This window comes from Centroberyx gerrardi, chromosome 8 (assembly GCF_048128805.1).
Source record: "Centroberyx gerrardi isolate f3 chromosome 8, fCenGer3.hap1.cur.20231027, whole genome shotgun sequence".
Taxonomy (NCBI): domain Eukaryota; kingdom Metazoa; phylum Chordata; class Actinopteri; order Beryciformes; family Berycidae; genus Centroberyx; species Centroberyx gerrardi.
In genome coordinates, this window is record NC_136004.1 from 11,736,972 (window position 1) to 12,022,503 (window position 285,532).

At 42.4% G+C, this 285,532-nt stretch overlaps 18 protein-coding genes across 29 annotated transcripts; 5 read left to right on the plus strand and 13 right to left on the minus strand.

Moving 5' to 3' along the window:
- The first annotated feature begins 17,882 nt into the window (after positions 1–17,882).
- Positions 17,883–30,304, plus strand: adrb3a (adrenoceptor beta 3a). Its single transcript, XM_071924116.2, has 2 exons — positions 17,883–19,885; positions 29,486–30,304. The coding sequence occupies exons 1-2, from the start codon at positions 18,540–18,542 to the stop codon at positions 29,511–29,513; spliced, it is 1,374 nt and encodes a 457-aa protein (XP_071780217.1). The 5' UTR covers positions 17,883–18,539; the 3' UTR covers positions 29,514–30,304.
- A 3,378-nt stretch (positions 30,305–33,682) lies between these two features.
- Positions 33,683–42,799, plus strand: got1l1 (glutamic-oxaloacetic transaminase 1 like 1). Its single transcript, XM_071924676.2, has 8 exons — positions 33,683–33,857; positions 34,692–34,873; positions 35,126–35,249; positions 36,325–36,542; positions 36,660–36,810; positions 41,373–41,538; positions 41,917–42,059; positions 42,660–42,799. The coding sequence occupies exons 1-8, from the start codon at positions 33,683–33,685 to the stop codon at positions 42,797–42,799; spliced, it is 1,299 nt and encodes a 432-aa protein (XP_071780777.2).
- Positions 42,800–49,172: 6,373 nt separating this feature from the next.
- On the plus strand, positions 49,173–60,430 carry prlhr2a (prolactin releasing hormone receptor 2a). The gene is made up of 3 exons (XM_071924758.2): positions 49,173–49,246; positions 57,164–57,641; positions 59,449–60,430. Exons 2-3 carry the CDS (start codon positions 57,184–57,186, stop codon positions 60,083–60,085), a joined length of 1,095 nt encoding a protein of 364 aa, XP_071780859.1. The 5' UTR covers positions 49,173–49,246; positions 57,164–57,183; the 3' UTR covers positions 60,086–60,430.
- A 966-nt stretch (positions 60,431–61,396) lies between these two features.
- Positions 61,397–76,223, minus strand: rab11fip1a (RAB11 family interacting protein 1 (class I) a). Of its 2 annotated transcripts, XM_071924075.2 has the most exons (6): positions 75,494–76,223; positions 69,372–69,808; positions 68,237–69,221; positions 64,347–66,275; positions 63,796–63,901; positions 61,397–63,248 (listed from the first exon to the last, which is right to left on the minus strand). In XM_071924075.2, the coding sequence occupies exons 1-6, from the start codon at positions 75,841–75,843 to the stop codon at positions 63,045–63,047; spliced, it is 4,011 nt and encodes a 1,336-aa protein (XP_071780176.2). In that variant the 5' UTR covers positions 75,844–76,223; the 3' UTR covers positions 61,397–63,044. The 2 variants fall into 2 exon arrangements, with proteins under 2 accessions (XP_071780176.2, XP_071780185.1); XM_071924084.2 differs by lacking the exon at positions 64,347–66,275.
- A 2,150-nt stretch (positions 76,224–78,373) lies between these two features.
- On the minus strand, positions 78,374–115,298 carry adgra2 (adhesion G protein-coupled receptor A2). Its single transcript, XM_071923844.2, has 19 exons — positions 114,997–115,298; positions 98,485–98,556; positions 88,246–88,317; positions 87,067–87,138; positions 86,893–86,964; positions 86,018–86,181; positions 85,395–85,608; positions 85,010–85,174; positions 84,725–84,923; positions 84,487–84,636; positions 84,241–84,402; positions 83,795–83,995; positions 83,417–83,606; positions 82,323–82,531; positions 82,095–82,222; positions 81,813–81,936; positions 81,569–81,717; positions 80,674–80,763; positions 78,374–80,518 (listed from the first exon to the last, which is right to left on the minus strand). Exons 1-19 carry the CDS (start codon positions 115,296–115,298, stop codon positions 79,096–79,098), a joined length of 4,158 nt encoding a protein of 1,385 aa, XP_071779945.1. The 3' UTR covers positions 78,374–79,095.
- Positions 115,299–121,007: 5,709 nt separating this feature from the next.
- On the minus strand, positions 121,008–157,509 carry pdlim2 (PDZ and LIM domain 2 (mystique)). The gene is made up of 10 exons (XM_071923961.2): positions 157,195–157,509; positions 148,078–148,205; positions 145,824–145,975; positions 142,198–142,267; positions 141,368–141,519; positions 139,905–139,968; positions 128,352–128,470; positions 124,139–124,287; positions 123,063–123,174; positions 121,008–122,305 (listed from the first exon to the last, which is right to left on the minus strand). Exons 2-10 carry the CDS (start codon positions 148,168–148,170, stop codon positions 122,113–122,115), a joined length of 1,104 nt encoding a protein of 367 aa, XP_071780062.1. The 5' UTR covers positions 148,171–148,205; positions 157,195–157,509; the 3' UTR covers positions 121,008–122,112.
- A 1,507-nt stretch (positions 157,510–159,016) lies between these two features.
- Positions 159,017–183,138, minus strand: sorbs3 (sorbin and SH3 domain containing 3). 8 transcript variants are annotated; one of them, XM_071924301.2, is made up of 21 exons: positions 183,090–183,138; positions 173,875–173,945; positions 173,003–173,191; positions 172,711–172,783; positions 172,090–172,229; positions 171,818–171,881; positions 171,019–171,057; positions 170,832–170,919; positions 169,672–169,780; positions 167,580–167,633; positions 167,306–167,413; positions 166,565–166,620; positions 164,759–164,829; positions 163,898–163,959; positions 163,700–163,746; positions 163,296–163,410; positions 163,052–163,177; positions 161,775–162,308; positions 161,518–161,621; positions 161,257–161,363; positions 159,017–161,046 (listed from the first exon to the last, which is right to left on the minus strand). In XM_071924301.2, exons 2-21 carry the CDS (start codon positions 173,884–173,886, stop codon positions 160,985–160,987), a joined length of 2,160 nt encoding a protein of 719 aa, XP_071780402.2. In that variant the 5' UTR covers positions 173,887–173,945; positions 183,090–183,138; the 3' UTR covers positions 159,017–160,984. The 8 variants fall into 8 exon arrangements, with proteins under 8 accessions (XP_071780402.2, XP_071780442.2, XP_071780417.2 ...); XM_071924341.2 differs by lacking the exon at positions 183,090–183,138 and adding an exon at positions 179,686–179,985 and having other exon boundaries at positions 162,207–162,308; XM_071924316.2 differs by lacking the exon at positions 183,090–183,138 and adding an exon at positions 179,686–179,984 and having other exon boundaries at positions 159,017–160,366.
- Positions 183,139–185,939: 2,801 nt separating this feature from the next.
- Positions 185,940–189,079, minus strand: LOC139931181 (E3 ubiquitin-protein ligase NEURL3-like). Its single transcript, XM_071924621.2, has 4 exons — positions 188,969–189,079; positions 186,992–187,501; positions 186,656–186,838; positions 185,940–186,151 (listed from the first exon to the last, which is right to left on the minus strand). The coding sequence occupies exons 1-4, from the start codon at positions 189,048–189,050 to the stop codon at positions 185,973–185,975; spliced, it is 954 nt and encodes a 317-aa protein (XP_071780722.2). The 5' UTR covers positions 189,051–189,079; the 3' UTR covers positions 185,940–185,972.
- A 3,750-nt stretch (positions 189,080–192,829) lies between these two features.
- On the minus strand, positions 192,830–196,621 carry LOC139931065 (E3 ubiquitin-protein ligase NEURL3-like). Its single transcript, XM_071924466.2, has 5 exons — positions 196,475–196,621; positions 194,140–194,649; positions 193,804–193,986; positions 193,059–193,299; positions 192,830–192,988 (listed from the first exon to the last, which is right to left on the minus strand). Exons 1-4 carry the CDS (start codon positions 196,503–196,505, stop codon positions 193,151–193,153), a joined length of 873 nt encoding a protein of 290 aa, XP_071780567.2. The 5' UTR covers positions 196,506–196,621; the 3' UTR covers positions 192,830–192,988; positions 193,059–193,150.
- Positions 196,622–200,742: 4,121 nt separating this feature from the next.
- On the plus strand, positions 200,743–202,717 carry nkx6.3 (NK6 homeobox 3). The gene is made up of 3 exons (XM_071924838.1): positions 200,743–201,161; positions 202,039–202,204; positions 202,487–202,717. Exons 1-3 carry the CDS (start codon positions 200,743–200,745, stop codon positions 202,715–202,717), a joined length of 816 nt encoding a protein of 271 aa, XP_071780939.1.
- A 2,986-nt stretch (positions 202,718–205,703) lies between these two features.
- Positions 205,704–222,453, minus strand: inpp5l (inositol polyphosphate-5-phosphatase L). Its single transcript, XM_071924133.2, has 16 exons — positions 222,008–222,453; positions 217,956–217,997; positions 217,343–217,443; positions 217,110–217,197; positions 213,837–213,900; positions 213,075–213,178; positions 212,760–212,812; positions 211,420–211,539; positions 210,809–210,893; positions 210,592–210,687; positions 210,427–210,501; positions 209,994–210,067; positions 209,786–209,897; positions 209,621–209,689; positions 209,476–209,535; positions 205,704–208,369 (listed from the first exon to the last, which is right to left on the minus strand). Exons 1-15 carry the CDS (start codon positions 222,065–222,067, stop codon positions 209,494–209,496), a joined length of 1,185 nt encoding a protein of 394 aa, XP_071780234.1. The 5' UTR covers positions 222,068–222,453; the 3' UTR covers positions 205,704–208,369; positions 209,476–209,493.
- A 2,366-nt stretch (positions 222,454–224,819) lies between these two features.
- On the minus strand, positions 224,820–240,169 carry LOC139930487 (glycerol-3-phosphate acyltransferase 4). 2 transcript variants are annotated; one of them, XM_071923702.2, is made up of 13 exons: positions 240,035–240,169; positions 238,655–239,273; positions 234,674–234,743; positions 234,260–234,560; positions 232,740–232,814; positions 232,520–232,609; positions 229,377–229,470; positions 229,108–229,223; positions 228,827–228,882; positions 228,607–228,692; positions 228,328–228,456; positions 226,531–226,610; positions 224,820–226,276 (listed from the first exon to the last, which is right to left on the minus strand). In XM_071923702.2, exons 2-13 carry the CDS (start codon positions 238,820–238,822, stop codon positions 226,168–226,170), a joined length of 1,374 nt encoding a protein of 457 aa, XP_071779803.1. In that variant the 5' UTR covers positions 238,823–239,273; positions 240,035–240,169; the 3' UTR covers positions 224,820–226,167. The 2 variants fall into 2 exon arrangements, with proteins under 2 accessions (XP_071779803.1, XP_071779811.1); XM_071923710.2 differs by lacking the exon at positions 240,035–240,169 and adding an exon at positions 239,409–239,493.
- Positions 240,170–240,707: 538 nt separating this feature from the next.
- polr3d (polymerase (RNA) III (DNA directed) polypeptide D) lies at positions 240,708–245,536 on the minus strand. Its single transcript, XM_071924416.2, has 9 exons — positions 245,404–245,536; positions 243,569–243,737; positions 242,909–242,952; positions 242,663–242,820; positions 242,336–242,460; positions 242,086–242,245; positions 241,720–241,967; positions 241,460–241,612; positions 240,708–241,270 (listed from the first exon to the last, which is right to left on the minus strand). Exons 2-9 carry the CDS (start codon positions 243,728–243,730, stop codon positions 241,154–241,156), a joined length of 1,167 nt encoding a protein of 388 aa, XP_071780517.1. The 5' UTR covers positions 243,731–243,737; positions 245,404–245,536; the 3' UTR covers positions 240,708–241,153.
- Positions 245,537–250,552: 5,016 nt separating this feature from the next.
- Positions 250,553–253,448, plus strand: phyhip (phytanoyl-CoA 2-hydroxylase interacting protein). The gene is made up of 4 exons (XM_071924537.2): positions 250,553–250,729; positions 252,141–252,315; positions 252,677–252,794; positions 252,893–253,448. The coding sequence occupies exons 1-4, from the start codon at positions 250,553–250,555 to the stop codon at positions 253,437–253,439; spliced, it is 1,017 nt and encodes a 338-aa protein (XP_071780638.1). The 3' UTR covers positions 253,440–253,448.
- A 1,303-nt stretch (positions 253,449–254,751) lies between these two features.
- ppp1r3c2b (protein phosphatase 1 regulatory subunit 3C2, duplicate b) lies at positions 254,752–256,297 on the minus strand. Of its 2 annotated transcripts, none has more exons than XM_071924700.2 (3): positions 256,249–256,297; positions 256,068–256,147; positions 254,752–255,834 (listed from the first exon to the last, which is right to left on the minus strand). In XM_071924700.2, the coding sequence occupies exons 2-3, from the start codon at positions 256,085–256,087 to the stop codon at positions 254,973–254,975; spliced, it is 882 nt and encodes a 293-aa protein (XP_071780801.2). In that variant the 5' UTR covers positions 256,088–256,147; positions 256,249–256,297; the 3' UTR covers positions 254,752–254,972. The 2 variants fall into 2 exon arrangements, with proteins under 2 accessions (XP_071780801.2, XP_071780812.2); XM_071924711.2 differs by having other exon boundaries at positions 256,245–256,289.
- A 1,376-nt stretch (positions 256,298–257,673) lies between these two features.
- gins4 (GINS complex subunit 4 (Sld5 homolog)) lies at positions 257,674–261,849 on the minus strand. Its single transcript, XM_071924256.2, has 8 exons — positions 261,581–261,849; positions 261,313–261,399; positions 260,241–260,354; positions 260,034–260,131; positions 259,854–259,942; positions 259,638–259,728; positions 259,364–259,468; positions 257,674–259,048 (listed from the first exon to the last, which is right to left on the minus strand). Exons 1-7 carry the CDS (start codon positions 261,677–261,679, stop codon positions 259,372–259,374), a joined length of 675 nt encoding a protein of 224 aa, XP_071780357.1. The 5' UTR covers positions 261,680–261,849; the 3' UTR covers positions 257,674–259,048; positions 259,364–259,371.
- Positions 261,850–263,784: 1,935 nt separating this feature from the next.
- arid5a (AT-rich interactive domain 5A) lies at positions 263,785–271,634 on the minus strand. The gene is made up of 7 exons (XM_071924440.2): positions 271,598–271,634; positions 270,206–270,285; positions 267,213–267,378; positions 267,027–267,079; positions 266,502–266,599; positions 266,256–266,415; positions 263,785–266,139 (listed from the first exon to the last, which is right to left on the minus strand). Exons 1-7 carry the CDS (start codon positions 271,599–271,601, stop codon positions 264,910–264,912), a joined length of 1,791 nt encoding a protein of 596 aa, XP_071780541.1. The 5' UTR covers positions 271,602–271,634; the 3' UTR covers positions 263,785–264,909.
- A 4,153-nt stretch (positions 271,635–275,787) lies between these two features.
- On the minus strand, positions 275,788–285,120 carry dbnlb (drebrin-like b). Of its 2 annotated transcripts, XM_078285140.1 has the most exons (15): positions 284,965–285,120; positions 283,026–283,081; positions 282,691–282,803; positions 282,515–282,589; positions 281,989–282,135; positions 280,871–280,948; positions 280,261–280,412; positions 280,104–280,158; positions 279,721–279,795; positions 279,209–279,332; positions 278,758–278,874; positions 278,291–278,365; positions 277,964–278,034; positions 277,740–277,833; positions 275,788–277,213 (listed from the first exon to the last, which is right to left on the minus strand). In XM_078285140.1, the coding sequence occupies exons 1-15, from the start codon at positions 285,045–285,047 to the stop codon at positions 277,077–277,079; spliced, it is 1,452 nt and encodes a 483-aa protein (XP_078141266.1). In that variant the 5' UTR covers positions 285,048–285,120; the 3' UTR covers positions 275,788–277,076. The 2 variants fall into 2 exon arrangements, with proteins under 2 accessions (XP_078141266.1, XP_071780370.2); XM_071924269.2 differs by lacking the exon at positions 278,758–278,874.
- Between the last annotated feature and the right edge of the window lie 412 nt (positions 285,121–285,532).

Sequence of the window (285,532 nt, forward strand, 5' to 3'; positions counted from 1 at the left end):
ATTAACGAATATTTGATGGAGAGATGTGTTTGTCTCCTTTAGAAGTCAACAGACTTCTTCAAACCAAACCGCATGGAAGCAATTTCCTCATGTTTTTCCTCAGCTGTGGTGGATTATAAATCACAGCACCAGATGGGGGGGTGAAGTGGTGACAATTTGAAATAACCCCGCTTCCAATAGATCACTGGGTCTAGGCAGCATCAGGCTGGGAAAGGATTAATGAAGTATGAGATTGGGCTGAGTGCCCAAACCTCTAAGCCCTATGGTAGAGGCGCCCAAAAGTTATTCACCTCACCTCAGAAGGAACATCTCACTTCAGCCCACTCTATCTGCTGGCCTCCGACCTGAATGATCACAGCACACATCATCAGATCGTAAATGTTAGTCTCCGGCCTGAAAGGAAACAGCTGTTGCGTTCAGCTGCTAAAAGCGTGAAGCACATGGTCAGCATCGCATTTTCCAAGCTACTGTGCACTGACAACGGCACCTATGGATGTACGGCACCACAATGTAGCGTCCTCATGGCAACGGCCCCAACTTGGCTTATCATTAACCAGTTCTAAAATGCTTCAAATATGTGACCGCCATTTCCCAACCTAATCAGTAATGTCTAAATGTGTCCTGTAATCACGCCAATTATCATGAGGGAAGTGATGGCTACTGGGACCGGCTTGCACAGTGGCAGAGTGCCAGTATGCCCTCGCTGATAGCTGCTCTGTGGTGAACTCACATCCATTAATGTGACGTAAGTTCTCAGCTTCTCTGTTGAGATTTGGTCACACTTGAATAGCCTATAATTATAGATCCACCAGGGCAATAAATGCTATGTTTGAATGCATTACTCTGATGCATGTAGACACTCAGAATAAAAAGCGCTAATTGGCACCTTTGGAAGTGAAGCCTTTGAAACCTGATTCTGATTCTGAAGAAGCCTTAAAAATGAACTGGAATGAAAAATGTCTTTTTTGCCTTTTTAGCTCATTCTAACTATCATCATACCATACACCTATTTGACAATTTAAGACGAAAAATGACAAAACAATGATCAAAGTCTCTTGGTGACTTCACTGTGTACCAGGAGGCGTAAATAAAAACTCCAAACCAATAAAACCATCACGCATTCCGCTGGTTGAACCAGAATTTGAATTTGAACCAGCGGAACGCATCTCTCAGAGCCATTGCTCTGGTCCCACTTCCTGTTACCTTGAGTGACAACGAAAACATCCAATCAGTAACAATAAAGAAAGGACCTACCTTTTCCGTTTTCTATGAAATGTTAAATTGTTTTCTCTTTTGCCGTTGTGTTTTGTGAAATGTTGTGTTTTGTGAAATGTTAATTTGTTTTGTGAAATGTTGTTGTGTTTTGTGAAATGTTAATTTGTTTTGTGAAATGTTGTGTTTTGTGAAATGTTAATTTGTTTTGTGAAATGTTGTGTTTTGTGAAATGTTAATTTGTTTTGTGAAATGTTGTTGTGTTTTGTGAAATGTTAATTTGTTTTGTGAAATGTTGTGTTTTGTGAAATGTTAATTTGTTTTGTGAAATGTTGTGTTTTGTGAAATGTTAATTTGTTTTGTGAAATGTGTTTTGTGAAATGTTGTGTTTTGTGAAATGTTGTGTTTTGTGAAATGTTGTGTTTTGTGAAATGTTGTGTTTTGTGAAATGTTGTTGTGTTTTGTGAAATATTGTTGTGTTTTGTGAAATGTTAATTTGTTTTGTGAAATGTTGTTGTGTTTTGTGAAATGTTAATTTGTTTTGTGAAATGTTGTGTTTTGTGAAATGTTAATTTGTTTTGTGAAATGTTGTGTTTTGTGAAATGTTGTGTTTTGTGAAATGTTGTTGTGTTTTGTGAAATGTTGTGTTTTGTGAAATGTTGTTGTGTTTTGTGAAATGTTGTGTTTTGTGAAATGTTAATTTGTTTTGTGAAATGTTAATTTGTTTTGTGAAATGTTGTGTTTTGTGAAATGTCGTTGTGTTTTGTGAAATGTCGTTGTGTTTTGTGAAATGTTGTGTTTTGTGAAATGTCGTTGTGTTTTGTGAAATGTTGTTGTGTTTTGTGAAATGTTGTTGTGTTTTGTGAACTGTCGTTGTGTTTTGTGAAATGTTGTTGTGTTTTGTGAAATGTTGTTGTGTTTTGACCCTCAGGGCCACCGTACCTATTGCATGATATCCATAACAAAATCTATATGTATACGACATTAAGACCTTAATGTAATGTAATTCATAATAAAAAGTAATAAAAAATTCTCATTACCTTTTCCTCTCTCATAATGAATTTTCTACACATCTGTGGTTGACATCATATGAGTGGTACCCAATGAGATTCATATTCTGACTATACTGACCTTTGATTTAATCTCTCAGATAATGAGTAGGCTATTTCAGGACAAAAAGGGAAAACGTTTTTTGCAATCTCTTGAACCCTCTCAAAAAGGGGGATTTTCAAATGTGAAAAAGGACTGTACTGCCCTTTGAAATAAGTTTTTATTGCATTGGGTCAACACAACAATTACTTTGGAGAGAGAGAGATAAATAGCTAGATACTTTGGTAGATAGAATAGATAGATAGATAGATAGATAGATAGAAAGAGAGAGAGAGAGAGAGAGAGAGAGAGAGACAGAGAGAGAGAGAGAGAGAGAGAGAGAGAGAGTTGTGCCATGCCAGCTGAAAACCAGACAGCTGTCAGAGAGCAGTGTGCCTCAGCTGGAGTCCTGAACACAAACACAGTCTGTAAATGGCTGTTGTGGTTTTACAGTCAAGACTGAGATATAAAAGTGGAGAGAAGATTATCCATGACAACACAATTGCTCTCACAGCTACAGCAGTGCAAGGCTGTCATAACTCCTCACATTATGGCACGAGCCGAACCTGCTGCGCTGATGCGTTTCAAATGATATAACACAGTATTTGAGCGTAGTCAATGCATATAGGCTGCTGTACACATGAATAAGTAGTAAAAGTAATAACTTGAAATAAATCACATTTTTGAAATAAATCACACATAGTAGCATAAGAAATGGGAGATAACTAATTTTATATTATTTATTGCAGAATCTTTGAAGAGCTGTACTGCCTGAACATACAGCTGTCATCTAATCTAATGCAGAGAAATGACCCGTTCTGCATTGGCAAGCAGTGCATTAACGCAGAGGCCTATTAATTCATTCAACAACTGTCTCCCATTCCTTAACGCTGATGCAGTAAGTAAGTAAATAAGTAGAGTTGAACTGGACTCAACTGTGGTTGTGCTGTGGCAGGGGGCGACCCAGGGGACGGCCATGTAAAGACCAGCTCCGGGGCCTGAGAACAGGACTGGAATGTCACTGCACCGATTCACAAGCAATGCACATTGCCACAGCTGGGATGAAAATAAACCCCAGAGACATCATAAATAAATATATAGGTTTAAGCAAGGATCTCTTGTTTTCCTGTTTAGAAAATATACCTTGCGTCTCCAGGGAACGGGTCTTTGAAGAACGCAGCAGTGCTGAGGATTCCCATTGGTCCGAGCTGAGTTCCCACAAACTGCTATTGGCCTCAGCTTCGTATGGGTGGGTGGGTCTGTGTGTGTGTGTGTGTGATTAATCATGCTGGTGTAAAGAAACCCAGACCTTTCCAAGTTCACAATGGTCTCATGTACCCCCACCCCTCGCCCCCGCCACCTCCACCCCATCCCCACCCCAAGTCCTCATTTCCCATTGTCTCCTCCAGTAAAAACAGCCTGCGTTATCTCCTGGATTGCTGATAATGCCGGTGGAATAAATGCGGCACTGTTTGTTCAGCCATTATGGACAAAATTCACCAGAAAAGCCTTCGTACATTGCAGGCACTATCTGACTGAAACTCGTTACACAAGTCTAAAAACAGAGCTTGTTCTCCTAGAAGCCATGTAGGCCAGCTGCGGCGACGCTGCCCCCTGGGCTCAAACCACAGTTTGTTGATCACCGACAGCAGCGTTTCATCATATTTTTGAAGTTGCGTAACTCATTGACTGATAAGCATGCAGCCCATGGTAACTAATCAGTGAATAGATTACAAATATTGACTTTGCATTCATTTTTCCCTTCAAACAGACAGACAGACTGCAGGTGGATGCGGGGTTCAGGGCAAGAAGGTGAGAGGTGAGATGCAGGTATATCTGATTTGGAGTGAAAGCCCAGAGGAATCTGATGATCTGACGTCTGGGTTTACAAAGGGCGCCTGACTCGAGCAGCATACCATCCCACAGACCCAGGTCACTCCCTAAAGCCCAGGAGAGACGACACTATACAGCAGTTTACTACTGGGGAGGAGCAAGCGGCTCGTCCTCAGACCACACACAAGCAGCTGCTTGCTACGGCGGATAAGCAGCGTCTGCCGCCTCGATCAAACACACGCTATTTCTGCTCACCACAACAAGGCTTATAAGACACAGGCTCCTATTACAGTAGCTATAGTTAACATCCCTTACACTGGAATTTCATCCATTCATCAATTACGCTGACGTCATCTAAGAAGCTTGCTCAATGTATAGAAAGCCATGGGCCTGCGTTCATATTTTTTTTTGTAGAATCAATCACCGTATTGTATGTGTGTCTTGGTATCCTGTCAGCTGTGTGGAGGCTGCTCATTGTTGGACTCAGGGTGTGGGGTTCCTGTTGCAGAGAGGGGAGCAGAGCTATAGGACTGTGTGTTGAGGGACCGCTGGGAAAGAAGACTGGCCGCTGGACAGCTTAGCAGTTGTCTCACGTCAGCCTCACTGACTCACACCCACTCACCCACTCTCTTACCAGGATGGCTGGCCTAGAAAAGTCAAACAAACATGAGGAACGCGATACACATAAAAGCAGTCCATCACGTCGCCTTAACGCAGCTTTCATGCATGTTGAAATACAGTTTTTGGTGGTGTCGGTGATAGGCTTTGGGGTCAAAGTGTGGTCAGCTGCAATCGCGCCATCTGGGCTCTACCTGCTGCGGGACCCACAGATGGAAGCCGAGTTTACACAGCACACACGGCCACAGCATTCATTCAACAGGCCGACGTGGAGAGCTGGAAATTTCCTTTGTGCCGTGATCGCACTGAGGGATAAAAAAAGCTCAGTGAGGAAACCTGATTCGCTGTGGTCTGGAGATTCTCAATGGCAAGTCTGAGAGTATACACCTGTTATGAATTAACACATAGATTGATACACTGTGCGTTCATGTAGCGGTATAATCTTAACGATTAGGAATGCAGAAATAGTAACTTTGTATGAGCTGGGCATCTAGGAAGTAGAAACATGCAGCCATTCATCACATTTCATTATACAGAGACACTGGATGTGTGAAGTGGAGAATTTTTTACTTTTGTTTGACCATGGAACCTGACAAAGAAACTCTGGGCTGAGAATATTACTTAATCTATTATGTATCCTATTTCTACCCTCTTCATTTTGTCCCTTTTGCCTCAAAAAAAAAAAAGAAAAAGAAAAAGAAAAAAAAAAGACAGCTCTGTTTTGTAACATGGGTGGCATGTGATATGAGATGGAGACAACATGCAATCTACAGTGAGATCAAATGTGTCACACACCTACTGAAGAATGTGAAAAATGCAGCTGTCATCAGACAGTGGGCTGACAGTGAAGTCGGAGGCAGCCTGACTGATCTGACTTGACCTGATGATGCAGACTCATATGGCTGATTGGCCTGGTGCTGATGTAGATGGAAATCATCTCATCTCTCACAGCCAGCTAGTTAACCAGCCAGAACACACAGCATGTGCCAATCCCACTCCTTGTTACCAATAATGATAAAACACCAAACAGGATGCGGCTGGCCCCCGCTGTGCTCAGTAACACTCACCCTGCCTCTCCAGCATCATAATGGCTTTGGCCTAAGCCTAGACCTGTCCTACCTGGCAGCAGGATGGATGTGATCCACCCACCATGCAGGGGGAGGATAGGGGAATGCTGGAGGGAACCAAACAAACAGCTTCCCAGGAGACTCTAAAACGAGTAGGAAGCATGATTTTGTTCTCAGATAAAGGAGGAATCCAATTAGAAGACACTCTGTGGGACATCGGGAAAGAGCGATAAAGCAAAGAGCAGAGCTCAGTACTGAAAGAGCAGAGAGCACCGCAATTTGACAATAACACAAGTTATTGCCAAGTTAAATCTACATTAAAAATAGAAAACTGTCCTCAAACTCATTTGAATTTATAGCTATAAATTACCAGTGAATTTGCAGACTCCACATTGGGAGAAACCAAAATAGAATGAGATAACACTAAGCCTATTCAGAGACTCATGAAAGAAAAGCTCAGTTGGTTTCCCATGGCTTATTGTAGATATGGGCATTAGTTCTCTTTATGGGTGTCCTAAAAAGACATGAGAGATCACTGAAGCGTATCTAATGAACTTTTTATTTGTGGTGTTAACTCTAGCTGTGCTCATCTCTTCACAGCACACTCTCACAAGACCTTGTATAGATTAGTGTGTAGGCTTTATCATCCATCCTATTAAGGCTAAGTGGCTCATGACAATGGACAGGATAATCAGATAACTTAATTTGATTTAAACTACTGACCCTACCTACCTCTGCCCCTTTCTGGGAAGGACTTCTGTGTGGAATCACACAATCGCAGACCAATATCAAGATTAGTCCCTGAACTCCAGCAGCCTCTCAACCCGCCTCTTCGTCCACATGTCTGGATCCTGACTTGGAAAACTGGCTACCGTTTCAACAAAGCATGGAAAAATGGTTTATGGACAAATATTTGTTTTCACTTTGGCCGCTTACATCCTTCATTTCTCTGCCCCCACACAGAAATATCACCTTGCACACTGGGGGGCCATCATTGCAAAATGGATTGTGAAGATGGCTTTTTGCACAACAGGCACTTACACATACAAAGATGGGTGTGAGTATTTGCACGCACGCATGCACACACACACATGCAGAGTGCACATATATACGTGAACAAAAATTCTGTGCATGGGTGCACATCTAACCATGGCCTGTTGCTCAGCTTAATCTTTGACCAGAGGGTACAGCAGGATGACAGATGAGCCTGCATGGCTCAGGACTCAGTGGCAGGAGCTACACTGTGTATGAACAACACCAAACCTACAGTAAAATTCCACATGTTGAACTCTTCATCATTATTCCATGAATGTGCACCGTGAGGCCAAGCTACGGTGAGCGAGACATGGGAAAGCACCAAATTCAATCTCAAGTTTCAGGTAGTAATTCACTTCAACTCCAGTGAGTTGAAGTTTTCACATCCCATGAATAGCACTAATTAGGTTCATGAGCCTTCTCTCCTGTCCCTTGAAGGCCGATTTTGCAACCAAAACAATTTGCTCATGGCATGGAGGAAAAACAATAACAAAAACAGTAAATCGGGAAAAACAGGACAAGGCTCAAATCACAGGAATGGGAAATTGCTGGAGGCATAAACATGGAAATTAAAGAATTTCATTCTTACCACAGTCCTATTTTTGTAGCACAAGAGAAATAGATCATTTTTAATATAATACTGCTGACCAGCCTGATAAATATAAGATACACAGAAAGAGTCCGAGAACCAGAAAAAGCAATTGCTCTCATATCTCAGTAAATAACTTCCCCTTGGCTCTAGACCACTCATTTAGCTTGGCTCTGCTATTTGGCGTCATTAAAATCTGCATATAAGGGGACAATTCTACTCGTGACCCCAGGTCTAATCTGTCATCTCAGGGCTGCAGCAGCAATGGGAAGCAGAGATATATGCAGCAGACGGACTGAGGGACAGGGAAACACACACACAAAAGATTTAGCTGTGAGAGGGTGAGAGGTGATGGATAGGTGGGCACTCAGCATTCAAACTGCTCCAGTGCATGAAACACTCATTTCCTGATGTGTCTTGTATGATCACAGACAGGTAAAATTATACTTGCACTCTGTGTATGAGCACTATCTATCCTATTTAGACACATTATTGTGGCACATGCCTAAAATTCCTTTGGGTTCTCATTTATAAAGATCGCTGCTTGGTGCACATTATGAGCAATCAGATTTCCATCTCGGCTTCACCCAGTATCACACACTAACAGCTGATCCATTTCTGAGCAGCTGAGAAATACACAAGCCAAGCAAACTGAGGTAATCTTGCCCACCTCTTTGTATTGTCTGCTGCTGATAAACTGGTAATTAGAGCGGCAATCAAAGTCTCGATGACACGTAATCCCATTACTACTCTGCTACTGTCGCTGTCCTAGACCGTAATCAACACTGTGTAATCCTGGTTCCATTTCCCACTTCTCTAGCCCGTGGCTGACCTTGCTGACACTGCCTGCATCCAACCAACTGGACTGAATGGACAGTGAGGTGAATAAATGAGCTGTAAATCTGTAAATCTGTGGTGGATTTTGAGTGAGAAAGGATGTGGATATCAACACAGATGTGAAATATGAAATGCAACCACCTGACTCTCCTCCATATCCTATTTTATTGCTTTACTGAGGTATCTGATGGAGAGGAGAGCTGTTCCATGTTGAGATGAGAGCCTCTTTATGCCATGCCACTAAAGCATGGCAGCATTTACTGTGACTACTATTCTGGCTCAGCGGCGAGCCCAGTATACTCTAATGGCTCACGGATAGCAGGACGTGTTTCTCCTGCCCTGTTGTTTTTTTTCCCCACATAATGAGGATTGGTTTCCCCTGTGCAATGAGATGTCCTGTTTGCATTTTTGGGCTGGTACTCTGACTGCTGGCCTCGCTGCAAAGGCAGAACCAAACACAGGGACTGGCTGTTCTATTTTAGAAGTCAGAGGAACAGGTCTAAGCTCGTCGTTGGCCTACATATACCATTAGCAATGTGAGCAATGTTCCAAAGCAAAAGGAAGCCGGCTGCAGAGATGCTATCGCGGGCCGCACGCTCATGTTTTCACGCCACTTCTGGCCCTCTCCCGTCTAAACCTGGAGCCTAAAACCCTCTTGTCTATCTTCTCCTTCAAGCTTATCCCTCATCCACCCTCCTGACAATTTCGCATTCTGACATTCTCCTCCATTCTCCTCCATTCTCTGTCTCCTTTCTGCTCTCTCTGTCTCCCCAGTGCAACTCAAGCATAAACTGGCCAGTCAAGATTCTTGTGAACATGCAGGTAAACAAGCCATGTTGAATCAGAAAGCAGCGCTGAGGTGTGTCTTTCTGTTCTAATCTTAGTCCGACTGGTATTGAGGTGAGCATGTCAAGGGACTTGCGTGCAGCACAAGTATTTAGGAACAAAGGAAGGCAGATGCCTGCTGCCCCCTTCTCCCGTTATCTCTAAAGCCCCCTGGGATCACCAGCAGGGCAACAGAGACTGACACCAGGCTTTCCCAGCGAGCAACACAGACCCTGGTTTTATTTTATGAAGTATAGTCCAAAATATAGTCATAATGCTACAGTATGTCGTTCTTCTGAATGAGGGATCATTCAGTAGTAGATTACACAATCCAGTTCCCCTTCCTCTACATTTCCTATGCTCAGCTTTATCTCCAATCAGCATGTTAAGCCTTCTTACAATATGCATTGCATGGCGCCAGGGGCTGGGACTTCCAACGAACTCTTTAGACATGCAAAGAGCAGAAACTCTTCGAGAGACACCAGGAGACGCTGGAAACAGGGAGAAGTGGTTCTAGTGGTATTAGTCTGTTAGTGTGTTTCCCCTCTTTTTGTCTTAGGATAATGCACTACATGGAAACGTTATACATGAATAAATATGTGGCTCAAAGAATTGTAAGGATCTGACATATAAAGATGATACACTTTCTCATTAAAAGATTTCACTCTAGGAGGTACAAACAACGATATCAGGTGAGCTTTAAAATATATCCAATATCCAAAAACTGCATAAAACCCCCCCGAGACCTGAGGCCATGTTGACATGGTGCCATGTTGTTAGGTTCTCAGCAAAGCCGGTAATAATGGCATCTGCAGTAAGCTAGTGTTATTTGATGGGGCAGTGATAGGCCGTGGGTAAGAGCAATTAGAGTTGAAAAGTACAGGCCATAAAAGGATATGTAAAGGGCCTGCAAATAAAAAAGTAAAGGCAAACAAAATAAACAACAAACAAAAAAAGGAAAAATGCGCATTATGATAGAATGCTGAGCAAATTCCTCGATCTATACTGTAGATTCTGCAGCTGCTGTGGGCTCAGTGCAAGGCATCCCACCAGCATGTTCCTACTCTCAGGAGACATAGTGTTAGTCTATAGGGCCCGCTATGCCACTCCTGTAATATTTCTCCAATTATACTGTGACCTGCCTGTGCATTTCATGGGTGTTGGAGATGGAATACATCACCCCATGATGTCAAGAGAAAGGGATCAACACACAGCGTTCAGTCGGCTCTTTATCGTGACCGAGCCAGAAATGTTGGTGGTGTCTCAGTCCAACAGGCCTGATAGTTAACCAATACGCAGCCAGAGATAAGAGTCCTCACAACCCCCGCCGCTCCTCTGGGGACTGCTAATCTAGCATAAGAATATGCTGAACAACATTGACACCTACACATGTACGTAAATATCCCTTTTTCCATGGACGCTGAAAAATAGAGAGAGAGAGAGGACATATTTGTCCTCCACCCACCCACCTGGTCCTATCTGCCTCTCCATCTCCAAGCCAGTTCCTTCCTGAATGCCCTCTTGCCCTGCATCTTTTGTTTCTCCTGTACATGGTCTCATACCACTCCAGGGAGGGGCAATGCATTTGATCATTTCTTCAACTTGCTTAGTGTCAACGGGTTTGCCCTCTGAGTGGTATTTACATCTGTATGGTGTGTGCTACTGTTGGCATGATATACCTTCAGTGAGTCTGTGTGTGTGTGTGTGTGTGTGTGTGTGTGTGTGTGTGTGTTTGTAAGATATAAATAATGGAATGCAGCACATAGGTTTTCAGGGTTTCAAGGGGAGTAGGAGTTCAGGGTTAAAGGTTAAGGAATGAATGTAAGTCAGAATAACATTGTCACAATTTTAACACAAGGATGTGTCCTTGTGTGTGTATGTGACATCTGGCCCAAGTGTACAATATGCAAAGCAATTTGTTGTATCTGTATTATCAGGTGAGTCACCACATAATCATAATGAAGAATGTCCAGGTCACTTGAGGCGTCTCACATGATCCTTGGCCTCGCCAGATGAACTGCAGCTTTATGAAAAACAGCATTTTGGAAGAATTATTCAGAAAGCTTTCCCTCTGACCCTAAAATACAATTATTATAAATGACTTGGTCTGTAATTAGGCCACTTAACATGGGTGGTGGGGTGCAAGGCGAGCTACAATGCCCCGCCTTAAAACTCTGTGTCCAGTGCACTGTGCACACAAATACACGACAAGCCGGTGGAAACATTTGGTTACTGCAGCATGACGACTGCGGACGCGGGCCAGTCAAAAGGGGTTCTGTGAGCCTGAATAAAGGGTGTTTGTGTTCCTGCTGCAAAAAAACATCTTAAGGCTGATTGACGGGCGTCCCACATCTTAATTATTAGAAGATGGAATTGGGCCAACCAGAGAAAATGGGTGGTACACCTGGTTGATGAAGCTCAGGCCTCGGTCTCAATCCACTGGACTGTGATGTGCAGCGAGGCCCAAACTGTTCTCTCTTGATGACGCTGGGCTTTGACATTAGTCTGGAAAATTAGTGTCTATATCTTTCCTTCTTTCACTACGACTGTGCAACAGATATTTTATGTCGGAGCATGCCAACATGTCACACTAGGTAATGTCTGCGTAGTGTCTAATTCTTCACTAATGTTTAGATGTCAGAGCAGGAGAGTCTGTGGGCTGCTGCGGCTGCAGAAGCAGTTGCTCGCAACATTATAAACAGCCTTGAATATACAAACCTGGTATAATAAACAGAACAAGGCACAATTTAACTGGTGGCAGTGTATCGCAATATGAAAGCTGTCGTATCTGAAGCTTGCAATCGCTGGATGGATAAGAATGGACAGCAATTCCAGAAACTACTCATATCTTGACATCTTGAACATGGTGTTCATAGTGTAGAATCTGTTCAAACCTGTCTTGGATTCACAAACAATTGCTCTGCATGGGTCTTATCATTTTACAGCTAATACCAAGCTATAGCAAGAGCGGTGGCGTTTTAAAGACCATTTCATGAGCAGGCAATCTAGGCGCTTAATTTTACCCTTATCTATCAGAATCAGTATGTTTTTTGTGAGGTTCTTTACAGCCCACTATGTCATCAACATTGATTTTGTCATGTTATAGGTAAGTTAAGATGAAACTTTATTGATCCCCATGGGGGAAATTAGGTGGTTGCAGCAGCAAAAGTAATAGGATTCAGCAGGGAGTTACAATTGTTACTGCATTTACTTACAGTTGTTACGTTACTAGCAGTCACAACTGCTTAAATATGGATTACTAAATTAGAAATATGTGCTATATGTATAAATGTTAGATTAATAAATAACAGATTTTCCAAACAAATAAACAAAAATCCAAGTTCATAAGTTGTCTGTTGTTATTCTGGAGTTTACTCCCCCATATTTGACCAGCATATATGTGTCATTGTTGTGCCTCTATTTGACCTTTCTATGCTCAATTAACAGTGGCTGCTGTTTTGTCTCACATTCCTCTTTCGTACTGACAAGATTGTCATCGCTCCAGTCGTCAAGATTTCCCCCTCCTATGATAAATCTTAGTTTGTCTGGTATGTTTGCCTGACAGAGTTATTACTGGTGAGTCTCACCTGGACGCACACTGCCATCCATAATCCAGTAGGATCATAGGTGGTATTCAGCCATTACGATGATTAATGTCGACTAAACTCCCACTGACTGCAGAGGGCCAACATGGTGCTGACACCGGCTCTTGTCATCTAACCCAGGGGACCAAACGATGAGCTGAACCAGAACCACCGCTGCCACAAAGCGTCTCCCTTCTCTCTCCGTCTGCCTCTCTCTCTGGCGCCAGCACCCTGCCCTACTGCCTTCCTCACTGTGACACTGATCTTGAAGATGAGCAGAGGCAAACTGATTCTCTTAAGAAGATCTAGAGCCAGTGTCAACCTTTAACCCTAACTTGCCTCATGTGAGACTCATGACAAAGCTTGTGACTTTATGGATCTTTTTATTTATGTTGTGTATTCTAACGGCCAAAGCTAACAGGCTTGTAGACTTGTCATCTCCCAGCCACCTGCTTCTATTTAAGAGTGAGAGCTTGATGTGAATATTTGTCTCCGATATATCACAAAAAAACTGAATATGCTTCAAGTTAAGGGTTAAAGTGAAAGGCAGGTCACATTTAATTGTTTCATTGTTTACCAAATAGAAACACCCACATGCTTGTCCTAAATAGTGTGTGACAATGCTTTGCTTTAGAAACTAGCAGAACGAGATACTCTTTTTTTCTATAAAACCAAAATAACGGGCCCCTTGGCTGTAGTATGTGTACTGTTTTGGGCACAAGGTAACTCTTGTTCATTACAAGCTGTGAACTTATCCTGCATGGTTACTCCCAAAGAAAACACCAGCAAGGCTTCCTACGTGTTGAAGAATGGAGATTTAATTAACAGGTTGCCTAAAGGAGAGGTGCTATGGAGGAGGATTTCCCTTAGTTGATTGCAACTTGATTGACAACTTCATAGGTCATCAAGTTGACACAAACAATACATTTCTGACTGAGCAGCCTATGCAACTGGTTTAGAAAAAGGAACCACACATAAGCATGATCACTTGTCTGGGATCTTGAAAATGTGCCAAATAAAAAAAAAATGAACAATAGGATATAAGAACATGAGTGAAAACATCTTTAGGGTGTTTTTCAGAATGAAATACTTAAGATAGCCCCAAAAAAACCCTGATGATGTTGCTTCTCCCCTGTGCAAAGGGGGACCGAGGACATTGGTGTGTCCCTGCAGTGTTGCAGCCTCCAGAAACCCCAGCATGTGGTTCCACTCAGAGCGTAATGAGTGCGATTTCCCCACGACATGATAGTTGTGGAACGGCGAACAGCTCGGTCTCCGAAGCGGCCGCCTCTCACCTCCACACATGATCTCATACCACATCTGCTGGCAGAGGAGCTGCTTGTGGGCTTCAACCCCCCACAGGATGCACACAGAAGGAAAATACTTTCTCTGCTCATCTGTTTTTAGGTCAGGTGGAATCATTCCCAGGATTCATTTTCTTCAAATTCTTCATATATATTACTATGCATATTCCATTCAGAAATAATCTCAAAAACTGTATAATTTAACCAACTGATGCAGAAATTGTGTTGTAGATATACAGCACAAATTGCAAGCTCATGTGTAATTATGTGTTTTTATGACTGTGATATGACATACAGTAGAGCTGTCCTGAGCGCTGCAGGGTCTGAAGTTGTGTTTTGCACTTGCAGCCACTCCCTCCCCCTCCCTCCGCTCTTGATTAGCTTCTCCAGCTAATGGAGAGTTTCCTGTGTAAAAGAAAAAATGCCATCAGACAAACTCACAGAAGGCATTTGTAAACCTCGGATGTACAGAAAAGTCACAACAATCGAAAAAAAAAAAAAAAAAAAAGTAAAGCTGTGGTGTGTGTGTGAAAAGAATGGCTTATATCTTCTATAAAATGATTAGCTCATGTCAGCTGTATTTTGATCAAAAATCCTTAATGTAGTAGAGCTCCAGTGTGTGTGGGAACATGAATATAAAACTGACTGTGCAGGCGCTGTTGGACTGAAGCTGGAGCCCTTAATAAATGGAATAGCTTGACCCCTTTTGTATTGCTTATTCATATTCATACCTCTGGCTCCTGTTCCACTTTTGTTTGACAGGATGAAGACATTAAACTTCCCTCTAGTCTGCTCCTTGAAAAGCAATGGTAGGCACTTCAGCAGATCCAAACAACACCTTGAGAGGTCACTCAATTCAAAAAATCCACATAATGTGTTAAACAAATGGCCTAAGATCAGTATTGGTGAACATCTGATGTCGCCAAGATTTCCACCCTAAGGCTTTCTCCATTGGCAATGAGTGGGAGAGTTATTGTGTGGACTTTTCCAAGCATGGGAGTGTTGGCTCTGGCCAGATGGATTGCGCTGTGAATTGAAATGTAAGCTTGTAAACTCCAGATGGCTAACAGAGTTCAGGCCATTGCTATATGCTGCACTCAGACAGAGGAATACCAGTAGTTTTTCGAATACAAGCTGATTGGATCACATCATCGTTGAGGTTTCCATGGCGAGGAAAGGAAACATTCCCAGGGTACATGCGGGGAGGGAGCGTGTAATAAACAGGCTTTCTAAAGCTTTGCGACCGCTCCGATGACTTACAGCCTGCCATCCTGAACTGAGCAGGTCCTGCAGCGCTCCGCAGTCTGTAAATCGGGTTTTCTTTCTATGAAGAATGGATGTGCGCTCAAATCTCTCTCCAGAGATACGGCTCGCTCCACAAAAGGCTGGGAACAGGTAACAGTGACACAAACATTTCAGTGACGCATTGCGTATTGTTGGTGGGAGCGTAATGAAAGTGTATTGAAAGACCATGTTAGTCTGAAGGATTTGCTCATGATGCTGCTGATGGTTTGGAGGACAGACATAACACATTCGGCCCTTTTGGCTAAATTACATAATATATAATATAAAACCATGGACTATTGTTCATCAACTAAGTGCAATAGTCTTGTCAGTCCAGTATAGTGCATGTAAAAAGTTGTGTAAATATGTAATATAAATCATATCTCGATAGGGGTTTGCCTTGCACAGCGCACTAATGTTCCCAACAGTCCTTACGCTGTAACGGTGAGAAAGCTGCCGAGGCTGATTCCACTATCAACAGCTCAGCTTGTGCCAGTCGCCATGCTTGACTAGACTAGGACCGGCTCCAGATCCACCAATGGCATCTTCTCACGCAAAGACAAATGAGCAGCTGTCAAGCTTGTCAGCTCCACAGTGGCGACCCTCGTCTAACGCCGTCAGATGGGGCCTCTTGGTCATCAAGTCTAAAAAGGGTTCAGTGTTTTGCTTTTGTCCACTTTTCCGTCTCTGAATGCTCTCCCAACTTCACCACTTCCTCTCACATGAGCGACAAAAAGACCTGAGATCCATTAAAACCTAAAAGGGGGGAAAAGGGGAAGAGGGACATCAAAAGGTCCAGTGCGTACAAATATATATATCATGATGACAAAGAAAAGTACATGTTCTAAATACAATTTGATTAAACGTCTCTTAGGTTCTCTCTCACGATCATTTGTTTCAGAGGTGACATTTATTGGTAACAAATAAGTACAGATGCAGACAGCCAGCTTTCCACCTACACACAAGAACACTGTGTGCTGTTCAATGAAAAGAAGAAAGAAAGAAAAATAGAGACAGTGTCTTGCTGTAATGCTCAGAGTCTCCAAAGTAGATCATCTGTCATGATGCATTTAATAACCCAGGTATCATGCTACGCTCTGAATACAATCCCCATTGGAAAATCCATAAAGAACTTCATATTACAGATACCGCATACCTAGTCAGCTTTCTGAGCAACGATGCCACTCAGCTGATCTCATGTTTGATATCCTTTGGTAAAGTTTCCCTAAAAGTTTTTTGTGTGATAAAATAATGATGTGCTGGCAAAATGCGGGGACACATAAGTGTACGGTATGTGAACGTGTCAAATGACAAGTAGTGAAATGAAGAAACCGCCTCACTTTGTAGCTATCAATCAATCAAAAATCACCATTCAGGATGAATCATCTGTAAAAACCGCCTCATTACCAACAAATTAATTCTTATCTCTCTATGTATTCATTTGGATATCCTGTAATTAACTTAATGAAAGAGTAATGACAAGTGAAAGAAACCAAAACACTTGGTAAGAGCGCTCAGAGCTGCTGTTGTAGAGCTGACCAAAGAAGGAACTCCTCGATGACAGTCTTACACGCAGCACGCCTTCAGATGTCTGAAGTGAATAGCATGGAAGGCATTTGCTTGATTGTTCTTCCTCAATGCACTGGCTCGCCGCGAGATAGCAATCTATTATTTTCTTTTAGTGCTTTGAGTACTAAGTCACAGGGAGGGCACTGATTTCCTGTTCTCTGCAGTTGGGGGTGTCTCGTCCCTTGTGGTCTGCAAATTGTGTTACAAATAAACCTTTAGAAACACTTCCAGGACAGGAGACCTCTTGCTAAATGTGACAACTATGTGCTTTCCTGGATTACAGTATTAAATTAGAGATAATGAGCTGTAACCAAACTTGACAACTGGAATAGCAACATGGCAATATGAACCATTTTTAAACCTAAATTAAGTTTTATTTTCATTTTGAAATGTAATATAATGAAAGAGCTTATTTTTGCTTTTATTGCAAAGGCACAATGCATTCAAATCAATGAAAAAATTATGTCAAACCCTTGGAAGCGTCTGTCTGAGACATTCTGGGATGTGGTTGCATCATTTTATGACCAGAGTAGGAGCCAGTAGGGAAAAAGTCATGGGTCATAGTCTCACAGAGACAAGTCATGGGTTAACAAGCTGCATAGTTCATTGTGCAATAAGACATCAGCGAGACTAAAGAGTGAAGGGCTGACGGTCATTACCTTACTGTAAACTTATTAGTAAACAATGTTCAATAGTTCAGTGTTAGTGTGTGTGTTGCAAAGATCATTTAGAAGTTTTGATATTGAGAGATTTTGCACACATGCCTGGGTGGCCTGAGAATAAGCGGAATAGCTCAATTATGTGTATGTATGTGTGTGTGTGTGTGTGTGTGTGTGTGTGTGTGTGTGTGTGTGTGTGTGTGTTCACATGTTTATGGCGGTATTAGGGTACTGATCCCTGTATGGCTTCGGCACACAGGCACACTTCACAGCTCCTCCCCTCTGCCTTCAGCCAGGGTGTGATTAGAGCCAATACAAGCTGGGGCGACCTGCACTCAGGCTAGAGAGAGAGAGAGAAGGAGAGAGAGAGAGAGAGAGAGAGAGAGAGAGAGAGAGAGAGAGGGAGAGGGAGAGGGAGGGAGAGAGAGCAAAAGAAGGAGTGGGCAGCCACTCTGGTGCACTCTGGTGGTTCTTGCAACAGCGTCACTGTTGCTTGATCTCCAACAGCCCAACAGTGGCATCGCTACCACACAAGATTCAGCAAAGAAACTGCTAACTACTCTAATCCCAGTGGACATATTCTAATGGACCAGGCTGGGTTTTCTTTCCAAAAACTTTTTTCACGCAATCATTTGGACGTTTTTCTTGGATTTATGAAACTGACTGCAACTCCATGAGCTAATATTGTATTTCCAAGCATTTTGGACACTTTGGATACACGTCTTTGGAAACCATGTTGCTGTTGTATACATCAGAAGAACCTCTCACATGCCTTTCTTGGTCTTTGGGATCAAGGAAAGGGCACCCAATCAACCACTGATGGTATTTGAACGCTGCCAAGCAAGGTGTAAAATGTAAGCAGTACCTGTAACACACAGTGAATGAGAAAGTATTCTACAGAAACTTTTTGAGCTTTTGAGTTTGAGCGAATTTAAGATGCCTGTAAGAAACGTAGATTCTTTTGTTCTGTCAACTTTGCCATGTAAAAACACATCTTTGACTTGAGTTGAACATAGCTGTGTCCTCTGGTGAACATGGACTACAACTTGAGCGCCGCAGCGTCCTATGTGGTCAACACCACCACCATGACCCCGAACAGAACGGGACCCTACCACCCTGCCGCGGGACCCTGGAGTCTCATCATACTGGTCATCATCATTCTGACCATCGTAGTGGGAAACCTGCTTGTCATCATAGCCATAGCGCGCACCTCTCAGCTACAGACGATGACCAACATCTTCATCATGTCTCTGGCCTGTGCAGACCTGATCATGGGGACGCTGGTGGTGCCTCTGGGTGCCACCATAGTGGTGACGGGCAACTGGCAGCTCAGCGACACGTTCTGCGAGCTCTGGACTTCCGTGGACGTCCTCTGCGTGACGGCAAGCATCGAGACGCTCTGCGTGATAGCAGTGGACCGTTACATAGCCATCACAAGGCCGTTCCGACACAAGGTCCTGCTCAACAAGTGGCGTGCCAGGCTAATAGTCTGTTTGGTGTGGATTGTATCTGCCCTGATTTCTTTTGTACCAATTATGAACCAGTACTGGCGCGCAGAGGACGACCCGGGGGCGATGGAGTGCTACCAGGACCCTGCGTGCTGCGACTTTGTGACCAACAGGACCTTTGCCATTATATCTTCCGTAGTGTCTTTTTACATCCCTTTGCTCATAATGATATTCGTTTACGCCAAAGTCTTTCTAATAGCGACGCGGCAGGTACAGCTCATAGATAAGAATCGCATGCGCTTCCAGGGCGAGTGTCTGACGACGCAGGTGCAGCTCGGCCACCACATCAACAACATCCTGCCGTCGGCATGCGTGGGCTCCAGCAGCTCCAGCAGCTGCAGCAGCGCCGCACGGACAAAGAGTGCCAAGCGAAGGCCGTCGCGGCTGATGGTCGTCAAAGAGCACAAGGCCCTGAAGACGTTAGGCATCATCATGGGCACCTTCACGCTGTGCTGGCTGCCGTTCTTCGTCGCCAACATCATCAACGTGTTTAACAGAGACGTTCCCCCGGTGGAGATCTTCCGTCTGTTAAACTGGCTGGGCTACATCAACTCTGGCCTCAATCCCATCATCTACTGCAGGAGTCCCGAGTTTCGCACCGCTTTCAAGAACCTGCTGGGCTGCCCCTGGCTGTCCACCACGCGACTCAACATTTTCTATAAAGAGCTACGGACTCGCTGCTCCTGCTTCCTGTGGCAGGCTGAGTCTGGCACAGCGGGCTCTTTCCAGAAGTCTCCCACCAGCAGGACGGAGGGCAACGAGAGCCTGGCCAGCAGTCAGGGCAGCAACAAAAGTGAGGAGCGTTCCCCAGGCCCTCCCCAGTCCAACGGCAGCACACAGTTCAGTGACTTCTCAGAACCAGAAAGCGAATTGTAAGTTCCTTTGCCTTACCTCATTTTTCCATGCAGTTTCTTTAATTATTCCTCAACCGACTCACTTATTATAACTGTTTTGATGAATTTCCAGTATGGCATTACATTATGTCATATATATTTATATCTGTAGTAGTATATCACAGTCTTCATCAGCTAAGCCTTCAATAGGAATAAGTAGCATTCGTTCTCTATAAACACCTAAACACCTCTAACTCTATAAAATGTGATTGAAATATTCATTACTTCTATATTCAATATTAAACATTCAGCTATTAGAAAGAAACATTGGTAAAATCACAGTGTCAAAGACATTTAACTGGTAATTATACAACTAGTGGATGTAGCGAACAAAAATAGGTGATGGCTATCTACCTGCTATATGGCAACATCATAATCCATAGTACAGTATTGATATGCATTGCAGCCATATCACATTATTTATTTTATTATTCGTTCTTTATTATGAAATATTACAAATCAAATATTAACCCTAACCCTAACCCTTAAAGAAAAAAAAAATCTGATTCTACAAATGCTACTTATACCTATTGAAAAGGCTTAGCTGATGAAGACTGTGATACACAGTTGGTTTCACTACTGTTGACAAAATGCACTTATTGTAAGTTGCTTTGGACAAAAGCGTCTGCTAAATGACATTATGTAATGTAATTACTTCATGAAATCTCTGCGCATCTTAGTTTAAAGAAACTCGTAGCCTTTTCACCAAATCACTATGAAAGTGAACAGGCAGTGAGTATGTCTGGGAGTCTGTGACCAAGGCCTCTGATTTGATTTTATACATATATACCGTATATATATATATATATATATATATATATATATATATATATATATATATATTATTATTAGTTTTATGTGCATTTCTTTGATAAGTTCACTGGGGCTAAATCTTACATCAGTGGCCTATCATGTGATATGTGAGCAGGATATTTATGTGGTTTTTAGAGGAGTGTGAAGACCTGCAGAGTCAGAGGCATGGAGAATCAAACAATTTGCACTACTACATATTAGTGCATATAGCATTACACTACAATAGAGAATTAATTTGACATGACAAATTTTAATCATTTGACAGGAATACTGTCAAATCAATTATGGGGATGATTTCCTGTGACTGATTATCAAACTAGTGTGCAATGACACAGGAGAACAAGAGTTCATGCATGTGTGTACTTGTATCGCTACTGTGTGTGTGTGTGTGTGTGGGTGTGTGTGTGTGTGTGTGTGTGTGTGTGTGTGTGTGCATGGGTGCGTGCGCGTTTGTGTGTTACAAAGTATACATCGAACTAGAAAGATCTGAAGGAGGGAAATTTGTATGCTTGCATCTGGTTGAAAAATAATGGTTAAAACAAAATGATGAGAAAGAATAACGAAAGAGCTGTTACACATGTACGACTTGATAGAGAGAGATATTGAAATTGTGCAACAATGTCAATATCTCATAGGGAGCCACTCATTGTCTGGGCCATAGAAAGTTTCAAACATGCTTAAAATGCTATCAAGTTGTCTTTAATTATGAGCTCCATAAACTAAACACAAACATAGCAAATCTGTGGGTTAAAGATCGTATCAATTGTCCATTCAATTGATATCAGTTTCCAAAAAGTCAGGTTTTACCCTCAACGCCCAAGTCTATTGTACAAAGCATCATCAATCATCAATCATTATAAAGATTTTATATAAGTGTGCAAGATTAATTGGAAATTACATTGAAAATAAAACCAACAACAGAGGGATTTCTGCATGGCTTGGTTGAACAGTGAAAGGTCTAGTTCAAACAGAATATTTGGAGCAGGTGCAATGAAAAAAATGTATAAATCATGTCAATATAAAATATTTGTAATAGTTATACCAGCATGAGTGTTTTAAAGTTAGAATGAAATTACTAGCTCAAGATTTTTGGGACCCATAGACTCTGACAGACAAAACTTCCAAAACTAAAAAGTACAGATAAATGAATGAATGAATGAAATATATAGATCAATAAAAATAAAATAACTTTGCATGTTATTTGTAAAATATATAGAGACTACATTGTATGCTAATAGGCACCTTTAGAGATGTCAGTGATAGTTTTTGGAGATACTGGATCACAGATAAAATTTTCTAAATTCCTTGGGTTTGATAGAAAGCTGCAGCTTACTCTCATGTACACTGAATAAACGAAAGGGATCCATATTTGGATATGTTCTGAATACATCAGTGTGCTGCTGTCCATGATTAAAATAGATTGAGCAGAACAAAGTAGAAAAACAAATAATTTCTGAAACATTGGCTGCTGTTGGAATATTAGAAAATTACAAAGCTTAAATTTGGAACTTAATCTTTGGATTTCCATGAAATGATTCAATAAACATAAGGTAATTCATTTGAAGACTGTATGTATCTGTTACAAATTACTAACAGATGTGTGTAGATTTCTCATAACCTCAAGAAATGAGGCACAGTCACTGATACTGTGTGTGGAGTGGGCAATATGTTTTTAGCACACTAAAACGAACAATAATAACAACATTCATCATTTTATTTCAGATCTTGTGGTAAACTCCATAAATGTAGCCTTTTTTCTCAGTGTGATTATTGGGAATCTGAAAAAGCAGCATCCCACAATGATAATGCCGACTGTAAACATGGCATTGTCAGACCGTTAGCCCTTAACAGGCTGACTCAGAGAACTGCATGGCACTTTCAACAGACCTTTCCAAGTATTAGTGTGGTTTGAGAGGTTTCTGCCTGTCACAGGGCCTCACTACGCCATATCCAACACCCCCTGCAGCTGATAAATCTTTATCACTTAGGCACAAGACTTCCCCCTGAACTGGAGAGGCTGTTTACAAGACTAACAGCCAATACGAACACCCGTGTTAACACAGTTCAGCTGCGGTCGGACTGCTGAACACTTGATTCGTTATTCTTCTAATAGAGCTGAACCACAACAAATTGACAGCAGTCTTGCCACAGAAACACAAGAAGATGTAGTTATGATTATGAGTTACAGCACAGGAACAAAAGGTTGAATAAAAGAGGGTGTAACATCTACTAACAGGTGGATTTTAGGAAGTCCTTAGGAAACCTATACAGTAAAATTGGCTGACCTTGGCCTTGTCATGTGAATCATCCCCAGGTAACCCAGTTTTATAGTAGGGATGCGTCATTTAAATATTTACTCTGCATCTTTTATATGATTTTTTCCCCCTTTGCATGCTGTCCTCTCTGTGGAATTTTACAGATGTAATCAATGGGGCAGTAATGTGGGAGACGTTTAGGAGCATATAAAAGTCTTCCTTAAAAGGAGGCCGGTGTGTTCTGTAGTCGATCACCCCCGAGGGGCAGGCTCAGCCGACTCACTGCGCTTTGAGCAGGATTACAAAAATGCGAGGGAGATCAGCGGTTCAAGCAGGACTCCGACGGGGCTGCGGCTCGAAGAGAGGGTCACTGAAGATGCACGACAAAGCGCTGCCCATTAGCTTCCAGATGGAGTGCGACTTGGCCGTGCTGGATGTGACTGGCTGGTGATCATCACATGAAAACACCATTATGCCTTTCTAGGTGTCTGCCAGAGACCACGCACTCCTCAGTCATCCCTGTCACCTTTCTATATCTATTCTATTATCTAAAAAGCAATTCAGATCCGTGTCTCTCCTCCCCCAGGGGGAACATGCAGTAGAGGTAACAGAGTTGGGTAAGTCAGGGGGTGACGCCTCCCTGTCCCAGGTTGGTGGTCAGGATCGATTAGAAAGTGAGGTAAGACCATTGAGATGAATGATTACTGGGGGAGAGCGGCTAAATCGGAGGCGCTGCACAGATTGGCCATTATCAACACATGCTTTGTTTTCATGGAAATACATGGAGGCATATCGCTGCTGCCCACATCAACATCCACAGCCGTGCTCGGTTTCTGTCACGTATGCACCATGTTATATGAGTATGATTTTTTGTGGATTCGCCCAGTTTTCCTCATGATCATAGATGGATTCTCTTGATCACAAATTATGACGTTCATAATGAACAAACTGGGAGTAGAGACAAATTAGTTCTGCAGTCCCCAATATGATTTTTTTCACAGAATTTATAAAACCTCAGCTGTGTTCGTCAGTTTTGTCACGTATGTTGCTGTAAACTGAGACAGGCTGCTACCGCATTAGTTGTAATCAGCGTAATGGAAGTATCAAAGATAAGATTTTCATGTGCATGTTTCATAAGCATATGGTGTGTTGCGCGTTAGGTGCGGAGGGAGTTTGTTAAGGAACTTTATATGTGATTGAGAACACTAACACCAAGCTAATCTTATCTCCACAGAGAGCTGAGTGCTTTATGTTCCTGTGCGTTGCACAATCAAAGGGAAGGAAGTTTAGGATATTACTTAGAAATAGATGGTTGAGCTGTACAAGAAAAAGAATATTATACTGCATTAATACGGGAAGGTTTTGGCTTTGCCTTTGTTCCTGGTGCTAACAAGTTGTGGACCAAACTGCAACCTGAATCCTACTAGAATGTAGAATAGAGGTGTGTTTCATGTGAAGAGTCTCTCTCAATACACTTGACAGCAGGAAACAGAGGAGCAGATATTTCTATAGCCAGTACTATATAGGCATTGTGCTGCTGTCTACTATAGCTGGGTTTATGCATTACTAGGGGTGTAAATCACAAGTTTCATCACGATACGATATTATATCGATTCTTTGGACGACACAATATTTGCTGATATCACAAAGTCTGCCACGATACGATTTCGATTCGATTCAATTCAGAGGCCTCCGATCGATATGAGACGATATCATATGCCCATTTAACACAATCAGTTACATTTATATCAACTCACAAAAAGCAACTAAAATATGATTTGACAATTTTATTTCTGAGCTCTTTTTAATAAAAAGAATAAAAATAGACCTCCTGTTGTTCACTATAAAGTGCCACATTTCTCATGTTTAAGCGCAAATGTTTTTTATCAGTTAACTTAAAGAGCCCTTGATGACCTTTCAATTATGAACATAAACCATGCACATCTATGCTTCATCACCTTGGATTTACAAGGTTCTATCTGTGTGCTCAGTGGTTTAGAGATATTGAGCTTTAAAATGTTCACATCCTATAAAAGAAAACTGAAAGAACTTTAAGTTCCCATTTTTATACATTAAAGCAGGATTTTTGTGTAAACCTTCACTCATATTTAGAGTCTCAAACAATATATTTTTAACAGTTAGAACTTAGTAATAACCAAGGTCACCACTTAACCTATACTTTTAAGTGCAAATGCAGTACAGTCTTCCTGCATCATAGCTATCCACTACACCTTGGGATATACATTTTTCTTAACCAAATCAAAATAAGAAATTTCAGTTGTTAGAACAAAGCAAATGTAAACAATTCCACGTTCTTAGTGCATATTGTGCAAGTAGTGTCTCATAAACAATATATTTTTAACAGTTAGAACTTAGTAATAACCAAGGTCACCACTTACTTAACCTTACTTAACCTGTCAATATGATGACAGGTCACAGTTACATAGGCTTCTGTTGTACATGACGTCCATCCATCTGTAGTGATAGCGACTCGTTCTGCGTTCATTAACTCACGTTTAACCTCATCTTTAACTTGATTGTACAGACTCGGTATGCAAGTTTCACTGAAGTACTGTCTCGATGGGATTGCATATTTCGGCTCCAGAGTATGCAGTAGCTCACGAAAACCGTCGTAATAAAAAAAATATCCTCATTGTCATTTTTTTCTTGGCTGCTTGCCATTATCTACCTGGCGCTAGGCCGCTAGCATTGTTTGAATGTTTAGGAAGAAGGTGCGCTTGGACGGAAATGGTGACACAGATGTGCCATGGGAATCTCAAAATAAAGGCGATGATGATATGTATCGATGTTTTCACTTTGCATCGGCGATATTGGATCGTTGATCATTGAATCGATCCATCGATCTAGATCGATGGATCGTTACACCCCTATGCATTACAATGACAGCATAGATATGATGTGCATTAGGAGACACACACCCCGAAAAAGTTTGCTGTGTTGGAAAAAATGTCTCTTGAAAAGTGGAAAAAACAACAAAACCAAAACAAAGAAAGAGTATCTTGCCCTAGCCATCAAAAGCATTCTAATATACAGGATATAATAATAACAATAATTTTCCTATTTCTTTGTTTTCATCTTAGAGAAACTAAAGAAGCACAAACATTCAACAAGGGTTAGCACCTGAAACGCAGTCACTTGTGACACAAGGTTAAGAAATCACAGTGAATATTCAGTCCAGATTTAGCTCTCGAGGAAAAACACTTCTGATGTGTCACAACAAGCAACACAGGCGCTCGCTGTGCTCTAGTGTTGAGGATGGATTAAGAGGTTAATCCCTCTGAACTCGGATAATATCGCACCGATATTTCACAAGAAAATCTGCTCATGGAGAAACATGACATTTTGTTATATTCTCTTGCAGTGTGGTGTGTTATATGAGAAAGAATAGAGATTCCATTCAGCAGAGAGAGAGAGAAATGGTGGAAAATGTCTACTTGAAACCAATCCTAATACTTACTGACTCACTAAAGTCACCATAGCCGGATCATTACTCCAAATGATTGTGTAAATATTTTAGACACATTAGTTGACAACACCACTGTGCTCAACTAGTGATACATGACAACTGAGTAATGCTTCAAAACCAAATACTGTGTAGACCACCAAGGTGAAAGACGTGAAAAAACATAATCCATGGCTCTAGAAAGTCTAACCTGGGCATATGATTAGTCCTTATTCATTGTTAAATGAATCGAAAAGGACATTGTGTTTATAATGCAAGCCAGTCTGTTTATAATCCAAGCAATTCTGTTTTACAGGAACAGTCAGTCAAATTGCATCATTATGCCATTGCAAAAAATATAATCCCATTTCCCACACATGCTGCATTCTCCCTTTTATTAGTCATGGCACACTTTGTTATTAGGTGTCAGAGTGGACAGCATATAGTACGAAATACAATGTAAGAAATGTGAACAGAAGGTTTCCACACGCATTTTGCTTGTAATGTCTGAATCTAGCGGCCATGTAAGGCCATGTGTGAAACAGGAATCTGAATTGGTGACAGATGATTGCTGCACAATTCAGCGGCCTGTGATTGACAAGCTCTTTCTTTCAGTGGTCAGCTAGGGTAAATCACCAAGAGGAAACCACACATACTGAAATGTGTGGCAGTTTATACCTCCATGTGATTCTGAAGCTGCCAAAATGCCGGTCTAATAAGTTAAAGCACTGCAGTGAGCATATCATTAGGCACACATTAGGCATCCTGATGTTTTGATGCTATTTTAGAAGGGGCCTTTGTACTAGTTCTCTCTTCCTGTGCTGTGAACCATGACATCCTCAGCTTTTCTCTGCGGTAGAACGGTGCCAATGACTGAGCTCCGCACAGCAACTTCCAGTGCCTTTACCTAGCTTATAAGGAGATCAGACCTGAGAGGGCATGAAATGAGAACCAGGATAAAAAGCAGGATGGTAATGACATGTGGGAAATCTCCAACACTCCCTTTCAAAGGCTGGCTGATATCAGATCCAACCGTACAGCACCGAGGTCTTTAAATGGAGGGCTCCGGGAGTTGAGCAAACACTTCAGTGTGGGACAAATCCAAATCGTTAAGATTTCCACAGATAAAAAAGCACTAAACCATAACTTTCTTTTCTTTTTTCCGCCTCATTAAAACAGCAGCCAAAATCAATACAGTTTGTGAAAGAAAGAGGACTGAAGTTTTCAGTCACTGTACAACACTGTACAACAACAGCAAATGGAAAATCTGAAATAATATCATCATGCTAATAGCATCCTTTGATTCATTATAATCATTTTAATGAAAAAGTATTTTCATTTTTGCATCTCAGAGGTATTGGTAACATTTAGCTATTGTATAGAAGTTGTTTATATAATGAAGAAATATCTCAAATTTTCAGCTCCAAATATAGCTATCCATTCTATTAATCTCCATGGTATGAAGTTTCTGTAGGTTTTCTGTAGATGTTCTGCAACAAAGTTGTGGGGCGGTAGATACAGTTTGATTAGGGCCTTTTGATGTCTATGATGGTGTGGCACGACAACAGCCCTGAGTAAAGTTAAAGCTATAGTTAAATGTTCAAATGGCCTTATACTTTGAAATCCATTCTCATAAGCAAAGTCTTCTAGAACTAAATTTTGTCACTGATTCTATAAAAAGTCCTCATTTAATTTAAAGTTATAGTTACAGTTCTACTTTGTCAAAACAGACTATGTTATACAGCCTACACTCTTTTGACTTAATCCTTTGCTCTGACCAGACATTCAGTGAACTCTGTGTACATTTTATTTATGTTTACCTCAAAAACTTGAAGAAAAACCAAAAGAGACAAATCATTGAAATTATACTGACTATAACATTTTGTCTTTGCAATCACGGACCTCAGTGCGTAGTACCATCACCCTCTGACAGGTATGGAGACAGAAAACACACATGGCTCAGATGATGGATGGATTTTCCTGCCTTTGCAGAGCTTAACTCCATTCACTTGGATGGAGACTTCAAAAAATGTTTAAGCTATGTCCGAGGTTTATGATTTGATGTAATCCAACTATACTCAAGTGCGCGTGTGAGATTCAAGAGGCAACAAAACGTATAACAGAATACTATTCCGGGGATCATTTTCCCTTTAAATTTGCATGACTGAAATAAATCAAGGGCTCCGCTGGTTCCATCATTCTTCGTTAAAAGGGTTAGATTCGGCTAATTCGTCCAAATAGTGGGAGTTGTGGTGAAGGCACGTTGCAATTTGTTCCCTGCATATTTCTTCCATACGCATCCATATTTCTGTAAAGCTTAACAATGGCTGTGGATAGTTTATGTCTTCCTGTGGCGACACGTACAGTTGAGGTGATAGCATCAGAATTCCTGCCTTTTTGAAAAAAAAAAAAAAAGGAGAACGGATGAGAGAAACTTTGCAGGACAGCATGACTTTCTGTGTTTGGTAAGGAACAAGAGGTGAAGTGAGTCAGCGAAGATATCAGTGTATTCCAGCTGGAAACATACGTACAACTAACCTGTAAATCAACTGACTACGCTTGTCATGAAACACGCTTATCTGATAGAAACTGAAATGCCTCACAGGGTGTGACCAGGACAGACCAACAACTCACGCAGCAACATAAAAAACACATTCTCGTCCGACAACAGTTTGCCAGGGTCACGTCTCACAGGGTCGCATGCCAAGTCTAATGCACCACGAGCTTCCTGATCAGACAGCTAGTTGGCCTCAGTGTGGGATGCTTCACTTATAAAGCAATAAGGCTGGAAAAACACCATATGTTCAGAATTTCATGGAGAAATAGGATAGACAAAAGCAAATGCCAGTGACATGATCGCATATGATTGCGGAATCATTTCACGGCTATTTTTTTTATCCCTTCTAACCTTTAAAATAGAGACAAAATGAACTATTATATTCAACATTCCCTCTCTAGATGCCACCTCACCTACTCTATTTTCTATTATTACGAAGAGCTTTTATTTCAGCAGGAACCCGAAATGCTAACGTGTCCTTTTGTGCTCAGTTTCACATTGCAGGAAAAGGACGGATGACGAGGAAAGTAAAATGTCAACGCTACCGAAGCGAACAACGCACTCCAACAGTCGCTGACATTCCTGCAAAGGCTGCGACCGAACAGCGGGGAGGACAACCGGCAGGAACGACAGAAACCGCGGCCCTGATGAAGGAGGCTGAGCGAGGCCGACTGCAATGAGCGGCATAACTGGACTGACTGTAGGGAGGCAGCTAGTTTGGGGGGGGAACGCTGTGATTGCGTCGACATCCCATACAGCCATAAAATGGTGGCATGGGAGATTGCAACTCAGCGCTTGACTGACATCATGTCGACACGAATGCTGAACTTCAGGACAGAAATACACTCTCTGTTCCCGAACAAGAAAAAATACTTCAGCAAATGTTGAATGCATTCCAGCAAAACCTATGGGCACGATGTGTGTGACCTTTGGTTTAAAAACGAGAACCAGAACTAATCATGTATCTAGTAAATTATCTATTTATGATACACTGAATCTGTAATAAGATACAAAAGTTGTTAATTTAATACATAATTCTACCAAGGCTGTCTACACTGTCTGGTCGAGGAACTGCAGATTTTTCATTCACTTTCATGGCACAAACACTTTCAGTGTGATGTCAATTCAATCAAAGGGCTCTGCATTGAAATGTTCAGGTTCGGCGTCTGTTTTCAGCCTTAATCTCTCTGTTTGGAGCCTGGAATCTGTATCTGTACATTAGCTGTCTCACTTCAACCCCCTAGATTATGTAAAGATAACACCATCTGTTGCACTGACAAATAAAATAATCTAAAACTGTGTAAAAACAATCCATGCGTGTTCTGCGTGCAAAGTCGTCATTCCCATTCGTTGATGCATAATTTCTCATAACACTAAGCGATGTACAGCTATTACTGCTGTTATGACACTAATTGTACCTTAATAGGTCAAGGGAGATTTCTAAAAAAGTAAATTTTTCTAATGTTATTTTAACACACACACACACACACACACACACACACACCGTACTCCCACTCCCACACCCCACCCTCGCTGCTAGCTTTGCTACTGTTTGAGAAGTTATGTGATGTTATAAGAGGGATTTACAAGATTAACATGTATTCAAAGTAAATCTGGAAAAAAATCCTTGAAAAATAAACTACACGGAGAATGTGATCTCTTTGAAAATAAGCTGTGACCAGTGTGTGACCTCTGCCAGGCGCGCTGTGTGGCTTTTGAAATATCATGCTGCAGAAAGCCACAACAACTTGGCATGGAAACAATTATCCTGCCTGAAGTTCAGATAGATTATTATCAGGTGATTCTTGTTACTATTTTCTACAAGCAGTAGAAGAGTAGAGTGGGGGGGGGGGGGTAAAACCTTGTCAATCTTGATCAACTTAAAAAATAAAGAGGGAAGAAAAGTCACCCAAGGTAGCACGATGGGGACAGTTTGATAATGTATAAATGCAGGAAACAGAAAAATGCTCCCAAATGAGAAAATGTTTTAATTAATCAAAGAACTTGGCTGGTCATATTGGCTGATTGCATGTGCAAAACACTAGATTGGAAATTTGCAGTATTCTATTAAAGTTGAGTTTGCAGTCGAGTCATGTGCAAACAGCTGGTCGGGAGCCAGTGTCGCAGCACATTTCTCGTCAGTATAACAGTTTTGATATTCTCAGAACAAACACGGGGCATTTAAGAAAACAAAAGAAAATATGTCCTTTGGCACAAAACTCAGACTTTGCAGCTGGGCAGTCTCGGATCCCTTAAATCAAGTAGAATCAACAGTTACCTAATTAGATAAAGGATCATGAATTTAACCTGGTAACCTGGTGGCTCTCTCTCTCTCTCTTCCTCTCTAAGACAGAAATGCCCAAAAAAATGAATTTTAAGAAAAAAATATATGGATCCAACATTAATAATGCCTTCAGGATATGAGGCTTCTCTCTCGATGACCACTGGCCTTTGAATCACAGCAGCTTGATTATGGGAAAAATCCATCATAAAACAGCTATTGGTGATGTACCTTGCATTCCTGAGTCCTTTTAGTTTGTTTGGTGGTGTATTTTTCACACAGACGATGTGATGTCATATGGGCATATTTTCAGTGCAGCTTCAATGGAGAAAATATTTCAGCGATCTAAAACATCAACAGTAAACGTCAGGTTTTGGTGTCAGTCCCTCAGAATCAAAGAGCGAAGGCTTCTTTCCTGACTCACCATTTTGCACCAACGTCCAACAACCATACAGGGAGAAATCCATCGCACATCAGTCAGAGAGACCAATTTCTCTACAGCATCAATAGACCAGAATGCAATGCAGCCACAAGACATGCTGCGTTTTGAGTAAGGGGCACAATACTTATTCTCAACTGGAAAACCTCTCAATCCGCTTTCGCTATCGTTATCACTATTTTTTACTTACACATAAAACCCACAGCCGAAGGTCAGGCACATTCTCTGGCATTTTATTGTTTGGAAAATGTAGGAAATCACAAACTGATTTACAGTAGAAGTGGACGAGGCAGATTTAGGGAAAGTGGGAACAACAAAAAGGTAAATTACAACACTTCATCACAAAATAACTCTTGGAATGCACTTAACATCAAGATTGATGATACATGACAGAGAATCTGAAGGAGGGGATTTTCCTTTCAGATCAAGTTGGCCTAAACAAAAATAAACAGGGATTCATCAAAGGCTGGCTTGGTGAGCAATAGCTTGTAACTTCCAACATCATGTGTTCAGGTTCAGCTCACAACTGTTGGTGGTCCCAAGCACATGATTCATCGGTAATAATGGCACTGAGATAAAACAGTATACAAGAAGGCAGATAGGCCTCCTTAAATTACCTCAGCTAATTGACAAGACTAACTGCCTGAGTTGGCCAGGTACTGCCATCTAGTGCAGCGATTTGTGATTACTAGCTTCATAAAACCTAATATAGAGCTTGGCTTATATACAGCTGTTCTCTGCCATATAATAGGATGTAGCTGTACAAGGTTTTTCTTTGATTTTGAGGTTCAGTAACAGTCAGCTGCAATGCTACTCATACCCATCCCAACACTGACAACCCTTCAGTCACCTGCTTCAGAATATTGGGTTGACTTAGGGCAACAGATGCACTACGGTGTTTTGTCGGATTTAGCTATAATTTGAAGATCATTACACTGCATACTCTATACACTGTATATAAAAAAGATTTATTTTTAACACATCTGTGTGTCTTCTTTGGGACAACACATAGCCTATGTGTTACTTTTCAACACAACATAGTTAATGAGAATACATTTTTTTTGTTTTGAACATACTGTATGTTGTGTTGAAAAGTAACACAAATGTGTGTTGTCCCAAAGAAGACACACATGTTAAAAATGACAAGTTTAAGAGTGGATTTATCTTCTTCACCAGTATCTGACTGAGTTTGTGTGCTTTGGTGCGAAGACATATGTAGTCTATTTTGATGCACTGAATGCATCATCTGAAGCAAATTACAGATGGCTGAGGAATAAGAGCTAATCAAGGCTCATAGTCATATCACTCATATAATTGCATAATTAAGGAGTAAGCTTAAGTTCCACACTTAAAACGCTGAGGATCTAAGCCTCATGGAAAGGTCTACCATTCTCTGTAGAGATGTAGCAGCAGTAGATATTGCAGAAGCAGGCAATCCTCCACCTCTCACCTCTAGCTCGGCTCATGTTTTGATTTTACAGTCACGAGTTGATGAGTTCCACCCATCACACTAGCCTTTTAGAAATTAAGTGAAAATGAATCAAGCCTTCCTGTAGCCAAACAAGTCTTCCCTGGCTGCTTGTTTCGACCTTAATGACTAATTTAAGGAGGCTAACACAGTAGTAGAACACATTTTCCTCTTTCAGAAAGATCGTATTTTGGTACAGAGTCTCGTCACTGTGGATACTCTGAAGCAATAATACACTAGGGGCTTGGATTGCTATAGGGTGCCTAACACAACTGATAACAACTGATCTTCTTTCATTTCCCAACAGGGTATTTGATTATAGCTCACTGTGATGCCAAAGGTAAACTGATCAGACCCGCAAATTAGGCTGACATTGATAAACTCATCCATCACAAACTGTTGCCAGGTTACAGTATCCAAATACGTGCTGTAGCTTAGCAACCATCCCCAAACAAAAGCCTTGCAGCTTGCTGGACAGATTTGGCATGATAAGGTTCAAGATGAGCCAACCCGGCGACAACAGTGACGCAGAAGGGGTCAACCAAAGTGTAGACCGAGGAAGTCATCTCTCCGTGTTTATCAATACTCACACTGCGGCGGTGACTGCTGAGACAAAGCTGTTTTCTGCCTACGAGAAAGACGCTCACGCCAGTAAAGTTTACCTGGCGGGGAAAGGTGAGTCAGGCAGCTCATCCGCGCGCTGGTCCATGACGTCATTTCTTGGCCCTCCATCCCGGAAGCGAGCGGTCAGGAAGCATGGAGGTGTTGTTACCATTTCCCGCTTTCTGTCAACTCAGTTTGTTTTCACTTATTTTCAGTTTCAATGAAATGTATAATATGATAAAAGTGTTGTGATTGATATAGCATTCTCTGTTGTCAGACAGCTAGCTGCATGACTTGGTCACAACATGCTAACATAGCCTAATGGAATAATGTTGTGACGTTCAAAATTGTGAGTCTCCTTCATGCAGGCAATTTTGAAAATGCCGAGAGTTGCTGCGCACCTTTCTGTACTACAAATACAAAAACTCTTATGAGAAAATATACGGTTAGGCTACCAATTATGCAACAGCTTCCATTAACCGTGGTTAGCCAGTTAGCAGACAAAGTGGATTTTTGTTTTCAAAAACAATGAAATAACAGCAAAATATGTGACAGAGGACAAGACAAAGATATCATATTTATTGTTGGAATACAGAAAATGTTATGACAGCTTCAGTAGCAAGAGACAGAAAATGTCAAATTTGACTTTGATGTTAAGGGGAGGCTCATATACAATGCTAGCCTGCGAAATTGGCAAAATTCTGTCTGGAAACCTTGCCCACGCGGCTTTTAATCGAACGGCTTGGCTATAATGGGGCTATTATAACGCCTGCCTACCTCTTCTTTCCAGTCGTGTCCTTTCTCTTTGTCTCTACTCACCTCAATTTCTCGGTAATGGTCTTTCACAGTTCATGTTTTGCTGGATGAACATACTGTGTAATCTCTTGATTTTTCTTTTTTTCATAGAATATCTCAGTGAGCAAGGTCAGACTTTTGTGCTGCCTCTTGTTGGAAAACTCAAGCAACAGATAAGCGCTGATCCTACACTTTGTCCAGACTATCCGTCTTCCCTCGGCCTGACAGAATTCACCAGGAGAGCCACGGAGTTTGCTTTGGGGAAGAACTCGCCTGCTATAGTGGAGAACAGGGTAATCTTAACTGAACAGAGGGGTATATAACTGATAAGAGCTGACATATACGTATTTACACCATGGTTTGCACACAGACACTTAAAGATGAAACAGTCTAATCTTCCCATCAATTGACACTGTCATTCTCAGAGCAGTGTGCAGGGAAACCTATAATTGGTCAGTCTTGTGTATACAGCCAGCAACAAACTCATATCAGATCAATAGGAGATCAGTGCTTCTGAACTCTTGGAATTGCCTGCCTTGCTGCAGGTGCTGGGTGTCCAAACTGTTGGTTGCACTGGTGCCGTGCGTCTGGGGGCTGAGCTCTTGAGACACTGGTATGATGTCAGTGCTGCTTGGTGTGGGCCGGTCTATCTTTCTTCCCCTTGTGACGGTAAGTCAAACCTCACTGCCTACTGACAGCATTTGAAGATACTGTACAACCAGCTATTTATTTGACTTCAACAATTTGGTGCATAACTTATGTTTTTGTGTTCTTTAGATGCGATGACACTTTAATGATTCATGTGGGGCAACTGGACCATTGCAGCAGCGAATAGTACTAGGACGCATCAAAGAAGAATAGGATATAAAATAAGAGTAGAGCAAATGGTAGTTACATACACATACGCCACCAAGTAGAAATGCATGAATAAAAATGCAAAAAAGTATGGATTCCAGCAACAACAGGATGTGCAAAACAGCCGCAGTAGTAGCAGCAGAACTTATACAAATGATAAAAATATCAACGTGAGTGCAGTATATAACAGTGAGAGGAATATGAGAGTATGAGAAGGACAATATGTGAGATTACAGCATATAGACAGGTTGGACGGGTGTGCAAAAATGTGTTGGTATTCATGTGAACAGATCAACAGGGGCCATACATACGTACAGTACAAGTCGAGGCATGTAGACATGCATTGAGAGAACTTGCAGATATATTCACTTCACTTTACAGATGGAGATAATATGTACAGATTTTCATATGGAGGAACCCTATGTACAGAAAAAGCATGTCCAGGAATGTAGAGAATGTACAGAAAAACTGACAATGTGCAAGAAACATCTAAGCAAAGTACTTTACAGACATAAATAATATGTATAGACCTGCACATTTAGGAACCCTATGTACAGAAAAGATGACAATGTGCAAGGTACATGCAAATTGAACACTCAAATCAGAACATGTTGCAAACGTATTTTTACTGCCGCAGAATACAGTTTTAAAAACACTTCAAAGTGAAACAATAGTCTTGTAATGAATCATGAAATTTCAAAATGAAAAAAACTATGAAAATGAATGAGTGAATGAATGAATGAATGAAAAGACAGTGGTGGTATGACAGTATTTCAACAGAGGATGTCACACTGCAGTCACAGTTTGGGGCTTAAAGTGGTGTTGATGCAGAGGAGTTCATCCTGCTTTAGGTATCTAATGTAATCACTTGGCTTGATCCTTCCTGCAGATTCGCTGGCTCCTATCTTCCAGGCAGCGGGGATCCAAGACATCCGTCTGTATTATTACTGGGATGCCAAGCAGCGAGGCATTTGTTTGGAGAAGCTCCTGGAGGATCTGGAGAGGGCTCCGGAGCAGAGCGTCGTCGTTCTGTCTGCTTCTGCCCACTGCCCAACTGGAGCAGACCTCTCGCAGAAGGACTGGGCGCTGATCACACAGCTCATGATGGTAACTGGCGTATGCATCTGTGCTCTCCAAGAAGAAGAAGAATATCATTTTTATCAGGCTAGTTCTTCACTGCCCTCTGATCGTCATCCTTTCAATTTCTCCCCACTGTTTCAACAGAGGCGCAGGCTGTTCCCTTTCTTCTTGCTGCCTGCACAGGGGCTCTGCTGTGGGGATCTGGAGCGGGACGCCTGGCCCGTGCAGCACTGTGCGTCGCTGGGGATGGAGCTCTTCTGCGCTCAGTCTTTCTCCCACTGCTTTGGATTGTACGGTGAGAATGTGATGTTTAAGGGGGAATACACTCTTAGAAATCAGGGTTCCAAAAGAGTTCTTCGTGGAGGGGCAAGGATCTACCGAGAACCTTTTTCCGCAAGGGTTCTTTGTTTGACAGATAGTTATATTGAGAAGCCTTTTAATTTTAAGAGCCCTTTCTGGAAGAAACAGTTCCTTTGGAGGGTGCAAGAAGACAAGATCGATTAAATTAAATCCCAGTGATTTTCTACTCTATGGTCTGTTGACTTTATTTTGACAGCAACCTTTAAATGTCAACACCAGGCATTTTTCAGTAATCCAAGAACAAGGCAATTACTTAGGGACATATGCACCTTCTGACACGTGAATTTCTACCACTTAATGGAAATATGTGTTTTCATACAAAACAGCTGAAGTTAATTTATTTGGGGCATTTAAAATACTGATCTTCAACAGGTACTGAACTCTGACTCTTAAAGGTGAAAATGCTGCGCTCTTGCCAACTGAGCCACACTGACCAACCGAAGGTGGTGTAGTGGGTGCCGTGTTTTGGGCTTCAGCAAAGGCTAGGGGTAGACAGCACACAAAATAGTTCCCTAATAAATAGAAAATCACTGACTTAAATTCTCACACTTACCAAGCGAGATTAGTGGCATTACATTTTCATGTGAAGTTTTACCCATGAAGAAAGTCACATTTTGGATTTGATTCTAGTTTTACATCACGCTGCACTACCACTATGTGCTGCTGTACATATCAATCTAAACTATCATGTTGGCTGAGTTTTAAAGTAACAAAGACGTGTTTATATAAATTATACATCATACAGGATTCACCTCTAGATAGCTATAAGAGAATCCCCTATAAGATACATCATGCCAGAGGGATCAGAAACACTACAGCTCACAAACACACAGGTTATGATGGTTTGAAAGACATTTGCTTTATCCACTACACTCAGGGACGCTGGAAGTCAGTCAGAGTTGGGGGTGCTGAGAGAAAGTCTGCGCAACATTCATGATTTTTGTATTAATTTGAATGGCCAACATTTTACACCAGTTTTAGAACATTTTACACTACAACAGACAGCAAACTTGAACACCAACATGCTGTATGTCAAAGCAGCATAGTAGCATATTCAGCTATGGACAGTTCACACACGGAATGCAGGTTTATTCCTAATCAGAAGACGATTTATTGTTGAGTGAGCCACAGCCACGCTATACGGGTAGCAATAGAACAAGGCACTTGAACTTTATAACACACACACACACACACACACAGCAACCGAAAACATTAACAAGTAACTCTGAACAGGCCATAAGCAGTGCTTTACAAACAGGCTTTCATTGAAGACCGCACTTCAAAACCTCTCGCTCTCGCTCTCGCTCCCTTTCTTTCTGACACACACACACACACACACACACACACACACACACACAGAGCAACCGAAAACATTAATAATAACTGAATTCATTGAAGGCCGCACTCCAAAACGCAAGTCCACACTACAGAGACGTCCTCTTGCTCTCATTCGAAGCATGTCGCACTACCAGATCTGTGACAGAAACAAGAAATAACGTAACTTACTAAATGATATAATCAATTCATACGCCCTGTAACCAGTGAGACAGGAAATTGAGAGACGGGGAGCGAGCTACATAACTAATCGTCCAGTAGCACCACCACACCAAGTTTAAAACAATGAACACACAAAGCATCTGAAATTTACAGTGTGACGGGGCTGTTAAAATTTGCGAGGGGGCAGTTTTTTTCATAAAATAAAATTAATTGATTTAACCATGCAATAGCCTCAGAAAGGCTAAATAACAACCCTAACCCTAAAAAATAAAAGTTTTTTATTGATTTGTTTAGTAAACTTTTTAGCCTTGCAGTTACAGCCCCCACCAGTAGGGGGTGTTGCAGCCCCCGCAGCACCCCTACTTCCAGCGTCCCTGACTACACTGCCTGCCTGGCTGATGGTTTGAAGCATGTAAGAGCAACACTGTGGTCAACACATTTCCTCTTCCACCAAGTAGGTGTGACCAATTGGAGGAAAATTTTGATCACCTGTTGTATGTTTGAGTAGCATTACAGCCAGAAACTAGATCTCCAAAAGGAGGAAATCACAAGAAGAACAAGGTGAGCTCAATCACACATCCCACTTCAAGCTTGAGTCTAGCAAAATAATTGTGTTGAAAGAACTATTTACGATATTACTGTTTACTTAAAGGACCTATATGTAACAATGACACCCAGCGTTTAAAATGGGTACTGCAGTCCAAATTCAAAATATTGGAGAGAGTCGTCTCCCCCCGTCCCCTACTCCCCAGACTCGAAGCTCACGCGGGTTGCCAGGTGAAAACAGAAAGAAAACAGACGCAGTTTCCATTTTCATAGATTGAAGAGCGTGAAGCTAATCAGTATGGTTGATAGTGGTAACATGGAAGACAGGACTCTGACTGCTGGAACTTCTGCACCAAAACAAAACAAGAAGCCTATAACAGACGAGCCTAAAAGAGCTAAGAGGGAGAGGGAGAAGGAGGGTAGCGCGACACCCGGAGCTCCCGGGAGCCCCGCAGATCGTTTGGCTTGAAGTTCCCGTTGCCAGACCCCCTGCAACACGGCAGACCGGAGACTCCGGTCAGGCTCCTGTACAGCTACTAAGCTACGGTATGTAACCTAGCCTAGCAAATTAGCTTCACTTTGTCGGTACATAGCCGGCTGCCGACAGAGAGTGAGGGTACAGAAGGGAATGAAACTATCATAGTGACTTACATTTGTCAGCAGACCATGGTGTTCCTCATATCCAGTGTGTGTGCAGGTTGTAATCACGTCGTTTAGTCCGCATTTGGCGTCTGGTTCCAACGTCCTGTGTCCGGTAACTTAATAATTTACTTAAATATTTGTTTCTTGTTTTGTTTTTTTGGTAGAAATTAGCTATGTCAGGATCTTTGAGTCTATTCTGCTTTTACTGTGCACATTATTTTACTATTCACATTATGCCACTTTTATTTCTTTATACACATAGTTTACACATAGTTGTAGCTTAGACAACTTCAGCTGGTGTGCTATGGAGGCCTCAATATGCAGCCGCTAATCTTCTTTTTCTCTCCTTCTTTGCCACTACAGCAGACTGTATGAAGTCCCCAGAGGAGAATCTGATGTGACCGTTAGCTTGCTGCTTTAGCTGCTCCTGTGCTTATTTACGACATAGTGAGGAGAGTCATAAGTTTCCAAAAGATCTACAGAGCTGCTCTGATACAGTTGGCTCATCTTCAGAGAATCTCTCTACCTGCTTTGTCGTTGCTCAGAGTTCATAATGAAACAGATGTCTCAATAAAACTGATTTTGACTGTATTATCGGTAATTGCTACATAGATTATGTAAAAACCATAAAATATGAAATGGATCTTGATAGAACTCCATGAAAGAGGAACCTGTAAAAAATAAAAGGATTTAGGTAGAACCCCCTGGAAAGGTTCCAAGAGGAACTTTGAGAATATAAAAGGGATCTTGCTGAACAGAACTTCGGAATAAACGGGTTCTGTGCAGAACTACCTGGACGGGTTCTAGGTATAACCCCAAAACAGGCAAGGGTTCCGTAACGAACATCGAGGGATGGTTCTTGTTAGAACCTCAAGAACATGTGAGGGTTCTTTGCTGAACCCTTCTTAGAGGGTTCCAGATGTAACCACTTGCTGTGCGTTGTAAGTAGAACCATTTAGTAAGTGTTCTAGAATCCCTCTGAGGGGGTTCTAAGTCTAACACTCAAAAAGCGCTCCACCTAGAGTCAAAACGGGTTTTCCTCTGAGCACAAGTCAAAGAACCCTACGTGGTTCTAGCTAGCTCTATTGTCTCTAAGAGTGTGTCATTCAGTTAAAAGATTCCTGTGTTATGTGACCCTGAAGAGTCACATGTGAAAATGAACGTATTTCTTCAATATAGGAGCCAGAGAACAGATTAGAAAGACTCTACTCTGATAACAATGTACTGGCTCTACCGTTGAAAGAAAATACAGCCAGTGAATCTGAACTTAATTTTCTGTTCTGCACACTCTTTTATAGCCGCACATAGAGTACAAGAGCAACCTGAAAGCAGAATCAGTCTTTTTTCTTGTTGATTTGATTTGATCTTGTTTTTTTCATTTTCAGTGGGCATGTAGAATGTTTTTCTGAACTCATTTTTAAACCCAGATGAGGGGTGTTCACAGCTGTGTCATCCGCTGTGAATAGAAAATGCATGCTTATATCTTCAGACATTCATCATTGGTAATGTCATGGTCACCTTTTCCATTACGTTTCAATTTTATTTTCTCAAGAGTTGTATATTGGCATCATATAACAGATGTGGAGGCAGAATCGACTCTTGTGTCTGTGTGACAGTGGTGAATATTGTCTTATCCAGACAGAACTGAGATTGAATTTTAATTTAATTCTGAAATTCAGAAGTGTTCCCCTAACTTACCTTTCACTTTGTCACTTTCGACTCTGGAATCATAAGACAAAGTGTAACATTAGATCACTATTACTGTAACACATTTTCTTATATTGGCCTCATCTTTCCTCCCCCGTCCTGCAGGTGAGGGTGTGGGACTCCTGCTGTGTGTCTTAAAGCAGAACTCCATCCTGTTGGCTGTGCAGTCTCAAGCTGAGAAACTGGTCAGAGCGCTGTGGGCCCAGCCATCTGTAGGAGGAGCACGTGTCGTTGCCACGGTGCTCAGTAACCCTGCCCACCTGGTTGAGTGGTGAGTCACATGCAACTTGAAGGTATTCACAGAATGTGGCCTTGGCTGCCACACCTACTTCACATCTCCTTTCTGTGCCAGTCTGTCTCAATATGTTCAACCACAAGGCAAACTCTGGTGCTATGCTTATGACCCAGCCCCAAAAAATTATAAAGATGAAGAGTTTTCTTGTCAAATTACATATCCACCAGTAGAAAAAAAAATACACCTACTGTCACTAAATGATTAGTAGCACACAATTAAAACATTTATTTGTACTTTTTAAAGGATAATGGGTAGCTAAGTCCTTGGTTGACACAATGACAACTTTGTCAAACGCTTTTGCTGAGTGGATCCTCTGGATTTTGGAGGTATTGAATAATCAGCTGTATCTCCCAGGCAGGAGGGAGTTAAGCGCATTGTGGAGAGGTGCATGCTGATCAGAGAAAGGTTGAGAGAAAGGTTGAGGCTTCTGGGATCTCCGGGATGCTGGGACCACCTGACTCAGCAAGGTGGACTGTACTGTTGCACAGGTTTGAACGGTGAGGAGCAAACAGATTCTACCATGTTCCACTTTCACCATCAAATGACCTCTAGGATGAAGTGAAGTTCACTAATGATCTGGAGCAGGCAAAACAACAAGTGAACAAGCATCTGAAAAGAACAAGACAGAACATGCTTTTATCTTTAATAACAGGATTTTTCAGCCCTTGCTTTCTTTCACTCGATTGCATAATCCTTTGAAATAGATGATTGGCATTTACATGTGTGGGCACATGTAAATTTTTCAATTGAGTCTGCTGCCTTTTAGGCCTTGCATGAATGAGATATGCAATTATTGCAATTCACGCAAAAATTACATAGCACATTATGAGATATGGCTGGCTTTTCATGTCTGTTGTACTGCTCTAAGCTTGTAAACTTGGTTGTTCAATCAGTGTTCACAGAGAGAATATTCATTATTAATGTGTCATCAAAAGGATTTGTAGAGAATAAGTTTTACAGAACCTTTTCAGAAACATAAATTCACATTCAGCACAAACAACTGTGACTATTCTATCTTTTCTTTTCTTTTTAAATCTAGAGACGTATTATTTTACCATCTGACAACAATTGCTTTTGTGTTTTTCCTTCTGCTGCAGGTCAGCAGGTAGAGTTTCTGTCAAAGAGGAGACATGTCTACCTGCTTCCTAATGGCTGTCTAAATGTGAGTGCAATCAACAGCCGTAACCTGGACTACGTAGCTGAGTCCATCCATCTGGCTCTGACCGCTCCACTCTGATCCTTGTTGGCTGTGATCAACATGTGAAAGCAGCTCTACAAGGTTTCTTCAGCTTGACTGAACCACATTAAGCAAGGACCCTTCATATGTCACAGTAATCCGCTTGTTTGCACATTTTCAATTAATTGTAATTACTATCGCAATTGAAGCTACAGCTAGGGAATGTTCTAAAAAAAGCCTTACAGAGCAAAAGGTGAGCATGAGTACTAACTGAACTGCCACAGCCTTTTCTATAATCACAGAAGTTTAATCATAACTTATGTGACAGAGACCAGGGAGCTCTCTCTCCTTTGAAACAACAAAGTTATGATCTTTAAGGTAAAGAATAGGGAGTGAAGAACATTTTAAATAGTGTTAATGTGTCTGGTATACAATATTGAATATACAGTATATTAATCATGATAGATAAAATATGCATATACACATCAGATGAAATATTAGAAAATTGTTAATCGTCTTGCTCTTCATTTTCTTCTCCCGTATCCGCTTGTCTGCAGTGAAACACTGCCCATGACTCAAACACATACAGACAAAAATAATTGTAAACCAGTTTTTGGATTTCGTTTTGGTGCTAGTTTTCTGTAGTCTGCCAGAATCTAGGGCATCTTCTCATTTGAAATTCAGGTGTCATCTATGTGTTTCAGCGAGTTAAAATGGGTTTTGATCAACTGTCAGTTGTGCCGGTGTCGGCCATCCCAGTAGCCTATATTTACAGAGAATTATGGTGAGGCCAGAAATTAATAGGTGAGATGTTGTGTAGGTGCAATTTTAGAGTGAAGGTAAAGTGTAGATGAGCATAAGTCTGATTAATGTTGTGAGTGGGTGTGAGTCATTTGAGATTAAATGGGCTCATAAATATGTTGTTCTCTTTCAAACCACTGTCAGCTGCATAAGATATTAAAAAAAAAAAAAAGGTCTGCATGAGGGAGAATATGAAAGACATTGGTCATTTCATAATGCCAGAACAACAAGGCCATTTCTTTATATTATATTACATTATATTACATTTTGTTAGGTTTGTGTTAATGTAGAACTGGACTATTCTTTGGTCTGATCTCTTTATGTCGCTATCTACATTTTTTCACTATATCACTATACACTCAAGTCTTGCTAATCTTTACCTCTTCAGAATGCAAGTTGCTCAGAATTGCACATTTGCATGTCTGAAATACATTTAAATACAGGGAAGAAGCTTATTCAAACATGCAATATGCCGCATGATTGTAGAAAACCTTGTGCACCCCATTTTGTCATTGAAATGTTTTCAATTGAATTTCTAGATTTCAGTTCTAATTATGACTCCTCAGTGGCACTTATTGATTTTGATTTTTTTCTAGGCATGACTGGCTGCGATAGTTCTGTTATAAGCAGTTTTCCTTACACCAGTGTGTCAGCCACAAGACACTAACGAACAAGGAGTACTCCTCGGGGTCTACCAGCACTGTGTTGTGACAATGGCTGAGATAGGACCAGTTATTTCCTCTAAAACCTGCTGTATTCACCCCTTCATCATGTGCCGGGTCTCTAGAACATTTCTGCTGTGTTGTCTTTCAGTTTCTTCTCTCTCCCCTACATAGATGTGTATGTAACATGTGAATTTAGTAAAAGCCAAGGAGGAACAGTATCTTTGTACGGCCGTATAATTTGTCTGTTGTTACAGACGACACACAGCTGACGTGCAGACACCATCACTCACCACCGCTATCTAGTATGAGGTGAATGAAGAGGTTAAAAACATCTGTCGCTGACCAGAAGCAGAAAGGATGTGCTCCAGCTCCATGAATTCCTCCTAGTTGCCATGAACATCACCCACATGTATAAAGCTCAGATATATGTGCTTGGAGAAGGGTGCTGTGTACACAGCAGATCCCAGCTGCTATTATAAGACAGCTGGGTTTACTAAGTCAATAACCTTGACTACAGTATTGTTACACCTGCCCATTCATCTTGAAAGTGACTCAGATGCACTCAAACATTCATTAAAATGTGCAAGTACACCAAGTTCAGCTTATTTTTACAAGCTTGACGCACTTGTTTGATAGTTATAGTTCATGCCCTTCTCTTGAGTATCATAGTATCAAATTGATCTTTTGCCTAATATTAAATTAAAGGAAGACTGGCGCTCAAGGCCGCTATTGAAATCCGAAGTGGCAAAAACTCAGCACCAGAAGCAAAAATCACTTCACTTTTAATTTAAATCTAATTAATATTTAGCAATTTCAGATCTCATTACCTGGAGGCTGTATGTTTAAGTGTTGCGCACACCTCCGCTTTGGGGGAACAGGTAGAATTTCATTTGTACTGGTTTCATTGGAGAGTTTTAGTGTCACATGGTCTAAATAATGTTTTTAGAGGCATTTCACTTCCACTCCAGCAAGAAACATTTCCGGATGATCTGAATTTACTATACAGCTAAATACTGTTTTCCTACAGACGTCGGTGAGTAATACTCGTCCAGTCTCCTCTGTCTTGTCTATGTGGCAGTAATGGAGCAATAGGAAAATTAGCATTCTTTTCTAAATTGCTGAATAACATGCCTTTCTGAAGACATAAGGTTTTCGTCCAGCTAACAGGATATCCTTCACACCCCCCCTTTCATGTCCGAGACTTGCCACTATTGTCACTGTATAATACACTGTTGTTCAATTCTGAGAAACTGGTTGCAAAAAGATATTTAATGGAAGCACTGGGCTCACTCTTTTCATTTCAGCGACACTGGGTGAACAATGAGGATAATCAACATCTACCACCACACAGAGTCTGAGCCATTAGCAAGCTGTCTAGCCCTTTGCTTTGCATCACTGAGTGTGTTTACATGCACACTGTCACAGATACTAGCTCATGTTGCGGGCTTCACGTTCTTATTTGGGATAAGTTGTTTATATGCATCTTCATATTCAAAGTGCAGTTATCCCTGGATACACGAATAAACTGAATTTTCTAAATACAAATATTACCATGGAAACAGAACTAACACGGACTGCAAAAACCAACAGTAAATGGGGGGAAAGGTGTTTACTTGCCTCCAGGCTAGTATCGGCATATCCCAGCAATCATATTCAGGTTTCAATCAACATTGGCCTTCGGCTGAATGAAATAATTGAGTATCCGAATAATATTTGAATATACTGTAAACCCTTAGGAAAGATCTGTTGGCTACCATCACCTTTTCCTTGTCTCTGCATGGAGAAATATAGTATATATCAATTGTATTAATTTAGGATCAATGATATCTGAACTGTCTTCTCTTAAATCTCCCCAATGAATACATTAGCATTCATTGTAAGAAAGTGCTCAAGACAAATAAGAAAAGCATGATATTTAATTTGCAGATGGCTACACTCACAGATTGCTGATATATTTCTGAGATGTTTCTCCTCACTGACCCATTAGAGACTTAAAAGATAATTAATGCAAGACGTGAGAAACAAAATGAAAGAGCTTGTTTCTCAGGAGCAGAATTACAGAAGTTTGAGAAAATGGTCAAAATCTCACACTGATTTTAAATGATCTATGTAAAGTAAATGAAAAGAAGAGGAGATCTTATTTAAGAAATTGCTTTCCTCTGGGAATGCGCATGTAAACACACTTAGTGTTTCAAAAAAAGTATATTCTGAAACCCTGTAGATTTATGCATCCTGTCAAAATTAAAACTTAAAGTGGTTTTCTGCTCCAACACCCAGGATTAGGACTTGAAGATCCTTTGAAAAGCAGATTGGGTGGTGCATGGGCAGTATGAGCCAGTCAGGTATTTCAGCAGGCTACATCTGTCGTTCTATACAACAACAAAAGAACACTGTTTTCCGTGCCGGCCATCTCATCCAATCCTCACCATACACATCCAAGGAGTGGCACTAATGTTAATTTTGGCTTTGACAGAGTAATCGCTAAACAGAGAGCGGCCTAAATAATTGTTCATTGAACTTTGTCGCGTCTAAGCAGATCTCTTGATTGTCACAGCGAGATGCCTATTGAGGCAGTCGATTTAGGCTATATTGGGTACTACTGAGTGGACACAGAACAGCCTTTCATTACCACAGGAGTAAATTGTCTCACTTGTTTATCAGCTGGCCTGGGTTTCTTGTGCAGTATAGACTCATTATGGATGGGCTGCAGACAACGATCAATAATCAGCCATGACTCATTTTGAGGGGACAAACGCTATTACCTCCAACAAAAGCCTATAATATCACCCAAACAATTACTGCTGTGTCTAAATATTCCCTGGCAACATGATAATTCATTTTAAGTGCAGGAAGGATAACAGGGGATTTATTTGACCCCAACCCTGCTCTGTAATTATGATAATTAAGGAAGAATAGCACTACACTTGCAGACGTCATTCTACTAAACTATGAATAGCCATAATTATCAGTGAGACTATTCACAAAAGAGTCCCTTGAAATTTATCGATATGACATGACATCACGCCTTGCTAATGAAGCCATATTAAGGTTTTACACTGAATTAAGTTATTTTGTCATGTTGCCAAAGCCTTATTAAGTCCATGCAATAAAACATTGCCTTTTGGTAGGTTAGTTATCAGTATCTCGCACATAAGACAGAGAGGCAGAGCTAGATTTGCTTAGATATTTACTCATCTGTCTAGTGGCCTAAACATAAGTCAGTAGGGCCGCTGGTTTGTGCTGATAACTGTGAACTTGGCAACCAAAGATGTTTTAGCAATTTCACTGACATATTTTTACAGTGTTGCTCTGTAGCAGTTCAAAGGCTACACACTAGATTGCAAAGCATCAGGGGGTATTATGTCCTACATTTTATATTCAGTTTTGGTCTTGACCTGCAGAGGGTGACCCCGGCGGTCAGTGGATCTATCAGTGGAAAACAACTGTGCTTGAAAGAGATTTCATAACACTCCAAGCTGCATGTGAGATAACAGGAAAAACACCTTTTCTTGGAAGATATCAAAGCTCGTCTTCCATGGCATACTCACTTATGGTGACACTTCCCGATTCCTATCTGTGTGAGCGTGGAGAAAATAAATTATTTAAGTCAGTGGGGGTACAAGAGTTGCATACAGTACAAGTTTTTGGAATTCATGGTTTTATATCAAGGTAGATAGGATAGTGGAATATCTCCCCTCTTCATTGATCTTCAAATTACAGCTGCAGGCACATGCAAAACTTTGCTTCAAACAAAGTCATACAGCAGAAGTCATTTGAAGATCAGAATAATCCACCAATCCATAACAAATCACATAAGGAGGATGTTCGGGGAGCTTGATAGTACACAGAACAATATTATGTTCTGTATGCACACACAAGGGAACTTTGATCTGGTCCTTGCTGCAGCTTAGCGGGGATGACAAAAACAGAAATACCTAACAATATATGAATATCAAACACCTAATAAGGAGCAGGGTCACGCTTGTCTTCAGAACAGCTTCAGTCTGCATGGCGGTCTGAACTGTGTGTAGTGGATATTGGAGCTCTCTTCACGAAGGAAAGTCTCCATTTCTTTCAGAGACAAAGGAGGTGGAAATCTACTTTGCCCTCTGCGCTCCAATGCGGTTCAATGGGGTTTAGATTTGGTGATTGGAGGGCATGGAAGGCGTTTGACTTCATCCTAGTGTTCATGAAGCCCCTCTTGACTTTGCTTAGCAGTGTGTATGGGGGCAGGTGACTTGGTTCTGTAAAACGGCCTCATATTCCTTGACCGTTATGTGACAGTGGAGAGCAATTATGAGACCTGATGACTCCCACAAGACCATCAAAGATCCACCATCAAAGATCCACCATTTATAACATTTCATAACAGGCATAGTGGGCTGAAGGCATTATTCGTCTCTCTCAAATACTAAATAATGTGTTCTGTTTACACCAGGTTATGCCTCTTTGTGCATCGGCCACGCATACAAGTTTGTTATACAAGTTTCCACATGGCAGTCCTGCCATAAATGGCGTCTCTCAGAAGGTCAGGACATATAGTTTGTGTTGGGTCTGTGTCGCAGATGTGTCCATTCAATTCTGTGGTCATTTTCAAGGCCATCGCTTTGTGGTGTTTCTGTTAAGTGTCTGTCTGTCGCTGTCGGTGAGGTTCGACACAGTTCCTTTTTGTCTGTGCTTGGTATATGTTGCGTCACGATTCTCAGGACTCTTCCCCCTAGAACATTACATCATTTTGCAGTTTTTGTGACCAATGCACTTGTAACCCGCAAACCATGTATTTGGCCAGTTGCTTTTCATATAAAAGTGGTGATTGTCAGACCTCTTTTAAACCTGGCTCATACTGCTAATTGGCATTCAATTTAATATGACTTGCCCGTGTAGCTGCCTTTGGAATTGTGATTTAGTTACTTCAAAGTTAAAATCCCTTTTCGTGTTGTGTTTCTCTCCTTTTCTCCACACGCTGTAGATGAAAGTGTTGAGGACCAAGAGGCAATCAGCATCAACATTCCCAGATTCAGTGAAAAGCGCCCGGCCACTGGTAAAGCCAATCTGCAATATTCTAGTATTGAGCCAATAAGGATAAATAGACCCATGCTAGGTTGTACCTTTTCTGTTTGTTTGATGTACCTTATTTGTCTGTGCTTCTCAGGTGAACTCCAGCCCAAGTAGTTTACTGCATTCCCTTTGAACTACATTATACAACTGGTGGTGATGGTGTACAGAGAACAATGGATGCATTTGGTCTTTGCTCAAATAATTGATCTGTTTGCTTGTAAACCGGGTAAATTGCTAGAGCAAAAACACATTTTTTTCAACAGCCAACTAGTTTAGCAATAGACAAATTAGGCCTATAATGTCAAACATCTAGACTACACACTGCTAGAATTCATGGTCCTATGAATTTGGGAACACACAATACAGAGCTCTTGCATGCCCTGCAATTTGTAAACATTTTATACAGGGAGACCGGGAAGGGAGACAGGGTAACAGACATAATGATGTATATGTTTGTGTCCCTAACTTGATTTTGAAAAAAAAAAAAAAAAAACTTTAGCTGTTTTACTTTTGCAACACATGATCTTTTTCCACTGATCTGATCTAAAACTGATGGTTGAAAGCTTACTCAGTATTCACACTGATGATTACACAGCAAGTCATCCGATAAAGCTATGAAATATCAAAACAAATGACAAAAACAGTAATGATAAAAATAGAGCAAAAGGCATAGTTACATTTTAATTGTTACCCCAGGTTTCAGCTTACCAACATAATTCTCCACTGGACTCCTATTGGCTGAGTCAAGAGAAGAGGATTTTGCTACGCTGTATCTGAGAGACATATCACACAGGCCATCTTTGCTGGGGCCTTCTTATTATTTGTTGCCGTAGGCCTTTTGGTTATTCTCCTCCCACCTGAGCCAACATTCTGTGTCTAAACTGTTCACAACCAACAGCAAATCACCATCCCAGTGAAGACTCTGAGGCGTATATTTCATGCAATTTTGGTTGTGGCACACCAATGTATGTGTGCATGTTTCTTAAGGATCCAGTACAATGATTTCAGCTCAGTCAGGAAAAGTTTGATGTTGATTTCTAGCACAATGAGCATAATTTTTTCAGTTTTTGATGGTTAGATGGCACAAAGCTTGTAGGACTGAGTGAGAGCCAAACCTTCCCTATAACTCTGCGTCCACTCCACTGCATGATAATATTTCTGTCTTTGGGGAACAAAGATCCTGTGTTGGCACTTTGGCACCGAGCAACAATAGAGGCACAGAGATTTTGGCTGGTTTGGCAAGTAGCTGGCTGGCTATTGTCACCTCATTAACTATGCATAGGTGACATCATTTACACTGGAATTCTAAATCTGTTTGATTCTGTTGAAAACCAGAGAGAGAGAGAGTTTTCCATAGGGCGTTAGCGAAATTTCCACAATGTTATAATAATTTGGGTAACTTTACATTAACAGGTCCTTTGTTAAATTATCAGAAAAAAGTTGATCTGCACAACAGCATACCGCTCCAAGACATTTATTGACTAGAAGTAAAATGGGACAGTGGCATCTCTGAAATATGTAGAGAAGGTGCACCTACCCTGTCAAGAGGGAGACATCCATAACCTCTTATTACTGTGAGAGGCTTATTGGATATTCACTCTCCACACTCTACATAACACCCTTCCTGTGAACTGATCTTTTCCTAAAGTGCTGATATGATCACTGACTTTGACAGACTTTATTGCACTTCCGCACCTTGGGGGGAGGATGTGTTGATGTGCTGATCACATTAGTTATCTATCTTAAATTATACCATGTGATCCATTCTCGTCCTCCACGTTATAATCTATCCTGATTGCTATTGCTATGATTGATGATGCCTGATTGCTAGTAGTGAATAAATGTCCTGGAGCAGTATGCTGTTGCGCAGATCAACTTTTTACTGATGTATCTTTCTATCCTGCACCAGCACTACGGTGAATGTGCACATAGCCCTGTGTTATTTAGTGCTTTGTTAAATTATACCATGAAATTGAGAAATACAATTCTCTTTGCACTGGACCTTTAATTATTAAAGATGATTCTCAGATATGCTAACCATTTTGACTGTTTAAAATTGTTATGTTGCCTTACAAGACTGGAAATAACTAACAATGGTATATGGTAATTCATAGAGGTGCATATCTAGTCATTGAGTATGCACATAGCCTCTGGAACATGTTCTTGCCTGTAACTGTCCTAACAGATCCTCCTGACGGGACAGAAACCAGAATCAGCTGCATGTGGGCCTAGAGTTGGGGAGAATTAACCTCTATTGATTACAACCAAACCCTTGCAGCTTTAAATTACTATCCTAAAGCCTCAGACACATAATGAATGCAACTGTCACTGTGAATGCCATACCAGGATCTCCTCACCAGGCCCGGCCTTCTTACATCACAGTAAGCTACTGATTCAGAATCAATAGCAACAATTGATTTGCTTCTGCTGGGTTATTTTCAAGGGAAACCTTGTGAGACAGTTTTGTACAAAGAAGGCATGAACTGCCATGCTAAGAGCTAGATTTCATTGATTGTGCCACTCGACATCTTGATGTAGCCTACCCAACATTCACAAGTACAAGCCTCAGGTGTCACAACTTCATCATGGAGACACACCTGCGCTGCATCAACCCAGACAGCAGTGTGACCTGTTGCCTTTAATTGTCGGGTTTCGCAGGACCCAGAACACAATTTGACACTATGACCTACCACTTATGACTTACAGAAATAACTCCCGCTAATTGATTCTTTATGGGTCCCTCTGGATTATGACAGTCTGGAAAACAACCATCATCAACCAATCAGGTACAGGGGAGAGTGGGGTAAGATGAGCCTGTGGGTAAATTGAGCCACCCCCTGTATCCTAGCAATGATAAACACTATGTGTCATATGGCCAGACATTTAGGAAGAGACTTCCATTGCAATATGGCTGCGAAGGAACCAGCCACATAGGACAAGTAGTAAGTACATTTATGCTCATTGTTGTCTCTCTGTTTTTTGTAACAAAAAGTAAATTAAGCAGTGAACTAGTGTGTACACCAACTTTTTTCAAAAAGGTGGCTATGGGGTAAGTTGAGCCAAAAGCCACGGGGTAAATTGAGCCAGTTGTACAACTTACCACCTTGTTGATTTCTGATAGTAACAATAGTATTTTAATGAATAACTGTGCAATTTATGTATTTATTTACAATATAGAACAATATAGAGTACTGTCTCTGAACGCAGCTGAAGTCCCCCTGTCCTGCAACTTTTAGCTCCAGCTCTACTCCAGCTCCAGCACACCTGATTCAATTAAGGTGTCATGAGAATGTGTGGCCCTTAATTGAATCAGTGCAAGAGTAGAGTTGGATTTTGTATTTCCCTGCAGCCTGGATGAATGGAATATTGAGTAGGTGTGGCTTCAGGAGCTGTGCAAGAAATAAGTAGACAGACCTGTAAACATTCCATCACAGTCCCTGTTATATTTTGTTCATGTTCATGAGTCTAGTTTGTGTTGCCTATGTGTGATTTTAACATGTTTTATTCCAACAAGTAGCCACTATAGCCTTTATTATTATTTATTCATGTTCAATAACAAAATCATGGAAAGTCATGGAATATTGAGTAGTTGGGGAATATTGAAATTAATGTTTAATAATCTAGAGTGTACACAGCCTATTTGTTGCTGTTGGATTGCAGTTTCTTAAGAAACATATTTGCATTTAATTTACAGCAAAGCATTTTTTATTTATTTAGCTTTGAATCTTTTATTTTCAAGACTGTTCAAGTAAAGTTATTTTTAAGGTCATGTAATGTTACATTTAACTCAGGTTGGTTTGCAAAAAGGCATTCAAGTTGTATTTTCATTATTCTTTCGTTTAGCTGCATTCTTCCAAGTTCATTTGAAAGTCAACATCGTGAAATATCGGTGGAAACATTTGTTTTTCCTTGCCAAGATAATGTTTTCAGTAAAAACTGTCTCATCTTACCCCGCTCTCCCCTAAAGTACTAATCCTATAATAAATTGCAAAAGGATAAGCTACTATGCAAGTAGGATCACAGTCAAATTTGAAGTCCTGATATTAAAGGGATATTATAGTGATAGGCTACCACAGGAGATCAAAAATACGGTTAAGTAGCCTATGAATTCACTTTTGAGTGGCAGACACAAGACCAAAGGACTATTATCGCAGTATTGTATGGATTTTCCGTTGGGTTAGGCAGGCTAAACAATCCATCACGAGGCTATAGACGCATTGGAAACCCTTTTCAGTCACAAGAGCTGTCAATGGAGTTTTAAAGGCAGATATAATGCGAGCCATCTCTATCAGGCGGACTGCACCTGTTGATCGCCAAGCAACACGGCACACTTTTGCTTAACAACAGTAATAGTAGTAGTAATAATAATGGGAATGGTAAAATAATAGTGTCACATGAAATACCACGGGTCCTCAAAGCGTCAAACGGACAGCCTACCTATAGAAGCCCATGCATTCATTTGTGTCAGAAGCGCGCATCTCTCCAGAGGCGCACAGACTTTCAGAGGCTGGACTCACTCTTCAGCAAAAGGCTTCTGCTGCTCATCTGACGCTCAAGTTTCAAGTCTCAAGGATACTGTTAACCATCAATTGGTGGGCTATTCTGTAACTGAAGACTGAACAATCGAGATACGGTAGGCACGCTCTTTTTCAACCCATTCCTGATGTAGCTACAGTAGGCGATTGCTTTATTCTCGAAATCCAGTTAAACCTAAATAATAATAAAATTTTTTTAAAAAAAACACTCTGATACTAGTGTGCTACTATAGGGGCTTGCAGTGCGTCTATCTGTGTTACTCAGTAGTGAGTTTAAAGTTATTGTGCTTTATGGGATTGTTTTATGCTATAAAAATTCCTATAATATTCCTATAAGGACTGCTGTGATATTTGTACAGTTCCCCCTGAACAATTTATCATAGGATAACTATAGCTCTTTTTCGTAGGGGAATATCAAGGGGTGAGATACAGCAAATGGATGTCGTTTCTTGCCTTGCACTGATTGCAGGTAGTTTTCAACTAAATTGCTAAAAATGGGTTTAACATCGGTATGTGTATAGTTGCCATTAGTTCCAGCATCTTTTTATTCTATTTGGCAGAAGAAGAGATAGAGTTCTGTATTCATATCAGCGTTTCAGTTATCTGGTCTAGAATATTCTTGGGCAGAGCAGATGAGTTGTAAGCCAAAAATCAAGTTGTTGAGTTATTAGATCAATTTGTTCCTGTGCACAAATTGAAAATTGCTGTTCCAGCAGCCATGATATTCATCCACTGGCGAGGATATGAAAAACAGTAGCTATATCTACTAAACTAGATTTGACTCATATGAGTAAATCTAATTCAGTGGATACATTATATAGCTTTATCAATTGGACCGCAGTAGCCTATATGCAAATTGTATCATGGATTAATTCACTGAATGCTTTGTGCTTTGTATATCTGATATTGTAGCACCAGTTCAATCCATAAGACTGATCAGCCTCTTAAGTATAGTAATTAAGACTTGGAGTGCCTGATTGATTGCTTGCTTCTATTAACAGGTCATTTCATTGAGGAAATATGTCAGATTTTATTTACAAAGATGAATGCTGTCTTCCACATAGAAAATAGTAGAAAAGCAGGAAACACTAATCTTGTATTCCTACCTTATCTCTCCTCCTCTCCCATTATCTTAAAGATCACCATTTCATCATTATGTGACCCTGGGTTGGCAAGAGTGTTATTACCTTGAAGCAGCTGGAGCCTTTTACACAATCCAGCCATGTGTGTTTGAGCCTGTAGGGACAATACAGAGTTGAATTCTCTCTGGATCACATTTCCACCACTCCCACCCTCCCAGTGGGTGCTGCGTTTGTTTGGGTGCACACATCTGATAACATGACCGAGCATCTAAACAACAGCATTACAGTGGTGACTGAATAGAAAAATGCAAATAATTTGAACAGACAGGTCCAAGACTTAAGACTAATTTGTCACTCTTATATCCCTCTCAATTATATTTAACCCTCATCCTACCAACATATTTAACATATAAGGACTACCGTCTGGGGTCCCTGGGGACCCCAAGAATAAACTACTGTAAGAAACAACCATCATAGCAAAATGTTAACTTATTTCTTCTCAAAACATTATTAGTTATGTAATTAATGTCATCTGAAAAAAAAACAGATTACTATTATTTTAGGAAAGTTACAGTTAATTAAATTATGTATTGTATTTCTGACTTTGAACATCATCTTACCTTAGGAAGAGCAGTATTTAGGGTCGTCGACAGAGCACATGAGGAAATCTGTGTCTGCTGCATCTGTGTCTGTCTCCTTCAAAATGACTGACAGAGTGCCCCTACCCCCCTGATAGTGTGTGATACTTTAAATTAGGACCCATGGCAAACATTAACTCAATAAATAGTTCCATCTATTAAAACTGCATAGGCGGAATTGGGTGCTTTTGACTGGGGTCCCCCAGGACCCCAATACATTGGTATTTTTAAAAAGCACTAATTAAAACAGAAACAGAAAACAATGATATGAAGTCATTAGGAACAAATTGATCGACAAAGTCATGAAAAATTGGAATGATAGAATAAAGCACCTGTGAGATATGACAAAAAATATACCTCTGGGGTCTGCGGGTACCCCAGTCGGTGGGATGAGGGTTTTAAGAGCCACTTTGCCGTGTAAATTCTCTAAATCCTAAATGTGTCTGAACGCTTCAATTTGTGCTTTGGCAGTTTTTCCTCTCGGAGGTTCCTTTCTCCTGAACAGAGTGAAAGAGGATTAGGTAGATTCAAATGATTTGCTAGAATTAACATGCTCATTCTCTCTAATGGCCATCAGAAAGATCCTGCTATGCTGAATCATGTTTAGGATACAATGCACTACGCACCCCAACAAGCTGGCACAAATCTGTTTATCTGATCATCTGTCCTGTCTTGTCTCTTTTTGTTTTTGTGATATGTTTATTCTGTCTCTTGTTTTTCATGTTTGTTTGTACATTTTGATTGCACCCTTTAAATTGCCACAATCGGGATAAATAAAGTTGAATTGAATTGAATTGAATTGAAACTAATACCTACACCACAGCATGTGCACATTCACCTGTATTTGATGCTGGTGTTCCTCCTATCCAGTATGGATAGTCTATACCAGATCTGAGTCTATCAGCATTTGCTAATAATTTTAGGTATTTGGTTTAATCTGATTTAAGTACAAAATATAGAGCTTGCCACAGAGGAGATATGCAATGAATGGCAGAATGTTCTGAAATGAGAGGAAGTATTTGAAAGGCATCTAGCTTAGTATACAACTGTGATTGACAAGTTACTGACATGCCTAAATTGTACTGCAGTAAATGTCACCTTCTGGGACTCCGAGCTGAATAAAACAAAGAATTATTGATAAATACTAGCTAGACCAAGGCCTGATTATACTATACTACTATACTGTATTACTCTACTGTATACTGTATTTTACACTATGCTTGTATTCTAATGAAGTTATGTTACTGTCAGTCAAGTGATTTTTCCCTTTGAGGCTACACAGCACACATTAAAAAAAACTGTTTCATTGGAAGGACATGAATTAAAATGTGAAGGCTCATTTGACAGAAGAGCTCACTCATTAACACATCACTGCACAGCTAATCTGCTGTTGCCCAGGAATGCAATTCAAGGCAAAACTTTAATTGATGATAATTGATTGGATCAATGGACTGTATAAATATGTATAGTTTTAATACAGCAGTAGGACTATTCAATTTATATTTATTAGTCATGTTCAGGGATTATACATTTTTTTCTATGTAAATGCCACTGAGAATAGGCAACATTTGACATTTAACTGTACAGTTTGTAGCATCCATACACTACATAGTCTATAATAGTCATGATTTCTGTCACCTTGTAGGTTGACATCAGCCTTGTGGGATGGAGGGCACGGGCAGCGGCTGGGCGCCAGAGCTCGCCCCCTCGTGTACGGGCGATGCGGAAGGGAACGGCACCGGCCAGGTCTTTGAGGTGCCGCTGCAGAACGGCTCCTCCAAGCGCAGCTCCCAGTTTGTGGGGGTGGAGCTGCTGCAGTCCTTCAAGCTGCTCATCATCCCCTGCTACACCCTGGTGGTCCTGGTGGGTGTCTTCGGCAACTACCTGCTCCTCTACGTCATCTGCCGCTCCCGCAAGATGCACAACGTCACCAACTTCTTCATCGGCAACCTGGCCTTCTCCGACATGCTGATGTGTGCTACCTGCGTCCCATTCACGCTGGCCTACGCCTTCAATCCCCGAGGTTGGGTGTTTGGCCGCTTCATGTGCTACCTGGTGTATCTCATCCAGCCAGTGACAGTTTACGTGTCTGTCTTCACTCTCACTGCCATTGGTGTAGACAGGTAAGTCATGGGCTGGCTGGGCAGACTATTCAAAGAAACTGCTTGGAAAGTAATAGAGTGGGTTTTTCAAGGATCTTATTTACATGCATTTGCATCACATGTCTATGCACTGCATTTCACTGAAATATCCCTTAATGTATTGTAGGCTAAGTCATGAAATGAGTAATGGAATAGAGTGCATTCAAGGTCCTCAGCTGAAGGCATTCCATGGAAAAATAAACCTATTTACTCAGCCTTTTGCAACTCTTCTATATAATCTGCATTAATGTAGAACTAATACATAACACCCCCACAGAATGATAATAGAATAGTGAATCTTGCTATCCCTTGAAAGGAAAACTGCACAAAATTGCAGTGGCAAAGGCAAATGTAAACATCTGCATGTAGCAGGTTTTTAGGCCAGTTCTGAAAAGAACTTCTGAAAAGATGTGAGGCTTGATTTACATATTCTGTTTCTAGGATTTAATCTGTTTCCAAATGCTAACAATCTGTCCTGTCATGTAGTTTACAGTTTCAGTGCGTGTTTTTAGTCTTTTTCTGTATATGTTGAATGGCTTGTGATGTTAGAAAAAATATGTCATAGAAATACAGGGGGTGGACAAAATAATGCAAATATCACAAGAAGCCGGGCCTCCCTTTGCCTTCAGAATAGTTACAATCCTCCTTGAATGCTGCCATACAAGTTCTGAACTAAGTGTTGTGGGACATTAGACCATTCTTCTAGAAGTAAAACTTGCAGTTTTTTGAAGCAGGTGGAAGTTCTGTGCTGCAGAACGTCCCATAAAGGTCCAATGATGTTCAGATCTGTTGATTGGTGAGGCCATGGAACATAGAGATAAAACAGAAAACAGAGATAAAACATCTGTTTTATCTCTATGCCATGGAAGGTGTTTGATATCCTGGTGTTCATGAAACCACTTTTGAATTTCTCATCAAGATGATGACTTAAATGGCTTCATATTCCTTATATGACCGTTATACGACCATACAGAGCAGTCATTGGTCCTTATGATTCCTACAAGATTGCTGCTCATATTGCAGATCCACCATCTAACAGATGGCAACAGGCATTGTGGGTTGATGGTATCCTTGGGCTTTCACCAAATGTAAATTTGTCAGGATGTAGGAAAAAGGATGAAAGACTCACCATATTTAATCCATTGCACAGTGGTCCGGGTTTTGTTCTCCTCACACCAGGGTTTGCCTCTTTGTGTGTTGGCCTTGGGTTTCCGAATGGCAGCTCAAGACATACAGTTTTTGTTGAGACTGTGTCAGAGGTATTGATTGAATTCTGTGATGATTTGTGAGGCCATAAGTTTGTGTTTAGCAACTATACTCTCAAGTGTGTGTCTATCCCTGTGGTGAGCTTCGACTTGCGAACACTGTTCCTCTTTGCCAAAGCAGTTTGTTTGGGCTTAGCATGGTGCCATGATTTTTGAGACTGTTCCCTTTGCCAAAAGAACAAAAAAAAAAACAATTTGGGCACCAACTATTTGGCTTTTTTGGAGCTCTGTTGCTTCATATTGCTTTGAAAACTCACATATAAAAGCGGTAATTATCAGACCTGTTTTAATGCTGACACCCTGTTAATTGACCTTCATCTTAATGACTCACCTGTGTAGCTGCCTTTGTAATGATTTCGTTACTTCAAAGTTAAAGGCCTTTTTCATGCGGTGTTTCTGTTGTTTTGTCCACCCTCTGTATTTGTGAGAGAAATCTGACAATAAAATCTAATCTGACCTAAATTTAATACAACCTAACCTAACCTAACCTATAAATTCAGCCTATCCTCTCCTCTTCTCTTTAGATATTATGCCACAGTGCATCCTCTGAAAAAGCGCATCTCGGTCTTGGCGTGCACCTATCTCCTGTCTGGGATTTGGCTGCTGTCCTGCGGTCTGGTGGCGCCAGCTGTGGCCCACACCTACCATGTGGAGTTCAAGAACGAGGGCTTCACCATCTGTGAGGAGTTCTGGATGGGCCAGGAGAAGGAGCGGCTGGCCTACGCGTACAGCACCCTCTTCATCACCTACGTCCTGCCTCTGTCGGCTCTCTGCATCTCGTACCTGTGCATCTCCGTCAAGCTGCGGAACTGCGTCGTGCCCGGCCATCGCACCCAGAGTCAGGCGGAGGCTCAGCGCGCGCGCAAGCGCAAGACCTTCCGCCTGGTGAGCCTGGTGGTGGCAGCCTTCGGTTTCTGCTGGATGCCCATCAGCGTGTTCAACGTTCTGCGCGACATTGACATTGATCTGATTGATAAGAGCTACTTCCTGCTCATTCAGCTGCTCTGTCACCTGTGCGCCATGAGCTCGTCCTGCTGTAACCCCTTCCTCTATGCCTGGCTGCACGACCGCTTCCGCGCAGAGCTCCGCAAAATGTTCACCTGCCGCCGTCGCATTGGCATCCCGGCCAACAACTGCGCTACAGCCAGTGTGGTGCTGTGAAGCTCCGCTCATCCCCAGACCTATTTGAGATCATTTGTGGTCGTTCCTGCTTCATTGGACAGTATAGTGGAGATGATGAAAGATGACGCAATGAGATGTGTAGGATGACATGCTATAGCCTATGATGAGCCAGCTTTCAACTCATGACATTGATATGCACCATAGTCCACTAACCCACTGTCAAGCAGCGCCCCTTTAACCTACCAAAAAACTCTTCAGCCTGTAACCAGTGGGTTGACAGTCCATCGGCATATGTATTCATAATAATTGTAATGAAATGGATTACTTTTTGTCTGAATTGTGAAATTTGACGTTATCTATTCTCGAAATTGTCTCTTTTCTATTCTTGTGAGGTATTAATTTTTTCCCCATTATCTACATAATAGAAATAAAATAAACCTAACCCAGTTGTACAATAATGATTAAACCTATTTTTGATATTTGGATCATGAAAGCCAATTCTTGCGAACATTCTGTCAGATGAAAATTTGGATTTAATTTGCAAAATGATATACCAGAAATACAATGCATTTTTATCTTCATTCTTTAGAAAAATCCCAATTACACCTCCATACTTCCTTTCAAAGTCATTTCCATTTTGATTGGATTTTAGACTACCCATTAGGTTTTCTTTATTGTGTTATCCAATTATAAAGATATGTGACAGACAGGCATAATGACTTACAGTATTTAAAAAAGGTAGTACTTCAAAAAGATTGCTATATGTTTCCATGGCTACAGGCGCTTGTTCCTCATCCATGTTGGTCTAAGAAAATATCCTAAATATAATGTTAGTTTAGCCTACTCATTGGTTTATTTAACACAAAATAAACTGCTGTAAGTGAATAAAAAATGGTTTTGGTTTTTGACCAGCTACACCACCAGGTGAAGAGAATCCACAATTACATTCTATACATTAAACAAAGTTATAGAAACCATCTAAGAGAATCTGCAGTAGACTTGCAAAACGTCAGTGCAATATATAAGCAGTAGCCCATCTATAAATTACATAAATCTTGCTAATCTTGCTGCAGGTTAGGCAAGATCTCTCAAAAGTTACATATAATGATAAATTATATGTATTAGGCTAGATAATTATGCACTTAACATTAAAAAAAAAAAAACTTTTGAAACTAGCTATTAGCTAAATCTGGTACAACACATCATCTCATTATTTTTGAGACTTATGTTTTGTTGTGCACTGTTCCTGTCTAAATAAACTTAAATACATTCATCTACTCAAGCTTTTATTTTAGGTATGTGTTACAAAAATATACCTAGAATAATTGTTAAGTAACAGAAGACAAACAATTTGGTGAAAGAATTAGTGTCTTTTTATTTCAATTAAAACAATATTTTGCACAGCAACACTTCTTTGAGAAGTTGTACATCTACTATTGGTTTCATGTCAGATGAGCACATGATGCATCATCCTGCACATTCAGCACATTGTTTGAGCGCTCACTCCAGTAAAAGAAGAGAGGTAGCCTACAACTGTCCAGCAAATCAGATGTAGTAATCATGACATTACACTGTGGAATTAAAGGTTTTTGAAGGCACAGTTCAGAACATTCTAAAGATTAGTATTGCTGTAATTATTGCTATGACATTACATTATATAATGTAAAGGCATAGTTGCAGGATCCATTCATTAGTGTAGTAAAATTACATTCAAAGACGCAGCTGGATTTTTCACATATCATAAGGCTGTTATTGATGTGAAAACAAGTTCCTCTAACAAAGCATTGATTCTCTTACTGCCTTTTTTTGCAATAGAACAAAACCACATTCATAATGCTCAAAACCTCACATTAATATTAGCAGATAATTTGTTTCATGATTCTGTATTACTACTTTAACTTGCATAAATATTTCAAATAAGTATGTGCACTTAGGAGTGGCATGGATATTTTACAATAGAAAAAAAGATTGTGCTCAAAGGGAATAACAAACAGTAGTGGACTATAAGACAACCTTGAATGTCTCTCCAAACTATATACAGTAAATAACCAACTAGCTGGTTGCCTTTATTTATTGCTGGTTTTCTAAATGATGCATCATTAAAGCAGAAATAGGCACAATGTACTTTAAGGACTGGAAGAATAGATGACTTTCTGTTGAGGTAAGTAAAACAGGGGAGGAATGTTAACTGTTGTCTGGTAAAACTACTTTTGGACACATACTCATGAAAAGGCCCAGCAAAGCAAACAAAAAATAAGACTTCAGTGTTGGATGGAAAATTAATATTGGATTGGACATGAACTTTCATCCCAACTATGAACACTTGTACCATGAACAATCTTAATCTTCACTCACTTGATGAGGTTTTTGATTAAGTCATAATTCATGGTCAGCACTCAGAAAAATAGTCATAAAAAAATATCATGCAGGTGAAATAATTAACTGCAAATATATTCCTACAAACTAACTTAAGAGAGAAATGCTACATTTCAGAACTCAAGATGGTGCAAGACTTTGGAATGGTCGTACAAGGTATATGATCAATAGACAGCAATAAATTTCAACAAAGCCCAGTGTAGAGTAGCCAAAGGGCAGACAATAATTCCTGTTATTCTCTGCATCATCAGTATATTAAATAAAGCTCAAATCATCTTTCATTGAGTATGTAAATCAAGATGTTGAATAATATTATTATGAAGCAAGTGATTTGAAAGCAAATTCCAGTACCTTAGTGTCAAAATAATTTCAGATGCTCATCTAAATAATTATACTTGTTTGTCATAAAGTTACTTACAATTTATTAATGATGTCAGAGACAATTTTCCAGCATTCTCAAACAAACAAATTTGACTCTGACTCCATATGGAAACTGAAAAAGTGCATAATGCTCTAAGGAAATAAGACCTTCATAGAGATTGTGTTTCTCAATACACAGTGACAAAAGCACCCAAGAAACTGGGTGCTTGAGTGTAGCTTTCTTGTCCCAGCCCCCGTTACCTTACACTGGCTTGCCAGAGCTAAGGGACAGCAGGATACCGGGTTGCTCCTCTATGACACGGACCAGCAGGTTATCTATGTACTCCTCCAGCTCAACGATCTTGGCGTCCTTCTTGGACAGCTCAGTTTGCTGCTTCACCACTAGTGTGATCAACTCTTCCTGCGTCAGCTGAGTGTATGGTCCGCTTTCCACCGAGTTTGCCGCCTAAGGAGAATGAAGAATGTGAATGCAAGCACTCCAATTAAAAAGTTTGTTGAATCGCTGAGGGTTCATTGGCTTGTCCCCGGAAAGAACACATGAGAACACCGTAGTCCCCTTTTCTGAGGTTCTTGGTAGAATTTGCACAATACAAAAATAGGAAATATGTTCTGAGTGGGTTGCCATTTACCACATAGATTTCAGAGCTGAAAAATCATCCACTTTAATTAAAAGGTGAAAATCGTAACTAATGACATTAAATATTTTCATGAACCTAGTATTTCAATTCCAGTAAAAGTTTAACTCACTAAAAAGGGCACTATCTATATCTTTGTGTATAATGTAGTTATATTATAGGGTGATGAGGGATATTATATAACCCTCACGACCTGTACTTTCTTGCCACCCATTAATGAACCACACATTCCACATCAATAGGCTCTATCCTGCAGGAAAAAGCAATTAAGATACTCAGAATGGGTCTGATGTCACATTTGAGCAAGAAAGCTTTTTTTATGGCCTAACTGCATCATTCATGTCAACATGGCGGTACCTTCGTCTTCACTGCTGTGCTGTCATGGATCTTTATCTCTCTCACAGCAGGGGTGCTAGTGGGATGTTGGCTCTCAACTGAGCTCAAGGGCTTCACAGGATGAGGCCTGTAAAGAGATTGCATACACAGCTTATTATTATCATGCCCTCAAAGAGATTACATATATTACTGCATGCAAGTACAACACTACAACTGATGGGCACAGAAACTTCACTGAACATAACAAAAAGATTTATTAACTAACATAGTGTAAGAAGGAGAAAAAGAGGATGAGACAAATTAATCTGGTGCTTCCAGCTATTTCAGAAGGGCTGCCTTCCTTTTTCCTTCCACACTATGATCCAGATGCAATATTCAGAATCAAACTCAATTTGAAGAGAGGTGCCGAGAAACCACAAGCCTTCCAAAGTAGAACAACCCAGGTAAATCCCAACACTCTGTTTGCCTCCCCATACAGACATGATGCAACAGCCATATGCCTGTTTAGATAATCAGGGATAACAGTCTCATTCTGCAAATGCATACTTCAAAAGTGGCCTGTTCAATCTCACCTGCGTGGAACTGAGGCCACCCCACCTCCATTGCTATTCTGTGCATTGACAGGCTGTACCTCAGAGGGTGAGACCCAGGCTCGCAAAAGAGGCTTTCCCCCAGACAAACCTCCTGCCTGGGAAGCTGACTCCTCCATAACTACCTCTGGGGTAGTCAAAATAGAGGACATAGGGGAAGAGGATGGTGCGATGAAAGGATCAGCTCCAAATGGATCCTCTTTAAACTGAGTTTCCATCTTTTCTCCTCCATTAAAACGTCTTTGTGTTTTCACCTTGGCTTGAGGTTGGAGTGGAAAGGAAGCACTGGTAATAGACTCAGTCACAGCTTCTTTGGGTGAGATGTCTTGATTAGCTTTGGTGGCGGTTGTTTCTAATTTAGGTACGGGTTCTTGTTGAGGCTTGGTTTCTTTGTTATCCGAGTGAACCAGAGACGGAAGCATCTGCTTTCCTCTCTGTGAATTCCTTCTTTGGAAAGCAGGACTGTGTTGATTTGAGTCAGTATCTTTTTTTCTGTGCTCAGGGTGTTTGTCTGACTCGCTGCCAGAAAAACTAGAGAAGGGATCTGTTGGATTGTCTGGAGTAAAAAGTTTATCAAGATCATCTGCTGTCATTCCTTGATCTTCGAGTTTCTGCTCTTTCTGTACTTTGCCAGTAAAAAGGTCATCTACACCTTGGTTCTGCTCCAGTTGTGCCCATGGATCTTTGGAAATAAGCTCAGCAGTAGGGAATGGGTCAAACTCTGCAAACGTCTCATTTGCAACCCTGATGTTCTTGTCCATGTTGTTCACATCTGAATTGGATACTGTTTGGTTGTTGATATTCATATTTTTGGCAGAAACTACTGATGTTGCATCAGGATCTTCTCGCTTCATTGGTTCTTTGCTACCAACCTTTTGTCTGGGTTTGGCTGTGGGTGTTTCTTTGGCCATGGTGACTTGCACTTCTTTTTGGTCATCTGATGGTGTATCCCAACCTGTCTGTCTAGTTGCTCTGGGCACTTCTGTTGGCAGCATATATTTGTGATCAGTAGCTGCAGGTGGTGGGTGCAGCACCTTCTTTACTCCATCCCTGGACATCACTGATCGAACTTCTCTGCTTGAAGTGTTGGTGTTTATAGACCCTGGGACTGCAGGGGGATTTGGCCTCTCTACAGATGGATGAGCCTGTGCAATGTTCTGGCTTTTATTTTGGTTGGAATCTGCTACTGATCTAGGGTGTGTAGCAGTTACTGGTTTAGGAGGAGGGGGCGCTGCTAGCTTTTTTAATGAGACAGGTTTGGCCTCTTGCTGTGTCTGATGATGGCGTATAGCAGACCTCTCCTGTGTGAGTGAGGATCTAGGACTGGGCACATGTTCCTCTGGGCCATCCACACTCATCTCTTGGCTATGAAAGTCAGGTGGGTATTCCCTCTGTTTCTGATTCACCTCAGCAATGATATGGTCCCATCGAGTATGCCCTTGTACTCCATGTCTCCTCTGTGGGAACAGGGTCTCATAATCAGGAAGAGGTAGAGCTGGTCTTTTGCCATTCTGTGATCCATCTGCCTCAACATATCCAGGGTTCTCAATCTCTCTGATAGGGACAAGATTACCTCCTGGAGCATAGGTGCTCCTTGAGGCTGGTTGCATCTGTGTGGATACACCAGTGTGGGCTCCATGTACACCAGGTGGCACGGGGGCTCTTCGCTTCTTCTCAGACATGGCGGGGGAAGATCCCACGGAGGATAAATTCTCAGTGCTGCCACGGGGGGACTCAGAGGAGCTCTGCCTTATTTTGGGGGGAGCCAGGGATGAGTGAAGGTTGGAGAACATATCAGGGGACTCAGATGGGACACTAGAGAGGGTGGATTCAGAGGTGGCTGGGGAGGGAGGACACTGCTGACTATGGGTTTGACAGTCAGTGAGTTCAGGCTTCAGAGATTCAGCCAATCTGCCAAGGAGTGAAAACAAAGGCCTACAGGTCAGTGTGACCAAATCAACTCCAAATTGTGAACTTGACTTCCACCAATGTACAACCCATCACCAAATTAACCACCATCTCTCAGATCAACAAGTCAGTCAACAATAGTAGTTAATTCAAATAACAACCAAATATCAGATTAATATCTATCTCCTAACTCACCTATGTTAGCCCTGAGACAGTTCAGTATTTAGCCTATTAATACTAACAACTCTTTCCACAGGTTATAGAACAGAGAACTATGGCTGTGATCTGGGACAAAACCTGAAACAATGAAAAGGGAAAAACAATGAACTGGCATCTGACTTTGTGGACTTCAACTTTAAATTCTTAATTTCAGTGTAGTTCTCAGTTATGAATCAGAAAAGGTGGCCATAAAAATCACCACATTATTTGTCCATAAAATTGGTCTAACATTCATTGCCAACCTCCAGAATTTATCTCCTGATATTATCAAGTCTTGCTGTTACTGATTTCTATCTTTAGTTGAGACTTAGGCTACTCATATTCAGAAAGTTAGACTGTCCAAGATCAAAGGAATGTTATTTGCAATTTGGTGGATTTCTCTTTAATATAAAATTAAATTAGCATTGCCTGCATCCTCATTTTAAAACTGCTGATAGGCCTAGTCAAAGAATCCAAGAATTCAGCAGGTATCAATCAACCCACAATAAAAAACATGTGATATGAATTCTTTGTAAACATAATGATTGGGTAATTAAACCTGATAAAACCTTAATGGAACAAATTAATGGAGTAACATGGTATCTGGGAACATAATCGGTTCTACCTAGGCTACCTGCCTATGCCATAGAACTTTGTCTTCTTACTACAAACACAACATAACTGAAAACCACTTCCAATCTAATCTGATATGTCAGTAACAGCAATATATACCACTTACATACTCGTTAGCTCCAACCCAACACCAGAAATTAACAACATATTACACCAAAATGATCCAAACAACTTTAGTCCTAGCCTAGCAAACACTCTCCAACATAAGGACTATCATAACATCAATAAAAAGAACAAACTACATTTAACAGTGGAAAACATGATCCCCTCACCATTATAATCCAGTTATAAAAATTGGTCCAAAATAAACTATAAAAAAACAAAAAAAAACAAACAAAAAAAAAAAAACACCAGCTCCCAAGACATCCAAATACAAAGTCACACTGTGGGTTAGTCACACTTTGTGAGCTCATTCCACAACCTGCTCTACACCATACCATCCTCACAAACATGACACACCCAGATTCTACGACAGAAACCAATCAGCACAACGACTAAACTGGTCGAGCAGGTCCATGATTTTAAGCAGTAATCCAAGATGGTCACAATGTTAAGTCAAGGTGAACAAAGAGACGACAGAAAGTTTCATAATGCCCATTTCCAGTTGGTTTCAACTCAACAGACATGGTGTAGTGGAAAGAAGCTCAGTTAATCCTAAACCTGTGTTTCCCAATCCTGGTAATCCTAACTAAACATATGCATTTCTAAATGACATTTGCTTCTTACTGTACCCTGGATAACAAAGAAGAGGAAAACTGAATCAATCTGAACTTTATATCGGCACTTTGACACACAGCAAGTTGTAACATTGTTATAAGTGGTAGGCCTATGCTTTTTGGCAGAACAAAAATACATATAAGACCAAAAGGACTAGAGTATGCAAGGGACTATCATAGGGCTAAATCAAATTTACATTAGGGTACAAGCCTTGCTGACATTGAGGTCACCAATTCAGCACACTATTCAAAATCCAATTAGGAGTGTCCAAGAATATGGTGACTACAAGCAGCCAATAGCGCCCCCAGTGTCATAATACTGATATGACATTATAGTATTTGTCCTAAATGAACAATTATTAGACTAGAGAAAACTTTTAAGACTATATAATGCTACCAAATGAAAAGGAGACCCACCTTGGTTTCACTGCAGACACTTTTGCAGTACGGTTGAGGAAGACCATGGCAGAGGGGGTTTGCGGGTTGCGGATGGGTTTCTGGTGATCCACTGGGTTCTCATCAGTAGAGTTTTGGGGATCTGAGCTGAGGGGAATCTCCTCAAATGGGTTGGTGGAATGGTGGGAGTTAGGTACCTCCACATCTCTTGAGACATGGCGAGGGGCTGGTTTGGGTAGCTCCTCTGTAGTGCCACTCTGTTGCTGCACCTCCTCCTTTTTCTCCTCCTTCTTTCTGATCATTCCAAACAGAGAGGACAGCCTGTCGCTCATGGAGGCCTCCTCCTGTCTTTTCTGCTCCTCAGCTCTTTGCGCTTCCTCCTGCTGTCTCTGTTGCTCCTCTATTCTGTGACGCTCCTCTTCAAGCCTCTGATTCTCCGCTGCTTCCAACATCCTGCGTTCTTCCTCTTGTTTTCTTCTGTCTTCCTCCTCTTCCCTAAGTTTCTTCCTCCTTGCTTCATCCTCAAGGAAGCGTCTCTTCCTGTCCTGCTCCTCCTGGTATTTGCGTTGCTCTTCCTCCTGCAGTCTCTTGGCCTCTGCTCTACATTTCTCCTCTTCCTCTAGCCTCTTCGCCTCTGCTCTGCGTTTCTCTTCTGCCTGCCTTCTCTCTTCCTCCTCTTGATGGCGCTGTTGCTCCAGCACAGCTCTGTCAGTAGACTCACGGCTGTAGGAAGGGATAGACAGGCCTTTGAGGGAATCTGCAGAAACATCAGAGTTGTGTCTGCGGACGTCCTCCACAGATCCCTGGCCTGAGCTGTTCAGGCTGAGCGTAGACCCACTCTTGGGCTCGGCCTCCTCTGCATACACATGGCTGCCGTTGATGCACAGGTTGTTCACGTCACTAGCGCTCTGCTTGGAGCGACCCAGTAAGGAGAAAGGACCTTGCGACACCTTGCTGTCATTGCTGCCTGTTCGCTTGTGGCCCAGGAATTTGAATTTCTTCTTAACTGTGAGAAGAGAGACGGTGAAATATGATGTCATTGTTTACATGTCAAACACCATTATTCACATTGCACTGCTCAGCAGAGGAAAGACAAATGAGTCAACATATAGACAGGTGGCTTCAACATACAGTATAGAAAGGTGGTTCACGTTACCTTCAGGAGAGTCCACATTGAGGCCGGAAGAGCGGCTGCCACTGAGGGATGAATTCTTCTCAGGCAGAGTGCCCAGGGTAGACATGGACTGAGAGATGTTACGCTGCAGGTTTGATTTGGGAGCAAAGAGGGTTTTGAGCTTGGACTTCTTTTTGATCCCTGGAGATTGACTGAGCGACTTTGCATCGCCCTCTCCCTCACTGTCAGTCAAGACCTGGCTGACGGACGGCACGATAGCTGAGGCTGAATCAGAGAAGCCATCCTTTCTCTTCCCACGGACTTTGTCTTTCAGCTTAGAGATGCGGGAGCGTGGTTTCTCCTGCATGGAAAGGTCAAACATGCTAGCTGACATGTTGTTTCTCATGAACTGGATATCTAGCAGCACCTCTCCTCGGGCCTTGTCCTCCTTTCCAGTCTTATCCACCAGCTTGAACCAGCTACAAAATGACAGAGAGAATCCAATGTTAAAATTATAGGAATTTTAGTAGAATCAATTCTAGGCCTTTTTTTAATCAAACTTAGATACCTTGGTGTTCAATTAACCAAAATTAGGCTGACATTTTAGGTCAGGTTTGCCAAATACTCTAATACTCCCAAATGGAGCCTAAACCTTTTACAGCTTGTGAATAAATAAAAAGCTTGTATTTAGCTGTTATGTGTTGTTAGTCCTTTAACAGCCCTGTCAATCAATTTTAGAATGAAAACATGCCTCCCATCCATGTTTTGGTTTTGACAGGGAGGCTACCCTTTTACAATTTGATTATGGATTGGGCCTATAAAACCCCATGTAAATAATGTCCTGCATGGAAAATGAGGTTAAATGTGAGTTTAATATAACATAAATAACTCTTGATTCCTGGTAGCTCTGACTTTAAATGCTCTGGTGAAGTACAAACAGGGATAACAAATCTGTTGGTGAAGTGATTGTCTGCAGCGTCTCTGTAGACCTGAGACTGATTCGTGTCATTAACTAGTGTACAGCTTGTTCCAGTAAGCTTTGGGAGTAGCATGCCACCAGAGATAAAGCATAACAATTATGCTTTGTTGAGCCTCCCTCTTCATGTCCTCTCTGTCAAACACAATCAGCGTTTATTCTCTACAAGGGAAAGGTAGGAGTGTTCTGGACGGCCCTTTCTACAATTATGTCAATACAATCAATTAGAGGTGTTACACACATACGCTTTGAGCTTATGTAATTACAGCCTTGCTATAATTAGCCTAGATGTTCTAATACTGTAGCAGACAGGAGTGTCCAGTATGGCAAGCCTGTCCTCTTTTCAACTCTTTTGTTTGTAAGTATGGTCTAGCCTTCCAACTGATCAGCTAAAAGGTCAATGTGCAAATTCCTCTTTGATGATGTCATTCGACTACTATACACTGAAGGTTCAATGGAAGTTTGCAAGTGACAAACCAAGATGTACTGGTAATATCTGTCACTGGACTTAGAGACATTATAACACAGTTGTCTGGTTAATGCCAGGAAAAAACACTATGTGTAGTTCATTTGGAGTTCATTACTACAGCATCAACTTTAGTATCATGAGACAAAAATCCAGACAGGATCTAGTGGGGAGAACAGTCAGGAAACATGCATGGGAGTAAACCAACATTCCACGAAGCCTTTCAGACATGTAGGGAGGCGCTTTAAGAGATGTAATGAAAGTTGCACTGAGCCTAATTCAAACATTCCTCATCTCCCACCCAAAATGCAGCATGCCAAGTCAAACAATTGCTAACTTAGGCTAACAGAGAGCACAAATACAAATCAAAAAATTGCTTGTTACTCCTCTAGTTCGCCTACGCCAGTTAGGGCATGGACCTCAGTTCACTGCAAGGGGACAATGCATAGTTACAGTGTACAAATGTTTGTCAGGGTGTTCAGGTTATGTTGTGTTTGTATAGAAATACTAAACCGTGCCCCTGATAAATGCTCTAGCTGGTCCTGCTGGACAGGTTCTCTCAGTAAAGGAAAGTGTTAAGGGCACTTCCCTTTGAAGTCTAATGATTAACACCAGAGCCTGCATTCATCCTGCGAATGGATTCAGTCAAAATAAAGAGGTGTCAAAATATTCCATGATATTATGTAGCCTATGTAGTATGTTGTGTTCAAGAAAGACCAAATAATGTTTCATGAAAAAATACTCTTAATGCCACTGTACGTAGGTTTTATAAATTGACACTGTTTGAATCTAACCTCCATGGTGGGTGAGCATAAATGAGTTAAAAATAATAGGTAAAAGATAAGAGATAAAAGGATCTCATCTGATCAAAAGAGGCAAACTCTGGAGCAGGAGGGCTTCACTCCGTGTTGCTACTGGCTCGTGGGTAGTGGAGGGACGGGAGAGGGGACTAAAGTGTATTTATCTTCGTTTTCTTTCAAACATGCACTACCGTGGCTTTAAAAAAAAGCTGCTGCTTTTTTCCCCCTATTAATTCTATCTATTGATTCATGGCTTATTCATAAGTATAATTAATAGCAACATTTCCCTTACGGCTATTATTTTAAGCTTTTAATGCTGTCAAATAAAGAGAAAATAATGTTAATATTCTCTGCTGGTTGACTAGGGGATGGGATTAGAGGGCAGGTTCACAAAACTTTTACTTGAAGCCACCCAATATCAGTGCTCACAGGCATTAATGAATAGTTTATCAAAAGAATCTTGAAACTGTGTTGTTTATTGATTAAGACAACAAAAATGTTCTCTGAAAAAACTGAAATGTGTGGTCCAATAACCCAATTTCATGCTGAATATCCCGAGCTCCATTGTATTAGAGAGGACAAAAGAGCTCCCTCAGGAAAAGCCTAGTCTTCAGTGTCAGACCCTGTATCAGCACAACAGTGAAGCAGGACAGTAATCTAACACCGCGTGCTTCAAGGCGAAAACAGCAACATCCAATACCTGTCTTGTATAATGAGACTAAAAGGAGAGAGAGTAGGCCAGGCAAGGTGAGTGAAGGGGACAAGATATGGAATGGAAAGTGCACAGAGTGAACTTTGTCATGAAAGTGTAAAAACTTACTGAGTAAACACGAGATAAGATTTCAGATATGACGGTACAATAACCATGTGAATGAGGTAATTATATTACTGCCCTTGGTTGAGTGATACTGAGAACTCACAACCACCACCTTCTCCTTCTCCCTCAGCCTCAGCCTTTACCAAAGGAGACATCAAAAACAAGACGCCACTTTGGGAAGGGTTTACTATTGTTACAGTAGCCAAGGCCTAAATTAACACGTCATTTATTTTTACATTTTGGCAGCAAGCAGCCTACCTTACATAAGAGGGTGTGTATATCACAGCTAAACAGTAATATTTTGATTCTTGTCACACCCACATTACACTTATGCTATGTCAACCAGTGGATGTCATCCTGACTCATGACACTCACTTGCGTGAGTAAAACCTATTATAAGTAACTCTGGAAAGATGTGCGGGTTTAACGCCAGCAATGTGAGAAAATGATCTGCCTCCATCAGCCAGCCAGCAAGGGCAGAGATGGGCTTCACACTGACGTATGAAGTGGAATTCAAAAGTGGCTAGAGAAGTATCAGCTCAGTGAAAAGTACCAGGCGACAGTTAGGGACGGTCTACAGGAGATACAGAGCAGAGGAAGTAATGGGATTCAAAGTAATCAGATCGTTCCGTAGTTTCTGTTTTTCCTCTCAGGCACTGATAAGGGAAGGGGGGAGGGAGGGAGGGAGAGGGAGAGGGAGAGAGAGAGAGAGAGAGAGAGAGAGAGAGAGAGAGAGAGAGAGAGAGAGAGAGAGAGAGAGAGAGAGAGGTTAAAAGAGAGAGAGAGAGAGAGAGAGAGAGAGAGAGAGAGAGAGGTTAAAGGCGAGAGAGAGAGATAGAGAGAGAGGTTAAAAGAGAGAGAGAGAGAGAGAGAGAGTTTAGCTTAAACTAATTTAATAAATACTCCTTTGATTACAAAAATTTAGATTAGACAATTTTAGTGGAAAGACAAATACTTTACTTGTTTAAAAAAATGGATGCTCTGTAGCAATCTTTCAACACTTGACTGGTTTACATTGATTATGGCATTATAACCTGTTGCTGTGCTTTCAATATTTAAATTATCAGTAAATAAGTAAGCCAAATAGGCAGCTAAAATGTGGCAACTTTGCATTCAAATTTATGGATTATGGATGCCAAAATATTCAAAGACGGATCAGTTTTATCCATTATTCATTTGTTTAGCCTATTTATTATGCACAATTTGGTTCTGTCTGGCAATAGCTATGTAGGCCTAAATATCAACAAAACTTTGCCACTGCTAGTGCTAAAGGAATGGGAATCATACGGGCATCTGTGATCTTTCATATTTTGGACAAAATCAAAATCACCATCTGATTATCATATGAACAAAAACCACAGCATTGTTAGTGGCTTCTTAGAGGAAACGCTTACAAAAATGTGAAGTAGCCTACATTTAGAGGCAACATGAAATTCTATGTGAAAGTGAGACCAGGTCTACATAAAAGTGACAAGCATGAAAACATGACTGCAGTGAACAGTCACAAGTCACACGTCACGGGGCAAAAGAAACATGATGGAGGAGGACACTGAACAGCATGCATATTGCAAAGGTTATGACTAAGGTTAAACAAAACACAAAAAGCTACATATTCCAAAGAAAAAACATGTTTCTGCTTCTGTCTGAAAGGTAGAAAGTAATGATGAGAAAACTGGAAACCTTTCAAACATGTTAGAGCTATATTTGACAAGCCAGTCACAATAACATTAGGGCTGGTTTCGTAGTTATTGCTTTGAGGGGTTCTGCTGCTTTTAGCCTCCGTAGTGCAGCTCTGCGTGGGCCTGACCTCTACTCCCTAGCGTCAAATACACAGAGCATCAGGAAAAATGAGTTTCAGTCTTTTCAATACAGTGTGGGCTACTATGAGATGTGCTAAATCGCTCATTGTTCTGTTTTTGTTTGGAATTTCCACAGTCACACAAGTGACTTCACTTCCTTTTGCCTCTTGACTCATACCATAATCCGTTGTTGCTCTCTTTACAGTAATTCCTCTATTATAGTTGTGTCGGCCCAAAACAATATTAGGCTAGGCAAGAATACATTTGCCAAACTGACAGGTCAGATGTAGTGGAGGGCAAACCCACCTGAACATGCAACTGGAGACTCTAAATTGCCCTAGGTGTGAATGTGAGCGTGAGTGTGTTTGATGTAGTATAGTAATACGTGTATGGTATATGACATGTAGGCCTATATGATGTAGTATGATGTATATGTAGTATGTATATGATGTAGTATATAATGATGTAGGTATATTTGAGACATGCTTGTGATAAAGGGCTATATAAATAAACTTGACTTAAACTCGGTATTTCCACCTTTTTATTTGAGGAATAGATTTTACCAGATATTTTAGGTTGACTAAAACTTGATGATGTAAATTCATAGTATACATCATAGTAAGTGGTATCAAGTTTAGTTATTAGTCTCTCAAGGAAAAAACATAAATTAGGCGTAACGCTTTTCTGAAAATATAACTGATATCGGTGGATGTTACACCATGCCAAAAGTGGTTCTTGTGTTGAAATCTGTGTTGCTGCTGTGTGACTCAACCCCAAAACCCACTGAATACCAGACTTGAATGAATTAGCAGAATAATTCTTCTAATTCTCCATGCCAGCTGAAGTCAATGGCAGTTCCAGTCTCACCATCACACAAAAACCTTTAAAAAGTAGATATGCTAAAACTGAGACTCAACAGAGTTTTACTGGCTTGATAGCCTGTCCATTTTGAAACTTGAATTGATATTGTATAGGTGCAGCATTAGGCCAATGGGGCTGTCCCATAGACTGTAAATAGGCCGCCATTCATTTTCTGAGACACTTTTCTGTAACGCTCTGATACTAGGATTATATTGAACAGTAGGCCTATATTTCAAAAGTTTAAGTTGAACAGTTTCACATTTGAATCAAGCCCTTGGAGTCAAGAACAAGCAAATTATATAAGTTAGTGGTAGAGGTGTGAGCCACAGCTTGTGTAATATGTAAGTTATCCAAGGAGCCTGTAATAAATTTTACATGTTGCTGAGCCAAGGACACTAACTAATACATGTTTTACACCAAAGGCTAACACAGCAGAGACACTTACTCTGTCTTTTTGCGAGAGCTGTTGTCGTGAAGATCCAGTAGGTTAATTACAGCTTGCCCCAGGAACTTGTCAAGTCCCACCTGGGCTCGATGCATGGCTATGATATAGAGTGTACAGCGCTCAGCATTGCTGGGGTGGAACAGCGGCAGGTCAAACGATGCCTCTTCTTTCCACACTGGAGCGACACACTTCTCGGACACAGAGGTGGAAAACTTGTCTTTGGCCACCTGGATGATCGCATAGGCGTCGTTGGTGCCATTCTTCCCCTTGATGCGCAGATTCCGAGCTTGATGCACCGTTACCTGTATACTTGTAGGAAACCACTGCTGGCTTTGCTCAGCCAAAGACATCGTCAAAAGCCCGTTAAGCTTCACCAAAAGTTAATCCGAATTATCTTACAAAAATAGCTTGCTGTTTGTTAACCTTTTCCTTAACTTTGTTGTCACCTTCGGCGTCCTCGGTGGCTGTACCTAGCTTGATTTCAGATCAGGAAGCGCGGTGGCTACTAGTACTGCTCAGGTTGGTGTCGTAATACTTCACACTCCCCTTCGTAACGCTATCTCCGAGCCTCAAATAAAGGCACTTAAATAACGTATTTAGCTAGTTCTAGCCAATGTAGCGCAATCAAGACATCATTGTGGTGCGATTAACGCCTTTAAAAGGCTTTCTTAGACCACTGTTTTGTTGTTTTCCCACCGCTATGTTGAAGAACAGTCCACTTCCCTGATGTTATGAGTTCCCACCCATACTCTACCTAGTGCTGTCTGATTGGCTAATATTTATGTCAAGAACTTAAAGTCCGTTCATGATTGGATGGTGAAGGTATAGGGCGTTGCGAAATCGGGGACCGTTAACTATTAACATGAGCCACCGATCAGGAATCAGTTTACCTGCCCAGAAGCCACAATCAAGTTATAGAGGGGCAACAAATAACACTGTTCTGAGGCCAATACAGCCTAAATAGCATCAGGTGGGTATGCAGATCATGTCCAGACAGATTTTTTCTTTCCACTTTATTTTGCATGTGGATTTGTAAGGCACAGTCTGAGTTGCTTGAAAAATATATTAGGCTACAGAACTAAAAAAAAAAAAAAAGTCAAAATATCTCATAGACTGTGTCACCTGCCACACACTAAAATATAAATAGGCCAATAGGCTATAGACATACACATTTCAAAATCTCCCTTTTCATATCAAGATGACAGTTTGACACTAAAAACGAATGTCTGTCAAGGAATAGTTGATGATATGAAGCTACGGTGATAGTGATGTTTGTCTGAGGGAGATGGGGGTTTAAACAGTATGTTCAGGTTATGGCCGATTAAATTATGGCAGATGACCCAGCAGTAAGTGAATCCATGAATGCTCTAAGCCATCCGGGCCCAGCTAGGATTACATAATGTTATCTCTCCTTTATGGCTGACTAAGATCTTTCTATGTAAGGCCCTGGTTCTGGCCACCAAGCCACTCTCTAGGTAAGTGTCATTGGATATCAGGCTATATCTCTTTAATAATTTACCATCACTGGGGCCTAAAATTATCAGCTGAATGGCAGATAGCACACTTTTAGAACAATCCAATCTCTATAAATTCAGATCATTTTCCCCCAAAATGTGGTATAATATTCCAATAAACACATTTGGGTCACCTTGCGTACAGCCTTACACAACTTGGGAAATTATTAAGAAAATCATAATTAGCCCACTGATCAGAGGAAAAGTCAAAATTAGGCCTGTGTAACTGAACCATGGCCATGACAGAGTGATTGTAGGGTGCAGATAACAGTATCTACCTAGCAGTATCTATCTATTTCAGTGCCAGAATATTTATACATGACAACATTTGAAATTCATTAGAAACTGAATCACCACACAAGTGATGATTCATTATTACTCACTGTCACAAGGATAGTTTTACGTCCTGGATACTATTCTACTGGGGGCTAATCAAAAGCTCATACTGCACACAGAATTTAAATGTGTACAACAAACTATAGACTATACTATAGAATACTCTGTAGGCAAACGTTTTCAATGTTTTTTTTTAATTCTGCCATGAAATCTTCCTCCCAAATATAAACTCAGTAGGCAGTGACAATGAGCAGTTTTCCTGTTAACTTCCTGAATAGCAACAGTGTCAAGTGTAGATATAAAAACAGAAGTATGACATAGGGGTTTTTAGGTCTGCTAAATTTTGAAGAACATAATTACAGTATATTATAGTACTATAGTTGTCCTCCCTTACACTACAATATTACGTGCATATGCTTTTTTTCCCCTCTTCAACTTCTGCTTTTTCTATTTTAATTGGATTCCTTATTTTCTCTTTATTTTATTCTTTATTTATCTTTGTGAATTATATGTTCCTATTGTTCATATTTTTCATACTGAGAGGACCCAGCACACAAGCATTTCATTGCACTGTTTACCCTGTTTATGCTGTGTATATGACAAAGACACATGCTGGAACTTGAACTTGATATTCTGATCAAATGGATTCAAAAAGCTTATGATTTGTACGCAGTGCGTTTTTTGGTCAGGCCCCTGAATATGTGTTTTAAAGTGGAAGTAAGCATAACATCCTGGCATTTTCAGAATACTTTTGGAGAATTGTTTTCATCAATAATACCTCTGAAATTCTTTGTAGTGAGTTTAGGCCTACTGAATACTTGTTAATTCTTCAATACCTATCAGTGAAAGAAAATAAGTTGTTTCTGCCATCCAGAAGAGGGCAGTCTACACCCATTCATGCATAAACCAATAAGCATCCTGTTTGAAGTGAAAATTGGTTCAAGGCTGCTACAATCGACTGGGTATAAGAAAGCCAATTAAATTATTTCTTCCTGATTTTTTATTTATTATTCCGTTATCTTTATGAGTTTATTTGATATGGGGAGCTCCGTATCAGTGCTGATGGGAATACATGGAAGTAAAAAAGAAAGAAACGTTTTTTATTGTATATTCAAAAGTCTTCTTCTTGCTTTTTTAATTCACTCACAGACATTCTGTACACCCAAACTCATGTATATACTCTCCTGTGCACAAACACACATGCGTGCGCACACACACACACACACACACACACGCACACACGCACACACACACACACACACACACAGAACATAGTGCATACATGAGCACACACAATTACTTGAAGAAAGCATAAGAGCGAAAGGTTGTCCACAGATTAAATGCATATAGCTGTACTTTGGAAATGGACTTGCATTCCATTTCATGCTATAGTTGATATGCATAGAAAAATCACAACTAAAACAATAAAGCTTTCATTAGACATCCAAAATTAACATCACATGCCAATTTCAGACATAGCTTGTACAATTTTATGTGAAATGAAAAAAATGAGTATCTTAGTTTTGAAAACGACAATCAAAAGACCTGCCTTATTATTTTTTTTTTACCATTTCACAGCAAACTCTTACTATGCTACAGAGGCAAGAGTACCAGTTTAGGGTCCTGGATGCCTTTGTGATTTTATATCTTAAATTATATGATTATTATGTTCAAGAGACCATTGAAACATAACCCAATCATATTTAAAATGTCCGTTAGGGTCATGCATAGAAGTTCACGTCGAAGTATGGGTTACACTGTGGTTTCACTCTTCCACAAACCACTTTTCATTCCCACAGAGCTCTGGGATTGGTCCGTGCCACTCGTGTCCTGCTCCAGCTCTAGCACTGAGTTTTTGAGAGTGCCATTAGGGGCGGCGGCCCCCGGCACAGTGGTGGTGACACTGTTCAAAGGGTAGGAGCAGCGCTTAGCTTCTCGCTCTGCAGCCGCCGCCAGTTTCAAATTGTCTCTGCTGGCGCAACGTCTCTGGGCACCGTGCATGGCCGCTCTGCTGGCCATGGAAGGAAGCAGGGGAAAGGGCTTGCGGCTCCCGCTGCTGCCCCCGTCGCTTCCCTCCGAGGGGCTGGTGGCCACCGACTCTCCAACCCGCCTGCCGTTGGTCAGCGGGCTGGCCTGGCTCTCTGAGAGGCTGTGGTGGATGCTGCCGTTCTCACTAGTGGCCTGTTTGTGAGCTGCATGTGAAGAGTTGAGGTGCTCTAAACCTGTGGGTCCCAATGCTCCCAGGCTGCCCCCCCCTCCAGCAGTCCTTAGAGCTTTGAGACGATAGTGACCTCTGCCCTCGCCCCGATGGTGATATTGGCTACTCCCTTGTTTAGTTCTGCTACTCACCTTCCTTCTCTGGGGATGCACTGGGGCTACAGAGTTTATGGTGGGCAGAAGGTTGTTTGTTGGCTTGGTGATGTTGTCAGTACTGGTGCTGGTGTTGGTGCCTACAGGGGCACGTGAGGTGTTGTTGGGGTTATCTTGTGCCACCTGCAGCAGGTTGGTGAGCTTGCAGGGCCCGGGGCCCACACTGCTGATCCCGCTGGGTGTGGATGATGACCTGGCTGATGAGGAGTTATGGTGAGAGTCAGCGGGCGGATGGCAGCTGATGAAAAGCTGGGATCCCTGCTCAGAGGTCTGCACTCCGCTCCCAGTGGTGCAGGTGTGTGTGTAAGTAGACATGGGCTGGGAGCGACGATAGCCTGGGCAGCATGCCAGCCATGAGGCCTGCACATCCAGACGCCGGAAGCAGTGGTGCACCACCAGAAACACCCCCAGAACCGTGGCAGCCATCCCATAGAGACAGCTGAACAACAAACTGGTGTGCCCTGTCAGCCACATGGCCATGGCTCCACAACACCACAGAACCACAAACAGGAAGTGGGTGGCCACCAGCACCAAGAACTGTGTCTTCAGGGAGTATTGGTCCTCTGGAGCCATGACGGGGTTTATAGGTCCCACCACTGAGTCTGTGGACAGGAGACTGGTGCTTCCTGCCAGTGCGGGCTGGCTCTCAGGCACAGGAGAGGACAGGGAGGCTCCTGCACATTCTTTGGCCACACGGTGCCTCAGGCGAAACACAGTGCACAGGAAGTAGATCCAGGTCACCAACACCACCAGGCCAGCAGGGACAAAGAAAGCCCCCAGACTGGGGCGCCACACCAGCCAGCAGCTGCAAGAGCCAGAAAAGAAGTCAGGAGGGTCAGTGCAAAACAAGGACATCTCTGTGTATTCAACATATCACACAAAATTATTCGGTTCAGCACTAAACAAAACAATATAATGTCAGGGGTCAAATTGCTCAAGGGTAAAAAGAGAAGCACTCACTAAGGACTGTTGTCTCCATAGTTGTTGACATTGACAGCTGCAGTGATCCCGCAGATGATAAGAGGAACTCCACCAGCTATCAAGTAGAACCTAGAAAAACAGAGAAAAACATATCAGACACAAAATTCCAGCTGCAATGTTAGGAACGGGCAATTTCACATCTTGTTTATGCCATGCACAGGGTGCTGAAGGACCTTTGGCTGCTATTTTGATTTTTAAAGTATGCCTGTCGGTGTCATTTTCCTTTTTGTGTTTTTATGTCTCTGTGGCTGTCTATAATCTGAACAGAGCTGTCTGTTCCTTCACTCTCCGAGCTGATGGAGTGTTACAAGGGCCAGGAGGCTCCAGGAGGCTCCAGGAGTCTGCGATTTACAGCAGGGCCCGGTGTCAATGGAGGCCATGTGGCCGAGTGGGCGACAGAGGGCTGGCTGCGGGGCCAGTGAGGTCAGCGGTACAGTGTATGATCACAGCTCCAGGAGCACAGGGGCAGGCAGAGAAGAAGAGGGGGAGGAGAAAGAGAGGGGAGACTTAAGAGAGACAGTGCACCCCCTGTATCACCCCGCTCAGATTTACGACAAGTCCCTCAGCCTCTGTTATGTTGGCCTCATACATTCCTCCCCTCCCCCGCCTTGAGTTCATAGTGTGCATCTGGACTTGTAGCTTCTTTGTGCCTTACAGCACTATTCTCCTGTTATTTCCCTCCAAGGTTTCCTAAAAACAGAGGGACTTTGGTTGTTGGGCACAATGGCGGTCTTTGATGGGGTAGAGTTTGGGTGGTCGTGCACAAGAACTCCCTCATCTGTATAAAACATAAACCTTATTGACAGCAAATGACAGCCTCCTGGTAGGAAGTGGGTGAAGGTGTGTTGCGTCTCGCTCTGATGTCATCACTGACCTGAGCATGGGTCGCTGAGTAGGCGGAACGGGAGACTCTCCCTCCGGCTGCCGTGGCGTTCTCCACACTGCCTCTTTGTAGATGACCCTGGCACTGACTCCAATCCACAGTAGGGTAGACAGCGAGGAGTAGTGCAGAGCGATGCCCACCTGCCACAAATGACACACAGTCAGATCAGACACCGAGCCCGCACACCAGCGCTGCACCGATCAAAATGATGCGACCGAGTGAAAGAACGCCTTACTGCCTGGCACACCACTGGGTAGCTGGTCAAGCTGATGCCTCCCGCGTAAATGGCTGTTGTCATGGCAATGTGGAAGCAGGTATTCAGTAATGTGTGCCAGCTTTTTCTTGATATGTGAATGGAACTGCAGGGATAGAGAAAGAAATAATGAAGAGATGGAGAAGATTAAAAAAAAAAAATTACAGCGAGTCAATCTGACATGTTTATGCACACACACTCATGCATGCACAGACACACACACGCACACACACACACACACACACACACACACACACAAAGTACCTGTGGTAGAGTATGTGTGTGATGATGATGGTGAAGAGGCACAGGAGGAGCATTGCAGTGCAGGCATACACCACAGGGTGGAGCACCCTCACTGAGACAGGTGTAGAGTTTGGGAAGTCAGGCACCTCCTAGCAAAAAAAGCACATTGAAGTAAAATTAAGTGAGAAACCCCCATTCAACCATGATGATCCTGTATGAATGCCAGACTAGAAACCGTAGCTGTCCTACCTGCAGCACAGCATAGTTGCTCAGCAGAGAGCAGCGCAGTGTGGAGGTGCTGCTGTCACTGTGGACCAGCTGGCAGCCCTCTTGGCTCCAGCCTCCCTGCCTCTCCAGTGCCTTCAGGCTCCACTGGGCTGCCACAGGGTCAGTACCAGGGGACAAGTGGCGCAGCGACACCCAGATGGCCTCCGAGTGATTCCACATGCTGCAGCCGTCTGTGACAGAGAGGAGGGAAATTACCAATACAAATCCTGTTAAACTGTACTGATCATTCCACGGCTCGGAGAGTGACGCAGTAAATTACGTGTTGTGCATTTGAAGGAAAAATCACCCATGGATACTCCTACACTGTTAGATATTATCAATTTGTGATGTTCAATGTATTTCAGGAGTTATTTTGTGGTGAAGTGTTGTAATTTACTATTTTGGTCATTCAACTTTCCCTCAGACTTCCTCGTCTACTTCTATTTCAGTGAGAGAGAGAGAGATATGCGTAGGTGGGGAGAGCAATAGCAGTAGCAACAGCGTAGTAAGCTGTTTCATTTGAGAAAAAGTGACAGTGGAGAAAGCAATGCTGTGGTTTGCCATGCCTGGATGTTCAAATGACTAAAACAGGGCGTTGTATTTCACACGCTACCGATGACAGATCTGCAAAGATACAAGCTGTGGCTACATTGCATTCTGGTCTATAGAGGCCACTGTCTGTGGAGAAATTGGTATCCACTTCTACAATGGATTTCCCCCTGTATGATTGTTCAACGTCGGGGGAAAATGGAGAGTGACACCAAAACCTGATGTTTACCGTTTATGTTTTAGATAGCTGCAAAATGCTGTGCTATTAAACTCTATTGTAGCTGCGCTGGAAATATCTCGACATGATGTGACGTCATCTGCGTTAGGCCAGTTATCCACAGGAATAAGAAAAATACACCACCAACCAACAAAATGGGCACAGAACAGTAGTGTTTTAACATTGTTGAAAGTATTTTATGGTGGATTTTTCCTTTAAATGCAGGGCAAACATTCAGCAGAGAGGTGTGTTTCCACAATATCTCTCAGTAGACTTCACTTATACTGAATAGGGCGATAAGTTTCCTCACCCAGGCCTACAAAGATGACAGGAGTGTTGACGCTACGTCGGCGAGAGTGTTCCCCAGCAATGCTTGAGTTCCCAGACAGGGGGAAGAAGCGGCCCGTTCGGAAGGCTACAAACTGCAGCTTACAATCTGCAGGAGCATCAGGAGGAAACAGAGAGGCTGGGAGAGTCACAGAGGCCAGGGCTACCGAATTCTGGAGAGAGAGAAAACAAAAGACCGATTGTGCCGATTCAATATTTAATGTTGAAATACACCAGTACACCTTAATGGATTTGAACGCAGATACAGTATGTTGCTAATAGCATAGAGTGTAACAATAGCAATATTCAGTACTTGCCCCAAGGGGAGGCAAGGCAGGGGTTTAGGGATGGGTGATCTCACCTTTTGAGGAAAGTTGTTTAGGGAGGTGTTATGGGAACCAGTGGTGCAGCGGAAGCGCAGCTGCTGTTCATGGGCGGACTCTGCCATTTCCATTCCCAGACTGCCTGTCAAGACCTCACGACGCTGATATGCAGTGCAGGTTATGCCAGTGAAGTGGGCGGGTCGAATCAGATGGGCCTCCATCACAATGTTCCTGGACACCTGTACATATCAATTTGATTCAAGTCAGAAATAATGGGTTTAAGATTGTTCCCATGGTGTTATTACAGTGCCGTGGGCATCATTATTGTGAAAATTTAACTTCAAATGAATCTTCACACCTTAGCTGCAAATTTCCACACAACTCACAATCCTCTTCTTATATTCAGAATGAACTATACATCATCTCCATGCTGTAGGACTGCACAGAGATTTGGAAAAAACAATGTTAGGTTGCTAGTCCCTACCATGGAGAGGTCTTGGGCATGGCTGTGTAGCTGAGGCCAGGCCAGAGTCTCCAAAGAGTAGACGATGGAGCTGCAGGCTCTCTTCTCTCTCTGGGCATGGGCCAGGATCTGGTCATCCACCTGCATCAGGTTACTGCCCATCTCTACCAGCACCTCTGACAACTGGTGCAAACAAACACAGGGATTTTACAGTAAGTAAAGCATCAAGCATATAGCATTTTTAATATGCAATTAGATCTTTCTCACCTCTCGCAGCTGCTTCACATATTCCATGAACTTCTCCATCATTTGGGCCACATACAGCACATCCACTGAGTCAGTGAAGCCTGCTGCCTCCAGGGTATATGTGCGCACCTGGTGTGCCACAGTGACAGCATTGGATGCATTGATGGGCCTCTGAAATACAGGAGCAAAAGGATTAGGATACTAAATGAAAACTGAACAGGAACCATGCAGTAAACCTTGCCTTGACAGTAGTACTGACCAGGATGAAGGTGTGCAGGACACGAGTGATGCCGTTGGTGTAGTGACAGTTTGAGTAGTCACCTTCCTGCCATTTCCCAGAACGGTCACAGTAACGTGAGGCTTTCTTCTGCTCCATACCCCCCTCCATAGACAAGGAAGGGTAACGCAGCTGCAGGCAGTACTGGTGGGAGATGATGCCTGCCAGGGTCCTCGGCCACCTGGGGATTCACACCGCAGGAGAATAAGAAAGCCATCACAGCAAATGCTGTATCTTCGGGTGCTGTATGTAATAACTGTAACTAACCTGAACTCCCCCCGGTTGTTGACAACTTTGTCCTCTGGACAGAAGGAGGCGCTGTTCTCCAGCACCACTATTTCAACACTGCGAGACGTGTTGCCCCGCCCAGTAGTCACCACACACTCCCACTCTCCACTGGCCTCCACATGTACATTGAATAGGATGAGCTCACTGCATAGAGAGGAAATAGACTACACATTATTTACACAGTATCACCACATACACAACTGTGTGTCTGAACCAATTAAACACTCTTCCTTAAAGCATATACATTCACTCAACACTTTGCACATGAGCATAAGGTTAAAAACATTTGAATGTTGACTTAACCACAATATCATCAGCGCTCAGTGTCAGGACAGCAGGTGTGTCCCAATTGTAGCTACTGTACCTGGTGATGAAGGTGCAGTCATGCACCACGCTGTTCTCCAGTTGGACGCCCATCTCAGGGTCAGAGGTCACCAGCTGACCGTTGTGGCGCCAGTGCAAAGTGGTGATTTTGTCCACCAAGGCAGCGGTGCAGTGGAAGGGCAGCCGGTCGCCTTTGAAGACCACCTGGCGCTGGGAGGGCAGCAGGGACAGGGTGTGCAGCTCCAGAGGGCCATCTGAGCAACATGGAGGCAAAGAGGCAGATGTGACCGATACAGATCACCCCGGCTTATTTCTGCTGCTCTCTCATTACTCAACCTCAGCTAAATGTTTCCACGGAAGCTATTATGAGTCTGCTGTTTTCAGAGTATATTGGATGCAGACAGCACCAATTCATAAAGGCAAACCACAGGATTAGTTGTCAACACAGCTCACTGATACTTTTGGAAATGCGTTCCCACTGAGCTGCGGGAGGAGACTGCTCGCAACCCTTTTGGTCGAGTAATCCTAAGAAACACTGGGAACATCTTGAGAATAATGCTGCTGTGAGTATACTGTCTTTGTCAGTGACGAGGCCCAAGTTTTCTGAAACAAAGTGGTGAACCGCCTCATTCATATGCACTGAGTCTCTAGCCAGGCTCTCACCACAGCTCAGCTGGCTTTCCCTTAGTCCACGCAGGGGCTTTCCCCGCAGGCTTCTGGGATAGGCGCAGAGCGTTTCATCCCCCAGCCGGGCCGAACTGATGCGAAAGAAGCCCGGCACCCAGCGCAGCCCACAGTCACATGACAGGAAGTCCGAGTTGAAGTTCCTGGTGAGAGAAAGGATGGTCATTTATCATGGAAGATAACAGGGGTTGGATGTGTACTTTCACTCTGATGGGACCATTATAAAAGCTCTTTAGATAGGACACATTACTACCTAGCTCATATACAGTGTATTCTCTAGTTGTCCATTATAGGATCAACATATGACATGCATGACAAAAAATGTCCATTACTTAAAGGCCCAATCCATGTTTGTTATGCGGCGCCCAAGGTTGAAATACAGCCGCCCCAACACTGACTTTGTTTACATAGAGATTTATGGAACTGAAGATATTTTTTCCCTCTGAAATTTATTTTCTGACCTCTTTACACCAGGACTGACAGTATGTAAGAGACAAGCAAATTACAAACAAAGGTTCAGTTACACTTGTAATGTTCATAAACACTACAGTAAAACAGACTTGTCTTTTGAGTTATGATGGGCTAAGTTCCCAAAAGCTTGTTTAATCATATACAAATCAAACTCTTCAAGATTGTGAATATATCCAAAAACTGTGTTGTCAAATAGGTTCTGGACTGTATCTAAAGGTTAATGGTTGAAGTCATTGGCATAGTTTGCAAAGAGAGACCATTTACTGTTAGCCCTTGCCAAAATAATATTAAATTTTTCTTGAACATTTATTTCTTTTATTCAGACATGGAATGCTACGCTGTGAGAGAAAACTTTTTGAGTGCGGTCAGTGTCTGATACTCACACTAGCTTGAGGGCTGGAAGCTCCTGGAACACTCCTGGATCCAAGGTAGATATGATGTTGCCAGAGAGGTTCCTAGCAAATACGCAAATGAGATATCAACAAATTAATTGGAGAGTTTTCCCACAGCACAAACAGCATAATGTTTTTTATAGAGTCCATTTATCTATCTCTTACAGTTTAGTGAGATTGGTAAGACCCTGGAGCATGTCTGGAGTCAAGCAGCCGATGCGGTTGTTGGACAGGTCGCTGAAAGATGTGAAGACAAAGGGAGGTGGTGGTTATTTTTACACCAAGATGACTCGTCTCAATCACTCAGTCACAGATTGTGATATCTTGACAGTTATCATGTTGTTTTAGTGATTTCAGAACAGACAGAAATACCGTGTATCCAACATACTGCTAAAACTGCACAGGACGTCTTCCTTATTTATAATGGCAACATAATTGACGATAAAGGGTTTGCCCTGCCTCTTATACCATATATTATAGTACCTGTAACATTACTCTCATTCTACAAGGCTTAGAAAGTTAATGATCTAAACAAGCAAGCCTGTGGTCTCCTGCCACTTTCCCTTATCACCAGTCCATGGGACCCCAGTAAAAGCTTATCACCAGTGGGGTAAAAGCAAGGCCCCCGTTCTGCCGTCCGGGTCTGAGTGTGATGTATAGCCGCAGCCAGAGAGGGATTTGCCTTGCTGCACCTCTGACACTACCCAGCAGAGAGCTGTCCAGAGCATGTGTTTATCTCCCCCTGTTTGTTTTGAGAAGCCCCAGACCTTGCAGGGAAAACACAAGTAGGGGGAGGAGGGGGGGAGTCACGCGGCGCGGCGCAGAGGACCAGCGCCGACCACGCTGCGCCCAGACCTCGGTGTCCAAAAACACAATGAGCGAGCAGCGAGCGGTTGCAAACTGCTGCCCTGTCACATCCAATGACGTGTGAGGAGCCTCGGCGTGGCCCTGAGGTTTCCACGGTGGTGGAGCAGGGCACCAGAGATGACATCCCAGGCCCCCGCAAAGATCAACAGAGACCAACAGAAACACTTAGTGAAGGAGCGCAGCCTTTATGGTCACACTAACACCAGGAGCTCAATGTAACGCATGACATCTGCCATGAGTTGCCAGAACAGTATGCGCTTAAGATAGACATGAGGGGATATGTGTGGCCCGTCTCTTTCAACAACTACTGTTTCGCTAAAGAATGTGGCAGCATAAAAAAAAACTGCACACACCCACTCATCTGTCTCGTGCCAAACAATTGAATTCTACATTTCCGTGCCTGCGTTTATGATTTCTGTTAATATGTTCGCCACTCTGCGCCCGAATGGAATGTGAATCACGTTAATGTCTACTTACAGTTTCCGAAGCTCAGACAGGCCTTGGAAGGCTCCAGGCATGATGGTGCTGATTAGGTTGTGCTTAAGGTCCCTGTGGAGACAGAAAACATTAGGTCAGTGAGAGAATGCGTGCAGGGATGATGTAGGCACATCTTAACGCTGAGACTTCAACAGAAGGCTTCTTTAAGTGAAAATGATGGGGAGTGGATACATATGCTCCAAACACAGCTCCACCAGTGGGACACAGCAGGATATTTCTGCATACTGATAGGAAATCTTACCCCATCAGCCACCTGGGCTTGAGGCTAGCAAGATGCAAATACTTGACCAAAGAAAATATTGGTGGAATCTAAGACCGCTAGCAAGGGATTCTACCCTTTTGGTGCTTGTTTGAAAATGACTCTTCCCACGATAAAGTTATCCTGGCTATTGCCAAACCATAAATATTAATTTCTTTAACTGCCTTTGAAGATCTAATTTCATACTATCCGCCGCATTTCACTCCACCCTCTTCCCATGCCGTGCCCACACCCATGTGTTAAACCATTCAGCAGATGCCCCTCTCCATCAGCTAACCTGCATGAGAGTTCACCTCTCCGAATCCAAGAGGCTTTTTTTATTGGCCAGGTGGGAATAGGGAAGTTAAACGAGGTCAGGAGACAAACGGTTATCGGCAGGACAGGACAGTGTGGGCTGGAATGCAATCCGTGTTCCTACAGCATGAAAAATGCCTGCTCCCATAGGACTGGTCACAGAGGAGGATTTCCTTACAGGAGCTCACAGACATCAGCACCATGGTTTACAGAGGCTGCATTTTTCTCCATTCCACTCCTACCCAGCATGCCACTGCGGTAGGCAGGACCTCGGGGGACTTTCTGGTCCTTTTTTCCACAAAAATTATCTGTCTTCTCAACCATGCTGCCTCACACTGTGTACAACCTCAGGCATCTCTTACCCATAGTCTTGTCCGCTTTCCAAGAGATGAGCTATTTTGATCAAATCGGGGCAGGAGAAACATTTTAGAAAATGGTTTCCAGTAAAAAATTAGACTGTGCGGTATGGCTGGAATACAGTCAAGATCAGGGGTTTTGTTGCTGGTCAGGACCTGTTTTAGCCAAGCTCTCAGGGCCATCAGTCATATCAGGATTATAGATGGGAGACGGGTTATAATGATGGAGCATCAGCTATCTGGCCTTGGACCAACAGGCTGAGGTCTGTTGTGTTTGTCTCAAAGCAGGCAGCCTTGGACTGTACAGCCCAGTCCTTTGAGCACATGCCAGCTTGTCTGACAAAACACTTTGCAACAACTTCACAGCTTTTTAAATAGGTGAAAGCTTACCCTGACCTACAAGCTAACCCCCTAAAAAGGTGTGCGTGTGTGTCTCTGTTTGTGTGTTTGACAGAGAGCAAAAGAACTGTCGGTACGAGTGTGTGTGGCCTAGTGAGCTGATCTCAATGTATGTGGGCATGTGTGTGTGTGCCTATGTGTGCCACTCTGTTTCTGTGTTTCTGTGTGTCAGTAGCTGTATGGGATTTGTTGACCAGGGCGAGGGGAGGCGGGGGAGAACAATGCTGCTGTTTCCAGTCTGTGTGTCCCGGGGCTCATTAGTGCAGCGATGAAAGGCGGGGCGCTGCCCACAATTTCCTTTCTCTGATGACTGTCGTCTCTCTCTCCCTCTCTCTCTCCCTCTCTCTCTCTCTCTCTCATACACACACACGCACATACACACACACACAAACACACACACACACACAAACACACAAACACATTTACTGTGCAACATAGACCTTGTTTATATGCACACAAACATGCAATTGCAATGCAGTTAAGACAATAATGCAAGTAAGGCAGGACTATTATTATTATGGGAGGTGTCACTTTATAGAATCATGTAAATGGCTTAATCGCATTATTTTCATTGGAGTATTGGCAAAAGTCCCATTATTGTGCGCATATAATCGTAGCGATAGATACGATTATACCACACACACACACACACACACACACACACACAGTCACAGAGATACTATGTCAATGAAACACACATTCAAGGCCACATAGTGACACTGGCCGTAGTCAACCGTCCAGCTCTGAAGGTGAACCTGATACCCAACGTATTAACACCCCTCTTCAAATAGCTTACAGTCCTAAATCAAGTAGCATAAATACAGTATACTTCCACACATCTGCATTTCCTACAGTCTATCCTTTCATACACAGCTTGTGAGGTACAGTGCTGTGTGTGCTTTGGCCTGAAGAGTATCAACAGTCCACCACTTCTGATACACTCTCTTATCACCGAGCTGGGGAATGTGGAGGAGCTCACCAGAGTCAACAGAACTTGGAGCGCTAGCCAAGCACTAGCCCTAGCTCCAACCTGAATCTTAGCTCCTGCTCCTGTGCACCACCATAATCCAGACTAAATCTCAGCTGCAGCTCTTAGCTCCAGTCTCAGCTTCAGCTTTAACTCCAGCCATAGAGTTTGTGCCATAGTACAACCTCCAGTTCCAGCAGGCCTCACTCTCAGGTGATGACTTGCCTCTGCCCTCTGGGTCAGACAGCGCCCTCCCTGACATCAACTTCACAGCTCAGTGGCCTTGACACTGATGACAACAGCTGTCACCATGGAGGAGGGTAAGAGCAGAGGCAAAGAACACTTCAAAAACACTTCAAACCTGCTGAGCATTATGATGAAAATATAATTGATAAACAGACTAGACATTGCAACTTTGCCTACATGTTCACTGCATATTGTACAGACCTTCACATTATCTTGTGCACACCCAAATAGCAGTTTGTACAACATGGTTAGTAGTGATTCATTACTGTTATGATTTACAAATATGATAGACTTCCTCTTTGATTTTCCTTTGTAACCTTGGGAGTGCAGTGCTTTCTCCCCTGTGCCACATGTGGTCTGTGTGATTGGGCTGTGACAGGCTCAAGCCCACTCCCAGCCCAAAGGAGCCATTGTCTGCTTCCGCTGGGCCTAACACCAGAGGCTGCCATTAAGACTGTCTTTTTTTTTTTTTTTTTTTTTCAAAAACTCCTCCTGATCAATGGGGCTGGCCCGTTCTGAAGAGTCATTTCTATATGGGATGGGGGATGAGCACCTGGGCCCCATGCAGGCAGGAGAGGAGAGTCGTGCTTGTAGGGCAGCAAGAGGGTCATAATGAAGACATGGTCTCTAAAGCGCTCCAGACTTGGAGTGCTCCATTATCAGGAGCACAGTGGCAGGGGCTGGAGTGCTACACTGACATTGTTTAGGCCGTGGCCCTGGGGAGAGCTGGGAAAATGACTGAAGCCAGGGAATGGCCACTCATTATCGCCAGACTGGAATCAAGAATTTCCTGTTCCTGGGATTTTTTAATGGAAAGAAATAGCATTCCAAGGCCCATTTTCTCTCCTGTAATTCTATTCATCTCCTGAGGCTGACCAGTATAGGGAATTGCCCACAAACAGAAACAAATGTATATTTGGTTACTTTTCTTTGGATGAAAATCGGGTTGGAGAAAGAAAGCAAGGGGCTTCGAGTGGTTAACTGGCACCTTGGTTCCTGACAGAGGTCAGTGGAGACCATTTTTGTGCCGCGTGTCATTTCCTGTCTGGTTGGCGTCTCTAGCACAGAGGCCCTTGCTCGTTTATTTTTACAGTTTCCTTTTTCTCCTTTTTTTACTAGCTGGTTTTCCCCTGTAGGGAGGGGCAGGTGGGTTTAGGGAGGTTCAGCACTGAGCAAAATCGTCCCTGTGTATGGCCCCCTAGACCCCACCTCCCTACTCCTCAACACACTTGCTCACAATGGGGGCTCTGTAACTCAGCCCCCAAACGTACTCCTGCCTCCCCCCCAAAACAGGAAACCAGGATCTGCCGAGCTCTTGTTTTTCTACTAATTTCCTGCTTTCCTGCCCCTTCCCCAGATTATTTTCTTTATTTTCTTTTTCTGGTTCCCCTCAGATTGGATCCCTAATCTACTCTTTGTCTGTGTGCATCTGGAAACCAGTTGCTTCAGAAGTAGTGGTTTTCCGAAGCTGCAGCCATGAAGATCTATTGCAGGGGATGTAAAGGTACTTTGATACAAATCTTCTGGTATATGACTAGAGCTTCCAATACTTGGAATACTACTGGATGAAAACTTAAAGCACTTCCTTTCTAACCTGGGAAAGCGCCACACGACCATGCGCTGCCATCACAGTAACATGGTTCAAATGAATTAGGACTCCAGCCCTGTTCATGAGTGACAGTAACATAAACTGAGGGATATACAGAAATAGCAATATACACTTTTATTTGAAGTGTAAAATTTCCTAAGTTGATTATATGTTTCTATAGTCTGCAGCAAGAGGAGCAGGAGATTATTCTGCCAAGGAAAACTCTGGAACCACGGACTGTTATTGACTCCAAATCTGGCTTTTGGAGCGGCCTGGAGAAGGGGGCGATGCCCGCTTTGGCAGCTCCTTTGATTGCATGAGTGGTGCATGAGATCCACCAGCACGCACAACAGTCAGGAACAATGAACCTCAATTTACATTCATTGCTAATGGGACATACAGTACATCACAACAATTGCCTGTCAGATAACTGGCTGTGTGAAGCCAAAGTATCTCAGGGTCAGAGGTGACAGTATTCTGAATAGACAGAAAGGCTCACAGTACTATCAAATGCTTTTTTTTTTTCTTTTTCCTCTCATTGCTCTCACTACAGTACATATCGTTGTTGTTGAGTGAAAACCTCCTAACTCCAATTTTGGTTGGTGATTTTCATATTTTAACTTCAGTTGAAGGATTACATGCTCCTCTGTGGGTTGAGAAAAAATTCTACCACCCAAAGTCTGACGGAAGCCTTTCAAAACCCATGGGATAAACAGAAAAATGCACGGTGGTCAAGCTTAAGTTTAACTTAGTTCCTGAAAAGTTGACATTTTGGAGATACAAGGTTTTCACTCAACAACAGCATAATACTCATTACTACTGTCCTTGTGCAAACTAGTCTGTAGAATCATTTCCATAAAAAATCTTCTAAAATATTGCAAAATGTAGACAAAATAAAGACAGACAGGCCTCTCCAGCAGCACTAACAACGAGTTGATAGACAATAGTTTGGAAATATTCAATTTAGGGTTGAGAGAGGACACATGGAAACACATGCCTTTCATACAAATTATCGATGAAAAGGGAGACAATCACAGTGAGTGAGTGAATATGCAGCCAGTAGGTGGACTACAGCATGTAGAGAGAGGGAAGGGGGTGGAACAGTGAGAGAGACAGCGAGCTGGGAGAGGGGAGATGCAAAAAATAAAGCAGAAAAGGAGCACAAACGGAAGTGGGGGGAAGTAAGTACGGAGAAAGCTCAAGCTCCTCCGGAGGAAAATGCCATTGAAACCATATCAAGTTTGCCGAATGAGTGCGCGAGAGAGTTACTGGCGTATAAAGCATTCGATTTGGTAATGGGCTTATGAGAGGGCTTGCTCGCCGTTTCAATAAACCCCTAGAGCCACGACTGAGCTAAGCTTGCAATACAAACACTCCCCGTTCCTTCAGTTTATCTCAAAGACACATCTGGAGTCTATCAACTCCAGCAGCACCCCCCTTTCTGTTTCCACTCTCCAGCACGCTTAACCCCTTCCTCACCCACTCCACCCCTTAATGTCACGCACTCTCATTAGGTGACCATTGCCTAACTGGGGCCACTCAATGGCGTGTGCAGGAAAACATACTAACACAAATGTTCATTTGTTTGGTGGGGGAGAAATGAGAGTCCCGAGTGCAACCTCCACAGCTGGCCTAAGCTCTATTCCAGGTTACTCAGAGAGAAGAGTGGGTTGCTACAATCTGAACCTTGTCCTACCCAGACTGGTCTAGACAGAAGGGCTCCTTGCCATGTCCGCACATCCACCACTGCATTTACATGCTATAGTGCTGCCCACCTCTGCTTTATTCCCACTCATCAAGGTAATTTGCTTAGCCTCTGTGGAAATAATGTTAATCTCCCACGAAGGAAAACAACCTCAGATTTATATAAGAGAAACTGCAGGAGTGCTCTTTCTCTCTCTCTCACTCCCTCCCTCTCCCTCTCTCTCTCTCTTCCTCTCTTTCCCTCTCTCTCCAGCCATCATACCATCTTTAGCCATCTCGGCTCTACTTCCCCTGTGTCAGATGGTAAAGTTGTTTAAGTTGGCCTACTTCCTAACCCCAACTGCTCAGAATGGCAGAGGCGATTTCAAGGTCTGTTTCAGCAAGACTCAGGCAAAGCCTGAGAGTGTCCTGTCTTCCCTTTGTAAAATAGATACTATCAAGTCAAATGTGAATGAACGGGTCACAGCATTTTTAACTGTAATAGAAAATCCCCTAACAGAGATACAGATGGTCATAGATATAAATGTATATATAGAGAGAGGGTTTTTTTTCTATTATACAGACAGTTAGCTGTTTTTGGCTTTCTTCTCCTTAACTCACTAAACATCTGCACATTCTCATGCCCTTCATGACTTATTGGTCACAGGTTTCAGCACAAACATCCCTTAATTCTTGTCGCTCTACAAACATAAATCACAAACAACTGTGTATTTCCTGCTCTTGAATGAAGTGGCTTTAAGAAAACAGGAAGCGTTTGAGAAGAGTCTGGGTCTGGGTCTGGGCATGGAATTCCCTGTGCATGCTCTTCTCCAGTTCATCTGGCACCAAGAGGAGGAAAAGTACAGGAGTCATGTCAGACAGACACATACTGTAGGTATCATGTCAGATTCTCTCGTTGACAAAGTCTATCACGCTGCCAACACCTCCAGCCTCTTGCCAGTCCTGACCGCAAACCTCGCTCCTCCTTTTTAGACCTGTCCAGCGCCGCGCTCCTGCTGCTCCCTCATCCATCATCATCGCTGCCCTCTGCTCTCCCTCTCTCCTCCCTGCTCCCTCTCTCCCCGTAGGGTGAACAGACCTGGTAATGAGGGCCCCTTGTGCCCTGCCTGCCTGTCCTGTGTCCCATGGTGCAGTGGGGCCCAGTTGGACGAGAGCCAGACTGCCCCGGCCCTCTCCGCTCATTATTCTCATTACCTCGCCTCAAATCAGCGCAGGACAGGCTGCTGGGATCTGTCCACAACTCATAAAGGTCCCGGCTCGTTAGTGGGCCTGCCGGCGTCAGCTCCCATCAGAAAGGGTGTGCACAGAGGTGGAGGTACCCGAATAGGTGCACACGCAAAGTATGTCAGAGAGGAAGGCCTGATGGGGGGTGTGTGTGTGTGTGAGGGGTGTATAGTCTGTTTAATGGAGATGGCTGGACAGACAAACCAGAGAAGTGACCTAACATTTGGCATATAGGGAGCGCCCTCAGCAGCCAGGTATGATTCAATTGGTGTTTCATCCCCAAAAGTTGGAACAAAACGAGGTATTCCAAGATCCAAATGTAGCTGTTGGAGGGCAAGCCTTTCCAAAAGAGCTACAAAAACACAGTAGTCCAGTAAGAGGGCAAAAACAAACAAGGCTAAATTGCTCCTCTGCACTTGGGTGGTTTGGCAGGTTATGAAGGCAATAGTGGCTTTGAGGAGGTTTGTCCCAATGAAAGGGCTAACTGTGTAGATGGCTGCACTGTCTGGGCCGGGCCTGGAGGAGGGTGGCTTGCCCTGGAGCTGTATTCTCCTACTGACAACAGCGGATCAGACTGTATTCAACTCTCAATAGATGTCTGCTGTGAGTGTGACTGTTCATCTGCTGAGAGAGTTACCAGGCCCATTTAAAATGACTGGACAGAATTGAGGATGCCCATACTTGGACACATGCATGCTCGCGCAGTTACTGAAGTTGCAACTGAGAGTGAGAGTGTCTATGGAGTCGGTAAGCAGACTGTGTTTATCCTCGTCACTTAGGGGAAGGGCTGCAGTGTAATTCCCTGATGTGTGTTTACTCAGCCCTAGTGGGCTGGCCTTTGATTACAGCACTGACCACATAATATGAGTAACTGCTCACCACTGCTCCAAATGACAAGCACATGTAGACAACACACTGGAAACAATGAGCAGACCTGAACAGTGACCGTGCAGACTAAAGAGACAAAACAAAACAGGAATCTCACAGAGAAGGGAGCGCACACCTCGAGGTAAACAGAAACCAAAACTGACATCTGCCGCTTTGCCATAACTCACATCTGCATCCATCCCTTCAAGCCTGTCCATCATTTCAACGACGAATTTCAGTGTGGCATATTTCACATCGGACAGCAATTTTCCCATGAGCTCAGATGTAATTTTAAGCTGTGCGGGGCTCAATTAAAGACTGGAGAAGTCAGAATGAGTGAGCAGACCTCCACTGCAGTGTGTCAGAGAGCCAGCAGAGGTTGAGGCAGAGGAGTGAAATGAGGCCGGCATGATTTACAATATGTCCTCTCCTTACACCAGACACCCACAGGTCCTGCTGTGGAGTGTGAGTGTGTGTGTGTGTGTGTGTGTGTGTGTGTGTGTGTGTGTGTGTGTGTGTGTGTGTGTGTGTGTGTGTCTGCTCTGCATCTCTCTCCCAGGTCTTAGTTATAGGTCTCCAGGACAGCTCCACCCCCTTGCCCCCTGCTAGTTTTACCACTGTTCCAGGTACAAGGGCCAGTTAGTGGGTGAGCTCAGGTTACCTGACCCACCAACCCTACGGCACCCCAGGGAGCATTGTCTGCACTTACAAAAACAAGCAATATCAGCTCATTTTACATCAAACAAACACAGGTCTACTAAGGCTGTACTTCGATCAAATCGACTATCGATCAAATCTTTTCCAAAGATCACTTCTAGTCACATTGGTCACAGGTTCTAGCTGCAGTATCTTCTTGTCAACAACTTTGTCATGTTGTTATTGAGTCATCGCTGCAGGGGCGCAGGCAAGTTTGTGGGTGGCGAGAACGGAGAACTTGACTTGAAACTGTTCACCCATGGTGTTCACATCACAGACATAAAAACAGCAATTTCAGCAAATTTGGCTTTTGTTCTGAACTGGCATGTCTGGTGTGAGCTCCAGTAGGTAGGTACTAACAAGCTAACAACTGCAGCAAATTACCATATTTTTCTTTCTTCCAACACTTTTGAGAAGCTTGTTAACTTCATGGGTGGCAGCTCCGAGTGGCATGTGGAACCAATATCCCTCGAGCGTACCCATCCCCCTCCTGCAAAAAAAAGTAAGTCTCCCAGACATCTACAGTATCCAGACTGGAGCTGCACCGCGTGTTGTCAGCTACCAGGACGCCGTAAAGCTTTATGCGGATGCTCTGTAAAACAGCACACCTTCAGTCAGGAACGTTAGGAATTTCGAGCACTGAATCACTATATCAGTCAAAGAGTTGTTGATTTGTTACCCTGAATAACCTTCTGAGACACACACACTAGATGTAATTCTCACATGCATCAGAGTACTGAAGGATCCTGTAGCAGCTAGGCTTCAGTGACTCCCTCTAAGACACTTGGACCGTGATGACTGGAGTGTCAACCCATTTTCATAACTGTATCTCTAAACACCAGCACTCCCTGCCACCTGTCTGGCTCCACCACTGCTATTCGAGTCTGATGTTGACAAGTGAAGGGCATTTAGTGTCGCTGAGGGAAGGCTAATGCAGTCCTTGAGTATCCTGGTCATTTGAATTCTTCTTGAATCCTAGTAAACAGGAGTGTTAAGGCAGTGATGCACAGAGCAACTTTTTAGGCAAGTGTCAAGTCATCAAAGTTTCTTTAATAACATACAATAGGAATATCTATCACCAAGAAACATTTGAACATATTTCTGACACTATGGTCACTTTGTTGCCTGTTGCCAGCACAGTTGCGCAGTCCATCCTTACCACCCCAAAAACAATGTCTAGTATATCACCACTCTTCCACTCTGTAGAAAGAGATCATGAATGCTAGTAAGGAGGGCCAGACTGTCTGTGAGCCTGAGGCGAAGCTGCCAGCACACACCTCCTCCCAGAGATTCCCTTATCTTGTCCTGTGGAGTGGGGCTTCCCTGATAATGATGGACTGGAGTGTAATTATGCGATCTTTTCAACATAACTCTGCGATAGCCAATCTGAGTGTTTCATCCTCCCTGCTGGACGGCAGCCCACTGGAGAGAAGTGCGCAGAGATGCTCAGATCCCACTGATACCCGGTCCGTCTTTCTCTACGAGGGCCCGAAGCCAGCCAAAATAACGGTTCACATGGATGCCTGCCATATATCACCCTTACACAATTAACATGACATTGAAGCATCTGTAGAAGTGAAATCATGAAGGACGACTGAGAAAGATAACCAGTACTCACAGTTTCTCCAGAGCATAAAGTCCAATGAAGGATCCATTTCTCAGAACTCGGATTTTGTTGTGGCTCAGTATCCTGCGAAAAGGAGAAACCAAGGTATCATTAGAAATACTCCACTGACTTTGAATTGATACAAATTACACATATTAGTGAAATTACTATCTTAGTCTTTAGCTCCACTGGTGGGGATGAGGAATTCAGGTTGGGATCCAGTTAACCAAACACACACTAAAAGGGTCACAAGAAGAGGATAATAGCCGAGTGCATGTCCACTTGGTGCGGTGCAGTCACACATGAGATTAGCCTGGCCAGAGACATTAGCGTAAGCTGTTTCCAATTAATACTAAAGACTGAATAGGAGATCAAGATTAGGAAGGGACGGCAGGGAAACTGTAATCATGATAATCATTTCGGATACATCTTTACATCAAAAGGACACCGCGTCCACATCAAACGACTGTCGGCACAGGCCGTGTCAATTAACCCTCTCCCTATTGGCAAATCATTTGGCTTATAGGGCTCTTATCAGACAAGAGGGTCGGGGGCTGGGAGTGAAGTTGAGATTGTTCTGTCTAATAGGGGATCCTGGGAAATGATATTTACAGTAATCAGCCTGCCCCAAAGGGACTTGCTGTTGTCCAAGTCAGTTCAGAGGGCACAGACCAGGATAGTTGTGCATTCCATAAGCTTTTAGCCCCATTTTCACACACACACACACACACACACACACACACACACTCACTCACTATTCACAGCCATCAGGCCCTCACTGGACCAGTGGTGACATTTCATATCACTGTAACATGTTCAACAGGGCACCCGTCTCTACGGCTGGAGGCCGGTGGAGCACTGTCCCGCTCACTCCGCCGTGTCCGGCCCTGTACCTGCCAGTGTCTGTACGATCCCCGTCCCCCTCAGCAGGGGGCCAGGGCACAGCAGGGGCCCCGCTCTGGCGACAGCCCGCCATCATTAACACTCCCTTCAGTTTCCCATCATCTTCGCCCCATACCCCATGGCGCTTAATGGGCTGTTTGTGAGATTAAGTGTGCTCTTAATCGAAAGAGTAGGACTGTGTGTGCGCCTTTAAAAGAGGGAGCTGACTGTGAACAGTCTGTGAGATTTACAGATTCAGCAGCAGCAGTCAGCCCCCCTGTTTCCTGCCACATCAATAAAAACACTGCCTTCAGCTCTGCGCCTTCCAACTCACTTAATGACCAGATTTAATCACCCAGCCTTGGTATACAGGGACAAACTGGCCACTAGTTACTTTTTTCCCTGCAGTAACTTTAGTGATAATCACAAAATCAAGACCATTCTGAAAAATATAAAAGTTATCCCTTCAAGGATTCATGGCAAAAAATGTCTACTCCAGTAAGTTTCATGTTCTTTTTCTGTTGCTCTGAATTATACTCTAAACAATTAAAGGGAAAGTCCCCCATGGAAAAGAATTCATAATTTCCTCCAATTATCCTCGACACCTCAGTCAATATTCTCATACAATTATCCACCAAAATTAGAAACCAGAGAAATATAAATCTAAATTGTCTTGCAATCAAAAGCCTGGAGCCGCTCCATTGATAATGGCTGTAAGATTGTTTGATTTGAGGACTCTTAGATTGTTTGAGCTTTTACACCCCAATTATCTGTATGTCATATTAATGGTAACTGTTACGGGTAATCAGAAAAATGTGGCCATATCCCCAGTATATCAACTGAGGTACTGTCACAAAGCCCACATAATCATAATCATAATAATTCATTTCGAAAGGAGAAGCTCCAGAAACTGTTTTGACAAAAATCCTTGATCCTACTGTAGCTTTGAGAAAAAAAAGTTTCATGTTCGCAAATTCAGACTCAACTGTTAAAAACAAATCACAGGAATAATATATCAGTTACTTTTTGGAGTGGATTTTAGTCGGGGGTGATGTAAATGCAGACTCATCAGTGTCCCAGTCCTCACAGGGCGTAGCCTGAATTTGAACCTATGACTCCTGGACCTAAGGTCTCACGCTTGAGTTGGGCACAGTATCTCTGCTATAACTGGATGCAGGCCTCAGATGAAAGCCCCAGAAGATCCGGAACTGCCTGAATAATTCAATACAGATAGGAGAGGAGAAAGTCACGTCTGGCAAAGAAACAAGCCATTTAATTCAACACAGACAGTTTAGATACAGATAGTTCCTTTTTGACTAAGCTTATTATGAAGAAAGAAATACTATTAGTCAGAGGAGTGTGTGCACACGCTTGGTTTTCTGTGTCTGTATGTGCGTGTGTGTGCTTGTGTGTTTAAACATTTAGTTCTGCTGGTATCAATGCATTCCTGTATAGCAACAAAGTATACGACCTTTAACACAATTACTGCGTGATTTAGAAAATGTTTTGTTCATAAAGCAAAGCTAAAGTCAAACTATCTCGACGTGTTTATGTGTGTGTGTGTACATATGCACCTGAAAAAGATGAAATTCACATGTGGCGTCCAATCTCCATACAATCCTCATTTGCCTCAAGTTAAGGCATTTCAACACACAATATTTCAATTGACTTGCTACTCTGTACAACAGAACTTGAAAGCTGACTTACACAAATAAACAAAGATCACAAAACAAGCTCGTTGAACCCTCCCACAGACAACAAAAGAGGTTGATTTCCAGGAAGGCAGGGGGAGTTGAAGAGGCAGGACACTAGCATGTAATCCCCAAAGCCTCTCTTGTGTGTATGTGATGTTTGGAGCGCAGTTGTAGTGAGGACATTGTTCTTTCATAAACAATGCAGAGACTACGACTCTGAGAAAGAGAGAGGCAGAACTCTGTAAACAGACAGAAATAGTCGTCGTTCCCATCAGGCTAAACAGGAAACCCAGCCAATTAGCTGTTTATTCAGAACCCGGTTTAGGAGGTCAGAGGTCACGGAGAGAGCACTTCCTGGACAGCCATCAAACAGACAGAGCAGTGTCCAGACGCAGGTGGACGGCCGAGGCACTGCAGCAGTGAGAGGCATATGAGAGCGCATCGCTTTATCACCAGAGTATACAGAGGTTAACAGCGCTTTACAAGCAAAGAAGACGAGTAGCTTCTTAATCCTCAAACTACATGCTACTCGGAGGCCTAACGTCCACTCCATGCAGAACTGCTGCTGACGCCTCGCATGAGTGGCTTCTATCTGCACCACAGAAGTGACAGATCAGATGGCAGATCCAGTTAATCTGCTTCCAAATGCAATCAGCTGCATGGTACACGGCATGATAGTGTGCTAACTCGGTCCAGACTATCTAAGGTATCTCAGAGATGCATTTAGCATCTCTCATTCACTTAGGCCTTTCAGACCACAAAGGCCCATCAGAAATCAGAGCAGCTAATTGAATCCATCTAATCTATGTAAAAACCAGGGCCACATGTCAGGCTCCAGGACCGCATTGAAACATTTCATCTAATGCATTTACATGAAGATCAAAAAGGAGGAGGTCAGACAGAAGGTCAAACAGAAGCAAAGACAGCAGCTTCCTTTGTGCAGTGTAGTATATTGTCACAGCAGAGGAACTAAATACGATGAATAAAACTACAGTGGACCTCAAATGTGTCAAATATTCTACTGTAGTTTTTATTGCATCCCATGAAATCATTTGAATATATAGTGGTTGACAGAAAAATCAAGGTAGAAAAAAATGGCACTCACTTGCCATAATTAGTTTAATTTAGTTGATTGCGTTTATTTGTTTAATTTAATTCACCAGATGCACTGTGGCTTTTTATACGGTTTAATGCAAACAGATTTGTTACTTTCATAGTTCCGGTAAAAAACAGGATGAGCTATCAAATCATTGCCTGTTGACAATGTTTGCGATGCAAAGCATCACTGAGAAACAGTTGACAAGGGTAGTGAGAGTTAATGGTCTCTACTGTGGTCAGAATTTCAATCTGTCAAAACTTAGAGCTACATAGGTGGTGGCAGCATCATGCTGCAGTATGGGGCTGTTTCCCATCAGAGGGGACAGGGTTCTGGTCAGGATAGAGGGGAAAATGAATAGCTTCAGATACCAAGATATTTTGGGGGAAAATCTGCAGCACTGCAAAAAAACGCTCAAGTTAAAGAAGAATTTCATCTTTTGACATGACAAACATCCGAAGCACACAGCCAAATCAACCAAGGAACGGCTGAAAAGAGGAAGATCAGTGTCCTGGAATGGCTCAGTCAGACCCCGGACCTCCATTCTATAGAAAATCTGTAGACTAAAAGAAAAGAGGAGTGTGCACAGGAGGCCCCCCTGCAATTTGAACGAGCTTTAACTCTTCTGCAAAAAAGATTGGGAGAAAATTCCTAAATCCAGGTTCCAAGTTGGTAGAGACTTCTCCAAACAGACTTACTGCTGTTAGTAAAGCAAAAGGTGCTTTGACTAAGTATTAATTGAAGGGTGTGTGAATTTAAGCATGTTAAACATGTTTTAGTTTTACATATTTAATACATTGTCAGAAATGCATAGCCTTTTATGTTAATTCGTTGGTTCTAAAATAAAAAGAGGTACGCCTGCTTCGACACTATTTTTGACGCTCCAGTATAAAGTGCCACAACCTCAGTGTTACCTCCGGGTTTCCTTGGTGTGTGACGGAGTGTGAGAAAGTAACTGCCATACAAAGAGCCTTGTCCCTGCAGTAGCAAACCACAGCAACCCCTCCCTGGGCCGTGCCACTCACTTTGTTGGTTTGCTCAATTTGCTTCCTAAACCCACAAAGCCTTTGAGGGACACGCAGGGGCAAGACAGCATGTCGCAAATTGTATTCTTTCACTGATTTATTTCCGCTCTTCCCCTGACTCTTAGCTGCATGGCGGCCTCACCGCAGCACACTGCCACAGGTCTGGGGGACGCGCAGCCTGATGTGTCTGGGACTCGTCGCTGTGTACCTGTGTGAGACCTACTGTCTGTCAAGAGCACCTCGCCTGCTGAAGCTGCTCTTGGTTTTGGGTCATTGTCTACCAATCATTTTACTGAGGAATCATCTCTGTGGTAGAGCTATGAAGTCTCTGCTGAGTCCTGTTCAGTACTGTGAACACAGTGAGCAGCTGAACACAATCCTCTCAGCTACACAGATCACAACTGGGTGCAGAGGAACAGGCTGGGAAAACACATCCTTCTATCTCTCCTGACCGCAACCAGCATGCTATAAACTCTTCCGCAAACACAACAGGATATCCTGTTTGCTATCGGTTCCCACTAAAGGTTTGGTGTCAAAATCTTTGCACCTCTCATCCAGTCTCTCTCCTAGAAACACTTGTGAAAGCATGTTTTGTTTGTAAATGGAAGACATACATAGCTGAGATCCAGGAGATACTCCATCCCGGTTTGGCCTTTCTCATTTCTTCTGGGATACGACTGAGATGTATTTGAATGAAAAGTGCCGATTCCACTTGGCCCCTGTTGCCCTCCAAATGTTTAGGCATGCTGGAGCCTCTTGCTCCCTGTCTCCACTGCAGGCGGAGGACTTAGTGTGTAGCTGCGGGCTGCTACAACGGACCACAAGCAGGATAACGGTCTTAAGGAGGGATTTATATTTAATAAGAATCCATCTGCAGGCTAAGCCGCCTGCTCTCATTACCCATGCATTGCTCCTCTATCTCGTCCAATCAAGCGCCTCATTATAATCTTAGCAATAACAACATGTTTTCTTTCTGTCAAAACAGAGCCTATCTACAGCATCACCCTCAAAACACCTAGGACTGCTGCAGTGTGACTGTATGTAGATCAGATGGAACAACATGAGGATATGAGTGGCGATTAGACACTCCGCCCCCTGTCCCACCCTGACCATTGATCTAGCGCTCCAAGGCCAACAGAGAGAGAGCGAGAGAGGCGCAGGTTCAATGTAATAAAGAGAGTCAAAACAACCCAACGAGCCACTGTGTAAACATCATTTAACGTTGGATAGATCTCTTACCCTTAAGGACCACACGCGAGGTGAAAGACAAGAACCCTTGAAAGAGATTGGTAACGTGCCACAAATCCAGTCCTAATGCCGAGACCAATAGGAGCCAGATAATGAGAGTGCTTTTCAATGAGACTTTCAGAGCTTCATTATTGAATTAAGCCTGGTTTAATCAGCATACTGACTTGATAATGCATGCACTGGTCTATGTCAGAGTAGTGCTTAAATTCATCAAAATTTAAAAAAATAATAATAATTAAATGTAGCCGTGAGGGAATTATCCTTAGAGGGAATTAAACTCTGCTGAAAGCAATAAGAATATCCACTTTGAAAATACAACTAGGCCATTGTGTGAGCACAAAAAACGTCAGCGTTTTTGCTGCATTTTCTTTCTTTGCTATACATTTCAGTAAATTTTGCTTACAGCTCTAGAATTGTATTTCAACTATATTGGCAGTTCATGGAGGATAACTAAGTGGACATGGCAACATTTCTCTTTATATAGACATCACACGCATTGCACTTGGAGTAATGAGGACAGACATAGTGGATCAGCAAAATATTGTGGTTGAACCCAGAGGTTCATTAAAAACTCCATTACTTAACTTGGCTGTTACCAGGCTTTCCAAGGCTGCTTACTCTTTCCAAATGCCACGTCTAATAGATCAAAAGCCATTACGAAACTACATTACACGGCATTGCAATCTCACCTCATACTGTAGACAAGGAGCTGGCCTGAATCTCTGTCTCACTGAAAAGTCGGTTAGTTGGTGAACTGAGAGCACTTTACTCAGTGAGGAGGGATAATATGATCATACCTGGGTTAAATAATATGTGGAAAAAAATATCATCTGTTTTAACGTTCTTGGAGAACTAGATGGGTGGGATTTGCTGCATCAGGATAATTCAGATAGTGGTAAGTAAGTTATCAATCTCAGAAAAGCACAGTATTGTCCTATGTGGCAAACCAAACTGATACTCCAGTTAGGATAGAGCAAATGCTAAGAATTCTTTGCAAAATTGATATTTGGCATTTAATACTATTTGATCCAGGTCTGAAAATAATCTGAATCCAAAACAAACATTCATGTCTGGGGTCTGAAAGATAAAATAGCGTACAATATGATGTGCTTTGAGGTGAGAGATTAACTGTACATGAGAGTTTTTAGCAAAAGGGAAATATTCTTAGAAGCTGAGAAAATAGGAAATGTATCAATGTTAGAAAATAGAAACAAAGTCTGCCACAGTAGCAGTTTAGCTTGAGAGACATTCATCTTTTAACATGGTTAAGATGTTTGTCCGCTTTTAGCTGCCTGTTAAGGTCACATTCGCATACGCACATGCACACACACACACACACACACACACACACACACACTCACACTCACACTCACTCGCTCCTGCTGAGATGGGCTCCTGTGGCTAGGAACTTGCGGCAGTAATTGGTGTGGACCTTCATTAGTGGCACAGAATTCAAGGTTGTGACATGTCACAGTGTGTGTGCGTGTGTGTGTGTGTGTGTGTGTGTGCAAGCATGTGTGTTTAGGTTAGACTGATATGTTGTTTTTCTCATATATCGGGCTCATATTTGCCTTTTATCACAGTTTAGTAAAGAAAGACTCTTTCAACAAACATATCTGCATTATTCACCTGTTTTCACACAAATTGTAGATGAGTTGAAACTTTTTTACAAAACCCTACACACAAGCACATACAGCATTGACATTCAATATACAAAACTGCTGTCATTGCAACTACACACAGTTAACACACAGTCCTCAAAGTGCAAACACCGACAAGCTGAACTGCTCAATCAGCAATCAGAACTTCTGGATGAATTTTTTTAGAGCAACAGATGCCAATAATGAGTCTATATCCCTGATTTTAGTTGAATACTTTAGAATTATGTTTACTTAGATTTTTGCTTAAATTCTACTGTATCTTTATTTGTTCCCCCAACTTTTCTTGTCTCCTGGCAAATTCAGTTGAAATTCAGATAATAAAATTAGAATTTTGATGTGTGCACAGTTATGTAGATTACAGTAGCATGTTGCAAAGTGTAAAATGTATAGATGTTGGTTGTGCTGAAAAAGCATATGGTTCCTGATTCATAACTCATTCATTAACTTTTATAGTCGTATTTTTCATTTATCTTAACAGCGTGTAATGGATACTCCTTGTGTTTATGTATTTGACGACTTTTTGTGTGTCTTCTGAAGGCAAAGTTTAATTTAGATGGAAGATAACATGTTTTGACTAGAGTATTTCATTTTGTCGTAGGCGTCTGAGGTTTGGCAGAGCAAGTGTTTTTTTGTGTTTCTAGTTGAACAAATGAACATTTCAGGAAAAGTGTGTAAGCAGTTGTGAAAAACTTTTTTAAAAAATTGCATATCGACCAATCAGTGTCGTCCACCTCCAATATGCTGAATATGATGCAGTTTGATTACATATTCAATGTATTATTGATCAATTCTACACTGGTTATCCATGGGAGGCCCCTTATCTGAAATAATAATAATAATAATAATAATAATAATAATTCTTATAATTATAATTATCATTATTATTATCCTGGGTTTCAGTGGAGAATTTTAGTGTCCTGTGGTCTAAATAAGAATACAATTCTGAAGGGAAACACTAAATACTTGTAATTTTTAAAAATGTATGGCATGAAAATGGCCAAATTTAAAGATATTGAATATCTACAAAAAATATCGGCTATTGGCAGTTTCAACCCTAAAATATCAGTGTCGGGCTTCAAAAAAACCCATTACCAGTTGAACCGTAGTGCGGGTCTCTCTGTATGTGGAGAGTATGTGCTTACATAAGTTTGTGTGCGCCTGTGATGTAAGTGTCCATTAGTAAGAGACAGAGAGAGCGAGACAGAGAGAGAGAGAAGAGAAGAGACAGACAGAGAGAGAGACAGAGAGAGAGAAAAGAGAAGAGAAAGGTGGAGGGAGGAGGGAAGAAAGAGCATAAGCAGAGCGATCTCTCAGACTGGGAGGTGGCCGTGTCATCTTTGTTACAATAAGTACTTTATGAGAGGCCTCCAGACTGCGCTGACTACTCAGCGCCTGGGTCCGTCCAAATAGCTTAACCCTTGCGTTGGGAAGAGAGGGAGAGCCACCTAGGCCAGCGGTCCTGAGAGCCCCTCAGACCCGGAGCCATGTCCTCAGAGGGTCACGGCGCTGAATGTGGCAGAGACACTGGAGGCCCTTGAGCACAACAGGCACTTTAGCAGCAAATGCATGTCAAGATGTGAATGTGCCCATTGTCCCTGACCCACCAGAGTGGTCGTCGCAGGGAGCGGGGGAACGCTGCCAAGCTACAAGCCCCATTTATTGCCTGTCATGGAAAGGAGCGTCCATGTAATTGTGTGCAAAATATTTTTTGTGAAATCATATTGCGAACGCTGATTGAGTAATTCAATAATCAAACAGAGAGAAGAGAGAGAGAGAGAGAGAAGCCACATTAAGGAGTGGAACGGATTCTCGTCATGCATGTTAAAGCGATGATAAGCAAAATATACGAGTTGGATGATTTATAGAAGGTAAAGTGTCTAGCATTACTTTGTTATATTATCATACTTTCCTGCCCTGAGGCTCGATAGGGGGACTGAGCTCCTGCATTTGATATGTGGAACCACTTATTATAGAGTATACTGCATTGTGCTTGGGTAACCAGGCTGGGCCAGGGAGTAAGTCTTTGCGGTCTGTGGTTATGTGTGTACGTGTGTGTGTGTGTGTGTGTGTGTGGATATGTGTGTGTATGTGTGCACGCGCAGATTTGCATGCATATGTGTGACTTATCATCAGATTTATTTATATGCAAAGTGCATATGTTTGAGTCAGTGTGTGTGTGTGTGTGTGTGTGTATGTGTGTGTGTGTGTGTGTGTGGGTGTGTGTGTGTGTGTGTGTGTGTGTGTGTGTGTGTGTGTGTGTGCATAAGTGGTCCAAAAGCTACTAGTCTAAAATTAAAATCTGGGTTTTTGAAACAGTCTCTAATTAGAGAGGGGAGGACCGAAGCCTATTTTGAGAGCTGTGGCCATGCACGCCCTTCCCATATGTGTGCACACACAGACACACACACACACACACCCACACACACACTGTGGAAAGGAGGGTCTCCCAAATGGAATCAGTCCTATTAGGCATGAGTATTGCTAGAAGGAAGCATCCATGATGTTTGTTTCTTCTGCCATCTATAGTTGCACAATACACAGTTTCCTAAAGCTGGACAACCACCAACCAATAAAAGAAGTAAACAAGTAGCTGCTATGAATATTAATGGTCAGTGAGCAAAAGTTCAAATATTGCTACCATACTGTAATGTTCCAGTAAATGATGGTAATATTTATAGTCAACGCCTACAAGACTAACCAAATTAGAAAGTTTATGACTGCGGAACAGCAACACAATAGTCAGTTTAATCACTGTCTAAAGTGTTTTTACACTTTTAATGAGGCAATTTAGTGAATCTAGGCTTTTGAGACAAGTGGAATGCGGTGTATGCCTGGCTAACATTGTCTCATTGTTCTGTCTCATAACCAGCCTCTGTTTTCTACTCCTAAGCAAAGACTGCTGGGAAATGTGTCTGCTTTTACAAAAGCTAGGCTACAATCTTTCTGCCCCAAATACCCTAACAGTGTTTTTAGAGCATTTGTGAGAGAAGGTTACTTTTTTTCTCTGTGCGACTGTAGTGGTTTGAGATTCCCAGTCAGTGTTTTCACTTTCCCCCTCAAAGTTACTTCACATCAACCAGTCTTGACACATTACACACACTATTGTGTTAAGAATTAGAAGAATTATTAAGTAAGTAGTATTAAGCAATCAAAATGGCACATATTGTAAAAACAATGTGAGGTCACAAGGTTTCCAATGATATTTGATTCTGAATGGTTTTATTTGAAGGGAAAAAAAACATTTCAAATCTATAACAATGATTTACTCCCTTAACAAACAGTTTAATAAAGGCTTATTGCTTAATTTCACAATCGGCCCTGTCGCTTTGATTAGGGAGGGTAACCACACTCATATTACAGTAGGAGCAATGGATAAAATAATTCAAGTTTAATATTTTGAGGCTCTATGTAATAGCGTACTCAAATGTTGACAACATAAAAAAATATTTTGAGTAATGACAGAAAAGTGCAGGAGATCATGAACATGATTGGGGAGAAATGGAAACTGCAATCTATTATACTAAATGATAACAAAAAAAATAGATTACAGATACTTTTGATACTTTTTCTATACAGTCACACAGTGTTACTCAAATTACAGCCTGTGAATTGGAATAAATCTGTTTAACCTAGCAAAGTAATCCAAAAGTAACTGAGAGTAATCAGATTACAATAGTGAGTTGTTGTAACCCTGTGGATGACAGTATAGATTGTTTTTCAAGAATAAGCATGTCAGACACACACACACACACACACACACTGAAGCCACAGGCATTCCCACTATAGACACCCATTACCTCCATCTGTATCCATGTGCTGCAGTCCCAAAGCAGGAACTTTGGGGGCCAGTGTGGTCAGACACAGGGAGAGGGAAGCGAGTTAGAGCTGGCAAAGAAAAGCCAGAGTCAGGCATTTTTGGAGTAAGATAAGAAGAGCTGCGCGAAAGGAAAAACTAAAATAACAAAAAGTCACTTGGGGGGATGAGATTACTGTGACAACACATCGCTCTGTTTTTGCCAAGTTTGAAAAATCGCAGCCTTTTAATCAACAAACAGTACAAGGTGATAAGTGAAATATTCATTCATTCGTCATGCAGAGGGAGGGGCAAGATGACAGTTACAGCACAGCGCAGTAGGTGCGTTGGGACGTCCCGGGCGGGGCGCGTTACCTTGACCCGCCTGTGTGGCACTGACAGGTGCTGCGGCCGAGTATAAAGCCCCGAGTATCCAGTGTCAGGCCTTTGTTTGCTTTTTTGATTTATTGCTGACCACTGCCCCACCTAACATGTGCGGAGGAGAGCCCGCTCCCCCTCCTCTCAACACCTTTCCCCACATAAATAAACCCTATCGCTGCAGGAATGCCTGGGGTCCCGCGCTCTCCCAGCTATTGGAATTCTCCCCGCTGATAAGATGACTGTTTGGGACACTTCACCGACATACTCCCGTCTCAACACATACTGACTCACAGACTCAACGTAAACCACTAACACATCTGCTGGCCCTTTGGTATCCACACATGGCCCACAAATAAGAGCCCGACAGTGTGACTCAGAAGATAAAACGGTGATAAAAGACACACAGATTCCCACTGTAGCCAATCCAAGATACTGTGAAGGTGAGTTGTCTTCCAGTGAAGAGAGACAGAAAAGACTCATACATCGTGGCGGCGGTAGCCTGATGGAAAGAGAAGCTAAATAAACTGGAAAAAAATGTGGAGGGAAAGTGAATAAAGAATGTTCTCCCCTCCCTCAGAAACTCAGAGTGCCTTTAAGCAAAGCACTCAACCCCTAACCTTTCCAGTGGAACTGCTCAGTGGACAACAGCAGAAAATAACAAGCAAGAAAGTGTTTAACTACACTGAATGTATAAAATATTAGGGACACGTACACAGATGAGGTGAATCCAAGTAAAAGCCATTATCCGTTATTGATTCCCCTTATTAAATCTACACCAATCACAAAGGAGGACTTGTAGATAAAGAGAAGAAGATGAGTTTTTAATGCTTTGAGACAACTGAGATGTGGACTGTGCACAAGGGGCTGCAACTCAATACCAGGAAGATGTCCCTACTATTTTGTACATTCAGTGTGGATGAATGTGAAGCAGGGTGTGACTGCAAAAAAGCATGCATGCACTGCTCAGCAAAAAGGATAAGCTGGATAAGCTGGAACTTCTACAACTGTTTGAAGGCATCTACACTCAGTCACACACTGTATTCCAGCCCCAGTTGGCATATTTTTATCTTAAACACCTGACGGCCAGCGAGTTGCACGGACAGTACGGGGCTCAAGTGCAGCCACGCAGGGAGCAACTGTCTCGCACTGCAGCTGTCTTGGGTGAGGGGGCGTCGGGGGCCTGGGACGGGCATGATGACCCCCCGCCCCGAGCATCTGCGCCCACTCATTTAGGCTGGCACCCGCTGAGCCAGAGTCATCAGTCATTGGCAGTGATGAAAACAAATGGCCGAGGGAGGAGCACGATTTTGACTTGGGTAAAAGCCACAAGCCATAAGCACTAGCACATTCACAGATAGACGGCTCTCCGCTGTACCTTCTACAGTGTCTTAGTGTATTATTATGGCCTTTTCTCACTCTGTCTGCACAGCAACAGCTCTGTTATCCATTAAAACAAAACACAACCCCCCATCACGCAGCGCTGAGAAAGGAATCAAACACCCCGTCTCTATGTGTGTGTTTATTACATGTGATGTGTATGTGCATCCACAGGCACAGACGCATTTCTTCTTTACCGAAATCACCAAACGTGCTTCCGTTCGGACAGGAAACACTATAATAGAGACATGGAGGAAAGCGGTGGAAGCGAGGCCATACTGCTACACTGAAGGGCCATGCCTCCTCCTCCCTCTCACCCCAGTGTCGAAGATCTGTTAGTCAGGGGCTGGGGAGTTTTCGGTCTCCAGGGGCACATCCCTCTGAACAGCCTGCCAAGCTTCTCCTCTCCCTCTTCCATCCTCTCTCTCTCTGCTCTCTTTCTTTGTTTCCCTCTCCGTTCCCTCTCCCCACTTCTATCCCCTACGTTCAACTTTCTCCTTTTGCTTCAGCTCTCCCTCTCTCTCTCCCTCTCTCTCTCTCTCTCTCTCTCTCTCTCTTCTGTAGCCACCGCTTCCTTCATTTATTTTTACTGTCTTCCCAACAACAGCGTGCGTGTAACCTACTTTCTGCTTTCACACTCTTATCGTTTTCTTCCCCTCTACCCTTCCGCTCCTCTTCCTCTCGCAGTGATCCAGCTCCTTCGCAGCCGTGCATAATTAGGCCTAAACACAAGCCTGCACAGGCCCACATCTGGAAGGAGTTTGGACATGGCAGTTTCCTACCAAGACGACTAAATATTTAGGTTGAGAGTTACTGCGTGTGGATGAACTCATGATAGAGGGGTGGGAAGGGGAGAGAAATGGGGAGCAGGGACGGGAGATAAAGAAAAAGAGGAAGAGGGGGGACAGATGATGACTGTAACTCACGGCGGAAGGCTGAGAATAGCATTATGCAACATTAAACCAGTGATAAGTGTGAGTTTACAGAAAAGGCTACGGACGTGAAACAGCAGTTATAGCAACACCGAGGAGGTCCGGTGAGATCTGACAGCAATATTGTAATCAAAGTCATCAGCGGTGGCATTCACCGGAATTCACCGCTCCACGTTACGATGAGCCAAAAGAGGAGGTGACAATGTCGGGGTCACTTTATGGCTGGCAGGAACAACAAACAGCCAACTAATAGTTTTAATAAACAAATCCCCGTCGGGATTTCCCATGAGGCTGAGGGGCCTCAGCTGGAATGTTCACGGGGGCCAGCTGTTGTGCATTACATGTAGCGGCCGGCCCCGGAAGCCCCGGGCCTGGTGTCCTCCAGCCCTCGCCTGTACCGCACCGCTCAGCATGGAGGAGAGCATTCCTCCCAGCTGCCCCAGGAGAGAGGGCAGCGGGGCTGGCTGTCAGGCCGCAGGATCAGGGGAGCGACTGAGGCAGCGTAGGGCAACGCGCAGCGCCCCTGCCGCACCTGGGATACTGTCTGCCGTCTCCGGACAGACTGAGGAATGTCAGGAATAACACGAATATCAACACAACTTCTCACATTCCACATCTGGAGCTAATGTCATGAGCAACGCTGAGAGCGCTGATGCTTGAGCAACTCATTGTAACTTCAGGAACATTTACTTACTAGTCACCCCCAGTGTTCCCAGAAAAGGTAGAAGAGAAAATGGCCGATGTTCAGACAGATTACGCGTGGAATTGTTTGCTCCTCGTACACAGCCTCGTAAAAGTGTCACAGAATGCTAAACATGTGTAGGAAAACAAATAAACCAAAATTAGTAGGTGAGGGGATGGGAGATTATCTTCAATCACCTCCACCGCTGCCACCCAAAGCCATTTTTTATTTTTTCCTCTGGTTTTCAGCAATGTGTTCCCCAGATGTTTATCCTGCCTTTATTAAGCAAGAAACATAAGGCCCTATAAATGGACCGCTGGCTGGCTTCGGCTCTCCCGGGGCATAAATCCTTTTACTGTGCCTGCTCCAGTGGGGCAGTTGGACTTTTTTTTTTTTTTTTTACTGTGCCCATGTGCAGCTAGCACCGCTCCCACTGGGTCAGAGCAGAGAGACAGCAAGGTACTGTGGGAATGTGGAGGAGCAACGTCTTTGAAGAGGCTGTTCACTCAGTTAGCATGAGAGAGCCTGGGAGCAGCTGAGAAGAAAGTGCAGCATTACAATAGAATTCCTTGAAAATGTGCAGCACACCATCCAAAAATGTGTCGCTGATAGATTGGTAGCTCATCCATCATAAGAGATAGTTTGTTTTGGCCCGAGATTTGGACCTTTTTAACTTCTCTCCAAACAGACATCTACACAAATGACTGATAATGTAAACTGCTTCATAATGAATAATTATCAGACTAAATTGGCCCAGAATGATTGCAGAGCCGTTCAATGCTACAGTTCTCACCCTGGGTTGCAGAGCGGTCACTTTTCCTTCCTGAACAGAAGGCGATTGTGAGGCAGCGGCCTACGACTGAAGGGATGTTATGGTATTAAAGGAAGGAGCCAACCCGCCATTAAGGCACACAGAGAGTCGGATAAAAAGGGTAGAAATGTGTTTCTGTTTATTCTCGTTTTGCAAGGCCAAGTCAGCTGGACCATGTGTAAAGGGAGGTGGAGGGGAGAGGGGGGGGGGGGGGGGGGGGGGGGGGCTGAACTCAGAGCGCCTGCCTGGGTCAAAGTCAAATTTAAAGTGACAGAGTTGTGACAAAGAGGCAGGGCCAGATGACGGCTACAGTCGGCCTGCCCTCTCACTGATCTTCTTAAACTAGATCAAGATGTAAACTTCTGACCTAACAAGCCTTATTACCTCAGCAAGTCTTCAATACAGTAAAAACTAAGGCCACGGGGTCACAGTTGAGGGTGTGTGGGCCAGATCTGAACACTTAACCAGTTAATATGAAGCTGTTTGGATTTTCATATGCATCTATTTTATATTATACATAGCCTATGAGACATATCAACCATCGTCAAAATTAAAAGTTCCCCAATAGAAACCTATAATATACCTTCAGCCTATCATAGTTCACACTTAAACTATGGCAAAACCTACAGTAGATGGCAGCTGTGGAGTATATAGGATGCTAGTGAAAGGCCCAAATAGAGGCATAATGGTGACCAGTCTCATAAAATCCCTTACAAAAAGAACTACAATGATCTGAATAAGAGATTTTAGAAGGACAATAGACAAATCACAGCAAAACAAAACAAAAATCTCACTATGAACTCACTGCTGAGGGCCACAGACACAGTATAGGTCCCAATACGAATATAATCGGAATATTACAGTGCTTTCTCGTTGGGGCAGGAGTTATAACGACCAGTCTCGTCCAGTTCATAAAGCTGTCAGAAGACTGTTGCAACTTACAGAGTGACGGTCTTGTTGGGGAGCAGGCTGGCATCCGGAGCCTCAGACAGCTCCTCCTTGCTGCAGCTGACCCTTCCCCCGACAGCCAGGGCGCCGTGCGCCTTGGACCGCTCATCCGTGCAGCTGCAGCCGCTGCTGGAGGCGAGGAGCCCGGGACAAGCCTGGGACAGCCTCGGCTCGGAGGCGGACAGCAGGAGCAGCATCAGTACCAGACGCCCCGGCAGCAGCGGGATGCCAACGCCGGGCGCAATCATTGTCCTTCTGCTGGATCTCACCTCAGCTGCACCCCCTCCTCCAGTCATCCCATATCTCCACCATGAAGCTCTCAGGGGCTGGAGGGGGGGGAGAGGAAGGAGGGTGAAATACTTGAGGTCTGGAATGAATGGCAAAGTTGAGGAACTTCTGTTTGAAACACTCCACTCAGCAATGAACACGCATCATCGTCCGGCCGTTCCCAAAAATATTCAGCACCCTTGACTTTTTTTCCCCCGTGTCCCGTTATGTCATGGCAGCCCGGGCGCACAACTCCCTTAGGTCCATATGGTTCATAAATCCTTGGGATGTGTTTGTCTATTCAAGTCTCCTTAACGGATACAAACAGGCGGGGAATTCTGGCTTTAAAAAAAAGTTGGTGATTGTAGATTAATTACCTTATGAGCCTTACATCACTTAAACGCGCTTGGGAGTGTCCTGATTACCGTTATCTACCCCAGCAAAGTTATTCCAGGGGTTTGATGAGGTCCACGACTCAGCAGTCACAGCCGCAGGACGACACTGTCATCTGTAGCTAGTAAAAAAGAAAGTACGCTATAATTCACAAACTTTTGTCATTTGTTTCGCTGCTCTAAAAGTATTCAACAAGTATTTTCCCCCGCTCCCGGAGATCTCCGCAGACTTGGGTCCAGCGCGAATGGAAGTCAATTTAAAAAGGGGAAAAAACTATTGATTCGGACAAGGGTTGAGCTGGTCTTGATCGGCTCCTGTGTAATTCCCAAAATCTAGCGGTTTTGCCTGCTTGCCTCTGTCACACTCAAACTCCGTTACTACCCCAAGTGCGCCCGTTCCGTCTCCGTCTGCGCTCTGGTCCCCGCGGTCCTAGCGCATACAGACCAACACAGAGGAGCTTTCACATGTGACCAGGGGGGTAGTGGAGGGTAAAATCCACCTAGACTCACTTCACACACCTTTTTGGTCTGTCACAAAACTTCATGACAGAATCCATGCTATGCATCATAGTAAATGGTATCAAACTGAATGTACAAAATATTCCTGATGTTGAGTTGCAGCCCCTTTGGCACAATCCACACCTCAATTGTCCCAAAGCTTAAAAATCCTCCCCCTGCTTCTCTTTATCTACATCTTATATCCTCTGTGATTGGTTTATATTTAATATAAGGGAAATCAATGAGGGATAATGTTTTTTTAGCGTCCCTAATGATTTTGTACATTCAGTGTTTATGAGGATATTGTATTGTAAGAGAATAAATAGACATTCATGCTTTTCTGAAAATATAATTGATTTTTGTTAATACTGGTGGTTGTTTTGCCTTACTGATAGGAAGTTATAGTTTGCCCATTTTGTTAAATTACCACTACATATGACATCACCTTATTGATCACCTGAACGATAACAAACAACAACCCCAAGGAAGGAAAGAACAAGGGAAAAGCATTATCGTTTGATCATGGAGAAGAAGGAGATAAAGATGAAGATGATGATGATGATAATGATGATGATGAGGATGTGGATGAGGATGAGGATGTTATTTGGACAGATTATTAGGATACGTTGGAAGGTTAATGGCCAACTCTTTATTGTCTTGCTGGGTTATTGTACTCTGGGCACTACAACACATTTGTCAGCTTCCATCCAGGTTCATGCATCAGACCAGGCTCTAAAAGACAGGAAGGTCTTGGTTCAATGTGTGCATGCACTGGCAGAGCAAAATAAAGTCATGAATGAATGCTGAAGGTCTCTGGTGTATTGTGTGGTGCGCTCGGTCTTCACGACATCAAAGGATTTTCATTGAATTAGTGGAAGGGAAGTGAAGAGATTTATACATATACTTCAGTAAATTCTGTATTGTTACTGCACAAAGAATTATGGCAGTACAGGACAGTTTGATGTTGAAACTGTACGAGTTTGAGCTGTCAGACTGTAGTTGACAACTTTACAGCATGGCTTACTACCATATATTTGCAACCCAGAAGCCATTTTTTTCCAAGTCCACTTCAAGGCTTAATATGAGATAGTAAGCCACAGTGTATTACTCACAAGACACTTCAATGCATAGGTAGACTTACTTTTACTTCAAGTGATTAGGTGAAGTTGTAGTTTTTGTAATTGTAGTTGTAGATCTGTAAAACAATGATATCATAGCGTAGTGGCTATCATAATGAAAGTGAGCTGCCTGCTCAGGCTCATTATGCAGATTAGTTATTGCACTGCCAATAGGCTTAACCACCCAAACCAACCTACTAAACTTTAACAAGCACTAGTAAAGCCCAATCCAAAGTCAAGAGACTGCAGCATTGTTGTTCTGTGCATACTGCATACCATATGTTTTTGGGTTTTTTTGTTGTCAAAGTAATTATATCTTACAATAATAGGTCTACTGTATGTTGATTTAACCAACACAAACCAAATGTTTCAATCTAGAGATGAGCTTCAATAGCAAAAAGGATGACAGAGGAAGAAAATATTCCACAAACTCTTGAAAGAATCCATTTTTTGTTGAAAGAATAAAATTAGATACAGCAGAGTACAAAGTTTCGCCTCCCAAAAGAATCACACGCAATCCAAAAAATACACAAGATCATAAACTTCCTCAAGGCCTCCCTTTCACTTTTCTGCCTATGTGTATGGAAAGTTCCCAAAATATTGCACTCCACAGATTTCTGTTTTAAAAATACTTTTTGATATATGAGAGGCCCGGGGAGGACGGAAACCGTAGCGATTCAAATCTGGAGAGCATTTTGAAATATGAAAAGGTGAACCAGGAAAGGGTTTGAAAAGGGACTTCATGCAATTGGGCTTGACATGTATTCACTGACATATCCAAAAGGCAGGCACCTCAGTCATGCGAGCATGCCCGGCCGTACAATGGTGCACTGTGCTCTGACCCGCACAGCGGACCCCGGTTTGTTATTCCTGTATATGATACTGTACACTGGAGCAGGCTCAGAAAGCCAGCGTGATTATTGAAAGAAAGCACAAGGAGTGGATGGGCGCCTGCTCAGCGATGAAACAGAGGGCTGTTTATCCAAGCTGTTAAATAAGGCTTCAAGTACAACACCCCCCTCCATCTCCACAAGGCCCAAATCTCTCTCATCTGGAGAGCACAGTTTCCATTTAAAATGTCACGTCCCAAACTGCACATTACATCAAATTGTACTTAATGGCATCCAGACAAACTTTTATGTCGTTCCAACATTCTCTCTATGCACCCCACAGCCCCCTCACTCCTTATAGCCAAGCAAGCAATCTCTCCTTCTCCCTGTTCCACATCTGGACTCCATTCCAGGTGGGGTATGGGGAAAGGGGAGAACGTTGGGAAGGAAAGGTGGAACGGTGAGGAGCTCGGAGGCTCGGAAAGTAGAACTGCGATAATGTCTTGAGAGAGGTTGGGTGGAAGTGACGCAAGCTTTGGGTTATGACAGAGGATATGAGACATGGTTATTTGATGATCCCTCGTGGGCATTTCACTGTTGTCTTCCAAATCCCACACTACAACGAAATTATCTAAAAACAAGCGGGTTTTCAGCGCAATCAAAGATCTGAACCAGACCAACTGGCTGCTGTGACTGAGGCAGTTCAGACTGTGGTGTTGCTGCCAATGGATAAACAAAAGAAAAATTCCAGCAGGGAAAGAAACACCAGGCCCTCTAAAGCCCTCATGTACCGTTGAGCCCAAACAGTGTGTTTCTCAAGGAGCCCATGACATCTAGTGGCGGGATCAACAGCATGCAAAAGCCACACCCCATTAATGGCCCGCCAATCCACCAGTAAGTCCTGCAGTTATGGAGGAGCTATGGGCATTTACTGGATGCATGGTTTTAATTAAGGGCACACTGGGTCATTAAACCCACTGCTTCCACAATTTGTTGAGTAATCTTATTATATATGGTGGTACCACATTTTTCAGCACATAATAACTTTGTAGTTGATTTACAATTATTATTATGAGTTGGAGTAGTGGTAGTAGTAGCGGTGGTAATACAAATGGTTCCAGCATTTCATCCTGAATACATATTGATATTTGTATATTATTATATATATTTTTTTATCATTATGTTTATAACATCTTATATTTACATATAGCACATTTTTCATATTTAAGTAAGCAATCAATAATTCAGTATGTTTCAACACTAGGCATACAATTTTTAATAATAATACTAAAAAACAGCTGTATAATTTTAGTAATTTTTTAAGAAAAGAATTCAACAGTCAATAGTCTGTAAATAATAGGAGTACCTAGAAAGAGGAAGAATATTCAATAATACATTTAGTATTGATAATGTATACAAAAATGTATGCCTACTTTTGAAACACCCGGTATAAAACTGTGTGAATCCATACTTGTAAGTCCATACATTTTCCTATACTTCCCACTCATACAACTTACTCAACATGTGCTGAATTAGTTAGTTGCATTTGTTTATTTAGTCTCAAATGCTTATATTCTATTTTTATGTTTATATTCTATTTTTCTTTACCACATTTCTCCACATAAAGTTTCTCCTTATCTTAGCAGTTTAGTATGGAAATACAGGCCTGAGTCTAATCACACAGGATTTGTCATGATAAGTGTTCAGTGATTCAAAAAAAAGAAAAAGAAAAACAACCATGGTTTTGAAATGTAACAGAAAAGCTGACATAATATGACATCATTGCAGGATTTTGTACTCATATTTCACTTACTTTGTGAAACACAAGCTGACTATAGCTACAAAACAACTATGATGTTGCCCTCTTCTGGTCAGTGCACTGAATTAAAATGATACTGCTTTTTTCTTTTCTTGCTGGTGACTGTCTGTTAAAAAGCAAATGGAATTGAACATGACAGGGTTACCTGCTGTGTATTTTAGGACAGACTGGGCACCTGGGATGATTTTAACTTTGTTTTGGAAAGCCTGGACATCCTAGGTTGCTGTTCATTAACTTCATCACATTTAAACATTTCACATTTAACATCATCATCCCAGAACTCCTCAAAGTCAGTCCAAACTCACCCTCTCAATACGTTGATGGTGCTGACAGATGGAACGATGGACAGTTTGTGTGGCTGGGACCCTACCCATCCGCTCAGTCTGTTAGTACAGGGATGTGTGAACTCCCCTCTCCTCTGCTGCCTGTAAACCACTGACTGCCACCAGCCACCAGCCTTTCAAATGGCTGAAGTCTGCAGCAGACATCACCCAGGGCCTGACTGAGCTAAAGAGTTCATGGAAAGGATGGACTGGGAACCAGGAACTGAACAGGAAAGGAACCAACCTGCTCATAAAGCCCTGGACATCAGTGACTGTGAACGCAGCTGGGTTGTTCATCTTTCTGTGGACGACCATCACCAGTGGGATTAGAACATCTGCGTAAACAAAGAGATCTGTATAGTCTGCTGTCTGTTGTATACCTTAAACTGTATCTGAGGTCTGACTGTCCTTGTATCATGTGTCTAAATGCATGGTGAAATTGAAGTTGTTTATTTGTCTCTGCACCAGTGTTGCCAAGACAAATTCCTCTTTGACACTTGGCAAATAAACAGTTACTGATGTTGAATTTGGCTCCCCACCTTGGTGAAGTCAGGAAAGTACCTCACATTACTGCCATGGCTTAGGTTGCATGGCTTTTTTATGTCAAATGGAGAATGCAGATTATATAGTCATGTTTTTAGATGAATCAGCAATACAGTATATGAGGGAGAGAAAACACCTAAGCATCGTTGCAGACTTTTACATTCTAACCTACTATTCCAACATACTGCAGATTTTAAATGATAAAAACAGGCATCTTCTTTGAACAAGCTTCATGTTGTGCAATTTTATTAAGTGCGATATGAAATGAGAACATTATAGTGTATCTTGCTCTGAGTACTGCTATAACTGGACAGGCGTAGCATCATTGGCAATTCTTTTCACACTAGAAGTCCTGTGCATACATTATGCATTTAAATGGTCTATAATATAGTATACAGTTCTATCAAAGAAACATCAAAAATATCATTTGTATATTGTATGAATCTATATTCCCTCATAAGCAAAAACAAACCCACAACAAAAATAAGTCGGCAAATAAGTAATGTTTCATTATTATTTCAACTGATAAATTCTGCTTACAAAAGAAAATGTAGAATAACCAAAAGGCTTTTGGCCTGACACTCTAGCGCAAAATTCACAAAGTCCTTTGTGATCTAGGGAACAGAAAATGTTAACAATGCGGGCACTTCAAAGGAATGACACCCCACCCCCCTGCCCCCACGTCACACGCACACACACACACACACACTCACAGATGCAAGGAAGGCATGCACAAACCACTGCACTTGTGCATGTGAATGTGTGCACCCGCACCCACACCCACACACACACGCGCACACACACACACACACACACACACACACAGCAATGTCTGTGTACAGTACATTTTCCAAATGGCATGCAGTTCAGATGAGATTTTGGTCCCTTTCTCCAAAAAAAAATGCGTCAGCAGGGGATTCAAAAGGCCTCATTTTGTCATTATTATCCAGATCCTCACAGAATCAGGAAGCCAGTCCTGCTCTGTTTGTCTAATACGTTGGTGTTATGTAAATCTGGCTTCAGCACAATGTGATGTGGTTTGAATCCAATACAGCTGTACATCATTAGAGCTAAGAATATCCTAAAGAGACCTGGGGCTCGGGTCATATGAAAAACAAAGCCCCCCAATTCTCATACAATTTACAAGAAAGGCAAGAAAAGTGAATCATAACATTGCGGAGTATGGTTAAATGCAGTCAGAATGGTACATCCTCTGACATGATAGTTGAACCCCGGCCCGCCTCCACGGCCCATCCCAAGGTCTATAACTGAGAGTCAGATGAGGTGTCAGGCGGGCAAAGCGGCCCTCTGTTTCCAGCCTCAGTGGCGAGGGGAGACTGCGGCCAGAGGGGACGTGCCTGGGCCTTGGTACCGCTCCCGGGCGTGCTTCTCGCAGAACATCTCCTCCCCGACCCAAAAGTGACCTCTCATCTTCAGGTTAAGGCCGCAATCTGTGCAAGTGTAGCACTCCGGGTGGCGGAAGCGGTCGTCCATGATGCGCACGGCCTGCGTGCTGCGGAGAGACGAGCAGAGTCAGATGCTAGACAAACACGTTGTGGTATCTACCAGCGGGGCACAATGATTTCACTCGTTTCCAATGCAAATCAACTTGCGAGCTGCAAAGTCGGCACGGAAAGATGGTGAACATCACAGATAAAAGTGAGCAACAAAAAGAAAATCATAAGTTTACAACACACTACAGAAAAAAAATCTACATCTTAAAATGTCATCTAGCTTAATATTGAGGCCTAAAATCTTATTTTCTTTAAAACAAATAAAAGAATCTGCCAATGGGGTGATAGATTTTAACTCGTTTCCAATGCAGTTTCATCCGTTTGGAGAATTAAACATTAAACCAGTGACAATATCTTGAAATAAGCCGAATCACTCCTCTAGTTCCAAGATGATGTAATTTAATTCAAGAAATATACTTGAAACAATTTGATTTGCTTTGGAAACAAGTGAAATTACCTCACCCAATTTGTTTGTCAATGGATTTTTTAAAAAAAACTAAAACTTTAAGACTCAAGATTGAACTAAATGATGGATATTATTTGCATTCAGTAATTATAACCGTCAGTTCAACCAATTGACCTATTCTTACTCTAGACACATTATAAGCACACACCCGCAAACACACACCCACATTATTAATATTATATTCTTCATGCGGAACATCATTTACCACAGGGCAAGTTATCATTGTGATGACTCACACACCCACAGTGTGTTATCCCAGTGAACATGTGACAAGTTTAACGGACTCTTACACAATGCTGGTGCCACACTTCTCACAGGTGTGGTATTTGTTGACTCCTCCCACTGATGCGCTGGGTTTGGGGGGGTTGGGCGACAGCTTCCCTGGGAACCGCAAAGCTGCCTCTGGATAGTCAAGCAAACACAAACACACACACACACACACACACACACACACACACAGGGAGTCAGAATCAACACAGCTAGAAGCGGCCTCATTCACAGCTGCTCATTAGAAGTCATGACAGGTTTGTACCTCTCTCTCTGACAACCTGTTTATCACATCAACACTTTGTCTTCATCGCCCTCTGTCAGTGCTAAATCTCTATCTCTATCCTCCTCCTCCTCCTCCTCCTCCTTTTGAGCTTGTTTGTGTTCCCCACCAGTCATCACTAGTTCATCACCCAGGGGACTCGCTTCATGAAATGGGTGTCCTCACATCGGTCGTTATCACGTCATGAAAAACTGTTATTACCAGTTGGATTTATTCCCTCTGCCATTTGTCAAAGCAAAGGAAGAAAGAAAAAAAAAAAAGAGCACAACTGCATTCCACAGTGGGCTGTTCACAATAAGAGCTGCACACAGGAGTGCTTTTCTCTCCATCCAGCACAGGTGACGGCCATATGCAAGTCTTAGTCACCATTCAAGAACTCACTGTCTCTTGTTCTGCGTGATACACATTTGACAGGAATGGGTTCAAGATGGAGATGCTGCATGCGAAACAACCGCCTGAGCTGTTGTAAATTATGTTGAGTTTGACATAATAGCTGTAATCTGAGAAGAACCCCTGAAAGGCATAAGATATACCAGCAGCCCATCAAAAATATATGTGAAAATCTAAAAGATGCAGCACGATTGCTTTTTGCTTCTCCGTGCAAAGCTGTATATTTCATATTGAATGATGTTATATGTGCCGCCATTAACACAGGCTCATTTAATTCTTTCAGTAGACTAATTTTACATAAGAAAACGTTTGATCAAAATTATCTTTTTTGATTCACTGAAGTACATGATTGTGTCTGTCACGGCAGATGAAACAGGCATTTTTCCCTTTTATTTATATGTGTTCATGAAGCTGTGTTCTTCTGACCTTTCTCATCGGCCTCCAGAACCTCTTGCAGCATGCGGAAGGTGTTGGACTGACGCGGAGGCGTGCGAGACTCCTTATTCTCCTGGATCATCTTGTACACCTCCGAGTCCCTGTCAAACCTCTGCATGGCAAAGTCAGAGCTCGAACTGCTGTAGGAAGAGCAAAAGAAAAACATCACAGGTAAGCAGATTCCCTAAATCCATACATAGGCTACATACGGCTCTTGGTAATGTGTTCAATCTAACATGTACATTGTGAAAGCCTTGTGAGTCTGTGAGGCTGGTTCGACAGAATCCAGAGGAAATGAAGGCAGGGGCAGCAGCAGGCTGTGACTTTGACCTCTGAGCATAAAGTCTAGATTGCACACCGCAGGCAAGAGGCCAAAGCCAGTGTCCAATCTCACTGCATACACTCAACACTAGGCTGGATCCCTCTCCTATCCACTTACAAGAGGCACTGTTCTAACTCTCAAAATGGCCTCTAGGCAAAGGTAAAGAGGACATAATGAAAATAACTGTGTATAAGATATCGCAGCTAACACTATAAGTTATCTATGTAGTGTGTGAAAACGTTTCTGATGTAACGTAGCAGTGCTTAAATCTTTCCAGATGTCCATACCAGCAGCCATGATTGTGCAAATAAATTAGAAGATCCCACTGCCTGACTCAAAGCATCCGTTGATGGAAAATAACAGGCAGGAAAATAATAACCTACCATGTACGACTTGGTCTACTGCACGGCCAAACACCATCCCACCACCACATACACTGTAGCACATGGACGAGTTAACAAGACATCTTTTTGCTTGAAGGCAAACTACTTGTGAGTAAACCGAGTCTTGTGGTCACTTCCAACCAATCAGAGGACAGGAGGGGGGCAAATAGTTTAGGGAGCATTGACACCTAAGGGTAGTTTATGCTGCCAGCTAATTAACAGATTAGCAAAAAGCACAGTGGCTCCTTTTACAAGCAAATTCTTAACCCCTGGCGTGGTGGAAAAGTGGTTATTTTTTACTGCTCCTTCCATACTTACTGTGTGGTTGCAATACCAATCCCTCCCTACTCTATCTCTGACTCTGGTTGAGAAACATATCCACAAAAAAATTAGACTGAGAGAGATATTGGTAAGCACAGAAAAAAGAGACACAAAGTGCGTCCTCGTGTCAGTGCTGTTGCCTGGAGAGCTTGCGAGCGTCGCTTCAGTAGGAACCGGTTGGCCAGGTACAGACCCTCAGCCAGACAGGCCCAGGTGTGGTTTATTGCCATTCACCTGTAGCCAACTGAGCAGAACCTCCCAGCTCAGCTGTCAGCCAGAATCAGTCAACTCACTTGATCTGGGTTGGCCCATCTGTTGTCACATGCCAAGGTTAAGTAGACCTGCCCAAATATTTACTGTTCAACTTACACCTGTGGTGTGAAAATCTGCTCAAATAGAGAACGCCCTACCAATCAATTTAAACTCTCTGTTTTAGAGTGGCTTACCATGATTTTAATGTACAAGCAGCACATATAAACCCTCTAATCCCTATAATCACTACTGCTAAAGCTTAGTTAAAAGGACAGGATTACGTGTGGAGTGTATTATACGTGTGGTTGCATATATAGTAGAACTGCATGCAACATGTATCCAGTGTACACGTTTTATGAACTATGTGTGCGTATTGGTGTGTATGTGTATGTGTGTGTTTGTTTGTTTGTTGTTATGTGCGTACTTTCTGCCTGCCTTTTGTCAGCTTTTGGAGCTTGCTTCCAACTAAATTAACATGGCTGAAACAGGAGATGGCAAACAGACAAGACACTGAATGTGTGGCCGAAGCCAATGCTCAGGCCCTTTCCTCTGCATCCCTGAACATGGTTCAAATTGAAAACAGACCTCTACGCACACCCTCCAAGTTCTCCACATGCTCAGCTCCACCCTCAGCAATCCATTTCCCTGTACGCCTCTCTCACCATCCCTTCTGACATGCAATCTCAAAACAAATGGAAAGTCTAGGTCGAATGGGAGCAAAACAAATAACAGCAGAAGTGAGGGTCAGAAAGAAAGGCATTCATCTGAACGCCCACTGAACAACACCCAAGTACATGGATTTGCAATGAAAGCTTCTAAATTTCACAAAGTAGCAGAGAACCTTTGTCGTCTAGGAATCGCCAAACACTTAAAACACATTTATGGAATGTCTACATCAGAGACAAACTTGTCGCTGGTTTCCATAGCCACACTCGGCACAGAGGACCCATGATTATGATCTAGTAAAAGCACAAGTCTGCAAGCAAGACTCAGAATGCGTGTAGCCAAAACACAGATAGGATCACTATGTTAAAGGCAAACCACATTTTTGAAAATCAGGACAATGGAGGTGTCTGACCAGCTTCCTCACAGTCTAAACACAGAAATCTAAACCAACAAATCCTCAACTCATGGAAAGAGAAATCAAATAAAACTCTGACAAGACTCACCTCAGAAACAGAGAGGGAACACAGAGAGTTAGCACAACTATTCTTTCCGATAATAGTCCCTGCACGTCTAACACTGCTATAGCTGCTCAGTACATACAAAAAAGAGAAGAAAAGAAACATAAGCACATACATGCGTACACACACAGATGCAAAACACACACCTCTGTCTACACCAGAGGAGACAGAAGAAGAACAAGAGTCTGACTGAAAGGTGTGCCCCTCGGCTGCAGCTCATTGGCCCAGCCAGAAAAAGGGGCGGGTAAATGGGTGTCACTGAGCCTGTGATTGGCTGTGTTGGAGGGGGGAGAGGCCTGGTGTGCAGGCTGGGGTCTCCAGACTGGGGGCCAATTAGGGGGAGAAGTAAAGTCAGACTTTTTGGGGATATGGGGTGGCTGGATTTGATTCCAGCTGCTGACACGTCATACCAACAGCCTTGGTTGGCCGAGGGGGAATTTGGGCCAAAGTCAACCCTCCCACACTGTGAACACACAGGCACCAGGCTCTCCAGCAGAGGGGATGGAGACAAAAGACTATCTGAGAAGCTACATGGAAGATTTTAGTTTCTGTTCTGGGATGTTTTGCACAGTAAATAATCCCATGAAGTCTTGTGAGGCAAACTGACAAAGAGCATATTGTTGAGTCCATTAATGTTGAGAAGGCAGCACCTCCACGCTGGGAAATGTGTCAAATTACAGCTACATCATCTTACCAGAGGGGGGGCCAAGCAGGAAAATGCAAAGTACATCCAACACAAGTCACATCCATAACAGCTGTGAGACCATTAGTATTCAGTATGTTGAAAGTGTCCATCTTTGAGCTTTTCTAGGCTGTAGCAATGCATCCTGTGAATTCTGGGAAATTAATTTTCTCCATGTTTTGGTTGTTTTGTTTATAAACTCGTGTCAATTGTTTGAGGTAAGTCTCTATCTTTTTATGCTTGGCAGCAGTGCTGGCAAGCATCTACATGCTCTGATGTGGAGGTAAGTGATGTAGGACTTAAGTCATTGCTGAACTATGGATGTCTGAACTGACTTTAAGCTTCTAGTGGCCAGCTGATATTGATTTGTTAGGCTTGAACCTGTGGTTGTATCCCCCGTTGGCCTGCAGATGGCACTGAATGACTACTTGGGCATTATACACTTTCAGTAAGTTAGGGCTCCATAGTTCTACTATTAATAAAAGATATGCAAGATTTATAAGTATACCTCTATTTCTCAGGAGGAATCACATGGTGTGGATGCTAATGTACAACTACAGTACAACTAACAGTGGACTGTAATAATGGCTTTTGATAAACGTTTCAGTAAGAGCTTGCCGTTTTATTTGCATTTCATGACAAAAATAAAATGGGAGTTATCTTTATTCCATGCACATTATGTTTGCAGGGAATCATAAATAGTGTTACGCAGATAGTGTTTTGGATTTTGCACATTTTGTGGATTGTAAGCACATTTGGTGGACTATCTGATGAGGTTAGCACGCAATACGCAAGGTTGTCTTTGTTTCCGTTTCTCCAACAGAAAGGTACAGTCACTGGTTAAAAAGTTTCATCTGTTTAGATTTGCAAGCCTCTATATTAATGCCAAACATATTTCTACTCCAAACCATTTGTCGTTTCAACAAAAGGTGGCATTAAAAGATTAGATGTGTTGTCTGTATCCATGACAGTCATAGAAAACACCTGCCAAGATGCTCACAGCTGACAAGCATTACACTACTTCTGCAGAGCTGATGTATGAGATGCGAGTGGTGTTTACCTGCGTCTGGGGGACATGGGTAGATCCCGGTCGATGGGGCTGTGGGGCGAGTAGCGTCCTGGTGGGGTGGGAGTTCGACTGGACACAGAGTTATTTCTATTGTCTGAAGAGAAAAACTCCTGTGGGGGGAGAGGGAGGGAGACAAAGAAAGAGAAAGAGGGAGAGTGAGAGAGAGACAGAGAGGTGAGGGAGGTCAGATCTGAAAGTACCTCTGACTGTTAAGTCAAACCACCTGCAGCAGCTGAAAGCAGCCTTGCAGTTCAGAGTTGGGAAACCTGTTGAGGCTGTACATGTGTGCGAGAGCTCAGACCGTGATGCAATATTACTGTAAGATGAGTCAAACTCAGAGCTATGTTCACCTCAGAGCCAAGGAATTTACCGGCAATATTTCTAGATCACCGCTCCACCGAGCAATGTGTTGGCATTGAACAAATGGAACTTCCTTATTTCAGGAAGCTCTAAATCTGGTGAGGCCGTGTACAGTAGGAGGCTGTATGTCTTGACAACCTGGAATAAAACAAAGCCTGACACACCATCATGTAGGATATAGTCAGTCAGGATCAGAACGGGAGCTTAAACAATCTCCAGATGGAGAAACACCACATACTGGTGTCTCCTGGGACGTCTCCAGTCTTCTCTCTACTTCATCATTTTCAGATTTGGGTGAAACCTGTGAATTTCTACCACTCCATTTTTGAGCACCCATGATAAAAGGGTATACTTTGTCATAGTTTTTGACAAAGAAGGTTTCTACCGGTTGAGCCACGCCCAGCATTCCTATTCTGTTGGTTCTCCCTCCTGATCAATCTCACATTTATTTAACAATCACAGCCAACCTGCAGCAACATCGTTATCTTTTGATTGCCATTTACATCTGAGCTGGAATTCAGCCCCTCAGCAAGATGACAGATTATTATTTGCATGGTAACAGATGTTTGGCACTGACTCCAGTGTTCGTTTGAAGGGGAAGGCAGAGCCCACATGTACTTCCATGGGCTCCAGATGCAGCGCAAGTCTCACAATTATGCAAGGTAGTTCTGAACAATTTTCCTTCCTTTATGAACTTTATTCACCTTGCCAGGACTAAGATGTTTTACTGACTTTCCTATCTGAATTACACTCCTGTACATAACTGTTCGGTTTTGCCAAATGATGTTGTTCAACATTTGACACAAGAGGGCGCTACATACCTACTGTATGCAGAAGCTCATAAAAGTAATGTCTCAGTGGTTGTGCCAATGCCATTTTTTTTTATTGCAGCTGTACTTAGGAGAAACCAAAGAGCAGAGCTAACAACATCAGGAGCAAAGGTTGGATTATGAGAGAGAGAGAGAGAGAGAGAGAGAGAGAGAGAGAGAGAGAGAGAGAGAGAGAGAGAGAGAGAGAGAGAGAGAGAGAGAGAGAGAATTATTTTTCCTGTGTGGTGTTAGTGCGTGCTCATAGTGTAATTGACCCCAGGCAGGCACATGTGCACCCTGAACACTCAGCACACCTGGTCCAAGTCTGGGCAGCACATAACTCAACCCAGACATTTTTACTGTCAGGAATCCCAACAAACAAATTGCTTTAACCACAACACTCGGTCTTGCATCTAACCGTGTCCACCTGCAATAGTGGCCAGTTACAGATCCCATACAACATGCTCAGCGCACTCCTACCTGCGATGCTGAAAGTAATAACAGAACTCTGTGAAAAGAGGAACAAGCCTCCAAAAGCTGTTTCACAAGTTCCAGTCTGCAGGGGAAACAAAGCTATTACTTTATTTCAGGCCTGTGCCCAGTCCAGGAAAAGACTGCGAATCAAAAAGCCCATAGACAACTCAAGAGTACGGCCTTCACATCACAGCTCCCTGCCTTCCCCTCCCTTGACCGTCACCAGTTGGCATCAGCGGTGCAGAAGCTCCATCCAAGGGAGAAACGTCTCCACCCGGCTCTCAGAACCAGTACACGTCTGAGACTCGAGCTGGAGCTGATGCTGTGGAGCTTAACGCTAAGACAGTGGCACTGGTTGAGTCAACGATTGTTTCTCCAATGCCAGCAGCACCCGCTTCCAATTCAGCAACTCTTTGAACGTTGCTGAATGTCTCTGTTCTCAATTGAGTCCAATTTTCCTTTTCTTTTTCCTTAGTGAGTGGGTAGATCAGTGGTGCGTGCCAGGAAGCCTTTACCAGAAACGATCACTGGGACGTCTCCCTGCGATTCCTCCCTGGATAAACCTAACACAATAACAGCAGGCTCATAAGATCACATATTCCATATCATCGGGGTAGGAATGGATGTATCCATGTGCTCTCCTGCTGTGAACCAATCTAAAGGGCATATACCTGATAGGCATACTTGCTTCAGGGATTCTTCCAGAAAGGCCTAGCGAAGCCACACAGTATGTGCACATGAATCTGCAGTAATGCAACCCACAGCTAGATGTTATATAAATGTCTGGCTACTGATTAAGTTATCGAGTCCTAATCTAGAATGTGAATCTCCGTGCTCTCCATCAACAGGAGAAACCTGCTGTCAGTAAGCTCCTGAGGCCCCGTCTCCAAACAGTGTAAGCGAAGCCAGTGATTTAGGGCTCTAATCGCAACTCTGATCTATGGGACTCAAGAGGAATGCAATGAAGTAAAGAAAAAACACAAAAGCAACAAACAGAAGAGAGAAAAAAAACAAGCGTTCCACAGCGACAGGGAGTATGCAGCTGTGATTGAGCTTGACCTTAGAAGGTCCAGAAAACTTTGTCTGCACCAACAGAGGAGTTCTCCCATCATCGCCATCCATTCTATATCCCCGGCTTCAGGCCTTTTATAGCAGTAACCATGGCATTGCTGGCAACTGCCTTAGACTGGGTTCCCCAAAGCCATCTTTGTGCTAAAATCATCACTGTTCCATTGCAAGCCATTACACATGGTTGATCTCAGACCCAAGACGCTTGTGGGAAACTGCACCATGGCAGTGCCAACAAAGCCCCCATGTCTCATGCACCAAGAAATTTAGGGAGGGGCACGGCCGAGGAAAGCCTATTATTTTGCCTTGGAAAGGGAGTATGGTTCAGAGATGGGAGAGAGCATTGGGGAAAATCATCAGCCAATTCTATCTGGTTCCTGTGGCTGGCTGGAGGAGGAAGCCCTGATTAGAGCTGCTCTGAAGTCTGAACTGTAATCAGGAGCTTGCAGTTAACATGCCTGGGGTCATTAGGGCACGTCACTGGTATGCTGCACTGGCCTAGAGGTGTGTATACAATAACATGTCTACCAATTCACTTTGCAAACCATAACTCTGTCACTCAGTGTTTTGTATTTAGAGGATGTGTGAGTGCATGAGAATGTGAGTGAATACCAACACAAGCTCCAGCCTCATGTAGTAAAACTTGTGATGTTTTTGTTTTCCTCTTGTTTTTACATTTGTATTTATGTCCTCTGTTGCTCTGTACAGCACTTTGGGATTAACCCGTTTTGTTAAAAGCACTTTATAAATAAATTGAACTTGACATGATAGATTTAAGTGAATGAATGAGTGAGTCAGAGTGTGACTGGCTGATGTTCAGGAAGAGACTTGTTGTAGGAGGGAGAGGGAGGGAAAAATGGAGGAGGAGAGACAGCCAAACAGGCAAGAGAAGCGCTCTAAAACACAAACAAGCCTCTGTCTAGGATTGGCTGCTTGAAGACACAAACAAACAGGAAATGGTGAACTGAAGCGAGGGCAGCTGTTTCAGATCAAGGCCCATGGGAGACGTTGGGGACACTGCCAGTGGAGGAGCCTTCAGTCTGGCTCCAAGCGAGCCACTCTGCATCATCATCATTACCACCCTGCAGCTTCAATTACAGGGCATGGGCCAGCGGCACACAGGAGAGATGCTTAGAGGAGCTTTTATTTTGGGACGCTTGGTACTGCTATAAGAAAGTGCTATAACTGCTCATTCACTGTCTCCGCCACAGACATGACTGCTGCAGTACAATGAGGCGGGGGACAGCAGACATCCTGGGCTGGGTAATAATCAGAGCTGTGTACAGTGTTTCCTATGCAGCAGTGTACATTCGTGGAGGTCCTGTGCAAAGACCTGAGGCTGAGGCTAACCTGCTCGTTATCCACTGTCACTGATGGACCCTGCCTTGTAATTATGTCTGTTCGATGGTGCGTTGCTGTGTCCACATTCTGTTTAGAATAAAACACGATGTAGCACAGGGCATCACTTTATATCAAAATCCATGTAATTAACATTCTTCACCTTTTTATGGGTTCATATCCCAGCAGAGTGGCTTTATAGGGGAGGTCTGAGGTCTGGAGTGCTGATATGATTGGTGATATGGCTCGGCCTACGGGCTCGGGGTTACAGGCTGACTAAAGCTCACTGGGAGTGTAAACTCCAGCTGCGCCCCGACACCATGGTGTTAGAGTCCCATTAGCATGGCTGCCATACGCTCTCCACCAGGTCAAAACAAATTGAGACCCCATACCAGCACTGCCAACACTCTCAGTGCTCCTATAGGGAGGCTGTTCCATGTCAACAGTTCATTTCCACAACTCTATATATCCATTTTCAACTTCAAGTTCAACATTTAATATCTCTAAAATGTAGAGGATCCAGTCAGCAAAAGTATTATCATTTTGTCAGCTTAGGGCTCAAGTTACATGTCCCTTAAAAAGGGTAGAAATTGTTTAATTCAATCCTTTTAATAGCAAATGTTGCTTTCCTTTCCAATATTTCCTATTGCAGCAAAACCCATAGTACACAGTCCATACTGCATACATTGAGCCATCAGAAGCCAAGCTCAATCCTTTAATATACATCCCATATTGGTCTCGGCTTACACAATACCGTGTTCAATAACATGGAATAAAGTGACAGAGATTCTTGATGATGCCAGTGCTAATAACAGGCTGGCCCTCCATCTCCCCCCGTGTCTCCATCACTCACCATGGCCACACACCATCAGACTGCTCCTGATATAAACCATATGTACAAGATTAGAGGCCAAATGAACGGTAGAGAGATGGAGACAACAGGATGGCTGTGAGCATAATTTATTCTATGTGCTGTCGCCATTGTCAGCTGTGACAGGACTCCATTTTGTTTTTAACTTACTGCCTGTCAGGCTACAACAACACGCACAATTTCCAACCTCAACCCAATGTCAGTGCAAGTGAACAGTAATAATACATCAAAGAGTTCACAAGTGAATGTTACAAGACATGTTTATACATCAGGTAGTAGTTTGTCTGTTGGTGCAACATAATTGAGCGCTTATGAGTGTAAATGTGAATGTGCCCCTACCCTCCTCACAACACACTCACACAGCAAATCCCATCAGACCCCTATGACAAGCCAAAGCCGTCTCATGTGATCGTAGTGTAGGTGGTCTGAGGGGAGCACTCGCCCAGACTGCCACCAAAAGGCGGAGATACAGTGGGTAACGAATACAAGGCTGAGCATTTATTTATCCATGGAGGGCGCTACAAGCAACACATTTTTCATCCCTATTAAATTCCCCACAAGGCTCCGACTGGAACAGCATATCAAGCTCATTAGACATCTGGAGTTCATTAGGGTTGGACTAAATTGCTGGACTTCACGATACGTTTAATTTATGATTGCCTGCATCCACCCTCTCATATACACAGCATAACAATGAAAGGGGGAAAGAAACAGCCAGGATTTAAACTGAGTGTGCTAATCATAGGCATCAGAATCAAAAAAAGAAAGAAATTTTCTTCATGTGCTGGGAGGTCTAAATGTGATGCCACTTGCTTAACAGCTCATCTGTCAAAATCCCTCCATAAAAGTGATACTGCTCAGTCTAAGCCTACCTAATGGTTAATGAGCCTGACAGGATCACAACGCCAGTAATTAGATGTGGCCTATATTACACAAGCTGACAGAAACCATCTGGTCTTTCTCACTCTGTGGTTCCACACAGAGGTACAGTAATTGTGCAGTATGATATAGGACTACGATATAGCTTAACATGCAGCACTATATGATGGACTACAGCCTAATACTCATATTTCTATAGGAAGTTCAGTTAATGGCTGAAGCATAAATCTCAAATGTCGGCAAGATAGACATTTATGGTGTCTGACTGTAGCAGAATTATTCTGGAGTGTTAGCTGCAGATGCTATTTTACCAGCTTAACAATTATGATTTATGAGCAACAAATGGAGCCATAGTAACCATTATGCCAAACTCAAGGTGTTGTCCTCTGTAAAATTGGGGGAATTTATGCTGACGTGTCTGTTTTTGCTGGCATGAATACACTAAGAGGTCGTTATTCACATGGTTCCCTTGACAACAACTTATGGAATGTTGACATACCGCTCAACCACCTTCGTAAACAGCACTAACTAGTAAAAAGGCCCATCTCTCCCGGCCAACATTCCCCCATAAAAACTAGCAGGGTGAGTGTCCCCATGAGTGCGCCCGGGGGCCTGGACGGCAAGGGGAATCAGAAGTGCCCCAGTTTGCTTTTCCACTTCAGGGGAAAGAAAAACAGGCATGCTGATCAATCAGCGGGGATGAGGGGAGGCACGCTGCCCGTCCAGGGGCCACAATGGACCCCGAGCTTAACGGCTTCGAGTCCACGTGAAAAGGCCTCGCTCTGTCCACTCACAGAGCTCACTGTGAGGAGAAGAGAAAACATCCCTGCACCGTAGCCGCCGCCAGCGCCACCCCCCCACACACTGGCTCGGCTTGCCTCCGTCAGACAGCGCACCGACCGCCTGCCAAACCAAACAGCAGCCCCGCTCATGTCAGACCTGAAATAGCACATCATTCCCAACCACCGTCTTCGAGAGAAAGATGTGCATGTGTCTGTGTATTTGGTGGTGAAGGAGAAGGTGAATTTACCTCTTCCAGTCATCGATTTGGAAGATAATGACTTCAAATACTTTCATTTCTTTCTAGCAGATTGTGCAAAATGAAATGTAAAATTTTGACTCCATTTGAAAAACATAAACTGATAGTTCTATTTCCGAATGCCAAGCCTCCATTTCTGCTCCAAGGCTACGACCGCAGCTTTGCACTCCGATCCACCACAACCTCCAAAATAGACCAGGACAAAGCCAGTAGCTGGCGTGCAGGCTGGCCTGCTGTGAGACCGACAGATGAATGGATAGACAGATGCACAGATGGATGGATAGATGGATGGATGGATAATTGGCCTGCCCTCTCTGGATAAAGAGCTCAGCGATACATGTCATCCAGCCAAGGTCACCCCACCCAGTTTGGTAGAGAGAGGAACACTCTGGTCTGCACGGGCCCCGCACTGACTGTCACCCTGCAGCAGCTGGCCATCCTGCACTAGGAGGGTTATTTATACAGCAACCACCCTATCCCAGCACAGGATGAGGCAGCCCACCAAGGCAACCCTCAGGAACCTCAAAGTGCAGCAACTGGAAACCCAGACTGGGAGCCCGGTCCTAATGGCCCGGTGACGGCCCGTGTCTTGTGAAAAGCGGCCTGGTTTTGGCCCTGCTCATCCCAACAGAGATCCTGTTTTGGTCACTTCCTGATGTTATAAACAGATGCTCTGCTTTGCTCTGAATCATGAAGGTGGCCTGCCTGCTCAGATACAACCTCACACCCGACTTCCAGGAATCTGGGATGTCCCTCCTCTTTTTGTCGTGGTGGTGAGCCAGCAAATACGAAAGCCCGTAAACACAGCCAGTCATGTCGCGGCATGACAAAACGAGACTACAGAGGACAATGTCATGCCTAGTAAGAGTGCATCAAAACAACTTTAGTATAATAAACTTTCCACAATAGTCATTCATTCATTTACTGTCTTTACCCGCTTATTCCTATTCTGGGTCACAGGGATTTCCACAATATCCACAGTATAGAGCAATACAGATTTTTGTGCACCAATGACTTTCCCAACACTGTATTGATCCCCGAAGGAAAAGTTCTCTGTGCTTGCACCCCCCACAGGGAGGTCAGAGGTCAGGCTCAGCTGAAGAACAGCAGTTCTTGAGCTGGTAGAGATTCAGTGTCTTGCTCAAAGACACTTCAGCAGGGAGGATGCTTCCTGTCACAGAGGCTTGAACCCACACCTTCTGGTTAAAGGTCACTCTCCCTACTCACTATGCCACCCTGCTGCCCTTTTGAAATCTTGATCAAGATCTACAGACTTCCTAAAGACATTCATTCACATGGCCAAATGTATACAGTATGGGCAATGTGAAGGTCAAGGCAGACCTTATTGTCCCAAAGGGAAATTTGTTTCACAACCAGGTTAAAAATGACAATACATCATAGGCTGTTTAAATACACCAACCACAGACAGAAACCAAGACAAACACACACAAACTACATAGGCATGAAGACAGAGTGCACTCAATGCAATGAAGTATTTTTACTCAATAATAATGTGTCTTTGAAAGTCATGCAATTCCTTATTTTGTTAAAAGCATGCTACTTGACTGATCAGCAGCTTTACAAGTATGAAACATTTTCCAGCCGGCCAACTCTCTGCATATTTTTATCCATGTGTGCTGCAGACCAGGCTCACTTTCCCCCTGACAGCCAGTGTGGACTCAGTCTGGCACAAAGGGCATTGCTGTGCTAGATCAGCCTAAGGGCAGGGCAGAGGGGTGTGATGGCTTAAGTACAGTTTGGGAATGTCAGAGGGCTCCCTAGTGTCCACCCCCCCCCCCCCTCCACCCCACCCCACCATCTCCTCCAGCTCCCATCGCACAACGACAGGCCTTGTGACGCTGGGGAAAAAGCAACACCAGCCTTCCAGAGCCCCTGCCATCACAGCCACTATTGTACAGGGGCATTTTCTCAGGATATCCAACACCCTGGAAAATGGGGGATCCTGTTGCGCATCCCACTCTCTTCACTCAGGGAGCCAAAACAGGGGTGGAAAAGCCTTTTAGGAGCTTTTCAGAGAGGCTGATCACCTGATACAGCAGCACTCTGCACCTCTCAGCCAGGACAGAGGGCCTTGTCACGGAGGCCCCGGCCCCAGCGCTCACTGGGCTGCTGTGTTCCTGCCAGCCAGAGCAGCACAACGCTCAGTGTGTCCATGGCAGGCCTCTTCCCAGCCGTTTCCCCGCCGAGCACTCTGAAAGGACCCCACTCACTAATCCCACGACCGTGGCGGGAGGCTCGTCGCCACTTTAAAATGAGGGAAGACATCCTTTGGAGGGAGAGCCCGGGCCAAAACCTGCTCTCATCCACTAGGCTGGATGGTGGTAAACACTGAGGCTGTCAGGCACAGAGAGCAGAGCAAGTGCTCCAAAACAGCTTTAAGCCCAGCAAAAGGGAAGGGACAGGGTCTAATTCAACTCTTTGTATGACAATACAGCACTGATTCAACATTTCAAAACAGCATTCCTGTCAAATCAAACCTATTACTTCGTATTAATTCGAAGCCACTAAATGAAGTCAAAAAAAAAGAAAAAGGCCAAACTCAAGTTGATATTGGAGCAGAGGGAGATGGAAGGAATGCAATGTCTCCCAGAGGGGCGAAAAAGAGGATATGGATTCCAACACAAGATGAAAAACAAGGGAAAAGAGAGAAGTGAATTTAAAGTGGCGAAGAAAAGGGAAAACAGACCCCCCCCAGTGTGGTGACCAAAGATTCAAGGCCCTTTGGCCCACCTGCCTCCATAAATACCACAAACATGCAAGGCCGCCCCAGACGGCCATGACAGAGGAGCATGTTTGGGGGCTCATTCCATAAAGCTCCCAGCCACTAGACAGCTGCTAATAGTCTCCACTCCGCTGTCTGCCTGGGGCGTCTGTCGTCCAACCGAACATCACATAACCCGTCCGTGTCATTTGGATCTGTCTACACAGCGAGCTAATCAGACAGCTGATTCATGTTTCACATACACAGTCATCCCCCGCACCCTCCCGGCCTTAAAACAACGTCAACATGCCAAGTGGCTTTAAATCACATCAAATAGTTATTAGCCTTTAACTCACATAGAAAGAGAGAATCTATTGCCATCCTTAAAAGAATGTACTTTGCTGGGACCAGATTTATTTGGCAGGCAAGATTGATTAGAACATTTTTATTGGGCTCCTTAACTAAGGAAATAAACAGATTGTTCAAAACTGTTCAGGGAAAGGAAAGTAATGATCATGTCCTCAAAAGACCCCCTTGGACTGCAATTAAGTCCTAACTAGGCTGGACCACCTTTTTCTCCACATGTGAAAGGGATCCAAACTACGCTGACGCAAGCTATCGTTCTCAGGGATTGAACAGTATAGTGTGTGATACTGCATCTGAATCCCATTTAGCATGTAAACAACACAAAGAATCCCAAACCCAAAGAGAAATTTCAAAATGGCCCTTCTCAGCCAGCGGCCGCTTAGATGGAGAGCTTGAATGTTTTGAAGTTCCAACCTCTGGATGAAAGGGGCATATTTATCTAACTTTATGTAATGTCCGCACAAGTTGTAAAAATGACTGGAATTCCTTGAGCCATTAAAAGGTCCTGTGTGTTTTTTCCTGCCCCGTCATCTCCCATGTTGAGTCTTCAGTGGGACCGAAGTTTGAGACTGAGCATTTAGGCATAGCTGAAATAGCTCATGATGAACTTTCCCACAACATTTTCTCTCTTTAACTCACTGAAGTCTTTCCAGACGCCTAGTCCCCCTCTCTCGGTCTTGTTGCTGGAACAGTAAATAAGCGTAGCAAACTCGAGCAGCAATCTGACGATAACCCCAAGTCCATATTTTACCACTTAAAGAGACTAATGAGTCACTCTCCATGCAGGCAAGTAAAGGTTAAGGCCATTGTTTTGACGAAAAGTAAATCGTTTTCTTCCTTGCAGTAGGCTCTGAATTAAACACTGCCAGATTGTTGTTCAGCTTAATGTCAGATATTTCAAATGATTGACCTTTCAGTTTGTACACTCCCTGCTATAAAAATGTCAAACTTGTCTGCATCCTGCCTTTCCTGTAAAGCCCCGATATGCTGTAGTCCAGACCTTTTGTAGGGCATCTTCTGTGGCACAGAAGCATAATCGTTCGAGGAAAAGATTTCAAGAAGAGAGGAAAGAATTCAAATATGTTATTCTTATAAACTCTAATCTGTACTGTTAAAGTGAAGTACAGCCTAAAACTGCAGCTCCATAAATTAATGGGAGATTGACTTTGTGGGCACATATGACATTTGTCTGAACTTTTACATCCACTTCTACAGTATATTATACTACAGCTATCGGTCCTAAACCAGTTAAGGTACCATGATACTCAGGGAATCATCCTGAATATGCTCACAGTCACCAGTTTTTCCACAATTTATTCTTTATGGACCATCGGTGTGACAGCACATATTTAGGAGCAGGGCAAACTCTTCTCTCTTGTTTCTGGTTGTGGGCAACATTAATCTCATGCTCACTCAAACCCAATAGTTCTCATGTAAAAGAAAAGACAATCCAGTGGTGTTTTTCTCAAGGAGTGGCCAATTATGTCTTTGTGACATCTCACAAAGTCATTGGGAACTAGAAAACTGATGCTTCAATGGCAGAAATCACAAAAGGAGCAAAACAGAGGCCTTAGCTGGCAACAAGCAGGTCTCCCCATGAAAACCAATAGAAACCAACCTGTGACAGTGGTCTTGACAGCCTGTGACTCCTCTCCTCTGGAGACCATGAGCGCAGCTGGACACTAAAGTAGAGGACACAACAGGGAATTAATGGTGCATACGTATGAAAAAAACTTTAATTCATACATTTTCACTTAAAAATACATTTTCAATTCATTCAGGAGAACTATCATAGTTTGAATGGAAATACAATAACAGTTCCTAAAAATAATGTTGTATCAAAATGTATAAGATAGCAAAGACACAGTACAATTTTACATTTGCTGATATAAGCATGCTGAAAGAATTATATTATTAATAACTAATGCTTAAGAATTATGTATTATGACAAGACTCAAATGAACTAAGCGCAGGACAGGGAGGCGGGTCAGACCAGACTCAGGAGTAGATTTGGGTTTGAACTGTGGCCTACAAAGTGGGCCAGGAGAGTCAACAAATCGGCACACAGAGAGAAAGAGTGGTGAATGTTCCACATTCTGCCTTTTGTTAATGTGAATGAAAACGGTGGAATGTGATATCCTGTGCATATCCTTTGTTACTATAGAACAATCCCATGGCTCCACTTTCTGTCTGTTACACTCGTACCTATTGACTCTGGGCCTGTTTTGGAGTCAAGGGAGCACTTGTTGCAACCCTTTGTCAAGAAACAAGCCTATCTAAACAGTGAGATTTCTAAAAAAGACTCTACTGTCCGCCTAAAATGTCTAGCACTTCTTTTGGAATACAAATAGCTGCTATATCTTACACTATGTTCAGGCAGAGGGAAAATCTGTTTTTTGTTTTTTTCTTGTTTGTTTGTTTTTAAATCTGATCTTGGCTGACTATCCACACTGTAATTTACAAGTGACCAGATCGGTTTTGTGTGTTCAGACAGTATAATCATTTGCCGTCATTACGACATTGGTTGTCATGGTAACGACGCAGGCGTGGGCACGCTGGCTTAGGGCGTGTTTTCTGTCCTACAATTTTGGGTGCATCAAGCTAGTGACATGAAAGTCTCACCGCTGCTTATTCTGACTTGTATAATGATGCATTTATCAGACGAGATGTCAACAGAGGAGCAGGGTAGCATCTGCCATGTTGAGGAGGCATCAAACCTCTTCATTTGTCCTCCTTCCGCTCTCCTCTTGTTACGTGTGACATCAAATATGTGTCGTGTGGGGATTAACGTAAAAAAAAAATAAAAAGACAAAAACACTTGAAATCTAATCTGAGTGCTCAGACTGAGTTGCATTTTCAGAGATGTGATTTAAATCACATTTCAAACCGCCTACGAATGTGGTTTAAATCTGATCTGAAAAGATCGGATTCCATGTTTTTTTGTTTTTTTTGTTAAGTAAATATCAGATATGTGTCAGACTCGTATCGGATATGTGGAAAAAACAACAATGAGATTTGATCTGCCTGTCTGAACACAGCGATGCCATGTCCTGAAGTCAAACATGCAGTGAGGTGAGCTACCCCTTGTTGTTGGTTGGTGTCAGCCTCTCCCTCTTGCCGTCGGGGCTGGCGGGCGGCTCAGGGGAGTAGGGTCCAGGAGACAGCGACGCAGGGCTGGAGATGGTGTACTCTCTGTAGTTCTGGTTCTCGTCTCGACTCACCAGCACCGCTTCCTACAAAACATGGTATCAGAGCAATGTCAGTGCTTTGGTTTTTACGAACATAACAATGACTTGATACAGAAGTCTTAATTATTGCAGTGTAGCGCAGTAGTGACAAGCGCAGAGGAAACCCTCGTGAATCTCGGAGACAAGGGCATGTCTAAGCGGGGTATCCTGGCATAACATCAAACAGGTCTACAGATTATTTATTCAATATCACCATGTAGGTCGATGACAGACCGAGACATACACCTTAGCCTTGGGACTGCAGCAGTCCCGCATTGCAATAAAACACAGGAACAACTACTGATACAGGAACAACTACTGATTTACTACAGTCTCTTGTATCTCCCATCTGCCACTGTCCCAGGGCCTCAGAGTTATACATCATTAGTACAAATCACACAGGAATGTCTCATTCCAGCTCATCGTGACTTGTTGTAAATCCTTGATAAGCAGAGATGTCATATAACATTAGAAGTAATGAAGAGAAACGTACCCCGTGTTGTAAAAACTATTCATTATTCTATTAGGACAGGAACTTAATAAATAATGTCATGAATAAAAGAGATGGAGGGTGCGGTTCTGAGCATAGTGTTTATGGAAGAATGTCTTAATTAGCCAAATGGCTGCCAGTAAACCAAACCAACTGAAGACAGACTAAAGCCCCTGCAGAGAAGCAGTACTGACCTGGAAGCGTCCAGCCAGCTGTTCGGGGGTGCTGATGCCATTGGTCTGTCCAGGACTGGGTGGTTCAGGTCTGGAAACAGAAACACAACAGAGATCAACTCACCATCAACACTGATAATATTTGGCAACACTTAAAGCCACACTTTAAACCACTTTTATTTCTCCTCTGTACAGTACATCTCTGTCTGAATCCTCAGCTCACTGCTGAATTTCAAAAACATAGACCAGAAGTCAGCTCAGGTTGCCAACGATGAATAAATCAGCAGGGTATTTAAGGCCGTTTCATTTAAGGCCAAAGTGACATTCTGAACAAGTTGATTTACTGGAAGTATGCAATATAATGTTCAACAACTTTGTAAAGAAAATGCTGATTGACGCAAAAATAATCAATCTTGACAGGGTCGTAATTCTAAGTGAGTTACATTTCAAGTGCAAGCTGGCGACAGTAAAAAGGAATCAACTTCTGGCATCCCCTTTGCTAATGCGCTGTCAAGTACAACCACTGGTATGTTGCTGTGAATCTTAAGAGACTTCTGCAGAAGACAGGTACAGCCGGCTCCTAGCATTAAAAGCTCTTTTTGAAACTTTTCTCCCCATGGATCTTCAGCTTTCCAGGCTTCTTTTGCTATGCTTTCTTAAAGAAAAACACATATTCTGTAAGCAATTCCATCATTGAATTTGGAGGGGAAAATGTGGGCAGTCTAAGCGCCAGTATAAACAGATAGTGCCCCCCTGGCTGCAGGGCCAGAGGCTGCCTGGCTCTCGGTTAAGCCTGGGGTAATGAGGCACACAGGAAAGCCCTGGATGCCTGCGGTAAATCGCCCAGAAACACACCTCCAGTGGCCTGGGCTGCACATACTGTATGCAGGAGAGAGATGGCAAGAACAGGAAAGCTGATACAACAGCAGCCATAAGACATTTCTTCCTGTAGGGGAAACATAAACGTGGTAGGCCTGAAAAACTCATTGCTTTGAATTAGGAACTGGACAGTTGAAAAATGTTCATCCTGTGTTTAGGAATAGTTCCACTTACTGCCCTGTGCAGCAGCACAACCGGAGAAAGTTACGGTCTTCAGACAATGAGAGGTATTCTAGGTTAATGGGCGTCTCTGTGTTGCGTCTAACCTCTGACCTCGGGCTACAGGTCTCCTGTACAAGAGCAGATGGATGAATTAGCTTGGGGTGAAAGGACTAATTCACTTTAAACCACGCAGACGTGAAAATTATAGCCTTACTTTCTGTAGAGCAAGAGAGCAGGGACATAAATCTGGGCCTGAGAACTGTAACTGTAAAAGCTCATATAGCTGTCATATAGCTGGGAAGGTCCATGGAGCTAACCTGCCTGAGGGAGATTCTTCAAAATGAGTGCATTTTTTAGAGTCTCTTCTTTGCTCAGAATTAAACCATTAAAGCTGAAATTTGTGATTTCCCGGCTTTGTCTCCCCCTCTGGCAGCAAAAAGTATTTGAAATGATGTTCGGACTACAACCAAACAACCACAGAAGTATTATCAAAGAAGTTTTAGAAGCGCGTCATTCATGTGGCGTCAACTCACCAGTAAACAGCTCCCACCCTATTAAAAATGACTTCCCCAGCCCTGGTAATTTGACTTTCAATGATTGTAACTTTTGTAATGAAATTAGGCAATAACATGGCTTATAATGATGTAAATATTGCAACTTGACATTAAGGACAGCCTACAGTGTGTGCCGCTAGCATATCAGTCAGGTTGGCCAAAAATGACTTACTGTAAGCTCTTTGGGTCGGCCAGTATGCTAACTAGCTAGCGGCACTTGGCAGCGCAGGTAACCTGTGTTGGCTAACATTAGTTGGATAGTTAGCAGACTTTCGCCCTACCTGGTCAAAAATTTCCATAGCGGTCTGTGGAGAGTGTCTCTAACCATGGTAACACTGCAAATTGGTGTTGTGTAACCTGACTCCATGGTCCAGATGGATAAAATAACTATTACTGGAAAAAAATCCCAGATTCCAGCTTTAAAACAATAAATATTGACCACAGTTCAACCCTCAAGCATGATGCCATGATTCAAAACAAGCACAAAAAAAAACCAAACAAACAAACACAGTGAACACATGCTAACACTACAGAACATCACTGTATCAAAGAGGAAACTCTAGTGTACAAATATAGCACTGTGGCATAGCCGTGGCCAGCAGCTGTTCTGATGGTTGACTCCATTACAGAGAGCAACAGGATCAGAGAGGGAGCAATGGTTAGGTCAACGTGACATCATGCACGAGGGGTCAATGAACAATGAAGCCCTAACAAGTAGCTAGGAACAAAGGGCGACTAGAAAGCTTTAAGCGTCAATGACATGACAGTGATGGTGCGGTTCCTTTGTGCTATAAAAACCCCACTTAGCAAAGACTGGGGTGAATGTGTTGTTGGATGCATCAACACTAAAGCGCTGCTTGTGTACAGCGGCGGACATGCCTTAAACCAACACTCTTCTATTCTAAGGATGGGCTGATGCCAGCCTCTTCCAATGGGCAACACCAGCTGTGTGAACAGGGCCAATACCCACATCACTGCTGGTTTGATGATGATAAACTGCAAGCCAGATGTTTTAATATGCAGGGCACTGGGATAAAAGGGAGAGCTCTCAGCTAAGCAAAAAAACAACAAGCTAAACCTCATAGAATGTTACCACTCCATTATTGAGCTCTTAGGAGCGTATATGAATATAGTTAATAGATGATATGCTTGATAAGAGACCTTAAGAGAGGAGCCTGTCATTTACATAAGGGTCCCGCCACTGGAAACCACTGACAGTAAGAGAGTGGGATTCAGGATGTGGCAGAGCTACACAGTGCCATTGTCCCGGGCAGGCAGGGAGTCATGGTGTTGTTTCTGGCTTGGTGGGAGACATGAGGTCAGCAGGGAAAAATCCACTCACATGGATGTAGGACATCCAAGGAGGAAGTATGTGAGAGTGTGTGTGTGCAATGTGTGAGAGAGAGAGGGAGAGACAGAGAGCAAGAGAGAGATAGGGGGGGAGAGACAGAGAGAGAGAGAGAGAGAGAGAGAAAGAGGGAGAGACAGACAGAGAGAGCGAGAGAGAGAGGAGCAACAGTGACAAGAAATGAGAATTTAAAGAGGACCTTTAATCAAAATGCCAGCCAAGAACAGTCCTATTTCAAAAGGAAAACCTTTATGGTAGCCAACTCCCTGTCACCCAAACAAAGTCTTGGCAAATCTCAAAACAGCGTTTATTAAGAAGGACCAGGGAAGAGAACAGTGCAGCTTGGCAGCATGGCCGTGATACATGCTGGCATTTCCCCTGATTACAATCGCTTGTTTGTTTGTACGGTGCTTGGATGATAAAGTTAAAAAACAGTGTAAAGAGTAGAAAGATGGAAGCTGGGGTGACTGCGGACCTGGCACACAAACACACAAAAAAAAATCAGGCACATGTAAGCTACTTGTATGGTGTTGATGTGGTTGCCACCATGGTGCAATAAATTGTATGACATAGACGCATGATATGTTTATAAAACCAACGTATGCATGTGTACAACATAAATTATGGAGCATGGCGGCAGGCATGGATCGATGTAAACATCTGCAGTAGGTTCCCTCTTAACCAGAGCTGCATGCCCTGCGTACCTCTCCACCACCAGCTGCAGCTGGGTCTTGGAGTTCTTGATCTTGTTCTGGGCCTCCACGTTCAGCATGTCGGCCGTGTTCTCGCCGTTGATCTCCAAGATAATGTCGCCAGGTTGCAGGGCCGCCTGCTCCGCCTTGCTGCCCCCGTTGACCTGTCGAACAGAGGAATGAGCTCCAGTTAGGTTCCACTGGCCCCAGGACCTGGTCTGAACGCAACGCTTTAGGGAAGCTATCCATCTGGCGAGCAGAGACAGCTGCGTATCTCATGGCTGTGTGGAGCATTTGTCAATGGCTGACGTGCAGTGCTAATGAAAGATTCCATGAAAAAAGGCTGTGATGTGATTAGGCTGAGTGTCTAGTTGCTTCCCCTAATTTCCCATATTCAGGTAATCCAGGTCTAATTCTCTCTCTCTGTCTGTCTCCAGCTAATCCTCATATTGCATAATGCCGGTAGTAAATACCAACAGACGCCATGGCCCTTCACACACATGGAACCAGGCAGGACCAGTCAACAGTGGAGGGATTCATGACACCCTTGGGGAGAAGTCATTAGCGAGACACAACTTGATGGTTTGACTGGGCCTGACCTTTGCCACCAACCTCACCACATGTCAAAGCCAATGCAATACTGCCTACATCAGAAGGAATTCCACACTAATGGACCGAAACGCAACATCCCAGTCACCGCTCTCAGCTTGGCTCCTGTGTCCCAGGCATATACACACACACACACACACACACACAGCCATACTAAAACAAAAGCCCAAACGAGGAGGTTGACTCTGCAAGTCCTTAAACTTGAGAGAGAAGTATGACATTTGCCGCCAACGAGGCTTGCCCCACAATTAAAAACAGAGAGAGGCAATAAAACAAAGACTGCAGAACAAAATAAACAAAGAGCCGATCGATGGGGACGAAAGGGTCTCTAGAGGTAAAATGGCTGAATGCGGAGAGAATGCCAGTCAACAGCGTGTTTGTTAGTTTAGCCAAGCAAGAGGGTAGAAGTGCCATGTCTGTGGGCCCACTCGAGAGGCAATTAAGCGTTGCTGTGGTGACCCACAATAGTGCGTGCCTTTTCTGATCAGGACACGCCTGGTTTCACATAAACTAAGAGCTGTGTTGGGTTTTTTTCCAGGGTCTGTGCCCCGGCAGAAACAGGGGCGAGCTATCTTTGAGGCCAAGAGGAATAAAAAAAGTGGGCATCCATGTCGTTTCTGTGCCCAGTGCCAACCACTTCAGATGGTCCAAGCAAATGGGCTGCCTAACCATAGGATGCCATGGTGGTGGGTTGGGGGGGTGGGGTGGGGGGGTAGCATGCTGCTTCTCCGACTGGATTTTGCAAACCACTCTCAATGATGAAGTTTCTCTCTCAGCATGAATCCCTGTCACTTCACAGAGCCCGTTTGATATTTGAGACAAGCAAACACGCTGGTGTTGTTTACTGGATAGCAGCAACAAAATGAGATGGAAAGCCCATTATTTATGAGATGACCTGTTTTTCTAACATAACTTGTTAAGGGAGGGGGAAGACAATGAATGCTTTGAAACTCATTCCGTTTGAAGCATTGGTACCCTGCCATGGTTTGGCATAATTTATCATTTAGGTTTTGAGGAGCTACTGGAGAAGTCCTACTGGAAAAATCCAGGCTGTGGTTGTGATGTAGGACCAGGATGTGCAGTGGGCAGGACTGGGTGTCTCTGGCACGCAGAGGCTAGTCTGCCCAGAGTTTCCTGGTGGTGTTTACTGAGCTCTGTCTGCTCCCAGTGGTAATGTTTCCCCTTCTTCAGCTCTATCTTTCCCTACTCTGAAAAATAAGATTGGTAAAAACGCCACGCACGTGCTACGACACGAATTTACCAATGCACGTGTGTCTGCGCACATACTAGCGCAGGCAACAATAACTCACGCCCATATTCATACATAAAAATACACACACACACACACACACACACACACACACACACTCAACACTCTGGGATCAGGAACCCCCCTCCCATCACAACTTCCACTAAAACTGTAATCACTGGTTTCCTTCTAATGTAGTCTACTTCCATTCCATTCTAACTGGTTCAGTAGTCAAGGAAACAGGTACGAAGCAGCCGTGGACACAAACAAAGACAAGAAAAAAGAGGTAGAGCGGAGGAAGTTGACTTTGCATGGCATGTCATTACTGGCTATGTTTTGACAAAAACAGAGGATATGGTGTGATAATGTGTGACTCGGTTCAGCTACAGTAAGGCTGTTAGGAAGTACCTTCGATACAGTTATGGCCTTCTTGAAGTCCCTGCCTCCGAATATTCTGAAGCCCCATGGTGAAGGACCGATCAAGTTCACTGTCAGCGCCATCGAGCGATCAGGTCAGCACGCACTCTGTCAAAACCCTGAAAAAAATAGAGGGAAATGGTCAATATGAGACAGCATGTGCATATACGGTATGCATGTATGTAGATGATAAACGTGTGCATGGCTGAATGCGTTCATCAGAGTCATGAGTTTCTGCTGGCCAGGCTTAATATCAGGTGAACAGGTGAAAAGAGCGAACATTTGCATAAGCCGCCTTTTATCTCCAACAACACTTCACTTCCACTGGCCTAAGTCCCGTTGACACAGATTGTGTAACCACATCAAATAGGAATGGGAGGAATCTGAAACCAAAGACACATGACTAACATTGCTAAAGTGCTTGCAAAGCCAGAGTTTCATTAAATCCAAATGTCCTTTTGAGGCAAGAACTAAGAAGTGGTGTTACCACAGTGATCAAGGAGCTGCACATTTCAGTTGATGGGCCTAGTAAATCTATAGGCATGTTCATTATACGTTAATTTAGATTCATATGGATTGTAAGAAAATGTACTGCTTTTCCCAACCAGTCCAGTCTGACTTTAAAACTAGAGGGTATGGTCAAAATATAAGAGATGCCAAAATAAAGCATCACCATAGTGAGGGGTTATGATGGTTCTATACTCCTATGGGGCTATTTTTCTGGAATGGGATTAATGCAATTATTGTACATGCTGGAAGCACACAGCATCTTCAAGAAAAAGTCCAAATTGTCCTTTGCTTATCCCATTTTTGCCACATTCACAGTCAGCACAAACATGTGCATCTGAACAGTATTTTCAGTGGTTGGGACAGACAGTCAGCATTGATTATCATGTGGTATTACAGTTAAATATTCGTTTTCATGCCTCTGCTAATTATTTAGAGTATGTTTGGTTTCCATCTCAAATCTGGTCAAATCTGGACAGCCTCCTCAGGGGTTAAATACCCAGCAGCAGATTCCACAGATGAAGGCCCTTAATAACTAATGAGAGTTGAGCTTTCAAAAAATTACACATTGCAATATTATAATTGGTGATAACAGTGCATTGCAGGCTACTGTGGCATTTAGATTCTCTCCAGCAGCCTGTGTAGCTAGTGTATCATTATAACCGTCATGTCTCTGCTGTAGCTCGTCTGTGCAGACATACAAATATGAGGATCCATACATGCAAATTCTGTGTGCACAAACAAGCCTATCTCTGTTTGTTGTGATTGATTTGGCAATGATTATTGTCTCCAAGTGGTTTTGAGGCTGTTAGGGATGCCTGCAGACGAGTCATTCATTGTCCAATTCCCCTCCAGTTACCCATGTGCACACCGTTGACAGACAGTATAACAAACAATTCAAATAATAATAATTTGTTGTGAAATGACCTCTCTTCACCATCACCAATGATTTTCTAATTCATTCTGTCTGCTCTAAACTGAACACAGCAAGGCAAATTGTATTTGCAACTAATTTATGCCATGATGCATTTCTCCCTCACTGGGAGTGGCATCCTCCAGGATGATAATGATAATCAGCAAGGCACTAAATGTAACCAAATGGTTTAGAGTGTGGCACTGATGTTGTGAAAGCCCTCAATATAATCCCAATTAACCATTTACTGCATGGGAAATGGTGTCTCAGGCAGTATTTTCCACCACCATCATAAAAGGTAATAGCCTAACCCAAATTCATTGTTAGTGATAATTAAAAGTGACCTTATGTTCTCGGAAATAAGTGGACCAAAACCATGCCAGCATGTCCCACAGCACTGAGGAGCCACTGCCATCGGTGGAAGTCTTTATGCTGGTGATTTCTCTGTCTTGCTGTAACCTACGATTCAGTTTGTTGCTCCAGGTTATCTTTTACATTTCTGTGGAGACACAGAGCTTTGTGGTGTACTGTAGTGATTGGGTGGGGAGGGGATGACATTGACAGGCTGACATACAGGTTCATAGACACATAAACACCTGTGCAAACACACACACACACATATGTAGAGAAAGACAGTTTCAGCCACTGGCACACTGAGAAAGTGTGCATTTATATGAGCTAAAGACATTAGCGAAACAAGAAGTGGTGGGCAGTATGTCTGTATGTACACCGTACACCGGTAGAAATTTGTGTACCAGTAGAGATATAGCAATAATGTTTGCTAGTTGCAAAACAGTTGAAAACGTGGGGGCAGGTCTGCTTTACCTTCACCACACCGTGTGCATTTGTTGACGTTTGAGAGAGGAGACATGGAGGAGGAGAATGAAGTGTGTTCTGTAAACCCTCGACAGGACAAAACCCAACATAATCAAGATGAGGAAGAACTTGGTTTGAGGAAGTTCATTTTGTTTTGCAATTATTTATCTTATCTTTTGTTTCTATTCCAGTATAAAGACTGTGTGAATGTTCCAAATTAAAAAAAGAATAAATACTTTAGGTGTGATGGAATACCTTTCATTTGCCAAATATTCAATTAACTGGACTGTTTACACCTTCAGCCAAAAATAGGCATTTTCACAGGGTTCTTTCATTCATAAAACATTTTTTAAATTGAATTGACAGAAAAATGATATACTGTTACCGTCCAAAATTCAAACATATTGCTAGTAACAAGATAAAGTAATAAACAGGTGTACCCACAGACAATGCCATAAGCCATTTTGGTAAGTATAAACTGCCTCCCTCTGTAAATTTCTACATACTTGTTATCAATTTCACAACCTCTGTGGCTTAAGATCAACTAACAAACAAAACTTGGTCTTGCATCCACTTATGACAGTATATCTTCTCTGCTGAAATGCCACTTTGCTATAAAGCCATAATGCCATGTTTGCAGACCATCAACACAAATATACTTGGACTTTTGGCACTTTGATTAAGCTTACTGTACATACTGAGTGCAGAGTGACAAAGCATGTAGGCTATAGTAATTGAGCAGATCAGTATATGAACCATGGGCGTCGCAGCTATTATATGAGGGTGGGACAAGTCCCACCCACTTTTTTAAATTATTAGTTTATGAACCTTAATTACTAGATTATAGCCTTATCATGTTTTTCGTACCTCTGAATACATTAACGCATAAGTTATCACAGGTTAATTCCTGATCACAATACAAAGTTACAGTACAAAGCGCCAGCTGATCCAAAGCGTTGTGCACATCAGAAAATGTGAGAAACACACTGTGGCAAGTTGAATCATGGTCTTACCCAATGGCTTTATGTAATAAATGCCTGTCAATGATTAAAAAAAATTGCATAATACAGTTACCATAAAGTTCCACACAAAAAAAATGAGGATGTTGCAACTTTGTAGAGAAGTAGCAGCTGGATTCACAGACCAAACAGGAGCAGATCTAGGACATCAGCCACGCTGCTCCCCTCCGTCCCTCCCAACACCGACCCATTTGATCGTCTGTACATTCCACAAGTGTTTGGGATGTGCAGTGCAGACCCAGTCACTCATTAGCAGACTGGCCCAATTAGCAGGGTTACTGGCCTCACCATCATTAGGGTGTTTTAATTGCTGTGGCCTCCAGAAATGAGTGTTGTTGTGATAATGACAGGGAACAGCCACCCGAAGTTTCCCAGCCTCTGGGGATGTCAATTAGTTCCATGAGCCAGACCAATGTCTCTCCTGTAGTGGACCCATTACCAACCAAGCGCCATGCTAATTCTCTGCTTACAAGTCCACTGGCAGCATCATAAAAAACACGAGTGGCTGATAATGTCAAGGTGAAAGGAGGGTGAAAGTAAGTGGCTGACCTAACACTCTGGGTGTGTAGAAAACAGATGGTGGTGAGGATAAGTGGCACTCAAAGTACTGATGAGGTACAAGCCAGCTCCTCTGTGCAGCTCTTAGGCCAATAAAACAAGGCACTGAGCACAGTCTGATGACAGCTTTCTTCTATAAACGTGTTGTTGAGTGGTTGCCAACACACATAAACAATAACCTAAAAGTGGATTCTGTTCTGGTGACATCTCCCTGCTTTTGCTGCCATGCCAATTTGGCGGCACCGTTTAACACGCCTACACAATGGGAAGAGTTCTAGTCATGAAGTCATCCCTGTGGCTCGCATGTCAGCGCTCATCGGCCGCACAGAGGCATTAGGAGCAAAAACTGGTACGAGTAGTGAAACGCTTTTGCTTCCGACTAGCACAATGGACAGCTTTACCACATACAAACATGGCACAGTGTCAAGTTTGGCACAGACAAGAGGCAATAATATCCACAGTCTAAATTAGGAGGGTCAGATGGATCATCTGTTGGCCGATATCAGGCTGGTTTTGGGCTTTTATTAAATATCAGATATCATACAGTCATGTTATCCCCGATCACAGCTACATAAAAACTGTAAAATAGGCAGTGAAATTGTATTCTCTTTGTTTTATTTATTTAACTGTTCACTAGTGTTTTTGTAAATTAATTAAAGCCTAATGTATCCCAGAGTTTCCTCTACACCACTGAATAGGAGCGGTGGATCACCCTGCCTTAAAGAGCTGCTAACACTAAAAGGGTTTCATTAGTTTGGGATTCAGTGGAGAGTTTAAGTGCCGCATGATGGACTAAACGCTGTTTCAGGGGCTTTTCCACCCTGACAAGAACACAATTCTGGGGAAAACACACAATACTTGCAAATTTAAAGATAGTGAATATCAGCACTGGCCTTCAAAAACCCACATCGGTTGAACCCTAACCTCAATGTTGCTACTATATGAAGCACACCATCAGGTGGCTGGATTTACTAGAGGTTCAAAGGTAAAATAATAATAATTTAACCCAATTTCCCAATTTCCCCTCGGGGATCAATAAAGTATTTCTGATTCTGATGACAATGATTAGTTTGATAAAGGTAATGAAATTAAAATGTGGCAGACCTAGAATACTTGGGACAGGCGAGTTTCCAGTGGGATATTCTCACTCTCTAGGGAGAGTTTAGACTTGTCATACAAGCACACTCAATATATTAAAAAGGCCTTCAGGCACTCTTGACAGTTTGTCCCCACAGGCAAAAGAGATAACGGAGGTATGAAGGAGAGGAACAGGCCTTTCCCAATGTTGGGTTCAAGACTCACTGCTCCAACATGCAGGGAGCGAAGCTTCAAGGGCTTCATTTAAAACAATTTGAATTACACATTTTGTGCTTATGGCCAAATCCAAGCAAATCCAAGTAATTTATTAAAAGGACACATTCATGTCAAAATCAGCACTTTATATTGATTTTCTCCAAATGTCTGTGAAGCTAAAACCATATCCTGTTAAAAGTTAAATAACATTTTTTTAATAAATGAGGCCCTAGGTGTTCAAAACACCTATTAAGCTTAAGGCACTTACTTAGAAATCTTCTATCACATATATTATAAATCTCCCTATTATACTGTAATCTGATCTGAAAGTAACTGCCATTATAGACATTTCTACTCGTCTTCGTCTATATGGTGACAGAGGACGGTATAACAGCCTCACTGTAGCTGACTGGTGGTCAGGGAGGTGAACCTGTGTTGGAGTGTCATTTGGGTTGAGGCTTACAGAAACACTTTAACATCTCACATTCCACCTCTGACACAGTCAGACCTGGCTGAAGTGGCCGCAGAGCAATCTTCACTTTACTCTGTTTACCGTAACTTCAAAACGATGTAATTTGGGATGATTGGATGAAACTTGCCAAAACAAGTCTGAAAATTTGTGTGCAACTGACTAGAGGTGAGTGTGGAAAAAGTATGCTGACACACCCCTGATGAGTCATTACCTCCACCTGTATGTCACCACACCACAAATATGGCAAGTAGTAGGGTTGTTGACTATTATATCAGTATTCAATATTGACAAATAGCAATATTAAATACTGAAAATTAATTATGAAAATGTGTTACATGGCCCGGTAAACAACATGCTGTATGAAATGCCCGGCCTACCAATCACGATGGAAGCATTTCATTATGTTCAGCAGAGCAAATCCTAAGCATTAGCACCTCATTTATCCCCAGAGTTGATATTTGTCTGTTTTTAAATGGAAAAGAAAATGTGGCAACCTACTCCAACTCCTCACCTTTCCCCTGGTTATAGAAAGAACCAAGTTTTTACTCAGACTGCCTTTCTTCTCTTGGAACTCCAGGGGAAAAAATCAGAAGAACTGGCTCCCAATATGCTAATGCAGAGGGAATGGCTTGATTAACATAGCAGATGCAGTACATTGCGCTGAAAGGCCTGGCTGAGCTTTGATGCGAAGGAACACTCAGATCAACCACTGTGGCTGCAGGGGAATGTTCTCGGTATGAATCACACTTGACAAATCTCTTGCTAGTGGCCATACACCAGTGTGAACTTTCCACAGCCTGTGTGAGTGATGTTTGTCTGGTGTCGACTCTGCCCTGCGTTTCTTGGAAGTACACAGACGGATAGGGATAGGTATACCTACCTGGACACACACCCACTGAATAAAAAGACAAGAATGCAATGGCAAGCCTCTCCCTGGACTGAGTAGTGTGAAATAACATTCTGTGCGTTCTCCAATCACACCCATTTGGTCAAATATAGCTGCAATCGCTAAGGTGATGACAAAATATCACACAATAACAGATGAGCTCAAAAGGCAGCAGAGGGTGTTGCTTGATGAGTTTCTGTATCCTCATGGGCGGCAGCTTATGTGTCATCATAGTAATCATCTGAACCATAATTTCTGTGGGTCCCTCCCTTTTCAGTGGGAAAAGGCTCAGGGACAGGTACACACTCCTGCAGGATATCATTACATAACATAATCTTCAAGTCAATGTTAAATAACCTTTATACTATTTACTGTAGTACAAAAAAAAAGGCTATCTAGGACTCGGCTAATTCTTAATTCTCGGTCATGCATGCACAGCCCCTATTTGAAATCCCTCTGCTACTCTCCTGCAGCTCTTGCAGCAGTGCTACAGTGGGCTGGATTGTGTCCATTGTGAAGGACCGTCTCTAACAAGACAAGGACACTGGGGTACTGGCTCCACTTATCTCTCTCAGCATCATCATCTGGAGATCATGTTACTGCCGTTCACACTAAACAGACTCCACACTCTGCTGCTCAGCAATCAGGCCGTTTCACCACATCCTCTACATGCACCATTGGGCCCTCCTCACAAAAGACAAGAGACAGAGGGAAGTTCACCAACCACCACTTTGTTCAAGCTCATCACATGCAAGTTCTCTGAATATCCTGTTGCAATGACGCGCCTCGGCCCATTCACAATCTTCCTTGATGCCTGGTCACAAAGCAACTGTGGTGAGGATGGAGAAGTACTCTGTTTCCGCCAACTCATCTCTGCCGTTTCCAGCAAACTTGGCTTTATGTGAAACTAAGAAAGAACAGTCAGAAGTTACCATAGTGCAACGCTCCTGCCTGAGATAGACCTGAAAACCACACTTCTCAGAGACGAGAGCAAACAGAAAAAGACTTTCATCATTCAGTCTGCACAGATAATACCGACTGATGCTTCCTGCACAACGGTACTCAAGTTCATGTTCCTCACTGAGAAAACTTGTCATAGGATAAATACAAAAAAAACTTTCAGGTCATGTTTAGCTGAACTAAAAAAGGAAGACTACAGAACAGGGGTGAAGCAGTTCTATTGCTTCAACTCCAACCTCAAAGCAATTGTAAAACAAATGAAAAAGCTTTCCTGAGTCAGAAGGTAATGAGTTGGCCAGTGTCCTATTTTCTCAAAAAAAAAGCCACTGCTTCGCTCCATCCAAAATTACAGCGGTCTGCTTTTGGTCCCTGGACCCAAAAACCTTGGTTTTTGTTCTGGACTGCGTAAGTAACGGCATAGCGCTTTAAAAAAAAAAAAACAAAAAAAAACACCAGGAAACAAACACAATTGAAAGTGAGAGGAGGGGAGGCAGAGCAGACACATGAAAGGCAGCAGGGCTCGATCACAATGGAGAGGGACACAAACAGCAGTCAGCGGGGCGGGGAACATGAGGTTTCACCGGGACTGTTCTGGATCACACGTGAACCCTGAGAAACACCTTGAGTGCTTTCCCATCTGCCAGGCCCACTAGCCAAGTCTATTTATTCCTAAACACTTGGCTTTGGGTTTGAAGTGACCTGAAGGAACAGCCATGTCTAGACACTTTGAGGGAGAGAGAGGGAGAGAGAGAGAGAGAGAGAGAGAGAGAGAGAGAGAGAAAAATACATTCCTGAACAGCTGGCTTGAACTTGAACCACAATGGCCCCGCTGCATTCAGAGTCATCACCCTGAACAAACCACTTTAAGAGGAGGAGTGAAAAGATAACAGCATACCAGCTTCACCAATTGGTCTAATGTGACATAAATACTGGCTTGAGGTTCCACCTGGTCCGGCCCATTCACAAATCACACTGACTGCTTTATGTGCAGAGATGCAGGCATGCCTTTCTCTCCTGAACACAGAGCTACTGAAGAAGTGGAATACTTGGTGCTGGAAACTTGCGGTGATAGACAGTCAGTGTGGCCGCTAACTTTCTCTAGTGAGTTACATAAAGTGACATTCAATTTCCACTTATTCTGCATCATTAGCCAGCATCTGGGTATTGCACACTTTAATTTTTGTACTTTTTGTTTTTGTACTTTTTGTTTTTGTTTTTGTACTTGTGTTGTTTTTTATCTTGTGCCCCTGACTGCAAGTCAAGTTTCCCATCTGGGATAATAAAGTGACTGAACTGAACTGAACTGAACTGAACATACCTGCCATCCATCATAATCAGCAATGCCTCGCTGCTTTTTTTTTTTAAGTTTCCCACACAATATGTTAACAGGATTTTTTTTTTCCATGAGTGACGCAAGTAATATCAAAATGAACACTCGTGACACTTTGTTGTATAGGCCACTCTGTTATGAAAAATAATTGTATTGGAACAATATCATAGAAATATCACAGATATAAACTACACTGTCTGCCCAATGCGAATGTTGTGAGAAAACAATAATGATACCATAGGGGATAAAAAAAATACCATATAGTGCAATAAGGTCACTGTAAACTCTCTACCGAGTACCACAAACACACTGCAAGTCCATATTTGAATATTATAGTGATTTGAGTTTACTTACCGAGGTGAGTGTTGTGTGATTACTGGGGGAAACAGTGTTGCCTTCTACACCTGCGCGTCCTTAATCCGCTCTGAGCGCTCCACGGCAAAATACCAGACACACACCCAGGAGACAACAAGTCCCAGTTCACTTCACTTTAACGCAACGATTGCCTCCAAAATGGGAAAAAAAACAGAAAGCGGCTTTATAATTTCCTCCGTCAATCTAGACCTATTGAGTCGATGATCAAGCGCCGACAGTGTCTTATCTCTTATGTTGCTCCCGATGTAAAGATAAGACGCATGGAAACCACCTGTGGCCAGGCGCGCAGTGGGATGAGCTCACGGTGCCATGTGCTGTTACCAAAATAAAAGGCTTGACAGAGGCTGCAACCCGGGGCGTGTCGCACAAGAGAGGAGGAGGAGAGAGAGGTTACCGGAGTGATAATTGAGCCATTTGTCCAAACGTCTGTTGGCGTTTTGTGTCAGCGCGCCACCTGCAGACGGAACATCGCAGTGCGCAGCCCGCTAAACCAGTGACGTTCAATCCAGAGTACTGCTGCTTTTCTATCCTACGGTAGTTAATTGCAGTTAATTGCATTCACCTGGCGCCCCAGGTGTGAAGTCACTTATTAGATGGATGAAACCAGCTGTGTTGTGGGTCCCAAGGGCTAGGATTGAGAACACGTCAGGTTTTCATTCCAACCAAACACCACAGCAGGGGATTTCACTGATGAGTTCCTCCTCTCTGGTTGAAGGTGTGCTAATCAGTGAAATCAGCTGCTGCAGTCTTTGTTTGGAATGAAAACCTGCAGACTCCCGGCCCTCCATGCTGCATGGTTGCCCATTCCTGCGTCTGTGCAAACTGCAAAGCCTAGTTTGGCGACCTACGCATAATAGCCTATGCCATTTGGTGTCAATGATTGATGATGTGTCAATTTAACAGCTTTTTTAAATACGAATAAAAATTATTTTGGTGATTGTCATTTCAACTAAATATACCTATGCTATAAATATGCCTCTGGTTTAGTTATTAAATCTGTAATTTTCATGAAGCTGTGTGATGTTTGTGTGGTATTTGGTAACAAAAATGAACATTATAAGATTAATAGCAAAACGATCACTCGGATGTATATTAATTTGTCCCTAAAATGACAGACAGGATCATTTTTGACAAATATTGCATTAACCTTGCACTGTGACACTCTGGCACTGTGGCATAGGTTAAAAAAAAAGTAGCTTACCTTGTGCACCTTCATCATGAGCTTGTACCATTTGAGTATGTGTACACATGTATGTGCATGTGTGTGTTTGTTTGCATGCATGTGTGTGTGAGTGTAAGTGTATCTGTGTGTCTGTGTTCTACAATATGTTGATGAAATAGCCTACTGTATGATGTAATATGATGTAAAATCAATAAAGGTTCAATATATCATAATATTTAAAAATAGTCATCTTTTGCATTATTTTCAAATAGTCTATTGTTGTAACATAGGGTCAGTTTGACCAGTCAGGAGTGAGCTGTGGTGACCTGTGGCGACCTCTTGAGCTCACAGGACAACTTAGTGTGCAACACAGAGCCATGAAAGTTTTATACTAAAAAAAGAAAGTAAAATTTCTGATCATGTATATATATTTGGTTAGCACTCTTGGTTTCGCAGATAAAATGGATAGATAGATATATAGATATTTAAGGTATTTTCATTTTAAAAGTCAAGAAATGTGTGACATTGAAAAAATATGTTTACAAAACAGGCTTTCTATTTAGAAAATGCTGAAATGCTGAAAATGTTACAAAAGAGGAATTTTAATTTTAAAGTTTAAGAAAAGATGACTTACATTAATTTATTTTGTTGAACAACTGAGTTTATTCAAACATTCTTCATTCAAATTCTTGCATAAATTTCACAGTGTGGGCCTTATTTCAGTATTTTTTATTTTTTTATTGTTACATCCATTCCCAGCTAGCGTTACAACTCACCCCATTAGCAGGGTATTGTAACAGTGGAAGTCTTTGTATTTGACATTACCTCACATAATGTGTGACGTGTAGTAGATGTTTAAATGACTAGTATTTGTAGTAGACAAATAAGGGTAGCTTGTATCAAAGTTTGAGAGACATAGCACAAACAAACACTGAGTTATATATGATGAAACTACTACAATTATTCCCAGCCTCCCCTACCTGTCTCCTCCATTCTCTACTGGCACTTGCTTTATGTGTTTGCTGAATAATTGTATCAACAACAAAACAACAAAACAAAGTGAACAAATTAATCAAATAAAAGCTACTTTTAATATCACTCTGTAATTTTTTTTAATTGTATTATTAAAAAAGTTTGCGTACCATATATTGAGATACATTGTTTTATAAGCAAAATATATTATACTTTCAATTTCATCACAGGTAACAGTCTGTACAATCATCTTTTGTGTCTAGTACATTATGATTCATTTTTACAATGAAATTATGAATATATCAAATGAAATTGACTTCATGATAGGGATTTCTAATTAGACACTTGTCGATGGTTACACTGGCGCAAACAACTTCTTTTAGCTGAATTTATGAATACTGTTGTCAAAGTGAGAATTTTAACCCCATAAGCAGAGAAAACATTGTAAAAACAGTAGTAGAAGCAAACATAGCTTGCAGTAGAAATATAGTAAGCTGGGAATGTTCAGTGGAGTGTCTCAACAAACCATCTCATGAAATGTTAGAATTGGCACATACAGCATTACTTCAAATACTTCAAGAAACCATTCAACCATTTGCTGTGGAGGATTCATGTAGATTCCACTTAGATGGACACACAGTTGATCCTGTATATCCTATATATTCTTATAGAAGTTTGAGACTGAATCACAGAGGAAATTAAGTCCTATCACAGCACAGAAAACAAGGTCTCATTTTCTCTCTAGCCTTCCTACATTTTTACCTTCCGCATTCCACTGATCAAGAGGGACATCTCCGCACAGCCTTCATCAAAAAAGACAAAAGCCAAATATGCTATAATAACTTGAAGACAGCAATATATGCATCAATTATATTTGTTCTGCTGCGTAGCCTCCTGGGAGGCTGTAAACTTAACAGACATGTTTGAGCCCTGTCTTTGCTCTGTTTAAAGCACAAAGTGGTCTACAGGTGGTCATGATGATGTTGCCTCAAACTCGCCCAGGGTATTTTCAAAGATCTGAAATGAAGTTTGATGAAGACATTTTAAGGTAACATGAATCACAAAATGATATGACATCAGAATATGGCACTCCAATTCCTATTCTCAGGCATGTGTGATTTGTGATGGCACTTAGGTGGCAAAAAGTAGGATGCAGCATCAAACTGTATCATAGGAGTTCAGAGGGAACAGTGTTGTTCAGTGGGGTGGAATGTAAAATTCCCTGCAGCTGCAAATAGTTGTGGGACAAAAAAGTCCTTTCTTTGCCTCTGAAACAGAATCATCAGCATTCATTCTTTCCTCTCAAGTGGTGTGTGCGAAAACACTCCCAAGTCTCAGTGGAACACACACACACACACATGCAGGGAGGTGAGGTGAGAAACCACACAATGTTCCTGCCTTCACCTCTGTTCTGGGAAACAGAGCAGTGCAGCTGTGTTGTTCTCTGGTCAGAGTGAACATGCAGGCCTGACTAAACCAGGTTTGGGAGTGTTGGGTAATGGCTAGAAGTGCTGGGGTGTCAGAGCAGGACTTGGTCATGTGGCTGGAGTGATTGGTTGGGCTGTTTAAAGCAAGCTGGTCTAAATAGCCATCTTATCAGTCCAGGTGGCTGTGGGCAAGCAGGAAGTGAGGAAGTTAAACCGGTGCCACATAATTCCCAGGGAAAGTCCCAAAAGCACGAGTCCGTTCTGACGTACCTGCGGAGTGAGAAGAGCACATGCTGTGGTCAAACAGTAAACAAAACTAAATTAGAATGCAAATGACAAAACCAAAACATTTGTACAGTTTAACTCCATTGAGCAGATTTCGCCTGAGTCCAACCTGTAATGTTTCATTAAGTCCAGTAGAGGGGGTCCTGATACAGGGTTTGTTTTGGTATTTAAGAGTTCACAAAGTCTTTTCCTTACCTACAAACCAGCCGTCATCACACTTCTCCATCACTTGCACAATGTCTCCTTCTCTCAGCTCCAACTCGTCTGTGTTCTGTGGTTTGTAGTTGTAAACAGCTTTATACCTGAAATGGAGAACATGGAACAAAACACATGGCCTGAGACACAGATTCACTGAGGCGGCAATGCTTTGGTAAACAACGCACAGCAATATCAAGCTACCTTGGTTTGAGCTGAAACAACATGATCTCATAACACCATTCAAAGCTCTAGACTTACGGTTGGCGTTGCACCACTGCCGAACCGGAGTTGTTTGGCACTTGTACTTGCGGGAAGGAGTTGACATGTGGATTAGATGGAGCAGCCTGGTTTGTTATTCCACCCTAGAAGAAATGGAAAACCTCATGTCATGCATTATGAAATAAGATATTATGAAGGACATTCCCATCCACCACTTTGGCAAGACAAAACAATTACACCAGTGATGGGTGCGGTCATGCAGTGTCTCTCTATAAGTGGAAGCAGTGAGTGCGGACCTGCGTGGGGTCAGTGTATCTGGGGGTGTTGGTTCCTGCTCTGTGTAAAGATGCTGACTGAGCGGACGGTGAAACAGCTCTTGCCACGGAGTTCTGGTTAGCTGAATACGTTCCGCCCCGGTGGCTGTTCTGGGCGGCGGGTGAAGCAGGCTTGGGGGTGCTGTGGGGCCAGAGATTGGTCGTTTCTCTGGATGTCTGGGCGGGGGAACGTGACTGTGAGGCGGTGCCGCCGTAAGGCACGGGCGAGGACGGCTTCAGGGGGGAGTGCTCGGGTTCGGGGCTGAGGGAAGTGGGGGTGAAAGGGGAGGCGGGTGATCGCAGGCAGGGGGAGTGGAGCGGACGCCCTGGACTCTGGGGTCCAGGGGAGACGGGAGACACGGGGCCCGTCGCGAAATCGTCCGCAGAGTATTTTGTGCGGGGCATCTTGTTGACCTGGACGTAGTTGGCGGGGAAGATGCCGCTCCGGCTGGTCCCTGAGATCCTCCCTTCCAGCCACTTGTCGTCAACACGCCTGGTGACACTGATCACCTCACCCTGAGGAGCAACAGCACAGACATGAAACCACAGAATAGAATAGAATAGAATAGAATAGAATACTCTGCAGGTAGATTATCCTATAGACATCTAATTAATCAATCAATTCTAATGTCACAGCAGCAGTGGTGGAAAAAGTACTCAAATCCTTTACTTAAGTAAAAGTAGCAATACCATAATGGAAAAATACTTCATTAAAAGCAAACATCCTCCATTCAAAAGTTTACTTAAGTAAAAGTATAGAAGTAGCTCGACGACAACGACAGTGTCATTTTATCATGCAAGCCTTGGAAACCTAATAGAAATTATTTTAAAGCTGCACTAAGCAACTTCTTCCTTTGGTGGCCCCAAGTGGCAGTGGGAGGTAACTCTTTGAATTTTTGGAAGTTTGAAGGGCTTCATTATCCAGAAATCATGTAACTGCACACTCCTGTGACCTAAAGTTCTTCTTCTTAGTGCCTGGTATTTGTGGAGATAGTGAAAAAAGCAGCAGGTTCACCCACCGCTCAGTGCTGTTTAGGAGAACGTTTTATATTTCACTCTTAAGTTTGATTTGTCATTTCCAGCACCAGAAATTAATGTGGGCAAATATGGTGAATTTACAGGGTGTCAGTTAGTGCGGATGTAGTTTTCAATTTGTAGTTTAGGCTGATAAGACGGCTGCATTTTTACATGAAAATCTTGCCTAGTGCAGCTTTAAATACTGTGATAGATTAAATAAAATGAACCAAATTGATGCTCACTTTACGAAAAGAGAGTTCCACAGGTAGGTCAGCGTTAAAGTTGTACAGAGCCACGGCTTCCCCGTAGTCCAACACCTGTATAGTGGGAGACTTTATAGGCGTCGGCTTCTCTGTCGGAGCCAGAATCTACGAGGGACAGAGGGAAGAGCTTCAAACCAGTATCACATGGTCAGAGATAACAAGCACAAAGCAAGACTACAGAGAAATACCATTCCTCATTAATGAGAGACGTGAGGAAATTTACCTCCACATAGGTTGTGGGGAAAATGCCCGCTCTCCCATGATGTTCTCCTTCAAACCAGTTGGCGTCTACCTGCCTGTGGATGTAAACAATGTCCCCTTTCTGCAGAGTCAGCTCCCTGGGGAGAGGAAGACAGAAAGATAATGAGACGCACGAGGAGAAATTCCAGTAGATTACAGAAGCGAGGCTTTTGTTTGCTACAGGGAAAAAGGCTTTTGTTTCACCAGTGAACCTCACAAGATATATATTTATTGTTTCAAATGTACCTTAGGAGGAGAAAAAGATTTCAGATTTGATTTCAAATGCGATAAATGTGATATCGGTATAATGTTTGCTTCTCATTAAGGAGAATGGACATGCGAGAAGGGAAATGGCTTATTTGCAGATCAGCTCATACTGTAACTCACTTGGGTGACTGAGCCTGGAAATTGAACTTGGCTCTCGCTGCTTTCATCTGGAACGAACAAACACAGGAAATAATAACTGCACTATTCAAAAATCCATTCGGACAACACCACCAATGCTGAAAACGCATGTAAAAAACAGAGGAATACACATTTAAATTTGCCCGGCTGTAAATTAACAAGAGATTCATATGAACATACCTTCTTCTCCTCTCTCTTAGGTGGGAGCTCCATAGTGTCATATGCAGGGGAGAGGCGTTCTACTGTAGAGCAAAGTAAAGTGGAGAGGAAACACCCAGGTAGAACAGGTTATCGGGACACAAGGAAAATGAATGGATAACAGGAACACAACTTGCATCAATATCAGCGGAGCGTGAAATGTGCGTTGCTTTGTTAAGCGCATGTTATTTTTGAAGCCATTGTTGCTTTGAAAAAAGCAATCACAGCCATACCCAGTACATTAAGTCGGAAAGAATCTAAACATGGAAACAGTCCAGTCTCTCTGGACTAATTTCCAAGAAAAACAATTGGATAAAGCTAATCTGTAATCAAGTCTTCCGGCACAGTTCCACTTCCTATTTTTCTGTGCTTCCTCCCCACCCATCTACCCTCTTTTTCTATACAGAAACTGCGAGGGCTTTCCATGCTCACATCAGCCTCATTTAAAATGTGCCACACCAGACTAGCAGACAACAGAGGTAATGAAAGAGAATCATGAGATCCACAGCAGTATATTGGATTACTGGAAGCTTTCATCATTTATACTGTATGCTCCCTGATTAGATGAGTCTGCCTGTTGATTAGATCAGCGTGCATGTGTCGTGGTGAATAGTGAGACGAAGTGTAGTATTCAGGAGCTGAACCATTGCACGATCAACTTGCACTAAATTGCATGCACAGTATATACTGCTAGTTAAAGGACTGACCTTTGCCATTCAGCTACCAAAATAGTCAAAATCAAAGTCATTGATCTGCATGAAAACAGGCCCAGCCATGACAGAGATTGTAAGTGACAGTTTGCATGTGTGTTGCAGAACAACAGGGAGGAAGATACATATTTACCATATGTGGGAGCAGAGGCTGATGATGGGCCAACAGAGCGATGGACAGGCTGCTTTGATGCTGACAAAGAGCTGAAAAAAAGCAAGAAAAAAAAAAGATCTGTCGCTGTGTCTTGTCCCCTCAAACATTATCCCAATCAACACGAGGGTCCCTTATAAGATCAGTGGACAGCCACACACACACACACACACACACACACACACACACACACACACAGAAACACATACAGCTCTACTCTGTTGAGAGATCTACAACCATCTGGCTGCAGCTGCTGGTTTTCATACAATACATTGGAAAGAGAGGAGACAGATGTTGTGTATAATGAGAGAGAACAGTAAGAAGGTCATGCAGATGATACTGGCCCATGCCTGTATCCTTGAGTGAGGAAGAAATCAGGTTTAAAAGAAGTTAAGGGCTTAAATAAACTCTACATGGCTCTATGGCTGAGAAACATTCGGTGATGTGATCAGTCTGGATGATTCTGGGTTCAGAGTCAAAACTCAGAACCCAAAGCATCCCACCCTGCTTCCTGAACTGATTTGCATACACTGATATCCAGTCAATGTTGTGTTGTGCTCTAGTGTTTGCAGCTGGCTGCGTCTGCCCAAAGCCAAACAACTGGTCCAGATGAGAGGAAGCAGTAAAAACCTGCCATATTCTTACTGCTGTATGTTTGTATTTTACATGTTCTTAGCAACAGGCACATTAAAAAGCCCCTCAGGCCACCTGGTAGGCATGGGGTTGCCAGGTCAAAACACATGAGCTCAACTTAGCAAACAACAACTACAGGGAGAATCGTCCAAGAATGCATTACACACTAGGTAAGAAATGTGGAATGCTGCCTCTTTTGAACTAACAAATACTGTACTTGAACTTGTTAAAGTTCAACAGCTTCCCAGCAGAATGTCCAGTGCAGCGAGTCACCTGGCCAACTTACAGATACCCTGCAAAGTTTGGGAGGTTCTCTTTGCTGATTGGTCAAGGGGCTTAATGGCCGTTCGGTCCAACCACTGTAACGGGTTTCTGGACAAGCTGTCCTGTGAACGGCCACAGTTCAGGTATTCACACTTGATGAAGCAATATGAAAGTGGATTAAGAGGCTGGGAGTTGCACTCAGAGGAGGTCACATATGTGGCAGTTAACCCCCTATCCATTAACCTGTCCTGCTGTTACCACCGCTGCTTACAGTTTGCAGGACTAACACAGACCAGACAATGAATAGAGAATCACTGTAAGAACTGCAAAACATCTCCCAGAGTCACAAGATTTACATTTGGTTAACATGTAGACTGTTCATTATCCTCAATTACTGAATAGTTTCTTGACAGATATCTCCCTGGACTCCACAATAGTCCAACTGTTAGTGAACAGAGCTCATCATTGTAACAGTAACATGGAGAGAAAATAGGAGTCCCAACGTTTTGTACTAAAACAACTAATTAAACAGCAATGAGTGTCATGAACTACAGCTTTTAACTAAATTAGTCATAGCCAACAGTAAAGGCATTAAGTGTACTTTACATAGCCTCACTGGTATATGTGAGAGAAACACTACTTTTATTTGAGTGATATCTTAATAAGTTTTCTCTTTATATAACTAATGTCATGTTACACAATATGGGTGTGAATTAGATAACGATATGAACATTTCACTGAAAGGGTGTTTTAATAGATTTATTCTAGCAGTACAGGTGTCTTTTACAGGGGGGAAAAGCAGTCACCCTGCTGAATACCCATATGGAAAAATCATTTGCAGTATAGTTTTGCTCAGTCAAGCGCTGACCTTCTCATAGTGTTGCCACTAACCTGTAGTGTGCAGTCCCAGTCCTTGCAGCAGGGCCTGGATCCTTGGCTCTGGCCTCCTGGAAGCAGAGAGCACATTAAACTCTGTTCCCTGCTGCACCACTCAGCCTGCTGTCTAACAGCTCAGAGGAAATCTCACTACAACTTAGACAGAGTAGAGGTGGTGACCACTCCCAAAGGAGCAAGAAATCCCCTGGGTCCTATGCTCCTTGGGCTACAAGAGCACCGCCTATGATCTGTCTGAACCACCTTTGATTTATGTGAAGTAAAATTACAGCACATGAAGCTGATTAAATCACGTATGAATCAGGACTAGCATGGGAAACATTTTTTTGGACAGTATTGTCCAATTTTCTCTCTGCCAAGCACAGTGGGATCTCAAGTTTCCCTGTGTTTCTATCCAAAATGTAAGGAAAATCAATCTAACAGATTCTTCATTTATTGGCAGGCAGATTTGTATTTGCTGGGGGAGTGGGGGGGGAGAGATTTGCAGGCAGGTGATTAGGATAGCAGACTCATCCAAGTGCAAGGCAGGCAGGCGGCTCCTGGGTCTGTCATCCAGGTCACAGGAGAGAAACAATACACATGGTCAAAGCTAGCAAGCAGGGTGGTCTCACTGAGACGGTCAGCCTTCACTGGGAATTTGGGGGGGAGTGAGGGTGAGGGTGAGGGTGGGTCAGGATTCTGCCGGATGGGAGTAGGAGGGATGCTTCAGCAGAGAGAGTCAGGAGGGGGGCTCAGTACCTCACCCCGGCCTCGACGCTGCTTCTTCTGGGACAGGCTCCTCTCCAGGCCCTGGATCTCCGAATCCAGCTCAGCCTCAAATCGACTCAGTTCAGAGACCAGACTGGCCTGAGCCACAGCAGTGATGGAGTTGGAAGGGTAAAATTAAAATGCTAATACAGAATCTGATATGTTGGAGGCTAATGATGTCCCTTTTACATGGTTAAAAAAACAAAATCTCAAAAGAGAGAATGGAGAAAGGCAACAGTTGAAGTGTACTGTCAAAGCTGCTCACCTCTATTGAGGGGGAACGGGGTTTCTCAGGTTGTTTGTTCAGGGATAGATGACCCTAAGGACAGAAAAAACAACACTTAAGGGGCATACGGTCATTATACAATTTTTATTTCATCTCATCTTGTTCATAAACACCTGCTGCCATTTTAGTCAGTGTGTATTGGGTTGTGTTTACCTCATGGCTCATGGCTCCCACTGACCGTAATACAGTTCAAAAGTACATCTAGCACTATATTTTGTTTACAAAAGCAGTGTTATCAACAGTTAAGGGGGATTCGGGATCAGCTTCAACTGTACTGGCATGCATAGCCTAGGAGGAAATGTCAAATCTGACCTCATATCTGCATTTCTAGGGAGTTTTGAGGCATCCCTTTTTCCTGAGACAAATTCTAAGTGAATATTGTAGAGATTACATCTCTGGAATGTGTCTTGGATACGTCTTGGAAGTTCTGGGAGATTTCTAGCAGGTCAATTTCAGTTCAAAGTTTCTGCCAAGGCAGTGGAGTGAGCTTTCAGGTTTTCAGGGATGGATAGAGAGCCATTGTTAGTGATTGAGATGGGCAACTCAAATTCTTTAAGAATAACTGTGAATATATGTCAAATTCATTAGGGAAAATAAATTCTGGATTGGGGTTTTCAGAACACAGGGAAGTAAACACACCAAGGGCAGTTTGTCAAGCAGGACATGAGCACAGGTTGGATGCAAGACATGAACACAAACATGAATCCAGGAGACGCCCATATGTATGTTTCTCTGGTCCAAATTATAGTGAACTTGATTTACTTAATTTAGTTTTCATCTACATAAACACTATGACGACCAGCCAAAATCCAGCCAAAAACACTATATCAGCCAGCCAAAACTGCCTTCACCCTCTCTTTACAAAGACTTATGGTCCAATAATACCAGCCGATTCTATCAAGTAATACTTTAAAAGGCTGTGCTGGAGAGAACCACAGACTCCCTGCTCTTTTTTCAAGTTTCTTGAAATACCTTGGCTGAATGTGTCCCTCTTAAAGCCAAGGCCTTCCCCCAGTCGGGAGTCATCTTCACTACAATCACAGGCTGTGATGTCACCGTGAGGGAGTACAACACCTGATATGGTCTGTGTGCTCAGTGGGTTTATAAACCCTGTCCACGGGACGGTAAGAAAGGAAGAGCCTCGGCCCCTGTCATCCAGAGGAAATGAAATGAGTCTCCACGCTGTGGGCCATTATACACCACAAGAGGTTAATGCCATAATACGGATCACAAGACGCCCCGGCTCCCATGGGGGAGTGGAAACAAAGATTCCTTTTCTTCACACGCACAGACGCAAGGCTCAATTTGCACCAGATCTGGGACATTGTCGCAAAAGCCATTCAAAAACTCAGCCCAGACAAATACGCTGCTCTCTAAATCACCAGAGGTATTTAAACACAGAGACACAGAGTGTACATAAAAAGCTGCACACTCAATCACTACAGCTCACTGCAGCTCATTGCAGAATACACAAGACAACCCATGACAGCCTCAGTGGTAAATAAATATGTCACTGTCAATGTCACCGGGTTGTACAGTAAATTACTGACTTACAGTAGTGGCTAATGACAGCCAACAGAAATACTTAGATCATGCCTTTACTTGTCTGAGAAGCTAATTGTATGAAAGAAGGATGCCTATTGGATCTGCTGAATAAAAGCAGAAGCTACTGTAGCACATTGTGGAATGACCACACTTGCAAGTTAAGTTTCCTTGCGTGAGAAGATAAAATACTTAGAGTGTTCTCAGCTGAAAGACTCCTAGGGTATTGACACAACTAAATCCTAAGAGAAAAGGTGCCCATCCTTAAACCTGTTCTTGAAGGTAGCCCCCCTCTCCACACACACACACACACACACACACACACTGGGAAAGTATTGCAAGGGTATACAAAGCATTTCAGTGATTAGACCCAACAACATTTAAAGGTTGGAGAATCATACAAAACATCTTTCAGAAATGAAAGACTAGGAAACAAAGTCACCGGGAAATAAAAAAAAAACTAAATTCCCTTGGTCATCTAAAGTGAGATCACAGCCTGTTTTCTAACTGATTGTGTGTTGGGCCTTACCTGGCTGTGGTTTTCTGAGGTGGTGCTCTGTCCAGGCTCAAAGTCAAATATGCTCCTCGGCTGAGGGTGCTGCTTTCCTGGGTCTGACAGCTTATCTACATCCTCACTCCTGAAACATAATCCCCCGACACACACACACACACACACACACACACACACACACACACACACACACACACACCGTGGACGGCAACTTAATCATGGCTTCATTGTTAGTGCCTGTAACGACAAATCCAAACTTGTCTATCCCAGACTTTTTCTGTCTCTTCCCTCATTGCTCATGGCCTGGGCTAAGGTTGGTATTCACATAAATGCCTGCGTCCCTCACTTCCAGTCTTTAGTGTCAAGTATGAAATTCAAGAACATTTTACATTCATAGCTTTATTATTATTAGTATTTCAGACATACTGGAAATCAATAATATTTAAGGACATTACTGTAACATAAGCTATCCCGTCAAAGCTAATGTTTACTGAAATGACACCACAGTTAAATAGTTGAATTTGCACATGAAATTATGTAACCTCTTGTGCCTGTATGAGAGCTTTGTGTTTTGCACTGATAAGTGACTATTTTGCATTGTATCAAGCTGCTGGCTCTCTCTCTCTGGTCTAATAATCAACTGATGTTTGTTTATATGGTTTATATAATATGGTGATTTGCTGTGTGTTTTATTTTATTTTTATCTGCAAACCAAATTTCTCTTAAGGGACAACAGACAAGTGAATTGAATTGAATTGAATTGAATTGAATTGAATTGAATTGAATTGAATTGAATTGAATTGAATTGAATTGAATTGAATTGAATTGAGGGGGCAGCAAGGTGGCTCAGTGGTTAGCACTATCACCTCACAGCAAGAAGAACTTGGATTTGATTCCTGGCCCCGGTCCTTTCTGTGCAGAATTTGCATGTTCTCCTGTGTTTGTGTGGGTTTCCTCTGACTGCTCCAGTTCCCTCCCACAGACCAAAGACATGCAGGTCAGGTGGATTAGAGACTCTAAATTGCCCCTAGGTGTGAATGTGAGAGTGAGTGATTGTCAGTCTATCTAGCCCTGTGTTCAACTGGCAACAATGTTCCTCTGCCTTCCGCTCAATGCATGCTGGGATAGGTCCCCTGAATAGGAAAATGAATGGATGAATTGAATCAGTGCAAACTCACCAGTCTGGGAGGGCTCCATACGGTGTTAGTCTAAAGAGGTTCTTGTCTGCTTCATTCCCATCTTCTATATTGGCAGACGGCTGGATCCCTGAGGATCAGAACAGACCAGTTTTAGGTGAAAACAGATCATAGCAACCAACCAGGACAACAGATCATTCACACTTTGGAGGTTGATGGTTTCACTTACGTTCAGCTGGCCACTGCTCTGAATCCTCCAGATCAGATTCTGGTAAACAGATAGGACAAAGATGACATGCGCTTCATAACACTGAAGCTCTTGTACACAGATGAACTGATTGTGTACAAGCTCACACTTGTACATTTCATTCACATACACTTCAACTCCCCTGCAGTGAAGTAAGATGGAGTTGCCCCTCCCACGGCTCAGTGGATGTGTCTTAAGATCAGACCCATAACTCACAATTATGATACTATATTCAGTAGGTTACATCCAAGCGCCATTATTCTTCATCCATGTCTGACTCAAATCCCTTCTTCATTCTACCAATGAAATCCATCAGTAGCACCTCAATAAGTTTAAGGGCAGAATTAGGTATGGCAGAATTATCAGGCATGTTCACATGATAGCTTGCACTCTAGCAGCTCTTATTAATGATTAATGTGCAATGTCAGTAGCTGTTTATGAAGACAAAGTACCTGTAGAGTGTTGAGAATATCCTCTAAAACAGAATGAAACCAGAGAAATCCGCTCAAATCACTAACCGCACAAATGTGTTTCAATTATGCAACTGCTAATGGAGAAAAATGAACAGCTAGATTTGGGAGAGGCTGGGATAAGAGGATTATTGTTAGAGTTAATAAGTCGAAATGACATAAGGCTTAAGTGCTCTTTCATCATGTGTTATTTTGCCTCTTAATAATCTGTTTGCTGGATCAGCTCTGTAGTATCTGGCATTGATAGAAAGGAATTCTGTCTGGAAGATAGAGTGAGAGTGTGAGAGGTGAGGGAGGAGGAGCGCCCTTACCTTCTGGCTTCTTGTGAATCTGCCTGAACATGCTCTTGTACCAGTCTCTGGGCTTGTTCACACTCTGGCGTAAGAAAGGAGGGGAGGTGCAGAAAGTAAACAAGTCTGACGAATGGGGCTTTGAGAAACACAGCACATGGATATGGCAGGGACATGACAGGCCAGCTCAAAGGATTGTGGACTGCAAAGTTTGTTGATGGTGTGTGCAAAGGAATGCGAGCTACATGATGATGTCTGATGATTAAATGGTGCATTGTCTATGTTTGTCTTACCGATCTGGAGGCTATGGGCATCCCAGTCTCGTCCACTGGGCCGATCCCTGAGAACTTGATAAGCCTCTCCTCCCTGGTGGGATTCGACCTGCGCGGCAAAGTGGAAGAACCCCTGGCCTGGACGCCATTGGACAGCCCTCCTGATGTACACAATCAAAACAACACGTTTTTACTAATTATATTTTATGTTGTTCAGATCATCGATATTAGGTCAAGTAAGATCATTGAATCTGTTTTCATCTGTAGTCACTGGGTAGCCTGGCCATACAATATCACAGTCTGTGACTTTTCCACAGCAGTAAAGGCTACTGAATGTTATAGCAGCTAATCATTAGAAAGAGAATTTTCCCTAACATACCAGGAAACAAACTCTACCACATTCACATGAAACAAGTCCAAGCTATTATCCTCCAATGAAAACATTCAGTTAATTTCAGATTTGATTTGGCATAAACACTGGATACTCCATAAACAGCAAATGAATCATGCAACTCCCTCCCAGCTTAATGTCCTCCCTCACTGCCAGACTTGCCCTCAATTGAATCAGATTTTTCTTCCTTGAAACTAATTGGTGATTTGGAACCGGATATGAAGCACGGATTTGAACATATATGACCTTACCATGTGGTTGCGAAGGGCCATAATAGGATCCGAAGCTAAGAGTGGTTGGGCCGCTTCCGTTCATCTCTGAGACCTTGAGAAGGGCAGAATAACCATCAATCCAAAGAAAAACATTACAATGCAATGTAATAAAAACTGAATTATATTAGAGATGGTTTCAACACCACTCCATGGCTGGAAATGTGACTTGTGATGCATCACATTTCCACAGGGAGGAGCACTTGTATACTGAATTCTATGGACCCAGTGCAGCATGTCATGAACACAGAATCCAAGAGATAGCTGTGCTTGCCTTGAGCTCTCCAGATGGCAGTCTTGAGGAGCGAAAGGGACTCAGAGGAGGGGTTGGGAGTCCGGGGGAGATGACCACCTCCTGGATCAGCTCTGGAGATGTCAGGAACTGCTGCTGATCTGAAGGAACGCCGTCCCCAGAGAAGACGATCTGGGAGCCATTTGGATGGTCCACCACTTCCACACGTTGCTAAATGAAGAGGAAGTGAGAAGTATGGATCAAGAAAAACAATGTGTGAACTTCGCTCCTGTCCTGTCGTGTCCTCCTGTTGTCCCTGGGTAAACACCGCTCTCTCTGGGAGGTCATGTGAACTTGTTAGCAATGCAGCTATTCTCTAGAGAATAACTGGCCTCTGCGCTGATGAAAAGGCCCCTAATTTATTTAAAGCAGGACCAGTGGGAGGTGGTGTTCCACCCACTTCATCATCTCTCTTGCAGCGACTGCAGAAAGGCTTCATTCAAGGTGCAGAGCGGGGGCACTGAAACAGGAGAAGCCCATTATGAGCCCATTAACTACCTATTCACCAGGCCTGCCTATTCTCGGGCCAGGGTGCGGAGCTGGGGCCAAAGGGGTCGGGGAAGGGTCGTTGATGTCAACCTCAAAGTCCAGCAGTGCTAGAGATGGTCTGAAACCCTCTGGTGCTCCTGTGGTCTCCATAGTGATCGTTCCACCCCTCTCACATGAGGGCCGGCCTACCTCATGATTTTTCTGGCCAGTTAATAAAATAGTATTACTTTTCCACATGCACTATACTTGTTGGTGTTTTGCCTGGATTTCACATGTTTAAAAGTGTCTCCTTGTGTCATGCAAACTCTGTCAAAGCTTTCTGAAGATAATATCATTGGAATTGCAACCATTAAAAATGCCTTTACCTGAGACTGCATGTGATCTGTTATGGTCCTTGTGTCAGATATAAAATTCTTGCACCCAGCATCAAAAGTATCTGCAAAGAAAAGAAGTGCCATCAGTGTTTTTACAGTTTTTGTACCTTTTATGAAGAGAAATTAAATTTCTTTTAACACTCACTTAAAGTAATCCCAGACAAATTCTATTATTCCTATCAGGTGGGATATCCATATTTTGAAAAATATGGATATGAACCTGCAACTTCAGTAGCAAAAGGAATATGTTTATTGTATTGTTGGAGTTATTTCCTGGAGTGAACTGTGTCATGTGTGCCTCACATGACTACCAGAGATGACAGTTCTGATGTGCTACAAAGGCAGATTGAGAGGCTTTCAAGACACAAACTGTCAGCTTCTTGTATAAAGTGTATAGATGTAAAGGGCTTGCTTGTACATGCTTGTTGCATCATCAATGCATGATTGCTCCATCGCAAAGATGAAAAGTTTGGAAAACCCTGCAGCAATTTTATACTGGTTATCGTCTATAATCAAAAACATTTATCATCTATGAAGCTTATTTCACTGGAGATCTGAAACTGGTCCAAAGAGAAAAATATTTTGCATTATGTTTGTTTGTGTATCTTTCTAATTCCTATGCTGAGTCTCAATGCATTTGTTCGCAACTGTCCTCGTCAGCAAAAGTTTTAACTCTGACTCATTAGTTGGTTGGGGTTCCAAAAAGTCTCCTCTGTCATAAATCAAATGTTATATTTAAGTGGACTTGACAAGTGTTCCATTATCCTACTTCCCTCTTGCTCTGAAGAAGGAAAGTTAACATCACCCGCGTTTCCCTGTTACCAAGGCAAAGGCCATCCAAAACAATGAGTGTGACTCACATGCCTCGCTCTTCCCTGTCATACAGTGCAGTCAGAGGCCAGACTTGAGGGTCTGGATGATGGAGAAAGTCAGCTACTGAAAGCAGAGACTCTGTCCTAATCAATGGCACCTCTGAAAACCAGATTAGGCCTGCTGTTTCAACATCAAAGGCATGGAGGAATGAGGGGGAGGCCATTTCCGCTCATGTATGTGGCAGGCACCTCTCATCTACAGTGGCTAAATGGGCCCATAATAACAGAGTTGGCATGGTAACCACGGATCTGCAACCGTACAAGCCCGCAACCCTGGCCTCTGCTGCTCCTATGGGATCAAATTGTTAAGTGATTCTAAGTCACTCTTCTCCATTCTTCTCCACTCTGAGTGTGGTCAAAAATAACTATATCTGGGGAATAAAGTCTCCAGTGAGGTTAACAATAGGGTTAATGTAAGGATTTGCTTCTTTTTTGGTGAAAACGATGACGTGTTCTGGCTTTGCAGCCTAGGAAGAAAGTAATGACCGAGCGTGGGCCAGGCTACTACAGGCTGAGAGCTGTCCAAGAGAATTGGGACTGATGAGTTTTCCATGTGGCATTTGCAGCTGAGCATTAGAGTCTATAATCATTGTGGTCAAGCCCAAGAAAACTATATGCACTGTGTCTCTGTTCGCTAGAAGACAACACAGAGCCCATGTGGTGATAGAATCAATGTTCCAGTTTCCAGACAACGATGTCACCCTATCTGAGTCATCATCTCCCAATAAACTGTGTTACATAACAGGAAAATTATGGGAACCGGAGGATCGCGTCTGTAACAATACCATTACTGCTCAAGCACCACAGAGATCATATCATCGCTGAAAGCAATCACAATCAGTTTATTATGTATAGAACAATAGCCAGAAATGTAAATAAGCTACATTCAGCTTAATATGGTTTACAGTGTGTTTGACATGCTACCCTCATTAGAAAGGGAATCAGTGTGCTGCCATTCACTTTAAAGGTCCTGTCTAACTGATAACTGGATAACTAGATGTATAATTCATTGGCGTTTTCGACAAATAGCCTTTCCACACGGGCCTGTTTAATTCAAAACTCCTGAAGGGCAAACAATGGAGCTCCTTTTCCACCCACACACTGCTGCCATTCAAACCTCTACAGCAACTACTGGACTACAAGAAGCTGCCCTCTGTTTGCCAAACCCATGTATTTCACAAAGTGCGTGGTTACTAGAAAGATATTTAAAAAATATTATTATTGAGATACAGAATCAATATACATTGGCCAACTGCAATGCCAGTACTATAACAACAGCATTTGTCCCAAGGGATGCCTTCAGTCAAAGCATCACTGTGATAACAAAACATTGGATAAAATATGAATATTGTCCCTCATTATATTCCTGTGGGTGTGAATTGTTCTGAGATACACTTTGCTGTATATCTACGCAATAAAAGAGCAATATTATTAGAAATGTGAATCCATTGTTGTACTACTGCATAGTAGTGGCATCAAGATGAGTAGGCCTATGCCAAAAGAGTGTCTCTCTGTGTCTCTGTGCCTTTGTCTGGGGAGTCTGGGGAGTTAAATCCAGCTGAGAAATCTTCCAGCGCGGCACACATTCCCTCTCCATGAGCACCAAACACAGTCCTGCCTAATAAGGAAAAATCAGTGCCGATATCTAGTGAAAAGTCCCTGACCAGAAGACTGGCTCTCCCTGGGTTTTCTCAGAACGCCCAATGCATTCTTATCTAATTACTGAGATTTGACGGCACAGGCAGTTATCACTTTCACATGGCCCGGGTTCCTGCGGTTGGTGCTGTGTGAGTACCTTGACGCTATCCCTCTGAAATTTGTGTACTATTAAGCCTACTTAGGTCAAAGACTATACAACTTAAATCCCTATTAGGTGAGAATTCCATAATCACCATTAGATGAGTTTGAAGGGACAGAAGAGAATGCCATAAAAGGTCCATGTGATCTCATCTCGAAGATGAGCTCAACACAAAGGCACTGAGATGTTTCGTGCAAGCTAGATGTTAGACAGATAGTATGCAGAACACCCGCATTTCATATTTCTGGCTCATTGAAAATGTTTTGTAGCATTTTAACCATGCCATATGTTTTCCCGTATGCGCCCTGCGGGATGACAGGCTAAACTGGGACAATGGCAGAGGATAATTGAGGACATGATGAAAAATGGGGGGGTTTCTGTATGGAAATCACTGCCTCTGAGCATGCCTGTCCTCAGGGAGCTCATCTGGTCCCTGGAAGAACTGGGCCAGATGTTAAGCTCTGTAAACTGAACCAGGGAACAGAATAGTCACAGGTTCCTCACCATCTACAGTACATACAGCCCACTCCACCAACACCATCAACCACCATCATCAGCACTATTGTGATACTGTTAAGAAAACAAGTTACTTCACAGAGGCATTAGGATGTTTTGGGAGGTTTTTCTGAATGGACTAGATGAGAAAGCAGGCTATTTATGAGAAGTTGTTGAGCCAGAGCAGACTTACTCAGCAGCACAGGGTCAGTGAACCTCACCACACCCTTGTGATTCCTGTGAAATCAATGGGGGGGTTTCCACTGCCGAGAATAGCAGCACAACTTTTACAAAGTGATAATAAAAATACAACCTGGCACGTCTGCAAATGTGTGAAAAAGTGACGCCATTTGTACACATTTTTACCAACTTGTCAGTTAGTCTTTTAATATAGTTCTCACTGAGTGTTGCAACTAGCTGATGATAAATTAGTTTGTTATGAAATCATTATTCGACAAACTATAGTGACGCTCTACATCTGCCATCAATTTCCCCTCCTCTAACCCTTCCCTTCTTCCGTAGAAGGATGCGGCCAGGTCTTTCTGCGACTGGGCTTGCCCCGCGATGACCCCCTTTTACACCACACTGCATTGTTCTCACTAGGAAAAAGACTGTCAAGACGACCACACAGAGCCTAATGAGTAACTGTCACGGTGGTGAGCCATGAACTTCTGTGACCTGCCATCAGGAAAGTTATGATTTATGGTCAGAGGGAGGAATATGCTGTCTGTATATTATCTATATTATCTATTATCTATTATTAAGTACTGACAGTGCAGAATGTGTTGATCCTGAGCGTGATATTTGCAAGTCCTAAGACAGTACAAGCACCACCCTCTGCCTCAGTGTGCAGCATGGTGGAAGGGCCTAGTTAATCATTGACTCCATAAGGTGGGAACTACTGCACACAGTCCGATGAACGGACCTAAGTCACATACATGAAGGAAACCGACCAAAAAACACGTGCTTGTTTGCTTAAGGTGGTCATTTTGTTTGGGGAAGCACTGGTCTGCAGTACATTTGAACATAAACACTCTCACATTGGAGAAAAAACTATCAAAAAGTGTAAACATATTACATAATTGTGATCTTCTAATGGAGTGTTCATTCCTTGGATGTCATTGCAAACCATAACTGAGTACCTACTGCCAGAGTGACAGATAGAAGGGTGAAGTCTTATCAAACCGTGGCACACAATGTTACTTCTGCGCAACAAGTTGCATAAGAGGGTCATAAAACTGAGAGGATTGTGCCTGAAGAAGTTGTGAGACGGTAATTACAAGCACATTTTAGTGAATAAATAAAGCTGGCATTAATTTGTAAATATATTAGGTGAGTCACTGAGCAGTTATGTGAGAGATGTGAGAGGTCCTGCAAGGTTGATCGCAGACTCCTGCCGTGCTTCCCCTCTGCAACTTGGCAGATGTGGGAACACAGACGTAGCCCATACAAGGTCCTGGAGCTGCAAGTTTATGATATGCGGTTATTGGGGGATACACACATTTATCAGGAGGGAGCTATTTCACCTCCTTGTATGGTGCTCCCTCAGTCTGAGCAACAGGAGGAGTCAGAGTCTGCGTGCTACTTGTCAATGGAGAGGCAATGTGTTCCCAGCAGGACCTGGACGACACTAAATCACAGCCTCTCTCTCTCTGCGGAGCGCCCAGTACACAGATGAACAACAGTGAAATTCTATGGAAGCTTTACATCCAGACATTATATGCGGCTGTAACAAATAGATTCATTTTTCAAGTGGACTTTTAAAAACAAAATAATAACAATAACAACCTGTCTGACAAAGCATGAGCAAATTCACTCTCAAAACATAAGTAGAGGAAAAGCTCACAAACCCTCATGGCTGTCATTTTGCATATTCAAAGTTGAATATGGCCTGTGGAGATCAGGGGGGCAGCTAGGCCCTCAGTAATATCACAAAGGGCATCAGAGCAGGCTGTGGAAATTATCCTGACAGTGAGAGGAGCCTCTAAGTGATGGCTGGACAGACCTGGGGCCATTAGGCTTGATGTCTGGAGCAGGATGGGAAACTAGTCTGACAGAACAAATAATTTCCTATTGCATCATTGCTAAAACTCTGGAGCCAAGCTAGCAATTGTCAGTGCGCCCGTACCCACTGGGCAGAGCAATAAGATATGACATGTTGGGTAACACTGCCCATAGTGCCCTCCCTCTCTTCTTCTGTGGGGAATATTCGGGTGTGCCTCGGAGCTGCCCTCTCCTCCACTTGCCCAAAAGCCAAAGCTCAGTCAGTCCGCTCCCACAGGACTGTTTCAACAGCAAAACAGCTCAGATCACATGGCTCAGCGAGGATAAGAGGACTTTTCTTCAGGTGCACTCTAAAAGCATCCCTCTGTGTGGCCATCTTCAGCTTTCTTTCCTTTTTTTTAAGACACTGACAAATTCCTGGGAAAGTCTGCAGCACTAATCCTGTGAAGCAGCCTGTAAGCCCCGAGCAGTCGGGCAGGTTACTCAACCTTCAAAAGAAAACAGACTACAGCAACAACCTAGCAAGACGTGAAATCACATAGTCACAACGTTCAAGATCAGTATTTGATAAGCGCATAGGAGTGATTTGAATCTGTCACATCCTATACTCACGTGGGAAAAAAGTGTACTCACCTTGGATATTCCACTGACCAGTGAACTCACACCTCTTTAAGTCTTGTCTGCTCAGTGGTAATGAATGTAATATTTCAGAGGGAAGTCCTACGCTGCTCTCTCTCTCTCTCTCTCTCTCTCTCTCTCTCTCTCTTATGGAACTAGCCAGGACACACAATCTCTCCCTCTCTCTGTCTCTCCCTCTCTCTCCCTCTCTCTCTCCCAGCTCTCGCTCCGCCTGTGAAGGACTTCCCGGTTGACAGGCATCACCATAGCAACCCCCTGGGCCCTGTTCAAAAGGCACCCTCCTCTTGGCTTGTCAGTGCGGGGCACCTCCTTCAATGAAGAAGCCCTATTGTTGTGATAAGGTGATATTTCACAGCGCAGGGTTAACGAAAGGGGAACGCAAACAGTTCATCACCTCAACCTCCCAGACACTCCACACTGCCCAGTGACCCTGCCGCCATGACACACCCCTCCTTTCCTCCTAACTTTCTCTTTCTCTCTCCCTCATGCCTCCCTCTCCTTTGTGTGTGTGTGTGTGTGTGTGTCATGGGGGTGCACAGAGGCCAGGTCTCTGGCTAGTCAAAGGGACGAAGGGAGAATAGGAGCTCTCTCTGTTCCAGGAGCTCTGGAAGCGTTTCTGACTCATTAGTCTTTGCCTTGGTCCACCACTGACACTGGAGCCGGGACTTGTCTGACAACTCCGTCACATCCTCCTGGCCTTCCTCCCATCACAAACATATCTACATTATTGTTGGGTGTGATGGCTAGAGGAAGCAAGTGCTGTTTTATTAGCTCTGCTGACTACAGACAGAAGGACGTCTGTCCTTTTGATGGCATCATCAGAATGGAATGAATATTCAATGCAGAAGATGCAGCGTGGGCCAAGATAAGAGTCGACATTCAAATTGTTTAGTTGAATATGTCCGGTAGGAAACTGGAATATCTCAAAGTGGTCAAACCACAGAGCCGACAACAGTCCAAGAAGAATGAAGGCAGCACATTCTCAAATTCCTCTGCTGCTCTCGCCACTATACTCGCCTAAATGAAACTAGGATTTCCAGTTTGCCCGCAGTTCTTGCCAATGAAGACAAACAGTGTAAAACCTGAAATCGAACGGGCTGACAGGCTTGTTTTGGCTTTGTGTGTGGTGTGTCTTATTCAGCAGGTAGACTGAGTTACAAGGTCCACTCCACGTTGCAGGTGAGTGGTCCAGTCAGCCGCAGTCACACACAGTCAGCTCACTTTCTAAGATGCACTTTAATCTCCCGGAGAGCCCTGGTAATAAACTAGAGACGATTCAATGGATAAAGTTTAACAAAGACTAGTCAATGGTCTATCTGTATTTGTTTGAATGTGTGTATGTGTGTGTGTGTGTGTGTGTGTGTATTTGTGTGAGAGATAGAGAGAGAGCGAGAGACACAGACAGAAAACAAGAGAGAGAGAGTTTATGTGTCCTGGCCAGTTCCAGCTTGGAATTGAAGGAGTCAGCTCTTTTTGATAATTCAGTGGTCTGGCTTGGTAGAGCGAAACTCATGGCAAATACCCATATCCATTTACCGAGCCCGTACACCGCTCCTTACAGGGTTGTTTTTGCCAAACAGTTGAGCCTCTGAACCTGAGAGGCGAGCTGGGCAGTAGGGTCTGCGGCTGAGCCTCTACCATAATCTGTATCCAACTGGACTAGACATTCGCCCCGCTGTGACCACATCTGACACCCTGTCACTCTGCGGCTAAATGAGGTAATCACGCAAGAGGCGATTGCTGCTTTGGCTCGGGACCCAACACCTCTCTCACACGGGATACTTGTTCATTTTCTCAATCTCTTGTCGACCAAACAAACACAAATCCGTATCCGTTCCTGGGCCACCGTCACTTCTATTACCGAGAAACAAGCATTATCTGGAGAGGAGGGAAGAGGCATGCCTCTCCTTTCATTGAGACGGATGAATTCCAGCTCAGACCTATGCTATGCTGTATCCCCATTGTGCAGGCCCGTCCATTGTCCTTTCACAGTGAGTGGTATGTGTACCAGTATGTTACTATGGAGCAACCATGAACCTCATTAAAAGCCTGACAGCCAAAGATTCCAGCGAGTGAATAAACCATGACATGAATCTGTTACATAATCATAAACTACATCACTTGCTGACTATAGGCCTGTGCTTCTTTTTTTCACCGCTGGCTAGGAAAAGCTTCTCTCTGAGAGGCAGGAAACAAGAGAGGGCAAGTCTGTCAAAATTACCAGGGGAAAGTCGTCATCAAACAAAAATCCCATTGGAGAGATAGAGAAGGAAACAGGTAAATAACCATCTCTACCACCATGGAGGACTGATAAGAAGGCCCTAAGGATGTCATATGTGCCATCCATATCCGGGTTGCGCTCTGAGGTAGCGCTTATGGAATGTCTTTCAGAACAACACAAAAGCACCAGGGTTTATTTTACCAGTAAACAACATTCTGCTGGGCGGTCCATCTCCCAGGCCTCTGGGTCACCATGTTGGCTGATGAGGACAAACATTCCTGATATAGTCATATATCCCCATGGGACCTGCTGCTCTTGGGATGCTTACAGTTTGAGAAGATTTCCCCTCAGTACAACATAACAGCACCCTTGGGATAGAGGTGCTGGGGTAAATAGACCCACTGCTAGCCAAATACAGAATTGTCCTTGTCCTTATCCAGTTCAGGAATTCCAAAGCCAGTGATGATAACAGCTGAACCAAGGTTATACATACTGCCATGAATATGAAAATTATTTTTTGCATAAACACAAATATGGGTCCGTCTTGAATAAATCAACAAATGAGTGAATACACCTTTATATAACAGGGCAACAGGCACACACTGAAACATTTCAGACCAAAACAACAACTACAGCCACAACAGGAGCCAGTTTTGGGATCGAGGTCTGATGATATCCATCTTCTGAACCACAGACAGTAAAAGATTGGCATCTACAGTAGTAAAACCCTCCTCATATCCTCCCTTCTCTCTACAACCACTCAGCTGTTGCTCAACAGCATTCGGACAAAAAACGAAAAAACAAACTTCACAACAATGACAGCAATAACAAACAACCCGCATATCCAGTAGGCATATGGATCATCTTGTCTCTTGTTCGCCTCAGTGGTTTTCAGACAGTGATAGAAACAGAGTGGTGGAGGACAACAACAACAACAACAACAACAACAACATGATGCTCTAATCTGTGTTGGAGTCAGTTCACTTTCAGTTTACTTCATTCAAAATGTAAACGAAAACTCCAAGTTACATAAAAAAACGACAAAGCCTTTGTTCTATCACTGGCAAAGAGTTTTCCCTTTTCCTTTTAATTGTGAAGAATATCCACTGCCTGAGTTGATGCTAACCCTGGCTCTAGACGCAGTGTGAAGTAGCAGCACAAGTTATACAGTACTTACAGAGCAGTGCAGGCTGAGCAATGAGGTCTCCTCAGTGCAGAGGGAGAGAGGAAGTGAATGAGAAGGAAGGAGGGAGCGATCCACTGCTGCTGCCCTCTCTCTCTCTCTCTCTCTCTCTCTCTCTCTCTCTCTCTCTCTCTCTTTTTCAGGCCAACAGGGTGTCTTTTATCTTCGGCGAATGATTCAGCTTGGGTCTGAATGTGTGTAGGCGTGTGTATGTGTGCGGTGTATGTTTGCATGTGTGTGCACGTGTGTGTGTGTGAATGTGTGTGTGTGTGTGTGCGTCTGTGCAAGCATGCAGTCCTCTACAGCTCATCAGGGAGAAGGGACTCAGTAATAGTTTCCATCCACAGCTGGAAATAATAGAGATTCCCATACAGGCACAAGCTCAGTGGCACCGCCTTTTAGTGTTTTATGTGCAGGAAAAGAGGAGGCCATTTCCATAGGCATCTCGATAAACCGACCTGTGTGACACACAAACAGTAATACCTTGGTCTATTCAATATGTTAGGTCTTAGATATTGTGTCTATCACATTCACCTCAGACACAAAAGAGAGTCCAGTGAGCTTCCCATGAGATCCAGATGGCTCAGTTAGTGAAGTAGCGTATTCACCTGTCACCTTGCAAGGTACTATAGGTATAGGTGTACTCATGGACAAGTGCAAATGCATACACACACACATACTTAGGCCCACACACACACACACACACACACACAAACACTCGAGAGCCTCTGCGAAGAATCAGTGTTTCCATGCTCTGCTCCAATATCAGGCCCCATTTACCCACCCAGTATAGGAAAAAAGCTTGCAGCAAAGAGAAGAGAAGCAGGTTTACCTAGTGCTAATGCTTTCCACTTTAACTCCACAGTGTCATACTATCACATTTTGCTACAAAGTGTCGTTGTGGATCAACTGTATGTACTTACTGTAGTCCCTGTGTGTCCGTTCCAAGCTCTGCTGAGTTCCTGATAAGTGACAGCTCTATCAGTCTGTTCCCACTCCCATATTTCCTTGTCCTGAGAAATCCCCTGAGCCCACAGCGGCCTGCTGGATTCTGCCACTCTGAGTCCAGAAGCTGCTCTCAGCTCTGCCATCCAAGATAAATATTTAACAGCTTGGCTGTGAGATCACCAACCAAAGGTCACATCCCTCTCTCTCTTTCCCTCCCACCGTCTCATCGAGTCCGTCTCCACCTCAGACCTTGGAGACAACTCATGTCGACCAGCAGCACCTCATTGACGCCTTGGATTACTGTCAGTGGACTCACCAGTCATAATGAACAGCAAACAATTCAATACTGTAGGAAGGAATGATATTTAGTCCATGTTACACACTTTCAGCAACTTTACTGACGCTCGTGGAGACGTGTGAGCCATGATTAATAGTAGTATGTTTCATTAGGCCACTAATGATCTATTTGTAGTGATTATGAATGGATCATTGCTTGTTCATTGCAATGTTTAGTGATTTCTGCCATGTGCTAGTATTGTGTGTGTTTTCAAGATGATCAATCATTCTTTGCAACAAACTTGAAATCATCATTCCTAACATCTAGTGAACAAAAAAAAAATATTTTCTTTCACTTGTATAGGCTTTGCTGAGGAATGACTATTCACATTATCAGCAATACAACACTGCCTCTTAGTGGTTCTAATGAGAATTGCATGGAATTTATATTTTACAACATGACTACAGATAGATGTAGCCAGAATCTTTATTCCAAAATCAAAGTCATGAACCAGCCTGCAGCTACCATCAATGTATTTAAATCATTTTAATAAACAGTGCTTTATCTGCAAAGCTATAATAATGAAATATGGTAATAAATACAGAATGACTACAGCCATCTTGATTGATCAGAATAGTGGCTTTCCTTGACAGGCTGTGACAAATCTTGTTCAGATTTCAAACCATATTTTGTTGTTGATGTTGTTGTTGTTGTTGTTTCAATCCTTAACCTCTACCCATGGCACAATAGATTCATGAATTTTATGACACTGATACATAAATACAAAAATACATAAATATTACTCTATAATTATACATGGCAACATATCTTTTTCTTTTCTTTTTTTACATTTTAAACAGGGACAGTGCACATTGATTGACCCGAGGGTAAATGTGCCAACTGGCTAATTTTCAACTGTAGTCCCTGTGGCCAGGTATTATTAGCCAAAGATTACAGATTAAATCACTTATGATTATTATTATCACTTAAAAACATGCTAATAATAATTACAATAAACTTCATTTGCATAGCCCTTTTTTAAAACAGAGTTTACAATGTGCTTTAACAATCAAATAAAAACAAACACTCACAAAATGAAAACAAGATTAAAAAAAAAAAAGATCAGCATAAAGGGTAGGAATAAATCAATTGTAAAAACAATAGGAAACAAGACATCACATTAAAGCAAGCCTATAAAAATAGGTTCTAAGAAGTGATTTAAAATATGATATAAGGGTTATTTTAGCCGTAGCTCCTCCTGCCTGAGGATCTGAGGCTGACCACATGGCTTATAGGGTGTTAGAAGGTCTGTGATATAGCTTGGAGCCAGACCTAGTTATTCATGCTTTTATCTCCAGTATGCACCACACTGAAAATCACCAATTACATTACATTGTACGTGATTTGTGACTGTTATAAATGGCAATTATAGATCATAGATTGTCTTTTTTATGCTGTTACTGAATAGCTATTGAATAGCTATCCTAATCTTTTGAATAATCAGAAAATTCTTCAGTTGGAGATCATGTGCAATCAGCATCGCCTCAACACCTAAATGCATCTCACAAATGCTGTACAACATTCACATATTAACTAGGATTTACACATTTCCTCAGCTTTTCTCACAGTGCTTTCTTTCTCAGAGTCACTCATCAGCTTGTGTCCACTGTTGTCAGATGTCCTGCCGAGTCCTGCCGACACATAGGACAGGTGCCAAACTCCTGGATGACTCTGCAGGCGCAGGGGCTGCATAAACACTGGTGGCCACAAGGCAGACTGATGCTGGCCTTCTCTCCCATACACACCACACAGTCCTTTACAGTCTCTGAGTCTGTAATCAGAATAGAGGGTAAACATTACATGACCTGCATCAGAACTAGGCAACTATGTGCCATGAAGAGCCAAGAGCAAGTTTGAGGTTTTCATTCCAACCAAAGACAACACCAGCTGATTTCACTGATTAGTTCCTCTTTTGTGTGTTAATGTGTGAGATCTCCTGAGTCTTTGGTTGGAATGAAAATCTGCAGATTCTCGGCACACAATTGCGCATCCCTGACCTATATTGTAGCCACTGAGTTGGTAGCAAATTTAACTGACATTAATAGTGTATTATCAAATAGCTTGTTGACATCAGACTTTCATGTGCTATACATTTCTTGCAGCTACAATTCAAGTGACTGTGATGACTAACAGTTGTTGAAGGTTTCTGGCAATGTTTAGCTACAACTGTATATTAATCCTGACAATGGTTTTAGGTCAGCCAAGCAAAAGAAGGTGAACTAGTTGAACTACTGATCTGTAACAGCTACTCCATGTTTTAATGACTGAGCCTTACCTGGTGGAAGCTCCATCATTAGATAGAACATGTGATTGTCATTGTTGTCACTGAGGCTTCCTGAGCGAGAGTACACGTTGGGAATATGGTTCAAATTGCAGTGGCTGTCGACGTCAGGAGAGGGAAACTGTTCAGGTGCAGGACAGGACTTTCTCATGCCTGACAGATGCCTTTTCTCAGAGCCTGCACCAAAGAATAACATAAAAATTGTTTACTTTTATTTTGCATGGAACCCAAGATGTCAAGCAAGTTTGATCATGTTTAGAATTGTTCCCAATTCAATAAGAACAAGAAGAACAGGCTGCACTGCATAGTCAGTGTTGCCTGTAAACTTACCCAGTAGGACAATGGAGCATGTCTGTCCATAGACATCTATCATGGCCCATAGCGGTTGGCTGAGGTCTACCCCAGACTGCAGTTTGTACTTCCTGCCCTCGTCCATCCTGCAGTAATATATGTTGCCACTAAAGGAAACCCAGAACTCCAGCTCTGACCCTGCATAGCAGTGGGTCTCAGGTATGGGGGCAGCCCAGTGCCCAGGGGTTTCGGTGAGGTGGGGAATGGCCATGATGGGCAGAGGCAGAGTTCTGGCTGTGGGTGGGACGTTGGTGACGCCCAGGCGCAGCGCTCCTCGCCACTTTGGCAAACATTTTTCCACTCTCAGACGAAGCCTCTCCCTTACCTTCACTGGGCGGCTGCTGAACACCAGGCCGTTCTTGAACGTGTCTCCTGTCCTCTCTGCTCGTCGCCCCCCCTGGCTCAGGCTGATCAGTTCTCCCACAGCCTGATCATGGAGGGTTAAAGGACCCAGGCAAGACAGCCCACACCTGTGTGACCTCTCTAACCCTACAGTAGACAAGAGAACACAAAGAAATGGTTAAATAACTGGAATGCATAGTTCTCATTGTGAAAGACATGAGGGTTAAAGGGAAAATTACAAATGTTTGCATAGAATTAACTGTTTTTTGTCCAATCAGGTAGATGACATCAGCAAAACAATCCACATGTAGCCACTAGGGAATCAAAACAACAAGCCAGTAAATATTATATCTGTTCCATTAATGCAATGGATTATTGCCAGGTCGATTATTGCCAATGGATTGCCAGGTCGCCATTGTAAATAAGAATTTGTTCTTAATGACTTGCCTGGTTAAATAAATGTTAAATAAAAATAAAAATAAATTATTGATGCAGAACTTGAAACAATAAATTGTGCTGCAATAGAATGATCGAGTCATTTGTGTTTGAGTCTGAGTCCAAGTCCCAGCCACAGGGGTTCGAGTCCAAGTCCAAGTCTCCAAGTGTTATATTAGCAAAAAAAAAACATCTGACAATTCTCAGGATTTATAAACAATGATGAAGACATATCCAAAATAGAATTATTCTAGTTTTATTTTAAATAAATCATCCTTACGGAACCAACAAGGTGACACAACAGCTAGTAGAGTTTCTCTAATGCATGAACATAGGTCAAAATTTAAATACTCTCTATTGTGTTAAGTTTCCTTTTGGCTGGTGTGTGCCAATTTATGAACTTTAACTTAAAAATGTTTCCCTATATTTTGATATACAGAATACCATATTGATATATAAGGTACAGTTGTGTATTACATATTGCATATTTACCCTTGTGATATCTTCATATTCTGTATGCTCTCCTTGTCCTTGGGTCAAAAATGACCCGGTCTCACTGTCCCTCCTAGTATAAAGCCTCTTCATTTAATTTTTAACCCAAAATCTATTTTGCATGAAGAAACAACCTATCACATATCAACAACTTGGGGAAGAACTGTGTTTTCCTACCTCACAGTCAAGGTATTCTGTATTTATTCAGTGTACACCATGGTACACTGTACAGTGCTGTACGGTTTTACTGTAAAATATACATCATAAGTAGACTAGTACTGAACCACCCCTGACTCTATTTCTTGTGAGAAAACCATTTTTATCACGAGAAAAAGAGTGCTTCATAGTTACTACAAATCATTTATACATTTTTTATAAAATTTTATTTAGTCTGTAATTGATTTAATAACTGTCGGGTCAAAAATGACCCAAAGACAATCTTTGTACCCTGATAGTGTACAGCTTATCTAAAAATATAAAAAAGATAAATGTTTCACTTTTTCTAATTGTAAGATCACTCCAGGAGAAGTCATCGAATTTCATGCAGAAAAAAATACATTTAGGAGGTTTTTCACTGCTGTTAAACTCTGAAATGGGTCATTTTTGACCCGAGGACAACACAAGGGTTAACACAAGGGTTAAGTACTCATGAGTTAACAACAAAACTGACAAAAACAGATTTCTTACCAGAGGTCCTGTGGACTTTCTCCTTCATCATCTTGAAGAGGCAGTCAGAAAATGTCTTAGTATCTTTAGAGAAGATGGGCATGCATCTGTATCTTCTGGTTGAATTGATTGCTGTTCTCGTGAAGTGGCAGTGATACCTGGAAACCTCTGCACATGTGCCTAAAAAAAATTAAAAACATATTAGGCAGCACATGGAAAGTAAAAGGGAAGGGCTGGAGGGAGGGGCTCCACTTTGGAAAAGTAAAGTAAACTTAGTGAAACAGGAAGAGTGGCTTGGTAATGCTAATGTTTACATTCCTGTCTAAATAAGTGACTTTCAGAATAGCTTTGACAGTAAATGTAAATCCACAATCTAATGTGGCATCCCCTCTCAGCAATGCACACATCGCACCAACAGAGGGAGCCAGATACCAGGACAGCATCCATTTCATAACTGCCTCCAGTTGGGATTCATCACTGATTGCAAGTACCTCCATAGATAGATGTTGGAGATATCCAACATCTATGCTCTGCTGGAGGTAATCACCAATCAAGCTGGTTAAAACAAAGGAGCACCTCAGTTGGGAGAGAGGAAGGACAGATGACGGCTGTACTATGCTTCTCTTCCCCACCAAGTAAGAGATTTGGTTTATGATGTGTGGACTAACCTGCTCTCTCTTTCTGTCTGTGTCTCTCCAGGAGGAGAAAGGAACTTGCCAAAATTTAACTGCCCTGGTCCGAGAAGATACCATAGTTGTCTTTTGCTCCCAAACTCCCTTTGCCTTCCCTTTAATAAACTGACTGTTTTTCATTGAACACTGAAGAACTGCCTTGTTGTCCTTCAATCTCCTACTGTGGTCTGCCTCTCAATGATCAGGGTGCTACATATGGTGGAGAATGCGGGCACTCTGATCACTACATACACCCAGGAGAAGGCAAGAGAATGAGTCCCCCACTACGTTGTCACCAAATTGTACCGTGAAAACGATAAAAGCTTACCTGGAGATGTTCGCGAGGATGGCCACCAGAGAGAAATGGCCAGCAGTGGAGTGAGGAGAAGCACAGAAGACATGTCAGGATGTACCGACAGCTGAAGCAATTACGGCACACTAAAGGCAGCAATACTACCCCGCTATGGTATTAGTCTTCCGCATGAGGTCCGTTCCCACATGGAGGAAGCCCAGGCTGCGCAGGCACATGTGTACAACAGGGCAGCGTATATCTGAGTTCAGGGGAGAAGGTACTGGTTCTGGTCCCAACTAGCGAGTGTTCCTGACATGCTAGCATGGCTCATGAAGTGATGTTGAAGACCGGGCCTGTCAACTATCGGGTGAGATAGCGCAACCGGTAAAAAGGCCAAGTGCACAAAGTCAATTTGCTAAAGAAATGGGTGGATAGGACCCACAGTTGCTTTGCCTACTGAGCTTTCTCCCCAGGACAACGGTCCCAATGGCAGAGCAACTCGGACCCCAGCAGCAGAAGGACCTAAAGGACTTGACATCTCAGTGCCAAGATGTTTTTTCAGACATCCTGGGGGGAACGAGTCATAGCCCACAAAATCATTACAGAACCTGGGAAGTTTGTGCGCCAACGCCCCTACCAGATACCCGAAGCACGCTGGGTGGCAATTCGCAAGGAGGTCCAGAAGATGCTGCAATTGGGCAGCATTGAGGAATCCCATAGCACCTGGTCAAGCCCCATTATGATGGTGCCAAACCCGCAGGACCTCAGGACCCCGACAGGACTTGTCTGACAACTCTATCACACCCTCTGTCTGACTGTCCTTTTGATGGTATCATCAGAGTGGAATAAATATTCAAAGCAGAAGATACAGTGTGTGTAAAGATAAGAATCAACATTCAAACTGTTTAGTTGAATATGTCCGTTAGGATACATATCTCAAAGTGATCAAACCACAGAGCCGACAACAGTCCAAGAAGGATGAAGAACATTCTCAAGTTCCTCTGTTGCTCTCGCATACTTGCCTCAATGAACCTAAGATTACCAGTTTGCCCGCAGCTCTTCCCAATGAAAACAGTGTAAAACCTGAAATCTAATGAGCTGACAGGCTGTTTTTGGCTTTGGTGTAGTGTCTTATTCAGCAGGTAGATAAAGTCCACTCCACGTTGCAGGTGAGTGGTCCAGTCAGCCGCAGTCAAACACAATCAGCTCACTTTTTAAGATGCAGTTTAATCTCCCAGAGAACCTAGCAATAAACTAGACGGTTCAGTGGCTAAAGTTTAACAAAGACGAGTCAATGGTCTATTTATATTTTTTTGTAATTTGTGTCTTTGTGACACACATTCATTATTCAATGTCTTAGATCTTGTATCACATTCATCTCAGACACAAAAGAGGGTCCAGTGAGCTTCCCATGAGATCATCCAGATGGCTCAGTTAGTGAAGTTAGCATATTTACCTGTCACCTTGCAAGGTAGTATAAGTATAGGTGTACTTGTGGACAAGTGCAAATGTATACACACACATACTTAGGCTCACACACACACAGAGACTTGAGGGCCTCAGAAAAGAATCAGGGTCATACTATCACATTTTGCTGCAAAGTGTCGTTACTTACTGTAGTCCCTGTGTGTCCGTTCCAAGCTCTGCTGAGTTCCTGATAAGTGACAGCTCTATCAGTCTGTTCCCACTCCCATATTTCCTTGTCCTGAGAAATCCCCTGAGCCCACAGCGGCCTGCTGGATTCCACCACTCTGAGTCCAGAAGCTGCTCTCAGCTCTGCCATCCAAGATAAATATTTAACAGCTTGGCTGTGAGATCACCAACCAAAGGTCACATCCCTCTCTCTCTTTCCCTCCCACCGTCTCATCGAGTCCGTCTCCACCTCAGACCTTGGAGACAACTCATGTCGACCAGCAGCACCTCATTGACGCCTTGGATTACTGTCAGTGGACTCACCAGTCACAATGAACAGCAAACAATTCAATACTGTAGGAAGGAATGATATTTAGTCCATGTTACACACTTTCAGCAACTTTACTGACGCTCGTGGAGACGTGTGAGCCATGATTAATAGTAGTATGTTTCATTAGGCCACTAATGATCTATTTGTAGTGATTGTGAATGGATCATTGCTTCTATGAGTGTTGCAATGTTCTGCCAAGTGCTAGTATTGTGTGTGTTTTCAAGATGATAATTATTATCAACCCTGAAATTACCATTCCTAACATCTAGTGAACAAAATGCACTCAACAAAAAAATCATTTTCTTTCACTTGAATAGGCTTTGTTGAGGAATGAACACTGCCTCTTAGTGGTTCTAATGAGAATTGCATGGAATTTATATTTTACAACATGACTACAGATAGATGTCGCCAGAATCTTTATTCCAAAATCAAAGTCATGAACCAGCCTGCATCCACCATCAATGTATTTAAAACATTTGAGACACATGAAATATGGTAATAAATACAGAATGACTACAGCCATTGTGATCGAATCAGTCACAATGGCACTCACTGTTATTCAACAGAATAGTGGTTATCATTGACAGTCTATGACAAATCTTGCTAAATTAGATTTCAAACCAAGTTTTGTTGTTTTTGTTGTTTTCTAACCCTAACCTTATCCAAACTGGCACAATAGATTCATGAAGTTTATCACATACACATTATAAACACATAAATAAAAAAATACATAAATATTACTATATACATGACACCATATACAGCTTAAACAGGAAATAAAAAATAAAAAAGTGCCTAAAGCTCTTAAAACAGAGTTTACAAAGTCCTTTAGGGAGCTAAAATGTCTGTGATATAGCTTGGAGCCAGACCTAATCATTCATGTTTTTATCTCCAAAGTATGTGCTACATTGAAAATCACCAATTACATTACATTGCACTTGATTTTTTACTGTTATAAAAATATGGCAATTACAGATCACATTTTCTTTTTTATGCTGTTATTGAATAGATGCTTGATTCTATCCTTGTTTAATTAAAGTGCATGTGCAGTTTCTATATCTTTTGAGCAATAATATGATACAATTCCATACAATCTTTTGCATAGTCAGAAAATTCTTCAGTTGGAGATCATGTGCAATCAGCATCGCCTCAACACCTAAATGCATCTCACAAATGCTGTACAACATTCACATATTAACAAGGATTTACACATTTCCTCAGCTTTTCTCACAGTGCTTTCTTTCTCAGAGTCACTCATCAGCTTGTGTCCACTGTTGTCAGATGTCCTGTCGACACAGCGGACAGGTGCCAAACTCCTGGATGACTCTGCAGGCGCAGGGGCTGCATAAACACTGGTGGCCACAAGGCAGACTGATGCTGGCCTTCTCTCCCATACACACCACACAGTCCTTTACAGTCTCTGAGTCTGTAATCAGAATAGAGGGTAAACATTACATGACCTACATCAGAACTAGGCAACTATGTGCCATGAAGAGCCAAGAGCAAGTTTGAGGTTTTCATTCCAACCAAAGACAACACCAGCTGATTTCACTGATTAGTTCCTCTTTTGTGTGTTAATGTGTGAGATCTCCTGAGTCTTTGGTTGGAATGAAAATCTGCAGATTCTCGGCACACAATTGTGCATCCCTGACCTATATTGTAGCCACTGAGTTGGTAGCAAATTTAACTGACATTAATAGTGTATTATCAAATAGCTTGTTGACATCAGACTTTCATGTGCTATACATTTCTTGCAGCTACAATTCAAATGACTGTGATGACTAACAGTTGTTGAAGGTTTCTGGCAATGTTTAGCTACAACTGTATATTAATCCTGACAATGGTTTTAGGTCAGCCAAGCAAAAGAAGGTGAACTAGTTGAACTACTGATCTGTAACAGCTATTCCATGTTTTAATGACTGCGCCTTACCTGGTGGAAGCTCCATCGTTAGATAGAACATGTGATTGTCATTGTTGTCACTGAGGCTTCCTGAGCGAGAGTACACGTTGGGAATATGGTTCAAATTGCAGTGGCTGTCGACGTCAGGAGAGGGAAACTGTTCAGGTGCAGGACAGGACTTTCTCATGCCTGACAGATGCCTTTTCTCAGAGCCTGCACCAAAGAATAACATAAAAATTGTTTACTTTTATTTTGCATGGAACCCAAGATGTCAAGCAAGTTTGATCATGTTTAGAATCGGTTCCAATTCAATAAGAACAAGAAGAACAGGCTGCACTGCATAGTCAGTGTTGCCTGTAAACTTACCCAGTAGGAGAAGGGAGCATGTCTGTCCATAGACATCTATCATGGCCCATAGCGGTTGGCTGAGGTCTACCCCAGACTGCAGTTTGTACTTCCTGCCCTCGTCCATCCTGCAGTAATATATGTTGCCGCCATTAGAAACCCAGAACTCCAGCTCTGACCCTGCATAGCAGTGGGTCTCAGGTACGGCGGCAGCCCAGTGCCCAGGGCTTTCGGTGAGGTCGGGAATGGCCATGATGGGCAGAGGCAGAGTTCTGGCTGTGGGTGGGATGTTGGTGAAGCCCAGGCGCAGCGCTCCATGCCACTTTGGCAAACATTTCTCCACTCTCAGACGAAGCCTCTCCCTTGCCTTCACTGGGCGGCTGCTGAACACCAGGCCGTTCTTGAACGTGTCTCCTGTCCTCTCTGCTCGTCGCCCCCCCTGGCTCAGGCTGATCAGTTCTCCCACAGCCTGATCATGGAGGGTTAAAGGACCCAGGCAAGACAGCCCACACCTGTGTGACATCTCTAAACCTACAGTAGACAAGAGAACACAAAAAAATGGTTAAATAACTGGCAGGCATCTTGTTGTGAAAGAGATGAAGATTAAAGGCAAAAATAGACAACGGATGTTTGCATAGCATGAATTCTTTTTCGGTCCAATCAGGTAGATGACATCAGCAAAACAATCCACATGTAGCCACAGAGAATCAAAACAACAAGCCAGTAAATATTATGTCTGTTGCATTAATGCAATGGATTTTTGATGTAGACCTTGAAACAATAAATTGTGTTGCAATATATTTTTGGATTATGAGAATATGTGAATATACTGGAGATAATTTAAATTGATGTATTTATTGCACTTGTGCAGTTATATTTTTTACATATTAGTTTACAAGTATCATTCACTTTCAATGTCCTTTAATCTAGTGTGTGTGGCCAGATCTCCAATCGGCAGTGATTTACGGTAAGAGGCTGGTCCAATTATCAATAGAAATTGAAAGCTACAAATGTAAAGATAAAGAAGCTAAAAGAAGATAAGATAAAGAAAAAGAAGGTAAAAATGTGAATGACTGATAGACTACTATAAAAACAATTTATTTGCCTAGTACCATAACACCCACACTTCTTGAACAAGGTCAAACTATTCATATATTGCCTTTGGATTTTCTTTGAACCCGGATACTTTGTCAATCATTTGCTTTGCTCTAACAATAAAACTGATTGTGAAGCAGTAACACAATTGCCTTTGCTAGCTATTACAACTATTACAACAGTTGGAACAGTAGCCAGCAATAACAAAAGTGATTTCAATCAGCAGGTTGCACTTTCACATTTGAAGAACCTATTGAATATGCAGCAAATGATTTGTGCAAATATTTACAAATGTGAATACTGTATTCAATCATAGCATTCATAGAGTTGCTAGAAGAAAAGAGTTTTGTTGATTGATGAACTGACATTATAACACAATAGCACTCGACACACCTGCTGTTGCTTTACACCTCTGTAGCAATACCATTTACGAGTTATTCTGTAAAGCCACTTCGTCATCAGTGAGATACATTTCCAGCAAACGTCCTAACCAGATAACCAAGTGTGTGACTTCCAGTCCTTTCTTATCTGCTTTATGTTACACTTCATAATATAGGTCATAACACTCACACATTTCCCCCAAATTTATTTGAAGCTCTGATGCCTCACTTGTTAATCATCTGCTTTACACATGATTAAATGATGTCAAGTGATATATAGGCGTGGGCTCACATCCCCCCTTGCTTCTGAGTTGCACTGAAAGATTCAGAATTATTTAATCAGAATTTGAAAAAAAAAAAAAAATTCCTTACCGTTAGGAAAATAGCTATTAAGGAATAGCTTTTAAGAAAAGGATAAGTATGTAAATAAGGATTTTTTCCATGATATACAATTCCTATATTTAAAAAAACCCTTAACTAGTTAATCTAAATGAAGGGAAAAGTAGATGTCAGGAGTTATTCTGGTGTTGCTAAATCTCTCCCTATCATCGTATTGCATTATTGAATATAGCTTAATTGTACCATTGCCTTAAAATGATCTCAGTTTTGTTGCTTGAGATCACTCAATAATTTTTGTTAAAATTAGTATTTCTATTTAATTATGCCTGCTATATTTGTAATCAAAACCAAGTCAAGTCAGTTTTTATTGTCCCAGATATTCTGTTCTATTCTAAATATTCTATTTCATTTATGGCTATCTAAATGGAAAATTGTGATATACAGAGCCTCATTGATATATAAGGTACTGCTGTACTTAATATTGCATATTAAGTATTCTGTCAAGAGTCAACAATAAAACCAAACAAAAACAGATTTCTTACCAGAGGTCCTGTGGACTTTCTCCTTCAGCATCTTGAAGAGTCCAGTCAGAAAATGTCTTAGTGTCTTCAGAGAAGATGTGCGTACATCTGTATCTTCTGGGTGAATGGATTGCTGTTCTCGTGAAGTGGGAGTGATATCTGGCTTTAAAACCTCTGAACATGTGCCTAAAAAACTTCAAAACACAACATTAGGCAGCACATGGAAAGTGAAAGGGGAGGGCTGGAGGGAGGGACTCCACTTTGGAAAAGTACCTAAACTTAGTTAGGCAGGAGGAGTGGCTTGGTAACACTTACTAATGCATGTTCCTGTCAATCTTACATTCCTGTTATATAAGGTCACTTGTAATATTGATGACTTACAGGAAAGCACTGACTGTAAATGTAAAACCACCATCTAAGCTCATACCTTTAGGTAAATAATCCCACTTTGTGTAATGTTTGCTCACATGTGATGTTTACATCCTCAGAGTGGTATCACTTTCGTTCTTTGTCATTGTGATTCTTGTGACCTTGTATTTTATACCAAACAAGATGCGGATTGTTGAAGTTCTGATAAGAAAAGACAAAGGTCAGACATCAACAATTAACATCAGCGATTTTACATGCTTTTTTTTTTATTTGCTGTGATGATGTACTTTATAGCCGTTACAGGAAACTGGGGGCAAGGATCGAATTTGCAGGGGTTGCTACAGTTGGTCAAGTAAAAAGGGAAGTCGTTTCACAGGAAAGGGGGGCTTTCTGCCCTGAACCTAGCAGCAGCACAGGAGAGAAGACGCACAATTCACGAGTGTAACCTGCAAATCGATGGCCTATGTCATGTTTTTCACAATTTTACCATCACTGTAGTCAGTTTCTGTTTTCATGTATCACATTTTATTTGCAGGAATAGACATTGAAGGAATTGAATCATTCTTTCTGTCTTCATGTAATCTTTCTCAAGGAACGGGATGCATCATTTTCTATTTAGGTTATATGCTTTGGCATCATCATGTAGGAAGGACATGTTACAGTAAATAAGATGGGATGGATCCTTTGTTTGGTGAGCTTTCCTTGCCACTGCTGTGATGCTCGTTGACCAACAATAAATTGCTATTGCTATTGTTCTTTTCCCTCTCAGTTGAAGTGAATCTAACGATCTGATGTACTGACCCAGATCTCGCCACTTCTTTCTAATGGGGGGAAACTTTAATAGGCTACTAGATAATATTACACAGCATAATACCTGGAAATACCATGGTGTTCACCTGATTCAACACACCAAGGCATCATGGAAAATCCCATAAAGCAAAACTGATATCAAGCTTTCTGCACCTTTAGAAGATCATTATGTCAGATCTGCGTATCAGTTGGGGTTTAGCTGGTCAGCACAGACTGATTCAGTGGATTAGATAGAACTTGCAAAATGCATGCTTGATTAAAAGGGCCAAGTGACCATAAAAGCATTCATAGACTGCAAATTTAAGTTTAAAATTGTCTCATTTACTGCCTATGAATATTGGTTGATCAGACAGGGCACAGATTTTTACTGCCCTCTACAGGAGACTTAAATTACCATGTGGGCAGAAGGGAAGTATTACATTACAGGCCTGACCATGTGACAGGATGAGGACAATTGGAATTCCAAAATGACCTCATTACTGTTGGAAAATTACAAGCTTTTCTTTTACACTCAACAAATACCACGTGTCTTTTCCTGAGAAATGGCTCTCTCCTTTCAGCCTTCCACTCCAGGCACCGCAGGCTTCACCTTAAAGTAATATGTATAAGATCTAATAAAGCAATATGTGAAGTAACATGTTTTTATATGTATCTTATGACAAAAAAAATCAATTCAAGCTTAGACTACTAAGCATGAATTATTACTACTCTTTTCATGTGGAGACAAAGATTCAGGCCGGTCATACTCTCTATCCGTCCAGTTGTCTAAATATGTCTGTTTATAAAATAGAGAAGAAATAGAAACGAAAATAGAAAAGGCCCAGGCTCTAGCAAAAGTCACTAATTCATTCCCCCAATTGAAAGTCGCATAAGAGTTGCTATGGGGCATCATAAGGCACGCGATATATTGTTACATTATCTTTGGTAATATCGGGGAGTCAAGTGGAATAAAACTAAGTGAAAACGCAACATCTCTCTGTTTACATTTAGTGGTGGGCGATTTATTCATTCAGCCATTTATTGATCGATTTTTTTGTTTGTTTTGAAACTGCAGGTATTCGGCTGAAATGGCGACCTTAATTTCAGATGATGAAGTTGAAGAAGGTGTAGTCTGAAAATGAAGTCTGTCAAAGATGAAATCTGGGTAACAAATGTTTTACATCAGATCATTTGAGCACAGTATTGCCTGAGGCAGTTTAGTGCTATAAGATGGTAGGGATTTTCACAAATTCGATCTGTTATTGGATATTATACCTTCACACACATTACTTTCATTCTTTTCCAATTTAACAGGGTAAAGCATTTTGCTTAGATCTCAGACAGAAAAAAAATCCCATTTTGAAAATACTGTCACTCAAAGAGTATATAAAGTATATACAGTAGTGATTATACATTATGAATAGGTCTACAATATGACCGTGTTATGAAACTGAGTTACAGGGTGATTTCATCACTCATGTGACTGCAGTGCGCTACCTAAGGGGTTAGGGATGTGGAACGTGGGGAACTTTTGTCTCTAGACTCTCGACTGTGCAAAGTGGAAAAGTACAGGGAGCTGCGTGACCGCCAGCACTGTTTCTACACAGACAACATAAAAGATACGCTTTGGGATGATGTTGCTTCCCTGTTGGAGCACGAGCGCTGCGCGTCCGTTCCGCATATCTGGGGCGAGGGGAGGGGAGGCGGAGGCGGAGGCAGAGGCGCACGCGCGTGGCCCAGCGCGCGCTGCCGTCGCGTGACACATAGGTAAAATTATTTTGAAATGTTTTTGGCATGGCGGGTCATGATCTTACCGTGGTGGGCCGCCATGGTAGAATATTGATATAGGGAAGACTGGCAGACCATAGAGGAAGATGGATGCTAAAATCACGTTAGTTTTCTGTATATGGTAAACTTTTTTTTATCCAATTCAGTTTAACCGGAACGATCCGAAACGGTGTTCGGCACCCTCGGTTGGAAAAAACACATCACTACATATACAATGGATACATACATACATAGACATACAAACAAACATACATACAGGCTACATATATACATACATACATGCATGCTGTATGTGTATGATGCTCATAATCCACTTAAAGTGAGTTGTTACCAAAAGATTAGTCATCACTAAAACAATCATCTTACATCATTAAATAGCATGCAATCTTAAATGGTAAAAAAAAAAAAAAAAAATCATTTAAATCACAAAATGATAATTATTTCTTGATGGGGCATATTGATGAATACAAATTGAGATTTCCTACAGAGTCATATCACTATCTGGATGATTTATAAAAACTGTTTATCAAAGAAAGAATCCACATCAGTAAACAACAGGAAAATAGTGGAGGAATTTGCTGGACACTAATCTTTTATGTACACACTGCAATATCAACATAAATTTTGGACCTAAATTTTCTAGAATTGAACCAGGGAATAGAGAAACTATGTTGTTCTGTGTATTTCAGGCCAAGCCAAGCTGCCTCTCCTCCACCACACTTGGTCAGTCATGGCAGGCCATCAAAAATCAACTTGTTCCCACTCCACCTGTTCAAAACACTATTAATCTGCTGCCTTCCAATAAAAGGCTTGGCTTTCACCAGCGAGCCAATGGGAGCGCGTTAAAGCAGTGAGGCCCTGGCCAATCCGAGGCCGCATTCTAATGTGGCCTATCTTTATCAAGGTGCCACTCCATTTCAAGATAGTGCTTATTTATGACCCATGAAGAGAGAGCCGGCAGGAGGGATCTGTCTTTAGGAGCGGCACTCAAATCTCTTTCCAGAGGGCTCACCTGAGGCTGGAAATATGGAGTTATCACACACCACACTTTGGCTGAGAACAGGTGAAGGGCGAGAGTGAAGAGTTTATCTGCTGCTACACTATCCTCTGCTGTGGTAGCAACTCCTGCAGACACCAGGGACTTGGGGAAAATTGGTATAAAAGGTGGGCGATATCAACATCAATTGTCTTAATTGTTTGAATGTCTAGAGACTGTGGGTGTGATCCTAGGTCGAACCATTGTCTGTGAGAGAGCGAACTTCTTGTGGGCCCATCTGGGGTCTCTTTTCCTGACTGGACCTCACTGGGCGAGTTGGTGAGACCCGGAGGCAGAGCTACTTCCCATGGATCCAAACATCCAGGGGTCTTTCCTGTTCAACAACGGCCTGAACCAGTTTCCCTCGGACCTCAAGGCACCAGTGTGCCAGTACTCGGTGCCCAACTCCTTCTACAAGCTCAGCCCGGGCCTGAACAGCCAGCTGCCTGCGGGGACGCCTCACGGCATCAGCGACATCCTCAGCCGCTCCATGGTGGGCATGGGCTCCACGGGCACCACCACCCTGCTGTCCGGATACTCCACCATGGGGGGGTTCGGCCCCTCCGTCACCAGCGCGGGGATGTACTATAACCGAGACTACAACTCCTCGCTGGGCGGCTTCTCCAAGCCTGGCGCCGAATGCCCCATGAAGGGTCGCAGTGTCAGCTGCTGGGCGGAGAGCGGCTACGACTGGAGAGGAGGGAGGCAGCAGTGCAGTAACAGTGAGTGTCACTACTGGAGCCTGAACTCAGCATCCAGCTCAGCACCACATTACCACTTCCTTGTATCACTCTCTCTCTCAAGACTAAACCCTGCCATCAAGTGATGTTGCCGTTTGGTGATACAAGAATGCTCCTCCTCAGTATATAGTCTGTTTTTACTGAAAGACAGCAAAATGATTTCAATCAAGTGAATCATTTCGCAGTAAATAAATTAATATTATAAAAAAAATTTAATAATATAAATTCAGACATACCATCTGATTAAAGCTTGTGTTTTGTAAGTGTTCTGAAAGGCCTGAATAATACTGTAATTATTCAAGGCAAGTTTTAATGTCTAGTGTTGTTATTTTAAATGCATAATATCAAAGAGGCATACACTTGTTTTAGAAAAACCCAAACTATAAAACTAAAGGTGGATGGTGAGTTCATGTGGCATTTCAAAGCTGTAGTCAAATATGTAAAATATGTAACCTATATGTAATATAATCCATGGATAATGTTGCATATCACAGAAGAAATTGCTTGCGGTTATCAGGCTGCTGTGATTTGTTATGTTAAACAAAACTATCAGATCGTTCTATCATTTTTCCCACCCCTTGTCTAAATATCAACGCATGAGCAACAACACACATTTTGTCGATCAGGGGATAAAGATGCTTCTGTTATGTTGTTATGTTGTAATTGTGCAAACTGTGAAAAGTCAAATGCCTCTCTGGTCATCTTTTTCTGGTTATGCACACAAAAAAATAGCATTCCAACTATTTCCATAAACTTGATAGGCATTTCAGTGGGAAATGCTAATTTCTATGTAATAATGAAACATTTGTTTAAACAGGATAGGTTTGCCTTGATATGTTGTGTGTTGCTATATTTCCAGACAGTGGTCCTCTGGGGGAGATGTCGGGCAGGAAGAAGCACACCAGACCAACATTCAGTGGACATCAGATATTTGCCCTGGAGAAAACCTTTGAGCAGACCAAGTACTTGGCGGGGCCTGAGAGAGCAAGACTGGCTTATTCCCTGGGCATGACCGAGTCACAAGTCAAGGTACATTAACCGCACATTTACATTGTAAGCTGATGCTTTTGATCAGAGTGACTTACAAGTGCAGCAGTAGAAAAAGATGGAAAACACCCAATACAAAGAGTGCGAGGGTAGACAACAGCATCCAGGCAGGCTAGATCACAAGCCATACACACATTTATCTTCATGCACCTGTTGTGTGTGAATAGCCTCCCACAAATGATATAATCTGCCAGCAAGCTCAGGGATAATACAGGTTCAGTCAGAATAAAACACACACACTGACAAGAAAAATTTCTTGTCTAGGTGTGGTTCCAGAACCGACGCACCAAGTGGAGGAAGAAGAGCGCCTCGGAGCCCAGCTCCACCCAGGCCAGCCACGCCGGGCCGGGCGGCGAGGCCTCGGAGAACGAGGTGGAGGACGAGGAGTACAACAAACCCCTGGACCCCGACTCGGACGACGAGAAGATACGACTGCTGCTGCGCAAACACCGCAGGGCTTTCTCCGTCCTGCGCCTGGGGCCGCACCACGTCTGACACACAGGCACAGGAACATGCACAACCATATGCCAGTGTACCTGCACACGCACACACACACACACACACACACACACACGCACACGTACACACACTTCTTAGCAGACATGCATGTTGTAACAAAACGTGTGAAAGTAATAATTTTTCAGTGCCAAATTTAATCAATGAGCATTTAAGCATGTTCAGAGGAGGCCGTTTGTGTTTAGCCGACAAAAGGACATCTAAAGGATTAAAGACGGGCTGTGAAATGAAGGTTGAAGGAGATGTTTACTTTTTTAAGTCAGTGCAAGAAAACCTCTCTGGCCTGTTTTGTTCTTATGCTGCAATATGAGGGAATTATTCAGCATATTATACATCATTTTGTAAAAAGATATCTAAGAAAATGACATGAAAAAAAACGCATGATGCTCTTCATAATACTTATTGATAAAACAGAGAGTAGGACTTGAAGTCATGAAAGTTACTGAACTGTTCTGTCTTTGGTGACATTTGGTGCTATGTGACCAATCCCATCACAAATTCTGAAATTGGATTACTGTTTAGTTTTGTATTTATTTGAACTCTTAAATTATAGATCGCCACAGAAAGCTCTGATTAAAGCTGGGTGTGTGATGGGACATGAGCTTTCTGGGACTTTCTTAACCCATCAGACTCAAAATGCATAATTTACTGAGCTCATGATTAGCTTTCACATAATGTCTGTTCTTGTATCCAAATTTAAGAATGAAAAAAAATTGTCTTCAATCTGATAAATCACTACATAAACCAAGTCAGTGTCGGGCCAACTGTATTTCTACAAATGGGGATTGGGCTTTTAAATGAAGTGACTGAGTGTTTGGCATTCCTGTTACAGGCACAGAGACTGTATACTGTAATATATACTGTAGGTTAATGTGCTGATGAAACACAGGCCTATAAACTCTAAAATACAGGGGGTTTCAAAAGTAGGTGTAATTTTTTTATAAACATTACATGAATGCAAACAAAGGAGGTGTCAGACAGTAATAGTGTGTCACAGCATCGCAGAGGGATGTGTCAGAAATTATGGGAAACAATTTGAACACTTGAGAAAAGAAAAGGAATGAGAGGAATGAGAAAGGAAGCAAGTCTTACTAGCATGCTATTTCCTGGTATTAATGTTCTAGAAGTATGATTTGTAGTATTAATAAATACTTAAATTGAATGTCGAATTATTTTGTTAAAATTACTCGGTTAAAAATGACTAAAATTTTAGCTTTGTTTTTCATTGTTATTGTTATTATTATTATTATTATTATTATTATTATTTAAAATTGTATACCTACTTTTGAAACACCCAGTATATGACAACCTCTAAACATTTGTGTGCAGTGTGAAAAAACTTCTGAAATATTGCACAATAAATTATTGTGAATTATTTATCGAACTTGATGGTAATTGTGTCATTGTGTACAATTGTGTACTTTTCCATGAAGAAACAAACTCGAACACATATCATGCGGCTGCATTACCTGCACTTCCACCACATTAAACTGTTGTCAAGAGACAGTTAAAATGAAACTGCAAGCGAAAGGCACAATCACTGAGGAGGATAAAGGTCAAAGGCCAAACCTTATGTGATTTACTAGTGTGCTCTAGCTAAATTGAAGACAATGGCCCCTGCAACCCACTCCAACATAAAATCAATGTCAGCACACCAGCTCATTCACAATTTAGTCTCAGTGAGTTGCGCCCCATATGGTTCAGTGAACTCATATTAGGGCAGATGGTACTGTAAAAGAAACCCAAGGAATGCTATTGAGCACAATTCTGCTCTGTTTGCTTACAGTTAAGACAACTGAACAAGCTGCAGCATCCCAACATGTAGCAGCTCATGTTCATACAGGCTTAACACCATTAGTGAAGGACCAAATGTTAATATCATGTGAGTCTGCTGGATATGATAATTGTCCAAGTCTATTTTGGGACGACATATATACATTTATTAAACATGTCAAACATTTACTAAATCTGGTGTGATTTATGAATTGGAGGCAATTCACATTTTAGTCGCTCCCGAACCGCCAACCTGTGCTTTTTTTTCTGCTGGTACCATTGTACAATGGTATATAAATATATGCTGAAGATATATCCCAGGCAAAGCACTGAATCAACACAAGAAGTGAAATGCAATAAAGGTGAGGATCAGAGCCAAAGTAAGTCACAATTTCAGCAGGCTTTTGATTTCTCGATCCTTAAAGACTATCAATCTGAACAACGTGTCCTAAATAGCCGGCCCATTCCAGCTAGAGAGGGCCGGCTTAATAGCTCATCTGTTTCACACGTCATTTCTCTTTATGTCACCAAAAAAGCACGGCTCGCCCCATGGCTGAAGTCTAGAACTATGGAATCGGAATATATAACACAGACATATTTTACACCTTGGGGCAAGTTAGTAAAGGCTAAATGTTCATTTTGCACGAGTCCAATAAAATCCTAGCCCATCTATTGTTTTTCAACCTGACCTACACACAAGTCAGCATAACTGTGCTTTTGCTCTCTCTTTAGCTGAATGGAAATGTAATATGAATAATCTATCTATCTATCTATCTGGCTATCTATTTATCTATCTACCTACTTGATTGTTTATTGTTTTGACTTTGCAGTTTACTTGAAAGTTACTCCTGTCAAGATCCAAACCTCTTTTGCAGGCACGGCCTAATCCAGAAAGGCAGCATTTCCCATAAGTAAAGCACACAATCTTTGGCATGCAGTACCCAACCTTTCAGGTCTGTCAACTACTTCTGCAAAAAAAAACCACAGAAACAACCCCAGTTAGACGATACGCGTCTATGATCTTGTCCTACTTGCTGTACAGTATTTCCCAAAACAGGTGTGCCTCACTGGCATTATTAAGTGACAATCCCGGTTATTTCCAAAAGGCCAAGCTGTCACTGCAAAAATCCTGTTTGCTGCTCATGTAGACTGCATATAATGATGTTGGTGAGAATAAAAATAATGCACCATATTTGTGAGGGTAATAGTTTATTTACAAACGTGAAATATCACAAGAATGTAGTGTTTGTTGGTGATCTAAAAGTAGTACTGGCCTGATGGTGAACTCCACTCCCATGACTGGTCAGCATTACAATGTGTTAACCAAACCATGAATCACCCACTAAAAGTCTATTACTGACAAGCCGTCCTTAAACGCTCGACTCAGATACATGCATTATTGAGTCTAAACAACAATCTGAGACGGTCCTCATTACAATGAGCCTGAGCGTTTTTACCATCGGTCCCATTATACAAACATGATTGTGAGTCCAACTTGATATAGATATTTGTAAATGTAAATGTGCATGAAAAACTTTTTTGTATGAATAAAGAGAGTGCACCGTACCAGCAGGTTATGAAAGACAAAACAAGTTTCACAAAACCTTTTGAAAGATTAAAAGACAACAATTAATAAACCACAAGCATATTTCTTTGAATTATTAGTCATTATTAAAGCCAGATCCAAATACAAGACCAACAATCCACACGTAAAAAATATAATCCAACGCTGGTGCTACAAGACTAGAAATCAAAATAAAAGACAGAATCAAAGTAATCCAAATGCAAACAGTGCCTTTCTATCTTCTTGTGAGTGAGTGAGTGTGTGTGTGTGTGTGTGTGTGTATATCTTTAAAGTGAAGGAGTGATCCGGAAACATCTGCATTGCCTTGCTGAAGTCATTAGTAAACATGGTATGATTATTTTGGCAAAGAAGTAAGGTAGATGCCAGCCAAAACAGAAGGGAGCAGATTCTGTGCAGACAGCATGCAGCAGAGACAAAATGAAGAAATAAATCAGTGCGTCTCTCTGAGTGAGGACGGAGAGCTGCTTAGCCGTAGCTTGTGGAATAAAGCACTTGGTATTAACAATGTACAGTAGGTACCACAAGTCACACAGAAAAGACAGCAGAAAGAGTGTGTGTGCACACTCAAACAGCAAAAACTGTGTTGGTACTGATATTATTAAGTCAAATAAGGTAAAATGTTACATTGTTCTGTTCTATGTCAATTCAACTCCTACCACAGCACTCATATGAGGATGCAAATTACTGCAGTTGCTTTGTAGTTGTTTAATAATGTCACTGGCCTTCTTCTTCTTGTTCAATGACAGCAACTTGTCTACAGCCACAATGCAGACATTGAAGAGTTGATGAACATCTATCAAAATCCATTCTGAAGTCCTATCTATTGATTTTATTATTGTAATCAAGACAGACATGACCACATACTGAGCTGCTGTGAGAAAGTAGCTACATGTATACAAGACAGTAACGTGTCTGTGATCTTTCTTAGATGACGTTGTAACTGTGCAGGTCAGTTGACCAAACATGTGGACAGGACACTGAAATAGCAGCATTCCTCTACTGTGTTTCTCTGCAGTGTCAAATCCTGCTTACAGCAAACAGTTTTAAAAAATAAATAACTGAACTAAAAATGAACTAAAAATGGCCTAAAATACAAAATAAAAGCATGCACATGTCAGTAGGACTGATGACCAATACTACAATTTTAAAGGTCCCATATTATTTTTATGTTTTTGTTTTCAAATACACACAAATAATGTTCTTCATGATGTTCTGCAAACAAATTTAGTTCATTTAAAAGTTGAATTGAATTAGTTAAATTGAATGAATTTGAAGATTCAGTTCTCACAATACTGGACCCTGATTGGCCGATAACACCAGCTGCTCTAATTCAAATGAAGTAAATAAATAAACCTGCTGAGTGGAGGCTTTCCGGTAGTTCAAATGCTGCAAACTTGCTTGATTGGAGGGATTTCAGTGATTCTGTAGTGAGGGGAGCCAATCAGGACCAAGTCCAGTTGTGATGCGTTAATATGAAACTGACTGTAAAAAAGGATGGATTTTTGAAAATATGTAAAACTTTAAATTAAACCACTCAAACAAAATCAAATTTTAACAATGCCTTCACAAATCACCTTTGATCATATATGTATATAAATAGAGGAACATTTGAATAATATGGGACCTTTAAACCCTTAATGCTGATGTCAGGATATTTACTTGGTTACTCGTTTAAGTATTAGCAAATATCTGTGTGTACGTGTGTATGTGTGTGTGTGGGTGTGAGTGTGTGTATGTGGGTGTGTGTGCAACCTGTCATCTGCCCATCCCCTCACTGGAGAGAGATGCATGCTCATATTCACGTAAAGGGCCAAAGACAACCCACAGTCACACACTCTCTCTTTACATCAAGTCTTTACATCATCATTTGGTCCCATTCATAAAGCAATCTTCCCACTTGCACTGCGCACAAAGGCCCGTGACTGCAGGTCGGGATCCCAGGAACACCCTCAGTGTCGCCGAGGATTGAAGATCTGAGTCCGTGTGGAGAATCTGGCAAATCGTCTGTCACAAAAATCCATAATAGCTGCTGATGATCAAATCTGTGCTGATGTCACCCCGGCCGTGGGAATCAATAGGTGGCAGTGAGATCGGGTGTGAGACAGCAGTGATGTGTGGATGGGAAGGGGGTGGGGGGTGGGGTGGGGTGGGGCAGGCTGAGTGGAGCCCCATGGCTGGCAGAGGTGAGGATGTGGTGGGTCGTCATCATGCTGTTTACCCTCTGGTACTGATACTGCGGTGGGCCGGGACCTCCGAGGGGGGCGCAGTCAGACCTACAGCACATGGGACAGGACAATATTCACACACACACACAATGTGGCAACAACAACTATATAAGAATAAAAATTGGCCCTGCCACTATTAATACCTCATTACTATCCAACTAAGAACTATAGGCTCTATTATTCAACAGATCATGAAATGATAGATATTATGGAGGCCAACAATTATTTTTGTTCCTGTTTAAATGCAGCTGAGCACTGACAGTACTAACTCCCCTATAATAGAAACTAACTGCTCTCCTGTGTGCTGTTGAACGAAACTGTGGCCTGTCTGCACAAATTAATGACCACAAAACATTTTCACATCTTTAATAAGTCAGTAGTGCCTCTGAGAAAAGCGAGAGAACCTACAAGTCCTATTCATTTCTATCTCGTACTTTACTTTTTAGTTTGACTGATGTTAAAAGGGTATATAAAGAAAAAGTGCTTTTTGTCAACATGCATTGTCTCTATGATGTAAAACGCCTCTCTTGGAAAGATAATGTGGCCTCAGTAACCCCAAGTTAATGATGGATTGGACTAAAATCGTTTTTCAAACTGTCAATCACTCCTTCGATGGAAGCCCTGCTCAACTGAAAAACTCCCTGGCGCCTCTAAGTCCCTCCAGTACATGGATTTCATCCTCCTGCGTCCCTCCGAAGAGGAATCCTCATGAAAAAGCGGTCCATCCTTTGAAAAAGCCATTTAAACGGCAGCAAAACAAAATCATGGCCGTAAAAATGCCAATACCCCGGCCGGGACAATGTATGCCTCTCCGGCCGACCGTCCGTCTGGTAATTAATGAAAAGCGGGCCAACATTGCACTTGGTGTAGCCACAGTGACAGTGGAGAGGATTCAATAGACATAGATCAGTGAAAAGTGCTGATCACCGACGGTCCAACTACATTACGCACAAAGGAACGCTTGTGTCCCGGAGGCACTTCATCTTAGTTCATATCCCCACTCCGCTGGGCCAGCCTGGGTTATGGCTCTCTGGGGACTGGACCCATGAGCTGAGCAAGATTACTGTGATCGCTCTTACACACTGAGCCCCCCTCTGAAATCCCCACCTACACACACATATAGACACACTACACAGTAGACAACACACTCTTACCATTGAGAGGGATCCGAGTCAATGGTCATTTGTCTTCAGCGCGAAGTACAAGAAAACAGGCTACGAGAAAAGCACAAGAGGACACCCAAGTTACATGGCTTGTTTGGTTCGCCCCGCACAACATGCACGCTATTCAAAATGTTACCTTGTGGTCTCCCATACAGACGGAAGGACCCAGCGTATTGTAAACCGCGCTCCTCTCGCCGCCATCCCTCTGAAAAGAAAAGCAAACGAGACGAGGTAAGGAGATCGCGGAAATAGGAAGCGACGCTGAACATCAACGGGCTGATGATAGCTGGCATTGACTGACTGTGTGGATGAACTCTTGGGCAGTGTGTGACATGAGGATACGATCGCACCAGGAAGGACAGCGGGTGTTCATGTACTGGGTTGGCTTAGTGTACTCTTCACTGTAGGGGTAACTGAGAGAGAGAGAGAGAGAGAGAGAATTAAAAGTGAAGGGGGGTTTGGGTTGTACAGATAGTGTTTGCAGCAAGCGGCTCAGCTGGGTCGCGTACCTGGGTGGAAACAGGATTTCCTCTTCTGTAATAACATCATGAAAGGCTGTAACTTCCTTGTCATATTTCAAAAGCTGGGGGATAGAAAGGCATCGCTGATTAGAGCCACTGGAAACCTCTATGCATGTAACACATTTCATAATATGAGCTTTTATATATCTTCAGCAGGTGAAAACAAAATGCCTGTCACAATTAACTCAATTTTACTAACCTCTGGGCTACGATTTGTCTCTGTTTTTTGCACAAGGTGACAAGTCTGTTGTCATTTATAGGAATTTATTTCCGCTGATAGGATTTAATCTAAAATCTCTAACAAAGACGCGGCAGATTGTTGCCAGGCGGCCTGCTGTATTGTCGCTCAAAGAGTTCCTGTCAGAGAGTGTGGCGCAGCTGATCTGATCAATGTGGGTGAAAGTTCAGGTCGGGTTCTCACCGCTTTGCCGTTGTCCTCCCTGAAGACCGCCTGGTGCAGGTAGGCGAACAGCTTGGCCTCGATATGCAGCAGCACCTGCGGGGGGAAACGGCAGAGGGAGCGGTGAAATCAGCACAACAGGAAACAGCGGATTTATTGTCTCGCCGATAAGATAGCTGCAATCACCTTGTGGTCGTTGTCCTTCTCCTCGCAGATGATTTTCTCCACTTCGTTGCTGCTGTCCTTCTTCACGGTCTGCACGTCCGCCGAGGTGGAGAGGTGCTGTTTACACACACACACACACACAACCTAGGGTCAGTGTCAGATAACCAGTGCAATACGCCTCCCGATCCCCCTGAACCTCACCGGCAACACGACACCCTGCGCTCAGGCCATGACCTACCTGGACCAGACTGAGCGTGTCCAGCCGGAAGTTGAAATCTCCAAACAGGAAGAAAGGCAGGGGAGTGTAGCTGCTGTCCGATATCCTGGAAGGAAACGGCACTGATGTGAATCACACAGACGCTGGGGTCTTCTTCCTTATTACAGCGAACTTTGAGCGCATACACACGCATGTAAATATCACAATATTAGCCGGGACAGTCAAGCAGGAGTCAGAGTTCATGTAAACTCCTGGAATATCCTGTTTACACGACAGAGAAGGCTCTCATCCCAGTTATTAGAGAGTTTGACAGGATAGCTGGGATATGCTGATATTCATAGAAGTCACTTAGTCTAGTACTGAGTCTCAAAATATGTTTATTGCTTAAAACAAGTTAAAAAAAATCTGCTAACTGGGAGAGAAAATTTCACTTGTTTATCTCATCCCATATTTTTTAGAGTGTTGTTTTTTTTGCAATTCATCTCTCTTTCCATGGCAGAACAGTCTGTGTATTTATGCACAGAGGGGATATTAAATACCAGTCAGTGCATGTGAACTCAATGAGTATTTCTCCCTCATCCTGTACACTTCAACATGGCGTGTTTGATACTGTGTGCAGTTGGAAATCGAACCTGTTGATGACATATCTGAGAGCTTTTTTGCGGTTGGCTGAGTAGATGGAAGGGCTGGAGTTGCAGGCAATGAGGTTGGAGGCATCATGGAACAGGTGGACATTGACCAGGTCCAGACCTCTGTGAAGAGCACACACACACACACACACACACACACACACACACACACACACACACACACACACACAATACGGCGATATGTGGCAGATGGAGGAAGAAAACAGGAAGCCCTCTGACAATACCAAAGCTTGACTTCTATCTGATAGGTGAACGTGCGAGAGTGTGTATGCGTGGGTGTGTGTGTGCGTGGGTGTGTGTGTGCGTGTGTGTGTGTGTGCGTGTGTGTACACGTGAGTGTGCCGAGAGGGGTGTCACTTATGAAGAGCTTACTTATCAGTGAGTGCACTTGTGTTAATGTTAGTTCACAAACAAGCACATTTGTCTTCTGTGCTGAGCGTTCACTCCTTTTCTCTAGCTGTCACTGGAAAACAATTAATGTGCATCCAACACACGAGCTGTGTTGACTCACAGCATGATCTTGTGGCGCACAGGTTCTGGGCTCCCTTTGTTAAGCACCCCCAGGCAACAACACAGCAGAACAAATAGTGACTATGGTACTCAGAGAACATAGTGCTGTTTGCTAAGTTTGAGCCGCTGCAGCAGCAGTGACTAATTGCTCCTGGTTCTTTTCAGGGCGAGATTCAGCTCACACTCTCAATTCCTTTAATTAAAAATGTAAATAAAAACATCTCTCCTTTTTCTTATGAGTTATTTCTTAAGTGGAAATTTTGAGCGCTTCAGTTGCCATGTTGCACACAAGGAGCCGGCAGAGATGGAGACACATGCTGCCTCAACTGTGTTCATATGTAGAATATAAGAGCGTTTTTAATTAGACTTCGAAGAAAGTCGACTAGCGGAACTGAAACCTTTTGTTCAACGTCCCCAGGGATCAGCACAGGAGAGCAAACAGTGACGCTGGTAATGAGGAAACAGAAGATGTTTGCTAAAGCGACCTGAGTTTGAGCTGCTGCAGCAGCAAACAGCTCTCAGGGAGTTTCATGGCTGGAATCAGCTCACTCTCAATTCACTCAATTCAAAATTTAAATGAAAACAGCTATTAATGACAGATAATTCATTCATGGTTTCTTATTTTTAGGCATTTCAGAGCACTTCAGCAGCCATATTATTACACACATGGGTTCAATGTCTTTTTATTTCTTTCTCTCAGGCCAAATAAACTTGGATTTTGAATAAGATCAGCTGTCTAATTTGACTGAAATGAGAGTGAGTTGGGCCTGGTCTCTATCAAGTGGTGAAGGTAGAGTTAGTATAGTACGTACTGGTTGTGTATGATCCAGCGGGTCCTCATGAAGCCCTTTCTGGACCACTTGAACTGCAACACACCACACACACACAGAGATTAGAAGGATTCAAAAAACAGCAGTGAGCTGTGTCATTGGAGGGCCAAACTGGTAATTATTGATTCTTTCACATAATTTGTCTCATCTCCCTGTCAGAATAGGCAGACAGCCCCTCAAACCCCAGTAGACTAATTTGTCTCAGCATCTCCCTTTGGCCCCTATCCATGCACACACGCACACACACACACACACACACACAAATACACAGATGCTCACTCACGCATACATACTCACATCAGGCCAGAAATTCTTTGGGAATTTTTCTTTCTCCACTGTGGTTACCCCGTCCAGGGAGCCCACATACTTGTTCTGCCCCGACACTGCTTTAAAATCCTTAACTGTGAGGGGCAGAGGGAGAGAGAGAGAGAGACAGAGAGAGAGAGAGAGAGAGAGGGAGGGAGAGGGGCGTGAAGGGTAAAAGAGTGAGAAAACATGCAAACAGTAATCAATAAACTGGTGTTAACCTCATCAGAGCGGCATACATGATGAGAGGATCTATAAGCAAGCCATTAGACTGTGTTTGGTGAGCACCAATCGGCTCGGGCCACACAGCAAGTGGCAGCTCCAGGATGTTTATGGTCCTTCCATAAGCTTTTCGGAGGAGCTTTTTCATGCCTAACGTGACTGGACTATGCAACAGGAAAATAACAGCTCCACTTCAAATTCAGGCTCTTTGCAAATATCCGGCCAAGAGGGCTGGCCATCAAACTGTGATTTACACATTCACAGATTCAAGTCCTACAATCCCTGATATTTCAATCCTGTGACAGGAGTCTTAGCAATGATATGCAGTGTTGCTCTTCCCTCCTAACGTATAAGCCATGAATGAAAATAATGATACAGGATGCAAGAGGAGTGGTTTGTCTGTGTTCTAAAATTATCTCCATATTCAAGGCAAATAATTAATATAATCTGTCATTTATTTGATTGATTGATTTATCTTTTGTTATTTGGAGTCAATGGAAATGTCACACAGAGACGGAGGAAAGTTTTTACCATTAAAATCATACTGGAAGATGTTTTTCAGTGCCTTGTGGATGAAGTACATGCTCCCCAAAGCCTGTGGAGAGAAAGAAGGAACTGAAATCTCACGTCTGATGATGTTGCACCTGGCAGCAAAAAGGCAAAGTTATAATGTGTAAGTTCAATTTCAATTTGACAGTTTAACGTTCACTTTAAAGATCTCAAAAAGCAGTGAAAACAATGCAGTTGTGATAATGATCTACGAAAACAGCAATAAAAAACTGTTGTTATAGGGTTAGTTATGTTATAAAATAACTATTTTGTTTTCTTGCACAATCCTTTACTTTCAAACAAAAGCTGCAGAGAACGTCCACTAAAAGAATCGCCTAGTGCTAAAGTCAAACAACTTGTCAAGCAAACAGATCATGAACACAACTCCCCCTTAGACATATATGAAACTTTAAAAAATAGAGACATACAAAGTGAACACATAAGTGCACAACACACACTCACACTCTCACACTCACACACCCTCACACACACACTTTAGCACCCAATCATCCCTGACGTGGGCTGACAATTTTTAATGTACTAACTGCCTGCTCCACTGATCTGATTAATCATGCCCTGAGAGATCAATAAAGACAGAAAATTAAAACAATTTAAAAGGTATTAAGCAGTAGGCCTGCTGTCTGCCACCGCCACCGCTGTGACTGGGGGCCGAAGAAAAATCAGCCCGAGCCCAGAGGGTCTGGGGCGTGACGGACCGCTGTGCGCCCCCCCTCCCCTCAGCCCTCAGCATGAGAGATCTCTCCCTGAAGAGACCATTTATCTTCGGTGCCAAAGTCATCCTCCTTTAATGGGATGGAAGTGTCCCCATGGTCAGCCCCAGTGACCAGCAATTAGCGAGCAACTTGTCCAAACTAAGGGCGCGAGGTTAGAGCGCGGAGTTAGAGCCGGGCGGGACGGGCCCATTCAAGAAGGAATACCTGGGCTATAGCATGTTTCTACATGGGGAGTAAATATTAAAAAAAACATGTTATCATTTCAGTTCAGAAATAGTCTGTGACATGTAACACAGTTATAATTATTTTTAATTGACGGACTATATTCTAATAGCTAGCTCAATAAATGTAATCCATGTTGGCTTGGTTTATACCGGATCAGTAACAGTGTTATGTTTAACTCACACAGGAAAGCACATATACACACACACACATGCAAACACACCCACACCCACCCACACAGATAGATATTCTCCTCCACATACTCTGCCAAACACCTATCTTCATCAATCAGGTTTGTGCACAGTTTAATAAAAAAATATTGACTTACAAGTGATTTTTTATCAAAACACCATTTGTACTGGGAATGCATGCAAGTCTGCCCCCCCCCCTCTGCCTCTGCAGCCCCTCTGAAAGGAGAACCCCCCAAACTCTCTCTTGGCCATATAACTGATGATCCGCAGCCAAGGGGAAACAAATTGAAAATCAATGCAGGTGGCACAGACGAAATGAGAATGAGGCATGGTGGGGAGGGGTGGGAGGGGGGGTGTTGTGCAACCCTCTCAGGGCAAGGAATGGAGGGTGCAAGCGCTCCAGCACAGGGGGGAACACAGTCCCAGCTGTCTGCCACCCCCCTCGCACTTTATTTATCGTGCACAAATGGGCTGGGATCAATAGTTTTAATCTAGAGTTAAATGTATTGACTTTGCCCTGTCTCCCCCACACCTGGCCATTGACTTTCCCCTCTACTTCACGCAGCTCAGTCTACAGACGCAGCCATTGACCCCTACTGTCACGAGCCCAGTATGGGGGTATCACCTGGGAGGAGTTAGGGTTAATAGTTGTAGAAATACTCAGCCACTTTCCCCACCTAGGGGCTGATCCCAATCAGGGCAGAATCTGAGCAACATCAGCTACTGACGAACCTGCTAAAAACAACGACCTCCACTGACGCAGCTCGATTCCAGCGTGGCATAAAAAGTGTCGCAAATTGACTCGTTCTGGTATTAGAGGTCACTGGCGAAGAGGTCGGAGACAAGAGATGGCTTTCCTGACAGGTGTGGAGACTGAGGCTGAGCCCGTGACCCCAGCAGCCTCCCGGCAGCTCTTTGGTATCATGAGGAGCAGCGGGCTCGGACCACAGCTATAAAGAGAGACTGGGGGGTTAAAGGATGGATGGGGATGTAGTGCCATGAGTAACTTTGCGAACCGGTCTTTAAACACCTCACCTCTGTCTGCGCCCAACACTAGGTAACTACCACAGCATAGCAGCACACTGTTTCATACTATTTCTTCGAGATCGATGTCACTTACACCCAGGCTGTGGTTTTATGAGAGTTCGCACACTGTGAGTTTGTGCAGTCCGCCTAATAGAAAAACAGTTGCTGGAAAGACATTCAGATCCCGATGAAAAAGAAGAATCCGCATGGTTATGATGCTCTGATAGTGTAAACGATTAGCTTGAGAGTTTTATTTTGAGCACCCGCTCTTCATCAGGCATGAAAAACTTTCAAACAGACAGAAAGGCCTTGTTTGTACATCAAACATGCAAACATATCTCAGCATATAACTCCGTGCTGCAAGTGCTGTGGAAAGCCAAAAACTGTTTTTACTGCTGGTCATAAAATGGCAGCAATGAACTTGAACCTGCTGTTAAAGTGTCCACCCAAATTTTTTTTTTATAGTCGTCTTGTTGTTGTTTTGTTGGCGATGGGATGTTATATAAACATGTTGAGTTTCACTTTAATCTCACTATTTCCTGTGCACAGATTATTGATTACATCTTTTGTTTTTTATCATTACATTTCATCACCGTTTTGTGCAAATAAAGTAATCAAAAAAACAAAAACAAATCATAACACCATTGTTTTGAAAGGTATTTCATAACATTCTCTAGGGCAACCAACGAATTAAAAAACTAGCTGACATTATTTGTTCATTTTTATTCCAATGTTTGTAATGACACGATGACCTAAAAATGCAGAATGGTAAATAATGTTCTAGAGCAATAACAAATGTATTTTCTCATACTGTAGGCAATGATAATGGAAATCAAATGAATCTCCCTTCTGGCCCACGACACACCCTGATGACCTCAACAACATTCAACCACAAGGAAAACAACATAACATTTACCTATGACTAAGTCTACCAGGTCCTGGTTCTCAGTCTAAATGATATCCAACATCAGAGCACATTAAACGCCTCAAACCACCTCACACCACTAATGTGGAGGAGGGCTCCATCTAGTGGACACAGTGGAGAACTGCTCTGACTGAGACCGGCCTCCTGTGGTTCTCACCGTGAAGCTGTCCTCTGCCTGGAACTGGTTGTCCACATAGACGCAGACCCTGTCAAAGTCTTTCATCTCCTCACTCGACTCGATGCTCCTGCAAACAGAGCGATTATAAGGCAATGGAGCTAAAGAACTGATTTCTGCACTTACAATGCAGGTGAAGTAAAACATAAGGGACAGTTTGTTTCAATTTGGTGAACAAACAAGTTGGCAAGGACTATTAGTAGAAATAATCCTACCAAAAGAAATCTTCTGCATGGCCCATGTTGACCATGTAGTCCTTCCCTCCCACCTCCTGGAAATGCAGGGCGATGAACTGCGGCTTGTGGTTGTGGACAGTCTGTTGGAAAACAGAGTCAGGTCTCACCAGGGCTAATGAACTGATACTGAGAAGCACAGAGGGTCAGCAATGTGAGTTGCAGGGAGAAGTGAACTATCCATTTGGGGTCATATAGAGTTTTTCTACTGCACAAGCGCTGCGCCTGGCCTATGGCACAGTATCAGCACAGTATCAGCTTTCCATAGGAACACTCAGCAGTTGTATGTTACTTGCATGTCACCAATGTAATGATGACATCCCTGCCAGCACCCTATGAAAGCGGAGCCAGCGCTAAATATGTAACACACTTCTCATGTGCCTAAACTACTGTATATATAATTTACAGAATATAAAAGAATAAGATACTGTGCGAATATGAGTGGAAAAACATTTATGTGCCTTTTTCACGTAATGAATGCGTAGCTTTAGGCATCTCAACACTGAGCATCTACAGTATAATTTTACAGTATAATTCAGCAGTGACAAAAAGGCAGTGTTTATGGAGACAAGCCCATGGTTGGACCCAAACTCACCGTATAGAATTCTCGTAACCACTCACTTTGAATCTCTCCCACCTACAAAGTGACAAAAAGAAAAATCAGCAAAGGCATGTTTCTTTCTGTAACAAATAGTCAAGTGTCCCTGATCAAGCATTAAAGGATATGTTCAGCGATTTTTGACCTATAGGCTATATAATTTCAGTCAGCTGTCGGTTGAAACTCCAAGCTTCCCTAACTTCCCCAACAATGAGTCCAAACGGTGTAGCCTATCAATCATCTATCAAAATATCTCTAAAAAAGACAACGAAAAGGCGACCAACCGCCATATTTATTTCCACAGCCGGGAAAGCAGCAGCACCGCACCATTTCCACTCAGTGGATAGTCTTCACCCAGTTACTCCATGTGAAGCTGTCCACAGAACTAGAACACGCCACCAGTAACGCTCTTTCACCCCACAGCAGTCTGTGCTGTGGCAGAGAGAAACAGTTCAGTGATTTCCTGATTAGTGAATGTGATGAAACCAGAGCTAATTTTAATTTATGTACTTTGCAACTTTTCTGTTTACTCTCAACTCCCCTGTGGAGCCTGCAAATGGCTTTTTGGAGCCATTTTACCCTGTTTGGACTCATTGTTAGCAGCAAGAGGCCTAGGAACAGAACTCGTCGTTTCTACTGACAGCTGTTTCTAGTCTCTGCGGGTCCAAGTACTACAGGTATGTAGGAGAAAAATTATATATAGGTCCAAAATCGCTGAACTTATCCTTTAAGACACCCTGCCCACTAACTGACCTGGAACAAATACTAGACAGTGTCAGGAAGTTGTCATGGAAAAAAAAACCGACTGATTTTCAAATCCTTTCCTGTAATTGTGAAACTTGCTGGCACTCGTTCGATTGTACAGTGTGACAAACCCCGCCCATCTGTGACTCCAAGGAGAGTAAAACAAACAGTAAGAATTATTTGGAAATATTATCCTGTGTGTGTCACTGGCTCTGTGTTCCAGGATGTAACTGTACCTATCATAATCCTGCCACCTTTCCATTCATCATTCCTAAGGTAGGTTTAATAATGCATGGCCACGTGACAGCTGAGTATATAAAACATGTATGAGGAAAGCAGACAGATAAACCTCACACAAAACCGTCTGTCAGCTAAGCAGGCCTGTCCCAGTTAGGAATACCAGGTACATTTCCATTTACACTGTATTGTATTGCATTAAAGCTGCACTAGGGAACATTTTCATGGAAAAATACAGACCGTCTTATCAGCCTAAATCACAAAGTGGAGCTGGAACAGAGAAGAGCCTCCCATCCCCTCTAACTGAGAAGCCGTAGATTCACCCAAATGAAATTCTGATGTCTGGTCTGGACACCCACAGGCGATGACTGAATGAATTTATAACTCATGAGTGAAAATACTGTATTTCACTCCTCAACAGCAGCGAGCACTTCATGCAGAGAAAGTTGGACTCACTAATGTTCTTTTGCCTCTTTTGTCCCTTCGGTATCCTTTGGTATAAACAGACAGGTGTGCAGGTTGCTGACACCACGTTACATGATTTCTGGGTATTGAAGTTCACATTTTTCAAACAGTTACGTCTCACTGTGAAAAGTTCCCTTGTGTAGCTTTGAGCTGATTATCCAGCTCTTATCCATAAATATTTCTCCTGCCACCCTATACGTCAAATTAAATGCTTAACTTTGACAATAAAGGCTTCTCTGATCATACCAGTCCGCTATTCTCTGATCGAGGGCTATAAATCACATACGGCGGTACATCAATGAGCAATTCCTGCTCACACTAAGCTGCGGCACTTGAACACGTCATATCCTCAAAGCCCCAGGGAATCGGCGAGCAGGCACAGTCCTGTGCTTCCCATTGAAGTCGGGCAGTCATGTACAGCCTTCTGCTGGGCCAGGTGGATTCACACCAGCTGAGCAATGGCTTTGCATAGTGAATTTGCATGTCAGTGTGACGGGGCCGGCTGCAGTCCAACCACTGTGACCTGAAGGGCACCTCATGCGTAATTCTAGTATACGGCACAAACAATTTGTGTGTGCCCATGTAGCCCACAGGACGACCGCATCGATTCTGTTCACTGACTCTCTCCCACTGAAACAGAATTGAGAGGTCTGACATTGATAGACATATATTATGGTTTGTTTTAGAGATGTACAGGATTTTCCAAATCTAAGACACAATACTGTAGATCATAAGTCAGAAAAACAATGAAACCCACATCTCTCTGATGGGTGTATGATCAACCTCCTGAAAAAACAGTATACCATAGGCTATATTTTTTTTGTTGTTCTTATTGCAAAGGACTTCCTTCTGTGGCAAAAACGAATACCATCTAAGGCAACAAGACCAGGCAAGCTTAGCAAGAGAGGTCTTGCGTGAAACTAGCACTGTTTCATCATGCCTTTTGAGAGAAGCACGGAAAAACTGGGACTCTTTTCTGGATCCAGCACAGTGGTTAAGTTAAGGCTTTATTTACTCCAGGCTTTCTAATAATTCCAGAGGAAATTGGTTAAATTGCCCTACCAGTGTGATTGGCAATGATCTGCTCCAATAATGACTATAAAAGTTCTTAAAGACCATGCACATCATTTGTATAAAAAAAAAAGGGGGAAGTCCCTATTTTACTTGTGTCACGTCTATCCATGCCATGAATATGCCACTGCATGGTAATTACACCAGCTCTGTTAAAATACAAAGTTAAGTTACATCACAACTTTTACAATACTGCTCACCGTTTTTGTGTAAGTTCAGCAGGCAAGCCAAAGTCTTGAGTGATTCAGCGATTTTCTGAATTGACAGGTCTTTATTATCAGCATCAACAGAGATTATCTCCAGGATACTATGGTGTGCCATACAAATGTCACTGATGACACAGAGTGGCTTTTAGAGCTGAATGGCTCAGTCTTAACCGCTCTGACAGGAGACTCAGCCAGCCAGGACTGTAAAGCAATAGGATTTATCCTGTGATGTGCTTAAGGTCTTGCCCTTATCCTGAAGGCTGGGTGAATGTTTAGAAGTGTTTGTTTATAGAAATCAGGGGGCCAAAATAAGTAGAAAAGCTCAAGGCCCCAAGGGAAGATATTCATCTGTTTACAGATATCTCCCACAATGGGATCTAACATGTTTTCATTGGAGCCAGATATGGCAACCGGAAACATGGTCCTGAGCCAAATTTCCATGAGTGTAAGAGCCCTCCTCCCCCACACAGTGTCTGAGAGTTTATGACAGCCGAGCCTAGCCCAAAACTAAGAAGCACTGTGCAGAGAGTTTGCCAACATTTTAGAACAGCTCTATTACAGGGAAACCTCCTTAATCCTTATTAGTCTATAAGGACACAAATATCACATTGAAACCATGAACTATATATAATCGCGTGGGAATATTGTAGAAATTCTGTAGTGACGCCACAGGAGATGTAAAATACCATAAACTATGAAAATCTTACTATAAACTCACTACTGAGAACCACAGACACATTGTAAGTCCCTATAGGAATACTGATGTGATTTTTCATCAGGGATTGCAGGCACACGTCACAGCCAAAGACTGAATGACATGTGAAAGTCATGGAAGTTGAGAAAAAAAAAACGAAATAAAGACAAACTTGTACAAGCCTACAGAAATTAGGTAAATGAAGGACTGGCCTCTACAGCACAAAGTCATGATGGGTGTCAAGTGGAGTGGAGGTCTGCAGGCAGGTACTGTTTTTAATGGGTGGTGGGGGGGGGGGGGGGACAGTGTAGTTACCATGGTATAGACAGTGAATTATAATGAAGTGACAGCAGGTCATTACGCGCGTCCGGGGTGCCGACTTTGACACATTTGACACATCCAGCTGGCTATTTCTCCGTACACCTTTTAGCTAAAATGTTCAGGCAAAAACAATTCATAAGAGAAGTAATGGAGCCCATACATCGTAAAACTTGCCGCCTATAGTTGGGCCTTTCCACCAACTATTTCTTTATTAGCCTATAGAACAACGTTAACATTTACGCATATTCCAGGCAGCATTGCAGTCTAACTGGGGAGTCCAGTTGCAATTTTCTTCTCATGAGTCTACTTACATTGTCAAAGAGTGATCCGACGTTGGCAGTGACAAGCAACACATCAGTGTACGTTTCCATGATAACGATCCACCTCCAGAAATAGTCCGAGGAAACTCCGTAGCGTCGCCAAATGACGTGCGTCAAGGCCTGTACTGTCCAGAAGATTAGGCCGATTGTATTGAGTCTAAATCGCGACTAATAGCGCTGAAAATACACCAGCATCACACTGACCGCGTCTCGCTTTTAGTCCAACTTGTCCACGTTTGTTGATGGCGGGCTGTCGTCTCAAGTCGTGATCGTACGCCGGAGCAGCGCTCATCTCCATCGCCGAGCCAAGCAGTGGGGATACATGCGTGGATTTCCGTCGCCCCTCATGGTTAATTGGACTAGTGGGTTCTTAGCGGACTTAACGCCGGGACGGTGCATCTGCTGCCTTGACAAACACACCGAGAACCGGACCAAGCAGTTACAGTCAGTGTTGTTGTGATATGAACTCTGGAGCTCCGCCCAGTTGCTGCGTGCAGTCAATTATAGTCTTCCTTGTCAAGTTGTATCACCGCATCACGGCCAATACACCAAAAATGCAACCTACTTGGAAACTAATCAGATAACACATGGTCTGTGTGTGTGTGTGTGTGTGTGTGTGTGTGTGTGTGTGTGTGTGTGTGTGTGTGTGTGTGTGTGTATGTGTGTGTGTGTGTGTGTGTGTGCGTGTGTGTGTGTGTGTCCTACCTGAGAAAATGCTACTGTACTGCATTTACGAAAATGATCTATTGTAATCGTATAGTACAATTTAGAAGGACTACTATGAAATATTCACAGCAAACCACAAGTCGTTAAATTAATATTATATGAATGGTGATACCAAGATGGTAAAAAGATATCAACTCACTATTGAGTACCACAGACTCACTATAGGTTCCTACAGGAATATTATAGCGATATCATAGGAGATAATACCATAAAGTCATAAAGTACGATAAGCTCACTATAAACTACTAAGCACCACAGGCACAGTCCAAATAGGAATTTTATAGTAATGAAGTGAATTTGTTAAATTACCTCTCAATAATGACAATTAACTTTTGCCATACAACTATTGTTGTCCTTGTTCTATAACTACTGAGCATCAGAAATAAAAGTATAGTGTAAAAGCAGATGAGTTTGTCTCAGCTGGAATGGTCTTATCTTTCTCTGTAACTTGCCTTGGGTGTGTGCTCATAAACCCGCATGACAACAGCACAGCCCATTTCTGCTAGTCCACAAATCCTGCCTAGCTAGTCCTGCTTCAACAGAACCGATAAAATCAATTTTCCTTGTTTCTTGGTGGTTAAACACATAACCTACAATTGTTCATGTTCATTCTCTAGAGCAATCCCAAACTTCCAGAATAACTAACAATGCAATTACCAACAAAACTGCAGTAGTGTTTTTTTCTACACAGTGGGCCAAAGGAGATGTAATGTGTTTATGAATAAACTTCTTTGGAGTGGATAGGGCCTGGATGTGGAGCCATGCAGGCGTCCACAGCAGCAGTCTGAGCACCAGCCCGGGGTAAAGCAAAGATGGCTGGAGGCCTAAAACTCTGGCTCTCCATAGAGCTGTTAGTGAGCTGTTCAACCATGTCGTGGTTTACACAACCAACCTTTTGAGATCTTCTCCCTGCTTCCTCTACTCCTCCTCTGGGCATTGTGCGCTTTATTCCCCCATGTCAATAGATCCATTTGAAGCTATTGCAACACAGAGAAGCAAAAGAATGTCGCCCTGTCCATCACCAGTTGAAAACAAAGCCACCTAAAGGGGAAAGCTCTCTGAAAGGCGACTGAGGCGATTTGTCGCAGCCAGGAGCAACCTGGGTTTTGGATGAGGCCTCAGCAGAGGGATGGGCGATATTTCACATCCACTGAAAGGCATCCTAGCTGGACAAGTTGTTCCTGAGTGCATGGCATGGAGGGGATCAATACAGAGTATGGGATGCTCAAAGGAGAGCTCTCAATCCTCAGCCCAAGCTGTGTTTTAGCCACTTGCTGCCCACTGGATAATAAATCAGAAAGTGTTGCCCACTGTGGGTAACTGGGCTCCCAGTCCTGGCTTAGGAGCCAAGAAAAACACTGCAAACCAAAACTCCTGCTTAAACAAATTACTTGTACTTGATTAGACCAAAAACATTATAAATTTACGATATTTCAAGAATGGTTTACTTTTGGAAGATATCTTAAACCACTAGTTTCTCAACAGAATGGTGATACTGCCAGTAGAGGAAGAAGTACCCAAAATCTTAAGCTGAAATACCCTGATACAAGTGGTAGTCAACTATTCAACACTTAAACAGAAGTTGTTATAAAATGTACTTAAGACTTAATAATAAACATACATGCTATATTATTTAGAGTGCGGAAGTGTTCCATTTTGAGTGCATTAACCCTCTGCAGGCTGAGCTTTAGAGGTCAGTGGTTCAGTTCTGCTTGCTGACTGCTTTCTTTTAAGTTGTTGTTTTGTTTTAAGTTTTATGAACTGATAATTTGGTATGCTACGCAAATGTTTTAATAAAACTAGGAGTAAAAAGAGGTTATTATAAAACAAATACTCTAGGGTAACTACACCAAAACGGTCCTTTTAACCCAGTAAAAATACTCTCCACCATTAGTGCACTGCTGTTCAGAAATCCCACCCACATTTTCACTGCTTTTTTTTTTAACTGGCAAACTGGCTGCTAGCTTCATAGATTTCTGCAAGAACAAGTCTTTTTGTGCCTACATCTGAGGAAAACAAAGGGATTGACACATACTTGTGTGAAAAGCTCCTTTAAAAATCAACATACAGTCACAAATTGAGTCACATTCTTGAACTTTTATTTTGGTGAACAGATTTGACACTATCTAAATGACTATCCCTGATACAGCAAACTCTAGAGGGATGAGCGCCCCATTAGGGAGAAAACAGCAAAGGCTGTCCACCATCTTCCTGAACTACAGGGAGTCCAAAACTACAGCTGCACCCTGTCTCCTCGCCTCCTTGAAGAGGCTGCCAAGTAGGAGAAAGATCATTGATGGGGGGGGGGGAAGAAAAAAAGACGATAGCTTTTAGAAGTCACTTTAAGTGAATTTGGCAAGATGGTCCCTGCAGTGAGCAGGAATCCAATGAAAACATGATGAGAAGCCTGTTAGGAAGTGTATTAGTAAGAGGATGATTTATCAGCTGCTTGTAATTATAAGCATGTTTTAGTCTGTGAGACCAATTGTGATGATCATGATCCTACAACACGTACGCTGTGGGGCCTAAGGGACGATGCCGAGAACATCCCAAATAAATTCTTGTTAAGGAATGGACTCTAAATTCAAATTATGTTGCATATTAGCTGGGACAAGAAAATCTGCCACAATTCAAAAATCCCTATCACAGTAACTGTGGATGCACAATTTCCACTTCATAACGTGATGATTTACACATTCCGTGGAAAACAGCACAGAAACAAAGACAACATATCCAGAGCTCATCTGTAAAGTAACTCCTATATTGACCACATGTAGATACAAGTCTTACTGTAAAACACAAAGCTTAAAATATAAGGATTTTTTTTCCCTTGGAAAAAGCCCATAAAAATATCTGAAATGTAACAAAATGTGGCACCATGCCCTAAGTCATGTTGAGTACAAGCCAGTTATGCGTCTCCCAACTCAGTCAGAGGGTTTGCCTTTAGAACAAACAAGCTGCATCTACAGTAACTCTGTCTTACTTCCCAGGTCAAATCAGGTCTGTAACTTTAACACAATGTGATACAAACATTATAGTAAAACAGAACTTAAAAAGGTTAAACTACCAAACAAAGACAGGAATTCAATGATAGACGATAAATACAATTTTTCCCTCAAAAGAATGCCACCGAGGAAGACAACACACCATTTCTGTGTGCACCTTATTTTCACTCTAGTACAAGCCAGGCCTCCGTCAAACTATTCCAACAAGGGACAGGAGACTCAGAACGATCCGTAACAGCGATGCGAACTGAACATGCCAGGCTGAGGCAGTGACTGAGGAAGCCAAATGGAGTATTGTTGACATCAGAGAGGGAGTTTTCCAGTCCAGGAACTCCAATAGGGAGGGAGCAGTGCTGACTGCCTATTTATTCAGTGGTGCCCAAGTGGGTCTCTGAGCCAGTGCATCTCCAGACAGGTGCTTCAGGAGCGACTACGGTCCTCTTGGGTTCCCACAAGCATTTTGCTGTACAGCTTCTGCTGCTCTTCTTTAAAGGTATCTTTTACCTTTCCTCGCTTCAAACCTCCGTCCCTGCAAAAGAGTTTGAAGTGTGTGAGAACAATTATTGATCTGTTTAGTGGCAAATGATATAGTTCTGCAGTAGTCTACACCTGATTTAGAGACTACCACCAGAATGAAATGCTGAACAAATAGTGTGCAACACAGACTTGGTGTTTATGACACCGTGACAGACTTGATATGCAGCGTATACAGTAGCTCAGAGCCATTCACATAGGAGCTCACAGGACAGTAGACGTTTAAATTGTATAGGCGGTATGTCTTACCACAGGAGGTCGACCAGTCCCCCTTGCCTGGCTATGGCTGCCTTTACACGATTGGCAAACTGTACAGCATCCTCCCCCTCCTGTTCGCAAAGAAAGAGAAATCATAAATATAAACAGACCAACAAGTGGCCATACCTCCTTGAAGATAAAATACACAGTGAAAAGCATACACATAATCTTTGAGAAAATGTAGTGCATGACAAAATGTATGGCTCATAACGACCGCTACAAAATGTAAGTCCAAATATCGGGCCTCGAAGCAGTCGTTTGTTCCTGATGCTATGAAGCTTTGAGATGAACACAATGGAGTCATACCTGACCTCTGAGCAGTATGGGCAGTGATCATGGTTTACTGTATGTTACTGGAGTATTCTGCTTTAGTTATGCTAGCAGTGCTCTGTGTGTTATGTTGTGTGTATTACATCATTTGTGGTGTTTCAGTGATTAATTCATTTGCCACTGCGGGATCACTACTACTACTTCTACAACTAGTACAAGCTACTACTACTTTTGAGAGCAAGGCAACCTTTAAGCTATCTCCTCTAGCTTGTGTATAATTTTCATCCCAAGCATCAAGTGGAAAATGTGATCAAAGGGCAAAGCGGCTCTGAGGACTGAACAAATCACAGCTCACTGTTCATCCAAGTCTGACATTTAGAAAGTGAATAATTGCCCTTTCTCTACTTTCGCCATCAAGAAGGCCGAAAGCGGCCGGAGCTCTGAGGCCGCTCACTGCCCAGTATCATGTGGCCTTTGTTGAGGGAAGGGGTGGTCGCCCCCCACCTGGGTGCTGCTGATTAAGTTTCGATCGACTCACTCCTCACAGTTCCTCACAGTGTGAGTAATGAATAAGAGTTTATATACATGCCAAGATTAATCTATACTTTGTCTATAACAATCCTGTGATTATTATTAGTGAAATGCCAGTCTGATTCAATCAGATTGAAAAGACAATTGTAGCTAAACAATGAGTGTAGTTTCCAAGTTAGCAACACAACCTTTCCATTCTCTCAATTTACTACTTTGAATATCATTTCCTTACGTACTGGATGGCGAGCCAGCTAACCTTTCAATCTTAATGAAAGTGATCCCTGATTTGAACCCCCCTCAAAGCAGGTAGAATTTGCATCCCCAGCTGCAAACACTGGGGAACATTAGAGTTGCCCAGATAAACAATCCCAAGGCACAAATACCACAATTAAATGTCATGCTTTGAGCTCTACCAGGAGTGATATGAGGTGCTGCACCTGCTCAGTCAAGTGTTTGGCCATAAAGTTGAGTTAGTTTAGCTCTGATTCCTAACTAAGGGTCTAATTAGGAATTAAACCTGGGGTGCCCAAAAATTTTATGTTAGGGGGTGACAAGAGCTTAATTGGTGGTGTGGCCATGGGATGAACTACATGAATGAAAACTGATTATTTAGAAATGTAGTAACTGGATGTTCGAGTCACTTGCTACGTTTTATGTCATTGTGGCGTTTGTGAATATGTCTTTCAATGAAACAGCCATTTCAAAAACCTTTAAAAAAGACTAAGAGTCCAACAGCCCCAAGACATGGTACTGTGTGGAAGCGCCCCTGCCGGGAATCGAACTTGCGTCTCCCGATTGAGAGTCTGCAATCTAACTCCCTGCGGCACACTGTCACCCACGTGACCAACAGTGGTGAACAGAGCGACTGACCAACCAACAATATGATCCACACACACCAAATATATCTCTCTGAAACCCTTTGGAAGGCCAAAGGGAATTTTGGACTACGGTTCCTACTTTGTGCAGAGTTAAACCATGGAGTCTCACCTCTCTGCACATCGGAGGAAGGTACCACACACTGCAGACGATGGCCCAGCTGCTCATCATACGTAACAGGTAGTTGACCATTCCAAACTTGCTGCTATTCCAGAAGGCATCTCCAAATCGGGGGTCATACTGTAAGGATCAAACACACCAGAATGATTCAGTAATACTGGATTAGCCTGAATAAAGGGTGGAAAAGCAGTAAAAAATGTGTGGATGGTAGTGGCTACAAAGCACAGCCTACATAAAACATGCAAAGTGTAAGAAAGACATCAGCCTCACCTTAATGGCCACAGGATAGACTGTGGAGCCAATCTCAAAGCTGCCCTTCTTGAACATCATAACTGAAGTGTTGTTGATACAGGTACCTGCGGATTGAGAATAATAAAATAAATAAATAAAAATAACAGCAACTCGAGAAGCTTTGTAACAAATGTTTACATGACTGTGTTGTAAATTTATGAAGCCTTCCCATCTACAGCAGATCAAAGGACAAACTCACCTTCTGGGAAAATGAGAATGGGCAATTTAGTTTTATCTTCTACGTGGTCGCTCAATCTGCAACACAGGAAATATGTCGGCCATTAGCAACACAAAATGTGTTGCAACACTGAGGACATGGACACATTAGGCTTCATGTAGGATTTACACAAAACCAAATTCCAAGAGAGTGACATTCAAATTTCATGTCATTTTTTTCATTTGCACAAATGAATGACAAAAATAAAATTCTTCCCAAAGTACTGCAACAAAAAATTGATTAAACCGAGTCTGTAATGCTACCTTTTGGCCACTAGATGTCGGTCTTTGACTTCTGAGCGCTCAAACCAAATGTGCGGGCAGGCTTTGACCATGGACCTCTGAATGACCCCCATCAAGCCACCATGGATTTGGCCAACCTGATACACACACATATACAAACACATGCAAATAATAGCACACAGTACATCTATATCAGGAGAAATGCCATCACACCAGTCAAGCAGCTGCTTTGGAAAAAGTGACCAGTGTCAATGTTTTGGTAGCCTCCTGCTGGGCAGCAGTATAGTTACCATTGCATAGCAGCCATCGCTGGCCAGGATGATGACATCAATGGGTGAAGTGTGGTTGGCAACACAGATTCCTCCATTCTTGGGTTTATTCTCACTGGGAAGATGGGAGACAGGAAGAGTGTTAATTGCCTATATATATATATACTGTATATATACTGTATATCATACAGATACTTTTATTGTCAACAAGTGAAACTCAGGTCATTTATTTATATAGCCCAGACTTTATGGAACTTTATGGAAATTTTGTAAAACTTTCCCCAGTCCAATGTAAAGACCTTAGGAGAAACAAAGCAACCCACAGTGGCTATGTTAAAGGTTTGACCCCCTGAGCATGCAGGATGTATTACTAGAGTCCTCATTCCAAAGATAGAGTTGCTGATCTGAAAAAAGAGAGAGGGAGCACCACCCCCTATGTCACTTGTGTATTTTTATCTCCTCCCAGAGTAGAGGAATACATGCTACAACAGGCCTAGTCCTTAGTGACAGACACACAGAAACCTGTGATGAATAAGGACAGAGCCTGTGTTCTGTTTGTATCGACTGTGCACAGTGCTTTGTTGTTTACAGTTTGTTATTCAAATAATTTGAAATGAAGACAGCGTCAGATTTGATTGTTTTGACATCAGCTGACCTTTAAATGTCACCTATTTTCTAAACTACAAATGAATTGTGTCAGTTTGTGAAATGTCTGCTTAGTTACTTATTTTTAATTTAACACAGAAATTACAAGAAAAAAGCTTTATCCTCATGCAAATGCGCTAATCAGAAAACTAGTTTTGTTTGGTGCTCTCTTGCAGTTCAATACAAAGTTCAGTCTGGTAATGGCACAACGTGAGCATCAAAAAACAAATAAATAATAAAAAAAAAACAATCATCATTCAGACAAGCTTTCAAAACAACAGTCTGACTGAGTAATCTCACAGCTCCTGAGCCACGATTTCAAACTCATGTTAACCAAAGACAAGATGCCAGTTGTTGATGTAAGATACCGTTTATGGGCAAACATGCAAAGCATCAACTTCCTGTTCTACATCCTGCTGCATGTGCCATCCTTTCTAGATGAGCTCGCTCCCATTTCATCTTCCTGTGTGATTCTCCCTCTGCCCAATTCAAACCAAGTCTCCTCCACTTCAAAAAACCCAGACTACCACCGACCCATTGCATCAGTAAATAACAGCAGATGATCATAAATTTACACAATTTTGGTTCCACTCACCATACTGACAGCTATGTTTGTAAATTGACTGTTTGATTTCAGTGGCTGCGAGCATCATCCTCTCCGTTATAAAATGCAGTAGCCTGGTTTGGTCTGCACTGGCTTTGTGGGTGAGACAGCAGTAATGACTTGTGCTTCACCTGGGCTGACGGTGCCCAGTGCGATGAATATGAATGCAGACAGTCGGTGGCTAGCTTTGAGCAACCTCCATCTCACGCTCACTCTAGGCTCTCACATTGCAACTGACAACATACATTGGTTTCCATTCCCCAGAGAGAACCTACCCCATCTGTCATTATGTAATCTCATGTAGCCACATGAGCAAGAGGTCTGCAGAAAATCATGTCAGAGAAAGTGGAATAATGGGACCTTGTGGAACAGAGGGTCACAATTCGATTGCCTCTGAGTCTGAAGAAACGGTTTTTGCGCACATCGCCGGACCAGAAGCACTTCTGGTTTGTTTTCTGAATGGTTAGCACAACCACATCTACCAGGCCTGTTAAATTACATCAACCTGGATAAAAATAACCACAGTATGAATCAACACTTAATTCAGTTTTGACAGAAGTATGCTCATTACACCAGATACAGCTGATGAAGCCTTTACAGGCTTGACAACTACTTTATCACAGAGATGTAACGGCCTTTGGAAGCCATCGTTTATAACTTGACGTAATCTCTTCTAAAGCCGTAGTGAAATCTGGTTGCTAATTTGATGCTTTACCTCGCAAAGGTTACTCATTTGTTGGATGAGTAACCTTTGCTACAAACATCAAACTCTTTAGATGCCATTTTACCATTGCCTGCACCATGTCATCTTTCATAAAAGTTTTGTTAGTTTGCCAACTGTACCAATTTCCTTGGTTGGTCCTAGGACAGAAAACAAGTGACCATCAGTGCCCAAGTTCTGCCCAGAGTTCTTCCCAAGTGAAATTTGATTGGTCTGAGTAATGTCAATAACCAACAGCATCGTCACCCTCTTTTAACCATCTTTTTAGTTGAAGCTTCTCTAGACCTCTTAACGTGAGCCAGAGGTGTGGCTACATGAGATTAGGTATTATGCAACTGGTAAATTGTGTTTAAGAATATATAAATACATCACACCTATCAATCACCCATGTGACCTCTGTCAGGTCTTGTGTGTTGTCTCTGTGAGTTAGCGGTTGCACACACTATTTGAATAATTGACTAGTAAACTACAAGCATACAGGCACAGAAAGGCACATAATATCCATTTCTAAAAGGCACAGAAAACCGAAGCAACATTCGTTCAAACATTGTTTTTGCTACATGTAAGCAAAGGAAATGTAGGCTATTATTTTGAGAGAAACTGCTCTGGGCATGTAGCTTAATAACAGCAAGTTTCACACAATCAAAGGACTTGCTATTTTGTTTTGAATTTAACTTCTATTTTACCTCTGAGTCACACTGAAAATGAGAATCTGCTGCGTCAAACTGACTAAACTTGCTGCATTAAGTTAATAAACAGCACTGTGCTCTACCAATACATGTGCATTAATCTCAAAGTGTTTGTCCCATTTGGCAAGAGTGGGGTTGTGTTTCCTGGATGTCTTACACTGTTGTGGGTATTTCTCCAATATCATTGTCTTTAAAGCTATTATTTCTGATGATTTAATTTCTAAGAGTCAGCTTGATGTGCATATTATTTAATCAATCACTTGAGTGGCTCCCTTATTTGCATACAGCCTTTCAGAGCCAATCAAGGACAGCACTGATTGTCCCACATGTGCTGCATCTACCCTCCCCATCTTATCCCTTACCAACTGTGACTGTTATATTTTTAGCAAGAAATACAATTTAGCTATGTAAAAAATCTACTGTTGTACCCATGAATAGTCAAAACCTACTTGGAATGAGTTCCTGCCTAGTCTCAAGGTGTGGGGACAAGAGTAAAGGTCCTTACCTGTCATGGTAGGTGATGATGGCAGTTAGAGCTCTGACACATATTCTGTAGCACATCAAATGAACCTTCTGACTCAGAAAGTTCTTCATCCTACAGGAAGGAGAATACAACAGCAGTATTGACTTTCTGCAGCAACATGGGACATCTAATACAATCAAATTCAGCTGCTTGAGCTGAATTGTTTGGATAAATTAAAAGACAAGCGTGTCATTAGACTTACCTTCCATTTGGCAGCAGCCCAATGATAGAGGTGAGGAACACAAGGAGGCCTACACCAGTGAAGGCAAGAGTTACCCTGTCAGAGAGACAGACAGACAGACAGGCAGGTTACACAAACTGCTAAACCAGGGAACTTTACAACAAACATGACAGGAGGGGAATCCATCTTTTCAATTCAATGAATTTAAATCTAACAGCTCATCCTTTTTACTGGCATTTAAACACAGGACTTAAACATTAACCAAAAAAAATCTTATCTACTCCAAGTTTTCACTGAGAAGAGTAACCATTCAGATAACAACAAGGAAATGTCACAAGTAATGTCATCCGGTGGAGTGGGATTCCTGCTGTTAATCAAAGTGCCATCCTATCCTATCCTGATGTTAATCAAAGTGCCATATCTACTCTCCACCTCCCCTGATAACAGACTCCAAAACCTGCAGGAGGGCACATTGGGCAATGGTTAAGCTGTCCAGCAGGCCGACTTAATCTGCTTGAACCAATCATCCAGGGTTGGAGAAGGTGCAGATTAAATTAGGTGAGGATTACACCAACAGAAACATTACAAGAGGTGAGGATCTGAGGCAGGCCAATACTCAACTGGACTAGTACGAGTGAGTGAAATCTAGTAGCTAGACATGAGACTAGAATGCTGTCTGTGTCTGTGCAGCGGTGGCCTGATACGTCTCCCCGCTGGCAACTGGACCTGAGCCAGGCAGGCTTAGTCCTGAGTCACTGTCCTTGTGTTTGTCTCCCTCACCTCCGAATGAGGTTATCTCTCTCTGTACTGCCTGCATTTTCCATTGTTTAATCTTGCTGTTGTTTTCTTACTGAGCCATCTTATATGCCATGTATTGTGTGGGGGTTTATGACTTTTCACAATATGCCCACATCTTTCATAGAGCTGCACGTTGCCTCGTTATCAACTTTTATTTTTTCACTTCGATAACATCAACAGTTAGGCTTGTTGTTTCAGTGCAACTTTGCAACTGGATACGATGAAGCCACAATGAGAATACAAGTCATGCAGAGATGGAGAGGGACTAGGCTACTTATTCATATGCATAAATCCTTATAAAAAAATTTTTATATCAATGAAGATTAAGTTTGCAATAAATTGTTACCAGAAAATCATGCTCCATTCTGACTACCATGTTATTTTGCTGCTAGCATATGACAGCAGGCAGCAAAGTTGTGCATCAGTGAAATACCTATAGGAACATTTTTGCAGTTTAGTTCCCCTTCCGCTCAAACTTACTATCAATGGCTTTTTAAAGTGACTAGTGTAATTATAACATTTAAACTACTGGCAGCTTATGTTACCTTTTTGGCACTGTGGTATCATTGCATAATTGAAACTGATACAAGGGCTGGTGTCAGTGCCAAAGTCTAATTTTTTGACGTCATGGCAACACAATTTCAAGGTGTTATTCTGCTGGCCATTTGTCCAGGAGGATTTAAATTTCCAACCTCAAACAACCAAAAATGAATCAGGTTAAACTCTAACTCTAGAGCAGATACCTGAGAGGCAGCAGGAAGCCATAGCGGATCAGCACACCCAGCCCCCAGAGGACCGTCAGTCTTAGGCTGATGTAATGGAAGTTGTAGTTGCTGCGGGTCATAAGGTTCCAGGACTCCAGCTCCTCGGCGGAGAAGCGCTTGGTCACCTCATCGTCCATGATGCTCTCCACTCCTCGCCGAGCAAAGTAGAAGATGTCGGACATCTCAAACTCAGAGGCCGAGTCCAGGTCTCGGTTGCTGCCGCTGCGCCGAATCTCCTTGATCTCCTCTTCCAAGGAGGTGGGCTCCCTGGCAATGATAGCTGGAGCGGTCCAGAGAGACGCGATGTGTTGTTAGCAATCCTTGCCTCTTAAACAAACATGCCTACTGAACATGCACACTTTGGTAGGAAAACACCCTAACACCACATCTTACCATTTGAGTAGGGTTTGTACAAGAGGTGATTCTTTTCTTTAGCTCCTCTCTCTATCCTAAGTGTGGCCCACTAGAAAGAAAGCAAAAAGGGATGTAAAAAATATATCAAATGACTCACAAATGCATGGAATTCATAAAAGAAATGTTTCCACATATGACTTTCTAGGGTTACATCCTTTTCATCCAGTACTTCAAAGATTGAGTAGTAGGTAGCTTTACATTACAGTCAGGTAACATGGATACGTGCGTTTACATTCAACATTTTTGTAGAAAAAGTGCTGCCTTAAATGCATACTGCTGGTAATTTGAAAAAGTGAGTCGCACGACACGCTCTTTGTTTCCATAATGACCAGCTGCCACTATCAGCAAACAGTACTCCAACTTTCAAACACTTACAAGAAACTCCAACAACACAGCCAATGTGCTCCATTCTCTTTATGGTCAGAGTAACTTTAAGTATCTTTTCTACTGGTAATTTGTCCATTTTCAGTCTGGTTGTTGTTATTGTTGTAAATTGTCATAGTGTGAAACCCTGACGATTAGTCGGCTCACAAAAAAGCAGTCCATGCTACGTATTCTCCTCTGAACTTCTCTTAACTTTACAATTATGCTCTGCCAAAAAGACACTAGTTGCAAAACCTTTCCAAAGCAGTGGCTTTCTATCCACCTTGCTGCTGCTCCCCACTACCCGTCACTTAAAAAAGCAGCTGGCAGTTTTGAATTTTTTTTTTTTTTTCAAAATAGTATGAAAGTGCCAGAAGTCCTGATTTGGTTATCTCCATATTAAACCAGTGCTCCAGAAGACCATGAAGATGGATGTTATGAATTATGCACATGGCTCATCTGTGAGAACAACCTTGTATTAAGCAACTGTCATCAAAATGGCATTCATGTCTTTTCAGTAAGTATTACTAAGTGGCAATTACATCCTCTTTGATATGTGAAAGTCTAGCCTATTGTGTGTAATGTGCAAGCCAAGACATAAACAAACAGGTAATGTCTACTAAGAGGCAGGAAAAGTACAGAGTGTTCCCTTTGCCGTAGCAACAACAGGCAGAACAGAAGATCTCAGGGAAAAGTGGACTGGGAGGTGCTGAATGCATTTAAAGGGATAGTTCAGTTTTGGGGGGATTTAGCTATTTTTCCTACTCACCCAGAGTCAGACAAACTTGTGAGTCACATTTTATGTCTCTGCATGCAATCTGAAGGAATGGGAACGGTTGGGCAATCTTAGCTCAATTGCTGAAAGTGTACGGGATCAAATACCAGCTCCTCTCAAAAGTAGGGAAATAGACCTGCTCAGTATATTCCGGCTGAAATTAATATTGCTGTGAATCAGCCTGGTCTTCCTCAAAGTACAATATGATTAAGCTATGGTCATTTTCGATCACAAAGACCGATGGCTACATGGCTAGCTAGCTAGCTCCTGAAAGTTTTGAGTTTACAAAACTCTCTCTTAAAATCTCTCTCTTTGCAAGAACAGAGCAGAACAGAACCTAATGGTACTTTCAAAACAACTGGGAACTGGGAAACTTCCCACTTGGGAGTTTCCTGCTTTCCACCTCAGAGCATTCAAGTGGTTGAGATGGGAACCATGGAATTACGAGTTGGAGGGCCGTTCAAATGGATTATTCCTACTCGTAAGTAGGAAGTTTCATAGTTCCCAGTTGTCTTGAATGTACCATAAAAGAAGTCCAGCCGCGAATGAGAAAGTTGATATAATCTAATTTCTTTATTAACAGTCGAATTAACAACTTTGTAAAAACGTAAATTGTAATGTACAGCTTTGTTAGACCAGCCATCCATCTTTGGAGAAGTTGGAGAAGTTCCCTACTTTTGAGAGGAGCTGCTACTTGATACAGTAAACTTGCAGCAATTGAGCTAAGCTAAGCATTCCCATACCTTCAAACTACATGCAGAGACATAAAAAGGCATCCAGGAATCATCTGACGCTGCTACGAAGCTGCACATATACAGTATGTGCATACTCCAGTACAGAAAGGCCTGCATGTTTGCATATGCCAACAACCATTAGAATTATGTAAAAAAAAAAAAAAGCTGTGAATGTTGAGCAGCAAACCCTGGCTTTGCCTACAGCAGATGGCTGCTGTCATGGAAAAACTCTATAGCCGACCTAAATTTGGTGTTTTCCATACTTTTACTTAACCTGAAGGCTCACACAACCCTTTACAGGTAGAGCAAGTTTCTAACCCTGGGGCCAATGAAACTCATTTAAAACCGTTGACAAAGAAAATGCATGGCTGTCAGTTTGAAAATAAGGCTGTTTCCCAACTTCCTGAAAAGTTCACTTTTTGAATATGCAAGGGTTTCAGCCCACGGTGTAATATGTCCATCTGATTGATCCAAACTGGTCATGAATGCATGAAAAGACATCAGAGACCTACATGACTAGCCTACCCAGCATTTGTTTTTCTCTCCTTTACAGCTAGCTCTAAACCATGTCACAACAAGTAGTATTACTCAGTCATCACATTAAAATGCAGCTGCAGTTGACAGTAATGACTGATTTGGTAGAGGAGGAGCAGACAGAGTACTGCTTGTTTGAGTAAGATAATTAGAATAAGGTAAAGAAGGTTGCATACATGCTAATCCCTCCTAAAAGCATTGCAAGTGTTGGATCCCTCCACAAATAGCTTGGGATAAACTGAACAGGAAATATAACAGTAATATAAAATCGGTTTTAGTGAGAATTTAACAAATGGCAAAAACTAAATGTCAACAGACAAGAAAAAGGTGGACGTTCTGTTGAACTGATTTGATTGGGAGAGATCTTGCTTGTATACCTGATCGTGCCCAAAACAAATGCACTCAAGACCCATGCTGATAAAAGGATGCACTCTGGGTCAACAGAGGCATATATTCAAAATGTAAAAACACCACAGGCTCCTGGCCTATGGTGTTTTTATTATTTATATAGTAATAAGCCAATACACTGCCATGCCCACTGCCTCACAGCAACTGTCACGGTGTCACTTCACCTTTTCTCTAAATCTCATGTTAGCTACTGGAGTTGTGAGCTAAGAACATCTCTCATATCTCCCTCTGGTCCATTTATTTCTGGCACAAGATCCTGTTCTCTGGGGGACGTGCTGGGACGTGACGACAGCTTTAGTGAAGACACACCAGAGAAAGCAGCAGGAGAGACAAGATAACCGTCTTGGGTTTCATCTTGCAGTAATTTTGGCAGCAAAAAGGTGAACAGCCTCATTAGTACTAGCCATATTGCACAATGAAGCTTATTAGCCTAATTGGCGAGTCAATCTCATTTCTGGACAGCGAACGCTGTAAATAAGTACAGTGTTGTAGACTATTAATGCCGTGTCACTTTGAGTGACAATTCAACAGCAGATGACAGGCAGTGGCATGTCTGTACCACTGTTTTCTCTGGTTACATAATATGGGAAGATGGGCCCTCTGGCCATTATGTAATCTATATCAGCCAGTAAATACAAGGACCACTGTATGGGTACTACAGATAAGAGTCTGTACCTGAGCAATGCCCTTGTGACGAGTCCATGGGGCCAGCAAGTTCCTAAAAAGTTATTTTACCAGCTATAGTTGTAAAAATGACATGTTCTATGCATTTTTTTTTTTTTAAATACATAAAGTGTCCCCCAGATCTAAAAATGACTTGTGTTAATTCTAAGGGAAGAAAATAAATGCACGGCCAGAGCAAATAAAAGCTGTCCTAAAACAATAATGCCTACACTTTTGTGAACTATAGCAGGATGTTGGGCAGCAGCAGGAGACAGAGCATTCTTTTATCCTGGAACTGAGCTGGAGCAGTAATGCACCATTAGCCATAGTGTGTACTTCAGTGGAAAATTATCACGATTCACAGCCCTGCAAAGAATAATCATTTATCATTCACACATCACCTCAAACTGCAGTTACAGTCCTCAATGTTCTCTCAGTTCATTAAGTCAACAGAAAGTTGATGGTTGTGCTACTACCTCTTACCTCAAAGATCTTTAACAATGATTTCATGTAGAGACGTCGGATGCCAAATGACACCCCGAAGATGGCAGGCACAATAATGAAGACCAGCAGTAGGGTGAACCACACCGTGAAGGAGATGCCCAGGAGAATACACAGCAAGTTGTCAAAAGGGTCAAAGAACAGCCCCATCTTGAAGTCAGGAAGATGGTGTTATCTATTAACTAGCTCAAAATAGAGGCTGGTGGAGAGGGCAGGAGAGGGACAGTCCTCAACTCTTGGCCCCAAGTGGCCCTAGTCTCTTGTCAGAACAAGACCTTCATTAAGATGTCTATGGGATCAAACTTCTCCTCACACAGACCAAGGAATCAGTCGCTGTAGAAGTGACCATGTTGTTGTTGCCCTCTTGGGCAATATCAATGCATTTCATTATTTTCACCATCCATCAGTTTCTAGAACACACTTGAATTCAACTTCCAGGTAGGTGTTTGAAGCAATAGTGGTGAATTAATCACCAGTCCTTGCAGGATATCCTCCAGCTGGTCCAAGATATGTAAACAATGGATCATAAACGACTCAGCACAGCGGTCGGTTCTCTTGACTGGAAAAGACCTAGGGCTCTGCTGCTGAGTATCACATGGACCTGAAAGAGACAAACAAAACAGGTCAGGCTGCTCCATGTCATCATATTCTGTCCTCTCTGACCTCTTTCGTACCAAAAGCATACATTAATAAACAATGTAAAAACGAAAAATGTGGGTGTTATCATCATCTTTACCTGTTATGATTATGTCGCATCTATTTTGCCAAAGTAACGAATGCCGGTAAGCTGAGAAAGCTGAGAACACATTTCAGTGGAAGAACAGATAACTGGGAGCATGCTAACGTTACTGTTATCAGCTATGGTGCGTTCAAAACAACAGAGCTAGAGGCCCCTCATCCCTGATGCAGCCCCACAGCGGCCAGCTAGGCTCCATCCTGGTTGAAACCACACGTAGATTCATCCTAGTTTTTTAAGGTTCTTATCTTATCTGGCTAGGAGCTGCATACACACATTAAGTCAAATCAATGCAGGCAATAGCAAGACCAAAGCTTACGTTACACCGTGAAACTGGTAACTTGTGTAACGTTAGCCAAACGGACGACTGGAAGTCTTTGCTAAAGTTAGCTTGTGGCTCGCTAGCTAACCTTATGCTAAATTTTGGACGCTAGCAGGCTACACCTCGCCTCGCTAGCTCACAAGCCCTCGAGAGTGTAACGTTAGCCCGGGTGTGCATGGACTACTAAGCTAACCTCATTTTTATAAGCTTGCATTCAGTGCCTGGCTATTAACGTGAAGTAAGTGGCTTACTGACTAACCTAACGAGTAAACCTGCAGTTTCGCGCAGTGGATAGTTAACTCACCTTAGTGTGCCCAGCGGTGCAGCGAGGTTTCACTGACCATCACTGTCTTTGTCTGTAGGACCGTAAACTCCACCCGGCGGATAACAGATAAACGGGTAGCGGGCGGTTTGATGATGATGATACGTTTCAGATGTCCAACCCTTGGCCCCGGCCCCAGCGAGAGACTCGGTTCTGCTCTGACACCTGGTGGTGAAAAGAAGTTGCTACCAATAAAATTAAGAACACAAATGTTCAATAAATCTTTTATTCTAATAAATGTTAACTTAAGAATACTAATAATATTTTTATGCTTCCGCCAAGCAGTGTAGTTCTTGAACACTAGCTGAGCGGTTGCCAAGCGCCACTAAGCAATGTATGGGGTAAATTAAATTAAGAACACAATGTTCAATAAATCTTTTATGTTAATCAATGTACTGTGGTTACTAAGCAAAACACAAGTACTAGCAAACTATCAATATATATATAAAAAGAGTATATTATATTTTAAGAAAAACTTGTTTTCCCTAGTGTCAACCTCTATCGTGTAACTGTCTTGCAATGCGTCTCTCTATATGGCTCTGGTCAACACCAATTAACCAGTTAAATTTCCTTGTCCACATGTTGTTTTTTGCGATTCTGAATGAGCATTTTCAAGGAAGTGGTTCAAGTATTTGACAAGAACATGCATTGGGATAACAAAAATCTAATTTATTCACACATTTACATCAATGGACAGTGCTTTCAAGTGTCTTTACATTGCAGACATCATTCCAGAGAGATAGAGAAAGGGAAACAATAACTAATTTTGGCACACCATTGAAGCTTTGATGAAATCTTCAACCTCAAATGTCTATTCCACAAAAAGAAAATAATCCTAAAAAAAATGTAAACAAAGTCTTGTTTCAAATTAATATATATTTCAATATGTTATTATAGCCACTCTCAAAAAACTATACAGAAGCGCAATCCACAGCCTCCACACTTGGTTTGGATGTCAGGTTCCTTTGGGACAGTCCACAGTAGCAGTGAATGGCTTGTCACTGTGCAGGATTTCCAAAATTATACACTACAACCCACCGAATCTAGCTGTCGGACTCAAGGCCAGAAAGGAGGCTCCGTCCTCGCCTGCTCTAATGACCATCAAGTATTGCTCTCCAGGAGAGCCTCAAAGTCTGGGGAGCAAACCATTTTGTGTTTTATGTGGCCTAGTACAGTCAAATCACCCGTTCGGCCTTCTGCCCCAATTGACACCAGTTCCTGAGAAAAGGAAGGGGAGGAGAGCATGTCAGAAAACTTTTACAAAATAGAGCAGTGGGCTGATAGAGAGACACAGAGAGAAACAAATCAACACAGAAATATAGACAGAAACACAGAGACAGATATAGAGACATGGAGACAGACACCTAGAGACAGACAGACACAGATGGATATATATTGCTATCACACCTGGAGGAAAGCGCAGGACGTTCCCAGCGACACATCAAGTGTCACGTGTCCCAGTATGAGCTGCACGCGGCCAGACTTCCGCACCAGCATCTTCCCTACAAGCCCCTCCCGCAGGTCATTCAGACTGCAGCTATTATCCTCAGTCTGCTCTTCCTGTTACACATTAACACACTTTTTTAACACACATAATCTCATGAACATACACACTACACATCACTGAATATATCTGAGACTCGCAGACGACAAGACGCCGTATCTACCTGAGATTCTGTTTTCAGTAGCACGGACTGTCCGTCCTCTGACTGCACCTCTGTCTTCACGGGCCGGGCCTCTCTGGTGGGGGGCTGGCCGGGCAGGGAGTCGGGCAGCTGCATGAAGAACAGCTCCTCCCCTTTGCTCAGGCTCCACCTATGCAGAAGCTCGGGCAGAACATCAGGCTCGGGAAGCGGAGGAGGCCTGAAAGTAGCCTCCGACTTCTTTATCTCCGCTTCCTCTGGCTCCTGTTTAACTGAGAGGACCAATACACATCTGATTAAACTATTCCTTGTGCTGTTTTGGGAGAACAACTATGTAGAAAGCTAGCTTGCATGTTGGAGGAAAGAGGGGTGAGTGGGAGCGGTTGTTACCTTCAACTGCAGGTTCCATGGCTTCACCGTCTTCCTCCACCTTCTCAATTTTAAGAGCAGCATCACTAAATTCCTCCTTGAATCCCCATCCTGATACAGCAAGGGGAAGCTGGACAGGGCAGCTTCTCTCTTCACTCCTCAAATAAGGATCATCTATAAACTGTAAGAAAGAAAGAAAAGTGACACGCATGAATACGGATAAATTCAAGCTACTTAACAAAGATTGTATGACAGATACCAAGGGACTCACATTGTCTCGTTCCAGCTTGCGCAGGATCTCTTTGGTTTCTTCCTCTGTCTCTCTCTTCTCCTTTTTAATATTGATGATAGGTGAGGGACCCATACTTGGGGCATCTCTCTCACCTTCATAGGTACCTGTACACATAATAATAGTACACATGAACTACGATAAGAGGCACTCATAAATAGAGCCTACTTGCTAACCTCATCACACTGCTTAGAACTATACACTTCATAGCTAATGTAGACTGTATTATTAATTAGTTAAATACATCAACCATGGCACCAGTACAGGGTCACTGGTTAGCCAGTTGAATATGGTTAGGCTGATTCTTACCTCTCTTTTTCATCATCATGTCTGCAGGTCCCTGTTCAAAGATAGAGTGAGACTGGATAATCTCTGGGCGGCCCCGGCCCCGGCCTCTATCTCTCTGACCTCGGCCACCCCGCTCTGCATCCTTCCTGTCTCTCCTTTGCCCACTCTCAACTTTTGTTCTGTCATGAAAGACACAGTTATTGGTCAAATACAGAGCTAAATCTATTGTCTCAGACATCTTTTTCTATTATAGTCAAGTGAACTTACTCTTCTTTGGCTTTTCGGCCGATAATGTTGGGAGAAAATGTTTTCTGAAAGAAAAAAAACAAAAAAAAAAACACAAATGAAGTAAAAACATTAGCATTAAAAACATTAACCAGTAATCTCAGAATGCAATACATATAATTTACTCAGTATATGGTTATAGATGACACTAGTCTTCTGGCTAAAGAGTTTGTGCCTTCTTGGCTTTGGGTGTGGCCATTCAATGTTTAATTACAGTACAAAGTCAGAAAATGTTTCCTGAATCTTAGAAAACTCAACAACATTTCTAGGTGCATACAAGTTCCTGTTTGTGCAACACTCCTCCCTACCACTGTTCCTGTTATTGAAGGGTTTACTGTGCATTTCAAAATTTATTGGGCAAGGTTTACTCTAGAATTCTTTGTAATAGTGCAATGCTAGGCATTTTTTACTACAGTTTTATAATTTGATATATTCAATATTGAGCAACTCTGCACACAGCAAAGAACATGTAAAAGCTGAATAGGAGCAAACTGCTCCTATTGGCGACCTAGCCTGATGATCTGCTAGACGCTGTTCTAGAGTATTTCATTAAACTTCTATCAGATCACAGCAGCCAAAGGTGATCTATGACTGCATACAGAATCAAATATAATATGATTCCTTATGGGGATGGTGCGTTACCTTCTTCACCCCTCCCAAGGTGAGGTCTCTAGAGCGCATTGTGGGGAGGCGGCCAGGAGAGATGGCAGCTGACGGCCGGCGGCCCGTCAGTAGCCCTCTACCGCTCCCTCCGGGGGCCGGCAGGCGCTGACCGCTGGAGTCACCAGTGCCCGAGTCTGCCATCCTGAACCTGAGACGTGAGGCAAAACGAACACCTTGAAACATCAGAAGTCACATCTCTGGCCAAATCACAGCTAGCATTGGTGCATGAGATTCATGTTTCTGCAGCACCACCATGGATTCAATCTCGCAGCCTTTGGTGCCAAATGGCAAGTCATGAATTCACTGAGCCAGCTGAGAGGTGGCTGGACTTGTGGTTGATCCCCAACCAAGAGTGAATGTTCTTAAAAGTTTACAAATGCAGCCACCAGGGGCACAACAGTGGCTCTCCATCCTGGTCCTCAGGGCCCAGAGCATTGCTGGTTTTCTGTCCTACCAGTTAGTTAACTGCATTCATCTGCCTTTTATTATGCAAGAATTTACAGTGGCCGTGTACAGTACCACTTACAGTCAAGCACTGACATGCGCTGTGGGCTCAATTTTTGAAAAATGTAAAAACCCTGTAGATTGTTTAACAAAGAGGGTCTGAAGATGGTCTGAACAGGGGCTGAAGATGTTGAACGTAAAATGTGGGAATACATAGCTTGAATTAGTTTTAAGGTTTTTACCAAACAGAGTCCACTGACTTCATAATTGACTAGATGGGTTGCAGCGAAGGCAGCTTTGAAGAAGAAGAAAACGAGTACGTAGAAAAACAAAAGGGACCAGCAGAAGAGCCGGCCGGTCCGATCAGTTTTTTTCTTGGCTGCAAGGACTTTATTCAGTGACAAATAATAATCACAACTGACATTAGAGTGTCATGTCCAGAAACAGCTGTAATGGTTTAATTGTTTTGACAGATTTTGTAACATTTCCTGCCTTGTCACCTGCAAAAGATGATAATGTGACATGCAAACTTGTAACAATAAGTCGACTTATGGAAATAGCACTGCAACATCAACTAGTTTTTAGGTCAATCAACCTCAGTTTCAGCCAGCTTAACCTCTTTTATTAACTTTCTAATGTCCAATGTGGGTACCCAAGCAGTCAGCCACCAATATTTTTTATTTTATGTTTAGAACAGTATTTAGAAAGTGCAATATCGTAAAGAATATTGGCTTTTTTTCCTCTAAGGTTTTACTTGTGACACTACTGAATTTCCCCAAGTCGATTAATCAAGTGCTATCTTATCTTATTTTATGATGATGTCACACCATATGACCAATGTAGATAAAAGTGATGTGGCCGATTTGCCAAAAATACAGCCACCAATCATTCACAAGGGCATTATTTTAGTTTTGTCATAGTATATAACGATTAGAAACACTTTAAATGAAACATCCATGCAATGTTCTCGATACACCCAAGACGGCTCCCATTGCAGTTTGATAGCCTTACCACTAAATAGGACTTTTCTCGTGTTTGTGAACATTGCTTGGAACTCAAAATGTTCCCCAGTACCTATGTTTCCTATAACATACCAGCTTTCCGAGTCTCGTGCATTAGAGCAATGTGTAAATGTCAGTGACATAACAAAAACAAACCTATGGCAGCCGTCTTAAGTGTACGAGCCAAATGACCATTAAAATGTTGATTTTAATGTGACTGGCACGGCTCTTTATATTTAATCCTGTGTGTCAACAACACAGCAAAGCCTCAACACACATGGCTCTATCACAACACGAAGACAAGGACAGCTAACGGTAACAGTGTCGAAAGAATAACTTTGGACAAACAAATGCTTCCCAGATATTTACCTTACGATTCCTCAGATATTCAAATTAGATAATAAGTCCAATGTTGTTAGAACAGTCATTAGAAAGTGTTGAAATCACTGCTTGTTGTGGGACACTGCTATCTCTGACACTGCATGCTGCACGGCGCCATGACACTTCCGGGGTGACCTCACCGCTTGTATTCACATGGATCAAGTGTGCGCAGAAAACTAGCATACGTGTTCAAATCTATGGTTAAAATGTATTTTTAGGACTTGCTTTAATGTGATGTCTCTCTCGTCTGTTATCTATATTATTATTTTTTTTACCCTCTGTTTGTTTTATTGTTTTATTATTTATTATATGAGTATGATGTTTGCATTTATTTGATTGTTAAAGCACTGTCCTCCTTATTCTTTCTTCTTCTTCTTCTTCTTCGAATTATACGGCGACTTCACAATTTATAAAAGGACAGCAAGCATTGTTGTGTCTCATATAAGGCCTATTCCTTATTCCAAATTTTAACAAAAGGCCCACTAAAATGAAATGGTTTGAAATATGTCTTCTCCTTGATAAAGCATTTCAGGGATTGGCAGTAGCCTACCTAGGTCTATATCACAAGTATACTGTTTCAAATGTACTTAAAATCTGCAAAAGATTTATTTTCCCACTTCAGCCCTCACAAACAAGAACTATAGCAATCCTATAAGGAATTTCAGACGGGCATTATACAAATATTACAGTAAAAACATTCCTATAGTTCTTATAGGAACATAGCCCCTATAAAGGCTACTGTAGTGCCTATATTCCCTATAGGAATATTACAGTGACACCATAGCAGATTAAAAAAAACCTATAAAGAATTAAAATCATTCTAAACTAATTATTGAGTACCACAGACACACTATAAGTCCCTATAGGAATATTATAGGAATATTACATTTGTAAAAGAACCGATATTTAGAGTTATGGTGATGTTTCCATTCAGTCATACCTAAAAATCCATAGTCAAAATGGATATAGTCCAAATAAATAAAGAAATAAAAATGAATGGCTTCCGTTTGAATGAGCTGCCAGGGGAGCAGTAAGATATGTTTCATATAATGCATGTTTGTGTAATAATGCTGCAATTATGCTGCTCCCTCCCATTTTACATTACATGGTGATATAAACTGATGTGTAGCTCCAGGTTCTCATTTCTCGCTGTATTATACATGATTGCAAATAGGAAAAGCAAACCCTGAGAAATGGTGCTAATGTCCTTTCAAGTCAACGTGGGAACCTGCTCCCACTTTTATCTCGACCTTGTGCCTGTCATGGCATGACTAATGATGGATGATTGCAATTTAATTACACTTTGAGGGTATCACTTAGCTCTGCTGGCTCGGAATAAATTAGGCTCTGCAATACCTTGCACAGTCTGCAGAATCATGGTGATGTGTCTTTGTCACATTTTTGTGCAAATATGATGAATCTACTGTAAAAACGCTGCACATTACCAGGTATCACTTTGTCCCTTGTTACATATCTGTCTTTATACTGTGCCTATATGCATTGTTTTTAGCATCAGATTATAGCCACTAATCTGAAAAGGGTCTTTCGTGATATATTTTCTTAATCTCTAATGGAATCCTAATGAAATGGTTTCATTTGTACATCAGGTTGGACCAGTAAAAACACATCTCTTTAACAATTAATGCCAGTGGAAATCTGCTTAGTGTGGACTTATACAATGGCATCCCTTGTCTCCAGATGGGCTGGGGGGGGATGCCCTGTGGAGTGAGCCCATATGGCAGAACAGTTGGCACATGTATATTTTTTGAGTTCTTGATGGCGCTCTATGTAATTTACTGGGAGATCTCTCATAGCATCCCTTCATTTGAATAGAGCTATGTGAATATGTATAAAATGGCTCATATCAACATTTTTTCTAAGCCCTCCCCCCTGTCCATAACTATAACTAACAAGTGACATTTATAGAAGCAGCTAAATGCCATCTCACTCATGAGCCGCCTATAGCAGAGTGTGTGTGGATCCTGTGCCGTGGGACAGGAATACTGGCCAGTGATATGTGTGTGTGTGTGTGTGTGTGTGTTTGTAAAGAGCATGATGCTGATGTGGGTGACTGAGTGGCTCACCATGGTGGCACTTCAGTTGGAAAGCTCCCATTTTTCCTCCTTCTAGATTTTAATCCATTCTGTATGGCTGCATAGGAGTCAAGTAAACATCATCCTCTGAGCCCAGAGCAAAAATGAGATTGGGAGGGGGGAGGGGGGCTAGAGTGTTTGTGTGTGTGACACAGAGAGAGAGAGAGAGGGAGGGAGGGAGGGAGAGAGAGAGAGAGAGAGAGAGAGAGAAACAGAAAGAGAGCGGGAGAGAGGAGTGGGAGAGTGGAAGCTGTGTGTTCGTTTCACCTCCTAATTGTTTTTCCTAGGGGATCTATCATCGACTGCAGTAGAAGAGGCAAGTGCAAAGGGAAGAAGAAGATAGTAGATTTCAGCACCACTCATCTTCTCCCATCACACTTTTCAACCTCATACAAGTAAGCAATTCTTTTACGCTCACTTGTAATCAGCCTGCTTATAAATGCCTGAAGTGCTCAGAAAATACTTTCAATATATGAAGTTGTAGAGGCATCTAATAATCGTTTAATATGCTTTTATGGTGTGTTTCCCCCCTCAGTTCATATTAGACTCTAAGTCAGATGTGTACTTGGGCTGTTTGAATGCATGAGTTTTATTTGCGTCGGGGAGATCATGTTTTTCTGTTGGTGTGCACATGCATCTATGCATAACTTGAGGTTTACTGCCATCTTCAGTCAGATTATTATTATGTCCCACCAATGATCACGTTTAGAACATTAATGTGTTGTTTCTGCCATTTAACATGAGATTTTTTTTTAGATATTTCATAGCATTGACTGGTTCATGCAGTAAATATGATGCTCATTCCTCCTGAATGTAAATATAAATGTAATTGTGAATAGGGATGTAATGTAGTCACACAATGTTTCTGATTTATTTGATAATGTGTGATAGCCATTACATTTCCTTTATATAACAGAACGCACAGAGAAAAGCGTGCCAGTGCTTCATCACCCTGGCTCAACTGACTGAATGTTACACATGTGTTATATTATCTGCCACCCCACTGCACAAACGGTGTGACTTTGCCCAACCCGTTCTCCTCCGTTCTGGCGGAGAAAAAGAAGGTCTTTGAACTACAGAGTTGTGTTCTGTGCCCTACTCCATATGCATGAATGCAGCAGCTTCCCTCATGATACTGTCTCACAGAGATAACAGCGTTTCTGTTTGTATTCCAGCTGATATAAGAATATTTTAACTGAGCGCATTACAGCTCATGCACACAGAAACAAATTACTCTTCCAGCTAAATGTCACGGATATGAATCATCATCATAATGATGATTTAGGCTAGCTCCATTAATAAAAAATTGTATATTTATTTTCTTGAGACCCAATTGCCTGATTTGGAGCAATTAGCTATCAAAACTAGTGTCGCATCAGAGAGAATTAGACCGACTGATTTATAATTGAAGGCAATGGGACTGATATGTAAATGATATGGAAACTTGCATGTGAACATGTACTCTATCTAAAAGTAGAACATGCAGAGAGACGGGGCTTTGATGGCTGCCCTGTGAGAATCTCCTCTTGCCCCAAATTCTGTCTCGGAAACACACCAAGGAAAGAAATGAGAACAGCAGCTGGGAAACAGACCCGTGGAAACACACGTGCGCGACGCCACAGCTCTCTCCCTTGGCCCCAGCGTGATCGAGCTGGCGCACACATTTCACAGTTCACAGGCTTTAATGAGCTGCTGCAGCCTGTCCATCACACTGTGGGGCTGGAGGAGAACACCTTAAGAGACCTCGCACACCCAGACAGCAGCACAGCACCAGGCACCTTCATCCATGTGTGATGCAACATCACGCAAACAACAACATGAGCACCTAATTATTGTCTGTGCTAATTGTAATTTGCTAGGAGTGTATTTTTAGGCATCTCACTGATTTAGCATATGCTCAATGTGAGTGGGCTTGCAATAAGGGAAATATGCCATGTGTTGTGCTGGCGCTGTTGGGACACTGGAATTCAAGAGAAATAGGGCGTAGATCCAGATGGGGGGGTGGGGGTGGGCTAGAGCTTTATTAGACCATTAAGTAATAATGGAGGAGACAATTGCAGTAAGAAACTCTGGGAGGATGAAAATCACAAGCAAACTGTGGGGGGAATTGATGTGCACCTAGTCTCAGGGCAAAAAAAGATTACCATTGTTCACACACTACAAGAGACATGAGAGAGACCATCAATTTAGGAGAGGGAAGGTGACAGATAATCAAACACAATAGGCTGACCCACAGATTACACCCAGTCTGGTCCTCAAGGCTGCGTGCACCGGCCTGGATCCAATGGCTCTGATGGGCAACTAAATAAATATGATCATACATCACCTGCTGCTGACACCTATTTAAACCTTCCCTGTTTCTGCCCAAATGCTGTAAAAACTGCCGGACCATTTCCCTCGAGCCGCAAGCGGTTCACTTGCTCAGCTGTTTCAAAACTCATGCGCTTTTAGTGAAGAGCTTTAATTAAGGCAGAAGTGGTTTTAAAAAAAAAAGGAAAAAAAAAGTTACTTTCAATTTAGCATTGCTGCTGAGGAGTGCGGTGGCGTTTTTTGCTTGTGACCCCTTCCTTTGGAATCACAGATGAAGAGCGAGAGATTTTTGTCAACCGATTCAGCGAGAGAGAGAGAGCCCTCAGATGCGTGGTTGCCAGGAGACTGCTGTAGGTGGATTATGAAATGCAGAGGCCAGTCACTTGGCTGGGAGCGTAGTACTGAGTTGTTTGTTTTGGGATGGGAAATGTCAGTGGAGGGTAAGAAATAGGGGAGGAGGGAAGAAGGGAGAAGGGCAGCAAATAAAGAGCTGGGACACGATGTGGCCAAACACACGTCCCTTCACCAAAGGTTAATTGGATTCTGTTTGAGGTGTATTCAGCCGTGGCGCTTCAGAACTGTTTCCACTTTGCGGCTCACTGTGAACACTGTCCGATACAATTTAATCTCCCTGAACAGATGTTGCCATTCTCCAGCACTGTAACGATGGTCCCAGATTACCATTGAGTCTCACCATCCCCTTTCATCTCTCGGTTTGATGGCAGATGACAGACATGGCAGACATGGACGCCCCTCTGTCCACCCCGCGCAACATCCAGATCTGTGAGGTGACCTGCGACTCCTTCCGCATCATGTGGGACATGACGCCCGAGGACACGGCCAGGGCCACGCACTTCTTCATAGACCTGAGCCGCAAGGAGAGCAAGGATCCCAACCGCTTTAAACACAGGGTCTGACAAACTGAAAGTGCTCCACGACCTCATGCACCTACCCCACTCCTCTCGCCCCAGACGTAACGTTCATCTGTCTTTCCTCCCAGCGGTCTGCCTCCTGCTGTCTGGGTTCATGTTCCAGCTTCACATCATTCTGTGTTGTTTTGCTGCTGAAAAAAATCTGCCTTGCAAAACACGATCTGATAACACGTCCTTCTTGTCTGACCTTCTGAGGGATTGTTTAAATGAGACAGCAGAGTGTGTTTTGCACAGGTCTAGCTGGGTGAACAGATGAGCCTTACTGCCTCATGATAAGTGTATGTGACACTATTGTGCATTAGCCTGAACTCAGAGAATAGTGCTAGCGCCCTTTCAGTCACTTCCAATACAGGCAACATGGGAAATATGCATAGTCAACAGCTTCAGGCCAGTGACTCACTCATATGTTTCTCACTAGAATGGACAAAAACTGACAAATACAGCTACAGCACAGAACAGGTTTCATATTCATTATTTTACAAAATCAATGCAAGCAAATTTCTTGTTTTATTTAATTTAACTAATGGCTAATGGCAATTAATGCCGAAAAAAAAGAGACAATTTGCAATTGGATTTATCTGAACATATGTAGCATTACAATATATTCACAAGTGATATACAGACGTTTTAAGCTTTATTTATCCAAATATTCCTAAATGAAAAGTTCAGTTTTGACAGAGATTTATTACATGAAGCAAGAAATCCAAATAAAATTTTTCCTTTAAATGGGTTGAATACAGGATTTTGTGATTTATCTGTCCATAAAGTAATAGAGTTATCGTCATTAAAGCGTTTTTTTTCTTTCTATTCAGCCAATCATTTCTGAGTCAGTAGCTAAAGTATAAATTTATCATCTCTCTTGGGCTTATATTGACAGATACTGACTGTAATTATGGCTTATTATTGCCTCTGTTATTCAGAAGCTGAAAACATCTGACGCCTTTATGCTGTCAATACAGGGGAAGGAATGTATTGTTCTTGATTGGAAGACGTGTTGTCTGTCTCTGATATACAAAGTGACACAAACAAACTTGCATCAGCGATGTTGCCATGGATATATGGCCCTCTGAGCTTGTAGTAATTAGCTGTGCTTCTTAGAGGCCTTGGCCAAAACAAAGCCACTGATTTGATTAGACGTATCCTAGATACCGCAGCTTGGGCTTGAAATGGAATATCCTGCTGATAAGGCAAAGTTTATGGAGGAAAATGCTTGACTTAATTTGCATTTAAATTTTGCAAATGATACGCTTTCTCTAAAACATAGCCTCTACAGCAGCCTGTTAAAACCTTGCATCCTGTCCATTATGATCAAACATCTTGATGAATATGTGCTGTATCACCTAATTGTGCCATTACCTGACTGTCAGTTCCTACCTGCTTCGTCCTGCAGGATGTGCCAACCAAGCTGGTGGCCAAGGCTGTGCCTCTTCCCATGGCAGTGCGGGGACACTGGTTCCTGAGCCCACGGAAGGAGTACTGTGTTGCTGTCCAAACTGCTGTCCGACAGCCAGACGGTGATTACCTGGTGTCAGAGTGGAGCCAGGTGGTGGAGTTCTGCACTGGGGGTATGACATAACATAACTGACAGCTAATGTAACACTGATTGTTTATACAGTAATGCCAAAACAAGTTAACAGACAAAAGTAGAAAAGAAACTAATTAGCATTAAGAAGAGCATTAAAAGTATGTTTTAATGCTCTTCAGTGCACAGCAGTGGCCAAAAACAAATGCATTTCAGAACCAGAAAGTCATCAGCATTCAAAACGCAGTGCAGACATACCAATATTTGTCCTGAGTATATCCATGTGTTTGCACCTAGTGTTTTAGATTTGAGAGCCCCATTTGTTGTTCTTATTGTTCTGCATAATGAGCTGCACAGCAGAATTGGCTTCTGGAATTATAATACAACTCCTATAAACTTCGCAGACTACGCCATGGACCACCTCCAGCAGCTTCTTGATAAGGCCAAGGGCTCTGCAGGGAGATTGCTGAAATTCTCTGTGTTTTATCGCAACCAGCACCCAGACTACTTCCACCATGTCAGGTCAGTGCTGCCTGCATTCATTCAGTTATCTATTGTATACCAAAAACAAGACCAACAGTTAACAGCAATGCTCTTTTCCTCCTCGTCTCTTGGACTAGAAATGAATGTGGAGGGGTGATGCGCCCAGCCCTAAAAGACAGCAGCGGGAGTCACGGTTCTCCCATTAATGGCAAACTGCACGGAGTCTTCCTCAGCTGCAACACAGAGTTTGACACGGGCCTCCCTCCCAAAGACTCCCCCTACGGCCCCCTGCGTTTCCAGGTCCCAGCCGGAAACCTGCTGAACCCCAACACCTCCCTGTATTTCGCAGACTTCTACTGTATGTACACGGCCTACCACTATGTGGTGCTGGTGCTGGCCCCCGTCGGCTCGGAGGGAGACGGCTTCTGTCGCACCCGGCTCCCCATGCTGGACTTGGCCTCCAACCCCTTCCTGACATACACTGCCCCCCAGAGGCCGGGGGAGGAGCCTCTGTTCTGCCACGCCAGTGACGTCATCCTGGAGGTGCTGTTCACAGAGCCTCTCCATCTGGACCAGGGCACCGTGGAGCAGATCAGCGGGCACCACCAGCTGATGAGTCTGACCACAGCCAACGCCAAGAAAGACCCTAGCTGCAAGGTGTGCAACATCAGCGTGGGCCGCTGAGGGAGCCGACATGGGAGAGTGAGTGTGTATCTGTAATGTTGAAAGGCACTCTGTTGAACAACTCAGACAAATACAGCGAAACAGTTGAAACCCATCTTGTGTAACTCTGAACACAGCGGGTACAGCCCACCTCATGGGGTGTGTGCATGCTGCTTCCCCTCTTCCCTCCTGCCTGGACTAGAGTAGTGAGTATTAAATAGATGATGTTTACAATGTGTTTTACAGAACTCCATTAATCATCATGATCGCAGCTGGAATTAAATGTCCAATCCATGCCCCTTGGACAAAAAGAGTCATTCAAGAAATGATAGGGTTTAGGTGACAATTTGAGGTCCTTCTTTGTCAATTGTGCACTTTGCTGTCCTCATGACTTTTTTTTAAAATATCCTTTTCAGAATCTTTTGATTTACATTCCCCCCCCCCCCTACGATCTTTGTGTTTGATTTAGATTTCTGTTTTACTGTGCTATTGGTTTGAGACGATTGCTTATTTCTACTGTATTTATTTTAAAAGAAGTTGTATGTGATACAAGCAAATGTTAACAGAATGACCTTGTTAAAAATATCATCAATGGGTCTCAACATTATAGAGCCATGAGTCATGTTTCCTGTAAACCATAGTTCTACTCCCTGTGATGCTCTTTTTTTTTTTTTTTTGAAACAAAGAAATAACTGCCAAATGTTCAAGGATTAGTGCTATATTGTAATTTAGCTTTCTATCTAGTATCCAATGTTCCTGCTGTCACATTACAACATTTGAGAAACTCATTTTAGAGTTAGGATTATGAAATACTTTACTGTATATTACTTCATGATACAGGAAGTCAAAATCTTGCACAATAGGCTCTTCAACTTTTACTGGGTGCTATGTGACAGTAAAAGCAGGGCCATTGCATCAGTGTCTCAGACTATTGAACTTATGAGGGAGGTAATGGGAAAGACAATGTCACAAAAGCCCCTGCGATCAGTCTCTGACATTAAGCTTCAGTTCTGTAAACGCCGGTGCTGAGCTAAGATTAGTTTCTCCCCCCTATGGGCGCTCTGTTACCCTCTACCCAGCAACCCATGACCTATATAGAGATTCCAAAAACGCCTCAAGTGAAAGGGATCCCCTCTCTGATGCAGCAGTGAAATGCATGGGCTGATGGGTGGCCAGAAAGTAGGACATTAATGTATGCACCCTTAACAACTCTGACTGACAAAAGATTGAGTAGACTGAAAAAAGGCCATCCATTTGATGCTGAATATAAATATTAAAGAAGAACATAAAGAAAATTCAATGCAAGCAAAAAAAAACACAGAGAAACTCCAAATCATGAAATGTTTTTTTTTCAAGATGCATAAACATTTAGGACAATACAAGTACCAAAATAAACAGGATAATTACAGAGGGAATAATTTCAAAATATTTCAAAATTTCAGTTCAAATGAATCAAAAGCAATGCACGTCATCCACATCTAGTACAGCTACAAGAAATTTGACAACAACACTATGTAATGATAGTGAGTAGGGATCATGTCTGGATTGAATAGGTCATGACCTTTCACGTGGGTGCTTGCCATGACAGAGATGGGAACTTACGCAGACGGTGATGCTGTAATTCTGCCCGTTGTTATTGTCCCAAAAAGGCATGCTGTGCCCCCCCGGCAAATAGCTCAAACAGAACTCTATCTTCCTCTTGGCATCGAGTACTTTAGGAATGGCAATGTCAAATTGAAAGATGTCCGTCTGTGGTCCTCCGTAGCGTTTCTGTAAGTACTTGCAGGGCAAATCTCTGCAGCTCTGCCAGGAGTCAAAGGTGATACGTACCCGCACATCCTTCTGGAAGCTGATGTTCCTCACGCGGACGGTACCTTGGAGGGCCTGCTCGGTCACGCTGCAGTTCTCCAGGGTGACCATGCTCTCTGCCAGCTTGGCGCGAAAGGCCTGGAAATCTGCCGAGGGCTGCGGGAAGCCCAGTTTAAGCCGAGTTCCCGGGCAGCATGTGCTGACGGTGCAGCTATAGCCAACCTCCGTCATGCTTCCCAGCTCCTGCAGCGAAGGCAGCGGGTCCAAGTCAGAGTGCTCCTCATCCTCAGAAAAGACTCGCACTGCTGTTAGAGACAGTCCTTTGGAGTCGGCGAACACCACGCGTTTGTTCTTGATTGGAATCAAGTCGTCATCGTCCATATCATCCAGGAAGCATGACAGCGGTGGGGTGAGGAACACTTGGCTTAACATGTCAGAGGATAGCTGTTGTGAAACCGGAGACCGGATGCAAGGTCGCTGGGGCTTCAGAATAGGCACCCAAACGTGAGGACACAGTTCTTTGCGTTGGTTCAAGCACAGCCTCACAGCAATCTCCACAAGCCCAGATGACTGGGCCATTGACCCAAAGCCAAACATTGGTAGGACCCTTGGAAGAGATAATCAGTAATGTCAATAAATAAAGAGTACTACCCTAGAGCTGTGATGACAATTATTTTGTACACACAAGGTATGTCCAAAATAGGAATTGCAATTGTGTGGGGTGCATTAAAAAATGGATCACAGGATTAAGGTGATATGATACAAAAAAGTGATAATAATTATTAGATGATTGAAAATGCACCCCACACCAGCACAGAATTGTTTGTGGCAAGCTCTTACATTTCGCTGGTCATCTCCATACTGGTATTCTGGTGCAGAGTGAAGGGAATATTGCCCTCAATGTCAGGTTGGAGTATCTTCTACAAAATAAAGACAAGTTTTCAGTAGGTCAGTATTGATACAGATGGCAGCCCATTGTAGGAGTCTTACTTAGATTTAAAAAAAAAAAAGTCTTACTTACAATCTCCCAGCAGCAAGTTGATGTCTTTAGTCTCAGTCATCCCTTTGCCTGCAGGAGAATCTGGCATAACATCCTATTTATACCACCTCAGTTAAGATGTCACCTCACATGCTCCACCCCCTCTACTCTCCTGACCAATCAGGCGAATATCACTTTTTTATGTTTGGCTGATGGTTTTTGTGTAGACATACCTATAATGCAGATTTCAGATCATTTATAGAAATAGCATTTAAATTTAAGTTCTTAAAGGCTGTACTGTGCATGCAGCATAATCAAATATTTGACCGGTAACAGAAATCATCTTTTACTGCAGTATGTCAGACGTGAGAGTGAAATTATGGTTTTACAATGACACCCTAGAGCTGTATTGATCCATGCTAATGGGGTGATGAAGCCCACGCAGGTCTATGTAATTCTATTCTCCTCTACATTGTGGAAACTATTCCAGTCATCCTGGGCTCTATTCCCGGCCCTGTTGATGGACCCATGATCCCACTGAAACCTGGGCCTTGATTCAAGTATTCTGCTAGCTGGCTCCTGTCCTGATGGGATCGCTGTCCCACAGACCCTCTTTTGCGTCTGTGTGACCCTGAGGACAGCCGTGTTACGAAACACTGTCAGCACGCGTGTCACCTAAGGAGGAAGCTATTAAACAAGGTAATTTTTCACTCCTGCATGTGACTCAAAAGTTATGGTCTTGATCACTCCAGAGTATACATATCGGGTAACATAGGCCTCAACATGTATTATGCACAGGGTTCTCAGACTCCCTTGGACAAATTCAAGGTCTTTTCAATGACTTTCAAGGACTCAAAATTGGCATGTTTTGGGGTAAGACATGACATTGGTCAAAATTAGATATCATAGAGGCCTCGTTTTGTATTCATGATCTTGTCAAATCAATAACTCATGGTGAAATCATTCATTTTAAAACTGTTGCTATACCAACACAAATATCCATCATAGGGTTTTCCTCAGGATGTGAGGAGAGATCCAGAGATGAATTTGGGTGCTATATTGTGATAAAAAATGAAATGCTTTTAAGGCCATCTATTCATTTTCAAAATCTTTAAGAATCTTTCTCAAATCCACAAATTTTCAAGGATTTTCAAAGCCTGTGGGAACCCTGTTTGCATTTACCTACATATTAATCTTCATTAATAGGGTTAATTTACTCCACATGCTGCTCCAAATGTAAACAACCCAGAATGGAGACTGGCTCCAATCAAACTTAATTTTTTCAGATTACAGATAATCCAATGCATGTTTGACTGCTTCAGTCAGGTTGGTTAGATAATCCAGCAGCTATCTATATGGAAATGTAGTCAGCGTATTATTCCTAATCTCTTAACATGGTGTTAGAAACTACCATATTAGCCAGATTAGCACTGTAGTTTAAGAGGATGGCAGTGTGTTGACAGGCAGTTCAGTTTTGCACAGCCCACTCTCTCAGTCCCCGATTAGTTCCAATAACTTGGCAATTTGTGTGAGGGCAAATATAATAAGCATTGAAAACCCCCTCTGAAAACCTTACATAACAATGCAATTACCACAATTATGTCTCAGAGAAGACAATGTTCCAGCTAATTCAAGTCCTTTTAGGGTAAAACCAAAAATGTAATGTGGAAGCACAAGGCGCACAAAGACAATGCCTTAATGCTGGAAGTTAGATAAACAATGCCATGTATTATCTCACTACTCAGGTATTCATTCATCCTGTTTCATCAGAATACCTCTGGCAGGCCAGGTGGCCAAATGAATAGGGGGCGTCGTGTTGAAATGCACGTCGCACACCAAACTAGTATTTGATACTCTAGGTGACAAGATATAGGTATCTGAACATGAATGGGATCCCATCTATTAATTATAATGAGTAACTCCCACTAATATAATTGTGACTGTCTTCAAAATGTCGATCAAAAGGTGCTACTTTCTCTCACTGATGCATGCATGTTAACACGTACACCATGAGGCAGTAACATTTCCCGCAACATCACAGACTGTGCTGACGAAATCATGCCTCCCAGTTGTGTGATGCATCTTGTCATTGAGCAACAGAGATAAATCCACAACTGTGAGTCATCCGGATATAGTAACAGGAAGGCCGATGAATTAGCAGATTTCCAGATACAACTTGTCCCTACCTGCTCCAAAGACACCAAACACAAGCATACACCGAATGCACTGTATACAAATTATGTATTAGTGACAGAAACAAATTGTTAATGTCGTCATATAAAGGGTTTAACCAAAGTTATGTTGTGACGTGACCAAGGAAACATCAACAATCAAAATGCTGGTATGGTGGAGAAGGTTCATGTGGTCTGCTAATCTTCTGACCCATCATGTCGAATGTTATACACTTGCAATCACATCTGATTAAATGTGCTCTGTGTCACTTCTAGCATTCATTTGCTTCCAAAGACATACTGTAATATGCCTAGCATTCATTTCTAACAATACCAGCAATAGACCTTATATTTGCTGTTTTTTTTTCCATTTTCCATGGAGTCACAATTCTTGTATTTATGTCACAACAAAAGTCTCTTTGCGTTAATGTCCAAGTCAGGCTCCGATCATGACAATAAAGAGAGGCTGGCTTCAAGAGAGAGTGATGTGTATCACATCTCTGCAGGTAAGTCCCAGATTTGTCATTCCAGTTCCAGTTTTGAAGTTTTGAAGTTCTGGTGATGAGAAACTGCCCACTCCTCATTACCTCAACGTTATGAAAATGAGCCACTGCTCATTCTATAATTCATAATTGTGCTGGAGCCAAAAACATCCACAGCGACAAAAGGACCTGAAACATAAAAAAAAAAAAAACACAGTAAGTTAGTATGATGGCATTAGCATATTATCATATTGCAGTTCAGTGAAAATGCAAGTTCTACCTTATTGTAAATGTAATGTGTTTCTTAAATGAGAGAATTTGCCTCTATAATCTGTTGCCAAGAGACCATGTACAAGGCAAAAAAAGTGAGAGCTAAAAATAAAGCCAGATGTCACTACGAAGCGGTCGCTTATGTAAGATCTGAAATGAATTAGCAGATAACAGGGTGTGGGGGCAGTATTCAGTTAATGAGAAATATGATGAGGCCAATCCATTGTTACCTACCGTGACAATTAAATTAACTGCACAGCTCCGCTTGAAACAAGTGGTGCTATGGTTCGGTACCGCATAAGATGCTGAGAGCCCTCTTCAAGATCTACAACATACTCTCTGACAGAAGACAGAGTGGAAACATTATCAGCTGTTACTCAGTATCTGTACAGAAAAATAAGCAGGTAGTCAATGTATAAGGGTAACACTGCCACCTACTGGCATCTGCACAGTAGTGACAAATTATCAAGTGAAATGTAAATGAATGTGATGAACAAAGTTAATGCACCTCTGCTCGTCTGTTTCAGGCTCGACCAAGATGTTTTCCTGTCTCTCCTTCACTCGCAGAAACACAAAGGAGTCCAAGCAGGGCTCAGGAACTGGGAGCATATTAGAAAACACAGGATTTAGTGTGCAAGTGATTGAACGTGGCAGAGCGAATCCTTCCATCTGCCAACTGTACTATAAGCTACAACTCTATAAGAGGTTACCAGAGAGCCTTTACCTGCTTTCAGCATATCCACTGCCTGCAGGTTGGGGGGCATGTGTTTCAACGCTACGGCCTTCAGGTAGGCTTCTGTGTTAGCCAAGTATCTGTACGAATGTCAGAAAAACAGCAACAGTGTAAACATACAGTTACAATGTCTCTCAAACTATCACATGATGTTAATGTTATCATACTCACTCTTTGGCAAAAGCAAACTCCTCGGGTGAAAGGAATGACGGATCTCCCTCACCTCGAGACTTTTCTTTCTCAAGGACATGTGGGAAGAACTTTTCAATCTGAACACAGAGCAAAAACAGATAATCTGGTCAGCAGGCACTGAGTGAAATACCGCAGCCAATCGGATGAGAGCGTCATAGTGCATGTTGTATTGTTGACTTGGTTGACCTTCTGCAGGCGAGAGCGCAGGTAGCTGCTGAGGACGAAGCGGATCCTGTCTATCTCCATGCGGTGGACACTGGCCTTCACGTCACCTTTCCTCACCCGCTGCAAGTTGGCCTCCTGTTGAGGGGAAGGTCATGGCACTGTGAGAAATCAACACTATTACAGCCATTTATTCACAGTGACTAACGATGGGCACAGCAGAAAAATAAGCATGAAATCACAAACATCACAACCTGTAGTAAGAAGTGCAAGGGCCAGAGCCACAGCACTCTGAAAATACAGTATATGTTAGAATATTTCAGTGTCCCTAGAATTATTGTGTATTATTGAGCATAGACTGTATGAATGATTACAGAAATGTGTAGATCCACTACAGTCCAAACAACTGCAGGTTTAGCACTGAGACCCCAACAGTGCAGCCTTGGGGTTATGGTGATACACACATCTACATGTAGCTTCACAACAGCTGTCTGTAACCCAACATGCTACTGTGTTGGCATTTCTGTTAGTTACAACAGTAAATTAATATTTCATCACAAATGGTGCAATAGTACTGTGTGGTAAATTTGTGTAACTGCACTTAGGGTGAACCAGATTACCTAATGACTGACTTTTATGACCTTAGAAAGGCCCCACACTGAATTACCCATTTTTCTTTAGAAACTAGAAACTTTTCAGAAAACAACAGATGCCAGCAGCGCAGCAGATCTCAAGGAAAAGCGTTTTAGCCTGCTAACCAGTGATGTAATGAAGGAGAAACCCACCTACACTCAGACTGTCCACCTTTTTCTCTGCAGAATAGAGTTTACTCAGCTGACATAAATTCACAGTGTACACAGTAAGCAATATCAAACTGATTTATGTTATGAGGATAGGGCTTTGCAAAGAACATGCATAAATATAAAGCATCAACTATATTGTCTGAAAATATGATTGATTTTTGTTTATATTATATCGTTTCCCCACCTTTTTATTTTCCACTAACCTTTAGAAATGCAGGTTAGTAGTGCAGGCTAACCAGAAGTTTCATTTTCATAACGTAAGCATAAACAAACAAGTAGAGCAAGATATTTACCATGTGAGTCAGCTGCTCCATCACACACTCCACCATCTCTGATTTGTTTTCCAGCAGCTCTGGTGAAAACTTCTCATTCAGCCAAGCCTGGGAGTTAGAGAGAGGGGGACACAACAAGCATGTTGTTGACTGACTGAGCCTGAACTGAACTGGCAGGTCGTGCTGTTACTCTATGCATCGACTGTGCAACAGCCACTATTAGTGACTTCACCACGTCATGTAAGCAAGAGCTGACATTGTCAAGTGGGATCATTTTGGGTTCATTTACCTCTTCGAGTTTAGCGATGAGCTCCGCCGGAGTCATAACATCCTCCTGACTGTCATCTTGGTTGATGTCGCTGCCATCGTCAGACAAAGCGTCCGACATGATTCCCCCTGACAAAGTGTGCAGACAAAAATACCAAGCTCCACCCAAACGATAACTCGATACTGGACTTTTCAACTAACGTTCAAAGCGATGCAAAAGGAATAGTGTGGGAAACTTAATGCTGAAACGACTACCATCCCATAGCAACGTGTATTCAGTGGAGAGGTCCCTTCCTTGTTTCGGATGACATTCCCGCCACTGAAACAGTACTCTCGCGAGAATCAAAAATGCGGACATAATACGCATCTCTGCTGCTTTGCTTGCAGTGCATACGTTCGTACGTTCATACAAGTTTTCCTCATACCATGAAATTATGTTTTGATGCCGTGTAAATTATTGTCGTTTTCATAAAGTGTTTTATTGGTCGAGATGGAAAGAAAGAGCGTGTACAGAATTGCAACAAGGTCGGTTCAGGTTCACTCACTAAAACTTGTCTTGCAGCAGTAGTAGGTTCGGGGGCGGGGCTATTCATTCAGAATAGCATTGAAGGGACACTCACCAAAGTCGTGAACAGATATCTTGCACACTGAACCATTGTTGTGATAATGATAGTTCAATTACATTACGTACGTGAAAGATCAACATGGATACTAGTGGAAAAATATAATAGTAATAGCCTAGTAGTAGTAGAAATCAGAATGAATTATGCCTACTGTAACATAATACCTATTGAATTTAGGAATATCGTGAGAATCATTTACAAGGGAATCAGTTACACCCAAAATAGGGACAACATATTAGGGTGAAGTATTGGTGAAATGTCACTTTAGCCAACAAACAATTTAATATAGAAACAAATGGTTTGTTATCACACTGGTATAGTGACTGTAAAGGTTCTACATGGCCCTGTTTATCCTCTTGGTCTATTTATCCACATTCATGTCCTAACTATAATAATGATAATAATAATAATGCTAGAATGGTAGCAGAGCAAGATTTACTTGTTGGACATGATGCATATAGACCAAGGTCTAAATAGGAGGCAGTTGGCATAGTATGCTGTAAAAGAAAGTCTGATTAGGCATAGACAGGATATGGGCAATTCACAAGGATGCGAAGCGTGCAGATAACAACTAATGTATGTTCTTCATGCATGTGTGTAACTTTGCAGTCACTGTTTGAGGTAATTGGTCGGTATAGGAGACAAAGTGTTAATTGACTGTCACTGTCACTTTGCCATGAAAAACATAACAATATAACACTTTAACACTTGTTCGAAGTTCTCACCTGTCAAAACATGGGAATTAATAAGTGTGTGTGAGGACTTCCTAGTTCCTGACCAATCACGCCTTGTGAAATTTTGAGAGATTCCCACACTCAATGTGCCATGTGTGTTGGTCTGATGGTCTCCTCTTCACAATTTTCCCATCTCTCTCTCTGTTTTTCTCCCTCTCTCTCTCTCTCTCTCTCTCTGGCTCCCTCTCTCTCTCCCTCCTCCTTTGTCTGTCACTCTCTCTCAGCTGCAAAATAAACAGAGATGCCCTCATCTGCTTGTCTTTTTCCAGCTGTCTTGTGTCAAAGCACATGGTGGCCTGCCTGAGTCAGAATGTCAGAAAACTCAGATTCCTCTGTTCCTCTTTCCCCTCTTTCCTCTTCTCTCTTGCCTAGGAATTCCTTGTCATTTTCAGCAGTAATGACTCCTCTATCTACTGAGGCACTGCCACTGTTGTGACTCTCAGTATTGCACAATTTATATGCAGGAGTCAATCATTCTGACAAGACCAGCTTCGAGTCTTTCTCTGCTAAATGACGTCCTGTGCTGTTGTGTTTCTAACACCAGGTCACACCACACATTACAAAAGTGATGACAACAGTGACCCCACCTGGCGAGCTGGACTCACCATGTGAAGCGGATCAACAGACACCAACGATACAGGTGCCATTCATGCCCACAGACAAACTTTAACTGACTTAGAACTTCAACTCTGTTATAAAAAGTTCAAATAAAGTCCTCCTCCTACTCCTCACACTATATTTAAAGGCCACTGCTTGCTTGTTAAGCTTTTCATAAATTAAATTATCCCTCACCTCTCCAGCTTTAGCTCTGCCAAAGCCTGATAACTCAGCTTCTGTCATTCTCAGAAATAAGAGCTCAGTAAGACCACAAATTTTAATCACAACAATTCTTTGTTCAGATCAGTTACTCTGCTGCATCTGATACATTTGGATGAGATTTGCATAGAATGATTTCTTGGAATATATCCAACACTGACACAAGGCACATATTTATACACTACTTGTGTTCAGTAGACGTCCGAGTACAGTACAGTGATATAGTTGCTTGGTTGTTTTCAAAATAAAATATTGAAATTGTGCAATTGAGTAAAAATGTGCAAGACCTGTGATTTTTTTTTAAATTCATTTTGGCACAATTTGAATTTCAAATGATTATCATTAACAGAACTGGATGTACTAGATGCAAATAATCCAACATGCATTTAAGCCATCACTGGGCTATTTCACCAGTTCCTCAAGTAGCTATAATCATTTGAATGCAGGTAATCAGCCCAATTTCCCAACACTTAATAACATTCCTGTACATAAGGCACTACGAAAATAATTTGGGTCATAATCAAAGATATGTCATTAAAATAAATACTGTAGGTTTTTTTTTCCTGTACATGTAACTTCTTTGAATGAGATTTACAAGGCATTCATTTTTCATGGGTGACTATCAGATTACCACTTCATTACCACTTCATGAATATATATGCTGCAGGTCATTGTGATCAGCAGAGATCGGATTATAACAGTGTAGCTTCTAAAATGTTTTAATGAAACTACAGTTGAAAATCAACACAAATACATATCATTTATATATAAGTGTATAAGTATTTTATCAACTCCCTAGTTCTGCAGGGAGTTGATAAAATATGCACTCGATTGATGCACTTGGACAATTCAATATCTTTCACGGTGTTCCTATAAACATTTGCACCCTCACTGGGCTGCCTTCACCCTTCTCCAGCGTAGTTTACTGATGGTCATGGAAAGTCAACAGTCAATAAATCCACTGCAGTCATAGATTGGCTACTGGGGCGATGGCTGTATAAGCAAAACCCTGGAATAGCCATATAGTACATACACAAATATAGTATACACAAATATTTCTGTTTACCTCTTTTAGGTGTCTGCCAAATTTGCTTCTGCCTTCACAGAGTACATACTAATGTGATGCATTGAGGTCAAATAAGATAAATTCTTTTGACTTCAAAATCTATGCACAAGTATCACAGCTTGTGAGGATAAATGGAATTCATGCCAGGTAGGGTATATCCAGTCTGGGGACTCCACAGAGGAATGGGGTAGGGGTATGAGTAAATAGACCCAATGAAGGGAGAGTGGGCTGGACTCATTGGGAAATGACGGTACACTGGCTGAGAGTGGGATAGCCTCATTCTGCTGGGGAGAAATGGGGGGTGCAGGGGGGGTTGGTGTCGAGAGTCTCTCCCTGCTCTGTCGTAGCCTGTTAGGAGGACGCTGGAATGGGACAGAGACTGTTGAGTAGGCAGAGGTTTAGGCAGCATTGTCCTGGATTTCTCCCTCTTCTCTGTCTGATAAAGCCAAGGCGCCATATTTTGCAGCTTCTTTGCACAAGTCAGTGAGTCATCGTGCTGCACCAACCTGCTCTGGTGCAGTTTATAGCCTGGCGGAAAAGGAGCGGGTCGAAGAGGTTGCACAGATTTTGGAATAACTTTGGTGAAACTCGAGGTAGAGGTCGGAACCCAGTCAGACTTTACGATGAAAGAGGAGGATGTCGATAGCAGACATGGGTGAGCAGAATTTCTGCCGCTCACTTTGTGGATCGGCTGCCATGCAGAGTCTTTAGACTTGCCTTTGCTGGAGTCTGTGGTCAGTGATTGGGGGCTGACACGAGAAGCGTCCTTATTCTGTCCTGCAGGATCTTTAGACATCGGACTGCAGCTCAGAGACTTGCTGTCCTCACTGCAGCCAGAAGCGTTGTTGATGCTGCTGGGATGGTTTGGGGGTAACTCTGTGCTTGATGCAGGCTTATCTTCATTTCCTGCTGGACAGTCCTCTGATGAAACAGAGTAGGGGGAGGGGCTGCGGGAAGAGGAGGAGGATAAAGGCAGCGGGGAGCCTTCAGAGGAGTTGCAGTTGTGACTGGAAGAAGCCAGAGCTGGAGACTGGGAGCAGCGGATGACAGAGGGCCTTTCCTTATCGTCGAGGAGGATGGCCTGGGCCACGCGCTTCTTCTTCTCCAGAGGAGAGATGACCTCTCCGGCAGCAGCTGGGATATGACCGGTCCAGGGGCTCGATGCAGGGACCTGGACAAGGTGGGAACAGGCATAGACAGAAGGGCAGAGATCGCCTGCCGCTCTGTTTGGCTGAGAGCAGTCTGGATGGAGCCTATCGGAGGTCACAGCCCATGGAGTGGAAAGAGCATGCATCCCTGCTTCATTTTGGCAGGCAGCCTCTGGCCTCCTCTGGGCATGTAGCTAGAAAATATTACAGGGGTCATTTTCACACATGAACAACAAAGAGTGGAGCAGAGATGTATGAATTTCTCTTATCTCTCTTTTTTTTATACCACCAGAGATATACTGTATGTTACCTCAGAATCCATCTCCCTATCTGATGAAGTCCTTTTCCTCTTCCCCTCAGCCTTGCCGACCTTGCCATCCAAATTTCTCTTGTACTGTTTCTGCGGTTTGCTTGGAGGCAGAGGTTTGTCTTCTTCTCCTCGTAGGTGTCTCTCAAAGGGCAGCACCAGCCTGTCATAGAAACAGATTACTTTTATGATTCAGAACTGGTTGATGTAGTGACTTGATTGACAGGTCGGAGGCAGAGGCGTCTTCACCTCTCATAGTGTCTGCGGGTGCAGGTAGCAGCACTGGTGCTACCTGGGCTTCCTCCCAGCTCGTCATACACATTCTTCCAGAGACGCCGCGCTGTCACCTGTTGATGAACATAGCGAGAAAATGTGCATTTATAATACCACAAACCTAATTTATTTTCCACTGAAAGAGGTGAGAAGCTCTTGAGAAAAATCAATGGCTCATCACACCAGGTTCAAGGTGTTGCAAAATACCAAAATGCCTCTGGTCTCTTCCTCTAGTGTCATTTCAATAAAACAGTTGCATTCTCTGATCTTGTCCCCAGAGTGGAAACATCAAAAACAGCAGCACATGGGGTGTGATGCACAGCTCAGTGGCCTATACCTCTTCTAATGCGGCAGAAACTGTCTTGTTGCAGCCCCTGACCTATAGTTCATTTTCCACTTTGAAACCACTAAACTCTGCAGTGGGTTTCTGCAACACCTTCTGCAGTTACCGTCTCTCTAAAAATACTTGAATGAACACAGCCTTTATAGAATTGTACTCACGGAATCATAACCTCCAAGTTTCTCAACAGCTTTGTAGATTCTCCAAAGGTTAACTGAGAGTAGAAGAAAACACAAATGCATTGGAACACTATTAATTCTATCATTCACATTCAATTTCATTTAATCAACATCCCTCAAAGTTTGAATATTGCGTCAATGCAACAGCAAAGCCGAATGTAAACTCACTCTGCTTGAAGCCCAGATGTGGAATCCTTTCTATGGGTGTCCCTCTGTCCTTCATAAAAGAGTACAGATTTGAAACAAATGACTTCTCCTCGATCTGTACTGCGTTGGGCCTCGCCCCCTCCTCACATTCAGCGGTCGAGTCATGGATCTCAATCATAGAAGAAGTCTAGATAGAGAAAATAGAGATGTTAGTAAAAGCCATAAGGAGAAAAAGCATTCTGAGACTGAACATACAAACCGTGTTTTTGGAAGCAAAATCAAATGTATAAATGTGGACTATGCACACTGGACTGATATGAAAAATAATTCTAGAATTAAAAGTAGTATCAGAGATGGGAAACAAAGTGACATTGTCATCTCTAGGGACACAAATGCTGAAATGAAACATCAGAATCAGAGGGTAGGCTTTTACCGCTACTTTCAATAGATAACCACTATACATCCTGTCTGGAGAGAAAGCAACAGACTTGTGGGGTTTTTGGTCTAGACCTGCCAGTCATTGGTATCAGAGATGTCACATTGAAAAGCCAATATAAACTAGTAAGAGCTAAAGAAGAGATGTATTCATGCTACTTTGAGGTGTAGCACACAATGGATATCACTGGTGATCAGTTGAAAACGTGTTGAAAAATCACATTGAAAAAAATATACTACTTTGAAATACAAGCAAATTGGTTGCAATTTTCTTGTCATTTTTATATCACTTTAATTTATTGTCAAACTATAATTTTCAAGTAGACTTTAGGATAGCAGGATATGCCCCTGTAGAAAATGTCATATAAGCAAACTCAAGTACAAGAAATTGACAATGTCACTATTTGTGGTTTGCAAGAAATGAGAAATGAAACAGTGGAGGCACGCAGAAATTAAAATCACCAGTTTGAAAGCCTTCAAGAAGAGAAGTGCCCAACAGCAAGTATTCAAGAAGAGAAGTCCCCCGCATAAAGCTGTTGATGCAGATAAAACTTCTTTTTCTATTTTCGCTCTCATGCCTGAGTTAAAATAAAGTGCCATTGTTTTTACTGCTGGGACAATTTCCTTCATCGCTCATCTGTTTTGCATTATCCAATTCTGATTTCCATCGAATGGCTTTGGTGTTTCGATTTGGGGCAAGGTCCTTTTAAGGTCTGCTTCTGATAAGACCAAGTCAGTGCAAACTGAAGACTTGGTGTTAACCTCGTTGTTTTTGATGTGTACAGCATGTGTGGGATATATCACATGACAGCTATTAGTTCCCACAGAAATGATATTTTTTCTACTGTGTTGGCATTGATTCAGACAGCACAAATATAGTCATTATAGTTTTGTCTGAAATGAAAGAGGAAGCTATTTCATGATAGAAATTAAAATGTGAAATTCTCATTATTGGATCCTACGTTTAGAGTGACAAAGTTTTTCTGTCATCAGAATATTTGTCAGAGGTTCCTCTGAAAAGCGAAATGAAACACGGCCTTGACCTGCGTAGGCTACAGCGTAGACATTAAACCACATTCTAGCTTGGCTGAAATAGCGGGGAAATCATACAGATGAGTGACTCCAAATGAAACTGGTGTTTCCCTTTAAATCATGTTATGCCCAAATTGAGAGCAGTAACAGTACTAGCGTGCTTAACATGTTCAACCACCACTGGGTTAATTTACTTTGATAGACATTGGATGTCAAAAAAAACCGCAATGGACAGTGCCGATATTTCAGTTTGAATCACTACATTAAGAAGCTGCTTTATTTCTGTGGCATCCATTGTACAACAAAACAGCTAAACATGGTTTCATATTGAATCAAGTTCCTCTCTGCGGTTGCTGGTTCCGAGAAGTGGGCCTCTAGAGTGAGTAATAGTGAAGGTGCAGGCCTCTAACCAAGATATCCCCGACTGAGTCACAGTTCAGCTGCGCCACACTGCTGTTCCCAGCCAACAGCCACTGGCTCCTAGTTTCCACGGTAACTCTACAGCACCACAGGCAGCACCTCCCTTTCTTTACATCACCTTCTTTTACCAGGGACAGATGTTTGCATGTATTTCTAAAAGAATATCCCCAAATCCTATTTCATATCCCATATCCAAATTCCCTGAATTTCTAGGTCTATGGCTATACAGTACACTAATAGATCTGCATAATATTTCACTTAGCAGACCAAAGTGAGGCTCCCTGTTTGCCAAACACCAATTATAATGACGTTATAATTGCATCATTTTACTTGGTAGGCTATCTTGCGTAATATTCGTTGGTATTCATGAAGGTCCTGGGAAATGTATTTACTTTCACACTCATCGCGTTCGTGTCTAATCCACAAAACTTTCAGGTTTATGTGTCAATGGTTGCCTACAGGAAATGTCTGCAGGCTGAGCCACACACTGTAGCCCCTGCACTGCAGATCACACTCTAGACTTAGACGGAATATCATTGTGAAACATTCAGTTGATTTCCACTACATGAAATTTTTTGGAAAATGGCGTGGGTGATGTTGATGTCAATGTGTCGATATATGACTCTCACAATGATTGTCAGTGGCGTGCCTGATTGATGCTATCGGCAGGCCAGTTGTCACCACAGAAACCACCAGGCTTTCAGCTAACATCAGCCTTGGAAATTTGATGAGCTAATTTGTATTTCTCATATTGTATCTCTCATTTTCAATTACCAGAATAGTGTCTGTAAGGACCTCCTGCAGTTTCTGTATGTGTGGATAATGCCGTGAAATATTGTGGTGTGTGTGTGTGTGTGTGTGTATGTGTATCATGGGCCTCTTAGAAAACACAGCAGAATCATTTATTCCTTATCACACATTTCAGATTAGCTACCGAGATGTGACAACTTTACTGTACACACCCGATCAGCACTTCAGAATTCACCATCATCTCAAATTCGCTAAAAAAGGGAAATGAAAACACAATGTGTAACTCAGTCTGAATAGTCATGTCTGTAGTCACTGATTAACTGTAACTGATTAAAAGACTAACTGACATTACATTAGCACTGACAGAGGTTCTGTACCTGGTTCGGCTTCCCTCTCTCCTCCTCACTGGCTGCCGCTGGCTGTGACATCTCACTCCGCTCCTCTTCAGCTTCCAACACTGACACGAGACACACAACACACACAAAAAAAAAGAAAAAAGATAGTTCTTCTTCAGTGGTTCATTATGTGCTGAATTGGTGCTTTATGGAATCATTACTGTTTGAGAAGCCACTTGAACATCTAAACTCCTCTTCTCAGCTATTTGAAGAACCGCAGGCCCATTAAACAGAACCAAGCAGTCCTTCAGTATAGGGAACTTCATAAACTGTAATGCTATACTACAATCTAAATAGATTATAGTATAATCCTTTATCTAAAAGGATTAAAGTCGAACAGATCTGTAATGTTTCCATGCAGAAAAAGTAATTGTTCTCCATCATTATTGGGTATGGAATAGTTTAGTAATCAAAAGGTAGTGCAATGATCTGATGGTCTTTCAACAGAAAAAAATCTGTAGAACATGTCAGTAACCAGTAACTAAATTTGATATAAAACCGCAGGTTGCAATACCACTTCCTGCTTATGAACATAACAGGTCTGGTGTGGCGCATTGTATGATATTCTAATACATAAAATATATAATAGTGAGATGACAAAATGAAGTATTAAATCCCAGTGTATAATCCCAGATATTGAGGCATGCATGAGAAAAAAAAAAAAAAAAATTACATATATAATTATTTCTCATGCATGCCTCAATATCTGGGAACACATTTGCTTATTTCTTGGGAAAGTGCAAATTGAATGTTAGAAATCAAAAGCCATGAGAATGACTTGAGAATGAGGTGGATTTGTCACTCTGCAGAACTGTCAGCTCAGTGGCTCTCAGCCCACCACCCACAGTGATATCATTTGTGTGCAAAACCAATATGCTTCTCCTTTGAGATCACTTATTTCCTGTGCTGTGGCTTGAACCTTTAATTCTGCTTTCAATAGCCTCTAACTTCTCCATTTCACATGGTGAAGAAATATCTCTGATGTATGATTTTCCTAACGCTTTAAAATATCTTGTTACTTTTTATGGGTGTGCTGCTGTGTGTATAGAAAACTGCATTTGCTTTGATGCTTTAAGATAAGATAAGATTTTGATCTCACAACATTGCAGTAGATTAGTTTACACTTACTTGAGATTGTTAATAATTGTTTTTTCTAAGACACTTTATTTTTCAAATCGAATGTTGTTTCTTCCCAAAACGATTCTACTGATGCAAAAACAGATATATTTCATAGATTGTTCTTGTCATAACCAAAGTGCTCTAAAATGTTTATTGTCATTTAATACTGAGTCAAGCTCAATATCATATACGTTTGTACATAACAGTAAAGTTTGAACAACATCTGATTACAATCAAAATAAAAGTAATTCTCACCCATTTCAGGAGGATGTCTTCTTGTCACTCGCTTCAATGTGTTTTGTTACAGTAATTCATGCGGCACTCTATTCAACTTTACACCACAAAATAGGAAGGCGTCTCCACAGGACAGTTTCATTGGTTGACAAATCGCACCACAGCAAGTGCATCTGGGAAATTGAGTTTTTTGACTGATGTCTCACAATATCTTTTCTTTATGTCTCTTTATGTCTTTCTTTTACATTAGCAGTTAGTTTTTATATGGATCAAGCTACTCCAACCCATTCTTGGGTTACTTTGTCCCCAGAATCTTTAGAATATCATGATAACATGATAAACATGCAGTTTATTCCAATTTCCAGACTGACGGGAATGAGAAAAATTGTTTATTATGTTATGTTTGTGTCTATAATCTTATATACAACATGTAATTTAGTTATTGTTCTGAGCAACACATGGTTTCAAAAGTACCTGTAATCTGATCACAGTTTTTTTTTCATTAATTGTGCTGTGATCTGATCTGAGATCAGATTTTGTAATACTGTTACATAGAATTCACAGTAACTACAAACCCTGTCAAATCAGAGATATTATATATAACCACTATATTTTTATGACTCAGCAAACCAAACAAACCTTCCAAACAGAAACGCGATGTATGAACACGTTGTAGCCTTGCTAACTTTACATTAACATTACACTTTAACATTACATATAGGGAAATACTACCAAAAATTATTATGTGCATCATGAGAAAACTGTATACAAGACATGACTGATCAAAATTAATTTATTGCATATAAGCTGAAGAAGTGAAAGAGACATTTGATTAATGCCAAAATAAAAACATTTAAAGGAGTTTTAATGTGTTTAGATAAAAGCATGAATTACTTTCTCCAGATATATAAATTATAAAAACAGCTTAGTTTTGGAAATTGCTCTCAAATGAATGAATCCAGACTGCAGCACTCTCTGTACCTGTTCATCAATGGTTAATTCAGCATCAGAAATTTATTGCAGCTGCCTACCCATTGACTAACAGACTGCCTATTTCACTATGAATCAGATCAGGTGTTGCGGGTGCCAAATGATACCATTTCTGATTTCTGAAGAAAAAAAAAAGTTGTGATATAGCACTTTATGTCAACCATTGCGATCTTCACTGGGTTTTATGACTGTGTGTCGTTGACGTAGCATGGAGAGAAATATTGTTTTTTCTGGATCATACAGAAAAATAGGAGCATGTAAATGGAAAACAGGTTGGGGCCTAAAAAGGAACCTTGAGGAACTCCACACGCAATGTGTGTTGAAGAAGAGAAGGTTGTTGTGACAGCATATATTCTATATGAGAGGTATGAGCTGAACGGTAAATTCAAATTACAGCTACAGTGTCAAAGGCTGCAGTAAAATCTAAAAGGATTGAAATCTTCTGCTAAAAGAAGCTCATAAGTGACTGTAAAAAGGGCTTTCCCTGTACTATGCTTTGCTCTAAAACCAGATTGGAATCTCTCAAGCATGTTGTTTCGACTCATAAAAGCTATTAGTTGAGTTGAAACAACTTTCTCTAAAACCTTACATAAAAACCGAAGATGAATTATTTGATGAATACACTGAAGAGTGATTATGCTGCACTCAACATTTGATCCACATTTCCTCCACATGTTTTTGATCTTTTTGAAAGGGGGATGCCCTATTCCTCCATCTGTTGCGGATAGGGTATGACATTTCAATATGATTAACATTTAAATGTCAAAATAACCAACTATCTGTTGACTGTCCTAATCTCGGAGGGATTTTTTTTGTTTGACAAATCCAAAACAAGTTTTTTTGCTATATAAGAAGTAATGCAAATTGTGATTATGTCGCTGAATATGATAAAAAAAAAAAGGCCTTTTGCAAAATTACTGTAATTACATTATTATTATTCTGTTAATATTCAACACAGCTCCCATATCAGTGAATTGACTCAGAAATGACAGAAATTAAGCCATGTGTGTTCCATCCTTGCCTACAATTACTGAATATTCAGTTAAAAAGAAAAAAAAATGAGATAGGGCTATTTAGATATCTGTTTCAATGCTTTACTTTGATGGACTGTTAAAGTAGACATTTGATGCAGACACATTTTTCGTGATAGGCTTTGTAGGAAACTTAATTTCACTCTCAGAGTTCTTGTGAGCTATCTCTCTCTCTCTCTCTCTCTCTCGCAAAAACATCAGTTATAAATTTGAGAAAATCCCCAGCTATTCATTTCAGACTTTCACTGACATAGACATGAGGTTGAGATGAGGACAGCAGAATGTAAATGAGAAAGTGTTAGAAAAAAGAAACTGCTGTGATTCCAATCAGAAATGTCTTCATGTCTGAGTCACTATTGTTGGGAACAATTTACCAACCTCTCAGTGGCACATGAGAGCAGTCTGATTACAGTCATGATGAGAAACTGTATATAGCTGAGACAGAGATCTTCCACACTAAATGGTTTTAATGATCCACTCTGTAGGTTTGGGAATAACAACTGACTCATAGAAGTTTAATTTGTAATTGCTTAAAGGAAGGATGTAAAAAAACAAAACACTGTTGTCTGTCTGTGATCTGTTGTCTTCAGATGTACAGTATGTTTGAGTGGAGACTAAAACCTACTAAAAGGTTGATTTAAAGGAATAGTTCACCCTGAAAATCTACTCACTACTCACCCTCATGCCAGTTGAAACACAGGTGAAGTTTGTCCATATAACACACAGGGAGGTTGCCAGCACAACTCCATAGCAGCCTTCTCCAAAACAACTGAAGTCAGTGGGGACCAGTTCTTCAGAGTTCCAAAACGAGCTATATTTACACCATCATTTAGTGCAAATCTTAACTACAGCTGATTGATTTGCAACAAATAATGGTGTATAGGTCTTTCTATTCACAGTGTGATTGTTTGGCTGTTTTTGTTTTGGAACTCTAAAGAACTGGTCCCCATTGACTTCAGTTGTTTTGGAGAAGGCTGCTACGAAGTTGTGCTGCCAACCTCCCTGTGTGTTATATGGACTAACACATTTCACCTGTGTTTCATTTGGCATGAGGGTGAGTAGATGATGACAGAATTTTCATTTTTGGGTGAACTATTCCTTTAATAGGTGAAGTATGCTTGTAATAAATAGAATGTTTGCTTCCCAATGTTGGTAAATTTGAATAGATTTGTCAATTTAAGATTCACAGAAAATTAACTATTATGTTTTATAGTACGGTTACTATCAAGATTACTTCTTATTGCAGAAGACTGTAAATAGTATACACTGAATTGTATATGCAAAATTGCCTAAATGTTCAACATTTAGGTGTTAAAATTACCCTAAACAACCTACATCACCTTAAATAATATTCAGCATAAGATTATTCTGGTTTAGGTGATACATGATTTGTGAAAATTGTGTCTTTAAAACACAGTGAAAATAAAATTTTGGTACAAGAAAATTATTAGACTTCAAGATCCCCATCTGCCGTTTCCCGTGAGGAAATCGACTAAAGTAAGAGGAAGGATCCTGGACTTAAAGGTGACAGTAAACCCTAAAAAAAAAAGACTTAAGGGGAAATGGGCAAAATAGGCAAGGTGACGACGGGAAGTTCACTTAAAAAAAACTCCAGTGACCTCTGTATTCACCTACTACTCAGATGTTAAGTAAGCACACATAAAAGAAAAGTTGAGAAAAATAACAGTTTAAATCATTTTACTGAGTCGAGGTCATGGGGCCAGTTTTCCATCATCGGTTTACCATTTGAAGCAAAGTGAAGCAACAATCAAGACGTTTTTTTCTATTATGGATACAAATGAGGGTAAACAGAAAGTTGATTTTCTGTGAATCCAATTTTCCTTTTGACTTAAGAATGATTTGAACGATAAAATAATTTCATTGGCCGCTCTGTGCCTCACTCAACTGAACAGAGATCTAATCATCGAGGATGTGGGAGAAGTAAAATCAGATTTTTCATGTGAAAATGAAACCTGCGCAACGGAGGTGAAATCCCCAGTCATTCCAGGAAACTGATTGTAGAGCACATATTGATGAAGTTTGTGTGTTATGTCTGAGTTACAGTTAGACCTCTGAAAATCCCTGAAGGGTTTAGGTGCTGTTCTCAGGCTTTCTGAATTCATATACTTTTTAAAAAAGTGTGCAGCCCATGTTATACTTACCATATTTGGAAAGATGTGACAACACAACTACATTTATTCCTTTTATTATGAAGAATGTCTGTGCATTACAATATACTCTGGAAAAACAAAAATGAATAACGTAATGGATACATGCCCTTTTTCACTGATAATTCATTTTCCGTTCATCAACTGACCGCAAAGCTTCAGAAAAGCAAAAAAAAAAAAAATTTGCAAAAATTTTTTTTGTTCCAAGTTAAAAACAGTGATCTTGCATAAGTCTGTTGTCAAATTGTCCAAATGTTCTATTAAAATGTCACAAGCGCTTTTCAGAGGATATCACCCCATTCAGTTACCCTCCTTATGGCACTACATGATATAGTATCTTACTATGGCTCTTCTATGGATGCACTCAAACTCAACCTCTAAAAACCAGTGAGATCCAAGAAATAAAAATCCAGGAAATAAAAATGAGACAAATGGTGCTGACTTATGTTTTCCTCTTTGCAGCTAGTCCCTGAAAAGTTCAATATGTTGAAATGATCTGATACGGATGGGAGGCAGGGGCGTGGGAACAAGAAACGGAAACAACCGTTCTATACTCACAATGAGAAGCTGACTGTTAACCGTATCATGCGTTCATCATTGAAGTCTACCACCCAGAGCACAGCAAATACAACAATCTGTTGCTTTTAAATAGTCATTTCAACTGCAAACAATACTAAACTGTGGTTTGAAATTCACACAGAATTTAAGTTCAATAAAAAAAACGATAATAAAAAAGGAAAAATTCAGTCTTCCTGGAAAGAAAGGCAAAAACAAGGCAAAAGATTATACTGTAGCTGGTACCACCATGTTTGATTTTTTTTTCCTGAAATGGACAGGAGCAATTGCTACAAGTAACAATAGAATTATACCTGAAATACAACTGAATTCACTCTTTAAAGGAATGTGAACTACAAGTGCTATCAATGCTCACAATGGAATTTAAGACTGAAACATTAACAAAGGCTGATATTTTACTGCATCACATTTATAGGTAAAGAGATTCATTTGGGGGGGAGTTTTGGCCAGCCTATGGGTCTTTCACAAATCCCTAAACTATGCCATCAATTGTTTACAACATCAACAACATAATGGAATCGCTTTCTGGAAATGAGGAGAGGTTTCAAATTCTTCTGGCCCCGTGATTACCATCCTTTCATTGGTCCGTGATGTGGAGGATCGTTTTCTCCGGTTCAACCTGATCAGCTCACTTGGATGCAAGGTCTGGCTTGCTGCGTGGCTGCGTGTTGTTCTCCTGCAGAGGGCCTGTGGGGCTGCCGGTGGGCTGATCTGGTGAGCGCGCTGGGCCGGAGCTTACATAAGCTCCACGTAATTGGCTGGGAACATTCCAAAATGGCCGTTCGGGCCGTAGCCTCGCCACCAGCCCTCATCTATCATTTCGATCCCGGTGATGATATCATCGGGGTCAAATGAGATCTCCGTGTCATCAGCTGAAAGGGAAAAATAAAAAAAAAATGTTTAAAAAAAAAAGGAGTAGTACCTCAGCAACACCACCACACTCATGCAGATATCTGTTATAATACACTTTACAATACATTACAATTTTAAAAGAGTCAATAAACCCCAAACCCAAATCTATGTAAAGCCTGACATCTAATGGTAAAAGCATGCTACTGAAATTGCCATCTGCTATTGGCTGATATTTGGTGCCAGGTGATGTCACCACCTACTGTACTCTATAGAAGGTGACATCATCTGGCACCGAAGATCAGCCAATAGCAGATTTCAGTAGAATGCTTTACACAGATTTGGGGTCTTGTTACTCTTTAAGAATTTAGCTGACACGTTTTTCCAAAGTGACTTAAAATGAGTGCAACAGTAAAATTAATTCCTAGACTACAAGTCTTAAAAAGGTGACAATTCTTTGACTGCTTATTAACAGGCAGTATGGCATGCTTGGACCCATTCCTGAGTGTTTACTATAGGTTTTCGTGGGAGCAGAGATCAAACACCTACCAGCCTGGTAGTCATATAGGGCTCGAGCACAGATGCCTCTGTCTGACGTCTCCTCGGCAGTCACTTCACTGGTGTTACTCTCTTCCACCTGAGGCTGAGGGAAGGAAAATTATGTTTCAGAATTATCCATTTCTCTGATGGAAGAACCCAGTCTTTGCATTTCCTGCTAAAGGGTAAATGTCTAGTCTAGTCCAGCCTAGTGTGGAACTGAAGTAAACCATCACCTGAGCTGGCTCTTCATAGCGATCGTTATGGGCCGGCTCCTGGACATAGGAGTTTGTAGCCGGTGCCTCCTCTGAAAAAAAGAGAGAAAACCATCTGATTATCCAAGCGAGCACTGTCCATCTCTACCAGCAGGTGGCAGCAGCAGCAGCTGATCCTGACGGCCGATTTCGTCTGGAGGGAATGTGTGCGGACATGGTCACGACAAATAAAACAGGATTTTCATAAGAAGCGGATGGTAGGCTAGATCTCTAATCCGGTGAGTTGGAAAAGCTGATGTATGTAGAGCGTGTTAAGACTGAGGTCGGTGTGTGTGAAATGGGCCCCACCTTTACACTCCTCCTGCGGGGCGGCCTCCTGCTCATCATACTCACACCTGGACTGTCCATCATCCACATCAGGCTCTTATCAACCACAACACAAGCACAGACACGTACACATGGGAACACGATCACAAGTTCACACATGTTTGAAAAGCACATTCTCAAACATTAGGACATTCTTCGCACATTGCACACAAAAAAAACCTTCATCTGGAAGTTTTTTTAGAGAATACACAGAACACCGAGTGCATGGATGATGCATGACGAAATTAATTGCAGTGAGGGATATGAAGATGATTGCACAGGAATGACAAAGGGAAATGAAGCGTGGTGTCAATGTTTTTTTTTTTTTTTTTTACTTATGTATGAGACTACCACCTAAATGCGGTGTATGTATTCTTTGTGTATGTGTGTATATGTATTCTTTGTGTATGTGTGTGTCTATGTGTGTGTGTGTGTGTGCAAGCTCAGACCTGTGGCACGAACAGGAGAGGCGGAGCCTGCTGGCACAGGAGAGGCTTGGCGTTGGGGTGAGCTGGCCCGCTCAGACTCATACGCTTGCTTAGAGAGAAAAGGGCTTTGCAGACGCCCTGAGAAGAGACACACATGGAACCCCAAAGCATGCGATGGACAAGAGAGAGAGAACAAAGAGAGAGCAGACCGGTTTGAGCAGAAGAGCAGTGACACCAACGGATGAGGCTGGGAGACAAAGTGTTAAGTATGGCTATGAGACGGCTAGAGAGTCTGATGGAAAGTTTAAGAAAGGACGGCGCCGGGAGACGAGAATCTCCTCTAGCATCTTTCGCCTGACAGGTCGCACCCACCCGCACCTGAGAGCGAGGCTAGGACAGCTTTGCAAGTAATGCGGGAGAAGCTGGACATTTAGAACACAAGGAGAGGACACGGTGTGAGCGGGGGCGCTACCTGGCTGGGGGCTAGCAGGGGCAGCAGCAGGGACCTCTGAGTCGCTAGGAGTTATGCCCCTCTCTCTCTGCTTGAACATCTCTCTGGGGTTCAGGGCACGCTGAGAGATGAGAGAGGCCGCCTCCTAAAACAAAACAAGAAAAATGGGAGCGAGACGTACAATGAGCACTGGACAGCCATGGCTAGTGTCGATCTTAAATGCAATGACAAGCATGGCTAGTGTAGATCTTAAATGCAGTGACAAGCGTGACTAGTGCAGATCTTAAATGCAGGCGTTTTGCAGGGAGGAAAAACAAACTACAGACAACAATTCCTAACAGTGTATTCTGTCTGAATGATGTCAATGACCACAGAAAGAAGTAAACATCAGGCAATTAATATAAAGACTGGAAGATTGATGCACTAAGTTACGTTTTCTAGAGTTCAACATTTGATAGAAGCACTCGTCTCAAGACGGGGAAAAAAGAAGGCAGTTAGTCCAGAAGAGACCACTTTCCAGAAGGGGAACTCACGTTGGCCTTTTCCACAGATTCACCTCGCTTCACCCCTTTCTTCTGGGCTGCTTGGTACTCCTTCTCCTGCTCCTCCTGATGATGCTCATGTTAATGTCGGCACTACTGACATCAGCTACCTTCTAGACTAGGTTTTACCACATCTGTGCGCTACTGAAACTCCTTTAACTACCAGCATAATCACTAAAAATCGAAGTAGGTAATAAACAATATCATTAAGGTAAATTTCACACCAAACCATACATTATTTACACACATTTCTGTTCAAATGTGTCTCTACATGCAGCCGCTTCCATCAGGTAATTTTACAGCTGAAGCTAGTTTAATCAGAGCCTAATCTTCTCAGACAGTGAGACCGTCCTGGAAGCCACAAGAAAACTCACCCATTGTTGTTTCTCTCGGTCTCTGCTCTCAGCTTCCTGTTGCTGCTGGTACTTCCTGTTAAACAAATCGCCATTTAAATGACTGAGCAGATGTAACGTGAACTTTGGAATGGGAACTACTGCAAAAAACAGTCTCTCCCGTTCAGTTGATGCCTACTTTTGTTGGTTGATTTCAGAGGCCCTCTCCTTGTCCCTCTTTTCCCTCTGCACCGCCTCCTTGGCCTCTCTGTCCTTCCTCTCTCTCTCCAGCTGCTGGCGCTCCTCCTCGGCCTTGCGCCGCTCCTCCTGGCGCCGTTTCTCCTCGTCTTTCTGAAAGCCGAGTGGTAAGGCCAGCATTAGTTTGGCTTATAGCCTATAGAAAATCTCCTATAATACATTTTATGATGCTTATTGTGACCAAAAACTTGATTTCACAACTGCTTTTATAAAAAACATTGCAAGGTACTTTCTGGGTTTATGTGCAACAGGTGTGGGGCTTAGCCAAAACTGGAGTTCTATGATTCAAGACTGAATGTTTACTACTGTTGTACACTTGTGGTAATGCATGGAAATTGCCTGCCCAGTAATTTTCTTAAATGATTCAAAGGGCTTTCTGAGGTAAATATGTGGTTCAAAATTGCATGCTCTTGCAATATTTGAGGGAGTTCTTGGAATATTTGTGAGTGATTGATTTTGCAAAAAAAAACATCTTGCAATCACAAAATCTGGTTTCAGGTTCTTTTCACACCATCTCAGATGTGAAGCTGAGGTCAGAAAACTCTGCCTACCTCTGCCTGCGCCCAGAAGTTATCTTTATTGGTCTTTTTGATTTCCGACATAGCATTGGTCTTCTGGTACACCGAGCCCTATGAGAGAGGAAAGCCAATTATCATATTATCAACATAAAACATAATACATTTTCTTAAGATATGCAGAAATGCAGGCAATGACATGGAGAGCTAATAGGCAGCATATCATAAAGACTTCAGAGAATGTGCAATGCAATGTTTTCGAGCACGGATACAACCAGGTGGCTTAATGTGCTGAGTTAACAGCCTGACTTGGCTTCTCTTGCAACAGCACAGCAGTCCTCATGACTCTCACTAAGCCTCTGGATTCTAGCTGAGTCATGTCACTCTAAACAAAACACTATATAGTGTGAAAAAACCCAACACATCAACAACATACTGAGTAAGGCTAATTAAAAATGCATTCCCAGCTTCACATCATTATATAGGCTACACATCACGGCTTCATGCAAGTAATCCAATATTGGGATAAACATTGCAATGATGAGAATAGGCTTAAAGGTGCAATATTTAAACTTTTTAGTGTCCCATAGTACAAATGACCATAATATAGGGTTGTTGATCAATACCAATGACAACAATTACTTTGCCAGGTGTTGAGATTTCTGCCTTTCAAAACTCACTTTCTGGCCTGTAAAAAATCCCCAGCTATTAGAATTTCAAGACGCGCCCAATCATTAGTTCAATGAGTCAATCATTTTCAACTGCTTACTGGTGGAGGACGGTGCTACAAGCGAGTGACTGATATCACAAGACATTTCAGCTACGAAGGCTAAAAAGCCCCAACAAAGCATGACAAAGCAGTATTATTATTACTACTACTCAAGCTGACCAATCTCTATTGTGAAAATGTGACATTATTTGTGTCAATTACGGAAACAGGATTTCCACTTAGCTTGTAAATCTAAGTACCCACGACACTGAAACTAGAACATCCTCTTTAGAAATCTAAAAACTGAGACCACAGCCCGAGTATGTGCTTTATCACATCCAGCCTTTGATTGAGATTAATGAGCCTAGATGGGGATCCAGCACGCAAGATAAGCAGACTGGAGGGCACGAGACAGGAACGAGTGTCCACTGCATGCGACGCGTACCACAGGACCCTGAGGACTGCTGTCTTGGAAGCGGCTGGATTCTTTGTGGAAGCTGTAGTTGGCTCCTGAGGCCTTGGCCACCTTTTGCATGATCACCTCAGGTTCCACATCCTCCTCCGCTCTGGCATTTATTGTCACATGGGCCCCCTGGAATAGCAGAAGCCTTATTTGGTTATGAAATATTGGTTCCTCTAAAGCACAGGCAATCATACAAAGAAATATCTGCAGTTATCTTGGTGAATGCATGCACCACCCAGTAGTTTGTTGACACGCAGTGGCTGCTGGCATGATATGAATGACATTGACACTCCTCCAACAGAGCTGTTGGATTATTCCAACAACGCCTGCAGCATGGTCAGTGCTAGTCTTTTCTCTATTGTTCTTTATTTCATATCCTGCTGAAAGCCATTAGTGAGATATAATTTCACATGCTAATAGCCTCTCCCGTAAACATAAACAGACTGAGCGGTAGGGCAGCAATTCAAATGCATACTTGAACTAGACTCTAAAATCAGTACACCATCACCTTAAGAAAGTTTGCCATGGAGCTGACATGATTCGCACATAGCCCTTTCCTGGCATCTTTCACTCCTTCTCCGGTCTGAAAAACAAAGAATTATTCATTATCCATGAGCTACAAATTCAAGAATGGCAGCTACAAAGAGGACAAGCAAATGTAGTTTTGTGCATTGTAGCACTAACCCAGTTTATGAGGACATATTTGGGCAGACCAGAATTTGGATCCTGGACCCGACAGAAAGCGTACATCACTTTTCCACTGTTCAGCTCCTCAACCAACTCCTCCAGTCCTCCATCTGAAACACAAACATTGTGGCAAAGTCAAATGGTTGGTTATATAACTGTGGGCAGCCATTTTTTCTTTCAAATAATGGGTTGAGAAAGCGGAGGCAAACAACCCGTTCGTGCTGGTATTCCAGCATCGCTGCTGTACGCTGACAGTGTAGCTGCTGCTCGCATTCGATAATATTACAATGAGACCAGTTCAAGCAAACTGCTTGATAACAACAACTACTCACCGCTTTTCTCTGCCAAGCGAATATCATTACTGTTTCCCTCATAGGTGAACAAGGCCCTGTGGAGAATAACACCAGATTAAGCATATTCAAATGCCATGCAGGTCACACAGAAAAACATGAAGAATTTTGTTCCAAAAGGAGATATCCACCATTTCACACTTACTCTTACAAAATGACTGACAACATCAAATTAAAAACAAATGACATTATTTTGAAAGGACAGTAAGTAACACTAGGCCTTAGTTGACAAAACAGGAAGTGTGGCTGGCTGGAGAAAAATCCAAGTGCCTCTGTTCCGCATAATGTAGAAAGATAAGAGTGATACTGTGCTAAAATCAGACACATTATACCTCCGTGATCACTGCTGAGTAATTCAGAATTAAGGCAGTGATTCTGAAGGCAGAAAGGAGGTCCAGGACAGTCTTGATGGTACTGAAGACCTTCAGGCCCCATTTCATAGAAAACTAGAGAAGCCCTCATTATTCAGCCACCAGTCAGTATCTGTAGATATTGACTGTAAATAGGAGATCACTGATTTGGCCTTCTCTAATACTGAAACTCAACTTATGAAATCTGCTGCCATTATTTAATTGTCAGCAAGCCATGTAATGCATTGTATGCTACCTTATAGGCATCTTATGCATTACAGTGGCAGTTAATTCTATACTTAGGCTGTCATTTTCAATTCAAACAAAATAATGTGTGCAAAAGTAAATTGGTAAAAGTGAAAGAATATATAGTATATTAGCACACTTGTATCTTATCCATACTGGCTAAAAAAAAAAAAAAATCAGGCTTAGTATTGGCTCAAAATGTCCCAATATGAGCAGTGTATACTATACTATACAGAGCACTCTGCCTCATTTCAAATGTACCCCTCACCACAGAACAAAACATCAAATCAAAAACTGTAACAAAAGGATTTCAACTCTTTGTTGGGTCTGTCTTATTTTCTGTAGAGTGACAGCTTAATAACAGTGGGCTTAGTTGCATAAGAGCGCACTGACAGGGTCAATGTCCTTATGAAGGCCTTTGCTTAGCCATTGGTCAGGGACAGGGCATTTAGCCATCAGCCATCCTCTCACTGGGTGACTGGTACTTGCTGACACTGAACCCAGTCAATGCAAGTTCACAACTGTGAGAGAGGCCTGTCAGCATCATTTCAGCACAAGACTGCAGTAAGAGCCAAGGGGTGGTTATTAGACAGCTGCTGCCCAATGCATAAAATTGAATGAGGGTTAAGGAACAATCACAACCGAGTCATTTTCTGAGTGAATGTGGAGCCAGGAGATAAATTCAACCCCCTAGACAATTGCTGCATGAGAGTAATTAATTCAGGTCATCATTAAACACTGCCGCTGCCATCAACAGGTTTCATCTCAACCTCAAGCAAACGCAGACGACTATGTAGGTGCAGAGGAAGTTCCTACTTAGCCACTGCTTTCACATTATAGTCATCTCTTACCAGGAAGTAAGTTAGGTAGTTACTTATAGTCATCTCAGTGATAGACAATCGTATCAAAAATGAAGATATTGTGAAGAGGCAAATACTTTAACGTTGGACATGAAAGGCCTTGTTGTTGAAGCTTATAAGTAGTTAGCTAGTTAGTGATTCCGCGTAAATGAATAAGTTAACCAACCAACCAACACTAGCTGTCCAGCTAGCTAAATAAGATACCCAGCGTTAGTACATGTCTGACAAAGAAGGGCAACTAATGTTAGGAAGCTTAAGTTAATCCTCAAACTTCCAAAGTTAGCTATCGCTAATTTAGTCAACGCAAGCTAACTGGCCAGCAGTAGGTTCAGTGTTGGTAGGTTGGGTCACATTACAGCTAATCTAACGTTAGTTGTCGACTGGCTCGCTGCTAGCCAACTATGTAGCTAACGTTATCTAGCTAACTAATTGGGCTAGCACAGTTTGCAAAACGATGCCCCTTACCAGTTGGTATTGGATTTTTCATCTACCACTTCTTTATATGCAGCTGTCAATGCAGGGCCATTTTTGCTGAGGTTAACTGCCATCGTTAAGCTGAGTATAGCTAGCCAGCTAGCTATCCGGGATGCGCCCTTCCTATTTGGAGGAGTGGCGACGATGCTGACTTCGAGATCTCAGTTATGCAGGAAGCTGATTTGGCCACTAACTGCATCACAGGCAGGACGTCCTGAGTGTCATATAGCGTGGCAGTCCGAAAGGGCGGAGCTTGCATTGGTGTATATTTATTTTCAACCCGGTTACGAACCGGTGCAAGGCCAATTTACTCTGAATTCTTCAGAATCACAAAATTATCGCTTTTCACCGCACGAAGAAGAGGATATTTTGATTCATCTATGCAAAGAAACCATTCACTGCACCGCACTGCCCTGCCGATAGTTCGCCCGGGCCACTGAATCAAACGTACCCCAGAGAGCAGTGCCCACAGGTACTCATTCTGTCACAGGTGGAGCTATCTACTGAATTAACTTATTCAACACATCAATTGCATCTTCATTTAGCATCTTCACTCCCA

What these genes read in the sequence shown, in the direction of transcription:
- got1l1 (XM_071924676.2), top strand. Translation starts at nt 33,683, where the DNA reads ATGAGCCAACCCGGCGACAACAGTGACGCAGAAGGGGTCAACCAAAGT. An exon ending in AGTTTACCTGGCGGGGAAAG is followed by an intron (nt 33,858 to 34,691) that starts GTGAGTCAGGCA and finishes TTTTTTTCATAG; the next exon opens with AATATCTCAGTGAGCAAGGT. An exon ending in CTGTTGCACAGGTTTGAACG is followed by an intron (nt 42,060 to 42,659) that starts GTGAGGAGCAAA and finishes CTTCTGCTGCAG; the next exon opens with GTCAGCAGGTAGAGTTTCTG.
- nkx6.3 (XM_071924838.1), top strand. Translation starts at nt 200,743, where the DNA reads ATGGATCCAAACATCCAGGGGTCTTTCCTGTTCAACAACGGCCTGAAC. An exon ending in CAGCAGTGCAGTAACAGTGA is followed by an intron (nt 201,162 to 202,038) that starts GTGTCACTACTG and finishes ATTTCCAGACAG; the next exon opens with TGGTCCTCTGGGGGAGATGT. An exon ending in TGACCGAGTCACAAGTCAAG is followed by an intron (nt 202,205 to 202,486) that starts GTACATTAACCG and finishes TTTCTTGTCTAG; the next exon opens with GTGTGGTTCCAGAACCGACG.
- adrb3a (XM_071924116.2), top strand. Translation starts at nt 18,540, where the DNA reads ATGGACTACAACTTGAGCGCCGCAGCGTCCTATGTGGTCAACACCACC. An exon ending in TCAGAACCAGAAAGCGAATT is followed by an intron (nt 19,886 to 29,485) that starts GTAAGTTCCTTT and finishes TTTTGTGCTCAG; the next exon opens with TTTCACATTGCAGGAAAAGG.
- arid5a (XM_071924440.2), bottom strand. An exon ending in AACTTGGAGGTTATGATTCC is followed by an intron (nt 266,600 to 267,026) that starts GTGAGTACAATT and finishes GTTCATCAACAG; the next exon opens with GTGACAGCGCGGCGTCTCTG. An exon ending in ACCCGCAGACACTATGAGAG is followed by an intron (nt 266,416 to 266,501) that starts GTGAAGACGCCT and finishes TTTCTATGACAG; the next exon opens with GCTGGTGCTGCCCTTTGAGA.
- polr3d (XM_071924416.2), bottom strand. Translation starts at nt 243,730, where the DNA reads ATGGCAGACTCGGGCACTGGTGACTCCAGCGGTCAGCGCCTGCCGGCC. An exon ending in GCAAGCTGGAACGAGACAAT is followed by an intron (nt 242,246 to 242,335) that starts GTGAGTCCCTTG and finishes TCTTTCTTACAG; the next exon opens with TTTATAGATGATCCTTATTT. An exon ending in CATGGAACCTGCAGTTGAAG is followed by an intron (nt 241,968 to 242,085) that starts GTAACAACCGCT and finishes TGGTCCTCTCAG; the next exon opens with TTAAACAGGAGCCAGAGGAA.
- rab11fip1a (XM_071924075.2), bottom strand. Translation starts at nt 75,843, where the DNA reads ATGTCTTTGGCTGAGCAAAGCCAGCAGTGGTTTCCTACAAGTATACAG. An exon ending in AGCTCTCGCAAAAAGACAGA is followed by an intron (nt 69,809 to 75,493) that starts GTAAGTGTCTCT and finishes GTCATTTTGTAG; the next exon opens with CTGGTTCAAGCTGGTGGATA. An exon ending in GTGGCCTCAGTTCCACGCAG is followed by an intron (nt 63,902 to 64,346) that starts GTGAGATTGAAC and finishes ATCTCTTTACAG; the next exon opens with GCCTCATCCTGTGAAGCCCT.
- LOC139930487 (XM_071923702.2), bottom strand. Translation starts at nt 238,822, where the DNA reads ATGGGGCTGTTCTTTGACCCTTTTGACAACTTGCTGTGTATTCTCCTG. An exon ending in TCTATCCTGTGGCCATTAAG is followed by an intron (nt 228,457 to 228,606) that starts GTGAGGCTGATG and finishes TGATCCTTACAG; the next exon opens with TATGACCCCCGATTTGGAGA. An exon ending in GGACTGGTCGACCTCCTGTG is followed by an intron (nt 226,277 to 226,530) that starts GTAAGACATACC and finishes ACTCTTTTGCAG; the next exon opens with GGACGGAGGTTTGAAGCGAG.
- prlhr2a (XM_071924758.2), top strand. Translation starts at nt 57,184, where the DNA reads ATGGAGGGCACGGGCAGCGGCTGGGCGCCAGAGCTCGCCCCCTCGTGT. An exon ending in ACTGCCATTGGTGTAGACAG is followed by an intron (nt 57,642 to 59,448) that starts GTAAGTCATGGG and finishes TCTTCTCTTTAG; the next exon opens with ATATTATGCCACAGTGCATC.
- adgra2 (XM_071923844.2), bottom strand. Translation starts at nt 115,298, where the DNA reads ATGACTGGAGGAGGGGGTGCAGCTGAGGTGAGATCCAGCAGAAGGACA. An exon ending in CTTCCAGCCCTCAAGCTAGT is followed by an intron (nt 86,182 to 86,892) that starts GTGAGTATCAGA and finishes TTCTCTCACCAG; the next exon opens with GAACTTCAACTCGGACTTCC. An exon ending in ACCCAGTGGTGTGCCAGGCA is followed by an intron (nt 81,718 to 81,812) that starts GTAAGGCGTTCT and finishes CATTTGTGGCAG; the next exon opens with GTGGGCATCGCTCTGCACTA.
- phyhip (XM_071924537.2), top strand. Translation starts at nt 250,553, where the DNA reads ATGGCAGACATGGACGCCCCTCTGTCCACCCCGCGCAACATCCAGATC. An exon ending in GGTGGAGTTCTGCACTGGGG is followed by an intron (nt 252,316 to 252,676) that starts GTATGACATAAC and finishes TAAACTTCGCAG; the next exon opens with ACTACGCCATGGACCACCTC. An exon ending in GACTACTTCCACCATGTCAG is followed by an intron (nt 252,795 to 252,892) that starts GTCAGTGCTGCC and finishes CTCTTGGACTAG; the next exon opens with AAATGAATGTGGAGGGGTGA.
- sorbs3 (XM_071924301.2), bottom strand. An exon ending in TGCCATCTGGAGAGCTCAAG is followed by an intron (nt 172,784 to 173,002) that starts GCAAGCACAGCT and finishes GCCCTTCTCAAG; the next exon opens with GTCTCAGAGATGAACGGAAG. An exon ending in ACTGGGACTGCACACTACAG is followed by an intron (nt 164,830 to 166,564) that starts GTTAGTGGCAAC and finishes GCTTTTTTTCAG; the next exon opens with CTCTTTGTCAGCATCAAAGC.
- gins4 (XM_071924256.2), bottom strand. Translation starts at nt 261,679, where the DNA reads ATGTCGGACGCTTTGTCTGACGATGGCAGCGACATCAACCAAGATGAC. An exon ending in TGGAGCAGCTGACTCACATG is followed by an intron (nt 260,355 to 261,312) that starts GTAAATATCTTG and finishes TCCCCTCAACAG; the next exon opens with GAGGCCAACTTGCAGCGGGT. An exon ending in CCTGAAACAGACGAGCAGAG is followed by an intron (nt 259,469 to 259,637) that starts GTGCATTAACTT and finishes GTCTTCTGTCAG; the next exon opens with AGAGTATGTTGTAGATCTTG.
- LOC139931181 (XM_071924621.2), bottom strand. Translation starts at nt 189,050, where the DNA reads ATGCCCATCTTCTCTAAAGATACTAAGACATTTTCTGACTGCCTCTTC. An exon ending in ATGCTCCATTGTCCTACTGG is followed by an intron (nt 186,839 to 186,991) that starts GTAAGTTTACAG and finishes TCTTTGGTGCAG; the next exon opens with GCTCTGAGAAAAGGCATCTG. An exon ending in AATGATGGAGCTTCCACCAG is followed by an intron (nt 186,152 to 186,655) that starts GTAAGGCTCAGT and finishes TTCTGATTACAG; the next exon opens with ACTCAGAGACTGTAAAGGAC.
- pdlim2 (XM_071923961.2), bottom strand. Translation starts at nt 148,170, where the DNA reads ATGGCGCTGACAGTGAACTTGATCGGTCCTTCACCATGGGGCTTCAGA. An exon ending in AGGCCATAACTGTATCGAAG is followed by an intron (nt 145,976 to 148,077) that starts GTACTTCCTAAC and finishes TCTGTTCGACAG; the next exon opens with GTCAACGGGGGCAGCAAGGC. An exon ending in ACACCAACCAACAACAAGGG is followed by an intron (nt 139,969 to 141,367) that starts GTAGCTCACCTC and finishes CCTCTACTTTAG; the next exon opens with TGTCCAGCTGCGCTCATGGT.
- LOC139931065 (XM_071924466.2), bottom strand. Translation starts at nt 196,505, where the DNA reads ATGCTGAAGGAGAAAGTCCACAGGACCTCTG. An exon ending in GAAAGTCCACAGGACCTCTG is followed by an intron (nt 194,650 to 196,474) that starts GTAAGAAATCTG and finishes TGTCTACTGTAG; the next exon opens with GTTTAGAGATGTCACACAGG. An exon ending in AACGATGGAGCTTCCACCAG is followed by an intron (nt 193,300 to 193,803) that starts GTAAGGCGCAGT and finishes TTCTGATTACAG; the next exon opens with ACTCAGAGACTGTAAAGGAC.
- dbnlb (XM_078285140.1), bottom strand. Translation starts at nt 285,047, where the DNA reads ATGGCAGTTAACCTCAGCAAAAATGGCCCTGCATTGACAGCTGCATAT. An exon ending in ACCGAGAGAAACAACAATGG is followed by an intron (nt 279,796 to 280,103) that starts GTGAGTTTTCTT and finishes GAGCATCATCAG; the next exon opens with GAGGAGCAGGAGAAGGAGTA. An exon ending in CCCTGCTAGCCCCCAGCCAG is followed by an intron (nt 278,875 to 279,208) that starts GTAGCGCCCCCG and finishes GTCTCTTCTCAG; the next exon opens with GGCGTCTGCAAAGCCCTTTT.
- inpp5l (XM_071924133.2), bottom strand. Translation starts at nt 222,067, where the DNA reads ATGGAAACGTACACTGATGTGTTGCTTGTCACTGCCAACGTCGGATCA. An exon ending in CTCAGATATGTCATCAACAG is followed by an intron (nt 210,894 to 211,419) that starts GTTCGATTTCCA and finishes GTTTCCTTCCAG; the next exon opens with GATATCGGACAGCAGCTACA. An exon ending in ACACGCTCAGTCTGGTCCAG is followed by an intron (nt 210,688 to 210,808) that starts GTAGGTCATGGC and finishes GTGTGTAAACAG; the next exon opens with CACCTCTCCACCTCGGCGGA.
- ppp1r3c2b (XM_071924700.2), bottom strand. Translation starts at nt 256,087, where the DNA reads ATGGAGATGACCAGCGAAAT. An exon ending in ATGGAGATGACCAGCGAAAT is followed by an intron (nt 255,835 to 256,067) that starts GTAAGAGCTTGC and finishes ATCTCTTCCAAG; the next exon opens with GGTCCTACCAATGTTTGGCT.